The 264,426-nt window shown below is 41.3% G+C and overlaps 1 protein-coding gene across 9 annotated transcripts; it reads right to left on the bottom strand.

Annotated features, from left to right (window-relative positions):
• Positions 1–20,863: 20,863 nt before the first annotated feature.
• ADGRV1 (adhesion G protein-coupled receptor V1) lies at positions 20,864–258,208 on the bottom strand. 9 transcript variants are annotated; one of them, XM_053409101.1, is made up of 90 exons: positions 258,121–258,208; positions 247,553–247,737; positions 246,933–247,082; positions 244,423–244,518; positions 242,872–242,976; positions 241,513–241,626; positions 238,097–238,662; positions 236,511–236,781; positions 234,190–234,519; positions 233,247–233,423; positions 231,862–232,085; positions 227,420–227,546; positions 227,147–227,329; positions 226,480–226,660; positions 225,416–225,579; positions 223,660–223,783; positions 222,508–222,774; positions 220,722–220,848; positions 215,579–215,796; positions 213,743–214,486; positions 212,020–212,393; positions 210,408–210,584; positions 209,852–210,032; positions 209,005–209,207; positions 207,515–207,644; positions 206,294–206,371; positions 204,308–204,447; positions 202,942–203,551; positions 200,853–201,068; positions 200,424–200,639; positions 199,586–199,830; positions 198,686–198,867; positions 196,718–197,526; positions 194,999–195,208; positions 188,078–188,208; positions 187,003–187,102; positions 186,254–186,433; positions 185,571–185,734; positions 184,581–184,674; positions 182,911–182,989; positions 182,036–182,174; positions 181,237–181,378; positions 180,575–180,837; positions 179,889–180,064; positions 178,390–178,514; positions 177,967–178,133; positions 177,165–177,311; positions 176,655–176,762; positions 175,526–175,778; positions 174,807–174,929; positions 173,800–174,022; positions 172,756–172,960; positions 171,116–171,262; positions 170,391–170,646; positions 167,891–168,093; positions 166,434–166,610; positions 165,513–165,695; positions 164,789–164,968; positions 162,561–162,725; positions 161,906–162,023; positions 160,335–160,458; positions 154,286–154,424; positions 152,849–153,034; positions 152,205–152,437; positions 151,604–151,752; positions 150,511–150,712; positions 149,709–149,928; positions 148,846–149,085; positions 147,360–147,509; positions 145,849–146,322; positions 144,493–144,636; positions 143,686–143,857; positions 142,818–142,953; positions 141,174–142,027; positions 140,099–140,216; positions 139,124–139,295; positions 137,355–137,597; positions 135,335–135,742; positions 134,603–134,787; positions 133,941–134,178; positions 132,722–132,861; positions 131,442–131,602; positions 122,855–122,955; positions 83,880–83,996; positions 76,762–76,940; positions 58,357–58,514; positions 45,838–45,959; positions 32,794–32,985; positions 28,328–28,505; positions 20,864–21,317 (listed from the first exon to the last, which is right to left on the bottom strand). In XM_053409101.1, the coding sequence occupies exons 2-90, from the start codon at positions 247,733–247,735 to the stop codon at positions 21,199–21,201; spliced, it is 18,624 nt and encodes a 6,207-aa protein (XP_053265076.1). In that variant the 5' UTR covers positions 247,736–247,737; positions 258,121–258,208; the 3' UTR covers positions 20,864–21,198. The 9 variants fall into 9 exon arrangements, with proteins under 9 accessions (XP_053265076.1, XP_053265074.1, XP_053265078.1 ...); XM_053409099.1 differs by lacking the exon at positions 258,121–258,208 and adding an exon at positions 258,039–258,112; XM_053409103.1 differs by lacking the exon at positions 258,121–258,208 and adding an exon at positions 258,039–258,112 and having other exon boundaries at positions 137,409–137,597.
• Between the last annotated feature and the right edge of the window lie 6,218 nt (positions 258,209–264,426).

Genomic DNA, 264,426 nt, shown 5'->3' with positions numbered 1-264,426 from the left:
ATAGAGCTGGAAGCATGTTTAAAGGCACAGTAGCAAGGCCAGTAATTAGATGACTCTTAAATTAAGCAGCTGGAGATTTTTCCAGGCATGGAAAAATGACATTTCTGCATATCAGGCTATTGTTGAAGGTCAGTAAAGAAAAAGAGGACAAGCCTAGGCATTCATCAATCCCAGAATGCCATTTGAGCCAATTTCCCAAGAAATCAAAACAGCGGGTCAGGATGGAGCAAAGTGATGGTTCCAACACCACCATGAAAGCCTTACTGGCTAGCACAAGTCACAGTGGCAGGTGGAACAGTTTCTATAATACCAGCTCCATGCTGGAACAGCTGACAGGTCAAGCCCCTCAGGGGATGCAGCAGATTCTAAGCCACCACCAGCCCCCTACCCTGCCCTAAAATGCCTCATTAAAAAATTCAACACCTGCTAATGCCCTTAGTGGGACGTGGGTGGCACTGTGGGTTAAACCACAGAGCCTAGGACTTGCTGATCAGAAGGTCGGCGGTTCGAATACCCATGACGGGGTGAGCTCCTGTTGCCCGGTCCTGCTCCTGCCAACCTAGCAGTTCGAAAGCACATCAAAGTGCAAGTAGATAAATAGGGACCGCTCCAGCGGGAAGGTAAACGTTGTTTCCGTGTGCTGCTCTGGTTCTCCAGAAGTGGCTTAGTCATGCTGGCCACATGACCCGGAAGCTGTATGCCAGCTCCCTCGGCCAATAAAGCGAGATGAGCGCCGCAACCCCAGAGTCGGCCACAACTGGACCTAACGGTCAGGGGTCCCTTTACTTTTAATGCCCATAGTAGCTTACCGGCCACTGGGTGAAGCTAGGGCAATCAACCAACCAGCGCTGCACTCCTCTCCATGAGCAGAGAGTACGTGAAAATCTAACATACCCCACCACCATCAGCTGGATGAAATGATAGTTGGGATCCCACTGCATTTAATCTACGTTTTCACATTACAGAAGAGCCCTGTTCTCTACAATTCTTTTTCTGATGTTGGCAAATGGCACAAGGACAGCAGTTACATTCATTTTGCACAAATGAATATGCAAGGCCCAGTGCAGTGGAGGATCAAATGGAAGCGAGGATTTAAATAGCTATTGCTTCCACAGTTGAATGGCTCATTAATGATTTGCTAGATAAGGTAGAATGGGTACTTACGGCTGACATTTCCATGCTAATTTGCTTATTTTGTGAAAAATTATGGCAAACTAATTTTCTTTGTCTTCTTTTAAAAGGGGTCTCTGCAAATTAGTTGTAATAAAAAGTGGTGCAGAAGAAAAGGGTGGGTGCTTGTGTCAAGTTTTTTTTTTTTTAGCTATCATTGTAATGAACAAAATGAAATGAGGGGGTGTTGGTCAATTTTGCGTCTTCATAAAACCCACAACACACAGAGCAAGAGATTCATAAATTGACCAAACAGCAATTCAGAGCAGGACACCAAGAAGGAAACCAAAGAGGAATTGAGGAATAATGCCACAATCATATAGGGTCAATAGGGGCTACAGACAGAGTACCCTTGCTCCAGAAGCCCCCAGAAAGAGCCTCCATACTGAAATGCTCCATGTTTCAACAATGACATCCAGAGCAGGGATGGGGAACCGGTGGATCTAGAAATTGTTGGACTCCAATTCCCAATAGCTACAGAATGGGCTGGGATGGTGGAAGTTGGAGCCCAACAACAGCTAGATGATAGCCAGTTTCCTATTTTTGATATGGAGTGCCCTGCACCCTACAAACCTCTAGAAAGTTTAAGACCTACCAATGAACCCCTCTTCTCTGAGTTGTGAATTTAATTCCTTCTCTTGTGGTGTTTCAGAAGTAGATAAAGTTGATCCCATTCTGTTCTGCTTAGAGATATTAGGCCTGTTAGGTGTCTGCCTGTTAATTCTTTTGCCATTTGTAGGGGGTTTTTTTAGTTCATGATTTAAAGGGTCATCTTGTTTTGGTGAGTGGCGGCTGACAAGCAGTTCAGAAACCTTGTCAAGAAATAAATACATGAAAGACTAAATATACATTCATAAATAAATATGTGTTGGTGCCATGATTTGGAGAGCTCCCAGACTCTCCCAGAGACATTCTGGCATGAACATGGAGATATAAACTGTTCTGAATCACTGGCCTACCTGGCAGTGAGTCCAAAGTCCAGGGACCAATCCACACCAGCAAAGTCCAAAGGTCAGAAAACACAGCCCAGGGTCAATCCAAGTAGCCAAGTCCCAAGTCCAGCAGTCAGGACACAGTCCAGAGTCAAACCCAAAGCACAGGACTGTGGAGATTTAGGCGCATCCAAGCCAAGGTCCTTCAACATGGGCAGTTGAGCAGACACAGCACCTCAGCTCTGCTGCCCTTTTATACTCTGCATTCTGATTGCAGCACCTGGGCTTGATGAGGCATGTGACCCTCACCTGTTCTGAGCCTACTCCAGCTAAGGAATCACACACCTCCTCTCAGAGCTAGTGAGCTCCACCTGGCCAGCTAAGGAGCTGGGCTATGGGCCCTTGCCTGTCTCAGCCTCCTAGAGTGTATCTCCTGCTGCTCCCTACGCCTCAGAGCCTGCCATGTTTGTGGAGACGGGCCCCTGCTGGCTCTGATGATGGGTCCTGCTTGACCTGATTCCTGTGCACTGACCTTCATCCCCTCGCCATCCTCCATTACTCTGTGAGTACTCCCCCCCCCATCCTCTGCTTGCCCTGGTGTATCCCAGTCCTGGCTGCACCCCTCTCTGGGATCCTCTTCCTCCTCTCCTTCATCCTGCCAGTTCCTGACATAAACCAAGTAATGGTGGCTGGTAGTAAACCATTATAGCTTTACACTTGTCATGGTAGTGCGGTCTTCAACTGCCTCTCTGGGGAAAGTGTAACCTGCATCAGTCCTCAGTGCTAAGATTGTGTTTCCTACCACTCCCTGTGCAAAAGGTGGTCTGACCGGAGAAACTCCTGTGCCGTACTAGGAAAGGCAGCTCCGGCTTTGAGAACTGACAGGGCCACAAGGGCCCTCAGTAATAATGTGGTGGTCTTTGCTAATAACTAGGATTGTGGTGACTTACTTTGGGTTCAATCCATATGAATCGATGCTTTGACATAGTCTTCAGTAAGATGTGGATTATAACCTGTGGGTTACAATCAGGTAAGTGGTCTAACTCCCCTTTACCCCCCTGTAACTATACTTACCTGTTGTGTAAAAGTTGAACCACTTATGTGTGATTTAAAAGTAGCTATAGGGACGCGGGTGGCGCTGTGGGTTAAACCACAGAACCTAGGACTTGCCGATCAGAAGGTCGGCGGTTCGAATCCCCGCGACGGGGTGAGCTCCTGTTGCTCGGTCCCTGCTCCTGCCAACCTAGCAGTTCGAAAGCACGTCAAAGTGCAAGTAGATAAATAGGTACCACTCCTGCGGGAAGATAAACGGTGTTTCCGTGCACTGCTCTAGTTCGCCAGAAGCGGCTTAGTCATGCTGGCCACATGACCCGGAAGCTGTACGCCAGCTCCCTCGGCCAATAAAGCAAGATGAGTGCCGCAACCCCAGTTGGTCATGACTGGACCTAATGGTCAGGGGTCCCTTTACCTTATAGGGGACATGGTTTGGCTAAAAATCAGCAAGACACAGATGATAGGGTTTCTGGATTTTATTATTTCTCTCCCCCTCCTTACTAATTCAAGCACAGCTGCAGGGATTTTGTATTGATCACCTTAGACCATGAAGGCAAATAATTAAACTCTCTGGTCCAAGAATGGATGGTTTCTTTGAAAACAAGTGCTCCCAATTCACTGGGAAGGCAGCCAAAATGTCGCTGGCACTTACAAGGAATAGGAGTGGGGATGGTCGCAGGAGATAAAAGAAAATCTAATCTGTGGGTGATGTGTAAATGAAATAATGATTAAGAGAGGAATCTATTAAACGTGAGGAGGAAGGGATAATGTGGCTTGTGTGGGCTATTGGAATTGGTAGACAAAGACATTGCCTTCTCTGGACCACAGAAGAAGAGTGTCGGGTATGAATTATGGATGCTAGGGCTTGTGGAAGGGATTGTCAGCCATTAATTTATCTGAGGTTAAACAAAAGAGCAGAAAGCCTCACAGCATTGACCTTCACAGAGCACATGAAATGTGAAGATTTTATCACTGGGTGACAGCAGAAACCATTATGTCATGGGGAAAGTAGCCATAAGTATTGGGCTTCAATTATATAAGACATCAGCATCCATCAACATCTATAAATAATATGAGAAAACTCTTAGGCCTGAAATGCATGCTGCAGGGAAACAATTGGGCATCACCATGTTGAATCTCTTTCCACAGTTCCCTCATAATGTGCACTGGGTGGTGGGGCTGGAGAAATGATGTGCTATCGTCCCATTAGCATTTCCTGCTATCACAGAAGTACAATAGGGGGCAAGGAAACACAAAGAAGGTTGTGGAGTGGAGACTTGTGACCATCCAGATGTTCAACTCTAGCTTCTCTCACCTCCAGCCAGCAAGATCAATTATCAGGGATATGGAAATTGTAATTGAGTAACATCTGGAGAGACACACGTTCCCAACACGAATGCAACAATTTCACATCAGTGGAGCATGACACTCTTAATCCCAGAGTTGGGTGAAACATTCCTGCATTGCAAGGGGTTGGACTAGATGACCCTTGTGGACCCTTCCAACTCCACAGTTCTGTGGTTCTATTACAGTGGTACCTCGAGTTACAAACGCCTCAGGTTAGAAACACTTCAGGTTACAAACCAGGTTAACCTGGAAGAGTTACCTCGAGTTGAGAACTTTGCCCCATGATGAGAACGGAAATTGTGTGCCGGCGGTGCAGCAGCAGCAAGAGGCCCCATTAACTAGAGGCCCCTCTAGTTTCAGGTTAAGAATGGACCTCCAGAACAAATTTAATTCATAACTAGAGGTACTACTGTACTTGGGGGGGGGGGCATCAGTGGAGACCACACCTCCTTCCTGTAACATAGAGCTAGGTCCTTAGATGCAAATATACAGTACTTCCACAATATATCTGATGGAAAGATCACCATCCTTTACATGGAAGTAAATGTCATTGAAACTAACACTACCAGTGTAGTAAAGTGGTTAGTGTATTAGCCTGGGACCTGGGAGACCAGGGTTCAAATCCCCACTTGGCCATGAAGTTCCCTGGGTTGACCCTGGGCCACTCACTGTCTCTCGGCCTAACCTACCTCACAGCGTTGTTGTGAAGATTAAATGAGGAGAGGGAGACCCTTATACACTACTTTAGGCTCCTTGGAGAAAAGGTGGGCTATAAAAGCCATAAATAAATAAAAGAAATACCTCAAAGTAATTAGAAGTGAAGAAATCTAAGCAAATCACCATCCCGATTACCCATACTATACTATGTAGTAATAATATGTCATCAGATCCTTTGAGCAGACAGGCTAGTTAGCATGATAAGTAGGCCGAGGTGCCCTGTCTTTCTATGCTAGAGAAAGAGTTTAGGTTTTTTAATATATATATAACCCCAAGGGTAGAGTGGGGTGTTATAAGATACAATATGAGTTGTAGGGAGCACTGCTTGCTGAGAAGTGTGGTATTAGAGGGCAGTCAGCAAAAAAACAAAACAGGAAACACTGAAGGAAGAAGAAGTGCCTGGGCTTAGGCAGAATCCCAGAGCGATGCAGCTGCTGTTGTACAATCTTTCATTTTGTAACTAAACCTTGCTGAAACTTCACTTGCATGACTCAGTTACCTGGGGCAACAAAACAAAGAGTGCTAGATGAAACTGACATAAGGTAGCTGTTGCCTGTAGGACCCACTTACAGTCAGTGCTACTAAGAGGTGGTGGGTGCAGTTTAAAGTTTTCTTCGTAGTTTTTATTGCTACAGTACCAACAACTGACCAGCCAAGCAACTTTTGAAACATTGTAAATAAAGCCAACTCACGGGAGTATGCACCACAAAAGAAGGTGTGCAATCCTTAGTTAACAGGGAAGGGAGTCTGTTAATATTTTATACTCTTAAACAGCTCCTCTGTACGATCAGTTCATGGCCTCAGGAGAAAATGGGTTAGGACTTTGGTTTGAAAAGATAAAGACACTCTTAAATTGGTTTCTTTGTATACCTATACTAGCTGATTCAATGCCCTCAAAGGCTTCCCAAGGTGGCCTAGAACATTGATATGATACAAAATTGTACAAAATCATGCCAAATTAAAAACAGGGAACACTGAGCAGGAAAGCACACAAGCCACACATCCATTTAGCAGGCAAGAATTTAAAACAGAGTCTCCCTCCCCTCACAGTTCTTCCTCTGGAAACAGCTGCCCCACAAAGGCTCCTAGGGCTGTGAAAATCCAAGGCTGTTAGGCTTTGGAATCTCCCCTAGAAATTTGATGTTGAGCAAGATCTGTTGGAGTGTCAATATGTGGAACTTCCATTTTATGCTCAGCCTGTATATATTTGTAAATAGACCTTGTATCACAGAAATGCAAAAAATAAAACGGGTCAAAGGCCTGGTGGAATTTAAATATTTTAACCACCTGCCTAAGCGATCGGTGAGGGAGTCAATGGGACTTTTATTGGGAGAAAGTTTCTGTTTGTTGCAACTGAGAGGTCCTGTCCCATCTCTCAGCCATCCAACTGTACCTCTGCCAGGGGGTGACACATGGAGCAAAAGCTCTGGTGATGCCCAGGGCCGAATTTAAGTTTGATGAGGCCCTAAGCTACTGAAGGTAATGGGGCCCCTTATATGTCCAGCTGTCCTTTGTCAACAACAAATTGTCGCTATTTTTGTGTTGAATATATGATATATGGTAATTTATGGACCTAATAGGTATTTAAAGCCGTTTGCACATAACAAAATATGTATTTTATCAAATTAATTGTTGAACTTATCTTATATTTTGGAAATGTACATCAAGCTTTTCCCCCTCTAATTTGTTGGGGGGTCCCCAAGAGAGTGGGGTCCTAAGCTATAGCTTGTTTAGCTTATACAGTGGTAACCTCGGGTTAAGAACTTAATTCCTTCTGGAGGTCTGTTCTTAACCTGAAACTGTTCTTAGCCTGAGGCACCACTTTAGCTAATGGGGCCTCCCGTTGCCCCCGTGCCACCGCTGCCACGTGATTTCTGTTCTCATCCTGAAGCAAAGTTCTTAACCCGAGGTAATATTTCTGGGTTAGCGGAGTCTGTAACCTGAAGCGTCTGTAACCTGAAGCATCTGTAACCCGATGTACCACTGTACGTAAATACGGCACTGGTGATGATGGCACATGCAGGGGGGAGTGTCCTTCAAATATCCTAGTCTCAAACCAGTTAGGGTTTTGTAAGTCATAACCAGGGCAGTGAATCAAGCCTGTAAATGATCCCAAAGTCAGCGCAGGTTAAATAAAACGGGAGTGAGTGACCATGACGTCATCCGGAAAGCAAATACCAGAAACAACTTTGGCCGCTGCGTTTTCCGCTAGCTGCAGCTTCGAAATCATTTTTAAGGGCAGTCCCAGGTCAAGTGCATTACAGATGGTACAGCTGTCAAACAGGGAAGATTTTCACAGCACAGGACTGAAACCAAGCTAAGGCATTATTCCCTCATAACCGAGGACAGTGTGTCAAGATAACTATGGCTTGAAATCATTTGCCTACCAGGTATTTACATAAAGCCAGTTTTTAAAACACCCCTGGTTTTGTTCTCGGGTGTGTGTTTCAGCTGCACAGGGTAAGTTTATTCAAGCAAGCTGCTCCTTCCTGAAAGTCAAAATATACTGTTGAACGTACAATTACACAATCCCCTAGCCATTGTCATTGGGGGATTACTCAGAGGCATTTGAGTGCCATTGTGGAGAAATCGTCCAAAGCCTTACCCGAAGCCCTCAGATAACCTCTGCTTTTGTTGCAGTCTGGTTTCAGAATTCAGGTATGTGTGTAGGTGTCGATGTGTTTTTTCTGGATGGGAGACAGGAATTTTGATGAGATTTGTATTAGATGGCTCCACCAGGCTTTTTTATTTCTTTCATATTTTTTTCCTAGAAGGAAAGCCTTACTTGAACCACAATCCTATAAAATGCAGAAACATTCCTGCTGCCCTTACAGCATGGATTGAGGCAGGAACTGTTTAAGCCCCCTGCCCCAAACCTCAGCTGACAGCGCCACCTATAGGTGAATCTGCCTGGCACATTAGCTTTGTATACTAAAGTAGCATGAGAAAAGAAGTGCATTGCCTTGATTGTGTAAAACCAGTTTCTTCTAGAGGTTTTGGCACAGCAGAATCCACCAATACTTTAAAGTGGGGGGTGGAGGGGGGGTGCTTGATAGACTTCCTGTTTTTGATGCTAATATGGGCTGTATTTTTTTTTTCCTGTGGGGTGGTGCAAAGAATTGTCAAGCCTCTCAACATGTGGCTGGTTTTGACTTCATGGGTGGAAACTTTGTCTAGCACAACAATGGGGCTGGGAATTAGTAGAACTGACAAGTTTGTTTTTTGCAATAATAATAATAATACTCAATTACTGCTGCCAGCAGCCAGAGCAAAGTGTCTCTGCCTTACCATTAAGTATGGATGGAAGGATCTGTTAATTTACGTTCTCTCCGTTTTCTCATTTTTCAAGTCTTAAATCAATTTCTCTACATTTCTGCAGCAATTTGTGATTTTTTTAAAAAAAAGATCATTTCTTGCATTTTAGTGTGAATTTCTCATAATGAACACATTTCGTGTGTAGTTTTGATTAATGAACACATTTAGGACAAGCAATTTCCCCTATTAAGATGTGTGTTCATATGCTATTCTCACTAATATATCCATTTTCATGCACTTTCCCCCCTATGTGATGACCTCTGGGGAGAGACAGAAGGGGGGTGTCCCTGCAAATCCTCCTGATCTTCCAGAAATTTTGGATACCATTGACCATGATATTATTCTGGAGTAGCTGTATGAGTTGGGAGTGGGTAGCACTGCTCTGCTTCTTTAATCCAATAATATGAACAATGGAATTTCATTTGACATCAGGTGAAATGAATGGGGAATTTCATCCAAGAACATTTGGCAAAATTCCCCATCAGCACAAAATTTTGCCACTCACAAATAACATGGAGCATTTTGGGGACGTCACCTTGGGTAAGCCCTTGAAATAAGGCACAAAGGAGATTCAGATAAAGCTGGTTAGACAAGGGAAAGGTATTGCAGAGAAAGTGAGCATAGGAAATATAGGCCCTGCTACTGCTGGGATCAAGTTGAAGGCAAATATTCGTTGTGCTAGGAGGTCAGGCAGCTCTACGGAGGCTCTGACTATGTAGGTCTGTGGGGCTGATCTCTGAGGACTTGCCTAACTTTGCATGCCGTCTAACCTATATAAACAGCATCTGTAATAAAGGATTTCCTGTTCTTTTTGGAAGCTTGGCATCCCCAAAGTCTATTTATAGGCAATAGTCCTATAATTCATTTGTAAGCATGTGATGACATATGGTGAGCTGTCAGTACAGTTTCTTTTGAAGCAGGCGGAGCGCAAGAAATCCTCCTGCATTCCAGAACTCTGAGCATGTGTCAACTATCTATACAGCCCTCGGTAACATAAGAGAAAGCAATCTGTGCACACAATGGACACATGTATTTATAAGCAGCACTAGAGAAAGGCAGAGAGCCTGGAATTGGGGTTTCCAGTTTTTCATTAAAAACAAAACAAAAAACCTGGTACCTTAGTTTGAGTGAATCAGAATATGTACAGAGTTCCAATCTGCCTAGGGGAACATTTTCAGTACAGTGGGATAGAGGAACCTAAAAGTGAAGAGCCCGTGGGACAACCCCATCATCTGCAGCCAGGTTTGCTCTTTGTAACCAGACCTAGGTTCTAGTCCACACACAGCTGTAACCAGAAACTAAGCCGGAAAGTAAAAAGGCAGCCATCTGCAATTAGCAAAACAGCAACAGCACTCTCACCAGGTAGAAATGTCGCAAGAGGAACAGACATAGACAGTCAAACTGATGCAGTCATGCACAGTCTTACCGGCAGAGAGAACAGACCAGGCATCAGCCAGAATGGTGCCACCAGCACCCCAGCTCCTTGCATAGTCTGCTGCTTTGCTCTCTCAATGCCTTCTTCTGGGCTTTAATTGAAGTATGGTCTCATCTCCCAGACCATAGGTGAGATGATCTGTAGAACAAAAGAAAGGACGCTCACAAGCACACATGTTTAAAATGGGTTCCCAGTTTCCCAGCAGATGTGCCAGCAGACACCTTGACTTTTAGTGGTGTGTGTAAAGGTGTGTGTCCAGTCAAAGGTGACTATGGGGTTGCGGCCCTCATCTCACTTTTGAGGCCAAGGGAGCCGGCATTTGTCCACAAACTTTCTGAGTCATGTGGCCAGCAGGACTAAACCACTTCTGGCACAGCATACCTATTTATCTACTTGTGCGGGTGTGCTTTCTAACTGCTAGGTTGTCAGGAGCTGGTACAGAGCAATGGGAGCTCACCCTGTCGGGTGGATTTGAACTGCTGACCTTCTGACTGGCAAGCCCAAGAGGCTCAGTGGTTTAGACCACAGCGCCACCATGGAGTGAACACGGAGCCGACTCTCAGCAAGGCAGGCAAGGAAACCACATTCCACACCAGACACAGAAAGTCCACAAGCAATCAAAGGAAGCTCCTGAGATCAAGGAGCAGATTTTTGTCTATGCTGGGATACAGTTGGGTGCCATTTTGAATCAGGATTGCAGACGGAATATTTCAAGACAGCACTGACTTTTTTTGTTCCTTAAAATTTCGAAGCAATGCTGGGTATGAGGCTGTTAGTTCTAAAACCATTTTAAGCAACCCTTTCCTTTCCCCCTCTAAGTAGAGAATAATTTTCTTCCTTTGGAACTGCCGAGTAATTGTAACATAGCAAAACAGAAATTAATTGTTATGGAAAGTCAGGCTAGATCTGACCCTGATTCCAAGCTTTTCCTATTTTTGCAGGGAAGCTACTAAAGGAGTTTGGGAACTGGGATTAAAAGAAATTATCCTCTTTCTTCCCCTTGGTACTAAACAATCAGTGTTTTTCAATAAGAAGGCAGATGTTTCTGTTTATAATGAATGTTGTGCATACCCAATAACTTTTAATAAGGAAGTTTAAAGGTAAGTAGTCTTAGACTAAATTGTTTTGGTTATTTCATCACCACAGGCAATAATTAGTTTCATTTAATTCTCTAGTATTTGAAATGATGAATGGTCATGGTAAAGAAGGTTCACTGCAGACCACTTCTTAAGTGCTATGTAGTACATGGATGATAAGTGAACAACGAAATAATAAATATACAAGCTCTAAATCCCTTCCTATGAAACCAAATCACTGGGGCAATGCACCAAGATTTGACTAACATCACATGTATATAAGATGTATAAGCAAAGCAGCAACACAGGGTCAGATTCTGGTGGCAGACTTAAAAACACATGACTTTCACACCATCGGAAGACAGGTCACTGGGCCTTTGTTAGCTGAAATGTTAAGATGTTTCTGTTTTGTTGTTTATGCTTAGTGTGTGTTCATTGCTAGTTTAATTATTGCCTGTTTTAATTTGTAAACCACTTTGAGAATTTTGAACTCAAAAGCCATATTAAAATTACTCTAAATAAAGTTGTGGGGTGGTGAGAGAATCATGTCATAGAAGTGAAATCACATGTGTACATTTCATAGTTACCCATTTGAACCTGGAAATTTTTTAGATAGATAGCCTACAGGCCACACCAAGCCTGCCTGCAGAACCCTTTTTGCGGCTTGGCAAATGCATCATGTTATGTACTAAAGTTCTCACCCTGGACCAGCAGGGGGATACTGTAGATAGTTTTCACTCAGGTCCACATATGCAAATAAGGGATTGAAAGTGACGTTCGGTGATTGGATAGTTACAGAAAGTGGTTACTGTTGCGTTCTAGTGGAGCTCTATATAAGCAGGCTGGCTGAACCCTTCAGTTCAGTTCTGTTCTGACCTGTGAATAAACAAGAGCTGTTTGAAGAATCGCTGTGTTGTCTGATATGTTCACCCACAACTTAACACATCAGGTTCTGAATGCCATTAGCAGCCATCACAAGGAGGTGGCATGCAAGAAAAGTGACAGTATGCCAGCCCACTATTTGAGCTGACTCCACACCTGTGCCATGAGGTCATTTCATGGGAAAATTCTGCCTGTGAAGTGGCATGGGACTGAAAAGCTTTTGGTGGATTGAGTGGCTTGTAGTGGGTCAAGGCTGTAGTCCCAGGAGTGCATTTTACCTGCACACCAGGTTTGCATAGGCAGGACCAACTAGAGAACAGACTGCTTGGATGGTGTTGTGGCAAACTACTGCCTGTCTGCTAGCGAAGCCTGAAAGGGTTCTGTTCAAGGAAGGACAGAGGGAACATCTGATATGGACGTGAGCAGCATGTGATCTCCCAATGGCCCTTTTGTGGTGTCTGTGGGCACTTGTTGGCTTCACAAGGACAGCAGCTTCATTTCAAAGTTTTTCACTTCTCATTGCGGTCAGATGCTAGTGTCTTTAAAAAGGAGGAAACAAGTAACAGTGTACCCAGAACCATATGGAGAAATGAAAGCCAGCCATTTTGTGCATAAGTTCTTCTGGAAAAAAATGCACCAAAGAATTAGCTATGGGATGGCATTCATGAAAATAACATGCACAGTCCCGATAATATTCCATTTGAATGTAAGCTTCACATTATTCTTGGAATCCAGCATAGAACTAAGTGAGCATTCTGGCAGTGCAAGCATTTCTGCTTGTGCAATGGAATTTTCTCTCCCTCTCCATCCTTTGTGCACCCCTTAAATCTGTTCTAGGTGTTTCCTCAACCTTCTGCGGAAGATTTGGGAGAGGAGAGGAAGTCCTGTTGTGTAAGTGGGGAACCTTGCAATGACAGGAAGCCTATGCATACACTGAGGATGAACAAGCTGCTTATCCTGTGTGGACTATGTTTGGCACTAGCATTAAAAAACTTGTGTTTTAACCATCAAAAAGATCTTTATAATGTATTCACTCCTTTTGCTTCTTCACTTTAAAACAGAATAGTCATTTTGGTCCTAAAACATTAAAAGATTGCCAAACTTTATGTTGTACGGTATATTCATTGGAATCTCCTCCTAAGCTTAAAACTGCCTCAGAAATAGGGATAGTCTAGGTCAGTTTTCTTGATTTTCCATCTTTCTAGAACACTACTAATCAGAGGGAAAGCCCTCCATTTTTCACCCTTAGGCCACCAAGCCTATCCTCTTGTGTAAGTTCAGGAAACAAAGGTTGGGAGCTGGTGGAGAAGACTTCTGGGGATGGTTGAGGACTACAGGGTTTGGGAGATGGGATTGCTTCAGTTCAAACTAGAGGCTTGAAAAGCTCAGTTGTCTTCTAAGGTGGGATTTTCAAGCCACCAAAGGACTTCCCTGGCATCTATATTGAGGACACTTTTAGGGACTATGAGTGAATTTACATTGGAAGCAATCTGTAAACAGGCAGGGTTGAGGAGACTGGGCATGTTTTCCCTGGAGAGGAGGAGACTGAGGAGGAACCTGACAGTACCCTTCATGATAGCACCTGAAGGGCTGGAAAGATGGCAAATTCTTGTTCTCTGCTGCCTCAGATGGCAGGATTAGATATAACCAATGGCTATTCTGGAGAAAAGGGCTCGCTGGGAAGCTGTTAACATGAGAACGGTGCCACTATTCACAACTGTTCTTTGCTAGTTCGTGCTCTTAGGAGCTGGGACAGTGAAATAATTTGTTGTTCCTTGGCTTATCTTCTCTAAACCTTGTCTAATTCTATTCTTTCCCTAAAATCCTTTCCCATCTAGGCCAAGCCTCTTCTAAGATGCTTCCTTTAAAAACCCAATCCATTATTTGATCTTCTTGTTTGTGTCTATTCGGCCTTGAGTGATGGGTATCATTAGGCTTTTGTTCCCTCTACCCCTTCAATTCCGACCCCATCGTAGTTGCATTTGATTTTACATTCAGAGTGCTTTCAAGGTCTCTCTCTATTTCAGTCACCTGCCTTTGTGTCTGCATTTGTTGTTGTATGTGACTGCACAAGCACTAGTGCCGTAGTGTTCAGTTTCATGTTTGAATGGAATGTCACTCAGTCCATGAAGGAGGAAGCAGGAACATGACAATGGTGGTGGTGGTGGGTTTCTGGGAAGCAGAAGCAGCAATCTGAGTTATGAATATGAAATAATATGAAATTTTGCAGCCTTCAGCCTCTCAGAAGGGGCTTCTATGCCTGATTTTTTTTTAAAAAAAAATCAATTTCTGCAAAGAAATAAAAACATTATTGCAGCTGGAGAGGCACTTAACTATGCACCCAAAGTGTCACAGCTTATCTGAAATTACTTACCAGAGTGTGAGGTTTTCACATCCAAGTTGGAGTGGGTGCTGCTCAAAACAGTCTGGGGCAGATCAGCCTCCTATCCAAAGCACTGAACTGGGCCCTGAAGCATCCCCCCCCGCACACCCCTACTGGACAGCTGTCTATTGCGGGGTGCTCTAGCTCTGAGCAAAGGCTTGGATTAGATTTCCTGAAAGTGCCCTCACTTCAACTCTATGATTCACACTGATTACCCTACCATCAGTCTTGTCTTGTAACATTCACGGGGGGTGGGGGGTGTCCAGTGATACTTTTTGCTGATACCCACGTGATGAACTAGAGTTATGTGACCCACAGCTACAGGGCTGCCCTTCACTTCAGCAGAGGGGCAGCTCTCCACTTGTAATCATGCAATCCATTCTTTTACTGAAGTGAATTGGGAAAGATTTGTGGGCAAGAGAGCTCTACATGTGCACAGGAGCACCTGATGTCACTGGGCTGAGCCCTATTGGCACAGTCTAAATATCAAGGGTGTCTGAGGGCAAGTACAAATGATAACCTAATCAAGGTGTAACGTAACATAGTGTGCGGTATCACTTGGTGAGCCAAAGTCATGTCAACAACCTTAACAGCCCAGGGGGTCAGAGAGCCAGTGTGGTGTCATAGTTAAGAGTGCAGAGTTCAAATCCCCCTGAAATTCACTGGGTGACAATGGGCCAGCCTCTCTCTCTCTCTCTCTCTCTTTCAGCCTGGCCTACCTCACAGGGTTGTTGTGAGGAGAAAATGAAAAGGGGGAGAATTGTGTATTCTAACGAGCTCTGTGGTAAAAAGGTAGGATATAATCGGGGTGGGGATCCTGTAAAGTAGTGAGGATAATTTTATTACAAAAGTGCACATAAGCCAGGGAATTCTCATTGCCACTTGAGGGAATATTGCAGATGCTGTCGTGTAATCAACGTGTTATTACTATGTTGTAAACTAGAGGGATCGGGGACCTTTCTGAGGACCATATACTCTCTTGCACAACCTCCTGGAGGACACAGGGCAGAGGCAGGCATGCTCAGGAATTTTTAAACCCACCCACCCACTTCTCCAAACTCCATCCAGGTACATGAGAGGCATTACTGCTTGCAAGGACACATTTCAGTCAGCTGAAAGCACCTGAGAAAAGCATAGAGCTGGGCTAGTCAAGGGTGTGGAACGGGGCCAGGATGTGTGGCATGGTTACGAGTCCTGGGGGCAAGAGAAAGGACTTCCTTTGCCCCCCCCCGGCCTGAGTTTCCCCACCCTTGGTGCAAATGCTAGCTAGTATTGCCGTTGCTCTCAATGGGACTGGCCTGAATAATGCCATCTAATTTATCCCCTTTGCATATGGTTGAAATGTGACTACTGTGTTTATTAGGTAATCACAAGATATTTTTTTTTAAAAAATCCTCTTGGGATTCTGGGGAGAAGTGATTTATTTTTAAATCATCACTGGAAGGAACCACAAAAAAAACTGCTCTTCTTCAGTGTTGTGATCTGGCTGCAGGGCTCCGATGCAATCCTCCATTTGTCCCTTGCGCCTTTCGGCAGCTGACAACATTTCATGCTAACAGGAAACCAACTTCTCCTTGGTGAGTGTACTCGTTTGGGAAGGCAAGAGATATTAAAAGTAGGCAGCAAGCAATGTCAGCTTAACCGGAGGAAAACTTGCCAGGGCTGGCTGCAAGCAGCAGCATTCAGACTTGCTCCAAGGACAGAGCTTCAGGGATCCAGTAACCAGCCCAGTTGTATAACATGACAGAGACAGAAGCAGTCAGCATTCAGAGAAGTGAGAATGAGACAAGCTGCGGGGCTTTTTGTTTTTGGCATTTTTTTTAAAGGCCTCTGAGTACAAACTGTAGCATGTACTTCATGACATGCCAACATCTGAGAGGGTGCTACGTCCGCCGAACAGTTGGGCAAGCCTCAGCTAATAGAACCATGTTGAAATCTTCCCACTGGAACAAGAGCTTGTGCAAAGGTCTTTTAGTGGACAGATGAGCAATAGGAGCATTGACCAATTCGAAGCAGCCCAGTCTGGTTTCATAGAGCAACTAAGCCCTTTGGCCTGTGCCATTGAGAGCTTTTCCATACAAATGAGAAATTTCAAAGTGTCATCCCTGCAAGTCACAAGCTGACTTTATTGACCGCCACAATGCTGATCACTGCCAGTTCACACAGCAGGCCAGGGACTTGCAGTACCAAACTGGCTGTAGCACAAAGTCCCTGTTGCGGTTGCCCCCACCCCCTTCAGAGAGTATCCTTGTCCTCCATCACACATTTTAATTTTAATTCTTGGTGGTTTTTAAATACCGTTTATGATCTATGTATCTTATTTCTATACAATTCTGTTTCATTACTCTGGTATAATCTGAATACAGAGTGCCTATATTAATGAATGAAATTAATTAAATGGAATATTCTCGTTTGGCACAACAGGCATCGCTATAGTGGTAGCTCTAGTGTGTGCGCAATGAGAATTGCTGTTCATAACATGCCCCCCCGAAAGGATTGTTATGAAATGCATCAGGACCAGTGTTTTTCGGAGGCGGGGGTGGGGTGGTGGGGTGGTATTCAAGGGTTCATTGTACCGGCACCTTTCCCTCTCTAAATGTTAAAGGTGTGGCACTTGCTGTAACAACTTCATGGTGAGTACTGGAACCCTTTTTTCTTTTTTTAAAAAACACTGTTCAGGCCCGAAATAAAACCCTCCTTCAAGCACCTGGAATTACACCCCCTCCTTTTCTTTCCTTTCCTTCCAGCAGCAGTGCTTAAAGCAGCCATGAAAGCGTTTGCGACATCTTTATGCAGCCATATCAGGTGGGAGTTCTGAAAAGTCTCAAGTCAAAGGGTGATAATAAGCAAGTCCTTCATTTCCATCTGCCTCATCACAAAAGGCATGGAGAACATGAATACCCCAGCTATGTTGCATTTGCAGTCACTTCCTGTAGCATTCTGGGCAAAGCTGAAGAACATGCTGGCTTTCCCTATCGAGTGGTTCTGTGTTTCATTGCTTTGAGGCTGCTGCGTTTCAGGAGGTTGCTTTGTAGTGATGTCAAAACATTACTGCCATGTGGAGCATTTAGGTTGACGTTTCCCAGCTTTGAATCTTTTCGCGTCTTCCCTCCAAAAGTTTAAAAAAGTGGGAGCGTGACTTTTTTTTCTGGGAGCAGGCCAACACAGCTTATTGCACACCAAGCTAAACACAGCCCCACTGGGCATTTGGGCTCCCAGGTGTTCACACAACAACCTTGCACAGGCAGGAGATACAGAAAGTTGTTTTGCTGGTGGGGGGAGGGGCTGAAGGGCTGCATTCAGCTCAGCAGATCACAAGCTGTGCCCGACTATTCTAGAAGCATAGACCTTATTGTTTGTGTCTGAGGGCGAGTGAAGGAGTTCTTCAGTGTCTGACTTTTGTTGTTGCTCCTGGCATGTGTGAATGATACTTAAATATTTTAAGTACATACCCCTCAACCATCCTGATTTGAGCAGGACACCCCAGAATTACAGAAGCCACCCTGGCTTCTGATTGGATCCCAAAATGTCCTATTTTGAGGCTTACGGCTTTTTGGTCTTCTGTGAGTCACTTGGCTTCCGCAAGAACGTGGGACCAAAAAATGATTGTCCCAATTTTGATCAGTGGGATGTTGGAGGGAATGTAAGTACCGTATTTTTTGCTCTATAAGACTCACTTTTTCCCTCCTAAAAAGTAAGGGGAAATGTGTGTGCGTCTTATGGAGCGAATGTAGGCTGTGCAGCTATCACAGAAGCTGGAACACCAATAGGGATTGCTGCTTTCACTGCGCAGTGATCCCTCTTGCTGTTTTGGCTTCTGAAATTCAGAATATTTTTTTTCTTGTTTTCCTCCTCCAAAAACTAGGTGCGTCTTGTGGTCTGGTGCGTCTTATAGAGCGAAAAATATGGTAGCTGTTTCTAATTGTTGTCAACTTGAAGCTTCCAGGGACGGGATTAGCATCAAATAAAAGGTCATAAAAGCACAATTTCTCAGAAGTAAGCTTCCTGGAGCTCAATGGAACTTACTAGGTTGATTTGCACAGCATCATAAGCCAAACAATGGCTTATTGAGGTCATGCTGACTCCTGGAGAGGAGCCCGCCCCATTTTGCTTCTCCTGGGTCCTTTTGGTTCAGCACAGCAGCTAAAGATTGGCTTAGTGTATGATCCAAACATGGGATCTTGGTTAAGCAGTCTCTCCTCCTTAATCACAATGCAAATAATAATCATATTATTCCTCAAAGTGCTAGATAAAAGCAATATATATTGAGCATTTATTATTACCATTCCAGCCTGCAATTTTCAGCTTCAGTCAGAATTGTTTCCAACAGAATGCCAAATGTGTGGACTGTCCTGTCCTAAATGGCAGAAGAGATAATGATGAATGCTTCCAGATGGCTTTTGGAGAGTGTCTTCAATGTCTTTTTGCTTCTTAAAAACACCAGGCCACTATGACAATATTCCATTTTTTACAAATAAAAGCTTTGTGGTAGCTTTTCTGCTTTCCATATTTGTGGACTGACTCAATATTGATTATTAGAGAAATTCTATAGTTTCTTATTTAAATATTGTTCATGTGACAAATTTTGTGTTTACCATGAAAAGTTTATAATCTTTAGAGAGAATAATTACAAATTAGCAGGAGCTGTAACCACAGTAAGTGGTTGTGTTGGTTATGTTGAAACTTTCAACTTGTGGCAAATTTTCTTGTTACGGTGACACTGCAGAATTCTGAAACGTTTTCATAACAATTGTATATCAGCAACTCCTATTCATAGCATTGTGGAGTTGGAATGATCCAAAACACACAAGCATGACATTCATCCAACAGTGCACCTGTCCTCACCACACAGATCAATGTACGTAATAGAGGCTACAATGCGCCAGAAGCAGAGAGTAGGTGTACTGTCAGAAAGTGTTTACAGGACAAATAACTTGCAATGTCACATATTATTTAGATACCGAGCACTTGGAGATTCTAAACAAAGCACTAACCCAGCACTTAGTGACCTTGACTGCTCCTTCGTTATCTTGGTTCATCTTCGTCCTGCAATACCAAGAACTTTGAAAGCTCTTCTTCTTTCTTCTTTCTCTGACCCACTAAGAAGATTCTTTACGTAACCATCTAAGCCACATCAGTGCTCCATGGCTCTCCTCACGCCTTTCTCAAGGCATTTAGAGAGAGATAAGATTAATAGAGATGTCCACTCATCAGATGGTAACCAACCTGCAGTGTACATCTAATAAACTTGCTAAACGAATTATCTGTATCATTTGCTCCCAAGTGGTGGAGGAGAATCGCATTGCAGTGGTACCTCGGTTGTCAAACTTAATCCATTCCAGGAGTCCGTTCAACTCCTGGAACCATTCAGAAACCAAGGCTTCCTGCACTCAATTGGAAGCCGCGTCGGATGTTCGGCTTCTAAAAAACGTTCACAAACTGAAACACGTACTTATGGGTTTGCGGCGTTCGGGAGCCAATTTGTACGGGAGCCAAGCCGTTCGACAACCAAGGTATTACTGTACACTTTCATACCTGATCAGTGTGCTAAGTTATAGCTGATAAATGCTCTTTATAGTCATTTTCTTCAGACATTTGCTTTTGGAAATAATGAATGCATGTTGGGAGATGGTGTGGCAAGCTCCAACCCTGATCTATTTATGTTCATTAGAGAATCTGAAAAGAATACTTGAAAGAGGCTCTCCTCAGCCATAATGAACATGCATTGGTCGAGGGGGTCAGGTATGTTGCCCACCCACTAGGTGTGTGATCTCTAAAACTGCTTGAAATGGGCTCTGTATTCTTCTCAGTTGCAAGCTATTCAAAGCTGAACTGAGTCATACCTGAAAACTCTGATGTTAAACAATAATTAAAAGAAAACAAGTAAAAGAAAACAGCCCATACATCAGGGGGTTGCCAACTTTTTGGGGCCAGTGGACAATGTGGAATTTGCAGAAAGTGCTGTGGGTGCCAATCAGAAAATATCAGCTGTGAGGGCATAGAATAACAGAATGGTGGCTGTAGAGGATGTGGTGTAACACAAAGTGGCTGCCACATCAAAAAAGGATCAGAAAAAGAGCCAGGAACATACAATGGTGCAGGCATTTCCAGCCATCAATCGAAAAAGGCACCTGCATCTGCCACTATAGTAACTGCTCACAGGGAGAAGTTCCCTGGAATGGAAGGGAGGGTGTCCAGTCCTGGCAGCCAAAGAAATGTGGGCATGTTTAAGTGTACAGAATGCCAATTGAGTGAAAATACAAATCCATTGTGGATTTTTAGGGGATAATTACTGAGACCTTTTGCAGACACTACAGGGGATATTACTGGTGAGTGCCAGGTTGGCAACAGAAAGATGTTTTCTAATAATCTGCAAGCAGATTCTTGAGGATAAGATTATGTTTTACCTTCTTTGGGAAGAGGAATGATACTTTTGTAGGGCAGAAGAAAGTAAAGCAGAACATACAAAAAAAAAAAGAATCCATGGCATTAAAATAATCAGCAGCTTTACAAATGCAATACCTTTGGTAGACTGATCAGCCACACACATATGTCTCTATCAAATGGACTCTATCAATTTTTATTAGAACACCCATGCACATACAGGTTAGTTTTTTTAAAAAAATTAGGCTACACTTGATGGAATATGTGCATCTAAATTAATGGGTTCAAACCCGAGCCAGGAGCTCAGCCCCTGTAAAAATTTACAGCCCTCCCTTTTACACACAACCACGAAAATTATTTCTGTTAATTGTCCATTTATAATTCACAGCATTCTAGTACACAGCTGTGTAGCAATTGGGTCTGTTGGTTTGTTGGTTTAGTGCAAAAGAAAAAAAAAATAGTTACAAAAACATGGAGATTGGAATAATAAAAATGACGTAGGAACTAAAGATGAGTGTCCGCTATGGGTATTCTTCTAAGCTCTACAATCTGGGAACTAACCATCGTGCCTCCGTCCTGGCTGCCGGGGCAGGACTCGGTGTCACTGATGTTGAGGCCTGCACCTGAAAGGAAGAGAAAGGATGATAACATTTGCGGGGCTCAGACATTAAAAAAGGGCAGTATATCCAGCAGAGAGCAAAACTGCTCTGTTCTTTTATTAGGTAAAGGTAAAGGTACCCCTGCCCGTACGGGCCAGTCTTGACAGACTCTGGGGTTGTGCGCCCATCTCACTTAAGAGGCCAGGGGCCAGCGCTGTCCGGAGACACTTCCGGGTCACGTGGCCAGCGTGACAAAGCTGCATCTGGCGAGCCAGCGCAGCACACGGAAACGCCGTTTACCTTCCCGCTATAAAGCGGTCCCTATTTATCTACTTGCACCCGGGGGTGCTTTCGAACTGCTAGGTTGGCAGGCGCTGGGACCGAGCGATGGGAGCGCACCCCGCCGCGGGGATTCGAACCGCCAACCTTTTGATCGGCAAGCCCTAGGCGCTGAGGCTTTTACCCACAGCGCCACCCGCGTCCCGACAGCGCCACCCGCGTTCTTTTATTATTCTGCTACAAATATAGCTTCTCTTGGTCTGGATTTTTGTGCAAAAGAAAGAAGAGACCTCGAAGCTGTGCTAGAAACAATTTAAAGCCCAATTTATTTCTGTCCTGTGTATTTCAACCTGTGCATCCCAGCTCCTCAAGGGTCAGCTAAAGCAGGGGCAGATTTAGGGCTGTGCAAGCAAGGTGCATGCTCTGGGCGCTGAGCTGAAGGGGTGCCCAATCAAAGCGAGGCTCTGGGCTTTGGGAAAGTAGATCAGGCTCCGACAGGGTCCCAGAGTCCTCCTGTCTCCTTCCCAAGCCTTTTAGCACTTTCCCAGCTGTGGGAAGGAGGTGACAGGGCTCTTGGTCCCTGACAGAGCCCTTGCACCTCTTTCCCAAAGCCGGGTGCATCCTTGCCTGCCTTTGGGAAGGCAGTGTGAGGACAGGGGGAGGGGCACCAAATGTTGGTCTTGCACAGGGCACCATAATCCCTAAATCCACCACTGGCTAAAGCAATAGATATGGTTTGCTTCTGTGGCAGGCAAGAATCTTATGCTGACCACTGATGAGATGAATTCAGTGGTTTCTGAAGGTCCCGTCAACTCAAAACACCGTGGGCCATTAATAAATTAAATGCTTCTTGTGTACCCTTGCAGTCTTTTCTTTCCTTCTTCCCCATCCCTCCCTCTCCTTGGATTTTTGTTTCTATAAACTGCAATTATAGATAACAGAAAGTTCTTTGGCCTTGCATATATAACTCTGTACAGCTGCGGTATTGCCTCTGTGATGTTTTTAGGACTTGTGCTGATGGTGTATGTGAATGTACACAAACAGAATTACCCATGTCCTTGAAAACACAAAACAGAGGTGAAGTGACAGGATCCTAAAATGGTGCTTGATTGAAGTACAAATTTAAACTAGTTTGTAACTGGATTAACTAGCATGGCTTGCCGCTAAGAGCCCTGTGGACTGCAGCTTTGTGAAGATATTTCAAAACTGTTTGTTAGGGCCATAACCCCTTTGCAAGACTCCAATTCTCAGGGTTCCTTAACAGATAAGCAAAGATGAAAATAATACATGTTTGTGGTGGAAAATCCTCTAACTAGTTTCTCTTGTTGCAAGGTGTTAACAGCCCAGAAAATTCTACAGGGGAAATTCCACTGCTTCTCCTAGCTTGGCAAATATTATTTTTGTTTAAGGGTTTGATTTTGAGGTGGAAAAACAGCACTCTTCTGTTTATTTCCTTGTGCAGCCTGGGATCTTTGTTCTTCCCTCTTGTTGAAACTTCTTGGAGCCCTCTAGCCTTTAAAGGGCAGGTCACGCATAATGTGCAGGCAACCCTCCCAATGTGAAAGAGGTTTAAGTACTCCAGTTGCTCCTATTGCTTTGTCCAAAACTCCTCACCCTCTCTGCCCTAATGGACTTTTGTTCCTGCAAGGAAAACACCTGAATGAAGAACAGGACCTCAGTGTGTGAACAATGCCAATAGGGATTTCCCAGATGGCAGTAACATTTCTTGACAAAGCTTGGCCCAGGCCAGTAGTAGCTGAAGGATTCCTTCCACCAGCATTACATCAAGATGAGGATTGGTTTGCTAGGTTCATGCCTCTAGGAAGTTTCTCTACAGGGAGGTCAAGACCCATTAGGATGATGGTGGATGCAGCTTCAACAGTGCTTGAATTCTTCATGAATGACAACAACCAAAAGCAGATGGAACAACTCGGCTTCCTCTCTTCGCCGTTTCTTCTGCAAGTGGCACAGACAGATTACTGCTGCCTAGGTGAACACTCTGTGCTCTGGTGTCAGGAAAAGCAAATACAGCTTTGAAAAAATTGCCCAACCCCTATTTGGGCATTTCAAGACTTGCAATCCATATTTATTCAGAAGTGCGTGCAAGCATAATTAAACATGGTAATGCTAAAAAGGGATTAATGCCAGGCATTACTTTCCAGCAAAACCAGTTACAAATGACCAAGGGCTACAGAGGTACGATGGACTGGGCAGAATCATTCCTGCTGCAAATCCACTGTCTTCAAAGGTGTTGTCCTTGCAATAAATCTGGCTCGCAGAGTCCTGCCAATGCGATGCTTTCAGGATACCAAGTGTTACCAGGTTTTCATTTAGAAAACAATTTGTGAAATGCAAATCAGATGGGAGACTGGCAGGGATTTCATTCCAAACAGGTCTTTCTGCTGCCCAGCAATACTCATCTCTCCTTTTTTCTCCAGGGATGACCAAGATACTCTTCAAAGAAAAATATTTTAGGAGCAGAGGAGACATGGGAGGTGATGAAGAGGCTCTGAGAGAGTGAATGGCTGGTTTCCAAAAGCAGATACAACTGTGCTGCCCCAGAGGGGATAACTTGAACCAACCTTCAAATGACAAGAAAGGGGTTTCTGACTAAACCTTAGGAAGAACTTTATGAGGGTAAGAACCGTTCAACAGTGGAATGGACTCCATCAGAAGGTGGTGGACTCTTCTTCGCTGGAGGTTTTTAAACAGGTCAGGTGGCCATCTGTCGAGGATACTTTGGCTGTGATTCCTGCATTGCAGGGGGTTCCACTAGATGACCTTTTGGGCTCCCTTCCAACTCTACAATTCTATGATTCTATGACTAAGCCACTCCTTGGAATCAGTTAGAGGAAAACGATGAGCCTTGAAACAAGATAGATGAAAAAGTTTTATAGAGGCAAGAAACACCCAGACGTATATGCAGGATCATAAGAAGAGGTGATTGTGCTCTCTGGGTTAGAAAACAGTGGAGTGTTCAGACATCTTGGAGAAAGGCAACTCTTAAATCAAGCCTTAGTCTAGATGTGGCAGTTCTTGTAAATAACCACCATTTCTGTAAAGTTACATTTTGGGGTGTTCCAGAAGCCTGTTGGCCTCAGATTCCATGGCATTTTTGCCCCTCAGATGCTGCCTTTTCACTTTCTTTTCAAATGGAAGAGCTCAGTTCAGAGAAATGAAATGAAACTGGTATCTAAAATAAGGCTACAGAAAAGGTCACAGTGGGACTAATATGCTATAGCTAGCTGCTTTTGGAGTCAAGAAGGAAAAGGCATTTCAGTAATATGACAAAGAACATCTACTGCAGTAAAAGGCTGTTTTGACAAGAAGGCTTACACAGTTTGAGGGACCCAGAGCTGCTAGATAATCTGTTAAAGAAAAGTATAGGAACTTTATGTAGAACCATAGTTGAACTCCTGATTGAAGTTTATTAAAAAGTAACTTCCTTTATACACAGGGTGTTTCAGAAGTGTCCTACTATGAAATTTCCAGAATTAACTGCTGCTAGCCACCACCAAAAAGCACAGCCCAAGGCCAAATGGAATAGCCTGGCATGCCTCTTTTTATACCACAGTGCTAAGCATGCTTATGATGTGCTTAAATATCAAACTGCAATTGCTACATCTGCAGGATCTGAACCTTTAACAAGTTTAGGGTGTCCCTTTATTTTATTTATTTTTAAAATCCCAATATTTAAAAACTGGTTCTTAAAAATAATAGTAACAACATTGTGTTGGAACACAAACAGGTCATCAAACAGCGAAGCAACAACCTAAAATATTTCAATGCATAGCTGCTAAGAAAACTATTACAGAAGGCTAAGAGTTCAATGCGACCAATTTGTTATCAGATTAAAGCACATTAGTCCTCATAGGGCTATTTCATGATTTAATACTGGGAAAGTAGATTCCTTGGCCTGCGTGTTTCCAACAATAATTATGAGGTTTGTGCTTCATATTCCCTTGCTGATTTTGTTAGCCCAGTTTCTTTATCAGCTCTGCCCATCTTGCAGTACCAAAACGGAAACTCTGGGATCTGAAGCTTACTTTGCTTCCTGCTTTGAACTTGAGTGCTAATCAAAAATGCACTGAGTTTATCATAGTCCTTCACTTTGTTTGAAAAAGTTTGTGAGACCAGCTCAAGGAGTATGAAAGAGGTGGTTGCAGATATCTACACAATGTTATTAGATTATCAATTTAGGGAGGGCTCAAACAATTGTGAGAAGCTGATATTCAGGGGACTATTTTTTTCTTTCTTTTTTCTGTGTGATAACCTTTTTATTTCTGATGGAGAATGGACAGATTTGTGACGTGCATCCCCCTTTAAGCCTATATCCATTAAAATGAAGGAATCCGTGTTAAAATCTGTGCATCTATGGCACTGGACATCTGTAAGACCTCATTATATTAATAATTCCTTATCATCCATTTGTTGAAGAAATGTCCAAATCTTGGTGCATGGATCCCTCTCTGGTGGGAGATTCCAGAAGCACAGACATTTTGGAATGCAGTTATTGTAATCCTTAGTGATCTCCTTCACAAAGACATTGAAATAAATCCTTATTTAGAAGGTGCAACAAGGATCTCCCTTGTAAGAATCTGACAAAACACCTCCTTGTGGCAGCATGCATGGAGCTGGGCTTACATTGGAAAGACGCAGGCTGATGTACTGTCCGCAAGTGGTATGACAGGGCATAGAACTTGACTTTGACTGATAAACTTACATAAAGCTACAGAGTGAAGACTGGAGAAATAATAATTGGTTTACATTTATTTATTTTATTAACTATAACACGGAGGGACCTAGATGGAACATACATCTTTTTGGCTGCTATTATTTTCTGTCTTATACATATCACGACTGTATTTTGCATTGTACCTGGTGTCCAATATCCATTATTTGTATTGTTTCATGTTATTTGTAATAACCAATAACATATATATATATATAAAACCAATAACACACACACATATATAAATATAAATAGGGAGAGCGCTTCATTAGCAGACCCAACAAGGTGCCTGCAGTGGCAACTGCTGCCTGAATAGATCAATAAGCTAATTCCAATACTCAATATACTCTGGCTATTGAGTATTAGATCTCTCCTTGCTCTTTCCTCATCTATCATGTTGTGCCCAACATCATTTATAAGTTACTAGCATCACAGGCATTCTCTAGCCTTATTCATATATCACTTGTGTGTTGGGGAGTGTACCATGGAATCAAGAGTTGGGCTGTACTTTTAGTTGACTCTGACATCCCAATCATGTGGAGTCCCTACGCATGAGCAGGAGCTTGCACATTGGGGTTTCTTTACTGACAACCACACGCCACATTCAGTTGTGGAATGAAGTTGCAGGCAGGCCTAAAAGTGCAGCCCTTCTCCCGGTTCAATGCAGCATTGCCCTATACAGTTGACCCTCCGGATACGAACTTAATTTGTTCCAGGGGTCCGTACATACCCCAAAAGTCCACAACATGAGGTGCCACTTCTGCACATGCACACAGTGCGATAGAGGGCTTCTGTGCATGTGCGCGCGGCAAAACCCAGAAGTATACACTTCCGGGTTTGCCATGTTCGCAACCCGAAGGTTACGTTACCCAAATGTAAAGTAACCTGAGGGTCCACTGTACGTGAGTCACATAGGAATAAAGCTTTTGTACGCATGTCTTAATCCCAGTTTATTCAGAGGCAGTATAGAAACTGCTTTTCTTTTCATTTTTGAGGGTCTACTAGCACCTCCTTGTAGGTGTGCTTGACAAGGTGTTGAGCAGGACTCCTGCTCCTCAGATGTGAACACTTTGAGACCAACAATGATTTTTAGCTGATATGACGGACTGACCTATACACACATGTACTTGCTCTTGCCTACATTCAGGTGGAGAAGGTAATGTGCAAACTGGAAGTACCGTGCTAAATGAAATTGCCGCAATCACATTCACAACAGCCCTTTTGGAGTTGGCATGACTTGAATCAATGGCAAACAATTGTGAGGTCTACTTTAGCAGTCTATGTGCGTCCTGGGTATCCAAGCAGCCCTACTAGCTCCTTCCTTGGCTTCACTCTCACTCATTCTGACTGCTCATGGTCCATCCTCTCTCTCTAACTTTCGCTTCCTGCCTGTAGCCACCCCCTGTGCATCACTTTTGGATCCCACTAAGATTTAACTGCCTTGGACTGTTTCATGGCCTCCTTCAGCTGTGACCTCATGCTTCTTAACTGCTCCTCTCACTTTTTGTAGGAGCTGCCTGGATCTGTAAGCTTTGAACTGTATGTCCAGAATTGGCCCACATGATTGATCTTCTGCTTCAAATATTTATTCCCCTTGATGGTGTTTTGGTTCCTGTATAACTTCTTCCACACAAATGCAAACAACAATGAACCTGAGGGCATTAGTGCAGGACATTTGGGGGCACTGCTATAAGAACCATTGCCTTAAGAACACAAGTTCTTTCATACATGCTAAAGTTTACCTTGAGCACTTGAGAAAATCCATTAAACATTCCAGACTAGCTTAGTGTCCTGACTCTTGTAGAATGAAAACAAAAAGCTTAATGCTTTTTCATTCAATTTGTTTTTAAGGTCTTTAAAATAATCTGCATATTAACTTTAGCACAGAAAATAAGCATTTGTGCTAAAACATTTCCCCCCACTACAATTTGATTAGCAAAGAGCACACTTGATCTTTAGAAAAACCAGTTGCATTCCAAAGCATAACATGTGGGCTTCTGAAAAGAAGAGAGATTGCACTTACCTGTTTTTAAAGCAAATATTAGATCATCAAACTCTTGTGATTCTTCATCAGCCACTAAGGAGCCGCTGCTGAACCCTCCCGGAGTTGCGTAGGCACTGCCATTGTGTGGGCTCTGTTTAAAGGCAGCACTGGCCTGGCTGCCTGGCCTTAGAGATGCCCTCTCCCAGTCTGCAGGCATCTTTGGGAAAACATTGAGAAAGAGGCAGAGGATCACTCTCTGCATTATAATTTGCAGGCGTCCCTCAATCTTCTAGTGATATGACTAGAGCAGGGATAGGGAACTTACATTGGATAATTAAAACGTTCCTTTTTAGGATGATTTTTAGGTCATTAATGGTTGTGGCCTTACCGAAGTTGTTGTTTTTTTAAATGAAACTGGCTAAATGATATTTGATAGATTGCAATTTTTATTTCCTCTTTGATATTTTAGTGGTTTTTGGCTGCCTTTAATGGACTATGGTCATTTTAAATACTTTGGACAGGATCACTAAAAAACCCTATCAGCAGAAGTCCTGTGAAGGGGTATCTGCAATGGGGATTTCTTCCTTTCCTCCCCACTGATACCATGCCCCCCCAAGTTGGCTTTGAGAGGGTCAGGAGAAGGCCCACCCCCCATCCACAGCTCACAGGTGGCGGAGAGACTGTTCCATCTGGTAAGCTGATATGAAACCTCTGGAACAGCAAAATGTTGAATTCCACCCTTTACAATTTGTGTGTCTGTCTCTCTCTCTCTCTCTCTCTCTGTGTGTGTGTGCTTACTTTTACTAGCTGCCTTGAGCACACTAAGCCCAGGTATGAATAAATGTTTTAGTGAGAAAGAAACCTAACTTTTGTCCAAGCTACTATTACTACTAATACTACTAGACAGGCAGCGTTGCACAGCAGTTAGGTTTGGACTTGGCTATCTGAAGTTCAAATCCCTGCTGAAATGTGAAGCTAACTCAAAGCCAACCAAAACATTATCTTTGATTGAACTGCCTGCTGCAGAAAAAATGCAGGTTTGTACCTGTACACACACACACACACACACACACACACACACACACCCTCCAATGGGGCTTACAACATAGGAAAAGGATTAACCCTCTGCCCCTATTTATCCCTGCTTTTAAATTTTTAATTTTTTTAAAAAAATAGGCAAGAGGCCAGCTGTGTAACTTGTAGTTTGACGCTGAGCAGTTTAAGCAAGCCACTATCCCTCAAGATTGGTTGTGACAATAAAACTCCATGCTGAGGAAGGTCAGGATGCAAGCAGAATGAACATTCATCATTTTATATGGCAATTTCAATTAAGAAGTGCTCCTGAATTCCAACATTGCTTTTAGGCGCCCAGCTGACGGATGATGTCAGCAACACATTACCTTACCTTTAGCTAATTCAATAGCTGGGACCATTTTTAGAGACTAAGGACTTATTACAGTGCAGTCCAAACCCAAAATGTGCCAATGTGAGTTTGGATTTTGTGGATCTTGGGCTTTCCCAGATGAGCCAGGGCTCGGCCAGCCTGATGGCTGTGTTACTTTCTCCCCCTGCTTAGCTGTGGCTCCACCGGCTCAGCTGGTAGAAATTAACAGAGTTTAACTTAATCCAGAATATGTCCCCCAAAGGGGGTATTCCAGGAGCATGGAGGAACAGGACAAGGACAGACATAAACCTATTCCAAATCCTGTATAGCTTGCTTATGTGATCTAGGGCCCAAACCAGAAAACGTGAGCACACACTCATCTGCCAGCTCAGTAGCCCCTCCCAGAGGCTCCTGGAAGGTGTTTGAAATAAGGGTAACTTATGCCAGTGCAAATTCTGCTAGCCTAAATTCTGCTGGCTTCTTAAGATTGAGGGTTGCTGCATTGGTTATAATGCTGCAATAACTTCTTCACTTCGCTGCAGGTAGATGGCCTTTCAAAATCCTCCACCCAATCTGTGAGCAGATAAATTGGAGGGACCTTTTCACCACATTTCTTGTGAGGGTAAGTGAAATTATCCAATAGTTTCTTGAAGGTGGAACTCTCAGTCAGTAGTGGAGCTGACTTCTTTCTCTTTTTCCTAAGGTGTCTCTCTCTCTGATTCTCTTTTGCTGCTGCAAGAAACCTGGCTGTCATTTTGCATTCAGAAATTCCCTAAACCCAGGGTCATTCTGGGGCATTACAGAGGGTAGCAGCAGCCACTACATACAAAATAATATTATTCCCCCCCCCCCAAGAGGGCTTTATTTTCTAGAATGAAAAAAGAAATCTGAGAAATATCAGAAAAAATGTCTTTGAGAAAAAGTGGCATTTTGATTGGCTACTGTAATGTGGCACTGGCTCTGAAAATTCTCCAGAAATAACAACTTTGAAATGCAGAATTGGAGCTAGAAGTCATGTGCATGGCAATATCATCATATATATTTTTTAACCTGTACAATTTGCCAGTGTCTTTTCCAAGGCAAATTCAAGTTGCTGCTGTAGACTGTCAGAGCTCTAAACGGCCTGCATTCAGGATATCTTAGGGAGTGTCTTCTTCTGTTTCTCCTTCTCTCACATCTTGTAAGTTAAGATCAAGCAGAGTCATTGCTCCAGGTGATACCACTGTCAGCATGACCTTATCCTCTACTAAGATAATGGTGGCGCCAGTATTACGGAATTCCCATCGCCCCTGGAGAAATCCAACAGGCCTGCTCCACGGGAGTTTTTAGCTGACTAGTAAAAAAAGCCTTGCTGCTTCATCAGACTTTCACTAATCTGTGTGCCCAGTTATTGTACTACTGTTGTCAAGGGTAGTACTATTAGTCTCCTTTTGCACTGTGTTCATTTATATTCTATTTTATGGTTGTAAGTTGCTTTAAATTGTTTCTAACATTGTGTTTTGATGCTGTAACCTGTCCTGAGACATTAGCATGAATGATGGGCAATCAATCAATCAATCAATCAATGAAATTGTTCCAGTCCACTTCTTTCTTTCTTTCTTTCTTTCTTTCTTTCTTTCTTTCTTTTTTGAGAACCTTTCTTTGATGAAAACATTCCATAAACATGTAACTTTAAATAAAGCTCACTTTGGACATGGTTACCGTCATGTTATATGTACAGCTTATAATCTGTATTTGATGTGCAGTGCTGTATATCAATTTCTCCACTACTAAATTAAGTGAGTGTGCTGTATTTGTGGATGTATGATATCTTTGATAATGAAAAATGTTTATTATTATATGCAAAAAAGTATAGTATTGTTAGTGTACTGCCCAAGCTTTCTATCGCTGCTATTGTGCCAGTGGGGTGAGTGAGTTTGTATTTTTGCATGTTGCATGAAACATTAATGCTTCACTAGATTTCCCACTCCTCATGGTATAATGTATTTATGAGTATGTTTTTAAATGTCAGTTGCTTGGAGACCTTTTAGATAATAAATAAATAGGCAGCACAGTTGCACATGCAACCCCCTGCTCCCATCAACCCATGTTTCCACAAGAAACCTCCACATGTTGAACATAAAGGTGTGAAGAGCTTCTGTGCTTGTTCAGATGTGCTCAGCAGCCCCCTTCAGACAACTTCTTTCTCGAGTTGGGAAGTTCAGAAAAGTGCAAGTGGGGAGAAGACATTGGGAGTGGAGCCAGCACATGCACCCTTACACACTGCCACACACACATCTCTGGCATGTATTGCTCAGGTGTCCAATTAGGGCTTAAACAAGGCTGCAATCCTATATTCACTTACCTGGTTGTATGCCTCATCAAACTCAGCAGGTCTTGCTTCTGAACATGTAAAGAATCCCACTGCAAATAAAGTGCTTTGCAATTTTCAACACGTGTGCCCTTGCACCAACTTCAGGTAGGGAACTGAGACAGAGAGTTTCTAAATCTCTCAAGCCTATGCAATGAATCTGAGGCACAGAACTGAACGCAGATTTCTGAGAGCCACTAAACTGTATCTGCTAGGTCACACAAGCTCATATTTGCATTTCAGGGTTTCTTGATACATTTACTTAGTGGGTGGTGTTCTGCTAATGAGTTGCATCATCAAACACCTTCTGTGCCAACTTTTAAACACCTGCTGAAAGCTCTTCTGTTCTGTAAGGCCTATGCAGGAAAATAAGAATATGTCTTTCCACAATGGTTACTTGATGTCTGTTTTTAACTTTCTCATGGTTTTTATTGTAAGGTTCTGTGTTTCCATTGCTGCAAACTGCTTTGATCTGTCTTTATGACACAGTGGCGTACAAATATTTTTTATAAATAAATAGAATAAAAAATAACGATTCCCACTTTTCTTTCTCCTCCACCCACATGTGCTACATGCTCTGTATGCCCTTGACAAATCAGCTCCAGAGGGTTGTTAGAACTACTTGAACAGATTTGGGTGGCAAAGTGGGAACGTTTTGTTGTGCAAGCAGAAATTTGTGCATTGATTAGATGATTTGCAGAGCACTACATTGAATTCCATTCCACCCAGTATATTTTTTCTTCGTATGCTTAGGTAAAGTAATGCAAGTACCTCTTCCATAGCAGCAATTAGGTTCTGAGTAGATTTGCTGATCTCTGCTCCTGCTGGAGGCATGCCGCTACCATGAGTGAAGAACGCAGAACCTGGACTTGTATGCCCATTCATTTCAACTGTGTAACTTGCTTTCACAGGGCAACAGAGCTGGTTGTGCAGAATAAAATAAACCACAAAGACATAAAGACCCTGAAAAGAAGGGAGTAAGGGGAGGTGTAGAGTAAGCTTCCAAGTATGACATGAGACTGCTTTAAATACGTTAAAGAACACCTTATGGTGTTCATAGATTGTGTTCAATGATGTACAATTTATGTACCCAAATGGTGAGCTGTACACCTGTACAGTTATTCACACATGATGTTCAATGAGTGTACACTATGCACTTGTGTACTCAAGAGCTGAGCTGTACAAATCAACAAGTGTACACTCTTTCACAGAAACACTTGCAGATGTGTTCAGTGTAACATATGTGAACATGGTTTGTGTTGTGAGAAGATTCTATGCAGAGTGGCAGATTTTCCCTAGAATCTCAAGTGACAACAGTTCAAATGATTATACTGTACATTAAAAACAAAAACAAGAGAAGGTGTCAAAATAAATAACTGCCATGAAAGGAAACAGCAAGGTGATGCCCCCAGGGACTCTCTAGAGAGAAAAATAAGCACTATGTGTTTCTTGTTTAAACCCACTCATCTTTGAAGGTAAGCCAAGAGTGGGGCAAGAAAGATTTGAATTTATCACAACAGTGAGCAAAGAGGCCTTGGATGGACCAGATTTTGATGTACTTTCTGTCCACCCCTGCTCTAGATCTCCTCTTACCATTATTTCCTAAGAGTCTACTAGGAGGAGGTGGGACTATTACAACAGACCCCCTCCCTCCCTCTCAGCAGCAGCAGCTTGCTGACTGCAAGGCTCTCTCAAGTCAAGCAGAGAAAGCTGCTTTCTAAATACTCCCCCAGAATCATGTCTGAGTCATGATCAGGTTTGGGGCTTGTTTTTCAAACCAGGCAAGCTTTGGGCTTGTACAGATGGCAATATTTTCGGAGCAACAAAAACAGCTTTGTTTCTCACTCCTCCTTGCTCTGATCCAGCATTGTTGCTGTGAAATCAATAGATACATGGTGGCAATTGGGTAATGGTTTTGGGGATGCAGTCCTGCTCCAGGGTGAGTACTCTTGTTGTGGGAACAAAGACTGCTCATTTATTTGTTTTATGCACATCATGGAACAACAGGCAGGAACCAGGCTCAAATCTGGCACTTTCTGTTTGTTTGTTCAACAGGGCTACATGACAGCTAACATGGAAAAAGATGAAGACATTCAACCAGGGGAGTGGTGAGATAAAATGTGCATTGCAAAACAATGCCAAATGTGTGTGAACATAGCTGGCAGAAAACTGTGCATCTTGTCACCATGCTCATGGCTATGAGCATTCTCCAACAGATGCCCTCAAGACAGCAATACAACAAAGCTGCATGAACACACACAATGTTAAAAGCAATGGCACATAAAGATGTAAAGTGAGGTTTGTTGGAAGAGACCCAAGGCTCATCTAGTCCGGCATTCTGTTTCCCACAGTGGCCCAACAGATATCTATGCAAAGCCTCACAAGTAAGACTCATTCCTTCTACTGTTTCTTAACAACTGGCATTCAGAGGCATACTCCTGGAGGGAACATATAGTCATTGTGCCTAGTAACCATTGAAAGCCTGTTTTCCTATGAATTTCTAATTCTCTTTTAAAGCCATTTAAGTTGCCACAGTCACCCAAAATAAGCAGAGGGGATTTGTAAATAGTCAACTATTTCCAGACTATTGGGATATTCTTAAAAAGCGCAATAGCAGAGACTCAGCTAGAAAGTGTATGCAAAATCAGGAAAGGTACCACCACAGCCAAGAAGATTCCAGTGTGGTCGAGGAGGGCTAACAGTGAAAGTTTCCTTCTGAAAACAGAAGCTCCATATAAGGAGAATAAAAAAGAGCAAAAACTTTGGCAAAAGAATTGCAAGCAGCAACAAGGAATGCAAAGAAAGAATGTGAGGTGCACATCACTAAATAGATATAAAGAGGGGAAACAAAATAAGTTAGAAGGAGCATACCAGCATACAGCTGGATCTCTGGATGACAAGGGAGTAAAAGGAGATTGCAAAGAAGATGAATACATTATTCACATCTGCCTACACAGCAGAAGTTGTGGGGCAGATCCTTGTGCCTGAACTAACTTTATTGGGAAGGGACTCTAAGAAACTGGGGCAAATAGTGGTGACAAGAGACATAGTCCTAGGTCTTATTTGCCACTGTGCTAAAGCCTTTGATTAGACTCCCAGAAATGGGATTTTCAAGTGAGTATTGTGCATGCTTATATTCGTATTGGGCATGTTATCGCAGCCTGTGTTTTGACCTCCTCCTCCCGCTGCAAGGGTTGCACATATTTCCACTTTGGGAGGTGATTGCCCGAAAAAGAAATATAAAGGTTTCTTAAGCAACAATAAAACATAGTGGTGGGTGCACCAAAAGTGAAGCAGGCAGGAGCAAAACATATACATGCATGCATGCCGCTGTATTCCTCTTTCATTTACTTACTTACACCCCCCACCCCTATTCTAATACATATTTGCATACACTCTTCCCCATTCCTCACACCAGACACTCAGCTCAATTGACTTTTGTGCTGCAGAAATATGGCTCCACATCTTGACCTGAAACTACCTAGCCTGAGGATGCTGCAGTTTTTACCAACACATCTTACCAGCCAGTATGATTTTATTGGCCAAGCATATGCCAATCAGTGAGCTAAGAAACTCTCTGTAAACAATATACACAAACAAAGTGGGCACATATCAAAGATCAAGATGATGCAGAAGAGAGAGGCAACACATGCGAGGAAGAGGGGCCTATTTTGGAGAGTGAAGCAGATGGCTGTGATCACAAAACTTAATTTGCACAGATTCTTGGGTTTAAGAAGCTTGAAAGCTTTAAATGAAAGGACTTTTAAGTGCAGACACAATAGAAAGGCAAGTTTTTGATGCAAAATGAATAAAAAAAGAATGGTGTCCCTCCTTTGATTAGGGCAAGATGCACAAGAACCCAAAGGGAACGGCTGATGAGTTTCTAAGCTGCTTAGGCAAGTATGATTCAAAAGGACACATATTAAAGAATAGTGAGTGCACTTTTTAGAAGATCTAGAGCAATCAATTGGTGAAGACAAAAGCAATGGTTTCTCTCTTAATCTAACCATGCCAGTGCTTGAAATGTAGGTCAAAATTTGATGGGATTAAGCAAATTTCTGTGTTTACTTCAGGCCTTGACAGAGCAAAAGTACTTAATTACTGTGTAACTAACTGCTAAAGATATACTGAGAATGTGCAAATGAAAGGCTACATTCCAGGCTTAAATCTTGGGCCAGTTATTCTTCCTTTCTCCTTTCCAGCTGTTCTGTGCCTGAAGGCAAATGTCTTCACCTTGGACTTCTCTTTGATGTAGTGTGACTAGTGGAACAACATATTTTTATGGCTATCTGGGAGCAATGGTGTAATTTATCTCAAGTTGTTCTGTCAGCAAAGGGACAGGGAGTCAGAGAGTCAGACAAGGCCTAAGTTTCAGGATCTCTTCTGGAAAGTGATATTAGCAAGGTGTGTTGGCTTACATTAGTTTTCAATCTGATATTTTCTATTTCATTCTTCTTGTTCTTGTTGTTATTATTTATTTCCTGTTCTACACTGCCACGTTACTTTGATAGCAAGCTTATAACAATATTTGTTTCCTCAGCATCATTAAAGTATCCACATTCCTTAGTATACCACTTATATGACTCTTCTTCCACATCATGAATGGTTTCTTTTGCTACCTATTGAAATTAATGCACCTAACTTAGTTTGCTAATTTTAATGGGTCTATTCTGAGCAAAATGTAGCTTTATATCAGCCTGTTTGTCCAAAGCACTAGCATGCCTACAGAGAAAATGTCCCTAAAAGAATAAGTATCTAAACTAAAAACACCTAGAATTAAACTTCTGCCCTATCCTGGCCATTTGTTAAATAATCCCTCCTCCCCAATTCCACATTTGCTTTTTTTTTAAAGTAACCTCACCAATTGGTTATTTACAGCACATTTCAATTTAAGCACTCTTAATATTAAAAATGATTGAGTTATTAATTCTGCCATCAAGAATTAGAACTCAGTGAGCTGTTTTGACTGCTCACAACCAACCACCACTGTTCCTACGGTACATTTGGTACATTTAGCAGCAACCTACAGTAGCAAATATTACTGTTATTACCAGCCCTTTCTGAAAGCTGTATGAACTAGGAATAGCAGCATGAGACAAACCCTTCATATCTGAGGTGTACATGAATGTGAGGAGGTGGAACAACCACAGCAATTTTGGGTTCTGTCACTGTGGAAACCATTCTCTGGCTGACTGGCAGAATGCTGCAAGTGAAACTTAAAAAAAAAAGACCAACAGTAAAAGGAAAGGGATAATTTAAGGAAGAAATGCTACAGTTCTTTCATAGACAAGTTGTCCCTCAGGGCTTATTCTTTCCTCACAGACCCCTAAGTGCAAGGCTACTAAAAATGCTTCTTTATGATTGCAAAATAGTAGTGTCATTATGTTTGAACGGCACTCATCAAAAACGGGCTTGGCCATGTGGAGAATCTCTACACATTGCCATGGATCACTGATATTGATATTCTCCATGAGGTGCACATCTTTTTAGTGTTATATCACCTGTATGAAGTCACCACACTACCAAGTGGAAGCCATTCCAGTGGCCTACTACATTTCTTTGCGTATGACTCTGTTCAAGACCTTTGTTCACCTTCTAAGACCCTTCTTGCAGTCCTACCACTGAGAGGCATGCACTTGGAGGGAATAAAACAGCATCTTATTCAGTGGTGGCACTCAATTTATGGAATCACCTTCCCAGAAAGATGTGTTTAGTCCCACTGTTGCCTGCTTTCATGTAGCCACTTAAGACAGTTATGTTTCAGTGGGATTTTTATAGTTGTTGTTTTAATTACTTCCGTCTGCTCTGTAGTGTTTTACTTGTCTGCACTTTCATTGCATATCAATTTCTTTTATCGTTATGTTATTATCCTACTTTATTTTGCTTGTTGAAAGCCACCTTTATATGTATTGGCAGCCAGTACATAAATTTTACAACAAGCAAGCAAGCAAGTTCCTCATATGCGTTAAATCAATGGAATGTAGGGAAAGGACCTAATTTGGAGAGAATGGTTCCTGTACTTTCTTCCAACTCTTTGGGTCTAGAGGCCAGTCAGCAAGGGGCTACCAAGGGGCTACCAACATGGGGATTCTTTGAAACAGATTCTGTATGGTGATTGCACCATACAGCGGCCATAATATACAGCTCAACATATGGCTCAAACTCAATGCCACCACTAGGAAGTTGCCTTATACAGAGTTGGACCATTGGGCCATTTAGCACACTACAGACTCTCTACAGTTGCAGGTAAGGATCATTCCCAGGTTGTCTCACATGGAGAGAAGTTTTATAGGTCAAAACAAGCATTTTCAATTGGGTCTGGAAACTAACTGGCAGTCAGGCCAGGATGAGTATTATACATTCAAACCATCTCACCCCAGTAAGCCACCTGGCCACTGAATTGTGTTTTTAACTGTGATGTTAATCTATTATTTGATGTGAGATAGCAAAGCCATTCCAAATACAAGACAGAAAAAAAACTGGATGCATTGGCAAATGTGTGTGTGTATTTGTGTACACGTGTGTATGTTGTTTGCAAAGGGATACAAGAATCAAAGCAAGAAAGGCCTATTTTCCTTGGAAAAGACAGACTGGATTTAATTAGTCACAGGATGACTTGAGACCAAAGACATATATAGCAATCTCTTGTATTATAGAACATTAACAAAAACAAATAAACAAACTGGTAGCTTTGGCAACTTTTGTGGAAATACCACCTGCTTTGTGCATAAATCCAATAAGATGAGGCATTAGGAAGCATAGTCTAGGATATCACTGTAATCCAAAACGACTGATTTGTCATTTAGTGCTAACCTGATTTTGCTGTTCAGCCCTGCATGTACATAAGCCTTTGTACCTCAGCTATCCCATATTTTAAAATATGTCCAAATGGTGCAGCATTTTTACAAAGAGATGCTCGACGATTAATCCACACGTTTTACACAATCATCTGGAAAACCACAGAGTTTCATAGCAGCATTGGATGGGTTTCTTTACAAGACACAGTATTAGACAAACAAGTAGCTCAACTTCGAAACCATTTATCCCTAAAAGTTCTGATTCTGCAAGATCTTCTGGATTTCCTAGATAATGCTGATCCTTCCCCTGCAAAATGCAGGATGAGGTGCATGTCTTTGTTTGATCCAGGGCTTCCTCAGATTTGGAAAAGCAGGGATGGAAAAACTGTGGCCCTCCAGATATTCTTAGACTACAAGTCCCATCAGCCTAGACCACTGGGCCATGCTGACTGGGGCTGATTGGGAGCTGGAATCCAGCCATATTTGGAGAGCCATAGGTGCTCCATCTTTAATCCTATGAGTTAGGTTATAGCAACTGATCCAAGACCACTTGAGGATTTGAATCCAGATTTCCAGTCAAAGTCCAGCAGTCTAATCAAGGGGGTCTCAAATTCTAGAGCAGGATTGGGCCAGGTTCTCCACCCTGTTATAAACAGCAGCGCTGGAAACTTTTCCAGTGAAATTGGAGTGTGCTGCAGAGGGTGCCAAAAGGGAGGAGGAAATGAAGTTGTTACTAGGAGCAAGGGAGATATGCAACATTTTGCGGGGAAGTGGGGGGCTTACTAATAAAATGGTGGTGGCATTTCAATTTTCTGTCTTTTCCGGAAATACCGTAATGATTTGAGACCTCCTACGAGCCACAGGGACTTAAGTGATTTTATAAAATATAGTGGGGTTTTTTAATATATAAATATAGATGTATAACACAATATGGTAAGTTTCAGTTGGCTCCTAGCTTAAAAAGGCAGAGGAAAAACAAAAGGGGAAGAAAATCAAGGTGCTTCTACGTCTGCCATTTATGCCTCAGTAACAAAAATTTTCCATGTCACTTTGGCAACCGCAAAACAACAAATGTGAAGATTTAAACCACTAATAAACTGATGGTGCAAGCTGGTTTGGAGTTCTTTCTTTCTTTTTTTAATTCAGCTGACCTTTGTCAAGGCAAACAAGGAACACTTGACATTTTAGTTAAAATAAATAACACATAATGATATTTTAGTTGTGGTAAGCTCCAATGTTGCACAACTCTTTCCAGACAAAAATTATCTTTGTTGCAAACCCATACTCACACATGAAGAATCCAGAAAATAGTTTCCTAACAAAGCACTTATAAGTCATTCCCTTTGGAGCCTTTATCTGACTAATGGCAATTTCTGGATTGGGGGGAAATATATTTTTACGAAGTTCTGTATCAATCAAATTTGAATCAAGTGAACAATTAAAAAGACATACCCACCATCTTAGCTTTCAATCATCTGCTCTTATAAAAAGAAACTATAGCATTACCACATTATAATTTATATTACAAAAATTAGAATAGATTAGTTGTTGCCAACATTTGCACCGTGATCAAGTCTGCTTAAATAACTCAGATGGCATCTATCTATCCTAACCAAAAGCTGTGTCCTGACAGGGATAATTTTCCTCAGCTGTAGTGGCACTTTCTGGAATTCCATACATGTGCTCTGATTATAATTGCCCCATTCTTAGATTTATTCTGTTTTATTACCAGATTTCATTTCACTTCTTCCATTCTTTCTTTTTCAAACAATGTGGGCAAGTGGTACTCAGAACAGTACTTGAAATTCTGAAATTTGACCATGTTCCAAACTAAACCACATACTGTTTCTGTTGTGCAGTGACGATTTCCTTTTTCTGTAAAAGCTTTGCATCTGCAAAGGAACAATGTAGACTATTCATAGTTTACTAATTTGATATAACTCCTCAGAAAGAAAAATTAAGTGGCTTACCCAAAAGTATTTAGCATATTCTTTCTGTATCTCACACTTTTGTTCTCAACAGCTATTAATGCAGAGCAGGCAAAAAAAACCCAACCATATTGGGAAACAAACGTTATCAGGGAAAACAGCTATGGTATTGGGAATTTTTGTATTTAGTCTAGTAACTAGAGGGGAACAAGATAATGAATTAGGTGGAAAAAGTGGACATTTCTGCCAATTTGTTTCAATGACTGACTGTGAGTTCTGGTATTAGGAGATGGAGAGATAATATTCTATTTATTGTCCCCAGTCCATATGGGTCATAACTTTATAAACCTTGTTCATAGGAATGGGGGAAATGTGGCCTGCCAGATATTGTAGGACTCTGCCTCCCATTGGTGCTGGCCATGGTATATTGCTGGCTGGGCAGATGTGGGTTAGAGTTCAACAACATCAGGGGAGCACCCAGTTGGGGAAGGCTGCTCTAACTACCACACCTAATTGGCAGATTGTTGCCATCGTCAAGCCTTGGTTCTGAGCTCCAAAAGGTGCATTGCCAACCATCAAAGGTGGAAATAGAATGGTGGACTTAATCTGATCACACAAGGCAACTGTTATGGTCTTCAGATGCAGATATTGACACGTATGAGGGTCTACAATTCCATCCTAGTAAAAATGATTGCAGCTGCAGCTTTTAAGAATGAATCATCTTAGTTCTAAAGCACAGTGAAACAAAAGTGCAGAAAGGTTCACTTTAACCTTTTGGAAAAATTAATTTGTGAATCAATATTTTCCTCTTTGCTGAGTTGTTTTATGGCCAGTGGTGGTATTATGGCCACTGACGAACGTTTTCATCACTGAAATGTTAAGTGCCAGAAAAGCTGAAGAGAGATAGGAGTGGAAGAGCTGTAATGTGATTAGATGCCCCGCCCCCAACACACAACTGCTGCTGAGTGCTCGCCAATGCCAAATTTAGAAGTAATTATTAGATTTGCCTCTTAATTAGGGAAGATTTTTGGAACGCTATCAAACAAAATAAAAAAGAAGACTACAGACAGCATTGTTTCACTACCCTTAGCTAGCAGAGAACATCATTCTCACTTGCGGGTTAAATGGCATTAGGGTAGCACATAAAAAGTTCCTTTTTCAGCCTGTGTGTAATGCACAGAAAAAGGAAACTGCTGTTATGCTGTGGCCCATTCAATGCAAATCAAAAGAGTTACAGGAAACTTCAGCATCACTAAGCTACTATTAAGAATTGTGTAAAAGAGCAATATTCAATATTCTTTAATGAGGACAACAGTGAAAGAGGGTGAATACCTCTTCCCTCCTTTCTAGAACTGTATCTGAGTGAGCTGACTCAGGAGGCATTGTCTGAAAATGCCCCAGACCTATGATGCTGAAATTCAGTAGTTGCTGCCACTACACTGTGGTAGCTAACACACACACACACACACACACACACACACACGTGTTCCATAACCACTTCCTGGGTGGTCAAGTTTCTTTCACAATCATCTGTTTATTGCCTTCCTCCTTCTGCCTTTCTACATCACCTCCCACTTTACCACTACTGTAGCTCCATCTATATTATTCCACATCAGGGCCTTGGGAAGCAACCATCTAGGCTTTCCTACCACATCTCATTTCAATATCTCGTCATAGGCAGTGACCCACATGAGCCTGTTCAACTGTACCCACTGCAGAGACTGGCCTTAGTTTTGTTTTCAGTTCTATGAATCACAGAATCATAGAGCTGGAAAAGACCCTGAGGATTATCTAGTCTAAAACCCTGCAAAGCAGGAACATGCAGCTGCCCCTTATGGGGACTGAACCTGAACCTTGGCATTATCAGCACCATGCACTAACCTACTGAGCTACATCGTATGCCATTACTAAACTCCATTTATGTATCAACACAAACTTGAATACAGGTTGATAAGGAGAAAGGAACACACTTCTACAGCACCATAGGCAAATCAGTTTATTTGCAATTTTGCATATGTTTGCGCATTAAGTCTGTTCCATCCCAGTTCCACGTTACTATAAAAATAGCCTTGCTTGATCAGAGCAAAGGCCTGTCTAGTCTAGCATATTATTTCTTACAGCAGCCAACTAGAAACCTCCAGGAAGTCCACAAGCAAGACATGAGGATAACAACCCATTCCCATGGTTCTTCCTCAGTAACTGGTATTCATACAACCATAATGACTTTAATAATCGATAGCCTTCTTTTCCATGTATGTCCAATCCTCTTTTAAAGCATCTAAGCTGCCACAAATTACCCCAACATGTACTTTCTATGAAGCTTAATTTGGGGCAATCCTCCATTCTCCTTTAGCCCCCTGCACTCCACCCCATTTGGTTGAGCAGTGTACCCCAATCTCCTGGATAGGCTTTCTGTGAGCACAGATTGGTGCACAGGTGGGGAAACATTCCTTCTGTGAACTTCCATTCACCTATATTAGGATCCAAGCCATTGGGAACTTTGTAGGGATTACATTTCAGAGAGTTGCCTGTTGTTAATCTCTCTCTCTCTCTCTCTCTCTCTCTCTCTCTCTCTCTGTGTGTGTGTGTATGTGTTGTTTTTTGGCTCTTACTTCCTTCAGGTCCTCTTAATGGCATTAAGTAGCACCTGTTGCAAAGGTACCCAGAGACATGAAACTAGTAACTGAACTGGGCGTTATTGATTGGCAGCTGGCATTGGGCAAATGGAAGCATTTGGAAGAGAAGGGAGTGGGAGATGGGAGATATAAACAGTAAAACCGAGAAAACTGGATCATGATTGGCATGAAAGGAAGGGCTGGAAGCTGCAGATGGGAGTCTAGTGGCAATGACTGGACAGCATAAAACAGCATACGTCTCAAAGGATTTTGAACATTATTGTAACTTGTTGCTATTACATATTGCTAAATGTTGCTTTATTCATCTGGCTCCCTCTCCAGAAACAGTTAAGGCAGAGATAAAAGCTTTAAAAGACACTCTGGAGACTGGATATTTGTGTCACATCTATTTTGCAATGTACTATTTGCAGCTTGGAATAAGCTTTCCTGTGTTAACTATATCCCTGGAGTTCACTCTACCTGTCACTAATCAGTGAGATGTAAAATACATCAGTGCTTTGAAAAAAATAGTCCTTTTACTAAATTTAAATTGTGGTTAATAACCCGGGCTACTCATTCTGCTTCCCCTTTTCTGTTTATAAATATGCACTCGCTGCTTCTGGACATGAACTATAGTGTTACAGGAAGAAGTCTCAGGCTTGCTTCCTTGCCTTCCTCCTCTTCTGGTGAGCCAAGAGGGAGAGGCTGGAAGCTTCCATTTTCATATTCGATGAACCACAATTTGTGATTAATCTTAGATATGGTTAGCTGAAACAAATCAATTTCATTGGCTTGTTGTATCATTAACCACAGTTAGCTCTAGATGGAAGAAACAGCAAACTGCAGTTAAACTAAAATGGAAATGAATGCAAGAAAAGAATGCAAGCTCAATGTTCACTATGGTTTGTTCTCAGAACACTGAACTATGGTTTAACATTACGACTAAACTAGACCATTAGTCAGGAGTCCCACAGTGATTGGGATTGGTCAGAGGGCTAGGAGGAATGGGATAAGGATGCAGAATGGGAGCAATGGGATCCTAGGGAGGAGCCCAGAGTGTTGGGAGACTACTACCAGACACCCTGAGAATCTCATCAGTGGTACTCTTGTCCACCGGCAACTTGGTGGATGGAAGGGTGAGGTCCACATCACCTGAATGACACAGGCATCGTTTCACGGATAGCCACTTAGGGAAGCTACTAGAGGTTGGCAGGGCCAGTTAGAGAAATACCTCTGCTCAATCCGCCTCCCCTCCCCCAAACTGGTGAAAAAGATGTTTGGAGCTTCAAAGATGTGGGTACTTTTAATTTTGAGAAAGTGCTGTGGGCACCAGAGGGACATGGCATATAAAAAATGGCTGTTATATTAAACATGGTTGACAAAGGAGTGTTGGGCCTAATGAGCACAGCAACTCATCTCCACTAGGTCTTGTCCCCATGAAGCAATTGCTGAGACTGAAGGTCCCTGCCTCCCCATTCCCTTGGCTCTGAGCCTTCTTCTCTTGGTGGCTCCCCCAGTTGGCTCCTCCCGCCATTCTTCTGTGTCCAACTAGTCCATGACATCAGGTGCCCATAAATGAAAAAGAGAGCATCTACATCAGCCACCGCTACACTCACTCACAGAAATAGAAGATGATTATACTTTTCCTCTGTTCAGAATAGATGGAAAGGTGGATGTCCTGGCATTCAATAAAATGTGGTCATGTTTAAGGTGGGGTGATGTTCAGTGTAGGTGAGACCGAGCCAGCGCAAACAGGAACGGAGTAAGAAGAGCAAATGGTCTATGGTGCACTGCAGATTTTTAAAGGGATATTCACCAAGATTTCCCCAGGGCACCATAGTGGGCATTGGTGGGCAAACTGGCACCTGCAGGCACTGTGTTGACAACCCCTGAATGGTTTTAGGTTTAGTATTTTCCTAGCTGTGGTTGCTAAAAAGCAGCTGATCCCTCAGTGTTATTTTAAGAATCTGTCCTTAAGCCACATATGCCAGGAAGAGACCCAGACACTACAATGGGTACTTGCAAGTACTTTGACAATCAGGCTCCATATGTAAACTCTATTAATTCTGCCCTCAGATTTTTATCTTTAAAAACCAAATTGTAATATTTAAACACTAACCCCCCAAAAATCAATGAGATTTTAGGTGCATATTATTTTATTCTGCTTCATATATTTTTCCATGGTTATTCTAATAAAAAAATACTTTGCCACTCCCAGGCTATAGTTCCTGTCTTAGTTCATCATCTAGTGTGACAGCAAACTTCATCTACACTAAAAGAAATATAGGATGTAGCTGTAGATCTCTTCTTTTTCTTATGCTGTCTGCACCAACCTGAGTATTGTCAGTGTTTTAAGTTTGTAGATATCCCAAGTTGTATTTTCTCTCCTCTATCTTCAAAGTTCAGATTAGGCACACTACGGTAAAAAAGTGCTTGGTTTTCAGCTAAAGTGAGTAAAGAAGAAATCTAACTTACCTGAAGGCAGTTGAAAATGACAAAGAAGACCAGCATCCATAGATGTCTATAAGCCATGTGCAGTCCTCCCCATAGCCATGTAACGGAAATGAGGGCAAACAGGTATAAAACCAGTGGGATTTCTAGAAACAATTAGAACAGGGGAATTTATCAGCTTTGTTAATTTTTTTTTAAAAAAGTTTCAGTCTTGAACTGTGGGTAGAGATGTTTCTAAGTTCTCAACTTCTGCTTTGAACATCAGAATTACATAGCAAGGGCAATCAATATAGTGGTGACTGGGCACTTTCTGAATCTGCCCTTTCCTGCTTTTGGTCAGCTTTTGAGGAGAGGCATGAGAACGAGAGCACCATCTGCTGACTAATTCATCCCCAAAGGCTGCCGTGCAAGATCTGAAATGATGTATCCAGCAGAAAACAGTGGGGGTCAGTGGGTGCAGCTGTCTTATGAAACACACGGGGGAAAATTACTGCATTTCGGGGAGGACAAAGCATGTTTGGCCTCTATAAAAGCAGGTTGGGAACCAAGTGAAAGACTTGCTGAGTCAGCAAACATTGGCTTTCCAAATAATCGAAGTGCTGATGAGGGCATGGGAGAATTCGGAGGAAGAAAAAAAAAAGAATTTAGCATTTAGATGAGCAAACAAATTCCTTAAATTCCATGAAAAGACTGATCAGGTGATACCAGATTGATCTTTGGTATTGACATTGCACTCACAATGGATGGCAAAGTCCGTATTTGCTCAGTTTTGTACCTTTCAGACTGTACAGTTGTTCTGCAAAGCATTGCCCTTTCTCCACATTATTAATTAATGCCCCTTCAGCAAAACTGACAAACGAGTGACGAGAACAACACACAGGAACACAGTAGCTTATCCGGTCTCCCAAGCTCACGTGCCTTTGCTTGATGCAAAAGATAAATCATATATTAAGGCAGGTAGCTGACAGCATGGACAGCTTCCAGGCAGGCAAGGAATAGCTGCTTAAAGGATTTCAGTACAATTGCCTTCATCATCATCATGACACTGATATTTGTAAAACCCATTGTCTGTTTCTGTTCACAAAGCAGGGGCTGCTTGAAGCAACAGGACAAATGAAGGCAGGTGGTAAATACTATGTAGATTTCTCCATCCAGGCACTTTTAAGGCTGCAATCCTATACCTACTTACCCGGCAGGAAGCACCACTGAACTCAACAACACTTTAGAAAAAGCATGTACAGGATGACGCCGTAAGTTTGGTTTTAATAAACTTATGGGGTAAAATTCAATGATGTGCAATCTCAGCTTGCCAGATGAACAATGCTTTCTCCCTGAACACTGTTCTGGTTGTTTTCTTGACCCACCCCAGCCAAGTTTTTTTTGGGTGGGCTGAGGGGCGAATGGGGGAAGGAGAGGTAGGAAATACCTGCAGCACAAATTAAAGCCCTTGAACAGGTCTCTTTCAACCCCCTTCTCTCTCTCTCTCTCTCTCTCTCTCTCTCTCTCTCTCTCACACACACACACACACACACACACACACACAGGCATTACTGGAATGGCCCTTTTTGTCCTTATTATGCAAGAAAGAGGCACCGAGTTCCATCAGACATGGAGGGGCTCGGCACATGTGCATGATGTCACACATGCGACACACATGTGATGTCACACATGTCAGGAGGAGCCCACAAGGCACGCTGCTGCCACGGTGAGGCCTGGCAAGGCCCAGCCCCTCACGATTGGAGGAGGGGGCGGCTCAGTCCCTTCCCCACATACTTTGCAGCCCACAGAGTTGGTGCCTATGACAAGAAATATTTCTGGCAGGGCAGTCACGTCAGCAGGCTATTCTTTCACTGGCTAAGGAAGAACTCCAGGGTTCACCCCTACCTGTGGCCAGGCAGTTCTGCAGTATCTAGGGCCTCTCAGAAATCCTCTAAGACAATGATCACAGGACTACATCCTTTGAGATGTTTTCTTGCTTCTTTTCACAGTAAACCAGATTTACATTGTAATTGCAGTATTATGTGCCTCGGACTTTTTCAAACAGCTGCCTACCCAATACTGATACCCAATATGGAAAAAGGAATCATCTTAGTCAAAGATTTAAATGGATGTGTCCTTAAAAGGCCCATACAGAAACAGGATACAACCAACTTTATTCGCACCATGGTTAGACCCATCCCAAATTCCTGCCAGCCAGGCAAGTGGAAGGTGTTTTCTTCCCAGAAAATTGTGTCTTATATCATTAAAGTAGCTATCTGCTGTTTGGTGTTAATTTGCATTCATGCTCTTTGCTTCCATTTTCCCCTTTAAATGTGAACATCATACTAAGCCACTGTGTTATGAAATGAGAAATTTACGCAACATATTGAAAGCAATTAAGAAGCAGCAATGCACAAAGTACTGGGGTGTTTTGTTTTGTCTGAATGGTTGAGCTTAAAAAGCAAAACAATATAGAAAATTTGTGCAAGTTTGGCCATCTCTTTCAGACTTCTGTTTATGTAGCTTTGAAAGTTGGACCGGAGGGAGAACACATAAACTACTAAAGCTATCATGCTTAGGCACAATGAGAAAAAAAAGATGAATAAGCTAACATTTGGCATAGGTTTGAGCTGCAGAATAGGAAAGGGTTGGGGGAGAACTTGCACAGTCATTCCATGGGAGCTGGGTGTGTGTTGGAGACTGCAAACCACTGTAGGGGTGGCAGATAATCCATTGCCTGCTTTTCCAAACGTGGACTCCTTTCCTGGCCAGCCTTTTCTATGAGATCATAAATTCTCCAACAGGTGTGTACGTGATGTCTCATTGCTCTTCTCACATCCACCCCACCCCACACACATTTGAGTGGATCGGCCACAGTCCAATAGACTTGGTGAGGTACATTTAAAAAAATAAAAATTCTTTGTTATATTAAAATGTTAAGTTCAGGCCTTGTGCAGCAAGTGGCATAATTAAAAGATGCTGAAAGTGTGCAGAGCTTCCTGTTTTTCCTCAAATCATTTGGAAATTCAGCTCCTGTTCTATTATGTTGCAGTTTTGTCAATATCAATTGCTTCACTATGGAGTGTTTAACCTATTAATACAATGCTGAAATCCAGCCAGTTTTCAAAAGTCAATAGCTGGCCGAGCACTCTGCAGTGACATTTTGTCCTGGCAACCCAGCATATTTTGATCAAACAAAGCATTCAAAACAAGAACAAATAAGACTTGCTAAGCAGCTCCTGGGAAGCCTTAAAATACATGCTTTGAAAAAAAGTAAGGTATTGCAGAAAAAGAAGAAGTTGTCAATAACATGTGGTTAAAGGAAACATTAGCTAAGAAATGAAGGGGTCTAACTGGCTTTGTTAACTAGATCCCAGTCTCATACAGACACATATTGCATAGAGTAACTGGGGTCTGAGTATCAGAACAACAATCAGAACAACACTAGGAACAGTAACCACCTACAATTGCCAGGAATAAAACTCAGAAGACGCAATATATCAACAGAATGGTGGAACAGTCAAGCCCTTAACAGAATAGTGTAGGTGAGGAATGTAAAATGGAAGCTTAAGTTGAACATTAAATGCCATTGTTAGGACCTTGCCTGGCTGCTTTACAAATACTGTCAAACAATTAGCTCTTTATCAAACAAGAGGGATAGGAGATTCTGTTTAACTTTCCATCAGTACTATCTATGTTTTGGAAATATATGCACCGATTGACTTTTGCATATGCAGTCCTATGAAATTTGCTACAAAAGTTCTTCACTACTTAGAAAGAAACTGCAGGACAATGTGTTATCCTGAGTTGCAGGTGCTTATGCACATGGTTGGGTGGACAGCCTATAGAAAGTAAGGTTTCATTTTAATCTTCTGTATCTTATGAGAATTGCAGCCGGATGCTAGATCAAATTGCATTTGCTGGGGGAAATATTGAGCACAATCCAGCACAACTTAAACATCGATTCAATGGGAGAAGTCAGCACACATTGAGTTTCTCCCATTTAAATCACTGTTTTATTTTGTGGATGAAGAGGGACAGAGGAAAAACTGTAGCTAACATAATTTTCCCTTTAAGGATGACTTATCAGGATCTGCATCCAGGAGCCTTATCAAAATTATGTACAGAATTAAATATACTTAGACTAATAATTTTCTTTTATTAAAAAAATGCTTAAGAGTACTAATGCACCGAATGATGCCATATGCTTCTTTTATGTAAAAATAAAAGACTAAAATAACACCTTTCCAAGGGGAATGTTTAGGATAATATAATGTTTTTATGGTATCAGAGCCTTCAGCTGAGTAATAAAAACTAAATAATCTGCGAAGGCCATGCTATGAATGGCCCACTACGTTAAGGAACAGAAGGGAAGAACGAAAATTTCAAACTTGCTTTTAGAAGCAGCAGACATGCCCTTTTGTGGAGCATGTCACTGGCAGCTCAGCTTATGCCTTAATGAATTGTGCCTTGCTCGGGGGTTTCTTGCTTCAGCACCATAAACATACTTAACAACCCAATCCTATTTATTCAGTGCCTAGTCCCACTGTGTTCAAAAGGCGTTATTTCTGAATGAAAGTGCATACAATCACATCTTAAGTTATCCGATCAAGCAAATGAAACTCAACTGTCTCTACCTGAGATAGAAGCATCTGAGCCTTTTAAGCATTCCACTAAAACTACATGTCACTTGCTAATGTGTATAAAGGTTGCCTGGGATAGCTCAGTTGGTAGAGCAGGAGACTCTTAATCTCAGGGTCATGGGCAGTGCCGGATTTACGTACAAGCTAAACAAGCTATAGCTTAGGGTCCCACTCTCTTGGGGGCCCCCCAAAAAATTAAAGGGAAAGAAAAACCTGGATGTACATTTCCAAAATATAAGATAAAAATCAAATCAAATAAAACTTACATATAGCAACAATGTTTTGTGTTGTGTAGGCTCCTATGATGTAAGTAATGGGCCCCGCCTACTAGCCTGCTCCCTAAAATATCACTGGTTTGCTCATTTCTGTATATAGGTTGTCTACATTCTGCATGTGCAAATAGCTTCAGATACCTATTAGGTCGATAAATTACCATATAGCATATATTCAACACAAAAAACAGTGTCAATTTGTTGTTGACAAAGAACAGCTGGACATATAAAGGGCCCCATTGCCTTCAGTAGCTTAGGGCCTCATCAAACCTAAATCCAGCCCTGGTCATGGGTTTGAGCCTCACAATGGGCAAAATAATCCCTTCCAACTCTCTACAATTCTATGATGGTTCTTTTAAAACTATTGTGGTGGGGACAGTCAGGAGTAGGGCTAGCAGCAGAGTGGAAAGAACTAGGAGTCGATTTACCAATCCTGATCATCTGCACGGAAAGGGCATGTGTGTGTTTTCTGACCAAAGAGGTAGGTGAGGCTAAAGTTGCACACATTTTCATGTATAGTATGTTAGCATATTGCACAGATTTAATTTGTGCCATTTCAACTATACATGGTTGAAAGCCAGCTGGTTGAAATTTTGCAAGTTAAACACAAGCAAAGCAGAGAGCTTAAAAGCTCTTTTTGTGCAGAGAAAACCCAGTTTGTGCAGAGAAAACACAGCCTAAGAGGAAACTGGCTTTTAAGTCTTGTGCTGTTACAGTACTTTCTTTAAGAAGTAAAGCAGTGAAACCTTTGTTAAGGAATACTGCTGGGATGGGAGACACTTTGGGTCATTCATTAGTAATGATTAGAAAACTAGGTTGTTGGCAATACAAACTAATAAGCTTTATTTGTTAATAAATATCTGGTCCTTGATCATGATTTTGGCATAGCTTATTGGAAAAGATATTTTTCAGCTGTCAACCAAGGATCAAAAGATTTTCAGGGTTTGAGCCACAGTGATTCATGTTTGCCCTTTAAATGTTAACAATTTTATGTTAGCTTGAGTTTGGAGATCAGAAAACATTTGTGCAAATGGTTTAAGTACAGAGTACACCATACTTTGTTGCTTGAGTTAAAAATACTAATTGCTCAGCACTGAAAAGCAATGGTCAAGAATGTATGGCACTTCTAGACTGCCCCTATTTTCCAGGAGGGATTCAAGTACATACTGGAAATTTAGGTTTACACAGTTAAGTGGAGTAAAGTGCTCTGTTGCCCTAGTAGTGCAACAAAGCCACTAAAAAAAACAACACTCTACCCCAGACCATTTGTGATTTAAAAAGTGATGGTGAAATGTACGAAAAACGTGGGATGAAGAAATGATTAATGGGAACACATATAAACACTCCATGAGCAGATCAGGATGAATGTACATTGTTGTAGAACCTCCCCTCAAACAAATAAAAATGAATGCTCAATAAAGACCAGACACAATGCACACCCTCAAGCACTTCTCAATGTCTGAATCTTATTTGTAATGTCAGCATATTGTGTTCATTTCCCCCCTGGCTATGGTGTTTACATTACCCCACCCCCCAAAAGCCAATAAAAAGAATAATTGGAACATTGTGTTAATAGTGCCCTGAGTTTCTTTGCAAATATTTGCTTTGCTTCTCTCTCTTGAGTTGAAAAGGTGACATGATGTGTTTAAATTTTAATATATTTTTAATTAGTTGGGGGGAAAACTATTCTGTAAAGTAACTGTCATTCTCTTCATAGCAGGCTAGAAGGACAGAAATTGATCTGACGGGGGGGGGGAAGGGCATGATTCTGCCAAAGGAAAAAGCATTTTAAGGCCTCCTGAATTCAACGAGAACAATTTGAGAAAACACTTAACTGAACTCTCTCAAACAATTACATAAAGAGCTTCTTACTGCAGTTTAATCTTTTCTCAAAAGTTTATGCATGGGCTGCCCCAGAGTTATGTTAAGGAAGGAAACAGAGTCTCAGCACAGGAAAAAATGTTAATCCCAAAGTAAAGCCACTTTTAGTAAAGGAAAGCCAGCAGCGGACAATGCCCAAGTTGGTGTCGATGGAAGAAAAATCCAGGTATGCTAAACTGGGCAACTTACCAGAATGCCTATGAGCTCTACATTGCTCCCCAGGCAATGATCAAGCAAGGAACCATACAACCTCCCTGCTTTAGGTGAAAGAAAGGGAGGAGGGAAACCCCTCATACTTATGGTGAATTGTGAAGCCTCCAGTGAGCTCTGAATTATGGTCACTGTATGCGATTCCTTGCTTGCCATATCATGAACCAATCAAGGGGTTTTGGACACACAAAGTAGTTGAAGACATATCCTTCCAGATCAGCCCTCATTTAGATTTTGCCACTGACTGTCCTAGTATTAAAGGTAAAGGTAAAGGGACCCCTGAGCATTAGGTCCAGTCGTGACCGACTCTGAGGTTGTGGCGTTCATCTCGCTTTATTGGCCAAGGGAGCCGGCGTACAGCTTCCGGGTCATGTGGCCAGCATGACTAAGCCGCTTCTGGCGAACCAGAGCAGTGCACGGAAACGCCGTTTACCTTCCCGCCAGAGCAGTACCTATTTATCTACTTGCACTCTGGCATGCTTTCGAACTGCTAGGTTGGCAGGAGCAGGGACCGAGCAACGGGGAGCTCACTCCGTTGCGGGGATTCGAACCGCCGACCTTCTGATCGGCAAGTCCTAGTATTAACCTTATTGTATTTCTCACACACACATGCCTGGGGTGGGAAGCCTCAGGCCGTAAGGCTGAATGTGGCCCTCCAGGGCATGCTATCTGGCCCTTGGGACTCTCTCTGGCTGTGCCCCTCATTGGTCCTGCTGCAAAGCCTCCTCTCATGGTTTTGCCTAGCTAGAATGTGTCCTTGAATGTTAATGCTTATCCTCCATCCAGACAAGCAGTGTGTAGAAACTAGCCTAATGAGCAAACAAAACAAAATCCCAAAACATCTGTGTGGGAATTGTGGAGAGAAAATGTAACAATGAATGAGTTTGGAATAGGGGTGGGGAAGTAAACACTAGTAGGAAACCCCTCTGGGCACAGGATAAGTAGAAGGCAGAAATGCAAAGCAACAGTCCCCTGTATTAATAGTATCACTGGGCCCCTAAATTGGGTAGTAACAATATGTGGCACCATCTGAAAAATGGTCAGTAGAAAAATACTGCAGATAGATATCTAAGGGAGGGGTCGGGAAGGGTAGTTTAGACTGTTTGACATGTCAGGCTTCATTAGCGAAGGTGGTATCTGAATCGTAATTATACTTTGTATCGATGCCTCGGGCATCAAAGCTTTGCCATCCCAGATGTTCAGGAACAAACCAAACAAGATTTGTTTTTAAAATATATATATATATGATTGGTTTAAGTGGAGAACTGGGTGTGAACATTTGGAAAGAGTTATATTAAAAACAGTTAATGACTTGTTGGCAATTCAAAAGAAGTTCCATACATCATTCCCCTTCATCAAAACTTGTCATCTGTTAGTCAATTACCTTGCATTGCTGCTATATTCTATGACTCAGCATGCTCATTTCTGAGGTGAGAGTAAACACATATATGAATCATCCGCATGCAATGATTTTATATATATGTATATCTGGGAGTGACTTACTGGAGCACCTGTATTTCTGAAAACCAGAGCATGGAAAGTGACCTGCAGGGTTGAGGCATAAAAATTTAGAGCAGCTAGTCGCGTTCTGTTCTATTGTTTGGCTATATTTTCACACACAAAAATGCCCTAGGGATTTCAGACTTGGAACATCAAACTAGATGATCCTACTTAATGTCCAGAGCAAACTGGATCAAACTTGCAGATTCTCCTGACAGGGCTATGCAGAAAAGGTTTATGTAGTACAAGTGATCAGCCTTGAACAAACATTACACACTTTTTGTGTGTAGTAAAAGTCCAAGAGCCTGCTGTTTTCCCTGCAAAGCTGCATAAGGAAATGGCAAAAATGCAAGGGGGGGATGCATAATCATTTCCCTAACCACTGTTTTCTCCCCTTTAGGAAAACACATGTTGGTACACCATGGAAGGGAGCAGGTGGGATGAACGGAGGGGAAAGTGGTGGGTTGGGGGAAGGAGTTTCTTACGTGGCAGATGTAACTACTTGGGCTTCTGATCCATAGGCTCAAGCTGTTAGTTTGTTTGATTTTTTTATTTTAGCTACTGTTCCATTTGGTTCCTGTACAAATATTTTTAAAACTCTTGGCAAAGAACAAAACACTTTGCAGCAAAGTTATAGAAACCGGCTTAGAAAACAATCTGAACCAACTGAAACCTTCCAAATAAATAAAGCAATATGGTTTTATAAGCTGAATATGTTCATATTTCAGAAAACAGAAAACAATCTTTCCCTTTTTGGAGATTTTTAATGCTGAAAGAATGGCCAATGGCAACAATTTTGCTTGGCTGCAGTAACACAGCAACGCTGAACATTTGATTTCTAGCACAGAATCTCACACACCATACAGAATCATGGGAGTTCAGTTTTCATCTGTAAAGAAGATCTATTCATAGACCCAACAGAACTGAAGAAATGCTTCAAAAAGTCAAGGAAGGCAGCATTCTATGCAGAAGCCCCATTGATTGTGTTGGGGCTTAGTTTTGGGTAAACATGCACAGATTGTGCCATTTGCCCAACATGTTGAAATGTGCACTCACAACTTACTGATAGCTCCCAATATCTCACTGCTGGTGAAGTCCCCAAGCCCCACTCTAAACTCTGCAAGGAGGAGTCTCTCTTGCTGCTATAGGTCATATATTATGTATTAACCACCTTGCTGTCTGATGGAATGTTGAAGATCCTAGCTCTTTATTTGTAAAGAAATTATGGTACTTGTTAGAATCACCAAAGCTGGTGTCACTTACTTGGGGGCTTATAATGCACAAATGCAAGGAAAGCAACATACTGAAACTATACTGAAACTGGTCCCTTCCTCACTCAATCTCCAAAGCCTCATTCATGCACAGTTCTCCCTCCACCCTTTCTCCCATCTTCTTACATGGCCAATGGGTAACAGTAACAGTAGCGGGAGGTCCCTCAACCTCCCTCAGGTGCCTGGAATGCTGCTGTGAGTCAAACATCAATCTGGAAAATGCAGTTTCCCATGTCTATTTTCACAGTGCACCAGGTACAGAAGTGGGAGGCAGAGATGCCTCACTCTGCTGCCAGATCCAGATAAGTGATATCACTGGGGACACAGCTGAGTCCAATTTGGTTTAGAATAACCCAAGCTTTGTGGGGGCAGGCGGGCAGGCAGGGGAATAGAATCCAGCTGATTATTGAGGTTTCTTCAGAAGTCATGGCACTATTCTAAAGTGACCAGGACTACTCTCTCTCTCAAGGACCGAGAGAGAGTTTCCCTCCCTACTCAATGTAATGAGGGACTAGGGGCAAAGGGAAGCTGTATCGGCAATGGACAGTTCTCAACGAGGCATCTTGTCTATGCAACCAGGCTTCAACAACTGGAACTCATCCACCGGGGCTGGACTAAGTAGTGCCCTAGACACCACCAAAGACTGACAGTGGCATTCAAGTCTCAATGGATCTGAGCATCTTTAACCTTGAAGTGGCTAGTCTTAAAGTGTCACAGTGTGCGTCCAAGTGTTGCTTTGCATCCACAGACTAGTTTGCAGGAGATTCTTAACCACTGGGAAAGCTCTGCAATGAACTCCTAACATCTAATCTGAAGCCAAAGGAATTTTTTTTAAAAAAACTATACCAAGCTTTGTATGACCCAATAGTACCTCCCACCTTAGTACCTTCTACCTTAAAAGGTCGTTCATATTTCTTATAAACACAACAGGCCACAATCCAATAAGCAAAGTGCGCCAGAGTGCATTCATTTAAATGGGCTTTAGTGCACTTAACTCTGAGTTAGAGTGTTGCCAGAGTTGCTCCTTTTCTACAAGTTATACTTTGTCTAGGGAGAATACAATTCCTTTATACATTTCACCCTCAAAAGACTCACCTATTTCTGTTTGAAAAAAATGTTCCTGTTGACACACCTCGAAACACATTACCTCTTAGTAAAATCATGTATTTTTGCTTCTCATAATTCTGTTCCTATCAGGTTTTTCAGGTCAGTAGGTAGACAATACCATTTTTAATTGCACAAGGATATATAGTTCAAGTCCTTGCTGCAAAATAGGACTACTCACTAGTGACTATTAAGTCACAGATCAACTGATGCAGTCTGTAACAGCATACAAAAATTAAGAAGCAGATGCATGGCAGAAGATGCTTGAAGCAAAAATAATTACAGATGGCTCAAGCATGTTGCATGCCACCTACAATAAACACACACGCATACACCAGATGACGCAGTCTATTGAAGCCATACACATCACCATTTTTATTAGTACCATGCCATAATCTTGCTTTGTGAAAAAGCTACCAGAGACAACCTCCATGATCTAGAACTTTATCTCATTGATTCATTGAATTTATGTGTTCATTTTAAAGATGGACTAGCTCTGATGGGCTTACCAGCCCCATGTTTGCTACTGCAGATGGATAACAAACTACAACAAAAGAAGAAGTAATAAAGGCAATAATCCACCTAGCCTCTTCATGCTATCTAAGGTGATAACAAAAGTTATATGAAACAGCAGGTACATAAAACTGACTTGAGCAGCAAGATCCTAAGCACACTAACTCATTGAACTGTCTGAGTTCAATAGGACATATTCCCCTTAGGTAGGATGACAGAAATGCAGCTCCCTGTCATAAAATCCACCACTTTTCTCAGCGCTCTTTAGTTTAAAAGAAATTGAAAGACACAAATGGCAATCTAAACTTTCCTTTCCGCCCTAATTGTCTCAGAAGTTTGAAGTAAATAAGCCAGGAAGTGGGGGGAGGGGAGAAGGGGAAATGAGTACATCGTGTGATCAGATTGTACTTCTTTTTTTCTCTCTCATGAGACAAAGGAGTTGGGTCTCCAGGACTTATGCCAACAGGAAATTCACTAACATGACTTCTTCCTGTACGTAGAAATAAACTGGCAGAAGATCAAAACGGAATAAATAAAAATAATAGCAAAAGGGATCCCCAGTATGTTAGGTATAGTACATTTGGAGAGTTGCTCACTGACTTTAGGTCACTATAAGTGCTACACTTAAACTTATCTGACCTGAGATTTAGAAGGAAAAAAATCTATGGGGATTTCCTCACAAATCTGATAAAAGAGTAAGTATTTGTGGAGAAATCCCTACCAATGTTCTGTGGGCAAAATCAACAAAGACTTTCTCAGCACTGCTCAAAATGGATGAGAGGTGCTGTTTATTTCAGTGGGGCCTACACAGAGAACTTTCTCACAGATTATGCCCTGAAATGGTGAAGGACATGGCTGCAAAAAGGGGAAGCCATTCCAGCACTGGGAGAGCTGAGAAGCAGGACTCACTCCATTGACTCTGCTGCAACATGCCACCTCTGTCAGGCCTCCTCTCCCACAACTGTCATCTGGGGGCAGCCACTGCACCCGGCTGCTTCAGTGGGAGAAATAGGAAGGAGGACTTCTTCACCTGTTTAATTTCTGCATAACACAAAAGCTGTTGAAGGCACAGGAAGCCTTCCAGTAAGAAAGTGGCTACCTATTTGGAGAGACTGGTTATTGCAGGAACCTGCCTTGTTAGTTTGATTAGGACCATTCCATTTTCCATACCTGCAGCATTTGTTCTTCCTCTGAATACGTCATCATATGCTTTCCACTGGGGAGTCACCTGATAGGCATGGAGAAACACCACAAATACCACCACCAAGCATACTAGAGGAACCAGCACAGCAGTGAAAAGGGCTGCATAAATATTTGGGATAAAGCACCTGGAAAGAAAGAGAAAAACTAGGTAATTTCCAGACATTATAGGCAGTTTGCATGGTGCAAGGGAGGGGGAGGAATCCGACATTTCTTTACAAGCTACAAATTGTTTAATTACCTACTCAAATAACATGACTATTTATTTTCAAGTGGTCTTAATTGCCTTGTACATCTTGAAATAACGAAAAATCGTAATTATTAAAATGTGATTAATTTTCTTCTTATTCCAATATAAACAAAAAAGAGCTAAGTACACAGAAAATTATTTTTTACAGTTCTAAATATGTTTATTTAATATGGACACTTAATTGCACCATTTCTTTAAAGTGTGCTGTGTAATTTTCCATTTTGAGCCTTTATAACCACAAACATCTTTTTTTTAATAAAAAAAACCACTTTAAAAAAATCAAGGAGTTTCGTGTGTAATGAAAGGCAATAATTTCCATTGTAGTTAAACCAAACTACATGCCACTTGGAGGCTGAAGCCATTTTTCCTCACCAAACTACCTCCTCTTGCCATTTCCTCCTCCTTTGTGGCTGTTTGCTTTTTTCATCCGTTTAAATTATAACTTACACTCAGTATTTTTACACTGCGGTGGGCAAATGGGTGAGGCTAGACGTCTATATTCCAATTTGGCAATCAAAGAACAGGTGGAAACAAGTACTTTCCTTCTGCAAACCCAACCGTGGGTGGGCAAATTAGGAGGGGGAGATGGATGAGCATTGCATTAGTCAAGGATGGATGAGAACATTGCCTTCTTCTCCACTGATGGAAATTCAATGTCGCATCTTCCAAGGACAACTTCACTGGAATATTTTGTACAATGGATTTTAGCGCCTAGTGCAGAAGCAGTGGCTCTAAACAGGTTTTAGGAATGCAGGATGCTTATACTGAGTCAGGACATGGATCCATCTAGCTTTTAGTATTGCCTCCACTGGCTGGCATCATTTCTCCAGAGTTTCAGATTGGAGACATCCTCAGTCCTGCATCAAATGTCCCACCCATTAGCTACAAGCCTTCCCTAAACTCAATACATATTCAGTTCCCTTGACTTAACTTACTTACAGTTTCCTTTGCACCTGCTTGCATTCCTTTTTTAAAACACAGCACTGCTGAAAAGTATGCCTCTAGTATGTGCTAGCATTACAGCTACTGCCATTTTGTATTCTCCTTAGTAAAATGCTGAATTTCTCGATTTGTCTCAGTAAAGTTCTTAGGACCTTTAATCTACATCATTAAAGACTGCAACTCTAAGCATGCTTATCTGGGAAAATATCCAATTGAACTGAATATGGCTTAATTCAGACTAAACACATATAAGATTGCACAGACAATGACACATAAGTTATTTTATTCAGAAAATAAACAGGTTTTTGGCTGTACGGGAACAAACATTTTCAGCTCAAGAATTCCTATCAACAGGATGTTCCTGCTGTTAATCCACTCTTAACATCTTCAAGGAAGCACACAATCATCTGATTTTAGAAACTTCATGAAGCATGAAGGATAAAAATATACGTCCGGCTTAAGAAGAGAAAACACCATTGTCAATTTAGTTTCCAATGAATACAAATAGATTTATTTTTCTCCATTGCTAGGCACAAAGCTCCAAGTAGATTCCATTCCTTTGGGCTTTAATTTCTGAACTCTGTTATTTCAAGGAAAAAAGATTTATAGTAAAAATTTCAATTTCTTTCGGAAGGTATGGTGCGCCCATGCCTACTTTGCTTTTTACATAGCAAGAACAAACAGGCGGCGGGGGGGGGGGAGATACAAAAAACCCCCAAAGCTACTTATTAGTTCTCCAAAATATGAATGTGTAATCTTTATTAGTACAGTCATTGTGATTTAGGCATAAATATGATTAAAGGCATCCTCATCTGACTGCAACCACCCATGTGCAGGTGGCTTTACAAAGGATTCACAACAGATGTTCTGGACATGAACAGGTGGGCATACACTCCAGTATGCTGGGCCATTATTGAGGAACGGGTGGCAACCATTTCACACAGGGGTTCCATTCCTGGTCCCTACGTGTGTTGCAGAGTGCGTATAAGCATGCCCTACCCCCTTCCGGGTCCGAAAGGACACACGCGCCAGCAGTTGCACATCAATTGGACGTACCTAAAATGGTCACTGACTGTATTGGAAACTCACAGGCCTCAAATTTCCAGCTGTGCATCTGCATTACTGTGTGTCTGCATTGAGCCTTATGCCGATTCTGCCAAGATGCGGACAGCTGTACCTACGCAAACCTGGATCTTTTATGTAGTATTTCCTCTCTAAAAAACGTAATGCAAGAAAGAAAGAAAGAAAGAAAGAAAGAAAGAAAGAAAGAAAGAAAGAAAGAAGAGCCTACAAAAACTAAGCCATAGCCATGGTTCAAGTGCATAACTAACTTTCAACAAACTACACTCTCACTGTCAAGACTGACAAATCACAAAACCCAGGGCTGGATTTAAGCAAAATAAGCAAAATAAGCATGTGCTTAGGGCATCAAGGGAAGGGGGGGGCACCACAGAAATTTTCCGTTGCCGGATTTACCATGGACCAGCAACTCCACTTTTCAATTCACAAATTCTGTGACAAATTCTGTCTAAATTAAAGCACAAAAGCACAGGATTCAGCTGTAAGATAGTATTGAAATTGTTCGTATCATGGAGTAAAGTGGAAGTATACAAAAATAAACATTATTTTCCATCTTACTGTAAGTTTTGTTTTATTTCGAAAAATAAAATTTTATTTTATGGTTTATTTATATATATATTGAATTAGATATATATGGGGGCACCAAAAGCTTTTAAGTGCTTTGGGCCTCAAAAGGTCTTAATTCAGACCTGACAAAACCTCTATTAAAACTGAGGAAGCATGACTAGTAGTGTCTAACAGATTGAAAGCACCTTCCTATGCTCCTAATTCTAGCCTGAACAGGGCTCAGTGGAAGTTCTAAGATGATATCATGTACAAGGAGCATACAGACATTGTGCCAACTCTATAAATGGGAACCTGCAAATTTCCTAGATCTGCCCCCTTGTACTGATCCCGTTCATTTCAATGAACCTAATGAGAGTTGCTGGGCATTTAAACACATGCCATCCCTGTTTCTGTGAATTCTAAAGGAAGATTTTAAATTAGGATTGACTCATTCCCCTTCATTCTCATTCCTCTGTTCACACAATCAAATTCTAGATTCAGCTTGAGTTTAAACTAGAAGCAACAAAGGTCAAAGAATAGGTTGAGCCTATCAACAGAAAATAACTGAGAGGAAAGCTATAGCTTCCTACATAAGAAATTCTACCAAATGAAGATCTGCATTTTTCCCCCCAGTTGCAAGCCTCTGAAGAAGAGGCTACTACAATTACCGGTACTGGGTACTCTTCTTGCTCTTATACCACCTGCAGGAAGGAACACCAGTATACCGATCTTACTCTGTTTCCCTTTTAATTCTAAATCACCTTCTTGTTGAATGCTTGATATTATGTGCTCTGTTCTACTGAGTGCATGTAAAGACTTATCAGAGAAATTAATTGGAACATTTTGAAATAGGCTATTGGCAGAAAATGCTGACTTGGCAAAATGAGCTTACCTGCTGACTCTCCATACCCCTAATTCTTTTGTAAGCAGTGCTCAGTTGAAACCCAGGAAACACATATCTGCATCTGCAACCCAGTTCTTGCACATACACACAAGAGGGTGCATGGAACTAGGTGTGTTTTACATCTAATTTGACACTGCTGTGGAGAGTCACCAGCAAATTCCCTCTGGCATAAACAAGCACAGCCTTAGCTTTAATTAAAATACAGTCACACCTTGGCTCCCGAACGCCTTGCAAGTTGAACATTTTGGCTCTCAAACACTGCAAACCCGGAAGTGAGTGTTCCGGTTTGTGAACGTTCTTTGGAACCCGAACGTCCGACGCAGCTTCCGATCATCTGCAGGAGCTTCCTGCAGCCAAGTTGAAGCTGCGCCTTGGTTTCTGAATGTTTTGGAAGTCGAATGGACTTCCAGAATGGATTCCATTCGACTTCCGAGGTACGTCCATTGGGCTTCATCTGCACTATACATTTAAAGCCATATCATACCACTTTAAACAGCTATAGCTTCCCCCAAAGTATCCTTGGAATTGCAGTTTGTTACAGGTGCTGAGCTGTGTTAGGAGAATCTTAACAAACCACAGTTCCCGGGATTCTTGGGCCTGGAGCTATAACTGTTGAAGTGGAATATGAGACCTTTAAATGCATGCTGTGGATATGACCCAAGCCTCTTGCAGCCATCAATGAGTGTCCTCCTTATCTGGCACCTTACTCTTTTCCCAGCACATTGATTCAGGGAACTGAGCTCTGTGACTTGCTGGGTCCCTTACAGTAGCTTAAAATGGGTTAAATACTAATATAGCAATTTTTAGTGCAATTTTTAAGAACCAAGTGGACATGCGCTGTTGCAGTCAAAAAGGGGAGATGCCTCGGACATTATTACTATTACTATTATTACTATTACTACTATTTAAATTTGTATAGTGCCCTATACCCATAGAACTCAGGGTGGTTCACAACATAAAATTACAATTAAAAAAAAACACAAAATACATAACAAAAATAAAAACAAAAACAAGCCAAGAATCCACTCTTCCACAGCACATTTAAAGGGACATCGGATGTCAATCAGCCAAAGGGCCCTCCTAATTCTCCTTTGGCTGATCCTCTTGTCCTAAGCATGATCTCTCTGTGCGTCAATGTCTTTAGCCAGTACAAACCAATTCATTCTTTCCTTCCTGCAGTGTGAATTGCATATTGTCTCTTACACTGCACAACAGACCTCTCACTGGATTCTGCTGCCGCTTTATGCATGGTGACTGCTTTTAAAATGACTGTGTGCTCTTTGCATGTATACTCATTTTGTCCTTGCGGTTTCTTTTGCTGCCCACAGAATGATGTGGAGAGATGCACAAAGTGCGATGAACGCACCAGAAGAGTTATCTGGTTTTGGCCAGTTCAGTTTGTAAACAATGGTATTACAATTTGAGAGTGTGTGCATATCGTTGTTCACAGTTATTTACTTTTTAGGAGAAAGCACTAAGGCAGTATCTCTGAGTGGATTTAGTCTGCAAATAGCCCTAAATCCACATTTGAAAGACCTGAGCAGAGATTCTGAACCCAAGTACCTCTTATCAAAAGAACTGCATCTGGTGTTCCCAGCTGACAAACAGGAAACAGCAGACACATGCTGAACTATATGTAAAGGCAGCAGTACAAAACCTTCCTATTGGCTGCCGGTGCTGCTGCATGCTGTTGCTGAGCAAACATTAAGACAAATGCTTGAGGTTACCACTGGCTCAGATCATGTTAGCTTGTTTGTTCTCTGGAAGGAAGGGGGGAGGGGACAGACAGTTGTGGCTGCTTACATCTAAAGCATGGCAGACTGTGAGTCTCGTCAACTCTCTGTGCTACAAAGAAAACACTAATGAGATTGCTATAGGCATTTGTTGCTACGTAACTCCCACAGAATAAAACAGGGAGCTATCTTTTAGTCGACCAACTTTTATGGGTGCTAAAGATCACCTAATGTAGATTAATTGCCCCATAGCTATTCTGCTGCATTCATAGTCAGAGTCTTCCCAGACACTAACTTTCTTTCAGGAGGGCAGCACAGACATCATACATCTGCTCAGATGATACTGCCTCAGTTCCAAATAAATCACAATTTCCCAGGGATCGGTCTGTTTACTATGGTTACTTGAGGGTTTTCTCTCCCTGCACCCACCCACAAGCACAGTTTTCTGTGGGAAAGATTATGCAGTAGTGTCACAGGCACCTATTGGATTGTATTTTGTGATGTAACTTCCAAGCCAGCCAATAGCTCCTGTTTTCCAGTATACACCTTTCTTTCTAAACATTTCCATGGTGCCTGAAACCCCATTCACATAATAAAACTATGTTGGCTGAAAACATGGGAGGGATAGAGTGGCATTGTGCTTGAGGCCTCAACCCAACTCCGGCATACTCAGAAGATTGGGGCAAAGTGAACAGGAATGATCCCACTCCCCAGTATGAGCAGACTGTGTGTCCTTGCCCTAGCCTCCATCAAAGCACATACCGCTAGTTATGAAAACCCCAAAGGCTGCACCCAACATTCTCTGTCTGCTAGTGCAAGGGCTCTTGCACCAGTACACGAGTGAGTTTTAATGTTGCACAACAGGGGACTCCAATGCAATAGATGCACTAGCAGAAACTCATTGTGCAATGGATCACAAAACAAAGGGCTCATCCACATTTCCCTTTGCCCCTTGATATCTTCTGTTTGTCCCGTGATTTCTAGCATGGGTCCAATAGGTTTCTCTTTCGTTCTGCTGCTTTCCCTGGGGAAAGCCCACTGTTTACTGAACAAATGTCAATTCACAGAAAACCCAACTGATGTCTTGTCTGATTCAGCAGTAAACCACAGGCTTTCTCAAGGAAAGTGGCAGGACAGAACAAAAACCTCCTGAACCCGTGCCTAGGAATCACAGGACAAACAGAAGAGTGGATGATTCCAAAATTACCAACAACTTGCTTATGCATTCTCTTGCAGTACAAAATGAAACATTTCGCCTCTGGAACAAGCATACTACCAAGTGATTTTTAACATAGATTACATTGCATATCACCCCAGGTTTCCCAGGAAAGCAAAGCTAGCCCCACCCTCTTCCTTTTTATTATTTTAAATATAAAAAAATTCAAAAATACCACAAGTACACAACTTATAAACAATCACTAAATAAAAAAAAACACATTTAACTATTAAATACAGTCGTACCTTGGTTCTTGAACACCTTGTGACTCAAACATTTTGGCTCCCGAATGCTGCAAACCAGGAAGTGAGTGTTCCTGTTTGCGAACGTTCTTTGGAACCCGAAAATTTGACGCGGCTTCTGTGGCTTCCAATTGAGAACAGATGTACCACATGGAAGCTTTAGGGACTGAATACAGGCCCATTTGGCAGGCACTTTTGATCATAAAGGTACAACAACTTCATAGTTGGAATGTAAAATTCAACAGCATGTGATAACTTTTCAAATCAGCTGATAAGGCAACCAAAGGGCATATTTAGTTGTGGAACAGAAGAAAACTAAAACAAAAACTAAAGTTACACCCTTCCTTTTGCACATATGCTGGACTTTCCCTTTATTACCATTTACAGAGCTCTTGTTTTGGTTTCTCTTTCATGCAGTGTACCTGACTTCACCAGAAATCCCCTTAACTGCCAATGCAACATCAACAGGGGATTTTCTCTACAATGCATTCTGCTCTGAGCACAAGGAACTTTAAAAGTAAACAGTTCTCAGATGAGCCGTATCAACTGTTCACGTGTCCAAAGTTTAAAAACAGCTGTGGTGTGTATGACGCTATTTACTCAATGACATACTGAAACTTTTGGACTTGTTGCTATTGCCTGCAACACAGTTTATTTTGAATTGGCATTTTCTTGAAACAAATAATATTTTGGATTCATATTACAGTGGAGAACAACAAACAAACAAACAAACAAACAACTCAACATGCCTCCCATTAACAGTGATTTTTGCTCTTTCGCTTTTGTTGTTTGTGTGTTTCAGCTCATCCTTTAAGATCTCTGTAGGTTGTATTACAAATTTTGATTTGATTCTACCAGATTGTAGAATTATGTTTAAGAGGAACTGATCAAAGCAGGGAGTCGTCTTCTTTTTGGAACTGCACCTATTTTGAAGCTTTTTGAAGAGTTGTAAAGCTGCAAATGCAGTTTAGGATTCAGTGCATTTATTTCTGAAGCTGGCTTCCTCCTTTGCAGTGCACTGATACCTTGCACTTTTCACTCCATATATCAGGTGAAGTGACCTGGTTTTTGTTAACGTGCTTTGAAACTACTAACTATTAAAAGTACATTCACTCACCCTTTATCTCCCTTTTGGAACTCTTGAAAAACTGCTTCATGAAGGACAGGGAGGTGGGTTTGTGACATCCCTAGTTTCAGCATCAGCTGTTTTCTGTTTCACTGAGAAAAGACTTCTACAGCTAGCAGGTCACCACTCAAATTATTTGTGTCTCTATACATTTCAAGATATTTACAAGTTTGATTTATCAAACTGTTCTGAACACTGTAGGCTGAAGTCACATTTCAGAAGTTTCAACATAAAAGGAACAAGTTCAGCGATGATAGATGTAAAGTTGAATAGCTGAATAAGTCAAATCACTGTGTGCTGTAATGTTGAGAATGACTGGGAAGTATCTGTGTTGTCCCAAAAGCTATTAAATCAAATGTGAAGAAACAGTGTTGAGGGTATATCAGAACTATTCCTTTCCCACCACAAGAAAATGTGATGCCAAATGTTATCTTGACTATTTTGCATGAATCAAGAATATGTGAGTTTTCATGTTCAGGATATGCAAAGAAAGGATAAGAAAACAATGTATAAGCTGTCCTGCCTGAGCTCCAGTAAATGAGGACAAATATCAAGTGAGTCTTGTAGGACAGGTGACAGGTTAAAGGACAAAAATGTCCTTTAAGAATGATAATGTAAATCTGTTCCATCTAACTTTATTGATTAAAGCAGTTTAGACTTGTTTTATTTGTCTTTTATACAGAAAAGTAGGATTTTGTTTAAAAAATCAAATACATTTGTAAGGCAAAACTCAGCTAAATTTTACTTAGAGTAAATCTACTGAAATTAATAGACCTAGCTTTGTCATCTTTGTTAATATCAATGGGATTACTTGGAGTAAAACTTAGCTGAATACCACCCACAGAGTTTAATGTTGCAAGTGGGCAAAACTGAAAAATCACTCCTGATGAGATTCTGAGTATGTTTGTGGTTGGTACTGCTAGTCTCTAAATTACAACAGCTGAGTGATAGTCAACATTAACCCTACTCAGAGTAGACCCACTGAAATCAATGGTCATAAGTAGCATAAGTCCCTTAAGTTCAATGGAATCTACTTTGATTATGACCTGGGTATCACCTATTGTTATTAAACGAATGTGTGATCAGCCTACTCAATGCTTTCTATTTTTGTCAGCTATAAAATGTTCAGGTTTTGATATCATTCTAAGAACTGGAATGCTGGGCAAACATCTCTCTCACACACATAAAGAGACACACTGGAAATATTTCTGAGTATCTGTCTGATTTAACATGCATACACTGGGGGTGGGGGAAGGTACACAATCATTTGCAGGGGGGGAAAGTATATAGTATTCTGTCCCAGAAGTACGATATTGCTACCACACCTAGTCTTTGGCAGTGTTTAAGGTGTCACAAGACTTGTTTTTGGTGCAACAGACTAATAACTGGAAGTTCCCCCTGGAAGTTAAAATCACCACATATCATCTAACAAAATTTTTTTTTCCTTCCAGTAGCACCTTAAAGACCAACTAAGTTAGTTCTTGGTATGAGCTTTCGTGTGCATGCACACTTCTTCAGATACACTCAGATACACCAGTGTATCTGAAGAAGTGTGCATGCACACGAAAGCTCATACCAAGAACTAACTTAGTTGGTCTTTAAGGTGCTACTGGAAGGAAAAAAAAATTTTGTTTTGACTATGGCAGACCAACACGGCTACCTTTCTATCATCTAACATTTAAACATCTTTGTGTGTGCAGCGATCACACAGCTAAATGCACATATTTTCCAGCTCCACATCTAACATTTTACCCACTGAGAGTTGCATCCAAGTCAGAGCCCCACTGTGGTCAGTTAAGATGAATGCAGGTGTAGATGTTCACCCACTCAAGTACCTAGGATTTGCTTGCAGGAAGCTTGTGCCAGATATGGAATCATTGCATCATGCATGGGTGTTCCACTCATCCAGAAATACTGTATGCTGCAACCGTTCTAAAATTAAATGCTAAATTGTTCTTCTTCACAATCTAAAAATGGCTACAGTTTCAATCAGCAAAAACACACTTCTTTCCTCAAGAAGACGTCAACATAGTATTTCTGTAACAAGGTAGCATTTCTATTTTAAACATTTTAGAGGCACAACTCACTGATTATTGCCTGGGTTTGTTTGGGGGTTTTTTTAGGAAGGGAGGTTCCTCCTTTTCCGCCTTGCCTTGATGGTGGTAAATATTTGCAAAGTTATAAAAAGCTCTCAGGAGAAATACTACAGGATTTTTTTTTCACTGTAGCCCCATGCTCGCAATGAACGAAGGACTTATTCCCACAATGAAAGTAGTACTTAGCAACACTATCTACAGAATAGCATCAATGTATCTCCAGCACTATCTTATACAAGGCAAATGGGTGGAGGAACTCTGCTCTGCTGCCTGTCGTCTGCATTTCTATTGCACCTGCTTACTGCAGAAAAGTAGATGTTTGCCAGCATAACTGTAGTAGCTAAAAGGGCTTTAGAAAGGCTTGTAAATCACTTGTAGCTGCTCTCTCTTTCTTCCACTTCTTCAGTTTCTGTGCTACCTAACACAGTTGTGCTCCGCTGTTTTGCCACACCTGGTCATAGTGATGAACAATTTGTTGTGCTGGAACATCACGGCCAATTCTTGATATAGATATAGTTGTTTCAGTGATGGTGTTATATGTCTTTATGTTGGCTTTTATATTTTGTTAGCTACCTTGAGGGTCTTCACTGAAGGGGGAAAGCAGAAGACATTTAAAAGTGCTATTAGCAGTGTCACAGCATTGTCACAGTAGCCCTTCTGATGTCACTATAATTTGCAAGTAACTGCTTCATTGTACAAATTTGTGCGGCAGGTAATGCTCAGCCATACTACTGGGCACCATTTCCCCCTGAAGTCCTTCTCTGGCTTGGAATACTAAATGGGATTCTACATGTGAATATTGAGACAGGGCACTCAAAGCCAGCAGCTGTATAATCACATGCACAAAAGACTTAAGCAGTGCTCTTCATGAAATGAGAGCCCTTTACAAACAAACGACCATCCCCACGTATAGATTAAGCATGTGGAGAGTGGAGCAGAAGCACAGGTTCTGCTCCTCATTTCGCATAGATCAACCTTGTCATTGTGCATTCAGTATAATATCTGAAAAACAAAGCCTACACATGTAGGCATACACACGTAGCCTCTTACATGACTAGAAGTCCTGAGTAACTGGTATTCTTGATTGCATGGAGAGCCCATAAACCCAAGGCTAAAATGCATTTTTGTATGTTAATGTTTCAAAAATATATGCAGTCCTATGCACATTTCACCTTAGTATATGCAGGAGAAGATTCCTCATTGGCCATGAATATGGCAGCCGATAAACCATAACAAAGTCCCCACGCCAACTTGCCCACTTCCCCACTGAGCAGGCCCCTAACAGTCTGGGGTAGGTGGTAAATCTGCCATCGGTCAACCAAGAGGGCAGGCTGCTCCAGGTCGCCCTCCTAAATACACCAGGGGTGACCAGGGTACACACACCCTGTGCCCATGCCACAATTGGATTACGGGCAAGCATATAGAGGGTCAAGCATGAACAGGTGGAGGGCAACTCCAAGCAGTCATCCCCTCCACTGACCATGCAAGAAGTTAGTGATTCTCCCTTTCCAACTGAGGTTGCACCATGTGGCAACCTCTGCCTCCCTATCCTGGAGCCCTGGGGGAACAGATATTCATTTTCAGCTTGTAGTCCCTTAACAGGGTGAGTAGCAGTTGCTCCAACAGCAATTTAAAGGGAAAAAATGTGTCAGCAAAAAATCTTACATATTTCACTTTTAAATCGGATAAACAATGTTCTATGGATTATACCTTAGGCCTTCACAATGAATCCCCTTAATGCAACAGGGTGGGGGTGGGGGTGGGATATTGCTTGCTAATTTCATTGATGTCTCTAAATTTGATGTAATTGGAGATTGAATAAAAGATTGACTCTCTCTCTATATATAGGTTACAGGATGGCTTTTATGTTAAAGGATTTCTATTTTGGGATAATGCACAAAAGAACATACAAGGGTGTGACCCTCTGATTGACAACTGATGAACACGCAGGTTAATCAAGTAAGTGCCCATCACTTAAAATGTCACACAAGTGGAGCCTTTCAAAATGATTGAAAGCTGCTTTTTGAAGTTCAAGCTGTTGCCTTTATCTAATTAAAGTCTTAACAATTTGAGTCGTGACTGAGCCATTATTACCCACTTTAATGTTCTTCTTGGTACCAAGATACAAATAACCCCATCAAGTTGTGCTTTTTTTAGTGTGCAGTTGGGGGGAAAATAACACAGTCAGTAAGCTGATAACATGCAGTTTGAAAAAGGGGGTGGGGGACTGGATTCACCTAACTAATCAAGTTAGCAAAAGCTCTGTATGTGAGGGCTTCTGCAACAGGCCTCCCCCCCCACCTCTCCACTTGCCCCCAAAATTGGGTTTCATGGGATTGAGAGAACTCCAACAGTGTGTAGGAGAAGGAGAGAGAGAATGGTTCCTTCTGGCAAGTTGCAATTGTGTGGCACTTAATCCCATTCATTAGGTGCATGTGTTTAAAAAGCAAAGGAAATGTCAGGGACAGTATGCACACAAATTATATTAGGGTAGAATTTGCTCCGTTTCTGTACTTCAACTGCCAGACCCTCCTTTTCTTCACCTCCATTTTTGGGCGTTAAAGTTTCATTGCATCCCTGCAAATACCCTGAAAGCATTTCTGTTTTTGCACCTTATACCTGTCCCACACTTTGCTCCTTTTTTGCTGCCAGTGCAAAACTATTGAGGCTGCAACTCCATCAATGGTGGCACATTACGATAGGTGTAAAGATGGAAGTTTTCTAGATCGTATCCACAGAAGTTCTATTCAACACAAGGTAAGGGGCAGGACAAAGTGTGACTGCTGCCCAGATTTCAAAGTGTGCCCACCGGTTCCAAATGCTGGCAAGCCCTGCAATATGGCATCTCAGTAGACGGAAGCAACTGAAAATCCTTAAAATGCTTCACAAATAAGTCCCAGCACGCCTTTGATAGTTTCGCAGGTTATTAATAGGAGGCTATGCAGTTCTTCTAACAAACTGGAACAACATTGCCAGATAGCATTCTGCAGATGCAATGTTGGCAGTGAAGTAAGATTTCTTTGCTGCCAATACCGCCACAGAGCATGTTCTCAAACAGGCTCTAAGCCATGTTTGGTTGGATTTGACCCAAGTCTTCTGCCATCTGCACTCCAGCATATTCCCAACTGCTTAATCTTCAAGAATGAGGGGACTGTATGGGGGAGCATGTTGTATTTTGAGACACTGTTGGTCCATCCAACTCAGCATTTCCTGCACTGGCTGGCAGCATCCCACACAGGAGTCTTTCATAGTCATATACCTGAAAATGCCAGATTGACATGGAGATCTTCTGCATGCAAAAGCGCAAGCACTCCTAAAGTTAGGAGGTCCCACATGTCTCTTTATCACAAGGTATCAGTTTTAAACATTTCCCTCATCCATAAACCCTCTCACTATGTCCAGTGCGGAATTGTTCCCTCTATTCCCTTGTAGTATTCCCAGAGGTAGTATTGGGTCATAAATATGTTTATACATTAAACATACATTTAAAAAAACTATGCATAGCTTTCATGGTGCCCATGATGTTTTGAGTCACTCCAGCCAAAGTGAGGCTTTGGCATGGAAGCTGAAGTCCCCCAGGACAGAAAATCTAGAGATTTCCAACACCAGGCTGAACACTGCCTGCATGTGTCAGGCCACAAGGTGGGAAGATATTCAACAGATCATTTTGTTTACTTATCTAAGTATTTTTAGGTTGCTTTTCCGGGAAAATGCCCTCACAAGGGACTTACAAAATCTACGTTACAGAACAATAATAAAAAATAGAAAGAATAAAATCAAAACAGCTATTTAAAAACACAACACACTGGCAGCAAATAAAGCCTTATTATTATAGCTCAGCTGGAAGGTTTAAAAAATTTCAACATCAGAATCATAAAGCCATCTATAAAAAAGAAGCTGGAACAGATGGGTTTTTAAAGCTTGCTTAAAACTTGAAGGGTGCATTCAAGTCCTGATTGTGGGCTTCCCAAGACATGTCATTGACTACTGTGAGAACACTATGTGGCACCAGATCAACCTTTGGCCTGATCCAGCAGGGCTCTTCTTTTGGTTTTAAGACTGTTTTCCATGAAAAGGGAGTAGTCTAATATGACTACATCTGGAGATAAATAACTAATCTGCAACATAATAATACTTTTCAGACAACATATGAGATTAGCTATCTTGCATGTTGTTTGTTAGTTGAACATGAACAATGTTTACTGGTTTACAGTAAACCTTTACTTGCTTACGGTAAACAGAGATGACTGCAAGCTTAAAACATCTAACATGAAATGTCATTGTGGTGAACTGTTTCCAAGTTTTCCCAGGGGGCTTCCTTGTCGAGTAAAAAAGGGCTTCCCCTTTAAATGACCCATTTGCTTAGGTTCCAGTCCCAGCTTAACAGACTGTTTGTGGTTTTATTAAGTTTATCTGGTTTTGAAAATAAGAGTTGTTGGCAGCTTGCAATCTGTCTAAAAATAAATGTGCATAATTCTTAATTTTTATTTTTATATTTTTAAAAAACCTATCCACAACTAATTGTGGAAGCCACAAAAAGCCAAATCATTCCCTTTTGCTTCATAAGACCTCTTCTAAGCTCTATAACTGAGGCCTAAAGATAGATCTAATGAATGCAATACCCAATATTGCATTATTGAGAGTATTAAAGGTAAAGGTACCCCTGACCATTAGGTCCAGTCGTGACCGACTCTGGGGTTGCGGCGTTCATCTCGCTTTATTGGCAGAGGGAGCCGGCGTACAACTTCCGGGTCATGTGGCCAGCATGACTAAGCCGCTTCTGGCGAACTAGAGCAGCACACGGAAACGCCGTTTACCTTCCTGCTGGGGCGGTACCTATTTATCTACTTGCACTTTGACGTGCTTTCAAACTGCTAGGTTGGCAGGAGCAGGGACCGAGCAACGGGAGCTCATCCCATCGCAGGGATTCGAACCGCTGACCTTCTGATCGGCAAGTCCTAGGCTCTGTGGTTTAACCCACAGCACCACCCACGTCCACCTTGAGAGTATTAGGAAATAACAAAAATAATAATATCCAAAATATATTTTAAAAATTATTAGAATGGGAAACCAAAGATGAAATGGTCAAAGGCCATGGTGACACAGTGGGCAATAGACATTGGACATAACATTGAAATTTCAGAATGGGAAAAGCTATGGAACCAAACTATGAACTTTTCGGCTTGCTACTTGATAAAGGACAGCATGCAAAAGAGGCTCTGTCTAAAGGTTGTACTTGATGCCCAGTTAACTTGTCAAAATGTATAAGAGAGGGTCCAAATTGTGCTGGTGTTCAGAGGTGGAGGGATCTTTTATACACATGTAGTGGTTCTGTAAACATGCCGAAGATTATTGGGAGATCCTCTATGATGAGCTAAAAAAGACTTTCAAGTTTACATTCCCCAGAAAACCTGAAGCCTTCTTATTGGCAATAACTGGTGATGAGATACACAACCTATTTCTTCATGCAACAGCAGTGGCCAGAATAGTGTATTCTAGAAACTGGAAAGAAAAAGGGATCCCAAGAAAGTTCTATACAAACTGATAAAATTTGCAAACATGATGGCCAAAATAAGGAACCAGGATGAGAAATAGATAAGGCGTGAGTGGGAAAGCCTTGGAGAATATTTAAAAAGTTATGATACTGATACTGACCTACAAGAAGGGTAATTTCATGAGCAACAGGTAACAACAAAGAAGGAAATGAAAGGAGAAAAATCATGTGGGGAAATTAACGGATATGCAGGAAAGTAAGGTATATCTAGAATGCCACAGAGTGTTGGATTGGGAAGTCTGTAGAGAAATTTTGTATGATGGAAAATGTACGATGTGTAAATAGAAAAATGGAAAATGCATTAAAAAATAGACCTAATTGATGCAGTTTGTAACAGTGTATGCTGTTTATAGTGCATCAACAGGGGCATATAGTTTTGCAAATAACAAGTGTCAGGGGATATGCATTTCTAAGTATCCAGTGCAGTTTAAATATGGCATTAAATGTTTTTATTGGAGAATATTGCAAAGCTGTTGGTATTATTCTAAAACAGTGATGGGAAATGTCTAGCCCACAAGCCTACTTAGGCCTGGCACAGGTCCAAATTTGGCCTTCCAGGTCATTCCCCACAAACCATGCTTTCCTGTCCCACATCTGTCATCAGGTGCAGAACAGGTGTAGATATGGCTACAAATGAACAATCAGAAGCCTTAAATGAGCTCCTAACTGTTTCTTTGCAGGTAGGGCTCCCTCCCTCCTCCCCACCCCAACCTAAAATAAATACTATTCCAAGATGAGGTTATGATAATTCAGCCTGCTCACTTGTGTTCCTCTTGCTAAACAAGCCCAGAAGACACACTGCTGCAGAGTAAACACTGTAATTCCTGTTATGTTATATAAGAACCTGCTGGCATTCATTTGGAGAATCAAGGTTAGGGAAGCCTGACCTATGTCACAAGTAAAATATTAAAACTGTCCCTCTCTGATGCCTGAAGGCAGAATGGAGACAGGATGACAAGTATATACTGAATTGTGAAATCAAGTTAACGATACAGGCTGCTTTCTTAGACGCACTCATCTGAGAGTTAATTTGGTGGGACTTACTTATGAGTAAAGATGATTAAAACTTCGGCCACAGATAGCTTTGTGATGCACTATTAGCCACTTCATTAACTTTGCAAAATATTGTTGTTGGTTTTGCTGCAATATACAGTGGTACCTTGGTTCTCAAACGCCTTCATACTCAAACAACTTGGAACCCAAACACTGCAAACCTGGAAGTAAGCAAACTTTTTTCGGAAGCCAAATGTGCTCCGTTTTGAATGTTACACTTCCATTTTGAGTGCCACACTTCCGATTTGAGTGTTATGCTGCGGTCTGTCTGTTTTTGCTCTTTATTTTGTGTTTTTGTGGCTCTCTTTTGTTTTGTTTTTGTGACTGTGTTTTGTGGAACCCAGTTCAGCTACTGATTGACTGATTGTGTGCCTGTAACACATTGTTTATTGCTTTCGTTTTATCAATGGTCTTGATCAATGGATCAATGGTCTTGTTAGATAGTAAAATTCATGTTAAATTGCTGTTTTAGGGGTTGCTTTTAAAAGTCTAGAATGGATTGATCCATTTTGAATTACTTTCTATGGGAAAGCACACCTTGGTTTTGGAATGCTTTGGTTTTGGAACGGACTTCGGGAATGGGTTAAATTTGAGAACCAAGATACCATTGTATTAAACAGGGCCACCCCTGTGGAAATTAATTAACTTTGAAAGGGAAAACACAGAGAAGGAAAATTATTTGTAAGTATCTGTTGATGACTGAGATATGTGGACCTGTTGTGCACTATGTGGAAAAAATATACATGTACTGTATTGGCCCAAATATAAGCCGCACCTTCCCCCCAAATTCTGATTGTGAAAAGTTAAAGTGTGGCTTATATTCACTACCTTACAGTATCACTGCTGAAACAGCTGCCCAGGAGGGCCATCAGGGGTGCCGGACAAGGGTGTGCCACCCACCCGCGACTCCCAAGCCTCCCCCAAGCTGTCAAAATGAAGGGGGAAAGGCCACTGGCAAAGCGGTACAGCTCCCTCCCCCGGAAGCAGCTGCTCCCAAGCCTCCCCCAGCACCAGCTTGGGAAGGTAGTGCCGGGAGGCAGTAGTGTCAGGAGGCAGGTGTGCAGCGCACTCGGAACCAAGCGCCGGTACTGGCTTGGGGAGCAGGGTGCTGAGCGCCAGCACCGGCTGCCCCTGTTCAGGGTGGCAGAGCCGAGAGGCAGGCCGCACCCGCAAATAAGCCTTGAATTTTAAAGATGCGGCTTATTTGCGGGTGTGTCTTATATTCGGGACAATACGGTATTTCAGTAGAGGACAAAGTGGATGGAAGACTTGTTCAAAATAAACCACTTGCAGAACAGCAGAAAGTAAGAATGAATGTTGGAATAGACTGAGGCAAGTTTATGCATCACTAATCTCACTAACCCCTTCCTGGGTTTACATAATACCTTTACATTGTCGTCGTCTGGTAGAGAGGGGCATAATATGTTGTCAAAAGTTGTAGATTTTAGCCCATGTCCTGCCTGAATCTTACTGTTTCATGAAAGGTACATTCAATAAAGTTGGCTAAATGGACTGGACAGTTTAAAAATCAGCAGCACACAAACAACCATTAAGTGTGTATAGTCTATAAGACAGGGGAAATGAACAAATATTCATTCAATTCTTGTTTTGAGTTTTTTTCATATATACTTACAGATCATTGTAGACCAGGCCATAGATCTGCGACAAGCTGTGATGATAGATTCCTCGAAGGATGATTAAAAGTAGAATCACCACAAAAGCCGGAAGACCCCAACCCAGAAGGAAAAACATTAGATAGCGCCTTTCTGTGTGCTCATCATTCATCACCAGGACATACCAGAAATTAACAGCCTAGGGAATAATGGAGAGTCCTGGATCAATAGGTTTGATATGAACCACTTATTATTGTGCAAAATAAAATACTCATAAATATGTATTGGTTTACTGCAAAAACTCAGCCACATTTTTGAATATGCTGAAACAAATAATATATATTGAAGGGTTTTCAGGATGGCAATTCAAGTTTTCAATCAGCACACAAGAGGTAAAGAAATAGAGACAAACGGCAACAAATTCGTCTGTAGACAAAGGATCTATTTTATACAAGTTTCAAATGTTGACATCAAATATTGTAATATTATATTGCCCAGCCACGAACAGCTCATACTCTTCTCCCATTAATAAATGAATAGCATCCTAGTAAAATCCCATTTCCATAGCTTTAATATAAAGAGGTTATACAATTTCACCGTAAAGACACATGTACTAAGGGCAAACTCTCCAAAACTCACCTCAGAAACATTAATTATCCAACTGAAAAAGATGAAATATTTTCCCCCCCAATCCAATCCAACAGAAGGCCATGCTTCCATCTCCAAACACCCCAAACACATTCTGACCTCTCCTTATTTCCTTTCAAAACAGTTAATAGACACAACGGTGCAAACAGAGGCAGGCAGCAGGGAGAGGAAATCTTCCCTACCTTCCTGTCTCATAAAATCCACCTCGCAGAGGTGCTAAGAAATTGAACATGGGGGTTCATGGCAAAAGTAGTTTTCCTATAGGCAGCAGCAACCAGGCTTTGTCCATAATAAAACGCTGGAGATCAATCAAGAACTGAAGACATTTTTGTTTTAACAAGCTTTTCCAGCTAGATGAAAAGGTATCCAGATGTTCACTCTGTTTTGTTTTTAAACCTATAATAGGTGGCTTTTGTACTTTTAAAAATTATTTTAGCTGTTTTCAGGGCTATGTTTGTAAATTGCCTTGGAACACTGTATGCATAAGGAGAAGGCTATTCAAAAAATCAAGCATCATTATCATCACACACCAAAAAAACACACATCAGTAGTGCTATGTGCCTGTAAAAAGAAGAAGCACTCGTGTCATTTTACATGCCTTAATAAAAGCATTGTCTCCAGGTCATGAGAAGCAACAGTTCATTTTGCAGTGGGGAAACTGAGTAGACTCTGTGTGTGGTTTTGTCCTATCTGCCAATCAAACTGGAAACGTCCTTCTGCTGTTTCCCTGTAAGCTATTAAGGGTGGGGCACCCAGGAGGGGGGTGGAATTGAGTCGAGTGTGTTCGCTGAAGCAACAGTTGTACTTCTGCAATACTCAGCTGGAGTAAAGCATGCAGTTCTGGAAGACACACTTCAAGAAGGATGTAGACAAACTGGAATGGGTTTGGAGGAGGGAACAAAGAAGGTTGGGATGGTAGAGAAAACAAGTCCGATGGTGAAAGGTAGCAGGGAGAGAACGTTGAGCAGGGAGGTGATAGCACTCTTCATAACACCTGAAGAACAGGTGAGGGCAAAAGCTTGTTCTCTGCTGATGCAGGTTTAGGCTAAATGGGTTTAAACTGCAGGAGAACAGTTTATAGTTAAACATGAAATCACCTAGATCTGTTGGTAGATGCTAATCAAGATGATCAAGGGTCTGTAAACCAAGCTTTCTGAGGAAGAATGGTTAAGGTACCTGGGTATGTTTAGCCTGGAAAAGAGGAGATATGATAGCCATTTTCAAATATCTCAAGGGCTGTCACATGGAAGAGGAAGCAAGCTTGTTTTATCCTGCTCCAGAGGGTAGAACTCGAACCAATGGCTTCAAGTGACAAGAAAGGAGATTCCTACTAAACATCAGGAATAACTTTCTGACAGTAAGAGCTGTTTGACAGTGGGAAAGTCTGCCTTGGGAGGTTGTAGACTCTCCTTCCATGGATGTTTTTAAGCAGAGGTTGGATGGCCGTCTGTCACAGATGCTTCAGCTGGGTTTCCTGCCTTGCAGGGGGTTGGCCTGGATGGCCCATTCCAACTCTACCATTCTATGATTCTATGAAGAGAAACTTAGCAGTTCAACTATAGAAACAATTACTTAGTGGGGAGGTGGGGTCTGCTTTGCTCAAGGTTTTTGAGCAAAAGCTATACAGCCATATGTTTGGAGATGCTCTAGCTTTGGATTTGCTAGCACTGAGCAAGCAGCTTGATGAGGTAGTCTACAAGGGCCCTTCCAACTCTATGAATCTATAACTTTTACATGTAAAAGTGTGTAAGAAAAGCCCAGCACAAGTTTAAATTGTAGCAATAGTGTGGGAGGGGTGCTTTTGCCCACCTCATCATTTGATTTGCAGAATTAGCCAACTATTTCCATGGCATGCAAGCCATTATGTCTGCCTTTGAGAAACTGGAGAATGGCAGCCGTTTCTCCAATCACACATATAACCTTGAATGTAAGCTAGGGCCTAACTGGGTCAATGCCTGCAAGAGTCAGCCTTGCTTGTGCAATCCTTTCTGGGAAAAATGATAACTAGCATTTGGCAGTTGGTGAGAGGAGTTTTCATAACACACACACACACACACACACCAGTTTAAAAGGGAGGATTCATGCCTGCAAATATGGCATTTATTAAAATATTTAAGTAATATGAGATTTAAGAACCTGTACAGCACATGTATCTTCAGAATTTTGCACATATTGAGAAATGGGAGATCAGGGGGCGGGGGAATGTTGTATGCAGACAATGGATATGGTGATATATTACAAATGCACATATTTTCCTTATTTGCTTATCTGTTATTTTAATAACTCTCTCAACCTTTGCTTTCTATTCTCTGCTTTGATTCTCTGCTATGCAATGCTGTCTTCTTCTTGTGATATTAAAAGAGCCAACAAAATGTTTGGCAGAAAGCAGAAAGCAGCTCACTCCATGGCCTTGTATACAAAACTAGGCCAAGCTCCAGCTCTAGACAGATGAACCCTGGAATTTATTTATGCCAATTTGTTTAGTCAATGAGCCATGATCCCATCAATTCTATCTCTTAGAACAAGTCTTGTTAGTCATGCAACACAGATTGTTTTCTAAGAACTGGTACTATGTGTCCTAACTCTTGTTTTCTGTATTTGTTTAACCATAGTTACCTACTTTCCTATCTCTTATCGCATGAACGATACGCAGACTCAACTGGGCACTGCAAAGTTTGGTGTGAACTTGGCTTGTTTACCATTTCCTGCTTAGTGTCTTGTCTATCTCGATAGCTATAGGTCTCTCATCGTTTGGTACTCCAAAATTAAATAGATCAAATACAAACAGCAGGTCTAAATTTAGCAAATCCTTTCCTGTTGCTATGGTGTAACAATAACCAGCCATATGGAGACAAATAGGTACAGTCAGTTTCCTGGCTGCTGGATGAAAGAACTCAGGCAGAAGTTTCTATTGTGCCCAGGGAGTAAATGAGACATGATTGGCTCTTTGTGTAAAGCTTAATGGAACAATACTACACTTGAGAGTTCTGCTTTAAAGTGAAGCTTCTTCTAACACACCTTTCAATCAATTGCCTTTTAAAAAATCTTAATACTTCAAATTTTAATATCTATTTTGTGTGATTTAATATTTACTTCAGTTTGCTGCTCATGTGACCACCAAAGCAATTTTTTAAAAAAAATAATCAGATTTTTCTGCATCCGCCCACATGGTGTTGTTTTCATTCCATCACTACTCCAGAATCAAACCACTTTTTCTGACATTTGTGAAAGGTCCAGAATGGTTCTGCAATATTTTCACTGTGTGGTAGGTATTTTGTGCAATTTCCTGCTGTTATGTGTGGCGATGAAGGTAGGGGTTTGAGCAACTTCTATTTTGCTTTTTTGACAGGAAGCGGTCATTGCAGCCTCTAAAATGATGGATAGCACCCCTGGCTAGGAATGACGTGAGCATTTCCTTTGTCTATTCTCTTAATCTTCCATACGGTCAGAGTTCTAGAATACCAGGTTTATATATCCCCCCCCAAAAAAACACACACCCTAAAACCTTCACAACAGGTGGAATCAGTAACCTAGGTGTATGCTCATAGCTCTGACAATTGGTTGGTGAAACAAGGGGATGGAAGGGTTATGACTGCAGACGCATAACTTTTTTTCAATCTGAACATATCCTGATGTTGTTTTAGATGGGTAAAAGTACAGTCAGTCTCCAAAGAACATGCAACTCACTGTTTGGATGGTCCACTGCAATTTTGCTCCAAAATATACCAGAACAAACAGCAGCTAGAGAGCTACAAACAGTATGACTAGAAGGAATCTCTGTGGCACCCAAAGGATAAGTGATTCACATATTAGTGGGTTGCGCTCAGAATGAACATAAACTTTATCTATTAGGCAATTAATATATTCCCGCGGGAAAACCTGCAGCAAGATGAAGGGGCAAAGAGAAACAGTTGAATACCCACTTAGCCTAGTTACCTAAGAAGAGAGTTTAAAGCAAACTAGGGCAGATACAGAAAGTGCCAAAGAATGTCCAAGGCCATTCAATAAAGCTACAAGGACAGCAACAAGAAAGCTGGATTGAGAGCCAGTCGCAAAGGCACTAAATTGTGTAGCTGTTTTATTTAGATTTATTGTTTCATGGTATATGATGTGAACTAATCAATTTAGTTATATAAACATAATTATTCTATGGTGATAGTTAATTTCCTCCTTTTGGATTTCTTGCAGTAATTCTATGACTCACTGGAACTGTATAATTATAATGAATGGCAGGCTGTAATGGATTTTAGTTCCATTCATTATGGATGAGTATGCACCAGTTAGCAAAGATTTCACTTTTTCTCTCTGAGCAATGCTGCTGGTCTGAAAAATAAAATCAATCCATGCTACCCACCCAAGATTATGAATGAGTCAAATGATGTCATTTCCTTCAAGATGTGGATTTGGAAAGAATGTGTATAGCTACAAGGTCCTAGAAATATGACCTAAAAGGGGGCTTTTCTTGGTGATCCTTAACATTTTCTCCTAGAACAAGTCAGAAGAAGAAGAGGAGGAGGAGGAGGAGGAGGAGGAGTTTGGATTTGATATCCCACTTTATCACTCCCTAAGGAGTCTCAAAGCGGCTGACAATCTCCTTTCCCTTCCTCCCCAACAACAAACACTCTGTGAGGTGAGTGAGGCTGAGAGACTTCAGAGAAGTGTCACCAGCCCAAGGTCACCCAGCAGCTGCATGTGGAGGAGTGGGGACACAAATCCAGTTCACCAGATTACAAGACTACCGCTCTTAACCACTACACCACACTGGCTATAGGATATATAGCCCTCATGCAGCAAACAAGAGACACATAATCCATGTATTCTCCCCCTTTCCCCTAGTGTTGGGTTACCAGATGTCCCCGTTTCCCAGGGACGGTCCCTAGGTTTGCGAATAAGTCCCCGGAGAAATTCCATCCCTGGAATGTCCCCAGATTTCATATAATGTCCCTGGGAAACACAGCAGTGGCAGTCTCAGCAGCCCAGAGCAGTTGGCTCTGACTGGCTTCAGGAGCTGCTCAGAAGTCCCCATATAATGGTAGTGTAGGGGCTCTAAGATGCAGCTTCAGGGCTGCCTCCACCTTCCCTGACCCCAGAAACTAAGCTGTGAAGGAGGCTTCATGCTGCCTATCAGAGCAGCCTCCCAACTCCTACTTGCATGCAAGCAGGAGCGGGGCGGGGATCCCTCAGCTGGAAAGGGAGGCTTCATGCTGCCTATAAGAGCTTGAGTGCAAGCAGGAGGGGGCAGGGATTTCTCAGTTAGGCAATGGGAAGCCTCCCTTCCCAGCTGAGGGATCCCTGCCCCCTCCTGCTTGCACACAAGTAGGAGTGGGATTGGGGCTGCTCCGATGGGAAGGGAGGCATTGCGCTGCTCAAGCCTTGCCGCTGCCGCGGCTCTCGGCCCTCGTTCTCCGCCTTCCATGCCTAACTGCTTCCCCACTACCACCACTGAAGAACCAACAACTCAGGGGCCGCCCAGGCTCATGGAGAAAGGAGATAGAAGCCTCGGACGAAGGGGAAACGTGGCGGTTGAGGTCAAGGCAGCAGCTGCCCCTCTGCCACCACCATTGCTGCAGCATCAATGTCCCAAATATGTAGTGTTGATTGATTGTGTCCCCGGATTCATTGAAAAAAATATGGTAACCTTACGCCTAGTGCCATCCAGCCCCATTTCAGGAAGTATAGTGATGGGCTTGTTATGTTTTAATATTGTTTATTGTGATTTTATTAATGTATTTTGATGTTGCTTGTAGTACACCCTAGAAAGATTTGTATTCTGAAAGGCAGGATGTAAATAATAAATACTAATAAACCACAGTTAATTGGTGATGGTATTTCCATTTACTGTGGTTAATGCTGGATGGGAAAATCTTCCAAATGGGTTAGTCAGAGGTCACAAAGATCCAGCATTGCATTACAATATATATTCATACCTCTATGAAGAAAGTTCCCTAAAGTGGACAATTTTTTTTTGTATTTAAAAAATGTACCAAAAGTATGGTTAGAAAGTAACTTCTTCAGTGTTCAGAGATTTTGTAGCTATAAATATTTTTTCAGTGTATTTCATTTAACTCTACAATGGAAAGTGCCCACAACCTCTAAAGGTTTACTTACCATCATACCACTTTAAACTGTTATGGCTTTGCCCCAAGGAATCTTGGGAACTGTAGTTTAACAATCAATTTAACTGTGGTTTTAATAGTCAATCTCCCATCCCAGGGAACTCTGACAAGTGTTACCTCTGTTAAGGTAATGGAGGGGGGGGGGTCTCCTCAGCATCCTTAAGAAACTACTGTTCCCAGGATTCCTTGGGGGAAGCCATAACTGTCTAAAGCAGTAAAATACTGCTTTAAAGGTACAGTGCAGATGGAGCCCCAGTCTCGTTTACCTTAGTCATATTTATTTATTATCTGCTTTGGGGTGGAGTGTCTACCAAAGCAGCTCACTCCAAGCAACTGCTGGATAAGTGTAAGAGAAAAGTCATATACTTACTAACCTGAATAAGCATCCAGCTGAACTGGCAAAGATAGAGATAGTGAGTGATGGAGCCCAAAGCAGAGCAGCTTTCCTCTGAGAGTTGTTGGCTTGTGTAAGCGGAGGCCAGAAATGAAATCTGGAAGGAAAATCATAATCATCATTAAAAGGGTACATAACAATAAAGAAAATGTGTCTAGAATAGGGAAGAAAACCAAAAGGATCCGCCTCTGTACATGTTAATGTTCTGAGACCAATTTCTTAAATACAAGGAATGAGAAATAAATTTGAGCATTACAATTAGCAGCTCTGAATTGTTACTATTTTTATTTTTTATATTTATTCATCTTTTTTTAAAAAAGCAACGAAACTAAAAGCAGCTTTCAAAAATGAACATTAAAACAAGGATAAAAACAAGGTTTAAACAACCTTAAATAAGACATTCTCTCTCTCTCTCTGTACACACACACACACACACAGAGAGAGAGAGAGAGAGAGAGAGAGAGAGAGAGAGAGAGAGAAACCTTCTGCTTATCTTTTAGTATATATATATATGAGAGATTCAACTGTACCTCTCCCTACTAAAAGATAAGCAGAAGGGGTGTGTGTGTGTGTGTGTGTGTGTGTGTGTGTGTGTAGGGGTGGGTGAGTGTGTATGATTCAACTGCACCCTTCCCTCCGAAAAGATAAGCAGAAAGTCATGATCCCAAATTTGGTGAATATGAATATTTCCACCTGCTGCTAAGAACAGATTGTGATAGTGCTAGGCATGCCTCCCCAAGGAGAGAATTTCATAAAGCGGAGAAAGCCCATTCTCGAGAACTAAACACTGAGTACAGTTGCAGAGTACATCAAGGAGTATCTATCATGGACTGGCTGGATTCAGAGGAATCATGGGAGGAGCCAGAAGGAAGGCTCAGGACCAGGGGAGTGGTGGTGGGATGATGATGAGTGGTCAGAGGGGGAAGAGAGAGCAGACTGGGAGGAGGTGGTGTTGGAAGCTGAAGAGGTAACAGGGTTTAGTGAGCAGGTAGAGGCTTGGCAGACAGCATTCCAGAATCAGAGACAGAAGTGAGTCTGGAGAGGAGGGGGGCCAAGAGGCAGAGATCAGGCAAGCTGCTGAAGAAGCCAGGGAGTCTTCCCATCCTGCTGTGACCAGCTCCCCTCCCCACTGGTCTCCCAGGACCAGAAGAGGTATGAAGAGGGCAGAGCAAAGAGAGACAAGATGAAGGAGCCTCAGGTTGATTGCAACATACATTACAATCATTTCTGCTTCTTACATGGATAGGTAAGAAGGTTTCCTGGTGCAAGATTTTACTGGTGCAAGTTGCTTCAGCCGAAGTTATCCAGCCATTTCTGTATTCTGTGCTACAAGGGAGGTTTTACATTTGAGACTGTTCAATCGGCAATTTTTGCTTCATGGAGGCCCTATGCCATCGTCCCAGGCATAGATTCAGAAGGGAACAGCTAGGCCACAGCAGTCCCAAATGTGCTGCAACACTGGGAGGTGGCTCCCTTTTCTGGCAGTGTGTGCAGTGTGTGTGTCTCCTTTCTGACACCCACAAAGTTGTTGAGCTTTTTTTAAATAAGACTGCATCTGGGTTTTCCCTGCCATTCCCCCCCCCCCGACACCATTTTTTAGGACATGTCAGGAATTTTCCTGACATATGGCAAGCCTAGTTAAACTTAACATAGAGCTCAAAGTGCATCCTGACAACTGTATTTTCTTGCAAGGGATAATACTGTGACATGTAGGGAATGACATCTGCATTGTGAAATGAACACATCACTACTGAAAATTATTTTGCACTTGAAACATCTCAGCTTGTAAAAACAAAAGTAAAGAAAAGAAAATATAATGAGCATGCTTGATTACTGTGGAATGTAAACACTGCAAGGTTAATGGCACTCCCTTGCAGGAGGTTTGATCCTACTTGGGTATGTTTCAAAAGATGCTGCTGTTCTTTCTTGCAGGAGTTTTCCTGTGGGGTGCTGCAGGGTTCTGTAACATCCCCTATGGGTACATGAAAGCGCTTGGGGAGGTCATCAAAGAATGTGGAGTACAGAATCATCAATATGCTGATGACACTCAATTACCTCTCCTTCTCCTCAAGTCCCACAAGGCAAGAGAAATCTCCAATTTTCTGTTTGGAATAAGTAATGGGCTGGATGAGGGCTAAAAACGCTATCCAAATAAGGCAGAGATTGTTTACCTGTTCATGAGATTTCTGTACTGTCTTTCAACATACAATTTCTAGTATAGTTTACAGTGTAAAAACCAAAACAACAATATAACAAAAACAATTGACATTTGTCTTCTCCCAGGCCTTTGGCTAATTAAACACTCCATGGCCTTTTAAATTGGGGGTGGGGGTGGCATTGTTCTTGTTTGTTACTATGGTATGTATTATTGTATTTTTATATTGTAAAGAGGCCTGTGATCCTCAGATGAAGGGTGGTATAGAAAGCTAATGAGTAGTTAATTAATTAATACCAATATTAAAAATAAATTAAAATAACATAGTGGCAAAATATCTAAGAAAGCCTAGTTTCAAAAAGTATGACATACATATATATACATAAATATGAACCCACACATCCTTCTCCTTCAGGAAAGATAACAACAAGAAGAAATAACTAACATGGTATGCTAGAAATCTAGGGCCATTTTAGAAAAAAGTGAATTCCTCTTCAGCTTGGATTTAAAATCCAAGCTGAATAAGAGTTTGGGGTTTTTAAATGCTGCCTTCTTGAGAAAAGCATTCTAAGACCCTGAAACTCATGTCCTAAGCATGGATATATAAGTTTTGGTGACATCTGTAATTAAAAGCACTAGTTTAGATTACGGCTGGGTGATATATTAATATATTGTTCCAAACTGGTTTGAAGTCCATATTGTGATATTGATTTCATAATTTTGTGTCTGATAAATGTTTAGGAACCTTTGACTCAAGAGACAAGAAATTTTAGAAAACACTGCTCATCTTTTTGTAGAAGCTGAGAAAAAACAATAAAGATAGTTAATTCTGGCCATAAATAAATTCATTGCATCCAGGCATGAGTTAATTGCGGTTCAGCCAACTAGATTTAGGGAATGTCCAACAGATGGAATAAACTTTGCAAACTTGTTCCTTTCCAGAACTTTTTGCTGAATGCCTTTATACTTTCCAGCCATATTGGCTGCATTGTCATATGATTACCCTCTACATTTACTGAAATCTATTTCAAGTTCACTGAAGTAGTTCAGTATCAGCTCAGCCATACTTTCACCAGTATGACCAGCATGCATGACATGCATGGGCAACTGGGCCTAGATAGTAAAACTTTCCTTTTTTGTGGGGGGAAATAGCAAGAGACTGAGGCCCTCCTAGATTACGTGGTCCTGGGCTGCAGCTCACTCAGTCCATATGTAAATCTGGTATTGCTGGGGCCTTTTGCGTGAAAAGCAGATGCTCTGCCAGTGATCTGCAACTCCTTCTTGTAAAACTGCTCAGAAAGCTTTTCTGTGGATAAGTACAGAAATGTAATAAATAAATACAACTGACTCACTCAGACGCCAACACTGGTCAGTTTGACATTTCCAGGCACCTGATAAAATATATAGATCTCTCTTCAATGTTTTCCTCTCACTGTGATCATTTAGAGTAAAAATAAATTCTTACTAGGAAGGAGAAAATATCAGCATGTGTCTACTGTGAAAAATGTTGGTTTTGGAACATTTCTTCTCAAGATCATATTATTTCCTATTGAGCTTCGTGAATTTGCTTTAAAGAAAATGCCCTGGTAATGCTTCTGTTTCAGTTAACTACAGCTTCAAATATAGCTGCAAGATTATTAATGTTCTTCACTAACACTAATAATAGAAAATATAATCTTTCAAAACAGCTGGTGTTAATCCTTTGCTATTTCTTGCAGAAAGGCTTAAAACAAACCACCAAGATCATTTGAGAACCCTGATAATGCTCCCTTTTGTTAAAGTACGACGCAACGCTAAATCTATAAGAACATCTCCTGCCCACATAGCAGTTCAAAAGCACGTCAATGTGCAAGTAGATAAATAGGTTCCGTGTGCTGCTCTGGTTCACCAGAAGTGGCTTAGTCATCCCTTGGCCGTCTCCCTTGGCCAATAAAGCGAGATGAGCGCCGCAACCCCAGAGTCGGTCACGACTGGACCTAATGGTCAGGGGTCCCTTTACCTTTACCTTACATAAGAACATGGCTAGAAACTGAAGTGAGATGGTGTGCATGGTGTTCTACTCACACCTGGTTCTTCTGTCCCTGAAAAGACCCCTTTCAAGGTCAATTGGTTCTTCAGACTGACATGCCTTGAAATATGAAATTTTGTCCTTCACAAAGTGTGCAGGCATAAGTGCTTTCTCCTTATGCATGTGTATGCATGTGTGTATTATTTATTTCAGTGACGTACAAGGTGAAGTGCTGAGACTCACTGGTACAGCACATTCTTTATATGCGAAAGGTGCCAGGTTCAATCCTTAGCATCTTCAGACACGGCTGGGAGAACATCTGGCTAAAACCCTAGAAAGTCACTGCCAGTCAATGCAAATACTCAGCTAGATGCACCAGTGGTCTCAGTATAAGGCAGCTTCCTATATTCCTAACAAAAGAAAAATATTTACTTTTTTAATAGCAAAACATTCTGGCTTCTTATGAGAATTTAGTATTCACATTTTGGATATAGGGTTTTTAGTGATTAAATGCGTCCTTCCAGGATTGATTGCACACCTGCCTGAAGAGCATGCACACACAAAAGCACATAGATGCTCTGGGCTCTCTAGCTCATGCTACATATATCTATGTCTCATGGTATCCATCCAGTAAACTTCTGGCCTTTGGTGTTTCAAGAAATGTACCATCAGTCTAGGGAGGATTGAGGAGAGACCCAAACTCTCATGCCGGGGCTACCAAAGCCTTCAGTGTTCTCTGTTCCTAGGAGCTACATGACAAATTTTCAAGCAGCGAGCATCATGGGAAATAGGCGAGGGGAGGAAAGAGATAAATTTGAAGGTTTGGGGAGGTGACTTGAAGATTTGGAAGGCTTGGGATGGTTAACATTTTCCTGGATGAGCCTTTAGAGTGAGTTTATATTATATTTTGTTACACTAAAAGAAATATGAGAAGTGTTCTGTGGTGAAACTTTTCACAATAACTTTTGTTTAAAAAGCCAACACTTTAAAACATTCTATTCTACTACCAAGGATACTGTTGGATTGGATGAAATTCTTGATGTGATATAAAAAAGCTAGGACAAAAGTGTACATAGAAATAGATGCACACAGGAATGTGTAGCTGAATGGATATTAACAGGAAATCCAAGCCAGTTTCCTCTTACAAATAACCACTTTAAGCCATGGAAGGGACAGTGTAGACATGGAAAATAAGTAAAGAACAATAATACTTTTAAGGAATGAATGAATTAAATCATAACAGACATTACTTCATTTTTGAGGTAAAAAGCAGGGTCTAAGTTTCAATGTACTTTTTTTTACACTAGAAGTTATAGTTGTACAGGCTGGTGAGATAAATTGGGAATTGCTTTACAGCAATGGCCATAATCCTAAAGTCCTAAATAAATGGGATTCTTTCAGAGGAAGTGATCTGTACATCTTTGCACTAGCTTCACATGCTCATAGAGCATCGGGTTACACATATATACCTGAAATGAAATCCTGTTGAAATAAAGGAATCTAAATACATTTAGCACTAAAAAGTTAGCATGTGAACCTGTATTCATCATCTTACAGTAATGAGCAGCAAATACTTGCATGTTATTCAGAGATATTGATTTGCTGCAGATTGGCAATAACCCAAAATTGGGTACAATACTAAGTAAATGCTTAAGCTTGGACATGATGCCTGCTCAAACTCATAGATGAAAATAGGGATGTGCTTGCAATGCCTCCTTCTTATCCCAATAATCCACTTCACAAGCTCCAGCCCATACACCCCATGACATGACATGATTGTGTGCTGCATTTTTACACCCTGTCAAAGTCATTGAATCATACAATTTTATAGGTTTGGGAGGAACCTCAGAGGTCATCTAAACCAACCAGCTGCTCAATGCAGAATCTACAATGCAGGCTGCAATTAAAAAGGTAAAAGTAAAGGACCCCTGGATGGTTAAGTCCAGTCAAAGGCGACTATGGAGTTACGGTGCTCATCACGCTTTCAGGCCGAGAGAGCCAGTGTTTGTCCACAGACAGCTTCCGGGTCATGTGGCCAGCATGAATAAACCGCTTCTGGTGCAACGGAACACCATGACAGAAACCAGAGCATACAGAAACGCCGTTTACCTTCCCGCTGCAGTGATATCTATTTATCTACTTGCACTTTGATGTGCTTTCGAACTGCTAGGTTGGCAGGAGCTGGGACAAAGCAACAGGAGCTCACCCTGTTGCAGGGATTTGAACTGCCAACCTTCTGATCAGTAAGCCCAAGAGGCTCAGTGGTTTAGACCACGGTGCCACCTGTGCAATTACAGCACCCTTGGCAGATGGCTGTCCAGATTCTGCTTAAATACCTGTAGCAAAGGAGTGTTCACCTCCTCCTGAGGAAATCTGTTCCAGTGTCAAGCAGCTCTTACCATAAAGAAGTTTCCCCTGATGTTTAGCTCAAATCTGCTTCCCTACAGTTTCCACCGATGGGTTCTTCCCTTGCCCTCTGAATAAACCTCTACAGATTTAAATGCTATAAGGGTTTTTTGTTCTATGGGTTTCAGATTCGCTAGAATATAAATGACCTTAACAATATATTACACAGTTTGAAATATAGCTCACTCTGGAATGGGTTGAAATGTCAGGCTGCACACTGCAGTGTGCTTTGATATCTTCATACATGCATTTACTTACAGATGCACTAAACTAAGACCCACCCACCCAGATACTGAACCTCTAGATACTTGAGGGGATGAAGCTAAAACCTACAGAACACCAAATGCTAGCATCCCAGAAAAGAGAAAGAAAGAAAGAAAGAAAGAAAGAAAGAAAGAAAGAAAGAAAGAAAGAAAGAGACAAAACAAAACAAAACAAAACAAAACAAAACAAAACAAAACAAAACAGGAACAGTGATTTTTTCAGAGATAGGCACCAGAAAACAGGGAGATTTGCTTCTGTGCCAACATAACTTCACAAGCCAGGAGTTCATGTAGCTGTGCAAAAAATGCAATTGCTGATCACTTCCACCATTTGGTTTTTATTTGTGAAAAATCATAATCTGATTCAGTTAAACTATTATACAGTCCTTTTCCCTGGCAATGTCTCCTATGTGCTCGGGAATATGTAGTTCCTGCATAGCTAAAAAATTAGCTAATGAAGCAACGACTTATATAACTGTTGACATTTTCTAGCTACTTGAAAGAGCAGTTGTTTACACAGTGCACTGGAAGGCTGTGTCCCACCCTGTTCTCCTTTGGCAATGAATATGTTTTTATATTTAGGTGTGAAGAGGGTTAAGGGCATTGTCGTACTTATCCATACATTCCAGACACTCTTCTATAAACAGCAATTAAGATGAATAACCTGATGCAAACCCAAGGCTCAAAATATGCTGTTCTCTGTTAAAAAATGCTGACAAACATTAGCTAGCTAGTTTGTTAAGTGCTCCTATGCAATGTGTGCTTTTTTTACATTAAAGTGCTTGGTTCAAAGTTGGCAGTTTCACCAAAGACTTCTGAAGCCCACTGCATCTACCACTGTGTTCCCATGATTTGTTGCAGGCCTGTACATGTAGCCCAACACAGCCCACCAGACACATACAATGGCCCACCAAGAACTCAGCCTGTTTGTTTTCTGCCCAATGCTACAGAACAGGGGGATGACCTGGCATCCCTCTGCCGAAGCTAAGGCATCATGCAATAACATGACTAGGAAATAGGGTTGGTGATTAACAACTAAGCCTTACACATGTCTGCTCAGAAGTATGTCCCACCAAGTTCAACGGGACTGACTCCTGTGTATGTGGGGTTAGAATTGCAGCAAAAGGCTGTGGCCGTAAATACATTTACTAGAGTGTATGTCCCACAGAAGTCTGAAGGATTTACTTCTAAATAAATATGTTTCAGGTTGTGCTGTAAGTCAATGTCCCTGCAGCAGCCTCTCTTGTTACCCACAGAATCCCTCTCCCCACCACTGAAATTAGGCTTCAAAGAAGCATTCGTTTGTTGCCAATACACTAGGCTGCAGTATGTGCTTGGTTTGCCAGCTGTGTGTGACAGTTTCTCCGGTCTGCGAATGTGTGCAGAGGTCTCCAAAGGCTGCTAACCCGTGCCCAAAGTTCTGTTGGGCTCAGACAATTTATGGCTTTCATAGCTTTGTCTTGTGAATTGGGCTTGGAAAACAAAAAGCAGCTGGCCCAGCTGTTGGGAGGACCTTTCTAGTACCATTGTACCTGTGCTAGTACCTTTCTGCCCAATGGGGTGAAGGGAGTGGGTGGTGCTGTGGTCTAAACCACTGAGCCTCTTGGACTTGCCGATTGGAAGGTCAGTGGTTCGAATCCACACAATGCAATGAGGTGAGCTCCTGTTGCTCTGTCCCGGTTCCTGCCAACCTAGCAGTTGGGAAGCATACCAGTGTGAGTAGATAAATAGGTACCGCTGCAGCGTGATGGTAAAGGGCATTTCTGCATGCTCCTGCACTCGTCACAGTGTCCCATCGCACCAGAAGCGGTTTAGTCATGCTGGCCACATGACCCAGAAAGCTATCTGCAAAAGCTGTCTCCCTCAACTAAAAGCGAGATAAGTGATGCACCCCATGGACTTAACCATCCAGATGTACTTTACCTTTTTTTGTTTTTTTGTTACCTTTACCTCATGAATAGGATGTCTCATTTAGCCATGCTTCTCAGAAGGAGTCACAGGACTGTTATCCTATTTTGATTCACTATTTATTTCGTTTCACAATTTGCACGCTGCTTAATCACTGTAATCTCTAAGCAGTACTGAACCGAATAGTCAATATAACATAAACTACAGCACCATGCTGTATGGGAGCTTAAGAGAAGATTCAGATACCTCATCAACCAAGAGCATGCCTATATTCAAGGAGTTATAGTGAAGAAGAACTTCACAGATAGTACTAAAAGACACCAAAAATGTCACACTGAAAACCTGTGCAGAATACAGGAAAGCTTATATATTGCAATGGAATCATTTACATTGCTATATTCAACCTGAGAACATCACAGTGCTATAAATATAAAAGCTGTAAAAACTAAACAAAACAAACAAACTAGCTTTCACCTTAAGGACTTTATTTGGAAAACTGTGTGCCCCCAAAAAATTCTCTTACTGTCTCCTGCTTTCTCCTCTTGTTCTTTAAAGAGATTGTAGAAGGGGAACTTACACTCTGGTTTCTCTTTAGATAGTAAAAGGCACACTTGACAATCCTAGACAGAGCTTGCCTCAATAAAGAGGCAAAAGCTAGGCACCGTTACCACAGTTCACATTTTACTCTTTGTCTTTTTCTTTTCTTCCTAGCCTATCTTTTAGACTGATCCTCAAAACCTGTGCTTGGAAATGTTCCAATGAGGACAACAGGACTAGTAGGCATATTATGACTGTGGTCATTCTTTAGTTAAAAGACTAGATGCTTTAACACATGAATCCAAGTACTGCAGGAAAAATGTTTGGGGGAGGAAGTGGCAAAGCAACTGCTAACCCTAATGTTACAGATGGGCGAGGCAGGCATAAAAATGTCTGGCTCCCACTGACTGAGTAGCTCAGATCCCAGAGAAAGGCAGGACATGCAGAAAACAGGAGGAGGAGGAGGAGAGGACACATGAACCTAGGAAGGTAGGAACCAGGGAGGCTGACAAGACAGTGTGCCAAGGAAACCAGGCAACAGGAGGCTTAGGAAATGTGATGGAAGGGGTGGTCCAAATAGCAGTGAGAAGAAGAGAAGAAATGTGAAAGAATCTGATGGGAGAGAGAATAGGTAGAAAAAAGTTGCACATGGTCAAGAATTGAGGGGTGAGAAGCGTGCGGTTGGAGGATGGATGGCGGCTAACAGATTGAGGTTGAATCCTGACAAGACAGAAGTACGGATTTGGAGGGACAGGAGGCTGGCAGGTGTGGAGGACTCCCTGTTCTTGAATGGGGTAACTGTGCCCCTGAAGGACCAGGTGCGCAGCTTGGGGGTCATTTTGGACTCAAAGCTGTCCGTGGAGTTGCAGGTCAATTTACTAACAGCTGTTTACTAGCTCCATCTGGTACGCAGGCTGGTACACTGAGACCCTATCTGCCCGCGGACTGTCTTGCCAGAGTGGTGCATGCTCTAGTTATCTCTCACTTGGACTACTGCAATGTGCTCTATGTGGGGCTACCTTTGAAGGTGACCCGGAAACTACAACTAATCCAGAATGTGGCAGCTAGACTGGTGACTGGGAGCAGCCGCCGAGACCACATAACACCAGTCTTGAAAGACCTACATTGGCTCCTAGTACGTTTCCAAGCACAATTCAAAGTGTTGGTGCTGACCTTTAAAACCCTAAATGGCCTCGGTCCAGTATACCTGAAGGAGTGTCTCCACCCCCATCGTTCTGCCTGGACACTGAGGTCCAGCACCGAGGGCCTTCTGGCGGTTCCCTCGCTGTGAGAAGCCAAGTTACAGGGAACCAGGCAGAGGGCCTTCTCGGTAGTGGCACCCACCCTGTGGAATGCCCTCCCACCAGATGTCAAAGAGAAAAAGAACTACCAGACTTTTAGAAGACATCTGAAGGCAGCCCTGTTTAGGGAAGCTTTTAATGTTTAACAGACTATTGTATTTTAATATTTTCTTGGAAGCTGCCCAGAATGGGTGGGGTATAAATAAATGATGATGATGATGATGATGCAAACTGATTGGGGGAAAAACCCTGACTGACTGCAGGCCTCTAATGTTGCACTCAATAATATGAACTACCAGGTACCTTGCTACAGTACAAGAGAAAAGGTCTCATTTACACATGATTTGTGTCAGAGCAGTGCATCACCATTCATTCAGCCAAAGTGTGAACAGAAACAGTTCAGGGCTAACAGGCAATTAATCTCTAGGTCCTGAATAATACTGACAAGGACAATGCAAAAGGAGAGCATAGCAAGGGGGTGGTGTGGATGTAGAGCACAATAACTTGTTTCTAAATGGTGCAAGCGGGTGGCGCTGTGGGTAAAACCTCAGCGCCTAGGACTTGCCGATCGTCAGGTCGGCGGTTCGAATCCCCGTGGCGGGGTGCGCTCCCGTTGCTCGGTCCCAGTGCCTGCCAATCTAGCAGTTCGAAAGCACCCCCGGGTGCAAGTAGATAAATAGGGACCGCTTACTAGCGGGAAGGTAAACGGCGTTTCCGTGTGCTGCGCTGGCTCGCCAGATGCAGCTTGTCACGCTGGCCACGTGACCTGGAAGTGTCTTCAGACAGCGCTGGCCCCCGGCCTCTTAAGTGAGATGGGCGCACAACCTTAGAGTCGGATACGACTGGCCCGTACGGGCAGGGGTACCTTTACCTTTTAAATGGTGCAAGCAACTACAAAATAATTGCAGGAAATCAGGGCTATTTCTACTGTTAATGCTTCCTTTCAGCTCAGGAGCACTCTCTGTGACCCTTTGAAAAGTGGACTATTGTTTTCTGAATATCACATCTCGCTGCTTGTGTATTGTTAACAAAGATTCTGCAACCTGCTATCAGTGGCAAAAATCCAGCTAAGCCTTTTCACACTGTCTTGGTTCGGAAGCAGTGTGTGTGTGTGGCCATTCTGCAAATTACTGGAAACAAACACAAAATCCCATGTTTAATGTCAGTACAAGAAATGCAAATTCAGTATCACAACCCAGGATATCTTCCCGAATGCTTGAAAAGCATCAGCATGCTGAAATGAGCTCATCCAACATCAAGAAGTTTCTTTAAAGCTAAGCCTTCCTGCAGTTGATTTGATATACCTATCAGTGGTCTGAAACAAGAAATACTGAAACTTTTACTTTCAAGCACATTCATAGTGCTCCCAATGTAACTAAACTCAACTATTTTGCATTAACTGATGGGATAAGCTTCCTGGTAACATCCTCCCATGACATTACAAGAACCATGCTGCCTAGGGGAAGCTGTGTAAGGGAAATCTGAGAGCCCTCAAAGTTAAATGGGCAATTTCCCGACTGGATATGGGTCTGCCCATGCATGTGCCTATATGGGAAGACTGGCAGCCAGTCAGGGAAGCTTCCTGCTGTGGAATGTCTGAGAGCTGGTGCATGAAAGAGGAATTAGAAGGGGAAAACTATGGTTTCTCATGATGTATGAAGCAGCAAAGGCCTGTGTGATACCTCCAGATCCTGCTTGTGCCAGCACATGCCTGTTTCTTACAATGCCTTCTACATTAGCTTGGACTCTTCCCTACTTCCTAAGATTTTGTGGTGGAAATAGAGTGGCTCGCCTGACATTAGGGATGGGGGAGAAATTGGATTCAATTCACATTTAAAGGTGAATCTGACCAATTTGCACTTTTTAAAAACAATATGCAACCCCCCCCCCAATGAAGCTAGCCTTAGAAATCTGCACTTCTCTGAATATTGCAATGCCAAATAATGTGTGCAAAAATGCACTCACAGGTAATGTGTGCATAAAATGTGTGTGAGAGCAAAACTAACATGCAAATGTATGTTAAATTAGGGGGAATTGCTTTGCAAAAAATGTGCATAATTCACACAAAAATTAAATAATTAATTTGATTAAATAAAAAGGTCATTGAGAAAATTAAAGTTGAAAACTAATGTGGAAATGTGGAGAACTTAACTGAAGAAAAGAAAAATGAAAAATGAAAAAGCAAAATAGTCAGATTCACCCCACCCTGCCTACTGAGGCCACCTAGTGAGTTCATGGCAGAGACGAGGTATGAAGTGGAAGCTTCCTGATGCTGTTCCATGCCCCGACCCTAATTTTCAGATTGTTGCCTGGAATGGGAACTGCAATAGGCAAGCCACCACACCATAGGGTTGCCATATATCAAAAAGTAAAATTCCTGACATCCGCTGAACTTTTTTTTAGGAAGACCCCAACCTTTTTTAAAGAAACCCATCAAAACTGATGAGCCTTTTGGGGGAACAAACCCAAATTGTTAAACTTTTGGGTTTTAAAATAGTGATTTTAAGCTTTTTGAGCTGTTTCCACTGCTATTTCCACCACATTGCCATATACCCAGGTTTTCCCTGACATTTTGCCGATTCGGCATAATTCCCCCCCCCCCCCAGCCATTTTGACACCCAAAAACCAGGACGTGCCAGGAATTTCCCTGTATAAATGCAAAGATCCTCCTATGTTGCCTTTCTGGTCCATGAATACGTTGTTAAAGGTTTATGTATCATGCAATATGAAGCCTCAGCTGGCCAGCAAAATGGATACACATGCCATCCCATTCATCAGATGTGATGGTATCCAGGCAATATACATGCTTTTCTCCCATGTGGAAGCAATGTATGTACAAAGTAAATAATGTGGCATATGTGATGCAGCTGTGTCTCCCAGATCCCTGGCTCACAGTGAGCAACGAATACAGTTCAATATGGCATAAATGAGTGCACACTGTTCTGCGTTTCCCCATTTTTGAGCTCTGAATTTGGCCTGAGGCAAATAAATTGGCAAGAGAAGACTCTAGCTCTTACATTAGAGGAGCATGATCAAAAAGAAACTAGAGGTACAGTACTCTGCTGGAGGCCATATTGAATGTTGATGACCTTGCTAAAGAGTGTCAGTAGATAAGGAAAATTGACCTAGCAAACAAAGGTGCAAAATACTTGGCAGATCAGCTTCATGCTGATACTTGGGGGTGGGAGGACAAGAAGACTGAATATCTCTGCCACTGACAAAAAAAAGCATGTTATAACAATTACAAATTAGCCTACTTCCTCCACAGCCTGCTTCCAACTCTGCAAAAGGCAGAAGAGGGCTTGATAACAACCCTGCACTGAAAGCTGCATGTAATTAAGTTCTCAGGCTGATTTTTAGAGGTGGTAATCTTGCAAACAGTAGTCACGGGAACTGGCCAATAGTTCACAAAGTGTTCAGTAGTGCATCCTGTTTATCAGCTGTGTATGGTAAAAGTGACAGTGGCAACTATCAGATCACTTCTTAAACTGATGGGGAATGAAGAATGGCACCACAACATGAGCACATCAGACCCAGCCCAGCAAACGGGATGAAATGTTAATTCCCCAGCCCAATTCAAACATTTGAGCAAATGCAAGCTGTGCCCCAATACCCTAGCACATGCTGGTTTTGCTTCAGATCTTTGTCCCAGCCACCAAAAGCACTTAGAATCCTCCTTCAGAACTTCCCACTGAACACACAAGTGTCTGAAATGGATTCAGCACACATGGGGACCTCCCCTCTCCCCTCAACTGTTTAAGCCCACATGTGTCCACTCGGATGCCTGAACAGGACTTAAATCTCCATATAGAACACACATGCTACCCTCTATTGTATGTATGTAAAATGTAATCTCTCCCCCAACGAGATTTCTAAAGCCTTGGGATGACCACAGCTATTAACCATGGAGGTCAGGGTAACCACACACATATAAATTTTTGTCTCACTTTCTTCATGCTAAAAAGACTTGTGCGCAAAATCACACACCTAATGAAGGTATGCCAGCATTACATCACTCACAAAAGCAGAAAGCAAACGGCAAGTCGGAAATCAAACAGAGAAGTTTGAATTCAAATCTTCAGGCTGTGCAGTGCTGCATGCTGATGCTCCTATCTAGTCTCTCTCCCACAGACAATCATGGGAACGAGCACACACATTTAAAGGAGATAATGTAATGAACCTTTCGGGAGCTAGTGACTGCTGAACTGAGATGCGCCCCCCCCCCTTTCCCCAGCGAGGGCTTTCCCCTCCCCCATTCCCACCTCCACTCTCTCCGTCATTGCTAAATAGTGCCGGCTCAAACTGGCTCGCTCCAGCCTCAGCAGCATCTTCCTTTCTCTCCCTCCCCGCTTTTGTTCCCCCTTTCAGAATACGGCACTCTCTTCTCCGTTCTAAGCGTGAGGAATCTGCTAACGATCAGTGCCGGCAAACTGTCATTTAGCAGCAGCCGGTCGTTTTTCGGAAGAGAAAAAATGTAACACTTTTAGGACAAAACACATTGTTAACAAGGTATGATTTCAACTGCAGCCTTAGTTGCTGTGTAAATCCAGGCGAGCATTGTCAGATGTGATTGAACCCCACAGCTATGCTCTCAATTCATGTTTACTGTTCTTATTACCGTGTGATCCACTGAGTCTGATTTGAATGAAATAAAAGCTTATTTCCAGGAGAGTTAAAGCTGCCTGAGAGTTATTTTTATAGTTCACTGTACCAGCCAGCTTAGCGAAGAACAATTTAAAATGCATTTCAGAACGCGTCTGAAGTTCAAGCACCATGCTTATATGAGAGAGTAATTTCCAAACCGATGAGGAATTATTCTTCCTTGAATGATATGAAACAGCTAGAATCTTAAGAACGTCTCTTATAATGTTTTCTAGAAAAAAAACTGTCAGGTGCAGTATCCCTCGACACAGAACAAGCAATGAAATGCAGCTATTTAATCTCTCCAACTATCACCGTCACATTTTGGACTATAATCTAGGTCAGGGAAAAATATGTTATCATGGCTAACCAAAGCAACTGCACCATGTGACCTGAAAAGGGGTGGGGGTCTCAACATGCCTTGGATTTCTGAGATGATGCTGAGACTCAACTTTTGGACTGAGCACAGAAGCCACACACATACCAAACATTAAATCCTGCCATCCTTCGAATTGAGACACTGCAAGGTATATTGGGGCCAACCTCTTGGGTTACAGACTGATTCCAAAAAGGCTGCCACCCCAAGCGACTACCTGGTAGACTACTGATGTTTCTCATATGGTGTTCTAATGGAAAGCTGTGACCAAATGAGAACTTTAGGCTTGGTGAGATGTTCAGAGAGTGATAGCAAATAGCTACACAATAATCCCCTCTCTGCCCCCAAATGCTTTCAGTTCTAACATGTCTGTCACTTCCAGACAGAGGTTCTGTTATAAAAAGTAACCAATGCCTCACCTACTTTTGCATTTGCTGTTGAAACAAACACACCACTTGTAGCACAGTTGCACAAACCGTTTTGCTTTCGATAGGGATGAGGTGGGCAAAACCACAGTCAGAGCTTGTTCAAAACAGCTCCTTGTGCAGTGATAGATCCTGAGTTTTATTTACATTCTTTCCCTGAGGTACTTGCAGTTCCTCTGCAGTTCTGTACTATGAAAACCTCTGGAAGCTGTCTACATATAACAGGTCCTCAGAGGTAAAGGTTTTTTTGTTGGATTTGGAGTAAGCCTGTAAGGGTGGTGATCAGGGAAGCACAAGACCTTGAGGTACATATGAAAAGCAATTTTAGTAATGAGCAACAGCAGCACACCACAGACCCAAAACCTGATATGGTGCTCTTGTGTGCTTATAATAGGATAAAGGAAACTGCACCAAATGCTAATATTCTTGTGGCAGTAGAAAAAGAAAAGAAAAAAGCACACTATCAACTTATAGAAAGCAGATTAGAATGTCTGAGCTGTTCGGCTGTTACCATTGACAGGGGAAGTGTTTCTTCCAGTTTTTTTGGTATGTGGCCATATGTTGGCATCCTTCAGCTAGTATTTCATAATTATGTGGATTTCACTCTAATAATCAGCTACAAATTCTTAAAAACATCTTAAATTCTCCAATCTCTGGTTTGGAGAAGCACATGCAACAGTGGGTCACTATGTGGCTTCAGGAATCTGAACACATCCCAGCTCCAACAAAATCCCCACCACACCAACACACCAAGATGTATGAAAAGTTACACTTGCTAGCTGCTTTTTTAATTTTTATTACAAGCAGGTACTTAATGCCTTTAATGCAATTTACGTAGGGCAAGGACAGCCTCAGATCTAAGATTGTGTTTCTGCTGTATGTGACATTAGGTGGCAACTGTTCAGAGACATACTCTCCTGATCAAACTGGGGCACAGCGCTCAAGAGAAAGTTCCCCAGGAGTTTCCTATAACAGGGCCAGGTAGCCAAATCTAAAATCTTATTGTGCCTGCTTGCAGAGGCACAGAAAATGGTGTAATGTTAGCTTTGCAAAGACGATATTGTAAAGCTTGGCATACCATCAGTCTTATCTACCATATTGCTGGGAACAACCCTTACGGAACCTGATGCCAAGCTAACACCCACAAGTTCTCATGGTAACATAGCTCAGATACATCAGAGGTATTATACTGTAACACCAATCTGGACTATTTCAACTCCTACAATTGCTCATGCAACCACAATGAGACGTATCAAGTAACTCTGAAGAAATACTCAGATTTAAAATATTTCAGACTATATTTTCATTGTACATACATTTGCTTTTTCCTTTAATTTGCGCTTCCTATAGTACAGAAGAAGCCAATATATATGTAATTGTGATATTAAATAGCCATGGGAATGATCCTGCCAAAGTTAAACACTAAAAAACAACAACATTGATTTCAGTGTGAAAGATTTAAGCACGTGCTTAACTGGCATTGAAAACAGAACTTTACTTGGCCATTTCTGATTAAGTTTATAGATTTTCAAGTGGGAATAGATTAATTTAAAGTATTGATGTGCCACAATACACAGGCTACAACATCCTTAACAAAACACTGCAATTTTTATTAGATAAGCTATTACCGCTTTCTGATTTTTTACCCTCTTTTAACAAGCTTACATATTTTACATTCTGTAAATTTTTATTTGTTGTCAGTGGTTAATATCCTCAGTTATAGTATTTACAGCAGGGATAGGAAATCAGTAGCCTATAGAAGCTATTGGACTATAACACCATCATCCATGTCCACAGAATTTCTCCCCTAGTCCTATTCAAGATGGGAGTCCAACAAGGCCCATCCCTGCTTCACCATATAATTCAACACTGTTCTTTACATTTTAAGCCATGACTTGTCTTATACTTGTTTGCAGACCTCATTGCACTTGTTTTGAAATGTTAATATGGAGGCCCAGTAGTGGAATTTTGAAATCCGTAAGTTCAGGCCCCAGTTGTCCATTGTTTTGGTGTTCCCCCAACCTTGTTCACTATTTTCATGTTCTACTGGTGAACTCCATCTCAACCTGACATTTGGGAAACGCTGGCTCACATAGTAACAGACATACATTTTTTTCTCACACTTATGCCAAATTCTTCATCTTACAAGTGCAGATTCATAGCTCTAAGGTTCTAAAAGAGTGATTTCTCAACACTACCACAATGATTTATTATTTTAAAAATAATGGGACAGCTTCAACCATAGTTATTCTTTGTTTAGTCAAAAGTAGCATGTTTCAGTGCATTTCTTATGACGTCAAGAATAGAATGGCCCATTCAGGAGTTCTGAAAACACTGTTTCACATCATTCTGTTCCTTACATGCATTCATTGTAAAGAATAACCTTTGCAGAGCTACTGAGAGGGGGCGGAAACATGAATGAAGGAGCAGAATGTTTCAGAGCTGCCTTAGCATACCTTTACGGAAAGTGGATAAAGAGTGCCTCATAGTGGGCTGTTATACTCAGTGTCAATATGAAAGTGATAGCTACCGGTAATTCAGCTGTCAAGAAAGGAAACTGGACTGGACAGTGAATACATTAAAACAATGGCCATGATTATTGCCTTCTAAATTTTCCCAAAAAGTATCAGAAGCTATCAGAAAAAGTATCACAAAAACTGGTGGCACACAAATGACCAACAGATTTATTGTGATTGGGGATGGGCAAACCTTTCAAGTTCAGTTTCTCTTGGTTTCTCACTTTCTAAACTCCACAATTCCATATCTGTTTGTGATTATTATTGCTTTTTAAAGCCCTCATGAAAATTCAACAACATTTTCATGCAGTATTCCCCTAATATGCACATCCCTGTATGCAATTTCTCTGATATTCACATTTTTGCAATTTTCCATAACTTAATGCATTTCTGCATGCCACTAATATATACATTTATAAGAACAGCTTTACCCTAGTATATGAAACTTTCTACTGATTGCTTGGCTAGAGAAGTGCATTGCAAAGTCCAGAGAAGTGTGATTCATGGAGAGTGGCTGTGTTTTGGGTAGTGTACAGTTTTGGGAAATGCAAATTAGGTAGCTTTCCCTTTAAATGCCAACCGAACTGAATTTCTCCTCTGTCCTTAATAGTGACACATTTTTTGTGCACTAGGTCTCACTTCATAGGATGCATGAAGTGTCAGCCTCGATTGGCTGCTTCTGTCCCCTACATCCCCACACAAAAAATCCTTCTCATATAGTCTGGGAGGCCCTCTTGGACAAACTGGGATGAAGCAATGAGAGTTGTGGGGGGTAGTGGGAAATTGTTCAAAATCTGTTTATTTTTACCTAAAAACAGGGGGGTGTAACTTGTGGCCCTCTAGTTGTTATCTGACTCCAATTCCCATCAACCCCAGCCAGCATGAACAATATTCAGGGATGTTGATGGTATACTCCAACACTCGCTCACTTGCTGGATCATCACCTTGTCATGGTGAGTGGGCTTGCACGTTCCTATGACTCTTGTAAGCGAAGCCGTTGGGAGTCTCATACTCCCAGCAGGGTCACCCAAGGCGGTAAGGTTAAAGGGGAGGAGCTGGACAAAGAATGATCCAATAAGTCCTCAGTGGCAGAACAGGCAGAAAATAACAAGTGGGTATGTTACAATGGCTGTGAAGGTGGATGAAGACTGCAGCAGATAGGAATCTACCGGTTGTCATGATACTCATGCCACTGGAATAGAGCCTTACTGTGAAGACTGCGTGTTGGTCAGCATGCACCGATCTACACACATAAAACAAATTCACACACAGGCCTCTTCCAAAAGCCCATCCCAAACCCAAACTCAAAAAAGTCCCACTCTGGAAGCCCCTAGCCATTAACCGGCACATGGGCAGTGGATACAGATCCAGTTGTTCTAACTCAAGGAATGAGGTAGTTGAGTAGCTTGGCAGTTGTATCCATGACTGAGCAATCCTATTTAGGATCCACTCTGCTCACCCTGAATAGGGGGAGGGGCTAGAAAAGGTGCCCTAAACATAGTCTGCCTCCCTTTCCCCCTGACTGGATTACAGCACCCGGTGGAGTCATGATGCAGCGGTTGTAAAAGTCAATTGAACTTAGCAACATGAAATATATGGACTTTGTTTGTATATGGACTATCAGAGATAATGAGCGTCCCGAATGCAGGACTGCCATCATTGCAAGAGACTTGTGATGTTTTAACATTGATATTGCAGTGCTTCAACAAATTCGAAGAGCAAGCGAGTATAACTTATATACCAATAACTGAAGGAAGAAAAAGGAGGCTACACATTCTTCTGGAAAAGTCTACCTAAACAAGAACATTGCATACATGGAGTAGGCTTTGCTATCAAAAACAATCTTGTGAAGTTCTTGTCAGAAGTCCCAACTGGCATTAATGAGTGACATTCAACCCTTCAAATAAAACTCATCAAAAACCAACAGGCTACTATTTTAAGCAATAATGCAACAACACTGGATGCTGGTGAAGACATTAAAGAATTTTTTTTTATCCTCAGCTGGATGCCATCCTATCAGAGATGTCTAAGGAGGATAAAAATATCCTCCTGGCTTCTTTTAATGCAAGAGTTGGGTGAGATTTTGATCTGTGGATTAGGACTATTGGGAAAGAAGGAATTGGCAACAGCAACCAGAACAAAATCTTATTTTTTACTATATGTGAAGCGCACAACCTTGTTATTACCAACAGATTCTTTTGACAATAAAAAAATTAGAACATCATGGAGGCACCCTCAGTCAAACCACCAGCACCTCTTAGACTATGCAACTGTCCAAGCTGAAGATCACCATGATGTGCTCCTTACTAAAGCTATGACAAGTGCCAACAACTGCTGATTAATATGTTCCACAATGGCTATCAAGATTATACCTCAACACAGGCTTCAAGGAAGGAAACCAAGGAACAAAATGAACACTCAAGCCCTTCAAGATCCTATTAAGTGGGATTGCTTCCAAACGACTCTTAAGTACCATCTGGTTTCAGAGTTCCCTGATAACACTGAAGAACACTGGACCAAGCTAAAAACATCCATTACTGTAGCCTGTGAATAAACTATTGGATACCAAACCAAGAAACACCAGGACGGGTTTAATGAGAATGACAGTGAGATCGAACACATTATTGACAAGAAAAGGAAGGCCTTTCAGATCCAGCAAAGAGATAGAAACTGCGTCACTAAAAGGGGAAAAAACCCCTATGCCAACACTAAGTCTGAGGTTCAAAGAAGAACCAGAGAACTAAATAACACCTGGTGGGTTAAAAAAAAGCTTAAGAGATCCAGCACTTAGCCAACACTCATGATGCACAGAGTTTCTTTAAAGCCACAAAGACCATCTATGAGCCAATAAATCATGGCCTATGCCCCATTCACTCAACAGATGGTACCAAACTTCTAAAAGATAAAGAAGCGATTGCGCTGCGCTGGAAAGAACGTTACCAGCATCTCTTTAACTGCAACTCCCCCGTAGCTGCTGAGTCCTCTCACAAACTCCGCAGAAACAAGAGATGAGCTTCCAGTATCTCTGGGAGAGTTGTGTATAGCTATTAACCAAATGGAAAAAAACAAACAAAGCCAGTGGACCGAAGTCTTCAAAGTGGGCAGAACTGAACTTATACAACAATTTCACAAGTTTATAAAAAAAATATGGGAGAGAGAGGAGATCCCAATAGACTTTAGGGATGCCAAAATTATCAATTTCTTTTAAAAAGGTGGTGCAATGGGTTGTGGAAACTATTGAGGCATCTCTTTATTAGCTTACCCATGGAGGATCTTTTTAATATGTTGAATAATACATTATGAACATAAGTAGACTAGCAGAGCATTTTTTACACGAGTTAAGTATCCCTTTAGCCTAATGGTTTGCCTCAGAATAACAGAATTGTAGAGTTGGAAGGTACCTTGAGGGTCATCTAGTCCAACCCCTTGCAATGCAGAAATCTCAAAAGATTATGTTCCCCAAAGGAGGAGACCAGACACCAAACAACATTCCAGCTGATACCGTCTTTGTTTGAAAGGACAAGTCATACAACATCAAAGGCTGTGGGTAACACATGGAAATTTCCAAGCAGATTTCCTAAAAGCTTCTAAGGAATCTGAAAGATTATAATGGGAAGAAGCAGTCTTGATGGTACATTGGGTTTTATAGGATACATCCAGCACCTTTAACCATGTTCAAAAGAGAACAGGGACTCTGAAGATGTCAGAGCAGCCTGACAGTTATTTTTATTTGAATTTAAAACAGTCACTCTCCACTCTGGATAGCCATATGCAGAACTTCCAGTACATTCCTAAATTTGGAGCGAGGAAGTAAAGTTAAGAACACAAATGTCTCCTGAACTTATTTTGTCATTTGTGAAAGTAAACTCATGGTATTCAGGAAGACTCTGCTAATACCAATACACCAGTGTTCACTTATATGGTGTCTGCTGAACATTAGACGACTGATTGAGGTGGCGATAACATATTGGGTTTATTACAAGGTTATAAACAGCTCCTTGGTAGACATTGAAACTCAGACCTGAAGCAAGTTTCTACCAGCCTATGGGAAGGGAAGGGACAGCCAAGGCTAGCTTGCACATAAGATGGGAACAGCATTCTGCAGGGGGGGAAATGTTTTCTTCTATTTCCCAAGATATCACAAGCCCACAGCACAGTATCTTGGAGCAGGACTTTCAGTGTGACCATTACCCCGTTCTGCTGAACAGCATTCCTGTTGATATATGACAGATGCCCATGTTTTTTATTCAACAAGCTTTTCTAGCTGGATAAAAAGGTCTCTGCCTTAGATGTCAATTCTGTATTGTTTTTAAATATAGCCAGTTATTTCTGTTACTTAAAAAAAAGACAATTGTAGCTGATTTTATGATAATATTTGTAATTGCCTTGATGCTTCTATAATGAATAAACAGCAACAATAGTGCACGGTTCACTGAGGTGCCAAAATCCAAGATAAGTTACATAGTGACATTTACTGTATTTATTTTCCCCAATTTGAACTATAAAATGGTGATTTTCTTGAGTCAAAATGAGAGTACACCTAAACATGTTTTTAGAAAAAAAGCACTGAATAATACTAATCATAGCAGAGAAAGAAGATCCAGTGAGGACATTAAAAGAAAAGCTTGGATGTGGCTTTCGGGGCTAAAGATAAATGCTGTAGAGTTTCGGCAAAAGCCATGTGGCTTTTTCTCAGAGATCTCCTGATCAAAGGTCATACAAGATTAATAAATAATACCATTTATAGGGAAGGTTAAACAACAATCCAGATTCCACAGCCAAAATATACAATACTTTTCCTAGTACCCAGACATACTCCAGATTAAATGTAACTGGCTTCAAAGGTCCACAGAATTAGAACTGACCCCCTAGTCACCTTGAAGATCACATTATTTGAAAATTGCCCTTGATGTGTTAACATCACACTGGACTACATCCAATCTGTTTATCACTGAGCATTTCACCTCATTCAAAGCCTGGAAAAATATTATTTCGCCTCACTGAAAGCCTGGAGAAAACAGTATAATTTGCCTCGAATTCAGAGCAAGACAGTTAGCTCCTACTTTTTTGTAAGTGCTTCAAACCCCAGCCTATAACCAGGCAGATGGTATTTCCTAATGTTTTGGTTAAATCCATGTTTTTGTTTTGGTTGCTGCTACAGAAAACTTTTCACATTATCTGCAGTTAGCTAGATATTCTCTTTCAGCAGAGTTTGCTACAGATTATTTTCTGAGCTCATCAGACTCACACAGCCAAACCTGCTATTTTTGGTAAGACATATTTGAACATTCTTTCCACAGGTAACTTTGAACTTCCTGACTGAGTTTTGTCTTCCAGGATCCATGAAAGGGCAAATGATTTGCAGACCTACAAAACACTGCAAAACAAACAGGGCAAAGAATGCAAGTCTAAAAATGGGCAAACTGAAACTGTCCTCCTTGCGTGTTTATTACAAGAACCAAACGGCCTTTTAATAGTCAACATTTCCAAGGCTGGAAAATTTGATAAGATCATTTGGCATTGTGAAAAACACGAGGCACGTTTTGTGTCTATGTGCAGTAGTGCCATTAGGGCAGGACTTCAGAGAAGAAATCCAGGGCCCCATGAAGCACAGTGAGCAGCAGACCCCCTAAACACAGCAGTCTTACCACATCCTGCAAGTGAAGTAACACACAGTACTTACCTTTAATCAGCAACTACATTCCTATCTAAACAAGGGAATTTAAGAGCATAAGAAGAGCCTCCTGGCCCATCTAGTTCAGCATCATGTTCTCAGAGTGGCCAAACATGGCTTGTAGGACCTGAGCACAGGAGCACTCTCTCCTCCTGTGGTTTCCAGCAACTGGTACGTGAACAATGCTCCTGTTTCCTGAAAGCAGCTGTTCCAAAGTCAGATTGCCATGGGGGGGGGAAATAAACTGATTGAAAATCTTACCAAAAACAAAACAAATCCGGGTGACCTCTGCTACTTTAATATTCCTAGCTGCCAAGTAATTCACTATTTTAGCATAGTTGAAAACAGAACAGGAATGAATACAAACTAGATCTCAGTGCGGACATTTTTTTTTTAAAGGTACATGCACTCAGCGGATGGGGGAATGTCAATATTTAGGTCTACCAATTTTGGCACCTCCCTGTATTTACAACCTGTAAAGCTGCTTCTAATGGTTATGCAATGCAAGCTAAGCATGTTTGCTCAGAAGTAAGTTCCACTGGAAACAATGGGACTTACTCCCTAGTAATTGTGTTTATGACTCCAGCCTTAAAAAAAAATAATGCAATTTACCGTTAATATTAAAAAGGTTAGACAATGGTTAGCTTTTGGTGACAAGTTAAAACAAGGCCTTTTGACTCTTGACTTGTATTAAGCAGAAGAAATGTATAATTGTTAGACGTCTGAAATATCTGCAAGGCTGTATTCATATAATTTTAGAGTTGGAAGGGATCACGGGGGTCATCTAGTCCAACCCCTGCAATGCAGAAATCTTTTGCCCAATGTGGGGCTCAAACCCACAACCCTGAGGGTTAGAGTCTCATGCTCTACTAACTGAGGTATTCCAGAGATATCCCCATAGTTATGTATGCTGTGACTTACCCTGTGATTGTTTTATAATGAAGGACAGGATATAAAATTTAACAAGAAATAAATAGCACACCTCCCCGGTCTCCAGCGTCATCGTAGCAAAGCTACTCCGTATCAGACTAAATAAAGCTTTTTATGGATTTGAAGCTGGCAAGGTTGGCTTGCACTCTGAACCTGGACAAGACTGCTTGTGAGAAAGGTTACAGCTTTAACATGCAGGGAGCTGAGAGCATACATAGAGAGGCAGGCCTATCTGCTAGGGTTGCTGCTTATCATAACAATCGAAGATGTCCTCGAGAACGCATTGCATAACTCAGGATCACATTAACTGACAATATGAGCAGCATAAAGTTAAGAAGAGTGTGATACACAGAAGTATTTTGGCTTGCCTCAGCACATTCTTTCAACCAGGTTTTATAATCTCTGGCAGACTAAGTTCTACAAACATAAGTTCAACGTAAGGTTACATTGTTTTAAAAGGTTTTAGTTCAAATACATAACGAAGCTAGAAAAAAGGTGCCTTTTGTTTCATAACAACAGAGAGACTGAAGACAAATATTGACTTTGCCATCAGTGGCGAAGCTGCATGCTCCGCTACTGGGGGTGGAGGGCAGACGGGGGTGTGGCTGGCGCCCCCAGGGGCGTGATGCACATCCTGGGGGCGTGGCTGGTGCCACGTGGGCATTGTATGCCACCCGCGAGGGTGTGTCGTGTAGCACACAGGGGCATGGCATGTGTTCTGGGGTGTGACGCGCCGCCTGTGGGGGTGTGGCACCCAGTGAGTGGGGGGGGCACCGCGATGGCACCCTATCGGAATAGTGGTGCCAGGGGTGGTCCGCTCCCTCCGCACTCCTGTTCCTCCGCCAGTGTCTGCCATACATAGTTGCAAGCAAGTTCCACTAGCTTAATGGGAGAGGTGGGCAACCTCCAGTCCTTAGGGCAGCATCACTTACCAATCTCACCAAACCCACTTATTGCTCTGGTCACACCTGCCATTGCCTTTCTGCCTACCCAAACAGTCCCAAACAGATTGTGCCAAATAAATGTGACTCTTGATGGGGGGGGGGTTATTCACACCCATTTTAAATGCAATTTGCTGCCAGGTAAGTGTGCTCACCCCTTCATGGATCACTGCCTTGTTGGGGCAAAGGGCCTTGAATAACTCCAAGAAGCTATGAGCCATGCCGTGCAGGGCCATCCAAGATGGACAGGTCATAGCTGAGAGTTTAGACTAAATGTGATCCACCTGGAGAAGGAACCACTCCAGTATTTTGCCAAGAAAACTCCATGGACATAAAAAAGGAGAAACTTTGAGAAGAAAGTGAGAGTTTCCAAGGCATGCTCTGGTTCATGGGGTCATAGAGAGTCAAACACAACTAAGACGACCAAACAACAACGAAAATGTGCCCACATGCCCCCAACATCTTTTGCTAACTGTGTAAAGTGGACTACAGAAGACTGGAGAGCATTCTTGTCATTCAAACCACAGTTCCTCAAACATGCTACATGAGTTTTAAACAGGAATTGGCCAGTTTCAGAACAAAAAGAGAGAGCCAATGACATAGGATTCTAGTTGGATGAATTTTCCTGCATCTGAGATTGCGAGTGGAAGATTAACAAAAAGTAAACAAAACACCCCAAGCTCCTGTCTAAATAAAAAAATCTACGATAGAGAATTCAAGGAAATTGGTATCCTTTTCCTGACAAACAGCAGCACTGCGCAGAATGCTGGGGGCAATCACATTTACAAAGCTACGGTTGCCACCAGTGGCAAGAGCCTCAAGCCTAGGGGGAAATAGTACGGGACAACAAATCTCCACAAACTCCTCCACCAACCTAACTCCATATCAGAAGTAGTAGTATTTATTACCCAGTAATACTATTGTTGATTTATTAACTGCATTAACAGACCGGCAGTCAGGTCATGCATCCATAACAGCGACCAGAGGAAGAATGAGCCCTGGGAGGAGTGCAGAGAGAAGAAATGTTATGGTGCATCAGCAGCAGCACAACCAGCCATCTTCATCTGCTCCAGCTGCAACAAAATATGTCCCATATCAATCTCTACAGCCATAGCAGGTTTTGTAACTTTCCAGGAGTTAGATGTCCCTCAGGGTCCCACCCAATTCAACAACTCTATGATTCTATCATAAAACAGTCTTAAGAGTTTACATACTCTTACACCAACAAATAACACTTCAATAAAAACCACCACCTTATTTTAATTTCTTTATCTAACAAGGAAGCCAAGTTTGAGTGCAGGATTTAATTGTGTTATTCACTGCAATATAAAATAAAACCAAGGTTGTTAAAAATTAACAGAGAAGAAAATTCACCTTGGATCTTGAACATGAATTCTTACAAACCTGATAAAGATAACATAAATCACTCAAAGGTTACAGTGGAATCTGGCAACTTCTTAAATACGCACCAAAAGTGTCCTATGTGTTATTTTTAGATTCTATGTGTTAACAAGGTTCTAGTAAATACTTTCCTACTACACAACTGCAGATGATTAAATCTGCTAATTCTTGTAAATTCTTCAAACCAAACATCTGCTGCTGAAATGATTTACAAGCTTTACTACATGTATACATACAAAATAAAGAACATGTTAAGTTCAGTTAAGGACACTTGAACTAAAGACATACGCCCAAACGCCTTTCAGATGGAGCCTTCAACATTTCTATTGCAATGAAGCTTCCCACTTGATCTAGTTAGTTACAGAAATCACAAGAAACTAAGTTGTCATGTACTGAGTTATTCATTGGAATTCACCTTGTGAGCCTAGAGATGGCTCCAGATTAACATCACTATTTATAATGAAAAATGAAACTAAAGAAGCAGGTGAATCTGCCACAGAATTATAAGCATTTAAGATTGCAAAAACTGCTGGGAGCCCAACATTGCAACATGCATAGCACCTGGGTCAGATGTTTCTAAATTCTTAGGATGACAGCGGCTATGACTTCAACTGAATGGAAAAATACAAGATTGCAAACCCTCCCATAGCAATCCTATAATGAAGGCTTTAAACTAACATGAACCCATTAAATAATGTCACATTTAATGAGTGCTTAAATAATATCATTAATAATGCAGTAATTGGGCCTATTTACAACAAGAAAATGTATCTAACACTGTCTTCATTTCCGGCAATAGAGGTTGCTCAATGCTGTTTCACTTGTACTTGTTATTATTTAAAAAAACAAAAAACTTAAATAAGCCAGATATAATGAGCAAATCGGACTCTTCCGGGAACTGCAGCCTAATCATTTAATTTATTCTCTCCTAAAATATTGGTGTCTACTTTTAATTACATCAGGTGGGGATGTACAATTATGGTTGTGCGTGCAGTATCTTAGAACCATCTGCAATTTCTTGGCCCAACTTCTTAGGCAGGAACCGTGCAATTTCACAGCAATTATCACCCCAAGAACACAAGCTACAACAGCCGTATGCCATGCATATATTCACTATCGTGCTTACCTCCTAAGGGTGGCGGGAGAGGGAAAGAGAGAAAAATAAAGTGGGCGGCAATGCCAGTCTATCTTGGCAAGTTAATGTCAATGAATCTGGTAAAAAGCTAAAATGGATTAATCCATTAAACTGTTTTGAATTAGGGGATATGCTTTATGATATAAAGCATGAGTCTGCTGAGTATGCAATAATGTTTTGCACTTATTTCACACAATCAGGACATTAGAAAAGCATACAGAATCCATGGGCTATTTCTCTGACCTTTTGTGACTGCAGTTAAATAAGGACAAACTGGAAAGCTACCAAATGGTGGCAGGTTCTACAGTGAACTCTCCACATTACCTGTTATTTCTGCCTCTATTACTAACAAAAGTACCTTTGATTATCTTCAACTCTTTTGCGAAACAGGCCTGCATTTTGGAACGTAGAATATTCCATGCTCCTTGGAAAAAATTCTTGAAAATGAGTTTAATATTACTACCAGGCAATAGTGTGTTTACTTTCTTCCCAAGCTCTGGTTGGGCCTAGGCTTCAAGTGAAGCTGAAAACTGGAGCAGACAGTCATTTCTCTCTCAAAGACTGAACCAGATGACCACAGTTAATTTTAAGGAAATAAAAGTCAACAAGGGGCATTTTCCTGGACTCATAGTTGGTTTGGTGTAATATGTGGATCAGGCCCTATCTTCAGAGATATTAGCCCATTTGGTATCATCAGCAAATTTGATAAGCATCTCCTCTACTCCTTCATCTAAGTTATTTATAAAAGAAATTAAATACCACTGGAATTGAAATACAGCACCTCAATCTTTAAAATAAATGACCAAACATCACATTTAATACAGTCTACCAGCCATATATTGTAGTCTTCCAGATGACCCCCACTCCTCCAAATAAGTTGTGTAGTCTCAGGTAGGCAACTTTATCAGGCTCCTAGTGGGCTTCCTTACGTGGTTGACAGGTTGCAGTAATAGCCAAAGCATGGCTATTAACACTGCCTTCATCTGGGTCAGTGTGTTTGTGATATTTTCTGAATCTGTTGCTTGGCTACATAACCCACATATGACCCAGTGGTAAAGTCACAGAATGTGTGAGAGAGACATGCATCCAGAACACAATAGTGGACACGTCAAGCTTGAAAATAATTACTATGCCCACAGAGTGAACAAGTAGCTTTGTTTATGAAATATTCCCAGCTTAGACAAAGCTAAGCAAAATTTAAATCCTGAAATAATACTGTATTACTGTTGTTAATTGCTTCTATTTTTCCATTCAGAAGTAGAAGCTACTCCAATGTAGAATGAAAATAGGTGGCAGCCTCTGCAGTGGATTGGCTGCAAGCTGGCAGTTATAAATACAGTATGAATTCACTGAAAACTTTACCACTTTGTTTTTCACAACAATAAAACAGGTGAAAGAGCTAAGAGAATTTTGGAGTATGAGAATTACCTTTACTATGGGACAAAGACAATGAAAGGGCAGCAGACCACAAACAGGCATGTTGTTTAACTGATATTAAAACACAGACAATATTCTGTTGAACAAGAACAAAGCCGACAGCCTGAAATGAACAGTCCCAAGTTTCTAATTTTATCACCGGAATTTGATTTCTTGCACTACACTGTCTGCCAGAGACCAATCCTTACAACCTAAGCTTCACAAATCTCCTAGTCTGAAAGGATTAGTTGTATTAAAAACTGTATGCTCTACACTGCGACCTATCAAATTCATTTAACTGAACCAGGGCACATATTGCTGCTAATCCATTGCCGCTTATCTGTTTGCCATGGCCTTTGTATGAAAGCAGATGACCTCTTATTACTTGGCCAGTGCTTTAAAAAGCCCAGCATGATGGCTGTAGCCATTAGTTGTCTCTAAATTCTGGTTAGATCAGTGGTCAGCATCTCCTTTGCATCCAGAAGAGCTAATGTATATTCTCCAAGTAGGCCTGGGAAATAATCCTGAGAGTTTATGTCAGTCAGTGTGGACAATGCTAAGCTAGATGGACCAATGTTCAGACTTTGTATAAGGCAGCTTCCTGGTTTATGTGAGGGGATGATTTTACTACACAACCGCAACCGCAGAGGAATAGGAACATAGGAAGCTTGCTTATTCAGAGTCACACCCTTGGTCAAGTATTATCTACATGGACTGGCAGCAGCTCTCCAGGGTTTCAGACACGGTAGGGGTATCTCAGTCCTACCTGCTGATGCCAGGGGTTGAACCTGGGACCTTCTGCATGAAAAGCAGATGCTTTGCAACTGAGCTATAGCTCTGTCCACAATGGTGTCATGGGAAGACTTGACTCATTGCATGGCTCGATTCTTCCTATGTCTGGCAGGCTGCATGCAGCCACAGCCAGTATACAGGTCATTTCTAGTCAGTAACTAATTGGTAAATAGTTTCCCCTTTATCTAAACCTTAAAGAGCAAATCAGGGGAGCAAGGAAATGCCATCTCACCATGTGCTAGAAACATAGTACCACATGTTGCAATCACCATATGAAACAACATTTCCATTAACATTACAAACGTTTTTTCTTTGCTCTGATGAAAGCTAACCTACATAATTGAATAGAGAGGTCTGTAACCCAGCAGAACCACAGGTTTGGTCACTCATTCTATAGTTTTATCCAGTTACCTCTACTCTCAACAGAACCATATCCACAGCTATAGTTCTCTCAAGCTGTTATATGTACCTTTTGTGAGTCTTGCATCAAACAAACAGACTTTTGATGTGAATATTGGTGTCTGTTATAACCCCAGGTCTTTGGTACAAAGAGGAAGTGGGAAGAATCAAGACACAGAAACAACAGCTGCTGATATAGGAAGAAACAGCCTACAGTTTTCTTTCAATCATTTCTGATTACCACATTGTAAAAAATCAGGGAAGTAAACTATGGGTAAGTACCTCTAAAGGGCAATGTTATCTCTTTGTCCTGGCTCTCTTTGTCCAGCGGGGAACTGGAAATCACAACTCTGGTTTTGCCAATGGCTTTCACTTTCAGATTAAGAGTGGGACATAAGGCAAGTCACAGGTTGCAAGGATCAGCAGTTACATGAGAGGTCAAGGTCACTGCTAGACAACAAGTGACATGTCCCCTGTCCCTTCCTTTTGAAGGAGAGGGTGAGCACAGCATTTTCCACAGCATGTGACTGGAGTCCCTACATTGGGCAGGCAAATGGGCACTCCTAGTGGGTTGGTTAGGGGAGGTTTGTATGCATCTCCATATCCTAGGCAATGGAGGCAGGGTGAATGCTGGCTTGGCATCAAGGAGAGACTCCTGGGTAATAGAAGAAGATGCCAGGGGTGACTACTTGGCTGGAGAAGCTATGGGTGGGGCATGTCTGGAAGAGAGGTAATGGGAGGCACTTACGAGTTTGCCTGAGCCTCTTTTGGAGAGCAAATCTTTGCCCCCTTACCCATTCTGACCCTCCTCAGAATCAGACATCCCTTGGGCTTTGGAATCCACTATTCCCACTCTGCTGGGACCCCCTCCAGAGTCCTCCAGATCTAGCTCCCCAACCACTTCCTACTCACAGCTTTTGACTGCCTCTCCATGACACCTCTAAGGGATTCATGACACCCTTTCGAAACTGCTTGAAGTACAAAAGGCAGGAAATCTTCCTTCACAGAGACTGAATTCAGGATGTTTACTGTTGCATTTTCCTATCTACTTCATACCCTTGCTCAACCGGATAGTACAAGAAACTAGAAATGTTGTTTCCAAATGACTTTTGCTGTTATGAAAGAGGCCCGTACCAACTCCTGTTGTAACAAAATATTCAGCTTTTGCCATATTAAACAGGTACTTTCCCTTTGGATTCTGTGTATACTTGCACAACAGTCTTATATTCTCAGTAGTGTTGTATTACCTGGTTGTGTTACTTGCTTGAAAAGGAAATCTATTTTGAAAAGAAGGAAAATTATATAAAATGGCAGCTTTAATCAGTATCTCTTAGATGAAACAGTAGGCTAATTCAATGGAATTATACCTAGATACAGTCTTCTAGTAAAATGAAACAAAATTCATGGAACCTCAATCAGCATAGTTTTCAGTATAGTAATGAAAAGGAAAATATGAACAAGTCATTCCAGTATCTCAAACATGCTGGTTCATTTTACCCCATCAAAGGCATTCACATGGAGTTAATATGGACAGAATTTATATGTCTGAGGAAGACAGCAGAAGAAGAATATCCTAATTTCACCAGTAACTACTAGTGTTTAATGTAGTTTTGACAATTATATGAGGAAACGGTATGAAGCAGCCTTATGAGGAATGGTTGATGGAGCTGAGTATGTTTCACCTGAATAAAAGGAGACTGAGAGGAGCTATAATAGCCATCTTCAAATATCTAAAGGGATGCCACATGGAAGATGGAGCAAGCTTGTTTTCTGCTGCTTCAGGTGGTAGGACCCAAACCAATAGATTCAAATGACAAGAAATTCAGTTTCGACTAAACATTAGGAAGAACTTTCTGATAGTAAGAGCTGTTCAACAGTGGAGCATACTCTACTGGAAGGTGGTGGGCTCTCCTTCATTGCAGGTTTTAAAGCAAAGGTTGGATGGCCATCTATCGGGGTTGCTTTAGTTGAGATGCCTGCATTTCAGGCCGCTGGATTAGATGACCCTTGGGGTCCCTGCCAACTCTACAATTCTATGATTCTATCATATGCCTTAGTCTCATTGTTGTCATTGCAGAATTGAGTAGGGAGGAGGATGGAGAGCATGACTACAATTAGTTGGCTCTGCCTGCCTGTCATTGGCTTTTGTACCCTCTGCTCTTGGCCTTTCTGCCTTCCACCCTACCACTCCAATGCACATTAGCCACCATTGCATCTGGTGGTTTTAGCCAGCTCATGCAATGGTTTCCACTTGCCCAATGGGTCTTCCCCTTCTTTTCCACTCCTTTCCTCTTCTGTACCCCCAAATTTTGTGTGTGTGTGGGGAGAAGTCTTTTCACATTTACTCATGTGCCAACTGTTATTGCCTACTAATTATCATCTATAAAGGACCTGAGATATGCTGACTGATGTACAGAGATTTTTAAAAACACCCCTGCCTACAATCTTACCGTTACAAGATTGCCAACCTAGCAGTTGGAAAGCACACCAGTGCAAGTAGATAAATAGGTACAGTGGTACCTCGGGTTATATACACTTCAGGTTACATACGCTTCAAGTTACAGACTCCACTAACCCAGAAATAGTACCTTGGGTTAAGAACTTTGCTTCAGGATGAGAACAGAAATTGTGCTCCGGCAGTGCAGCAGCAGCAGGAGGCCCCATTAGCTAAAGTGGTGCTTCAGGTTAAGAACAGTTTCAGGTTAAGAACAGACCTCCGGATCGAATTAAGTACTTAACCCGAGATACCACTGTACTGCTGTGGCGGGAAGCTAAACTGTGTTTCCATGCGCTCTGTTTTCCGTCATGGTGTTCTGTTGCGCCAGAAGAGGTTTAGTCATGCTGGCCACATGACCCAGAAAGCTGTCTGTGGACATATGCCAGCTCCCTTGGCCACAACCCCATAGTCGCCTTTGACTGCACTTAACTGTCTAGGGGTCCTTTATCTTACCTTTTAACTTACCATCTAACACAAGCAGACAACACCACTTAATAATATAAATCTCAAGAATATTTTCCTCAAATGTTGATATCAGGTCTAGTACCCTTTTCAAAGGAATGGAGCATTAATGTTTATGAATAGTGCCCTAAAACCAACAGAGGTGCTTAGCTCAGAGTGCTGGTATGTCCATATTTGGTCCCTGAAGATCAGCAAGATGTGATAAGTTTTAGTGTATTGCTTTTTGGCCTCTGTGCTTTAAAGAATGCCTACTGAATAACAAGGTTGATCCTGTATTAGAGTTCACATTTCACAACAAGGGACATTTAGCAAGAGAAAAAGCAAAAAGCAGGCTTTGTTGTTGCATACGAGAATTCATTTTCATTAACAACTATCTTATCTCACATGGAAAAAGAACTTTGGGGGAGGGAAATCATGTGTGTGCCATATTATCGTGGAACGAAGCTCTTCTCCCCACCCCGCAAACTAGCATTTTATTTGTCTTCCCAAATCACTGTATCACATATTCCACTCAGAATGCAAGCTTCTTTAAGCATGAAGGGGAAAAAAGGTTTTACTGCCACCTGCAGGTTTTGGTAGTCAATATCCATCTATAATTTAAAACATGCCACAATAACCGCGTATTTCATTCCACACCTGTAAATTCAAGTATTCTCATAGAAACATAGAGCCATAGAATCTGTAATAGTTAAAAACCTGATGAAGACTGTACAACTTTCCACACTCACTAGTATGCATACAATTCAAAACAAAGCCATGCTGCATACTGTAGTACAATTCACATAATCCACATTTGTCATCCAAATTAAAATCCTCAATATTTGCAGGTGATTATGTACTTTTAAATTATATTCCTGTAACACTAGGATTAACAGAAGGACAGCAAACACAGACTCTACAAGCTCTTGTGGTTGCTAAGAGATGTATTATTTAAAGCTTGAAAGGATAAATATGCACCCTCTACTGTGCTATAGTTTGAAGACCTTAATGTCCTTGCTGCATTTGAACGTACTTTCTATACACACCAGCTTCATTCTGATATCTATTTGGATATTTGGAGGGCATATACCGTATTTTTCGCTCTATAACACGCACCAGACCATAACACGCACGTAGTTTTTAGAGGAGGAAAACAAGAAAAAAATATTCTAAACGAAATAGTGGATATATGATTTTTGTGGTTCATGCTGTGGCCACAGACATGGGATCTGACAGTGAGTTTGGAGTAGCCCAATGCAAAAATCCTGAGGATCCATGTGGCTCCATGCTTTGTAACCACGGAGGAGGGAAGGAAGGGGAACCATGGATCCTCTGCTCACAACTGCAGCAGATCCCCCCGCCACCCGCAGGCATTCGCTCCATAACACGCACAGACATTTCCCCTTACTTTCTAGGAGGAAAAAAGTGAGTGTTATGGTGCAAAAAATACGGTAATGATCTGCTTGCATTTGTATTTGATGTAGTGCGAATGCGAGCTGATATTTTTGTTTTCCCTTTTCCCCCCCTTACTTTAATACATTTGCAAAAGGAAAACAATGGCACAATCCAGATAACATTCCTTGTTCTGACTTAATTAAAAAGAACAGGAATTGCACATAAACAGATGCAAATGTGTCCTGATTAATCAAAGCAGCTGACCACAAGAAAAGCTTCTGAGAGTTGAGACTCTCTAGACTATGATCATTTTAGTTATACCAGCTCAACTGCATCTGAACCCATTAAAACTAATGTAACTGAAAGAACACCAGTTGAACACCAGTTTATGTTCAGTCCCCTTAACAAACAAGGCATTTCACTATATTTATTTTTTACTTAATTTTTGTTTTCATTTTTAAAAATGGTTTTGGTACTATGCTAACCAGCTACTATCCAATTTGGAAAGCATAAGCAGCATTCACTTTGCAGTTATGCTGAGATGTATACATTTGAGAAAGCTATTGCACATGCTCAGATGACACTTTCATGAACAGGAGTTTGGATGAGGGAAAACCCAACAGGCAACGAACATTACATCTCTCTGATAATACTAAATAATAATAATAATAATTTATTATTTATAACCAGCCCATCTGGCTGGGTTTCCCCAGCCACTCTGGGTGGTTCCCAACCGAATATTAAGAACACAATACAGCATTCAACATTAAAAACTTCCCTAAACAGGGCTGCCTTCAGATGTCTTTTAAAAGTAGGATGGTTGCTTATTTGCTTGACATCTGATGTGAGGCTGTTCCACAGGGCAGACGCCACTACCGAGAAGGCCCTCTGCCTGGTTCCCTGTAACTTCGCTTTTCGCAGTGAGGGAACCGCCAGAAGGCCCTCGGAGCTGGACCTCAGTGTTTGGGCTGAATGGTGGGGGTGGAGACACTCCTTCAGGTATACAGGACCAAGGCCATTTAGGGCTTTAGAGTCACATGCAAAGTGACTTGAAATGCAGCAGTGGAAAACAAACTTGCTGCATTGAGCTGCTAATGTGTGCACAGCCTCCTTGTTAACTCTTACCTACATATTTGCTGACATTCTTTTAAAAAAAAAGCCTGGAAGGTTTAAAGAGACAATATTCTCCTTTGCAGAAGCCATGCTAAGTCTTCCTCAGTAGGCTTGATCTTCTATGCAATAATTCTAGATTAAATGATCCTTGTCACCCACTTTGTCACCCCCACCCCAAATCCTTTTCTCTTTTTTTGCTTTTTTGGGTGGGGGGGGCAGAAGTGTTATGTTAACTACCTCATAATACTATGTTACAGAGGCAAATTTTAGGAGTAAGTTGTATATTTTTGCTGAAAGATCAGCACTTTTTCTATATATACATACATACATACATACATATATATATATATATATATAACTTTTATTTTGCTTTAAACAGGTACATATAAATATAGACAACCAAAATTACAAAGGAAAATTCCTTAATAGTAATAAAAAAACCTACAAAAAATATCGAAGTACATGACACAGAACATAAGCAACTATGGGAAAGATAAAAGAAAAGAAAAAAGAAAAATAGAAAAAAAAGAAAAAGAAAAAGAAAAAGGAAGATGAGCTAAAGCAGGAAAGCTAATCTAATGTACACTTCCGTCAAGCTCACAACAGATCATTATTCTTATCAATTATCTCTATCTGCATTCCAAAGGAATCCCTCATCTTGGTATCAGGGAACATTTCTCTATGCGGTATCATTCTAAACATAGCCAGATCTTTCTTGTTGAGCCCTTGTCCCCTAAATAATTATTCCCATTCTTCTTTCACCAATTTTTTAGGTTCATCTCTTATTGCATCTGTCAGCTTTGCGAGCTCCAAGTACTTGCACAATTTGACTACCCATTCCTTTTTAGTGGATGTATTTTTATCTTTCCAGTGTTTTGCCACTATAACCCTTGCTGCTGACGTTGCATACATAAATAGCCTAGTTTTGTTTTTGGGAATATTATCTGAAACCATTCCTAGTAAAAATTCTTCCGGTTTCTTGCTAAATGTAGTTTTTATCAATCTCTTTATCTCTTCATAAATCATGTTCCAAAATCTTTGTATCTCTAGACAGGACCACCACATATGGTAGTATGTTCCTATCTGTTCCTTACATCACCAGCACTTGTTATTGTTTGATTTATTTATTTTTGCAAGTTTTACAGGGGTCAGGTACCACCTATAGTACATTTTCATAAGATTTTCCCTTATAAGGAAACAAGCCGTGAATTTTATATTTTTAGTCCATAATTCATTCCAAATATTGGGTTTGATCGTATGTCCCAGGTCCCTCTTTCATTTTACTGTAATTTCTTTGATAGCTTCAGCACTTTTTCAAGCAGAGGGGGAGTCCTCCATTATCTACCTTTCCATTGGAGGCTGGCTTTCCCTACACATTACATTGTATTAGCATTAGAAGGGATTCTACGTATGTTCTTGTACTTAATTTCACTCTTCAAATTCAATAGCATAGCTGCTCAAATATAAGCTACAGTTTTCTTTACCAATAGCTGCTGTCAGTTAATTGGGGCTTCATATCTCTAGTGAAGTAGCCGTGGTGTGCATACATATTTTATACCATTCATCCAGAGCTAAGGATACAGACCACTTTACTTATCTGAGTTGTACATACTTAGCTTCTATGTCCATTCCAATAAGCCAACTCTCATATGCCTGCCTAGAGGAATACAACTAAGGGGGTGGGCATGAGTTTTCCAGCTGCTCAAATAACTGAGAAGCTCAGCTGGCTTCAATCCTTCATCCCTTCTGCTGTGTCCTCAGATCATTTTCCGTGATGCTCTTTGTTCTTTGCCCATATCAAAATCCCTGTGCTCAGAATGGAGTGCCATATTTAAGGCACCAGATAACCCCTTTTAGAAAGACATCCCCCATGTTTTTAGGTGTTGTAAGCTGTTCTGGGGATTGAAGAAAAGAATATAAAGCAAAAATAGCCACAACACTGTTGTGAGGGAGAATGTCCCCCCGCCTCAAAAAAAATCCCTTCAAAAGGAATCTGAATCTTAGCTATTCCCATGAATCTCACATTTTTATAGCATTCTAAAAATCAAAATAACTGTTGTGTGCAATCAAGAGATTCAAGATTCTACACAGTTGCAACAAATAAACGGTACTCTAGAATCTGCTTGCACCCTGGCAAAACCACCTAGTAGGGAATACCTTTGACCATACATAGGGTGCTTTTCCCTCACACAAGAAACAATCAGATTCAACATATGTGGGAACAGGAAGCAGGGACTCAGGATAAATGTGAGCTTTTGATAGTCTTATATTCAGCATGTTCCTACCTGAGTACCCAGGCAGGCAACCATCATATGAGTAAGGAGTTTAGCTGCAAACATTGAAGACCTGGTACAAAACAGGTGTGAACAAATAGCCAAGATCAAACCTGTTTGAACAAAACAAAAACATGGGTTATACTAAGATTGTTATTTGGCAATAGGCCAGATTATAAAGTAGCCACAGAACTATGAAATATGCAAGAAACTCAGTGTACCATATATTTAATTTAGACCATTTCATAAGACCCATTTCAAAGTTATTGCACCACTGTTTACAACTCCAGGCCAGCCTTTCATCTCTCCTGCTTCTGAGATATTTTCACAGTGTTTACCTTTTCCTGGAGAGTCACAGATACCTTATGGGAATTCTCAGTGCTAGAATGTATTCATGCACAAACAATGACTGTTTCAATAAAGAACCTTTATGCAGCACACAAATGTAATAGGATAGGGTTGTCATACATCCTCTTTTCCCCCGGACACATCCTCTTTTTCAGGGATAAATTTTCAGTCTGTGTGGATTTTTTGAATTTTGCAAACAGAGCCAAGAAGTATGCATATGAGTATCACTCTTTACTTTTTCCTATCTCTATGGATGCACCTGCTGCTCTCTGTACAAAGACTTGCTTTGCAAGCAGAGCCAGGAAGCGTGCATGCAAGGATCACTCTTAACCTTTTCCTATCCCTAGGGTGCACCCGCATGGTGGATGTTGGGATTGGGCTCATCATGTAAGGGCAGATTGAACAGCTGCAACCTAGACCTCTCGGAGCTATTTGCCATGCTGATGCCCAGTAAGCAGCCCATGAGCAGGCAGGAAAGACTCCCTGAGGGGGTCTCTGCTGGCATCTCCCTTAGCAGGTGTCAGGGAACTGCCATCTGAGACGCAGGAGGTGAAAGGGCTCACGGAGGGTGAGAGAGACCATTCAGCTGAGGAGGGGACCAGCAGGGGGAGAAGTGGAGTTCCAAGGGAAAGTGAGTCGGAGGGAGGGCTCAGAGATACTTCAAGCGAGAACAGTGGGGAGGTTTCAGGACCTCCTGTAGGGACACCCACTCCTCGCCGGAAACTGTCACGCCGAGAGTCCAGAAGACGCGTTTCCGTTAAGGAGCTTTTATGCTGGAAGAAGTTCCGTAAACGCCCACTGTCCGATTCAACGAGCGACTAATGGAGCCATGCTTAAGGAGCTCCGTCACAGACAGAGGTTTGTGGACTTAGCCAAACTCTGAGGGACTAGGATTTTACGCACAAGCAGCTCACCATCCCATCACAGCAATCGGACAGTCCCTGAAAGCAGCTTGTGCAGAGAGGCATCATGAGCAACCCAGCCGGAGCCGGGGGAGCAGGAGGAGCTGGAGAGGGTCCAAGCCTGGAAGAAAGGTACAGGGTGTTGGAAGTCCAGCTAGCACTGCAAACGGCGAGGCTAGAAGAAAGGAGGGCGCAGGATGCAGAAAAGGCAAAAGGCGCTACACTAGCAAGAAAGATGCCAGGATTGGTGCAGAAGTTTGGGGGGGACCCCAGGAACTACCAAGCCTTTAGGACAGAGATGCAGTATGCTCTCGAGCTGCAGTTTAACGACTTTCCCGACGAGGCATCGCGAGTGGCGTTTGTGATTGGCCATCTCGAAGGGGGGGCGAGAGACTGGGTTAGACCCCTGATGGCAGGGAATAGTGAAATGCTGAAGGACACGAGGAAGTTTTTTCGCGCCATGGATTTGATGTTTTCCAGCGAGATTGAACAGGGACTGGTGCGCAGACAATTGATGGCTTGCAAACAGGGGAGCCGATCGGTTCGTGAGTACTGGACTGAGTTTACAATGTTGATACATAAATTGGGATGGGACCTATCGGCGGAACCCATTCAAATGCTCTTTGAAGAGGGGCTTTCTTCGGCGGTGAAAGACGAACTTTCCCGGGCTCCCAGGGCGGAGTCTATGGACCAGCTGACCAAATCAGCGCTGACCATTGGAGCGCGCCAGGAGGCAAGAGCCTTGGAGAAGCGGGAGGGGAAAGGAGAGCGTTGGAGGGATTTCCGCATTCCAGAGATTCCAGAGCCAAGTTTCCCGCCAGGAGAGCCGATGGAAGTTGGAACAGCGCGCGCGCAGTTTCAAATCCCAGTGAAGGGAGGAAGAAGGAGGGAAAGAGCACCAAGAAATGTTATCTCTGCCAGCAGCCAGGTCACTTTGCCAGAGTCTGCCCGCAAAGAAAGGAATGGCAAGGGATGGCGGGAGCTGTTGGGGGGAAGGAGGAGGGAGTCCAGGAGCCAGTAAAAGCCAACGCCTGGCTGCCACCGTCAGGGCACTGCAGCCAGGCCAAGGAGCAGTAAAAGTGCCCACTCCGGAACCTCCAAGACCAGCCCTAGTAATAGAGGTGTTGCTAGAGCTGGCAAACGGATACCCACTAAAGACAAAGGCGCTGTTGGACTCAGGCAGCTCCTGTAATTTTATGAGTAAGGAGTTTGCAGCTGAACACCAGATACAGACACTCCCTTTAAGCAACCCCCTGCAGGTGACCACGATCGATGGGAGGGAGCTGTTGGGAGGAGAAGTTAGCCTACAGACCGTCCCAATGGTTATGAGGGTGGCCAGGCACACCGAAAGGATAGCGTTCAATGTGGCCACCCTGGGAGGGGCTCCCGTCATTTTGGGAATGAGCTGGCTAGCGTTGCATGACCCGCTAGTGGGCTGGCATCAGAGAGTGGTCTCCTTTGGGTCAGCACATTGCCTGGAACACTGCAGAGAGGGAAAGGTGCCAGAAGGGGCAAAAGCCTTTCTAGCAGGGACAGAAGTGGCGGACAAAGGGAAGGTGCCCAAACAATACGCTGACCTGAGCAAGGTCTTCAGCGAAAGGGAAGCAGATAAACTACCACCGCATAGAGACTTTGACTGCCAAATTAACCTGGTCCCTGGGGCCCAGCTCCCCGTGGGCAAGCTGTACGCCATGTCAGACAGGGAAATGCAGGAGTTAAGGGAGTTTATTGATAAAAACCTGAAGAGGGGCTTCATCAGAGAGTCCAGAGCGGTGGGGGGGAGCCCAGTGTTTTTTGTGGACAAAAAAAACATGGATAAACCCAGGCTTGTAGTGGACTACCGGCGGCTAAATGCCGTGTCAGAACCAGTGACTTTCCCCATGCCCAGGATTGATGACATTTTGACCAGGGTGAGGAAGGGAAAGATATTCACGAAACTGGACCTGAGAGGGGCATACAACCTGATACGAATAAAGAAAGGGGATGAATGGAAAACCACCATGTTCACCCCTTTGGGGGCTTTTGAATATCTCGTTATGCCATTCGGATTGCAATCAGGCTCCGCCTGTTTTCAATCGCTCATGAACCATGTCCTGGGACCTTTGCTCTACAAGAATTGCGTGGCCTTCCTCGATGACGTGCTGATATATTCAGAGAATGAGGAGCAGCATGTAAAGGATGTCAGGGAAGTGCTGAGCCAGCTGCAAGCAAACCAGCTGTGGGTGGAATTGGAGAAGTGTCAGTTTCACACCAAGGAGGTGGAATTCCTGGGGTACCGCTTATCAGACAAGGGATTAGCCATGGATCCAGGCAAGGTCCAGGCGGTGCTGGAATGGAAGACACCGAAAACGAAAAAGGATGTGCTAAGTTTCTTAGGGTTTGGGAACTTTTACCGTAAATTCATCAAGAACTTTGCCCACTTAACGGCTCCCATCACGGACTGTCTAAGCAGCAAGAAGAAATTCGTTTGGACGGCGGAGGCGGAGCAAGCATTTGAGGAATTGAAAAGGGCATTCGCTTCGGAAGAACAACTCCTGCATGTGGATTTACAAAAACCCATGAGAGTGGAAACTGATGCCTCAGACCGGGCGGTGGGGGCGGTGCTGCTTCAGCCAGGGAGCAATAAGTCGGAATGGAGACCGTGTGCCTTCTTTTCGCGTAAGCTGAACAAATCTGAGAGGAACTACACCGTATATGACCGAGAACTACTCGCCATTCACGAAGCGTTCCGGAGATGGAGACACTTACTAATTGGCGCACAGCATAAGGTGCAAGTGTGTACGGACCACAAGAATTTGGAGTATTGGAGAACGGCACGAGTGCTCAACCAACGACAAGTGAGATGGGCCCAGGAGTTCTCCAAATTCCATTTTGAAATCTGCTATGTGCCAGGTCCAGAAAACATCAGAGCGGACGCTCTCTCTCGCAAACCTGAATATTTGGAGGGGGAGGGAGCGCCTGAAGAGAGACATATTATCCCAGAGGACCACTGGGTGTGTGGGGCGGCCTGGGTGGGGCAAAGAGAACTGGTAGAGGGAACGGTAAATGATGAATACGCCCAGGATAAGCTCAGAGGTTTAAGGAGAGAGGGAGAAGACCCCGGAGGTTTTGAAGAAAGAAACGGGGCATTGTATTACAAAGGGGCACTATATATACCCGAAGGGGAATTGAGGGGGAGAGTACTCAAACAGCTGCACGACAATCCCACAGCGGGGCATTTTGGGCAACACAAGACCATGTGGTTGGTGACCAGGGAGTTTTGGTGGCCCAAGGTGAGGGAGGATGTACGGGAGTATGTGAGAAGGTGTGACCAATGCCAGAGAGCCAAAGGAGAAAGGCGGGCACCAGCGGGGTTATTAGAACCGTTACCAACACCAGAACGACCGTGGGAGGCGGTATCGATAGATTTTATGACTGATCTGCCTAAATCCCAGGGGAAAACCGCCATACTAGTCGTAGTAGACCTGTTAACTAAGATGGGTCACTTTGTAGCTTGCTCACATGCAGTCACGGCGGAAGAGACAGCGAAATTGTTTGTAGAACATATTTTTAGGCTGCATGGCGCCCCCTTGAGGGTGGTCTCCGACAGAGGGAAACAGTTCACGTCCAGATTCTGGAGGAAACTTATGAGCTTGTTGCACGTAGAGGTCAACTTTTCGACTGCCAGGCACCCTGAGACCAATGGGCAGGCGGAGAGGGCAAACGGTATCCTCCAACAATACCTGAGGTGTTATGTCAATGACAGAGAGAACGATTGGGTCGAAAAGTTGGCGCTAGCAGAATTTGCTTACAATAATGCAGAGAATGTGTCCACCGGGATGAGCCCCTTTTTGGCTAATTATGGGTGCCACCCCAGGGCGTTTCCAGGGGGAGGAGGGGAGAGATGGAGTGTCCCGGCCGCTGAACATTTTGTAGAAGAAATGGAAGCGATCCATCGTCAACTCCAACTCAACTTAGAAAGGGCCAAAGAAGAATATAAGAGGCAGGCAGACAAGAGCAGAAGGGAAGGTGAAACCATTAGGGTGGGGAGTCAGGTCTGGCTATCAACCCAAGGGTTGCCGTTCAAGGGGGGTTGCAAGAAATTGAGACCCAAAAGATTGGGACCATTTGAGGTCATCCAACAGGTCAACCCAGTGGCTTTCAGACTCCGGTTACCGAACCACATGAAACTGCACCCAGTATTCCACAGGTCATTACTGTCACCATATAGGGGGGAAGGTGAAGGGGTATCCACACGGGGGCCAGCCATAGAAGAAAGGGAAAGCAGCAACCATGTGGCGGAAATCATTGACTCCAGGTGGAAGGGTAATCAGGTGGAGTATTTGGTCGCGTGGGAAGGGGAACCGGAGTCGGAAAACACCTGGGTGACGGTAGAGGAGGTCCGTGACGAGATCTTGATCGAAACGTTCCACCAAGGGTTCCCCAGGAAACCTCAGCCAGTAGCGAGGTTCCGGAGGGAGTACTTTGGCACCACCGACGATGAGGAGGAACTGGAAGGATTCAGGGAATCGGAGTTGGAAGGAGGAACAGACTCCGATGAGGAGGAGTACTTGGAAACCGGAAACAGCAAGAGGTGGAGGGAAGTGTTCGAAACTTCGGAAGATGAGGGAGGTTCCTTCAGGGGTTTTGCTCCCTCGCCTCCCGCAGAGGAGGGGAGGGAAGGGGGTGAAGGGGGCCCTGGAGGGGAGGTGGATGTCAGGGAACTGCCATCTGAGACGCAGGAGGTGAAAGGGCTCACGGAGGGTGAGAGAGACCATTCAGCTGAGGAGGGGACCAGCAGGGGGAGAAGTGGAGTTCCAAGGGAAAGTGAGTCGGAGGGAGGGCTCAGAGATACTTCAAGCGAGAACAGTGGGGAGGTTTCAGGACCTCCTGTAGGGACACCCACTCCTCGCCGGAAACTGTCACGCCGAGAGTCCAGAAGACGCGTTTCCGTTAAGGAGCTTTTATGCTGGAAGAAGTTCCGTAAACGCCCACTGTCCGATTCAACGAGCGACTGATGGAGCCATGCTTAAGGAGCTCTGTCACAGACAGAGGTTTGTGGACTTAGCCAAACTCTGAGGGACTAGGATTTTACGCACAAGCAGCTCACCATCCCATCACAGCAGGTCTCTCTTTCTCTCTGTCTCCCCTTCCATCCTTCCTCGCTTTAGGGTCTCCCATATACTCCTCTGCGTGCCTCAATGCCAGGAAACCCACCCCAAACCAGTGCATTATCCATTGATCGGTTGACTCTATTCTGCAATATTAGAAAGACCTAAGAAAAGAAAGAGAGCTTGCTGGTAAAGAGTGTTCAGTGGTCTGTGTTTGCCTGAGCTGAGTCTGGACTAAGGATTCTGAGCTCCTGTGTTCTGATTCGATACATGATGTACAATCACAGAACATTTCAGGATTTGGGCCTCTGCCATTGGCCCTTGAACTCTGAGTCATGATTTGCAGCTTAGAAGAGTAGACAGCCAATCACGTGGGGAGTGGGAGTGGCCCAGGCTTCCAGGAATGTATATAAGCAGTTGCTTTGCCCCCGTTTCCTAGTTATGTAGTTCAATAAAGGTTCTTGCTGTTATCACTGTGTCTTGCCTCATGGGAACCTACCTACACTTCAAAGAGGATCCCCCCGAGCTCTCACAGTTCTAATTAAAAGTTCTTTGTCTAAGACCAATGAGCTATTGGATAGCTAGTGCGGAGATTAACCAAATAACATTGGGTACCTCTAAACACAATTCTTGAATGTAAGTTAAAATACACAGCTCTCATGTAAGGTCAGGGAAAGGCCCCCTTCCCCGTGTCTGTGTGTGTGTGTTCTGATTTATACATCTTGAAATCTTAGCAGACTGAAGAACCTAGCAAAGGAAGTGCTGGGGGTTGGGGTGGGGGAAATGGCTGAAGCACTTGGCACCCCATTTCCCCCCTAAAAGCTTTGCTCCTTTCCTTTGATCACCATACTGCTTAGATCTTCATACTGTATTTTGTTTTTGTAACTATACAACCTTTAAAAGATACCTGAAGGCAGCCATATATTGAGAAGTTTTTAAATGTTTAATGTTTTATTATGTTTTTATATATGTTGGAAGCCGCCCAGAGTGGCTAGGGCAACCGATTCAGATGGGTGGGGTACAAATAATTAAATTATTGCTGCTGCTGCTGCTACTGCTGTTATGGAATAGGATGTCCCTATTTTCATCCGAGAAATGTTGAAGGGTATATGGTGTGTGAGTCCGCGGTGATGGAAGGCGATGGGTCTCCATGTCCTCTTTTTCGCTCTTCACAACATGGCAACCCTATTTAAACAGGACAAACTGCTGGGCTGGATAAGATTTGGGGTCTAGAAGTGTTTGAATTTCAGCCAATGGATTTTACTCTGCATATTCATTTTGGGCCTGCTACATTTGTAGGGTTACACTTATAAATATTAGGCTGGTAACTAAAATATAAGGTCTTGGATCCAGAGTTGTGAATTGGATGCTCCCGCAGGCAGGAGGGGGAGGGAAAAGCCATTTCTGCCCATTCCTCTTCCACCCTGCAGCCTCCTGTGCTCCCAAAATCTGCTCTGGGTAATCAGAACTGGAGAGGAGAGCTGCAGGGGGAGGGGGAATAAATGAAAATTGCAAGCATCTCTGCTGGACCTGGCTCTTTTCTGCAAAGAAAAGCATCGCTACTGCCCACTGAACAGCAAGACAGAATACAACCTATTGAGTGAAGAAGTCTAGAAGTCAAAAGATAAAGCTTTGGCCTACTGGGCACAACTGTAGAATCATTTCACCAAAGTGTGATTCCTTTTGATTTCACTCAACCAGTACGATTCTATGCATGTCTACTCAAAAGTAAGCCTACTCCCTTTCTAAAGTGTATATAGGATTGGAGCCTAAAGGTTGCTAGTTCCTGTTAACTAGAAGACTCTGAGATTTATTTTTACCCTTTGGTTCAAAGTTCAAGAGAGCAGGAACTCTGGGATTTTTATATTTGGGCATGTCCTCCTTTAGAGTTTGATTATGGGTTATAGCTTATTTTGTCTTGGATCCAAAAGAATCACATAACTAGTTTCATGTGCCTGAGAGAGGTTTGGACTTGTATGACTTAGTCTTCCATGCTGCACTAACAAATCTCTTTTAAAACCTGAGGGGAGTTCCAAAAGCCATTTGTGATAAGGCATTGAGGTCTGGGATTCCAGAGGCGGGGCGGGGGAGGAGAATCAAAAATTCCACTGTGTGTGCTGAAGCAGCTCTTTGTATCATGGCCTATGTGCTTTCTGCTATTCAAGTCCATTCCAGAAACAATATTTTTCATGCATTATTTGCTTTTAAAAAATCAGTACACAATTCATAAACGTAAAAATAATAATGTTATCAACTGACCAGAAATGCAGATGAAACCAGATGAAAAGAAAGCTTCGTTGTAAGAAGACAAGCTGTCTGTTTGTGCATAAGCTGCGTAAATAGACATGTGCGAACAGGAGCATTCCACATAATCTGAGGAATCATCTATCACTTTGCAGAACTGACTGTCAGACAACCAGCTACAGAGGAAACAAAGGTCAACGATGTTAATTCATTAGTCTTTAGTCTGGAAATCAATAATCATAATACAAACACGAGCAAAACGTGGAATATTTTGAGTTGTGGGCTCCATCACAAGGATAACATATTCTTCCAACTCCTCTCAAGTAAGAGTTAATGCACCTATTACATGTGCCAAGGGGAAATACGTTCTGTGGTAATGAGTGACTGAGAATGCGAGATATCAATGAAAAATTTGTTGGAGGCAGTAGGCCTTTGAAGGCCAGTTGCTGGGAATCACAAGCAGTCAGGTCCTGCTTTCCGGCTTCCTGTTGCAGGCACAGTGAGAACAGAATGCTATATTAGATGACCTGATCCGGTAAGCTCTTCATTTATTCTTAAAAGAAAGGATAGAATTTGAACAGGTTAATGTCTAACCTCACAGGGCAGGAGAGGGGCGGGCGGGTTAGATTCTGGTGGCAGATTCTTGGATTTGATAATTTTGGAGAACTTGTCAGGCAAGAAAAGTCTAAAAAGGTAGCTGATATGAGGCCTGGCAAATTAACTCAAGCAGATGAAGTAAATATGTGTTGATATGCCAAAGAGACTGCAAGCTCTGGTGTGCTATCACTGATCCCATGCCCAGCCTAAGCGGGTCCAGGCTGAGGCCTGGCATAATGATCCATGTGGCATACTTACGTCTTGCTCCAAGTCTAGAGAAGTCCTTCCCAGGGGTACTCTCTTACCCCATGGAATAGGGTAGGGTTCATTGTTAATTTAATGGCAATTATTATTGTGCTTCTCTCTCACCGCAGCAGTGCCAAATTAGCCCTTACTTGGCACCCCAACACAGATCAGTGATGCTTTCTACAAACGTTTGCAGACCAGGTTTGTTCCCAGAGCCCTGAAAAGATTCTGGTCCAGAAATAATCTAAATCTGAATAGTAATTTTGACTATTTAAAAGTATTAGCCCCAACTCAAAGCCATTGAAAATGTTTCTTTTTTTAATGAAGAATTTGCTTTTAAATAGACCATTACATTTTTATGCTTCCCTGAGATATAAATGAGTATATTTCATTTTTAGGTTGCCTTTCCCTGCAGAAGTCTTCTCAGTGCAGTCAAGAATGAGAAAATATACCTTTCAGCAGCCTGATTCCAAAGGAGACATAAAGACTTGTGTGGAACAATTCTGCTGTCTGTAGAATAAATCCGATAGGTGACCTCATTGTTATCTTTCAGTAGAAGAGGACTCTGACTCTTCAAACTCATTGAAAAAATCTGAAATGGACAAAGTGGAGATTTATTTCCTATAAAAACACTCATTTGTACACTAAATATGCAAAGCCAGACCTCTAGTCAATTTATCCTAGCACCAGTTTTGTCAAGGTCTTAGATTTAGGGTAAGGTCTTTCCCATCTAAACCACCTCAGACACTTTACCTGAAGCTGCTGGGCACCATATTTGGGACCTCATAATGCATAAGTATATGCTCAGCTACTGACATAGTTGGTACTTCCTCTACTTTCTAAGGGAGAGAAGCCCAAACTCCACCTCAGTCGTATGACAGGAAAATATGAATATGCACTCCATGGTTACTAGGCTTAAACCGCGGAGCCAGTGTCCATAATACCACCAGCTAAGTTCATCCTCAAACCATGTGTACATAAATAAAGCATATATAAATATACAAATATTTGTAAACAAAATATACAAATATTTTTATTATTTTTTAGCATAAAAAATATTTACATAATATTTGCAATGGGTTTGTCACTTTACACAGGGTTGGCTACATTAAGACCTCTCCACAAAGTTGTATGAGCTGTGGGAGGGGGCATAAGTCTCACTGTTTGTAGATAAAGTCAAAGAATGGGTGCCATAAAGCACAGAACCAGTCTTTTTGTGTGTTGCCCCTTGCAAACTTGGTATGGTGAGATAGTTTTTCTGATGGGGCTACCTGCCAAACTCTATCTAGCCACGTGTCATGTGAAGGCCAAACATACAGGTCAATTATTGTTTAGATACAATTACATTCAAAAAACCCCTGCTCTAAAATAAGGCTGTTATGCTATACAAACATATCTCTAAAGACAAAAAGGAACAACCATAGTCTCTGTGTTTATTCTGCTCCAGATTAATATGGTTGCTTTTCCAGATGGTAACTATATTAAGCACTTTAAAAAAACCCCGAACCCATGTCTAAATTTAAAAGCAGGGAGCAACTAATCTTATAGCAGCAGCAAAACTAAGAGTCTGTAGACCTGATCAATGCTTGGGCAGGAGATTCCTGGCAGCTCCATATAAGCAGCTTTAAACTTTTTAGATTAGAAACAATTAAATAAAAATAAAAATAATACCTTATTTTTTAGGGCAGTTCCTTTGTCACCCATTATAAACCATTGCTGGCTACTATACTCAGTGACTTGAATGAACCTACAATTTTCATTTTCAGAATGAGAAACTTCCAACAAATGTTCAGGAACTCTAATGAAATCACCATCTTTTCCATCAAATCTGTGCCCATTGATTTGCTGTGGATACCAGTGATGGGCCATTATGACAATGTAAGGGCAATGGTCAAGGATGGTTTTGCCTCTGTTAAAACAGAAAAGGAGCAACACACTAAGGAAATGGAAAAGCCATTTGCTACCTGTGAAAGAAACATGTGCTGGATAATGCTTGTCTTAATGCCTTTGTCATCCTATTATTGGCCTATTAACTGGATTTTTCATATATTATTAATTACTAATACGTCTCCAAGCATTAACGCAGAAGTTTTGATAATACGACAGGAAAAGAGCTGTATATGATCAATTCATCATATCAGTCAATTTGAATAAAACAATCATGTGTAGTTTATATCACAGAATGCAAGATTTTTTTAAAGAGCTTATTCTGCTCACTTCACATATTAAGATCTCTAGTTCCACAGGGCTATTACGCATAGACAAAATTCCAAATGGACATCAACATCCAGTTCAATTTCAGAAATATTCCTGGCTCATGTGGAAAGACTTACCGTTCACCCTGCGATCCACACAATACTCCAATAGGAAGAGAAAAGGCAAATTTCTCAGTAACATCAGCAAGGAAGCTGTAGCCTCGAGTATCCTTGCGTTTTGGGTTAATAAGCGCACAGAGGATCTCATACAAGAGACTTCGGTTTTTATCAGTGAGTGCCTGCTTTTCCCCCTCAGATATTATCTTAGGGAACAAAAAATTGGTCAAAGAATAAAAATTATTCCATGTGTACAGGTAGCAATCACACTTTCCTTCCATACCCAAACTAGTTTATTAGAATTAAGATTTTCCAAGACAAAGCCAACTAATGCTCTTATCCTAAAGACATTATTTGGAGGTGAACCCCAATGATTACAGTTAAGTTTTCCCCCCTATATAAGGGTCACGACCTTAAGTTCCCTCAAGTGGCCAGTGCAAATTCCCTTACAGGTTTGAATACTGGCTCTATCACAGCATACAGTATTGCCCATCCCAACTTACTATCTAAGTTGGGCATCTGAACCAACAGCTTTCATATAAGAAGCAGGCTGGCAAATACTTTCCTAGTATGTTCTTGTTACAGAAGACTCATAGTCAGTTCTGTTTTTCAGAATCAAAGCAACATTTCCCCCCACAGAGCCATGGCTGCTGTTTATCATTTTCATCAGCTTACATCCCCCAAGGAGTTGCTGCATCCATGCCTAAATCTAGGGCCCATTCATCATGGCCAAAGGAACATCTGCATATGTACCTTATCGATTATGTGCATCACTGCAGCAAGCTGCTCTTCTGTACTTTCTGTGACCACTTTGACGTTTAAATACTGGAGGACTCTGTTCAAAATTATGTCATCAAGTGGTTGGGACAACTGATCAGCCAGACCCCAGACTGCTTGAGAGTTTGAATCAGACACAATGGTGATGTTGGCAATACCATAGATGTCATCAACTCTGGCACCACCAGTAGGATTGAAAAGCACAGCCTGGAAACGTTTAGGAAACGGGTTTAAGGATCCAGTATCTGGAGTGAGTGTTATATCCAGAACAGCATCTCTCTGCCCAGATGCAAAGGACAGCGTTCCTTCAGATCTGGCAAAATCTTGCCCAGAAATGGCTGGTGATATCATTATGCGGCCAAGAGCTTCAGGTCTCATCAGCTCCTATAAATAAATAAATAAATAAATAAATAAATAAGCAAGGAAGCTCTAGGTAAGGATTAAGAAATACTGTGCAAAGCCAGGTTTGCTTCAAATTATGAACATTTTAAAATGCATTTTTCATATTTTTATATCTTGACTTCAAATAAAATTAATCAGGACGATGCTGGAAAATGTGTTTGGCAAAGTATTTCTAACAAAGTGCTAGGTTTGAGGCTGGCTAGTCAGTGATGTATCATGTTAGGCTAGGTTGTAAAATACATATTTCTGAACTGTGTGGTCTGCGTCAGGAGAAGACAGGACCAGAACACATGTCGAATGGGGATTAGCAAGATTTGATTGATGAGCTTGGCACAGAAGTGTAGCATCGATACTCCACCAGAGTATGGGGGCAACTGTTGCCACTGCTCTTAATGATGATTAACAAAGTACATTTCCTGCTCAACTAAAAATTGTAATAGTTCAGCCATGCTGGATAAAAGTCGGTTTAAACCAGTTCCAAACAGAACTGCCTATTCTTCCTTAAGTAAACCAGTGCAGTTACTTATGAGAACTGACATGTTAGAGAACAAAATCATTGCCTGTCAGTTACTGGCAGAAACAACTGTTTATTTGCCCCTTCCAGATGGCTCAGTGAGACCAGCAAGAATGAAGGAAGTGGGGAGTGATTTTTTTTAATAATAAAAAAACCACCTAAAACTATTTGCAAGAGGAGAATGGGGATAAGGATCTCAAGGCAAATTCCTTGTTCTTCCTGCCTCCTACTTGACTTCCTTTCCCTAATCTCCTTCATGCTTTGGCAATCTGCCATGCATGCTTGTTAAGACCATGGAGGTTGCAGAGTGTGTGATCTAAATGAGGCAAATGATCATCAACCTGCAATTTTCATAGTTTGATTCTTATGTATTAGTGTCATGACATTGTGAAAATGCTGTGAAATAGCATGCACACAGTTGTATAATATAGTATCTCCAGAAAACACACACAGCGACAAAGCAAGTGTGCAAAAATAACCCAAGGACATTTAATAAACAAAGCAGAACATTTGAAACTATGTTGCACTGAATCAGACCATCATCCTATAGGTTGGTATCAAACTCATTCTCTGAGTGGTAAACCTGATGGTAGTCAAAATGCTCCCATTCAAAATCAAGAGAGTCGCTACAACTGAGCTCAGTGAGACACAGGTCACAATTTACTCTTGCAAGTGTCAGCATAGCATAGCTGATGAAGTATGAGATTTAGACTAGGGAGACCTTGGCTCAAGCCCCAGCTTAGCAATGAAGGTCCTGGATGATGTGTAACAGTCGCTATCTCACCATCCAATAATAAGGGAAAGAAACCCAGGGCTTTTTCCAGTTGGGACTAGCGGAACTCAATTCCAGCACCTCTCAGGTGGACGCCATTGCCATTTATAAGAGAACGAGGGAGGTGTTCATGGTGAGTTCCGGCACCTCTTTTTCTAGGAAAATAGCCCTGAAGAAATCCATGCTGCAGCATGCTATTGCTGTAATTTGTATCATAAAACTTTTGCAAAAATCAAACACCTGCTAACTTTTTTCTTTGCATTAGAGAATAAATGAAGATAGTATATAAATTCGTGCATTAGTCCTACCTGAGTACTGTAGCCAACTGAGGTGGCAAGTGCTGTGCTAGAATCTCTAATCACCTGAAGACTAATTAAAGTGGTCTTCTTATGGGCCACAGCCAAACGAGACCCCACAGCAAAGTAGATCAGACCCCGAGGAGAGTCACTTTCTGGGACTATTATGTAGGCAAATCTGGCACTGTTGTTCAGTTCTGCTCCTGCACCCACTTCGTAGAGCTCCACGAAAAAATAGGTTTCAAATTCAGGTTCCTGAAAATCAAAAGGATACTCAGAACTCTGTAAATATTGATGCCAAAAGGAACATCATTAAATGTGCTTTTGAACCGTGTCTTGCTCTATTAGAGAATACATTTGTATATCATGCATTTCAAATCAAGGGATCAGCTCCCCAAAGATTTCTGAGACAGGCTGGTCCTGAAAACAGTTTGCATGAATATGTCTGTCATCTTATATACAGCAGCTCTTTGGAATCTGAGGTCGCTGTTTCCAGGATCTCCTGTGCATCTCTCATCTAAGCCATTCATATCACACATTGGCAGGAGAGTCATTGCAGTTAGCATCCCAAGCCTGGGAAAGTAAACGAGCCCCTCCTTTGAAACAATCGTAACAAGCACTACTATTATGTCCTTTCATCCTTGGCTTCAAAGTATGATTCTCTCCAAGGTTTAAATATGCACTTAAAAGAAAATGGCATGAAACATCCCCCAAATGTTGAAATTTTCAAAATGAAATGGATTTTAAGGCACTTGTACATGAAAGTGCATGTAAAAATAAATAAATCCAATGACAAATATTCTCTACTACATATTAATATTTGAAAGCATTTCAGCTCCCTATAAATCTATGAAAGCATGGCTTTGGAGGATACATTTGATATGCAATCTTCATCCCGCCCCCAAATTGCAGTCAAATGATGTCTGATTTTTCAGCAAAAATGTTTCAAGTCCACAATTCCACTTTAAATCATGTGCTAAATAAGTAGCCTTTATTACTCCCAGAACAAATAGGCAGACTGTGGGCAGTAAGGCAGCAGTACTCGGGGAGAAAGCAAAGAAGGAGGACTTGCAAAGTTCTTACTTTCTGGAGCGTAGCTTGGATGTCTTTGAGCGTTAAGTTCAAAGACTTCCATAGAGGATGAAAGATAAGGCTTTCAATGGCTACGACCCACGATGCCTGTGTTCTGCCTCCATGATTGGAGGCAATAATGCTCCTGAATACCAGTTGCTGGGGACCACAAGAGGTGAGGGTGTTTCTGTGCTTGAATCCTGCTTGCAGATTTCCTATAAACATTTCTGTTTGGCCACAGTATGGACACCAATTTCAAAAAGTGAGGTAACTTCACAAGATTAGATAGCAATCCTGGAAGCTGCTATAAGAATGGTGGATCAAAACTGACCGGAAAGGTATTCATTTCATTCTATAGGGTATGCATGCTAGCTAGCCAAGAGCTTGCCTTTGGGGCAAGCAACAGTCCAATGGCTAAAGCTCTAGAATTTCCCAAAGTTATTTGTGTCCATGTGTGGAATTTCATGGATGTCACTGCACAGAAAACATGACAAAGAAGACCCAGTATATAAGACCCTTTCCTAAGTGTAAGCTGATGGTGTTACAGGGCCAGTAGCTCAGTGATAGTCTGATGGTGCAGCAAGGAAGCACCTTCTCCCCTGCACCTCCCCTTGCTACACCCTATTTCTTTTTATGCCCTGAGGGGGGTAGTGAGGGGAGATAAACACACCGTCTTTCTAAGCAGCCAATCTGAAATAACCAGTACTCACATTATCAGGCTTTATCTCAATAACAATTGCGCATTTTGTTTGACCAGCCTTGCAAGTGGCGACCCCTAGGACAGCCAGCAGTTCATTTGCCAGATCCGTGCCATCCTTCTGCAGGACAACAGATGTTCTGTTAAAGGTCACGCGCCAGGAGATTTTCACATCTTCAAAAGCCCTATCAACAAAGCAAACCAGAATAAATGCAACAACAGAGGCAGACATTCGGAAAACCAAAGCCAGCCCACCCAGCCACCCACATTTTCTCCTGCATTCCAAATGTAACATTGCACAGCAAAATGTTTCAAAGAAAGTGAAAGACATTCTCTTCATGGCATTACTTCCTAAAGCTGGTCTGCTACATCTTACAGGAGCCAACTGGATTTAATTTGTACATATTGCCTGCCCTTCTTCCTTAAGGTTCCAGGATGGGGTATAGCACAAAATCAAGCTGCTTTTGAGCTTGATGCTGTAACTTATCCTGGGACTTTAGGGTGAATGAATGAATGAATGATAGCAATAATACCACCAGCACAATTGATTTGATTCCCACTTAAAAATGGATGGCAGCAAGGCTACTTTTGAGCCTGAGATGAAGCAAAGCCAGAACCCACAACCTCCAACCCTAATCAGCTGACCATTGCACCTTACTTAGTGAAGTATGCCATAAATCACAAGTGTGTGCAAAAAGCAAGGAAATTAATTTCACATCTCAGCTATTATGTATATGAGTTAGGTTGGTAGAGTGTTTAATTCTCTCATTTCTGTTCAGTTCTGGTAGACCGACTGACTTAAATCATATTCTAAATTTATGAGGCAAGTTTGCCAAATTGCAGTAAACTATTAGAGCATCTTGAAAGCCAAAGATTTATGATAAAAGTTCCATGAGAACCTCTTCTGCTCAGGGCAGTTTCTTTGATTTCAAAACCACACACATTACAGCATGTGGAGACAGCCCTTTTTACCAGCCGTGGCCTGCACCTGTTTGGTTGCCGGGTAACAATGAGTTGCACCTCCCTCTTTTCGGAATCTTCATCAAGCACGAGGCCACTTTGCGCCTCTTCACTGAATCCCAGAATTCCATTCTGAAGATCATTTCCTGGGTGAGAAATGGGTCATCCAGAATTATTGAGAAGCACATACTTGCCAATCAATGTTCCATTATTCAAGAATTCATGCAGAACCTGAAATATCTCTGTGAATCTGAATGAGAAGGTATTATAACATGAATTGTTATAAGGTATTATAACATGAACTGAGAAACTGAAATATTCCTGTTTTAAAGGAAATCCTGCCACAGGAATTATTATTATTATTATTATTATTATTATTATTATTATTATTATTAATACTTATACCCTGTGCATCTCACTGAGTTGCCCCATCCACTCTGTTGTGTGTACACATAGTCACACACTTTGGGGTTTAAGCTACATTAGAATCAGACATTTTTGATATTGTGATCCCACTGACTATGCTTGTGAAAAGGTAATTGCCATTTGCCATTTGGCTGTACACAATACTATCATCAAAGTGCAAAACTTTTTTTAAAAAAAAGTTAATTGAAACTTTGGACATTAAAAAAGAAAATCACCCACAGTTCTTCAGTGTTTTACAGGCATTTTGGGAAGTCTGACTTATTGCAAGGTTCATGGGCCTAGGGTGGCATTAAAATATAGAAAAACATAGAGATATAGTGTAGAGAAAAATAGAGCGTACAGCAAAACTGAGTGCCAGAGCAACACAAGGTTTTTCGAGCCCTGATCTAACACAGGCTGCTTTGTTGATATCACCTTTGAAATTTGAAATTAGTACAATGACCCTGATTTGCCTTGTAATTTTGGTCCCAGCCCAGAAGGGCTGCTTATCCCTACTGTATATCTCATCAGCATGTTCCTTTTTTAAAAAAAATACTACAGTTTTTCTCTAAGCACTTTGCATAAAACCAACAAAAATACAACATTCAGCAAAACTTCTTAAAATCTAGGTAAGCATAACGTAATAACTACCTTAACAGTGTTTAATTTATTTATTGATTCCACTAAAAAGCTCCTACCTTTGATAATAATTGTGGCAAAACCTTGAAAACCATGTTCATCCACAGCTTCTGTAATCTGAGCTCCACCTTGAGGGTCAGAGAGCACAACATAAAACATTTCCTGTCCTTCAGGCTCATCATCATCAAGAATGCTGACAGACACCTGACTTTCTCGTTCCCCTTCCAGCAATGTAACAGACAGAGTCAGCTCCTCAAAATCGACTCCTTCAATTGCCCAGGTTAGATTAGAAATCCCAGAGACAATCTCAAAAGGGAATGTATCTGTCCCACTCTGAGCACTTATTCCACCAAATGTTTTAACAGTGACAGAAACATTTCCCACAAAACCTAGAGTCCTCCTAATATGAATCAGAACTGCATTGGGTGTGCTGCTGTCGGTGTCTTCTTCAGTGTAAATAATAGCTGGTCCAAGACTTAAAATTCCATTATGGATAACAATATCACTTGCCAGTAAGGTAACTGATGCAACACTAAACTCTAGGTTCAAAAGTGGATTCCATGTTGGGTCAAATGGGTGTGTAGCTATAACTTCCACAGATGTTAAGTTCACAAAAAATATTTCATCTCCTTCTGAAATGCTGTCATCAATTATCAAGATTTCAAACACAACCTCAGTCTGAAGGCGTCCAAAAACAAGCTCTCCATTATGAACAGGTTCAAAGTCTTCTAGTGGTTTGGCACTTCCTGCAATGGTCTGATAGAACAGTTTTGTGAGGTTGCTTCGGTAGCCAAAAAGTCTTTGTACATACAATTTGACCATTTGTGCTTCTTCCCTTACTAAAATATTCGTTGAGTTAGGTGCAAACTGGAAGATTCCCATTGGTTCAATTTCAGCAACGGTGAAGCCTGGTCTGGAACAAAAACAAAGTGAAAATTGTATTTGCGAAGACCTACACAAGAAAGTACAACCACAAGCAAAAACAGCTCATCTTACCACTTCTGGTTATCAGAAAAAAATCTTTCTCCAGCCTTAGGTAAGAGCATCGCCATTTTTTAACAGCTGGAACCAACTAAGGACTTGGATGTAATTTTTCAAAAAGAAAAAGAAAAAAAGAGTGTGTATATTGGATTCATCTTAAATGTACAGTCATACCTCGGGATAAATACACTTCGGGTTAGGCAAATTCGGGTTGCACTCCACGGCGATCCAGAAGTAACGGAGCACATTACTTCCGGGTTTCGCCACGCGCACATGCGCAGACCATCAAAATGATGTCATGCGCACGCGCAGATGCACCATCGCGTCTTGTGTTCCATTCGGGATGCGAACAGGGCTCCGGAACGGATCCCGTTCACATCCTGAGGTACCACTGTACTGGAAACATTAGTTCATAAAGAGATTTTCTCTCTGTGTGTTCTTTCTCATATGTATTTCTCCCCCCCCCCCCCGGCACACGGATAGAGAAATGCACATGTACACATCTCTGTGTAATGAATGGTCAGAAGGCAACTTATAATGGTTTTTGCAAAGCTAGAAGGTTTGGCTCTGTAAGCTTCCCAAAGGGAAGACTACTATGTGAGCAGGTCATGATTCCTTGAATGAGTGGGGGATATAAGTGTAATTGAATAATGAAATGAGATCAAAGTTTTTACTGCCAATGTCCAGCTCCTGAATAGCATCTGACCAATAGCCTTTCTTACCTCAGATGAGCTCCACCAGATACATTGCTATGCACAGCCGACAAATGTATAGCAAATGCTTCAGGGATACTTGGATTTGGTATAACATGGAAAGAAATTGTCCTGTTTGGTTCACCATGAGGAACAATAACAATGCCTGAAAAGAGAAAGGAAGGAAGTTGCTAAAAGAACAATTGAATTTTTAAACAGAAACAACAGTTACACATTAGATCGTAGTTTCAGAGTTGTCTCTATTCATCAGTCAATCACAAAACAAAGGTTTGGTAATATCAATAGAAGTTAATTTATGTTGTGCTTATTTGGGTGTAAGGTAACTTACAAAGCTGTATTTTGCTGGTAGATGGTGGTATGCCTCTTTACAAAGACTTGGTTGCTCTTCTTTTAACAAATATTAAAATAAAATGAACATATGCAAATATGAATAAAACCTTAATGAATAAAAGCATAACACAAAACTTGAATTTTGAATATCCCTGGCAAGACACAGCATTCTCTCTTAAGAATTTTATCCTCTCATCAGATACTGCAAGCAGGAAATGAGCAGTCTTTACAGTTCTATATGATTAAAGATAATAAAAGTTATATATGTTTTCCCCCCAGATGTCTGGGCCAGGAATAGAACAGGAAAATGCCATCTTTAACCCACTGTTCTCAAGAACTTTCTTCTTCCAATGAAATAAAACTGCAACAGTCAGGGTCGTGATGTGATGAACATACTTCTGGCCTGGAAGGGGCAAAATCATCAACAGCCTAAGCCTTGTGGTTTAAAGATTCTATGAAGCAAAAGATGGTGCCAACAGTAGAGCATATGATTTGCATGTAGAAGATCTCAGGTTCTTCTTGTAAAGGGCAAAATGGAAGCACTCACCAGAAGCTGGTGTAATATTGCCTGGTTGAAGGAACTCTGGAATCAAGCCAGGTGGATATCCAGAACTCCACATTACTGTGATGGAGCCATACACTCCTTCCCGAGTTATCATTGCTTGGGTTGTCCCTGCTGTAATATTTGTAAGTCGTAAGATAACAGACTCAAAGGCAACCTACCCAAATGGAGAAAGATGTTGTTATTGTGAGAAATGGATCATTTTACATGCACATACATGTTATTCTTTAGCAGCAGCCACATGGTGCTTAAAGTAAATTTATACTTTTGTGGCTCAAATATTCCTATATGAAGTATTGCTTCTACTGGCAGCATCATACACTCCTTTAACAACCCTAGAATTTTTACATCTGACTCTGAAACGCATCTAATTCTCACACTATCAGCACAAGGTATTTTTTTGCACATACACATGGCAACAAGATACAGTGGGTCACTTCTCTCCTCTCCTCTGAAGTCTAATGATATCTAAATGAAAATCTCCAGAAGCAATTGATAGAATTTGGAACCATATAACAAAAACTATTCATGTTTTTCAAAACCAAATGTATTAGTATTTGATCCATAAAAATCTACATTCTGCTCTTTGCACAAGCTGCTTCCTAAATGCACGGCAAGTAAATACAAGCACATATTGAAACCAAAAACCTCACCAGTTTTTACACTGATACATTTACAAATAATTTGTTCAAATGCTTCAGCATATGGCAGCCAGTTAATTCTAACAACATTGTGTCTGCATTAATTTTGATCTGCCCTCTGGTGGTACAGATGTTACATGGCTGTACTTACCTGAGAATTGGCAGCTTCTTTGGGAATTGGGACAGAGACTGACATCGTTGTATTTAATATTTTAGGCACAATATTGGCACTAACATTAAACAGGGTTACGCTGTTCAGTTTCAGAGTAAAATTCAAGCCCAGGAAGAGAAACACCTGAAAGGAGATAATCACTTATCTGTTTTGTCATCAACTAGGAAATCCTCATATTGAGAACTGTTTTAAACATGTTGTTTTCCAAAATCTTTCCCAAAAGAATAATAGAATATAATGTTAAATTATGAATAATGGCAGATGGTGGCATATTCAAGCCACAACTGTTTAAGTTCATCCTCAGTATTTATTCTTTATTGCCTATATGCAGAATACAATTATAATTAATCATTTACAGTGTGCAAGGAGGGTTGTTGTAGTAGTAACAAGGTGTTCAGCCATGCAAACCCTCACCCAGTATAGTTTATGAAAAAGCTGAAAGCATAATCAGGCCCCAAGGCAGATGTTTCCTCATGGACAGAGACTGTACCCAAGCAAGATTCTGGACCATGAAAGACTATACTATGGGAAACATGCTGTCACTAAGAAAATATTTTAAATTGCAAGTTTTCTTTGTCCATCAGTACTGCGTATAGAAAAAGCGTATTTCAAAGACTACAATTCAGGGACTGGTATTGAAAGGGCTTTCCTGGGAGACAATGTTTTCATATGATAAGAGGAAATGCACAGGCAATCCCTCCCTACTGCACATGTCAAACCTCCCTTCCTTTGAAAGGTCCCAGCCACAATCTCTTAAAGGATATTGACAGACTGGAATGTATCCCAGAGGAGGAAAGATGAAGGAGTTGTGTGCGTTTAGCAAGGAGAAGAGATTATTAAGAGGTGATGTAATAGCCATTTTCAGATTTTCGAAGGGCTGACACATCAATGGTGGAACAAATTTGTTGCTCCAGCAGGCAGGAACCAAACCAACAAGTGCATATTAAAGTGGTTTAAGACTTAACATCAGGAAGAACTTTGTGATGGTAAAATTTATTACTAGTTTTTCCCATCCATTACTATTCAGTAATGGAACAGACAGCATCAGAAGATGGTGGATTCCTTAGTTAGAGGGTTTTTTTAAAAAAAACAACAGAGGCCAGATGGCTACTGACCAGGGATGCTACAACAGCAGATTTCCTGCCCAGGCAGGGATTAGGACTAGATGACCTCTGGGGTGCCTCCCCATTCTGATTCTAGAAAATGGGACTCTTATTTTTCTAGAAAGCTTTGGGTTGCAGCCAAACTTATAATGGACAATGGTCACAAAGTATTGCTATGCTGCTTACTCAACTCAGTTTCAAGGACCTCACAAGGTAAAGATAAATTACAGACCTGGGTATGTATTGGCACAGTCTTCACTCCAAAACTGGAACCTGCTTTAACTAGCAGATGTCCCACTGCATTGGCTGGCGTGACTAAGCTTTCTTCACTAGGAGATGAAACATGATACTCCACAATCACATCTCCAAAAGTCCCCGCATGACGAGTTACGTTAATCTGGATGTGCCGGCTCAGATCGTTCTTCACCAGCACTGACTGCTTTTCAGAATACAAGGCAAATACTCCATGGGGATCATCATTTGCCAAAACAGTGAATCCAGAAGTGCTTTTCTCCTGATCCACATCAGCTCCTCCTTCCACTGAAGTAAGCTGTACCACATAATGCTCATCTATTTCAGGGACATCATCAGGTAATAAGAATATAACAATCTCAGATGTCCTTTGCTCATCAGGAATTACAGCAGAACCGCTGGTGAAAAGGAAATCATCTGTAGTATCTGAATCACTACTTAGCTCCCAGTGAACCTGAAATAAAAATATTTGATCAGTAAGTTCAAAAAGTGGTGAGACCTTCATATCTTTTTACATATTAGACAATTAGTTTTAATATGAAATTATTATTATTATTATTTATTTGATTTGTATATACCCTTTAATCAATGATCCCAGAGCAGTGTACGACATTAAGAACATAATTCACACAGCATAATAATAAACCATAATGCACAGCATAGTAGCAAAATACTCATAATAACAGTTCCCCTAAATATGTCCCTCTAAAAGTAACAAGCACATTCCTCTAAGAAACATTTAAACTGATTTATTGTTTATGCTTGACATAGTCTTCCAAATCATTCCAACAAAGAAATACAGTACGATTGCCTATTATGCACATTTAACTTGCACAATTTCAACCATATGTGGCTGAAGGCCACATAAGTTAAATGCAAGCAAGGGGGAGATATTAAAAAGGGGTTTCCTGCTGCAAAAAAGAGTTTTTTAAGGTCTCTGCCTTGCTTGGGAAGTAAGGTCCAGTCTGCGTGCCAAACCTGGGATGCTCCTGTGAGATCTTGCGGGAACTCAGACAGCCCTGTGAGATCTTGCAAGAGCATCTTGGGGGCTCCAGAGCTGGCGTGTGGTGGCGGCTTTATTCCCCAAGCAAGGCAGTGAGCTTAAAAGCGCTGGGGAAACCCAATGCCAAATGAGCTTCTATGCTCTCTTCTTTGCTTGGGAACCAAGGCCCTCTTCACGCACTGTCTCCAGAAGCACCAGGATGCTCAGGCGGCGACAGTTCCAAGAGTTTGAGTATATGTATTTTTGCAGATACATGGAACCCTGTGTAAGATGTGATCATACTGTAAATTTAAAAACCTAAAACATTCAGAAACTTTAGTTAAGAACTTTACGAATCTACCATACATTGCACGATGTCTCCATAAGATCTAATTTCACCTTCATAGTCAAGGGTGAGATCGAATGCGCTGCTAAAGACTTCAGATTACACTGTTGCAATTTGCAGCAAAAGTCAAAACTACCAAATAAGTACCAAAGGTTGAAACTACCGTAATGTTCCCCATGGTGCCTTGAATTCGCATTATGAAAAGCACGATGCGTAGTGGCCCTTCGGATGCTGATGGCTCCTCGTAGTACTTTGGGGATAATGATTCAGGGGCAAACTGCACAATTCCATTGGGATCACCAAACTTCAGAATCTAAAAATGTTTACAACAGCATATAATTGACTTTCCTTACTTGTGGGACAAATAAAAGTTAAACAGTTTAAGCAACAATTCATGAGATATTAATTGCATGTTTACTTTTTCCCTTTTAAAAAATGGCATAAGATCCAAACAACAATGCAAGTAATCTTGTATGCTGTGACTTTGAGCTTGTTTTTGAACAAATAAACAAACCTAAGCATGGCAGCTAATTGTTTTGTTAAGGTTACAATGAGAGCAGCATGTGAATTACAAAAGGACCTGAACTATGATAATAGGATTTTCTGTGCATATTCTGCAAATGAAATCAAGTGTATTGACTTCACACACAATGATGGTCAATAATAATTTTGGATGCTGATAAACCTAAATGTTTAAAAGAGCAAATTAAATGTTGGGAAGGTTAGAATGACTCGGAGGAAGAAAAGTTTAATAAAACTGAAGTGGAGAAAATTACAGTGGTACCTCGGGTTACATATGCTTCAGGTTACATACGCTTCAGGTTACAGACGCCACTAACCCAGAAATAGTGCCTCGGGTTAAGAACTTTGCTTCAGGATGAGAACAGAAATCGTGCTCTGGCGGCACAGTGGCAGCAGGAGGCCCCATTTGCTAAAGTGGTCTTCAGGTTAAGAACAGTTTCAGGTTAAGAACAGACTTCCAAAACAAATTAAGTTCTTAACCTGAGGTACCACTGTACTGATCCATTCATGTTCAGGAAGGAGAAACAGTAGAAGAAATTTTAGCTAAGATGAACAATGGCCAGGAAAACCGGACAGCTGACTGTATCAGTGCCTGCTTCTCAACAGCTTGGTAGGGCAAGATGCCCACTTATTTTCACTCAACTGCAAATGCCACCATGTGTTGAAAAGAGGTGTTGGTGGGGAGGCTGTTGGGCCATGAGGTTAGCTCCACTCCCATGGTCAATATGCACATTGGCCACACCATGTCACTGCCAATGCAGCAAGCATGAGAAGGGGCTTTATGAATTCATGTTCCCAGAACGCCTCAACACAAGAGGAACTTGTTATTTCAGCCAAGATTCACCTTCCTAAGGAGGAGCTTTATTCATCAGTATGTGCATAGAATAGCTTCAGATATTGGTCAAAGCACAGATGGACATGGCTCTTATGTGTGCCAGTAGTGGGAGTGGGGCTAGTCAGGTATCCCCGCAACTTTCTCACACATTCTTTAAATGCAGGGAAGAGGAATGGCTGAGCCTTCCTCGTGTTGCAAAGCTTTCAACTATTCCTGGGCAGGAAAAACATTGAGCAACCCAACCTGCTTTACTACAGAAACAGTCCCATTTTAAAAAAAAAAAAAAATTTACTATTAGTGTAATGCTGGCAGCCTTTGGATCCAGTTCTGTTTCACCCTTTGCAATGCTCAGTCGAACAATGTAGGTCTCCTGAACTTCAACTTCTTCATGAGGATAAATTTCCAAGGTGATGCTTCTCAGACCACCTTCTGCTTCTTCAAAATAAAAGGATCCGTTCACCGGGTCACCAATGTCACTGTTCAGAGCAGGTAAAATTGCGTCTGAGTTAGGTCCCAAAATATCCCAGTTAATCTGTGAAATATATAAATTCAAAAGGTAGTGTTTGTTAGTATTATAAACAAGTTGCAATAGAACAATTATGGCAGCTAGCACCTTTTACGAAAGACATTAACTGGAGGATGGCTGGAGAGTTGCTCTATTTCCCATGTGAGTATTGGCAAGAGAAGCACAGTCCTTCTAACCTCAGGTGGCTTAAGTGATCTAACAATCCTTAGCCCATAGCAGTGAGTACCATTTTACTCATGTGTTTGTTTATATCCCACCTTTCTGTCCATGAAAACCCTCAAGCAGTTAATGATGTATCAGTTATTTTTAAAAATGTAAAAGATAGCAAGCAATACACCAATCTGAGAAACTGGAAAGCACACAAACCAGAAAAAAACAACCACAGAAAGAGGGGTGGGGAATGGATAGCCTAATTACCACCTAGTCTAAATGAAGGTTAAAATAATCTTATCACATTCAGTAGATGCGTAGACCAGAAACAATTCCTGTATAATCTGGTTTACAATCTTATACGACACAATCTTATAGAAAAATAAGGGAGTGTGAAATTTAATCTCATTCATTTCATAATAAAGTGCATCCTTACAAAAGGAATTCACCAGCATCTAATTTAAGACGGGGAGCCATACCTGAGATTCTCCCACCAAGCCTCCAGTTCTTTCCAGGACCAAGGACAGCGTCAATGACATATCAGGATTGGGGATAATTATTCGGCTTTGGTTGAGGAACCGGACAGTCCCATGCGGAGAGTCGCTCTTAGCAATAGTTATCTGGGTCACTAGGTGGAGCCCAAGGACTGCTCCCCCACTAGCACTTATTAGCTGGATTTCAAACTGCTCAGCATATTCTCTATTCCAGAAACAATAGAAAAGATCACATTTTGCTACCAAACATGACCTCTCCATATAGGCATCATTAAAATCTGAAAGCCCAGCAATTCACCAGAACATTTGCATATATTCAATATTAATTATGGGTGGTTTACACTGTAGACATAAGAAAGGGAAAATAACTGCCAGTGCATGATCTGCATTTATATATGTAATTGCAGCTTATTTAACAGACACATAGAAACTCTATTTTTAATTTCTTCATAAGAGAAATTTACAGGAAACCAGAAAAGAGACTGAGATAATAATGGTTGCTCTTTATTTTATTCTTGATCAATGTTTGCTTCACAGCTGAAAATTTTGTTTACAGCAAAAAAAAAAGTTTATCAGCAACTTTTTAAAACGAAGTTTTTAAGCAGAGGTTGGATGGCCATCTGTCTTTGATGCTTTAGTTGAAATTCCTGAATTGCAAGGGTTGGATCAGATGACTCTTGGAGTCCCTTCTAACTACAATTCTATGATTCAAAAGATATTCTCATATATTTTTAGACCTCCTTATCCATTTCCCTATCATATGCAAAGAAGTCTTCAACATCATTACCTTTCATCGTCATCTATGATTAAGACACTGATGAAACTCTGGTTTTGGCCATGATGAAAAATGACTGAATTATTTATGATACTGTAGTCAACACCGTCAGGAAGAGCTGAAATACTTCTAGATATGAAATCTGCAGTCACTAAGCCGTAAGTCCCACGTCTTCGCACTACTGGAATCATTATCAATCCAACATCTTCTTCCACTACAAAAAATGAATTCAAAGTGAATGAGTGACATTTTCTAAATTGCATACTTGTATATGGCCATATCATTTATTTTTTTACTTGAGTTCATATGTTTGGGGGGGGTACTCAGGCAATATTAGGAAATTGCCCCCAAATGCCACCATTGGTAGGACAAAAATTGGAATTGCAAAGTGACTATTTCACAAAGACATTTGTTGCATATCCTTGAAAGCTGATTATTTCTACTTGTTTGAACCACAGAGGGAGAGAATCACCCAGAAGGTCCCTGTTGTTGCATTTCATTTTACATTTCTCACAAGCTATTTAACCCATAGAGATTCATGGAAAAGCCTTGCATTTTCCAGTGCAGCACACAGTGAGGCGCTGCTATCGCTACTTACTGCTGTTCTCAGCTGCTGAACTGGGCTGAACTCCCACCATCCCCAAGAGCCAAGGGCATCTTGTGAGGAACAGCAGCAAAACTTTCTGCTTTAGGGGTGATAGTATCAACGGGACATCTGTAAGAGTACCTGTCACAACAGTTATGTTTTTGTTTCCTGGCGCTAAAAAACAACTTTAAACTCTGTTTGGGGGAGATGTTTAAGTGCACTTTTGCATTCTTCTGTAGCTATTGATGCCACCAAAGAAAATAAATAAGGAAATCGAAACCTAAAACAAGTACAAGATTTTGAATGGATAGTACTGTTTTATTATATTTTTATTACATTAATATTCTGCTTCTCCCTGACATGCATATCATGTGCATGGGATTCTGAAAAGACCTGCAGAGGTCCAGCAAGAGTGCTCAACCATCTGTTTCCACACCAAGCTCAGAGGTCATCATTAACAATGATAAAGTCATTCATTTGCTCTTTAAAATGCAGTATGATGCTATATCCTTAACCTACCTTGCAGACTTGTATAGAGTGGATCAAATTCAATTATGCCCTCTGCATTGTCACTTTTCGATATAATGATTTTTATTACTGAGGCATTTCCTATCTCAGGGGGTTGGTCAACTTGCAGTCCATTTTCTTTTATCGTAAAATCAAATCCACTTGCAAAAGTATGTGAAGGGAAATATAAAGAAATTAGGCAATAAGCTCAGATTCCTGGGTGTCCCAGTTTTTGTCCAGTGACAAACTGGCTTAGTTCAGACATAGCTGCACTGCTAACCATAGTTTCATGCCAAGAGAATGAGCCTGGATTTGGTCCTGGTTTGCAATATAGATTAGTTGGGCAACTGCAAATTGTAGTAGTAGTAGAAGAAGAAGATGAACAACAACAACAACAACAACAACAACAACAACAACAACAACAACAACAACAACAACTACAACAACTACAACACCCAGTCATTAATCTCTATCTTGCAATCTACAGTTGAATCCAAAACATAACATCAAGTAAGATATCCAGGGTTACTAAATTTGTTATATATATGTACCACATATAGCAAATTCTGTCACCATGGTTAATCTGCTCCCATGCAATGAAATTTATTTTTACCTTCCCAGTAGTTCAACTTTTGTCATTTCTATTGAAAACTCCTCAGGACCTTCAGGGAGGTCATCATCATGGATTTCTGCATAAATAGTTTTCATAGTCTCCTTGGGTTCAAAAGTAACCTCTCTGAACTTGAGAGTAAAATCCATGCCTTCAACGGCAGTTCCATTCATCGCCTGATACCAGAGGCGAATTTGCCCGTAATATCCACGTGAACGGACAACTGTGATATTAGCCTGTTGAGGACAAGCATTCCTTAAGGCGACAATGACACTACATCATGTTGCATTGTAACGTTGATTACAGCTGTATGTTATAACTGTTGCAGGTGCCGCACGATACTCATTACACACTTGTAAGAAACCATTATTTTAGGGTGGAGGCACACTATGACCATGATCGTATAGTGGTTAGTACTCTGCGTTGTGCTTAAAACAGTTTTCTTTAAGCAAGCCTACCCAGACATGCTTGAATTTTGTTTTAGATTTTTGCTGATTTTAACTGTTTCTAAAATACTTTTACTTTTGTTTTCAACTGTTTTAATAATTTTACTACTTCTTGCAAGCTGCTTGGAGGTTTTGTTACAAACCAAGTGGTATATAAGTTTTGTTAAATAAATAAATATGATAAGTGAACTCCCCACTTGCCCATTTTTCTTCTTCAGACGTCTGCAGCAGTTCCTGGGAGAATGCAAACTTCCCATAGGGGAAGTCACTAGCAGCCATGGTGATGTTTGCTGTGCTGGCAGACTCATTTATGATTCCTCCATCACTGATACCACTTAGATGAAACTGATAGTGATGTTTTTCCTCTGGAACATCGTCATCTAGAGCCTAAAGAAATGCAAGCAGACAAACCAGTAAGAATTTTGCAATGTTCACCTTGATGGAAAGCCCATTTACATGTGAACCAAAATGCAAAATCTTACCAACATGGAACACAGCGGTCACAAGCCTATACTCGATGTATACGAGTGAAGGGGCTATCAAATACAGCAGAAGCCTTGTGACAATGGCACAACATCAGATAGGCCACTGTCAAGGTAGCTATGCTGGAACAACATCTGAAATACACTGATAGAAGAGCCTGCCAGTGCAGCCACAGTGCCAAAGAGGCACCTGCAGAATAGTTAAAATGGGTTGGAGTTGTGAGTGGAACTGGGGAAGCACAGAGGAGCATCCCACTTGTGCTGTATCCTATACTCCTGCAGACCAGTCACAAAGACCTGACTAAAGGAATTTCATCCCATTGGATTTGATGAGGGGAGAAATAACTCTAATATAATATCTGCCTGCAAAAAACCCAACGCCATCATACACACATTGGAATAACATAGTATAGGATATGATGCAAGTCAGCACCCAATCACAGTGCACCCACTACAGTATATAAACCCCACAAATTAATACCATAACCTAGATGACAGGGCACACAGTATGGAGCTATCCTTCTCTGGCCTCCAGTCCTGCCTACTTAGAGCTCAGAAGGGCAAACTCTATTGAGAGGAACTGTGGAGAAGAGCACTGCGTAAAAAGTGAGCACTTTGCACAAAGCAGCACAAGTAAGGACTTGAGCACATTGGTACCCAATAGGTACATTTTTTGTTGTTGTGGGTGTCATTGTTGTTAGTCCCCTGTGCATGTTGTGATCCAAAGTTGTGCCTGTGAGCAGCACAAAGGGATTCAAACCAGGGACTCCCAATAGTGGGATTACTGCTGTCATGGGGTGAAGGGGCTCTATGGAGTCACTATGTGTGCTGTGATGCAGGCAAGAGTTCTAGGGTCTTTTCCCAATTGTCATAGTTCATTAGTTACTTCTGTGGTTGCAAGTGCCATGTGGACATCATTGGCACAGTTCCTGCTGGTGGACACTGGAGGTTTACATGACTGATGCAGTCATAACTGCTTTTTTGTGCCATTTGGAGATTTGTCATAGTGTTGTGTTTTCCCCTCCCTTCTTTGGCTTAGTCTATAGAGGACACAGAGGGCATTACCCTCGCATAGCAGCAGCATATTTCCCCCTCCCATTCCATATAATGAGAGTATAGGATTGCTCAGCTGTGAGGGGAAAAATGTAGTTCATACCTGTATCAGTACGATGGCAGCAGACTGCCTGTCTTTCATGGTCAACATTCCTGATACCTCAGCAAATTTCTTCTGATTGGGTGGTGTTATATTCCAGAAGACGGTGACCTCTCCAAAAATCCCTGGCCCACGTACTAGGCTGCAGGCAATGACAGGAGCATGGTCAGGTTTCAAGTTTGATTTCATGGTTTTGGCTCTCCCTTCAATTTCAAACACTGCAGTCAATCCTAAACAGATCTTTCCCCTGTCTTCAAATAAAGCTGCAGCAAATTATTGGGTTTTTTTAAATGGGAAAACTGTGTACTGAAACAGCCGTTTCTTGGATCTCTGAACTCATGTGAATTGTCACAAAATATATTGTTGTTTATTGTTTATTTCCCCTTCATGGATCACTGCCTTGCCGTGGCGAAGGGGCTTGAAGAACTCAGAGAAGCTATGAACTATGCCGAGCAGGGCACTCAAGATGAACAGGTCATAGCGGAGAGTTTTGACCAAGCGTGATCCACCTGGAGGAGGAACCGGCAAGCGACTCCAGTATCCCTGCCAAGAAAACTCCATGGATAAAGACAACAGGCATATAAAAGTTATGACGCTGGAAGATGAGCCCCTCAGGTCGGAAGGCGTCCAACATGCTACTGGGGAAGAGCAGAGGGCAAGTACAAGTAGATCCAGAGCTGATGAAGCGGCTGGGCCAAAGTCGAAAGGATGCTCAGTTGCGGATATGCCTGGAAGCAAAAGGAAAGTCCAATGCTGTAAAGAAAAATATTGCATAGGAACCTGGAATGTAAGAACCATGAACCTGGGTAAGTTGGAGGTGGTCAAAAATGAGATGACAAGAATAAATATTGACATCCTGGGCATCAGTGAACTAAAATGACGGGAATGGGCGAATTCAGTTCGGATGACCATCATATCTACTACTGTGGGCAAGAAACCCGTAAAAGAAATGGAGTGGCCTTCATAGTCAACAAAAGAGTGGCGAAAGCTGTACTGGGATGCAATCTCAAAAATGATAGAATGATCTCGATACGAATCCAAGGCAGACCTTTTAACATCACAGTAATCCAAGTTTATGCACCAACTACTGGTGCTGAAGAAGCTGAAATTGACCAATTCTCTGAAGACTTACAACACCTTATAGAAGTGACACCAAAGAAGGATGTTCTTCTCATTATAGGGGATTGGAATGCTAAAGTAGGGAGTCAAGAGATAAAAGGAACAACTGGCAAGTTTGGCCTTGGAGATCAAAACGAAGCAGGGCAAAGGCTAATAGAGTTCTGTCAAGAGAACAAGCTGATCATCACAAACACGCTTTTCCAACAACACAAGAGACGACTCTACACATAGACATCACCAGATGGGCAGCATCGAAATCAGATTGATTATATTCTCTGCAGCCAAAGATGGAGAAGTTCTATACAGTCAGCAAAAACAAGACCTGGAGCTGACTGTGGCTCAGATCATCAGCTTCTTATAGCAAAATTCAAGCTTAAACTGAAGAAAGTAGGAAAAACCACTGGGCCGGTAAGATACAATCTAAATCAAATCCCTTATGAATACACAGTGGAAGTGAGGAACAGGTTTAAGGATTTAGATTTGCTAGACAGTGCCTGAAGAGTGCCTGAAGAACTATGGATGGAGGCTCGCAACATTATACAGGAGGCAGCAACAAAAACCATCCCAATGAAAAGGAAATGCAAGAAAGCAAAGTGGCTGTCCAATGAGGCCTTACAAATAGCAGGGGAGAGAAGGCAAGCAAAATGCGAGGGAGATAGTGAAAGATACAGGAAATTGAATGCAGATTTCCAAAGAATAGCAAGGAGAGACAAGAAGGCCTTCTTAAACGAGCAATGCAAAGAAATAGAGGAAAGCAATAGAATGGGAAGAACCAGAGATCTGTTCAAGAAAATTGGAGATACGAAAGGAACATTTCGTACAAAGATTACCATAATAAAGGACAAAAGTGGAAAGCACCTAACAGAAGCAGAAGACATCAAGAAGAGGTGGCAAGAATACACAGAGGAATTATACCAGAAAGATATGGATGTCTCGTACACCCCAGGTAGTGTGGTTGCTGACCTTGAGCCAGACATCCTGGAGAGTGAAGTCAAATGGGCCTTAGAAAGCACTGCAAATAACAAGGCCAGTGGAAGTGATGGTATTCCAGCTGAACTATTTAAAAATTTAAAAGATGATGCTGTTAAGGTGCTACACTCAATATGCCAGCAAATTTGGAAAACTCAGCAGTGGCCAGAGGACTGGAGAAGATCAGTCTACATCCCAATCCCAAAGAAGGGCAGTGCTAAAGAATGCTCCAACTACCGCACAATTGCACTCATTTCACATGCTAGCAAGGTTATGCTTAAAATTCTACAAGGAAGGCTCAAGCAGTATGTGGACTGAGAACTCCCAGAAGTGCAAGCTGGATTTAGAAGAGGCAGAGGAACCAGGGAGCAAATTGCAAACATGCGCTGGATTATGGAGAAAGCTAGAGAGTTCCAGAAAGACATCTACTTCTGCTTCATTGACTATGCAGAAGCCTTTGACTGTGTCGACCACAGCAAACTATGGCAAGTTCTTAAAGAAATGGGAGTGCCTGATCACCTCATCTGTCTCCTGAGAAATCTCTATGTGGGACAAGAAGCTACAGTTAGAACTGGATATGGAACAACTGATTGGTTCAAAATTGGGAAAGGAGTACGACAAGGCTATATTTTGTCTTCCTGCTTATTTAACTTATATGCAGAATTCATCATGCGAAAGGCTGGGCTGGATGAATCCCAAGCCGGAATTAAGATTGCCGGAAGAAATATCAACAACCTCAGATATGCAGATGACACAACCTTGATGGCAGAAAGTGAGGCGGAATTAAAGAACCTTTTAATGAGGGTGAAAGAGGAGAGCGCAAAATATGGTCTGAAGCTCAACATCAAAAAAACGAAGATCATGGCCACTGGTCCCATCACCTCCTGGCAAATAGAAGGGGAAGAAATGGAGGCAGTGAGAGATTTTACTTTCTTGGGCTCCATGATCACTGCAGATGGTGAGAGCAGCCATGAAATTAAAAGACGCCTGATTCTTGGGAGAAGGGCAATGACAGGCCTAGACAGCATCTTGAGAAGTAGAGATGTCACCTTGCCAACAAAGGTCCGTATAGTTAAAGCTATGGTTTTCCCAGTAGTGATGTATGGAAGTGAGAGCTGGACCATAAAGAAGGCTGATCGCCGAAGAACTGATGCTTTTGAATTATGGTGCTGGAGGAGACTCTTGAGAGTCCCATGGACTGCAAGAAGATCAAACCTATCCATTCTTAAGGAAATCAGCCCTGAGTGCTCACTGGAAGGAGAGATCGTGAAGCTGAGGCTCCAGTACTTTGGCCACCTCATGAGAAGAGAAGACTCCCTGGAGAAGACCCTGATGTTGGGAGAGATGGAGGGCACAAGGAGAAGGGGACGACAGAGGATGAGATGGTTGGATAGTGTTTTCGAGGTTACCAGCATGAGTTTGACCAAACTGCGGGAGGCAGTGGAGGACAGAGGTGCCTGGCGTGCTCTGGTCCATGGGGTCACGAAGAGTCGGACACGACTAAATGACTAAACAACAACAACAAAATTGTTTATTTAATTTCTATACCACCCTTCATCTTAAGATCACAGGGAGGTTTACAATATATATAGGTACTTTGTTTCAGTCTTAACATTTATTCATAATGTGGCATGGTGTATCAAAATCTGACCTGCAGCTGCATGGTATGTGAACTCCTGGGTATTCTGAGAGTGCTTCTGGACGCCAGCTTCTCTAACAATCATAAGAAGCACCTGTTATTATAAGCTTTTGCAGCTAGGCTGTGGAAGTGATGGCGGTCAAAACTGTTACTTCTCACATGTTGAGATAAGTAGTGGGTTTGGTCTAGCAGCACTCTGGAAAGGGATCAGAACACTTGACATCTCATGTGTGGTGTTTGCTTGGCATGCCGGCATGCTGGTCACCCACCAAAACATTATGATAACTAGAGAAGCATTGGGAAGAACTCTGAGATTTCCCAGTCTAATTGAAAGCATAAGTGATGACTCCTCCCGTAGTTAATTAAAATTAATTAAAGCTTTCACCAGATGGTGGGAATCTCAGGGCCAAAGTAAACTTGCATTTATTGCACAGTTTACCTTTGCATAGTTCATTTTTCTTTAACAAATACTTGGCTAGGGAGGGGGCACACGGCAGTTCAGGATTGTGGTATGGGAACAGAGACCCCAATGAGAGCAAACTGCATGACAGACACTGCAAATAGTTTAGCTCTTTTTGGAAATATATTCCTAATTGTGTGTGCATGTCCTATCTTTGAGAGCCAATGATGTGAATGGAAACTACTAGAATTACTTGAGATTTCTACAAATGAGAGGACAGGGTTGTGACATTTTGACAAGGTTAGGGCATTAAAAAAACCCCATAAAGCTGCAAATTGCTATAAAGCTTCTCATTCTTCTTTTGCTCAACATTGGAAGGACCTAAAGGGTGACACATTAGCTAATTAGCATAAGACAGTTTGGCAAGTTGATATGTTGGGAAAATTAACAAATAATCTGCATCTGGCTAAAGGAACAAAATGTAAAAGTTATTTTGTGACAGATTGGCCCTGTTTTATTGTTTATGCAAGCACACAGGGGATACAAAGGCATCTTCTAGCAGTGTGCAAAATGTTTTAGACTTGGATTTTGATACAGTGGTGCCTCGCAAGACGAACGCCTCGCAAAACGAAAAACTCGCAAAACGAAAGAGTTTTCCGTTTTTGAGTCGTTCCGCAAGACGAATTTCCCTATGGGCTTGCTTCGCAAGAAGAAAGCCCATAGGGAAATCTCCGGGGACCTCTTTTAAATGCTGGCGGTGGGGAGCAAAGCCTTTCGCCCCCCTCCGGCCTTCAGAAGAGGTCCAGGAAGGCTGGCGGGGGCCGAAAGGCTTTGCTCCCCACCGCCAGCATTTTAAAAGCGGTCCGGGATAGCAGGGAAGCGCTGCGCTTTCCCGCTATCCCGGACCGCTTTTAAAATGCTGGCCATCGGGAGCAAAGACTTTCGCCCACCGCCGGCCTTCAGAAGAGGTCCTGGACCTCTTCTGAAGGCCGGCAGTGGGCGAAAGTCTTTGCTCCCCCCCGCCTGCCTTCCCGGGACAGCGGAGAAGCGCAGCGCGTTTCTCCGCTATCCCGACGGCTTTTGAAGGCAGGCAGGGGGGAGCAAAGACTTTCGCCCACTGCCGGCCTTCAGAAGAGGTCCTGGACCTCTTCTGAAGGCCGGCGGGGGGCAAAAGTCTTTGCTCCCCCCCCGCCTGCCTTCCCGGGACAGCGGAGACTTCTCCGCTGTCCCGGGGCGATCTTAAAATGCTGGCGGGCTTCGCTGCCGCCCGCCAGCATTTTAAAATCTCCCCGGGACAGCGGAGAAGTCTCCGCTGTCCTGGGGGCTTTTAAAATGCTGGCGGTCAGGAGGAAAGCCCTCCTGTCCCCGGAGCTTGCGGGGTGGGAGGTGGGGAGAAGGGCTTTTCTTCCCACCGCCAGCCTTCAGAACAGCCTTCTGAAGGCTGGCGGTGGGAAGAAAAGCCCTTGTCCCCCCCCCAGCCTTCAGAAGAGGTCGGGGGACAGACGGTCCCCGGACCTGGTCTGAAGGCGGTTTCCATAGGAACGCATTGATTGATTTTCAATGCATTCCTATGGGAAACCGTGCTTCGCAGGACGAAAAACTCGCAAGAAGAAAAAACTTGCAGAACGAATTAATTTCATCTTGCGAGGCACCACTGTACTTTTGAATAGGCTATACTGACAGATTAAAGTTTTTTGGTTTTTTATTGTTTTACTTTTGGCTCCCCTTGTTTGCTGTGTGAAATGAGGAGATTAACTGTTTTGTCCTGTTAAAATTCTGCTCATCAAAAATTTAAAACCTAAAAGAAAAGAAAGCTCCATATATACAGCAGTGGGATCTACTTCAAGGCAAATCTACGTTGACACAAATTTATAGATTACAACAGTGTTTTACAAAGAATGTAGAGATCTCAGAGATGTACCTACCCAATAAAAGCTGTCCCATTGTACTTTCCTATGGGCTCGCCGATCAGGATATGGGTGGATGATGAAGCTATCCCAACGATCCCAGAAGCTCCCAGGTCTCCCAGTACAGTGATGGTTGCCACACCTGTGAATACAAAAAAGGTTTCCTAATTAAAAAACAAAAATCACTGACATAACTGATTAATCTTTACTCTGTTTTCTCTTTGGATGAAAACCAGAGGGGCTTACACATACAAAAGAGAGACATTTTTCGCAGGGCCCTCATGGCATTGGGTTGTATCCAATGGCTTTATTGGCCTGTCTGTAGATAAGGGAGGGAAGCCACACACACCATGCAGCCACACACACGCCCTGGGGAAAAAAACCTGCAGAGATTTGAGGTACCTTCTACAGCAGAATTAGGGTGGCTTAGGGGGCTGCATGAAAGAAGGGAATAACAAAAAACAGCTATCCTCTCAGCTCCACTGACAGAAGCATTTGGTAAGCTGAGTGACTTTGCTGAACAGAACCCACAGCTGAGTTTTCATTTAGTTCTCACTATTGCCACAGTCAAACTTTGGGGGGGGGATGTAAATTTGCCACTGTGAAACACTAACGTTAGGCTCTGCAATTAAATTGTAAGGCAATCCTTGTTATCACCACTTGTTCTATAAAGTACCATTAGTTTATTTTTCAGTTTAATTTATTTTACATGTTAATTGGCTGAGACAAACAAGAGCTTTAGTGGTCAGCAATTAATAAGTTTGTTTGCAAGGCAAGAACTCCACTGAGTGCTGAGAGGTCAGAAGGAAATTTATTGCAGGTGTTCAGAATGCAGTTTTACATTTCTACTCTGAATACCAGTTCAAATTAAACCGTATTTTCATAGGAGTAGAGAAAGTCGCCTTATACATAGACATATCATTGGTCCATCTAGTTCTGTATTGTCTACAATGACTAGCAACAACTTTCTAGGCTTTTAGATTGGGGCACAGCTGTCAACTTTCCCCTTTTCTTGTGAGGAATCCTATTCAGAATAAGAGAATGTCCCTTAAAAAGGGGGGAAAGTTGACAGCTATGGATTGGGGTCTCTCTCAGCTCCACCTGGAGATGTCAGGCTTTCAGCTTGGGACCTTCTGCATGCAAAGCAGATGTTCTACCAGTGAGCCACAGCCTTCCCCTCTTAATTTCAGGAGGGACAAAGTATGTTAAAACACAATGCAATTTCTCCCTTGAGAACTCAGGTATCAGAATAACAGCTAATGTGAATGTTCAGGACAACATTTTTTAGTTTCAAGTTCAAAACACAGCTTGACCAAAACACATGTTTTTAATGGCCTCATAAACATTCATTTACTTGGTCAGTAAAAGACTTTTATCTTAATGTTGGGGGCGGAGAGCCACCTAATCAAATCCACTCCTTAATTCTACCCAAATTTACCCAAATTATGCCACTCTGTAACCTTTTACAAACAGCAGGTAAGTGGAAAGCCATGAAAGCAGGCCAGCTGGAGCCCCATGGCCTCCCTGTAATTCAAGCACTTATCGTCTTTGGACATTCAGTGGAAATGGCTTTCCCCCCTTATGTTTACCATTTATTGGTGAGATCTCTGTGTCATCAGTAGAGACCAGTTGAATTGTGTAACTTTCATCACCTTCCAACAGACCATCTTGAATTGCTTGCAAAACTATGGTTTTTTGGGATTCCATCTGTATTAGAATGGAGCAGACAATAGTTCAACTTACAGCTGTCACTTAGTATATTAACAGAAGAGAATGTACCTTCAGTTCTAAGCAAAATTTACCATATCTAATTAATTAAACAACATTCTGACAAGACAGATTTAGCCTCTCAGGTGGCTCTTTGGTGAAGCAGAAGGTGTCTAATTACGAATGTAGAAAATGGACTCCTCAGAAAAAATGTGGCAATGACTCATTTGGAAGAGAAGTTGTCACCCCTTCTCTAGCAGCAGTAAAAGCCAGACCAATCTCACCACAGGTGATCTTGAATAAATCTTCCTGCTTACTTTCTGAGTCAAGTTAACTGTGCAAATAGTGCACCACATTGGGGCCAAACAACACAACAATTTGTCTCTATAAGTACGGCTGATTCAGGGGTATTTAGGCATGTTCAGGACCTCATATAGAAGATTGTTTTCTTCAGTTCCATGACCCTCAGATAGACTGGTAGATGGATACACAAGCATCAAAGAAAAAAGGGGAAATGGTAGAAAACAGTAGGTTTACCTCAGCAAAGAGAAGAGTCCCATTGAGAGGAGTGAGATCATATTTAGCTGCCTCCTCTAGTATCCAAATGAGCCGAACTTCCCCCTTGCCTCCTTCACTCCGACTTACAGTAAGAAACACATTTGCGGCAGGATCATCAATTGACTGGGGCTCCTTCACGGTTACCTAAAACAATGAAGGCAAGAAAAGGTTAGACCAGATATGTCACACTTTGCACATATGGATGCTAATGTGGGAAAATAAGTGGAAGTTACACACACACACACACACACACACACACACACACAAAACAAAACACCAAGTACCTGGTGTCCAAAGAAAGACAGCACTAACATCCTCTAAGTACCACACATGGAGTACCTGATCCAGTACTGGAACCCCCAATACAGAACCTAGTGTCAGATGAACAGATCCAGTGCCAGGAGGGAACTGTATAGAAGCAGCAGCCAACTTCTGTGCACATACCAGCCTCTCTAGGTAGAAACTAGAACATCTATTTGCTCTCTACACTCAGCATTCTGATTCGTGACTCATACTTCCTACTTCTTTTATTTTATTTTTTTCAAGTGGGTGGGAAACATACAAAATACTAGTATTTGATTCAACAGAACAATCATTCAGCAAAACCCATCAACAGAAATGTTACAAACTTTGTGGGAAATGTTCAGTTTTCTCCTTTCGACATCTGAAACAGTGATGACATTTGTGAAACAAATGAATTTGTTTATTACATTTAATTATAAACCTGCTCAGTATGTACTACTTACAGTGTCATATGGACATAACCTGGTGTCCTTCCTGCGCAACAGTCTCCTAGCAACCACAGGCTTGAGGATGATCTGAAACATGCCTATCTTAAAAACCTGCTTACAAATAACATCCTTTCTCTGGTACTGAACCTGGCTACTATGTGCATCTCTAACAATAAAGCTATCTAGGTAAGGAAGCAAACCAAAGATTAACGAGGCTCTGTGTTGGAACACTGGAATGCATGGAAATCAAAGAAGCAATTTTGAAATTCAATTTACAGAGAAAAATCCATTTTTAAAAAAATACCGTACCATATGCAAGCAATTTTGCTACTTTGTCTTATGTGGAGAGTTTGCCTGTGAAAAATGAAACCAGTTTAAATGCCCAAAATATAAACCTGGCAACTTTGCTCATGACACTTTCCATCACCTTTGGCCTAAAGTAGCCACTGATTCATGCAACACAGGAAGCCAAACTATGGTTTAAGGAGACTGTGTGAATATGCAGGCTCCCAGACAGGAGTTTGCAGCCATTTTGCTCCTCCCCCATTTTTTCTACCGTTGCACAATGGTGAGCTAAGCTCTTCATGGTTAGTGTGGAGAGAGCTTAACCATGACGCACAAAGCCAAACCTTTGATTAGCTCAGTGTGATACAGCAGTAAAGGAACCAGAGAGGAGCAAAGCAGCTGTGAGCATCTTCCCCCACCAAGCCAACACATTTGCATGGTCTTCCTAAGCCACAGCGTGTTTTGCCATGTTGTGCAAAGCAGCTCATTATCAGTGAAAAGTTAGGACCTAAGAAATGATGTCCTCCTCTAACAATATGTACTGCAATTTACTTTGTGTCATGACATGATCAAACTTTGTGTCTCCCCAAGCCCTTTCTACATCATTGGCAGGGGCAAAGGAGTCACACAGCATGATGACATGAAACCAGGGCATGAGACAAGCTGTACTAAATTGTGGTGGTGAAGAAACTCAGCGACAGGCTGCCATGTTTTCTGTAGCAGCTAGTTTTGCTCTCAGCCCCAGGGGTAGGTTTGTAGTTCCTAAAGAAATATTCCTAATAGAATTACGGAAATAATAATTTTAAAATGATTAAAGAATAAAGCCTCTGGGCTCATGAGATATGGAGACAAGGAATGGAGGCAGCCCCACAGCTGACATATTGTGTTGACTGGCAGAACAACTTCCAGTTTACTTGAAAAACATGCAAAAGAAGAAGCTCTTCCCTTTCTCAGCCACATGCTTTCTTGTGGTGAATTAGCTGCCATTTCAAGATCCACAGCTTTACATTTTGGTTTTGTTATACAACAACAGCACTTATAATATGTATGCATTATAAAAGTTTTATAAAATGTAAGTAGTTTTGTTTGGATGGGTGCTTCATTCAATATTTCCCTGACATTTTTAAGTAATTGGTGATTCAATAGCTGCACAACCAGCACCACACAAACATTCCCAATTGTACCACTTACATGCTTTTCTTCAAACCCAAATACGCCAACAGGAGAGTCATTTGGTGGAATAGTGACAGTCACTTGCACATCCTCCCCTAATCGGGCACCACCTGTCACTCTGACTAAAGTGACAGTGAACATCTCTAAAAACTCAACAAGGTCATCATCTATGATAGTGATCTCTATCACTCCTGTCACCTGGAAAAACAAAACAAAACTCTGTGAAATAGGTGACATATATCATTATATGATGAGCATGCTGCGACTTAAGACAATACAATCAGTGAATGGAACCCTGCCATAAATCCAAACACAGAGAGCGTACAGTCCTTGTTGAAACCAACAAGTGTATGTACCAGGTGCTTTAAAAAATCTTAAAGGAAGATTAAACATTCTGCGCTGACCTTTGAAACCTGTATAAAACTGTGTTTGCTTTTGGGGTACATTTTTTACCTTGCTAGCCATAGACATAGGGAATTATGCAGGGGGCCTTTCAAATCCCTTTCAAATCTTCCATACAAATTGCACATGAAGAATGAAAAGCTGTGAATATGTGAAAGACGATGCTGTGCCTGTGTTCTGTTTTGTTTTTTAAAGAGAGGAATCGTGATGAGCATGTGATGGGGCTGTCACATGATTAACTGCATTCATCATGTGAAGAACATAGTCATTGAAACATAGAAACTAAGGAGTACAAGGTGATCTAAAATGTTGTGAATTTTTGCATCAGCATACTCCATACTTCTCCATCAGCAAATGTTAGGTTCCCGGATGATGGCGTGAAGTCTTCCAGGCTAGCAGTTGCAGGTGTGGCTTCCCAATACAGATTTACTGATCCAAATTTTCCTGCCCCTCGAACAACTGGTAGCTTCAGAACATTATCTGGTGGAGGAACCTCAAAGCCAGCTACCATTCCACTCATATCCTGAAAAGAAAGCAGTATTTTAAATTCAGCTTGGGACAGTTATTCAGAGCACTATAATGATTGCATTTCTGACATAGAAAAGCCAGGATATCAAACCATGGTTTGAAGTTGGTTTTAAAATCTGGCATGTTCCAAGCCCGGCAGCCGTAGCTTTCCTGGTTCAGATGAAACAGGAAACAATGGTTATTTATAGACTTTCTTGTTTAATTGTAATCCTGCTCCCATGTTACACTGTACAAGCTGTCTCTGCACATGTACAAGCATTTGTGTGAAAAAGCATACACTTGTTGATTTTTACATGTCAACTGCTGAGTGCATAGGTGCAGACTACACATTTGCTGAATGTTGCATGTGAATAATTGTATGAACGCACAGCTCAGCTATTTGGGGACACAGACTGTGAACTCAAATGTATTCATGACTTGGGCAAAGGTAGAACAAAGAGGTAGCATGTGTGGTTGAAAGGCTAGTGCAAGGGTGACCAATGTGGTGACCTCCAGTTGTTGACTCCAGCTCCCATCAGCCCCAGACAACATGACCAATGATCAGCGATGATGAAAGAAACATCTGTGGGACACCACACTGGCATCCCCAGGGCAAGTGATATCTCATCTTCTTAAGCTGAGATATAAAATGCCCCAATCAGCCCAACCATCTACAAACAAAGTCAGTTTCAGATTACTGAGACCAAGAATAACGACAGCATGGGGGCATTGACATTTTTCAGTTTGTTCTCACCTTGGCAGCACTGAAATAAAATATTCCTCTAGGATCATCATTCTCTTCAATTGTTATCTCAGCTATTTCTAAGCCAAGTCTTTTCACACTTGGCCCTCCGCCAGTAAGGGATGAGTCCAGCAACTGTACACTGCTAATATTGATTACAAATATCTCCTGTAATTCTGGAATGTTATCCTGTCGGGGTGGAAATGACAAATGGAAAGGTGGAATGTGAATCTCTCAAATACTGGGGCTATAACAAAATGGACGCACTCTCCCCTCCTTCTTTTGCCTATGAAAATATTGCATTGCAATTGCATCTTATTATTGTATATGTAAATTGTCCTTGCAAAAGTATAAAGGCCCCATCATATAGAGCTAGCTTGGAGTACATCACATTTTGGCCATAGTACTTAATTCTAGGCCTAGCTCAGTGGTTCCCAATTAGCTAAGTACTGCAGTCCCCCTGTTTTTCAAAAGCCAAGCCTTGGACCCCCTACTTTTGACAATTTTGATATCTCTGTGGTAGTTTTTGTTGTGAATGGTGCCACAGATCTCCTGAGTGGGTTATGCAAACTCCCTCGGGTCCACAGACCACCAGTTCAGAACCACTGGCCTAGTTCATACATCACCTCAGTCCAGCCTCAGTAAGCAGACACCAAGGCTGTACTCCTATGCATGGATTAAGTAAGCGCTATCAAACAGAGCAGAAACTATTTCTGAGTAATCACTGCAGCCTGAAAATCTCAGCAGTTACAAACCATACATTCAAAGCACATTGATTCTCCCAAAGAATCCTGGGAACCGCAGTTTACCCCTCAAAGAGCTATAATTCCCAGGATTGTCTGAGGGAAGTCATGTGCTTTAAATATATGGTGTTTACACAGTCTAGGACTCCAAACAGTAATGGGTGCCCTGACCCTACTGTAAACAAGATTTGGGCAGCTGGTTTAGGAGTCCAATCAAATAAATTAGAATAAACATTCACTTCTATTCTGAGCTTTGTAAACCTGGCTGAATTTTAGGACATGTGTGTTATCAAAGTGCATCTTGAGAACATAGGATTGTATCCCATATTAGTCATAAAATTAAGGGTATGGCTAATTGTGTTCCATTAATTTCAATGGGCCTGCTCTGAACACAACTTGTTTAGACGCAATCTGTAGGGCACTGATTGTGAACTTTGTTTCCCATCATGGCCTCATGCATCACAATGCATCCTCCCACACCCTTATCACATGTGCTTCATGTACAAACGAAGTAGATCAAGAGAGCACAGAGGCGGCAGCTGTGGAGTAACAAGCAGCAAAAGTGAATTTACCTATTTGCTAGATGATCTGGGATGCTGCATCTTTTGTCAGTCATCAGAACTGTCATTTACTAGGCCTAGGAATTTGGGTAGAGTTTGGCTGCTTAGTCACATCAACCATGGAGAGATGCATGAGTGAAGGAAAAAGATACATTAAAATACTCACTGGCAAAATGACTACATTTACTGAAGCCATTGTCATGTTCGCTGGCATAATAATGGTCTTGTTTTCCAACCTATAATCCTCATTTTCAATGGCTTGATTGACAAGCGGGAGTGAAAAAATGGGCTGGGAGATCAACTGCACACTGATATCACCAGCAAATCCTTGTTCTCTAAGAACATGTAAAGTAACGATGGTGGGTTTCTCTGAAAAGATTGGAGAAAAAACTTGTAATAAAGTTTTAAAATATTTATTTATTTATTGTTACATTTATATTCTACCCTTTCTCCAAAGAGCTAAAGGCGGCATACACACAACACACCTGTGAAGTAGGTTATGATGAGAGACATTAGCTGGCCCAAAGTCACTCAGTGGGCTTCATGACAGAGTGGTGATTAAAACCCTGGTCCCCCAAGTCCTATTCCAGCACTCTAACCATTACTCCACATTGGATCTCTTATCCAACACATCTTTGATATAATCTCTGAAACAGAATAATTTTTTTTTCTTCTAGTTCAGTGAGTTATAGATGCAGTGGAAGCATTTCTTGGAGGTGGGGGCAAATGATCAAAATCTGGGGCTAGTAGCACTTCACAATACTTCAAAGCTATATTGGCCCCTGAAGATTTCAAAGAGAGGTAGGAAATTATTTAGCACAGGCACATCCACCAGGTAGATCGTGATCTACCGGTAAATCACTGAACGTCTGTGGTAGATCACTGGTAGATCACTGGCTCCCCCCAAAGAAGCTCAACATTTTGCCCTGCTCTCCCCCAAAATGGGCTTTTCTTCTCCTCCCTAAGAAAAGCTCAACAACTTTGACCTGACACTGCCAGTCTTTAACAAAATCGCAGTCTCTTGGGAGTTGGCCATCCCTGGCAGAGTACAAGAGTATCTGCTCCATAATTTTAAGCAAAGACAGGGGAGACATTTTTTTGCTTTTACTTGTTTGCACTTTTTCATTAATCTCCATGTCTCTGCCGTGTCCTATCATTGAAGGGACGCAGGTGGCACTGTGGTCTAAACCACTGAGCCTGTTGGGCTTGCTGATCAGAAGGTCGGCGGTTCGAATCCCTGCGATGGGGTGAGCTCCTGTTGCTCTGTCCCAGCTCCTGCCAACCTAGCAGTTCGAAAGCATGTCAAAGTGCAAGTAGATAAATAGGTACCGCTTCGGCGGGAAGGTAAATGGCATTTCTGTGTCCTGCTCTGGTTTTGCCAGAGCGGCTTGGTCATGCTGGCCATATGACACGGAAAAACTGACAAACGTCAGCTCCCTTGGCCAGTAAAGCAAATTGAGCACCGCAACCCCAGAGTTGTTCGTGACTGGACTTAACTGTCAGGGGTCCTTTACCTTTACCTTTTTATTGGTACATTTGATTCAACTCAGTTTTATTCTGGTTGGTCCTTACAAGAACCAAGTAACTAAGAAGTGGTGCCAGAGTTTGATTCCACCATGCTCCAGCCCCTTTTCTGTTTGTGTCATATGCTTCAGATTGTAAGCCTAAGAGAGGGACTGCCTTATCCCAGGCTGTTCTGGAGTTTTCTTCAGCTGAAGAGTGGCATTAAAATGAATAAAACAATATATTTACTTAAAATAAAACAACAGTTGAAATAACAGAACACACTGTGATGCAACGAATCAGCAACAAATGTTGGGATCTGCCTTGCTTTGCTCCCTTTCATTATATCAGAACTTGAAAAGCATCCAGCAGGGCTAACTGAACAGCAACGACTCATTCAATAAATTATATTTAAAAAATTGCATCAACAGGGCCAATAAAATCTGCCCAATCTGGACATGACTAAAAGCAAATTTAGATGGCCAAAACATGCGAGTCCAAGCCCTGTGCTACAGCAAAGGGTGGAAATATTTTGCGAGGCAAGTCTTGTAAGGTGTTTTGTAGCTGGGCACAAGAACAAAATGCATGCATGGAGGATCCAGAGATAATACTGTACATTCTCTTGTTGAAATATATGGATCTCACTGCTATATCACTGCATCTCAAAGGTGTGTTTTTTAACTTATTAGGCAGAAAAAAAGTACTAACGAGGACTATCTTAACTTTTCCCATCTGCCGGTGAACAGGAGCACCAGTAGATAGTGGGCTCCACCACTGTGGAAGCCTCTGCTGCACCAAGGTGAGCTGAAAGCTATGGCCAGCATTTCACCCACAGATGAAAGTCCCCAAACTTTCTGAGGCAAGGAAGGGGCAGGCTGATGGCAACTTTGGGTCCTCAAGCTCTCCTCAGGGCTGATGTAGTGACAGCTGGCACAAGTAAATAGGTGGATGTACTTCTTTATTCCCTGCCCCCAATCAAGTCTGCTCTGTAAAGCTGAACTGTTCTCATAAAGAGATCTGGAAATATTTTTAATTACCTGTCCATCACCAGCAGGTCCCAGGATGGGTTACAGCAATTTAATTTTTGATATTAAAACCGGTTAAAACAAATTACCATCACAGGAAAATGTGCTTTTCACAGGAGGATCACAGAATTGACTCACCTTCAGGTTCTGCTACTTTAACAAAGAGAGAGTCTGTATGCCATCCTACTGTGCCGTAAGGAATGTCATTAGGCAAAATGGAAAGTACAGCTTTTGCTTTGTTTGGATCGATGGTGGCTCCTCTTTTGGGATCCAGAACTCCCATAGTGCTGACATGAGTAAGAGTTATAATCACAGTCTCTGCAACTTCAGGAATGACATCTGCAAGGACTGTTAAGGTGATCGTGGACAAGGCTTGACCTTCTGAAAATGTAATCTAAAGATTTTGAGGAGGAAATATTCACCAGAATGTTTTAAAAGTAGCCTAGGATAAAACATTGATTCAGAAACAGTAGATTGAATTTAACCAAGATCTACTCAGAGTAGAGGCATTGAAATGAATAGGCTTAAATTAGGCATGTTGCAGATTGTACTTTTGCTCATGCAAGAAGTAGTTCATGATTTAGGCTGGTTTGTTCATATCCCATATGGACTCATGCCCCTCAGGAGCTCATAATGGCTGTATTTGCTCACAACGGAAACCAAACTGCATTTCAAATGACCAAGTCATTATCCATGACATCACAAGTCAATAGAAGAAAACTTTTTCTCGTGTTAATCTGTCAGCAAACATGATTTTTAGTGCTTATATAGGCAACTTAGTAATTAATTAGATTGCTTGTATACTAGTAATTAGAGCTTTACACATTTTCTGCAGCTAATATTCAGCTTGACAAAATACGTACCACCCCTGAAGTTGGAAATATATCGTTAATGCTCCCATGGGCCTCCCACTGTATTGTAACACGTCCATAGGTACTTATTAAGCGTTCAACATTCAAGGTGATCAAAGTGTCCTTTTCCATTTCTTCTACTTGTTTAAATAAAGAATTCTAAAAAATGTACAAATGAAATAGAAAAGCATGTGAGCAACTTCAACAGGAATGCATAAAAATGTTACAGCTAAGTAGCATGGGGGGGCGGACGGACTTGATTCTTCATATTTAATTTCCAAATCAATATATAAGGAGTTTTACATATACATTAACTTCATGTTTTAAAATAGTCCAAGTTCTCATATGTTTCAGGAAAGGCGTGTTCTCCTTCATGGAGAGCACGTGTTGCGGTGGGGGCCGCCAGGACACTCCAAAGTTGTGGGGCGGGCTAATTGACCGTTGGCCACTAATGCAATTGGGCTTCCCTTGTTGCTGGGAAGAAGTTAATGTTGCCATTTGTTGATTGACAGTCAGAAATGCTTAAACTCCTTGCATGAGGCTAGGGCTTCCTCTTTTTGCCCGTGCATCGGATTGCCCGTCCCTCCCTCCCTCCCTAGAATAGGGTTGTTCGCTTTGACCTTGCTATGCCTGTCATGGGGTCATCTGCTTTTGGGGCAGGGGCCCGGTAGGAATTTTGTCCATCTGGCTGATTGGCTGGGGCCATTTGGTTTTTGCCTACTGCATAGCAAATCGTCACAACTTGTAAGGTTGCAGTTAGGCATTGGTTTATGGTTTGGTTGGTTGAGGGGCATGGATTGGCTGTGCCTGCCCCTCTAATGCTGCTGCTGCAAGGGATTCCGTTAAAGGAATCGGGGGCTAACTATTGCTTGTCCACCCTGTCAAGGGGGCTCGGGCCACTGTAAGAGCTCCTGGCTGCATTTGGGGAGGGCTGAGGGCAGGTTCCCTGCTCCGTCGCTACCCCCAAGTGTATTCCCCTTTTCTGACTTTCGCAGGCATGCGGAATGTCAGTCTGTCCCCCACGGTGGGGGCAGATAGTCGCAACCAATGCCTAAGCAACCACTCACATGTTTGTATTTTAATAAAGTTGTGGCCAAAATTATGCCAAAAACCTTAAACAAAAAGATTTGGTGTGATGTGTGAGTTATTGGGGTGGCCCTGGGGACCTCGACACGCAACTAGCATAGAGCAGCAACTAGAATGGTGGACTTGGACTAGAGACCTGTGTCTGAGCCCCTCTTAGCAGTGAAGCTCAGTGGGTGATATTGGGCAAGCTATTCTCTCTCAGACCAACTAACCTCACAGGTTTGTTCTGTAGATAAAATTAAGGGAGATGGAATCCACATACATACCCTAAGCTAAGAGGTGCAAATGCAGTAAATTTAATTTCATGTATTATTATAATTTGTTCCATTGTAAGCTAAGCGAATTACATGATAAAAAGCTCCAAGTTACAGTGAATAACATGGTGGGCTATTTTGCAAGGGGGAACTATTTAGACATGATTTTATGTAGCCTTACATCTAACATACTTATTTTCATTCATATAAAGAAGGTGTGAATAATAATAATGCATCAGAATAATAGATCTAAGTATTCACATTGCTCTGATATTGGTCTACTGCAAATATATTCTAATATAACTCAATAACCTGGGCAAAAGCAACAACTCCATGGGCATCATCATTTGGTGGTATAATTATGGTAACATAACCATTAGGACCAATTTCTGCACCACCCTTTGGATTTTTCAGCCATACTCGAAAAAATTCTTCTTCCTCCGGGATTGTGTCATCAAATATATTGATTGCTATTACAACTTCTTGATCTCCAGGTTCAAATATCAGTTCACCTGAACTAGCATAAAAACACATATAGAGAGCATAATTATAATTAAAGACTAGTTATCCAAGACAACTATAGCAAAAAAAAATGGGTTTGTCATGCAAAAATAATGTATCGCAGACCATAATAATTAAAAGGTATAAATTTGACTCCTAAGTTTTCAGTTACCATTTGTTGTATTTTATGTAGCATTACAAGAAACATTACTCATACATACTTTAAGCAAACAATTTATATTGTATTTTCTTCCTCTTTTGAGCCAGCATGTAGTAGGGATGGTTATGAGTAGAACACACCTTAACTTTAAACTCCTTTGAACTCAAGAAGATGGAGGAGGTGTTTTTGACTGGAATGAGCAATACATCAGATTAATAAAGACTTCTACCTTCAGGGTGAGGGCGACAGAGGTCTCTCAACAGCTCTCAGAACCCCTTATTAAATGGCAGTCCCCAGGATTTACTGGGGGGAACCATTTCTGTATAAAATGGTATTAGACTGTTTTAAATGTATAATGCAGATGAGGCTTCTATCCTGACTATTTTGGCTCCTACTACAGCACGTCTGTTTACTCCCTGCCTACTCTATCCTGGGTTTCTACATAGCTCCACAGATAGTATTCTCAGTGACTGATTTGTACATAGCTTTCTGACTATAGCATGTTCACTAGATATTCAAAGGGTCAGAACTGATGTGTAGATTATAGGATCATATAAGGGTCCCATAAAGTTAAAGCAAATGGAAGAGAAAGAAGATTGTGGAAATGAAATTTGTTTTAGACATTACAACTAAAACTAGAGAGGAAAAACTCACTCTGTCTGCTTGTAAGTCAATGGATAAAATCAGGAACCTACCTTGGTATAAAATCTGATTGGTTGGAGACTGCAGTCAGCTCATAAACATAGGAGTAGGATTCTGCAGACAAGACAATTAGACTTTTGTTGGAATTAAGAGACACTACACTGACAGTGGTGACATGATTGGCAGAAGGGGCTTCCAGCAATGGAGAGAACTGGTTTTTTTCTGAGTTCCAAGAATATAGAGCTGATTTATCCTTGCTAGCAAAGAGCAAATGGCCTGCATCAAGAAATAGAAAAAGGAAAGTACTTTAGAGGGACAAATTTAATATGTTTATGTTGAAAGAAAAGAAGAGCTGGTTAGTTTGCTTTCAATGTTTGTTACATCTAAGCATTTGCTTAACATTTAATTCCTCTTTATATTTTTACTTCAAGTAAAGTTTTCAACTTATTTTTTAGAATATGAAAAATAAAGGTTAGAAAAGAATGGTTTTCAAGTATAATGAAATGCTTGCTCTGCCTGGATAAAATTGCTTTAACAATTAACATTACGTCTGTCTCATCAACTCTTTATTTTTCTGTCTAATATTGACATTTCATTTTGATTTCATAGGAAGATTGTTTCCTGCATTAAATTATTTACTTCTTCTAAACCTGGCATCAATATCCTTCAGTATATTAGTTTCATGTTCGTGTTCATGCAACTCCATGATACTACACAGAGCTAGTATGCCATACAGAGAAAATACAGTAATATCAGCAACAAAACAACAAAAACATGCCCATTAGGTATCCTTCTAGATTCAGACCTTCAAACACCTTTTGACACCAGAATAAATGTATCCCAATCATTTCCCTGCATATGTACACTGAGAAGCCATGGCCAACTGCAACATCTCTCGGCGTGCACGTGCACAAAAAGGAATATTTGTGCTATTTATACATGATGTTGCCATGTGCATGCTTTTTCCAACAAGGAGATGATACAAAGTGTTGGGAAAGCACTTTGTAGAAGCCAGCTGTAAGAGGACCTTCTCCCCACACCAACCAAAAAACCCACATACCTACACCTGAGGGTGGGACAAAAGTATGGATTTCATTTACAGCTTTTATAAAAAGGGACTGAAAATGCCTGAATGAAGGTTGTCCAGTCTCCCACACAAAAACTTCACATGTATTGTTGGGCCCTGTGGAGAATAAGAAGAGGAAGAGCATAAGCTTGCATGCAAATATTTTAACCAGATTATCAGGTAATTATTTGCACAGTGACTAGCACCATAGTACCTGAAAGTATTTATTTATTTTATGTATCTCAGGAAAAGCAAAAGTATGATATAACTAGAACCACAGATGGGACCAACTTCTGGGATTTTATTTATTAATTTCTACCTAAGTGAAGTATTTGATAAAGATTTTTTTTAAAATTAAGAATCAAATAAAATGTAGAAATCAAAATAATTGTAAATTACTAGCTTCTGATGTGCTTCTTGAAAAAGTATCTGCTGCACATTTGATCATTGCTAGCCATCCTGAGTTCCTTTTGAAGGAAGAACAAGATAGAAGAAATAATAATATTACTATTACCATTTTTTATTATTCAATATCATAAGTGTACCTAACATTGGCAAGGACAAGATTTTTATATAATAAAGAGGCCATAGAAACATTTTCTTGATAAGAGTCATAAAGAAGTAATTTCCGTCCCCATTTCATGTTTCTATTTCCATAGTAACAGCTGAATCTTAATGTATTTCTGTCAAACAGCTCTTGTTTGTATGAATACCTTTTGCAAAAATTAGGTAGATGTCAGATCCAGAAATGAAGGCTTTGACTCTTGTTACACCATTGATTGGCAGTTCATGAAGCTTTCTAAATTTGTTATCTGACCACTGGTATAAAAGAGGAGCATGTGAGGTGTCTGATGGAGCCACAACTAGATATGTAGTGCCTCCCCTTGAGAAAAGATCCACGCTTAGAACTCCATTCACCGAGAGCTGATGATGGAATCTAAAGATGCCATTATCCCAGAGGAAAATCTGTGGAAAATGAGGGGAGAAGAAAACACCTCTTGTTACAGCTCAGACTATACACAAAGAAATCAGAAGTCATGTTAAAATGTCATTAAGCCCAACATTAAGTCATTAAGAGCCAGTGTGGTGTAGTGGTTAGAGTGTTGGACTAGGACCTGGGAGATCAGGGTTCATAATCTTCATTTAGCCATGAAGTACACTGGGTGAACTTGGTCCAGTTACTCACTCACTCTCAACTTAGCATTCCTCACATAATCATTGCTGTGAGCATAAAAAGGTAAAGTATGTATGCCACATTGAGATATAAATGTAATAAACATATGAAATACTGGCATAGTGTTTATTTAGGATATGAAAAATCGGGATATGCCTCCTGTAAGTCACACCCTCAAAATGAGCTTGAGGTTGACTGATCAACTGAAGCATTCATGAAAGTATCAGAAACAAATGCAGTACTTACAAGCAGAAAGCTATGATAGGGTAAATGTAAGTCCAATACAACCCAAATTTCTAACTTATTATTTGTCTATACCATACCAGAACAAGCAGTTTAATCAGTAAGGAAAGAAGCAACTCTGACAACTCCAGAATAATATACCTTATTCTAGCTATATTTATTCTAGCTATATTTATTGGTGTGCTTTAGAAATCTTGTTTATGAAAATATATAGTAAGCATCTGCAGTCAATTTACAAATTATTGAACAACAACAGAAATTACCCCAGTCTTCTTACTTCAATTACATCAAATTGAATTTGGTGCATTATTTCTATTCAGATGCTTAAACCATTCAGAATGCTGCAAAAGTTCTGAATACGTTAATCTCAACAGTCTAAAGAACAAGCACACATCACACAGGAAGAATAAGGAAGATCTTTCAACCTGTAGAGAATTGGATTCAGGCATACAACTTGCAATAACCAAGTAGTGGTTTTGGTCCAAACTGAAAAACTTTATATCCCTGATATCCGGCACAAAGATGGTCTGGATCTGCAAGGGGGGGAAAGATTTATCAAATTGAGGGCATAGACACACATGTAATTTATTTAATATTGTACTATAATGTAGTGAATGGAGAAGAACAGAAGGCAAGAAGGGGGCGTGCAGGGCCCCAATGAAATTTTAAAGACCCAGGTCTGCCACTGAAGAGGGGATGGGAAACAAATACAAAATAGGTAGCTGTCATTTCCTCCATTATGCCTAATTTCTGCTTGGAGCTTGATTTAAATTGGGGAAACAAGGGGGGAATGCCCCTTACTCCAGCCCAGTTTGGACCCCCTTCCAACTATATGACAACTATCACAGGAAAGCATGCTGAAAGTGAATGCACTCCACCAAATCTATGTAAGTATATTGGGTTTAAAAGACTTTTGGATGAGCTAAAAATGTTACCTGTAGCATCTGGAATCCAGGGGTGAAGGAGTACACAGTGTTGTTAGAAGGTCTATCTTGTTTCATTCCACCATGAGTAATTATTAGGTAGGAAGCACCATTGATTTGAAATGCCATGCATTGATGAGGATTCGCAATACTAAAATCCTAAGGGGAAAAAATCATGGAGTCAATGACTTCAGCACTTTTAGTACCATGCATTATATTAAGGTGAGATGAAGGCAGGTTCCAAAGGAGATCCTCTGTACGTAAGAAGAGAATGTTGAATCAGGTCAAAGGTCCATCTAGATCATCATTCTGTTCTCACAGCTGTCAACCAGCATGAAGTAATGGTTGGTGAGGCAGGGCAGAGTTGCTCACCTGCTTTTCCAACACTGAGCATTACTGCCAGTTGCTGAGATGGAGGGGTACAAGGTGCAGAGAGGTAAGCACAGTGCCGGTGCACTGGCGGAGCCAATCCAACATTCCTGCCACTGTGCTCGTACCACACTGAGGTCTCCGTGCCTTGTGCCTTAGCTTCTAAGGAACCAGTGGTGGTGCTTGATGTTGAGAAAGTAGGTGAGCAGCTCTGCCCTGCCTGCCCTGCCCCACCAACTGGCAACTCTTCAAGCCCGTAGAGATCTAGGTTCGAGAAGCCTGTGGCCCACCAGATGTCGTTGGACACTGGCTCCCTGTTACTGTTGTTGCAATATTTTGTATGTCCTGAAACAGTGCTAATACTAATCTGGATTATTCCCGAGTGCTGTTCTTTCCATTTTATTTTCACATGGGAACACTTTGTTTTCTAACAGTGTGTATATACCTCAACAGGAACGAAAACTCCCCGCCACTGGAATATTGAAGAATTTACAGCTGGGTGCGTCCGCAACAATATGCCATAGAGAGAGTCCCCTGCTGCAATGAAGCACCAGCTGGATATTGGTTCTTCTGCAAAACTTTGTAAAATGGACAACACACTTAATCCACCTTCTGCAACAAGAAGAAAATATGCACCAGTTACTGTGTGGATTGGCAGGGGGAAAAAGAAAGAGCAACCCATATTATAGAAGCGAGGGCCTCATTTCAAATGCAAAAGAAGAAAAAGTGTGCAGCAGAGAAAACAGTGATAGATTTACAGCCGGTGACATTGGTCAAGTCAGCTCCTGGGTACAACTTAGTTCTCCTTGTTTTATTAGGCCAATTTGTAATATTTTATTTTAAAAAACCTACTCATGAATTGACTTACTTATCCCAAATGCAGTATCAGACTGTGTTTCCCATTCCACACTCACTGATGTGTTCATCCCATTGCTCCGGGATATTTTCAAGTAGACTGTAGTGTTGCCTTCTTCAATTATGAGAGAATTTGTCCTAAAAGTTATGGAGACCATTACTAAAGTAAAGAAATTAATGTCCTTCATAAGACTAGGGTATGGAGAGCCTTCACAAAACGAGGATCTGAGGCCTGTTCCACCCTCCAAATTCAATCCTCCAAACCATGGGATTGGTACATTAAGTGTGAAAAGATCCACTAGGTCCAGCAGTTATGGAGTCTGACTGGAATATAATACAGTGGAACCTCGGTTTTCGAGCGTCTCAGAAGCCGAATGTTTCGGAACCCAAACACTGAAAACCTGGAAGTAATTGCTTCCATTTTCGAATGCACCTTGGAAGTTGAATGGCTTCCACTGTGTGTTTTTCCATTTTCTCATTGCGCCTCGGTTGTTGAACGCGTTTCGGAAGTCGAACGGTCTTCCGGAACAGATTACGTTCGACAATCGAGTTTCCACTGTACTTACAATAGGGATGAAAAAATTCATTTGCACTAACATGAAAGAAAATCACTATAAGGTTTTATATTATTTATTTCACCCCAAATAAGATAATTAACACATATGTTTACATATGTAGTAGATATACCCTGCTGTGCAAACTATCCTGGGTGGGGTGGGAATTGCGACTCAGATTTGAAGGTCCCATGAACAGCTCTGCTTATGTAATGTTTGTGATGGAGAAGGAGGGGACCATTTTTTCTGATTCCTCATTCCCTTGTCACCCCCTATGCCACAAGGAAAGCTGTAGGAGGTGGTACAGGCTGGGAATCAGCAAAAAAAAAAAACCCTTTCGCCTTTCCTCCTGTGGGAGCTTCCTCTGGATTTCATTATTTTCCTCAACTGGAAGGAGCACATCTGTTCATGCAAGGGATATTCTGGATCCCACCCTGTAAATGCAATTAATAAAATATAAAACTATGAAGTGTCATAACTCCCATCATCTTACTTTGGGCCTTCTAAGGTATTTTTATGAAAATAGAATTGTTCTTTAGTAAACAGATTCATGGACATCTACAAAAAAAAGTTAGGTGCAAGACACTAGTAGAATCCAAAGACATCTACTATTAAATAATGGATTATCAAGGTATGGCAGCTAGCACAATTGTCTAAAGTGAGTGAAATTTAGGGATTAGGAGGCAATAAACAGAACACATTTGTTTTTGTTAAGAGCTGACAACAGTTAATTGAGTTATGAAAATGAAAAATATGTAATGATATCAGTGCTTATAGTTGTGTATTTAATGATAGATCTTAGATATGTTTGACTTATGGGTTTATAAGCATCTACATTTATCAGTATTTTAACATAAATTTTTAAAAATGAATAATTCAACCAACATAAAATGCAGGACAATATCCTATCCACAAACAAACAAAAAGTGGCATTTACTGGTTGGCATTGCTGGTATACCTATTTGAAACTGGGAAGATACTGAAAAGTCCCAATGGGGCTTGATTCTGCAAGACTGTGATAAAAGTTTCTACTCTTGTGCCCAGTCTGGCTCCACCTGTTGGACTGAACAGGGTAACAACAAAATGTTCATCCATTTCTGGTTCAGTATCTAGTATGGCAGTTATATGCAAAGTCTATAAGAGAAAACAAATGTATAAAGTGAAATTATTGCATAGACAATGACAATGAATTTTTGAAACAGAAAGTAGATTGATGCCAACTTCACTATATTATATTGGAACGGTTCTACACATTACACATAATAAAATGGCAGAATTCTGGACTGTAACATTTCAGATACTGAATCATATTTTCATATAAAAATAGAAAAACCTGTTTTTGAATGATCCACCATGCAAATTCTCACATATAGTATATTTTTGTACATACTTTTTGCTAATCTAAGCATTTTACTCTGTACTTTCCCCTAATATACAGTTTATTGTAACACATCTTTGAGTTGGAAAATTGCATCATAAAATTTGGAGGTGTGTGAATTTTGAAGGAAAGCAAAGTTTTGTTTTGTATATTGGTTCAGAAAACACAGTAAGTATAGGTTCTCATTAAAATAGGAATTTCTTCCTCATCCCTATATGAAACCAAGTAACATTTCTTCCACTTTGTAATAACTACCTGCATATTACCTTGAATCTGACTCCCTCTTCTAGAACAACATAGCCTTGTGATGGAGTCAAATCTATAGATGCTTCAGAAGAATTTATCTCTCTCACAAGATACTGGACAGTCACAGTTCCAAAGATTCCCTGAGGAGGTTCCCTGATAATGGTGAGTACTGCAACACTTTCCATTAAATATAGTGCTGATGGTTCCCTTAGAAAGAAATGTTCACTGTTGTTGAAGGACAAAACTCCATGGCCATCATCATTGGCAAGGATGGTAACAGTGGCTTTGAACAGAAAATGAATGCAATTATTAAAATTCATCTAGGATAATCTTACCCATATTATATATACAGGAGCAAAAATGCAAATGTGTTGCTGATGAATCCCAAAATAATGCTGGATCTTAGAATCAACTATTAAGTATGTGTTTTCCTTTGTGCGACATTTAACATGTGATGTTACTATTTCTTCAACTAATTGCAAAACAATACCACAGATTGTTTGCTGCTAATTTTCTTGTCCCACAAATATTAAACAGTGTTGGTAGCTGGCTAATTTTCTTGTTGGAATTTAACAGTCTTGAGGAAAAACACATAATTATCCACTGGGGCTAACTATGGTTTGTACAATGTAATTCTGTAATCACAACATACAGAACTAGTTTTAAGATTAGTTAATGTTACCTGTTGTGTTTTCGCCTAACTCTAACCCAAGGGATGGGTTTGTCAAAATAAGCTGGAATCTCTCATCCCCTTCAGGAATCTCATCATCAAAAATCATAACATCAACATATTTATACCTTTCTCCATCAGCAAACGAAAGTGTCTAGCAACAAAACACAATGACACGGTATTTTAGAACATTTCAAAATTCAATACTTCATAAAAATTCAACAAATAAAGATAGGAAGAAAGATGCAAATCTTAGGTGACTTTTCCAAACCAGTGATGGTAAGTATTAAAGACATTATAAATCCTTTTCAGATGACAAATGAGTATTCAAGGCACATGTGGAGCTCAGGAATGTGATCCTATCTGCCTCTCATCCTCACTTCCAAGTACTTATCTGAAGGTCAGAATTGAACCTACATGTCTATATATAATATATACACTTACAAGCTCTCTCCATGCAGCTGTGAAACCTGCCTTTCTCATGGTTCCTGATCATTGAGCATACATGAATAGATCTGTTCTGACGTTTGGGTGAATGCCCAGAGGTTGCAAGTGGGCTCAATCCCTCTCCTCTATATGTGCTCACCTATGAAAAAGGTTCCATATGTGATTTATTATTATTAACCTGTCAAGATGTTTATGCTTCCTTTCCCTTCTAGAAAGCAATCTCAGTTCTCCTTTATTCTCCTTCCAGCCCTAGAATTTAAAAATTCTAACTAGGCATGTTGTCTGATTATATTTCACTGCTGAAACAAATTAGCTGGCTGGTACTATGGTAAAAAGTATTTTTTTTTTTAAGGTTAGTTCTTACCTGTGAGGAAAAATTAAAATCCAGCCCTTGATGTGCTTCCAGATTCTGAGCATACAAGAACAAGGACACTTTACCATAAGATCCTCGGTCCCGGAATGCCACTAATGTCAAACTTCCATTTACTTCACTTATTTCAAAACTGTTGGGGGGAAAGAAGTACAGCCCTTCCCAATTATATGTATTGACAACAAGTTTATTATTTCATTGGCAATATTCAGATACTTTATTAGGGATGCCATACGTCTGGGTTTCCCCGGACACATCTGGGAATAGGCAGCTCAGCAACTCTGTCAGGATTTTCACTTTTGGGACTATGGCAGCCCTAACTTTATAAACAACTGATATGCTGGTAAAATGGGGATCAGCTGAGGAGTTGCAAAAATACTTTAATTATGGGCACTAATATACTTGGGGAAGGGCAATAGCTCAGGGGTACAGTGTTCACTTTGCAAGCAGAATGTCCCAGGTCCAATTCCTAGATAGATACACTCTCACACACACACATTCCAGGTAGCATGCATAGCTCCTACACCCAAACACATCAGAAAATTTAGTGCCTGTGTGCGGATTTCAACCAAGATCTCCCAGGTATCACACAGTGGCTCCCACATATAGCTATAGGAACTCCAAAGGGCCTAACCTGCTATTTGAACTTAGGAGACTATAAGCATTTGAGGATTTGGGGTAAGCAAATTCTGAGGGAAAACTCTTAGATAAATCAGGATACTCTGAAGTATCCGATCCATTGGATCATAGCTTTTTTCTGGAATTCATCTGGACTTTGACTGCTCAAAACTATCAACCGTGTAACACCTGAGGAAACAGTTCAGTGCTCAAACAATTGAAAACAAACATAAGCTGAAGATGAGACTTACTTTGTGTTTTGCCAGCCAACTACTCCTCTTGCTCCATCATTTGCATCAATAATAACCTGTGCTGCTAAACCATCTACATCTAAAGATAAAATAGGTTTTAGTAGCGCATAATATTTTAAGCATTGTTCAGATTTCTGGATGATGCACAAATGTTTCAAGAACAGTGGATATTTATTACTATATTTGTTTATTTATGAATTACCAAAGTCAATAAACAACATCTATCCACAAAGTATGGGGGTTGATTAGTTCTGAATACAGATGCATTGTCTTTACTGAATGAAGGCAATAGAACAGAGACATCTAATTATACCACAAGTCTAAATATTTTCTACGCTACCTCTAGAATACACATCTCAAGCGAACTACAATATATTTTTCTATTTACCTTTAAGTTTGTAATGAATTAACCCAGTCAAGTCTATAGACATGCAAATAAAGGAGGTCAAACATAAAATATTAGTGGTATAGTGGAAACAGCCAGAAGCATCAGGAGTACTGAAAGTATAGACTCAGTCCATGCCCAAGACAGTAACTTGCTGAAAGGGACTAAGGATGCAATGCTAGACAGAGGGATTGAGGATTTAGAGCAGTGTTTCTCAAACTTGGGTCCCCAGCTGTTCTTGGACTACAACTTCCATCATCCCTAGCTAGCAGACTAATGGTCAGGGATGATGGGAGTTGTAGTCCAACAACAGCTGGGGGCCCAAGTTTGAGAAACACTGATTTAGAGGAAGCCCAACTGCACCAATGGAACAGCAGATATGCCACCGCATATCAGCTACATCTTTGAAAACCCCACCCTACTTATATGCCAACAGAACACTCCTAGGGTAGAGCAATAACTGTCAGCAAAAGTAGTGGGTGCAATGGCCAAAATTAGCAAATTTACATAATATTCTATACTCCTCCAGATCACACCACCTGTGTCAACAGCAGAACTTTCCACCAGTCCCAGATCTGGTGGAGAAAACTCAATGACAGCCACTCCCTGTCATGTCAGAGCAGATGGTATCATGCAACCCAACACCCAACCACAAAGGGAGAACACAACTCAAATGGCAGTGTGTGTGGCACAGGTCTGTAGTTCTCAGGCCTTGTGGCATATACACTTAAGATCTCCGAATAAGGTGCCTTGGTGAGAGGAAATTATGGAGAATGGGCAGTTTGCATTTTTCACAAAACAGTTTGGCCTCACTATCACAACATAGATGGGAATTTGAGTATATTGCTAACACTTTCCCAGAACAGGCTGGTCAGGTGGGAGGGGGAAGGGTAAAGTGTCAGGGAGGTTGGTGCAGTGGACACATGCTCCACGGCTCCTGCTGGTGCATTTGCACTATATTGACAGCCCAGCCTTTGCCGCATGCCATCTCAGTAAGCAACAGTGACCTGCCTGCCAAGAACCTAACATAGGTATTCCACCCCAACCGATGAGCCACTTTTGCACTTCTTTACCAAGAACCCTACCAAGCCATACCTGTATTTAAATGCAAATACAGTTTGAATGCTATGCATTTAATGTAAGGTGCTGTCTGATGCACACCAAAAAGTATTTTGAAAGCTTTCATATTTATAAAAGTTAGTGCAAGAAAATATATCCAAGTCACACAGTGCGTATATTGCTTGATATATACTGTGGCACTAATGCAAAGATGTGAAATGTATACCAAGTCTGGGAGGGAAAGATGTCAAAGGATGCATGATGAGTTCCACAGATGTAAGATTAACCAGAAAGAATTCTTGTAACTCTGGTACATCATCCTGAAAAACAGAAATACAATAAATGCTCATGCTATTGTATTTTAACATGCATTTCAAGAATAATCAAAGAAGGCCCTCTTTAACATCCTAAAACAGGGGTAGGGAACCTTCAGGGGGTCAAATGCAAGTGGTAGGTGGGGCCAGAGCCAAGAATGAGAGGAGCAAGGTATGAGACATTCATTCCTTATGCTCCCACCCCTGCCTTAGAACACTTATTACACAAGGTCGTTTGAGTCTTCTCTCCCAAAAGATAATTAATTACCTGCCCTCAGGTGGGTCTTCACATAACATATGTAAAATAATATATGATGTAATTTAAAATGATTTACAGTCATACCTTGGGTTACAGATGCTTCAGGTTGCGTGTTTTCGGGTTGCGCACTGTGCTGAATCCGGAAGTACCAGATCAGGTTACTTTGGGTTTTCGGCACTCGCACATGTGCAGAAGTGCCAAATTGTGACCCACGCATGCGCAGACGCAGCGCTGCGGTTGCGAATGCTGTGGGATGTGAACGTGTCTCCTGCACGGATCATGTTCACAACCCAAGTGTCCACTGTAACAGTGACAAGAGCTGGTTCTGTCCATGAAGATTTACTGCATAGTGTAGCCAAGAGATTGAAAATGAAAAATGTGTAGTGATCCATTATCACATCACACTGGTTGTGACGGCAGCCAAATAAACCAGCTGATCTCACTTGTATGCATCTCATATCTCTGTTTGTAACTGTTCCCCATGACTTATCAATCATGGGTGGGTGGTTGCATCTACAATTAACTCCATACAGCAATAAAATATACATAGCATAAATATGACTCTGTTATATTCAAAGTATTATGGCCTAAATCCTGCATCCATCAGAATCATTTTTTGTTGTTGAATGGAATTACTATTTACCTCTAGAATAGTAACATTTATGGTAGCCAATGTTTCACCTTCTCCTAAAAGCAGTGACCCCGATACAGGTATGTAATCAACTCCTGGTTCAGCCAAAATCACGTCGGTTTGATTCCTTATGCCAAGAAATCCTGGAACTGTTGCATAGGTGAGATTGATAACACCTAGTGAGCATGCAAGAAAAGACTTCAGCAATAATTTCAATCAAGGGAGTTGAAACATGAAGAGACATAAATAACTCTTGTCAATTCCATATATTCTTGTGGAAGTGAGAGGTATGTAAAATGACTTACATATGCGACAAATTTATGAAAAAACAGTAATTTACACTCAACAACTAGAATCTGCTCCTGTTCAGTATTTCAGACATGTTTTCTTTCCAGATATTCCAATTCCACCTCCACCCTGATACAATATTCTATCGCATTTCGTTGGTGGTGGTGCCCTTAGAGATAATCTGCTAACTGTGGATGGGGCTAAAGCAGGCAGCAATATAGCCAGAGCAAAAATAGTCAGTCACCAACTCACACAATCTCTTTCCCCTACCCGCTCTTCCCATGGGCCGGAGGTTCCCCATCTGAGCTAGTAGAAAGGTGTGTGTGTATGTGTGGGTACACACACACATGCAAGCATTATTAAATACATAAAATTAATTTAGAATCCAACCCACTCCACATACCAACCTAGAGATCCAAATTCTCTGTTAATGAAAAGCTGAATGGTTTTATTTCCCTCTTGTACCAAAACAACTCTAGATGAAGGAGCAAAACTCAGAACTCCATGTGGTTCATCACTCGCCTCTACTGTCAAAACTGCTTCATAGCCTTGCCTATCCAAGATAGCAGCTCCAGAAGAAGCAACCCCTGAAAAACAAAATCAATAGACTATGTTAATCAGAACTGTCACCCACAGTATTTTGTTGTTGTTGTTTAAATAGCCCAAAGATCAGTTTAGTTGTTTCTTGAAGATGCTGCAAACTCTATAATTTAACTCAAGCACTATCTCTTAAAGTCAAAGTTCTTATAAGTGTTCCCTTTAGGGCTGGCAGGGAAGGTCAAAGCAGGCTATTCTACCTGGGAGGCAGAGTTTGCAGCCTCCTAGTGGTCCTAAGGCCAGAGGCCAATGTCCTTCCCTACTGCTCTGCAGTTTCCGGGCAACTGGCATCAATGTTCACAAAGACATATCCCTCACCTGATCACTGTAGTATGATGTGATCACTTGCCTTTGTGACATCACAGATCAAGCACTACAGACAAAACATCACTAGCACCTCACATCACTTCAGACACAATGCTTTTCATCTGAATCACTTAATACATTCTGCTGAATCTGTTAATACATGTAAACCACAAAATGCTGAGCGCTCAAGTAATAAGCATGCATGTACAGATGATCCCTTATTTGCTGTTTCTCCATTGTGACCTGATGTTACCTTTAGTTCTAACGTTGTACAGAATCACTTGATATTCTTCTTTTTCTTCAGGAATATGGTCATCCAACAAGTGAACATAAAATGTTGCATTCAGTGATCCCTGTTATTTAAGGGAGAAACCAGTGAACCACTATGCAATAGACAACTGAGTACTATAAACAGTTAAGACATCTTCAGTTCCTTTACAGAAGACCACAGCCCCGTATCTCCTGTAGCTGTTTCACCACAAGCCAGAACTGATACCTCAGCATCTTGCACAGAACAAGTGGGAACTTTTTTTTACTTTCAAGGGCCACAAACCCTTGGGGATAATCTGTCAGGCACATGTACTGCTGCTGGAAGCAGCTAGAGCTAACAGTAGGGTGGACCAACTCCATTTTCTCTTTCTCCCTTTCTGCCAGCAGACTTCCTGCTTGGAGAGGGAGAGATCACTGTTACAAGGGCTCTAAATCAGGGGTCAGCAACCTTTTTCAGCCATGGGCCGGTCCACCGTCCCTCAGACCATGTGGTGGGCCAGACTATATTTTTTTGGGGGGGGTGAATGAATTCCTATGCCCCACAAATAACCCAGAGATGCATTTTAAATAAAAGGACACATTCTACTCATGTAAAAACAGGCTGATTCCCAGACCGTCCGCGGGCCAGATTTAGAAGGCGATTTGGCCGCATTCGGCCCATGGGCTTTAGGTTGCCTACCCCTGCTCTAAACTGACTGCTTACAGGAGGCTTTCTCCCTGCCCCTCCTTCCTCTCTCTCTGGGCTCCCATCCACATGCAACCATAGGCTCTCCAACCCTAGTGAACGGCATTCAATGGAAATAGAACTTGACTCTGGACAAAGGCAGAAATTCCTTTCTTACAACTTATTCTCAGGACAAGGCCAATGTGGCAATAGAAGTTCCATGATATTCTGCTGGAAGAAACAGGTTGGCATCCAAACCACTCAATCTCTACCCTGATAAAGAGCTTTGCACTGGATTTCTAAGACAGTAAAGTAGGCAATTCAATAAGGAAAGAAATCTGCTGTGCTTAATTGCAGCTATTCATACTTCTTTATGTATTCATTTTGTAGTTACCTCCAAAAAAAAGAGCATGCCGGAAACATTTTCAAAATTATGTTCCAAGTGGGGCCCAACAATTTTCCAATCAACAGTGACATTCCCTGCTCCAGGGGCAGTCCTTAGGACATGAAATGACAGCAACTCTCCTAGGAATTAAAGAAAGCAGAACACAATAGTAACCACAAGGAAAGAGATGCAAATTTTGTGTATAACCCACCCGTAACTTCTCCTGTACAATCCCCATTGCAGCAAACAGAAGTTTTTCAAGTATACCAATGTGCTCTTAAACAGCTCCAAGTCATTATAATGGCAAATGTGCATGAGAAGTTTTTGGTGAGTTGTTTCCACTGCCGAGATTGCTCCTAAAAGACCCTGAAGCATGCAAACTGTAAATGAAATAATCACAGTAGCATCCTTTTAAAAACAAACTATCAGGTATATATAGAAAGCCTTGCTTTAGACACCCTACTAATGAATTAGTTTAGTGAAAAAAGACCCAGATTTGTTGGAATGCTGAATCATGAAAATCTGTCTTCAGAAAGCAGCAGGGAAATATATAAAATTCATGCAAAGAATTTAAGTATAAACACAACTGAAAGCAAATTACCAACAGAACATGCAAAAAAAACAGCAAGAGGGAGAAAAATAAACTCCTGTCAACTAAAAGAAAAAATAAATGCTGTATGTACTAGCTGTCTCATGTGATTACTTAAAGTAGTTTTTACAAGAAAGTTACATATAATGTAACATTGCACTGTAGTGGAATGTTACACAATGCATGCAGAAAAATGCTTGTAATTACCTGTAGATTCCATTTATTTCAGTTAAAACTTACATGATAACATCAGTGTTACAATTTTCTTTGATTTCAGAGGGAAGAGTTCACAAAAAGTTAATCGTTACCTGTGTTTGACATATCATGTGCATAGATATTGCTCATTCATACTTTAGTATGTGAATATAAGTATAGATGTAATGCATACACATCTAATGTACATGTAATACATATAAGACTTGAAGTATATGCCAGGAACATAAGTTTTCTGCACAGCCATGACAGTGCTTTTGATGGAGTACAGTTTTGCTAATAGGACAACATGGGTTAATGTTGCGTAAAAAAAATTTCCCCTCTTCTGATATTGTAAAGAATTAGCATCTATGTTGAAATAATCAAACAAGCATAACCGATGTGAATAAATAAACCAAGAACTGTATACACTGCAGCGTGCCCAAAAAGTTAATATGCAAAATTTACATTTTAATTTAAAAAATAAATAATGGTTTTGACTTGCAGAAAACCTATGGCCCTGTCACAATTATGCTGCCTATGTATTACTACTGCATTTTTTCAGGTGAGCAAAGTTTCAGTTTGCCAGTACATACAGTATTGCATGGGTCAAAGGAAGGAAAATGTAAATATAGTAGAGAACATTTATTTTACACATTAGATACATAGAGCATCCTATTGTGCAAGTGTAATTGTTATGAACTATTTTTATATTATTGAATATGTGTTTTTTCCTGAAACTCTTAAATTCTGTTTTCGTTGCAAATAAAGGTGGAGGGGACAGTATTTGTCTTTTAAAATTTAACTCACAATTATAACCAGGTTGTATATATATGGCTATTCCTTACTCACACTGTGAAAACACATGGGGTACTAGGATAGAGCAAACTGAGAATCCAAACTTAGTTGTTCTTTTTTAAAGTAAGCTTCCAAGACAGCAGTTCTCACCCTCACAGAAGATGTGACTGAGGGGGTATAGGAAGGAATGGAAAAGCCTCTCTGGTGATGGAAATCATGCCTAGCACAAAGGCTCCGAGTATGCTCACAGAAAGCCCAGGAGGCATAGATCTACTGCAGGCAGGGTTCATGGGGGCAGTAGGTGTGAAACTGGGGGCTGCAAAAGCATTCAGTGGTCTAAGCACTGCCAGTTCCAATGTCTCCTTGTATCCCCATGGTTTGGGGCCCCAAATGACACCAGAGGAAGCATAGGTAGCTTTCTTCATGTTAGTGGAAGGGAAAACAAAAACCGCACTCTCCTCAGTCCAACTTTGGCCAGAGTAGGCCAAGAGCGTTCTGGTGGTGGCAGTGTCCCTGCCACGGAAATACACTTAAGATTGTTCTACTGAAGACAGGCTAATCTCTGGCAAAGCTTTCAGATTTCAAAACTGAAGGGCGGGGGGGAAGGCTGAACTGGATCTTCACAATAGTTGGGGAATTAGTTTCACTGTCCTTCTCAATTTCCATAATCTACGTAGACCACAATTTAATTTTTTTGTTTTAATTAAAAGTTATTACTGTACTACAGTAATTACTTCCAAACACACATCTCATGTATAACTGCATAACTGGAGGTGATAAAACAACATGTGCTGTAGGGCACTGCAATGAAAGTAACAAAGGGACAATTTTCAGATTAGATGGTTGTTATTTGCAATATTGCCAGAATATAATATTAAGTATTCAGTCACTGTTTTAATTTTGAATGATCAAAGATGGATTGTATGTATTTATCACCAAAAGAATAATATAACTATTTAAAAAACCGATTCAAACTATCAATTCACATCACAAAGCAACAACTTGTTTAATGTTATCCAGAATTATAAAAGTGTTTGGGAACCTGCACTAGGAATTCTAGGAACTATTTGTAGAGATACAAAAATTAAGGTTATATCAGCAATAAGCCCACATACAATTTGCATAAATGCAATGCATGTCTTATTCTAACTGTTTGAATTTTTCTTTTCTGCCCAGAGTAGCAGTTTTGGAGGAGAAACAAAATATACCCCTCCCCGCGCCTCCACCCCATCCCAATAATATTTTGTACTGTACTGAAATACATTTTATCCTATTTGAGAATTTTGCACCAATATCAAAAAGCAAATTAAAAAAAAATATTTGCAAAATTACTGAGTGTTAAAATGTCATGGGTAAAGCATAACAGATTTGCAGCGATAAATGATTGGATAAGAGAAAAGAAAGAGGTTAAAGAAAGGAATTAATAATAATTTGGATCAGGGGTTGCTGGAAAAAAAGTTCAAAACAGAGATGCAGAAAAGGGGGGCATGGGGAAGTCGCTGAAATTGGGTACATGAAAAAATCTATGAAATTATACATGTTTATATGTTTGTTTGTTTGTGTTTGTCTTTTGTATTGTTTTATATTATATGTGGAAAAACTAATAAAAAATTTTATAAAAACAAAACAAAAAGCAAATTAATAAAAGTGTAAAAAAGTCCACAATAGCAAAATGCGCAAATAAGACTCAATATAGTTCAACACACCATTATACAGCACTATTTTATATCATTCGTAATAAAACACATTATGATACAGAGTGTAGCTGGAAAATTGTCTAAAAGAAGACTACATCAGATGGTGGTTGAGATCAGATTTCATGTTTACATTTGGACCTTCCGACATTACAAATATGAACAACATTGGGCACTGTCCAGTCACAGGTGTTTTTACAGACTGAAATTAAAACATGTAATGTCAGGAACAGTCCTCAATGTGTCTGATGGCGTTTGCATGACAATGAGCATGTCCATGGGTTTTCATATACATGAGATATAATAAAAATCAAAGCCTCCACAGGCTACTTCCAGTCCCTTAATGATGGCAGTATTGGACCATGGTAACGAGCAGTATCCAATTAATGCATCCTGCCCATGCAAAGATTTCCACATGTGCAATGCGGCTTTCCACTGTTCAACCTCCCCCTGGTACACATACCCTAAACCACCCCCAAATCAGCTTCAGAGGGTTGGGGAAACCCCTAGAACAGATTTGTGTAGGTGCAAGGGGAGGAGAGAATCACAGAATTGCAGAGTTGGAAGGTAGCCAAGGGTTACTGAGTGCAACCCCCTTGTAATGCAGGAATTTCAACTTGATCATACATGGCATAACAGAATAGAATGGGAGATAGGGAAGTTCCCACTGAATAAGTAAATCTTGGGGCACATTACTCAGCTCTACATAAGGTAAAACCCAGTAAGTAAGAGAAATAGCCAAGTTTGGTATGCAGTGCAATCATTTGAGGAGTTGACATTTTATCTGCTTTTATTACACCAAAGATTGATACCATTGGAAATAGTATTGTGCAATGCAGAATTACAAGGGCACATGTTAAGAATTCCCTCATTCTAATGGATAAAGGGAGTATGTTTTTGAAAGATAGTGGATTATTGTGGATAGTGGAAAGGAAGGGATTATTATTATTATTATTATTTTAAAAACTGTCATCTACATAATTCCGAAATCATGGCCTGCAGTCCTCAAAACCATTTCTCGAGAATAGCTCCCTCTGCTTCAGCTGAATTCCTTTAGGACAATCTGAGGATCAAGTCATCACCTTCATTCCCTCATCAACATGGGTTGATGCTCATCATAACAGGTTAGTGCTGGAAGCAGTAGAAAGGTGGGTCTCTGAGATAGGTGTAAAGAACTGAGGAAACCGTAAGTGCAACCAAGATGGCAGATTGGTTGAGTAATAAGGTTAGGTTCTGCCTGTTTCAGGGAGGGAGCACCTTAATGGGTTGGATTTTCCTAATATGGAAACATGTTGATGACCCCAGCACTAATTAATAAAAATGAAAGCTTGACACCAAAGGAAATGTTTAGCCATTTCAGAACTTTTTGAATATCTACTGATTATTCTTTTTAAATGAACGTATCTGGGTAAAGCTAAAGTACTCTTAAACTTTAGAACCTGGAAGCTAAATGTTCACTGTGGTCTCTAAATTCTATAATAAAAAGTTATTCAGCTCCACAGTACAGTGTGTGTGTGTGTGTGTGTGTGTGTGAGAAGAAAACATTGCCGGTGGCAAACAGAGTCCATGAAGGTCACCATACAGTTTGTGTTAATTCCTTGTGCACATTGATGGATCTTTTTAGCATGTCAGGTTACAGCTGCTTTGACATGCTCATGAGAGCCATTAATGTGGGAAAGAAAAGTAAGAAAGCTCAGGCATACAGCAGCACAGAATCAACAATGGTGACCTATGTGGAAACTTCCCAAAAACGGTAACGATGACCTTTCACATACAAGAGATATATACATAGATTAGGTAGTTGATATAACAGGGCCTGCAGAACCTTTGGTAAAAGTGCATCTAATGCATGCAGATTTTTGCTTAACAGTTACTGTCGTTCTTTCCAAGAGAAGGCAGCACTGTATCAGGAAATGCATCAAAAAAATGAAAGAGGCATGCAGATCCCCCCATCCACATTTTAAATACTAACAAAACAAGATTTGGTAAATTCCAACCATTGCAGGCGGAGAGGGTGTGCCGTTAGGAATGTCAATCTCACATTAGTTTGACTACACATGACTAATTTCCACCAGTGGTAACATAATATTGCTATTTTTCATTCATATGCTTGACAAGGAATTCTATACATGTCTGCTTGGAAGTAAGTTCGAGTACAATGTATGCATGTATAGGATTGGTACACCACCACCTCTGTTTGTATACCACTGATGATGATCAGAGGCACCGGCTGTAGATTTGCTCCCAGGAGTTGGCATGCAGCCAAAAGCATAGTAAATTGGAAACAAATCTCATTGACTTAATCCATTGGCTAAAGTGGTCTAGGGTAGCACTGTGAATTCAAGAGATTGTACAAACAGCTAACATAGATGTTTGTGCTCTGGATGCTGTTACCTTGCCACTAATTAAGAATGTTCTTCCTTATGGATTAGAAATACTTCTTTTAAGTATAACAACAGTTTATAGCTACTGCTGTCATTATTGTTAGAAAACAGCCAAGAGTGCATTAACTGTACAGATTATCCATAATGAAATTAAACATTTCATATACTTAAGGGTCACAGACAGCTGCAAACAAAAGCCTCTTACAGCAAATCAAATATAAAGACCTAGCTACTCAGTGTCTTCAGCAAAGGAAAGAGATTCCAGTTGTGGGCATAGCATAGCAACACCATGGCAGAATGCTTTCTTAACATCAATGGAAGTCACCTAGAAGCAAAGGTGTTCAGGAAAGAAGTGGGAAAGTCTCACATGGCCCAGGTAAATGGCTAAATATTGCTGGAAGCAATATTAAGTTGCTTAATCCAAGAAATACTTGGACTGTAGTAGATTGGCTCACGTGCCAATGAAGAGCCATGAATCTGTCCTTACTAACACTTAAGTGGCCTAGCTTATTTATATATATTAAATATTTCCATAATTTGTTGTGAAAGAGATAAAGAAATTGAATGGGTTTTTAAACAGAGGCTTGAACATGAACTGTAAGCAACAAAACTCGGGCCAAAGTAGATGTCAAATGAATCCCTGCATTTTAATGTGCACATTTTTATTGCAAATAGAAGTCCCTAGGGGGACTGATGATTATCAGGACTGCAGCAGGTAAGGAAGGTGGATTTAGCAATTTTCTCTCCTGTTGCAAGTTCTGAGGAAAATGCTTTCTACAAAGAATTCATTCCATTGGCACCCACTATGGATTTCCTCCAAATATAAATTATTTTTTTTCAGAAAAGTGGTTTTCATCAGGACCAGAGCAAATAAGTAAAGGGTAAAACTTCCCCTTCCCACCTGTTGTAATCCCAATAATTAACACACATGGCCTGGCATGGCTACTATTTGCATTTTGCAAAATGTGCAAATTAAATGCAGAGATATGTTTTGCATCATGTCTAGTTTGACCTTGAATCTCTACAAAATAGTGGACAATGAAATTGTTTCTCCTCTTTCCTCATTAGGGATTTTTTAAAAAGTTTATTGCTTGTTTGATTTCTGATGCACTATAGAAATAAATGATGTACATGGCTAAAGACCCTCACAGAATTTTCTTTTCTCATTTTCAACCTATGTGGTAAATCAAAGTAAGCCATTACTGTGAGAAAGCATAGGCAAATGGATTGATAGCACACAGAGTGAGAGTAGTGAAAATGGAGAGGAACCCACCTTCATGACCGATAACAGATCTCGAAGATGTCTGAAAGCTAATAATTCCTGCCACATTGTCATTGGCCAGAATAACCACAGTGACCGTATCTGAGCTGGGTTGAATACGACTGCCACCATCAGTGTGAATCAAACTGATGATAATGCTTTCATCATCCTCGGGTTCAGAGTCATCTAGAATTGTCAATGTGATTGTCTTTTTTGTTTCACCTGACAAAAAAAATAAAATGAAAGGCTTTTATGCAATCAGTGCTACCACTGTTTCAGCAGTGATCATCCCAGTGCTTAAAATAAACAAACTGAACAGCTTTCTAACATATAAGCAGAGCAAATTCACTTCATGGTAACATTTAATCTGTTTATTTATTTTACCTTTGCTGGTTAGTGATCTGAGTTGTTTTCTTTTACTTTCCTTGACACAGAGTCCCAACCCAGTGAGAGCTTCAGTCATCCAGACTAATCTATTTTATTGCATTTTAAATATACTGCAAGTTGCCTCAGGGTCTTCCGTAAAAAGATGAGGTATATATATTTCAACCAAATCAATATCTTCATTTTGGCCATATCTGCTAATATATGCAACCACACAAAACTATTTTCTGATCAAAAATGTACTACCATGTGGAGAATAATCAACTGTGACATATGAGCCAGCTCAAATTTTGCAAGGATGAATGCCTTCTTCACAAGACCAGCTCACCCATGGATATACAGTGGTACCTCAGGTTACAGACACTTCAGGTTACAGACGCTTCAGGTTACAGACTCTGCTAACCCAGAAATAGTACCTCGGGTTAAGAACTTTGCTTCAGGATGAGAACAGAAATCGTGTGGCAGCAGCGCAGCAGCAGGAGGCCCCATTAGCTAAAGTGGCGCTTCAGGTTAAGAACAGTTTCAGGTTAAAAACAGACCTCCAGAACGAATTAAGTTCTTAACCCAAGGTACCACTGTATTCCATGAAGAAACTGAAATATTATATCCTGTTTGGGGTGGGGGGGTGTGATATGGATTCATTTTGAGATTACACACCTCAGATGACAAATAACCTCTTTATTTGATGACTTTGCACAATGTTTTATACACTCATTGAATTTAAACTATGGTTTAAGAACAAAGAATGTGTCTGCTCCCTGCTCTGTGTATCACATAGGCTTTGGCCAGGACTGGCCCAAGACTTTTGGCTGCCTGAAGCAAAAGACAAACATGCCTCCTATATTCCATATAATTGTGATGGGTGTCCTCTGCTGTACCCAAAAAAGCAGCAGGCTACTTTGTGGGGTGTAGGGCAGGCCGCATGGCACACACAACTCTGTCCTTCAGCACCACCTTGCCACTCCATGCTCTACAGTATTTGCTGTCTGAGGCAGTTGCCTCATTCTACATAATGGCAGGCTCTGGCCTGCCTTCACTCAGTGTTGATCTGAAGCTAGCCATAAAGGACAGTGATTGTACAACAGACAAAGCTATTGATTGTTAGAACCACAATGGCTCTGGCTCCACAGCTGGAGGCAGCAGTGCTTCTGAATACCAGTTGCTGGAAACCACAGGAGAGGAGAGTGTTCTTTTGCTCATATCCTGCTTGCTGGTTTCCCACAGGCATCTGGTTGGCCACTGTGAGAACAGGACAATGGACTAGATGGGCCATTGGCCTGATACTGCAGGCTTTTCTTGTGTTCTTATGTATTGTGCTATTATTATGTATCCTCCCACACTTCTTACCTTCTGCAAAAATCAGGATTTCCCCTTCACCTATGAAATCCACATTTGGGGTAGCTGTGCCACCAGCTATACTCCACTCCAGTATCACCTGTCCCAGACTACCTTCCGTTCTGTGTATCATTAGCTGCACAGTGTTCTGAGGCCATTCATGAACTTCTACATAAAGACCATCCTCTGTTGTATTGGGGCTGATGCTGTAGATCACAAACACACCAAAGGCATCTCCGTTCATTAGTATGACCACTGTAGAGGTGTTTGGTTGTCCTATGGTTGGATGATCTTCAATGCTGGCAGAGATGTTCAGCAGCTCAACCCTTAACAGAGAAATGACAAACTTCTCATCCACTTCTGGAAAATCATCAGGAAGTATGGTAACTGTGAGATTTGCAAACTCTGCTCCTTCGGCCATTATCACCCACTGCCTTGTAACAGACTCATAGTCACTACCTGCAATTGCTTGTGTACTAAAAAGAGAGGATACGGTGGTAAGGTTTTTCTTGTAAGTCCAGAATCCTGACTTGTTGGTTACTGGGCCATCCCAAGTTGCCACCCAAATGCATGAAGGAATTCCAAAGGCATTGGAAGAGGTGAAGGCTGAACATGCTGGTTCTTTCAGGCATAGAGTTGCACAATTGTACAATGAGTCATTAGTTGAAACATTCACTTTGGTCATCTCAGTTGTGTCTGGAATTCCTTGCACAGCAGCTTCATAGTAGGACAGCACATCCAGGCCTTCGGCTACTGCCAGAGCTACAACATCAATTTCAGAAGTGCTGTAGAAAATCTGCAACCGCCCAAATCTTCCACCACTACAAATTGTGATAAGCAAGGAGGTTATGTTAATTGTGACAGTTTCTCTAGTTACAATATTTATAAATATGAAATTTTTTTTGCAAAAATATTCAACATTTAAATACAACTTTTAAAACTATCACCACTCTCATTTATTTAAAAATGCAACATCAACCCAGAAAACTGGGAAGCAAGAAGTGGCAATGGGATGAGACAATGAAAGTGTGAAGAACAAGCTTATAGAGTGTATCATTTTCACGTCTAAATCCTAAGTCCTTTATGTTGACTTCTCCTGGTGAGTAAGCAAATGTTGGAACAAGCAAACCTGTTCCTGGTGCCTGCTTGGGCTGGAAGTCTTTCCTCTGTGACCTCCTTCATTTAAGAGCTTCCCTTAGTCTTCCCAATTCTTATCAGCTACATCTCACACATTTCAGCTTAAACAGATGTAAGATCATAAGAGCCACTATTGGTCTCAGTCTTAAATCCACTTTCCCCCATGTATTCACTTGTTTTATAAGCAGTGCTTTTCCCCCTTAAAAATGTTTAGGAATACTCTCATTTTCCTACTCCTATTGAAATAATGGCCTTCAATGAGGCCAAACTTAGATTCATAAAATGTTTAAGGGTATGCGTAGGTAAAGGTAAAGGTACCCCTGCCCGTACGGGCCAGTCTTGGCAGACTCTGGGGTTGTGCGCCCATCTCACTCAAGAGGCCGGGGGCCAGCGCTGTCCGGAGACACTTCCGGGTCACGTGGCCAGCGTGACAAAGCTGCATCTGGCGAGCCAGCGCAGCACACGGAAACGCCGTTTACCTTCCCGCCAGTAAGCGGTCCCTATTTATCTACTTGCACCCGGGGGTGCTTTCGAACTGCTAGGTTGGCACGCGCTGGGACCGAGCAGCGGGAGCGCACCCCGCCACGGGGATTCGAACCGCCGACCTTTCAATCGGCAAGCCCTAGGTGCTGAGGCTTTTACCCACAGCGCCACCTGCGTCCTATATGCGGGTGGCGCTGTGGGTATGCGTACCCCTGGGGAAAAATATAGTATACCACTTGTTGTTGTGGTAGTGGTGGTGGTTAACAGGTTTTTTTACAAGCAAACCTAACAATACAATAGCAGGAGAACACAGAATAATTCACAGTCAGTACACTTAAAAGACCAAGGTATTAAACAGACCTTCTCTTCACTGTTATGTTTGCAACTGAACTCCTCTCCAGTGGCTCTTGAATTCGGTACAAGTTTTGGTGAAAGGCAACTGTGCCGTATGGCTTATCATTGGCAGGAATTATCACATTTGCCACTCCATCGGGTCCAATAGTACCTCCATTGGAAGCCTGAATTAATTCCACTCTGATAACCTACAAAACATGTTAGATTGTCATTGAAATAACTTGATGGTGGGGGGAAATGTCTAGTTTGAGCCAGATGATAAACAAGTACTGGAAAACTTTGTTTTTCAAAAGTATCCTAATTTTAGGCTATTCTGCTGCTTATTAGAAATGCAGTATAAACAAAAGCAAGCAACTCAATTCAGCTTTCAATGTTCATGATGAGTAACACATGCTACAGCAGTTACCAAATTACCTATCGTTTTATTGTTTAGTGTAGCAAAATTAAGAAATCACGTTGACTCCGTATTCCTACTGGTGCTAGAAACAGATATCATTCAAAATCATTAGAAATACCAATATGAGAACAGAGCAGTATGATTTATCTAAAGTTATCTAAAATCTAGGCCACTAGAGGGAGATTGCTAGGTACCACCACCATGAGTTTTCCTCAGTGTCAGGAGCGAGCCAGCAATAAATCACACTGTGCAGGTTGGAATTAACTCTCTATTAGCAAAAACACATTGTACACAGGAATGCCAGACCTAATGGACACAGCCAATCATCTCTGGTAAGTCTTGCCCCCATGAAGCAGTTGCTGAGACTGAAGGTCCCCTCTCCCCACAGCTGCTTAAGTTGCCTCCTGTCCAGGGTTTCCCCCAAGCAATCAGAGACATAACACACCACTTACAAGACAACAGAAATCATGAATGTTTCTGGTCATGTGCTGTATGGCTGCTGAACTCACCTCTTCAATTTCTGGATCATCGTCAGCCACGATATCCAGTGTCAAGTTCTTCATGGTTTCTCCAGGTGAAAATGGAATATTACCCGAGAAGACCAGCAAATCACTGGCAGCAGGTTGCCCATTAATGCTGGCTATCCATTGAACAGTCACATTGCCCAGTGTTCCAGCATTACGAATGACTGGGAGATCTATCCTCACTGTGTCAGATTCAGGCTCTTCAACTGTGATTTCCGTGATCTGGAAGACTAGCGAAGTTGAGAGTTTTTATTCCTTCCTTCCTTCAAATATCTTGTAGGATAAGGTTGCTTTTTAATACATATTTTATTGTAAGAGATATTTATTTAATAGAATGCTAATAAGTAGTGGATGTAGCAAGCCACCACATAGGATCACACTGGATGAATTTCCAATGAAAAGGCAATCATTTTGACTTCATTTGAGAACAGTCATCGCCACATTTAATATTACCTAATCCCTGCACTGGTGGGTCTTGCTACTCCCCATTCCTTTTTGCTTTCTTTCCATATCTTTGTGGCAAAAAGATTATGTCACTGGCTGGTCTTCTCTGATGTCTCCCAACTTCACTGAATACACAGGATATCAGTTTAAGCCTTGGAATTTGAAAGTCCCTGGGAGTCCTACGTAAAATGGAACCCACTAATCTATAGCAGAACATCATGGGGGTTCAAAGGAACCTTATGGTTTTAAGACTGGTGTAGTATTTAACTTTTCATTGAAGAGTGTCTTGCAACAGAAACTGCTTGTTAAATCAGCAAATGGCCACTGTGACATTTGCCACTCAAAGGATAGAAGAATAGGTTTAAGAGCGTCATCTTACCAAAAGATCCAAATGGATCGTCGGAGGCCTCAATAGTTATAATTGCCTGAGTTAGGCTCCCAAGCAATGCTCCTCCTGTTGTTTCATTGAGCAGCTGCACAAGGAAGGACTCTTCAACTTCAGGGTTGATATCATTGATTATATAAATTGGCACAGCTTTGCTGGTCTCCCCTTCTAGAAGGACAACATCTGATGAGGCTATGCTGTAATCTTCCCCTACATAAATAGAAATGAGAAAGATGCTTAAGCAATATTGGAAGCAAATGTCTACTAGCTGTACTTGACTCATGATTTAAAGTTACTATTTCTTCCCACTGCTGAGAAGTTAAATGAAAAGCTGAGTGTGATCCATATTCCTGCTGTTTGTTAGAAAACTACATAAATCAGTACATCTATTGCCTTATGGCTGATTTTTTCTCTCACACCCACCTGCAATTGCTGTTATTGGCACTGCTTTAAATTTCACTGAAACATCTGCAAAAATCCCCCCAGTTCTTGTGACATTGATGATTGGTCCGATGTAATTTTCGGCAACTCGTACAGCTGGTGCCGACAGCTGTAACGTTCCAAAAGCATCATCATTGGCATTGATAATTATGTGAGCAATGGTATCCCCTTTAGCTCCAAGGCGAGGAGAATCTGAAACTGAAATGCCAAATAATTTGAGCCATCTGAGATCCCTGTTTATTACTACCTTAACAAGTATAGTTTTGAAAAGGTTTTGACAGCACCTTACATAATGACAACAAATTTAACATAGATGCCAAAGAAAATAGCTAAACACCATCATGAAAGCAATAATGTTAAACCCTTAAAAATGCATTCTCTTTTTAATTTAGCTTGTATAATCATAGCTGTACGTTACGTAAGGTTATGGCAAAACAAGCAGCTTGATATCATGCTATTATCATCTCCGATCAAGGCCTCTAATGCAAAGATTGTCCCCTGGAGATTGTGGACTACAACTTCCATCAGGCATGGCCAGCATGGGAGTTGTAGTCCAACAACCAAAAGAGGACTATAGGTTTTCCATATCTAGTCCAATGCATAACACAGGGCAGTGCCAAATATGAACTATAATAAACAAAACTTCCATGTTCATAGACAGTGTAACTCTGAATACCTTATGCTGGGGACATACAACTGGGGAAGGCCATGACATTCATGCCCTGCTTGTGGGCTTCCAAAATGGATCTGTTTTTAGAAACATGACACTTGCTTAGATGGATCTTTGGTCTGATCCATCATCTCTCTTGTGTATACTAACATATTCAAAGCTCAACAGAATTGGATTTCATTCTCAATTATGGTATTATTTCTGGGATTCGTATGATGAAATATACATGACAGTTCAATTATCCCATAGAGCTTCATATCTGAATCTTCTCTGCTTATCAAGAATGAAAGGAAATGTAATTAGACAACCTGGGGAACTTTGAAGTGCAAATCAGTATATAATCTTCTAAATAAAGCTGGCTAATTAGCATCCATACTTCTAGACATGCAGACAGACACATGTCCCTAGGTTACAGACTGCAATCTATATGAAAAGAGAACACACAAAGACCACAAGATAAAAGTTATGTAAGGTCCCAGAATGCAAAGGAATCTAATCAGCCATTTGGCAATGCTAGAAAGAAACCTTCTCTATCCATTATGTTTCCAGACAGAGATTAATCCCTATTTGGTGGGTGGGATGTGGAAAGCACCTTTTGTTATACATGATGGGCACTGACTGCTTCCACTGTGAATATAGGGCTGCACTCAGATGTGGGGTTTATTGCATTTTACTGGTTAAAATGCTGGTGCTTCTATCTTGATTTGTAACATTCCTTTTACACTGCAGTACCTTGTTGTGTCATAGAACTGGCTTTTTGATCAATATACCACAATACTGCACCAAATCTTAAACAGTGTGAAAAGAGCTGGATGCCAATATACTGCCCCAAATTTTGTCAACGATTCTCCATTGTTCAACACAGTAATGTATTTGGAAATGATGTGACACACTATAATCTTATGTCTTGCAAAGGGAGAAAAAGCAGTGACAGAGTCAGAACCCATGGCTTGGTAATTTGAACAGTTTCAACATATTTTTTCCACTATCAACAAGTATTTTGTTGAGGATCTTGCCATTATTTGTTTTATTTTACGGAAATAATGTCATTAGTTTGCTAGCCAATTGTTTCTACTATGGCAATGTGGTATGGAGTCATTTACTAGGTGGACAAACTTACCTGGCTTGCAGCTACTTTTTTTTTTTTTTTTTTTGTCTATTCCTCTTGGCAGATCTAGGTTCATAGTAAATGGAGCTTCTGGCATTAATCAGAAGCAGATTCTGCAATTTTGTTTGCCATGGGGGCAGATGAAAAAAGCAGCCACACAAGCAAATCAGTCATGTGTACCATTGCTTAGTATAATTTCATACAATAAAGCATAATCTAGGTTAGTGGCATTTCAACATTCGTTTACATTCTACTGCTGGAAATCTAGCAAGTCTGGAAATATATAGTCTTACTTGACCGATGTTGGGCTCCTTCCACCAAAGTTACACGAAGCAGCTCTACAAAGAGAGATTCTGACTTCTCTGGTTCACTGTCATCCAGAATAGGGAGCTCTATGGTAGCCTCACTTTCATTGGCGGCAAAGATTACAAATCCTGAAATGGGCAAATAGTCTTGTTCCTGTCTTGCCCTGGCAACATTTGATGGCAGATAGGGTGATTCTTCCTCATCCCCCATGGTTCTATATGTAACCATTACTACTCCCAGGAGACCTCTTAACCTCACTATTGTAAGGGTGATGGTCTTGGCTTCTTCCTCAACTTTGATTGGCCTGTTTTTCTCAGAAAAAATTAAAACTCCATAGGGGTCATCATTTGCAAGAATTGTTAATGTAGCATTGGTGTGGTTTCCAAGACGTCCACAGGAAGCGTTGATGATCCAAACTGAAAATGTCTTGTCTAGTTCTGGAATTTCATCAGGCAAGATCTGCACTGTTAAATGTGCTTTTCTTTGCTCTATATTGAAAGTTATGTTGCCAGTAGTAGCTGCTAGATCATCAGTATCATCGGGCATTATGAACCAATGCAAAGTTACCTGGGACAAGGCGCCATGGTTTCTGACAACCTGAAGAGCAGAAGGGTAAATTGTTATTCTTGCATTGTGTTTATTCTGAGATGCTCCATGCCACATTACAGCACAGTAAACTGGCTCCATGTTGGCCACTTAGGGGCAGCACAAGGAATTTGAGACAACCATGTCACAAACTCCAAATCACTTAACACAACTGCCTTGCTTTTGATCGGCAAGTCCTAGGCTCTGTGGTTTAACCCACAGCACCACCCACATCCCATTTCATCTAGGATTACTTCCACCCTAAAGAACAGAAAAACTGATTCACCAGTATAGATTCATCACACAGCCCAAAACTCTTCCTCTGCCTTCTATATCTGTGTTGTCATAGAAGGTCTGTTCACATATTAGACATGGCAGGCCTCCACAGAGTAGTGTTGTGCTTACAAAGGTCTGAGAAATTGAAAACCATTGTAGGCACAGCATCCAGATGGGTATCTCAATTTATACAATCCTTTTCTCTAGATAATCAAAGTCATGATATGATAATCTGAAGGCCAATGTATCTTGCAAACAGGGTGAACCAGAGTATCAGTCAAACCAGAGAGCCTGCTGTGAATGAGTCAGAAATCAGATATGCAGTTTTGCCCCAGCCAGTCCCTACCACTCAGATCCCACCCCCAGAATCAGGTGTTCCTGCCAACTAAATAAATTTTATTTTTTGCAAAATTACACAAAGCTCCCCAGCCCTGCTCTAGAGATAGCATGGTTAAATGGGATGCCATGTCTTGTAAACTCAAACTTCTTGACCTCAAGCGTGACTGTTCCACCTCCATCCTCAGGTTCAGATCCATTGACAGAAAGGGATTCGGCACTGAATTCAAATACACCATGAGCATCATCAGAGGCTTCAATAGTCACTATGATGTGAGATGCTATTCCCAGGCTGGCTGTTGATACAAAGGGGGTGGGGAATGATTTACACAATATCTGAAAAGGCACAGATGAAAATCTGAAATGGCAAACTCTTGAATGAATCAATTATTTCAATAAATGTGTGGAATGGTCAATGGGAATCCTGTACTTTATAAATTCTAATAAAATAATTTTTTGTTCTTCCCAACAGCATGAAAGTTAGCATTTGAATATGATATCCAATTGACTTAGGGTAGCTGTTCTCCCTCCCCCCATTTTCCAATGACATTACAGTGGAACCACGGAAGCCGAACACCTGTAAACTCAAACGTTTCAGCTCCTAAACAATCGAAAACCAGAAGTGAATGTTCCGGTTTTCGAATAATTTCTGGAAGCCAAATGTCCAGCGCAGCTTTTGTGGCTTCCGATTGGCTGCAGGACGCTCCTACAGCCAATTAGAAGCCGCGTCTTGAAAGTCGAATGTTTTAGAAGTTGAACACACTTCCGGAATGGATTCTGTTCAATTTCGAAGGTACGTTTGTATTAAAAACATGATTTAACAGAGATTTAGGCTGTAAACCTGCTTATACTTGCTTGGGTTATAGGTCTTTATCCAGACTTGCAACTAAAAAAAATGTATAGGTTTGTTCTTTTAGGCTTATAATTACCAGTCTAAATGAAAACAAGTCACCTTCAGACCTTTACATGCTAAATACGTCAAGGTCAGGAGTGGAGGAAGCAAACCCAGCAATGTTTGGATGGGGTCAACATGAGGGACCCCCTTCCGTCTACACACGTTTGCCTTCCTTTGTCCAGGCTCTCTGAAGAGGGCTCTCTTTTTTTACGTTTATCCAATCATACATTTACAAAGCTGTTGGCCATAGCACTATTGAACAGCATTTTGTTTTTAATAGCTGGGGGGGGATGCTTTTGAAGAATTATACTGCAAAAACGAATTAACAGTATGAAACAAAACAAAAATGACACAATCAATACAGGTACTGTCAATCTAAGAAAAAAACACAGAGAGAAAGTGGTAAAAACTTGCATTTTTGAGTTTTTTTAAAAGGTTTGGGAAAGTAGAGAAGATAAGCTATCATGAAAATGGAGGAAAGGATCAGTGGAGAGAAGACAACAGGGAGGGGGAAACAATACTCCAGATTAAGTGTTTTAATTAGAGTTAAATAAGGAAGGGGTTTTTGTTGGCATGTTATCTTAAAAATCCTTGAAGGAATTATATTCCTAAGAGGAAGTGACAATGTTGTCCTGAAAATGGATTTCATGGGAACATGTTCCTCCAAGTTAACTTGCGAGAAAAGAATAGGCTCCCTTCTCCTACTGTTGCTTTACATCTGCCTCCTGACATAACTAGGAAAGCATGAAATTTTAAAACAGCAAGACAACATGATCAAAGCACTTCTGAATATGTGTGATTAGTTTTAGACTAGAATACTTGAAAAAAGTAAACCAGTCAAAATCAGGTACTCTGTATCAGCACAGATTTTCAGCTACTGTATCAAACTACTAGTTTCAAATTATGTTTTACTTTGAAATGTGACAATTATTCAGAGTAAGTCTAAGAAGACGTTATAACAGGTCAAATGAAACCCAACCTGTAAAGTGATGCAGATTTGGAAGCAGGTCCCACTGAAGACAGTGGGACAATTCCAAGAAAAACATGATCAGACTTATAAGGCGATACTTGGTAGAAAGGAATAACACAAAATAATTATTATTTACAAAGAAATTGTCAGTGAGCTGAATCACTGAAGCCAAAAAAAATCCCAACTAGCTCATGGAAAACACCATGGCAAGGTATGTCAGTTACAGCAAAACATTTCAGTAGTCAATTCCGTTGAAAATTCAGAATAAGCAGCTTACCACGTTGATGGACAGCAGGAAGGAAGAAGTCCAAGTCCCCATCACCACTACCACTGGCTTCATTAAAGAGCTCAGCAACTTCAAGGACACACACAGAAATACACAAATATACATACACATACATAAAACGCAGGAGAGAAAAAGCACTTTAACACAACTCTGGAGAAAAAAACAAATGAAGAAGATATTCCTGAAAAACTTTAAAAGACTTTGCAAGCTTATAGAATACTGATAAAAGCCAAGAAGACAGGAGACACATATTATTGATTTATTTCACCCAACTGTGGGTACTGAGGCATCAGTGACAGATACTTGATATTTTAGAAGTGGAAGAGAATATAAGTTTGAAATGACAGAGCCCATAAACAAAAGAGACTGCTGCAAACTTAGTAGGATAATGGGTGCTGTAAAAGCCAATAACACAAATGCACAAAAGAAAGGATTTAATTAATTAGCTGGCTTTTAAGTACGTTGCTTTTCTGCTTCTTTAAGAAATCCCTCCCCTAATGCTTTTAGGTACTGAATGTTAAGTTTATTCAAAGTGGCGCCTACAGAAAAGAACCTATTCTTGAAGAGAAGCAACATGAGCATTCCTGCAAAAGAAGTTTATGGTGCTCCAAGCTCTTATACAAGCACAACAGCAGAACTTAACAGTGAGCAATAAGCGGTAATTTCAGCTCTGGGTGATGCTAAAATGAACATGGCAACTAGAGTAGAAGCTCACTGGTAGAGCACTTGGTTTGCATACAGACGGCCTCAGGTTCAAACCTTGGCATCTCTAGGAAGGGCTGGGAGAGATGCCTGCCTGAAACCCTGGAGGGCTGCTGCCAGTCAGTGTAGACAAAACTGAGTTAGATGGCCCAATGTTTGGACTCAGTATAACTGTCTGTTGTTCCTCCTATGACTTCATATATTTTCATATCTCCCACCATTTAAAAGAATTGCACTAAGGTAAACCAATAGGCGGCAATGATCTCATGCTACCTGCCGTGTTCAGCCATTCCAACTTTCTATGGAACACTGCTCTGTGTTCAGCAACAATGTTGATATGCAATGGACAAACGAATATTAGAGATTAGTACTCTACATGGGGGGGGGTGTGTGTGAATTTTTGGAAACCTTTGAAATATCAAGTTTCCACGAATGGTCTAGGTATAATAAACTTTCCAAAAAAAACCCTAACATGTACATGTGGAGAAAAGCAGATCTATGAACCTGTACCTGCTCCATCCGGATTCAGCAGTTCCACTTTAAAAGCCTTTTCCAGCTCAGGGATAGAATTATCTGTAATGTTAACGATAATGTACTTGTATCTTTCTCCTGGCAGAAATTCCAAGGTGCCTGTAATACCCTGCAGTAAAAAGGCTATTTATACTTTTGCTTAAAACTTGCCATTGTATCAGTATGAGTTTACTGATAAAAGAGAAATAATCAGAAATAAACATTACACAGACACTATTATTTATACAAGCTTGCTTTTATCAGGGTAGATATGCCATGCTGACAAGAGAAGCCAAGCAGGAGGAGGCAGTGATGTAGACATGGCCTCCGGACCGCAGCATCGCTACATACCAACTCAGTGAGGCAGGAAGGACAGCATAGAGGTTTGAGTGGGTTGGGCACATGCCTAAACCATCCCTGACCTCACCACCCTGGTCTGCCCCCTGCATTCTGGTACACGATAACACCAGGAGGCCAGGTCCACAGTATCCCTCCCCTGCTCCTGCACCCCCAACACATTTGAGAGATTATTAGGAGGCTTACTAGAATCCACAGGACAATTGGTGGGTTCTGATAGTCCCCACCCCTTGCCTGCCAAATCACACTTTGATTTGATTGAATATTTGTATGTCCCTTATTCTAGAAACCAAGCTCAGCTCAAAGCAGCTCACAACAGTAAAGCATTAACAGATAAAAGCAGCATTTCCTAATACAGAAAAATATATACAATAAGGATATAATAAATAAAACAATAAAGGTACAAAAACAAACAGCGAAATATGACTCAATGATACTAGATATACGTTAGCAGAAAAAGAAACTCTTACAAGATATATGCCAGAAATGTCAATCAGCCTTGCAGCCATAAATAAATAAATAAATCTCCCCCCAAACCATCGCCCCACTGCCTCACCCAGAAGGCACACACTTCCCTTCTCCAAAAGGCTGTCCTCCCGGGACAGAAACCAGTTCTCGGAATTCAGCTGTAATGGCGAATTAACTGTGGCTCCACAATATGCTGGCTGTACTACATAAAGGTTAGGCTTCCTTCCTTCCTTCCTTCCTTCCTTCCTTCCTTCCTTCCTTCCTTCCTCCCTCCTTCAAAGCAGCAAGCAAATTGCATGGACAATAAGAAGCTTCTGAAATTGCTTCAGATGCCCAGGCACATGTGCAATGCAGTCAATCAAACCACCTCATGGGTATCATCATTCATAGTATCCAGGGCACAGAACAAGTTTGAGTGTTGCATGAATGACTTCCTGTAACAGGAGTGGAGGCTCCATGGAATCTCCAGATTGGCACTCGCACCTGCTTGGACTCTGGACTGTAAATACTGCCTTTTGTTCATGTCCTGATCAAAAGTTACATACAATTATTACTTTTAAAAGCTCCTGATTGAAGATCATACATTGGATGCACAACAGCAACAGGAAACAGAGAGAGCGAGAGCTGATTCGTATCTGTCACCTCTTTTAGTCTGCTACTCATACCTGATAATCTTGAGGACTGAATGCTGTCAGTGAAACCGTTTTGTATTGTACAAGAACCATTCCTAGCAGGCCTTGTGCTCGAACCACGAGCAACCTGACATGTCCAATTTCTTCCTTGACAGTAATGTGGGGAGCTGTGGTAGCTGGAAGAATGATGTCATCAATGTCCACTGGAGGCTCCCCCACTGAGAACTGCAACAAACCTGGTGGAGACAAGATACAACTCTCATCATTCTATCTGCAGTGAAACAAAGTTGCTAGATTATAATGCTGTTTTGGATTTTTAAATATTTTATTGCTGTAGTAAACACATGTAGTAAACAATCTTTAAAATACAATAAGCAACAACAGCAGCAGTTAGTCTGTCATTTGTTGTAAATAGGCATAACAGCTTTAAGTTAAAGCCAGTTTATAATACCTAATTTTAATTCATAAACATTTGTCATTTGGACATGGCTACATTTTCAAGAACATGGCATTTGGTCATTCTTTCCCTTGCTTTCCCCTCTAAATGGTTGCACATGATTTTGAATTAATCCAATGTGCCCACTGAAAATAGTTTCTAGTTAGAGTTGTCTCTCTGGCCTTGTTTGCATGCCATATTAAACCACAGTGTAAAACAAACTATGGGTTGACATGAACAAGTAGTGTGCTGGTATATGCTGCTAGAATTTCTTATGCATCTCCGTACAAATACAGAAAAGTATTTTGGTGAGTGTTTTAAAATACCTAGTAAAAGCAATAACTTAGATATTAATTGTACCCAGCAAATGGGAAAACCAATAAAGGAATGTGGAGATCTTATGCTTAATCTAAACATGAATAATATATTATCTAGCATCATTACCATAAGGGTGGTCACTGGCTTTGATGGTAACATAGGTAGTTTCTTTCTCTGGATCTATGCTTGCTCCACTAGTTGGGGTTGAACCTATTTTTCCATCCCCTGCAACAGCAGACACTAAAGTCACCTGGAAATATTCATTCAGCTCAGGAATATCATCATCAAGCACAAACAAATTCAAAACCTGGATACAAAGAAGACAAATTAAATGAAAATGATTGCATTGAGAAATACAAATATGTTGCTGCAATGGTTAATAATAACTGGCCTTTTCCTGTCTTAAAAAATACATTTATAGTCCTCCAAATAGATTATTTCATACACTGCAGAGAAAGCCAATACAGTCCCATCCCAATATTGTTGGGCTATGACTCCCATCATTCCTGGGCATTGGCCAATGCTTGCTGGAGCTGATGGAAGTTGGGAGTCCAACAACTTTTGGAGGGCATTATGTTGGCTAATCCTCACATACAAGACTCAAGACTGAATAATATATACAGGAAAAGAAAATGTTCAAAGACTCAATAGATCATTAACTTCAACAAGAAGATGGATTTACCTCTGATCTCTGCAAAGGGAGGAATGTGATCATTCCACTAGTGTTAGCAAAATCAGCAACTGAGTAATTAATGCCATCAGAATTGATCTGGGAGATACTATAATGCACAAAAACATAGTCCAGAGCTCCCCTGGTGCGCTCCACTACACAAGATATAGTAGAACCTTCATCAGCCACCTATAAGGAAATAAGACGGCTTACAATAAAGTAAAATATTAAGGAAACAGAAAGCTATTTGTTTCGAGGTTTGCATAAAAAGGTAACATCATTTTACACTTGTGATATTCAAAACAATAAAATTTATTTCTGGAACAATTTAAGTTCGTTCATATGAAGGGGGGAGCCCCAAAATATAACTTAAATAGCTATTTTGAGTCATTAGTTAGTGGAAGAGCCTCTGCTACTCCTACCTTCATTCCTCATCATGCTATTGTCTATATCATATTCTCAAATCCTTTACAGAATCACAACACCTTAAGTTTCTTGTGCAGCCTGTTACCAGTTAACAATGTAGTTATTTATTTGATTTATATCCTGCCTTTCCTCCAGGGACCTCAAGGCAATATGTGAGGTCACACCCACATTGTATTCTCACAATAACCCCATGAGGTAAGTTAGGCTGAGAGATGGTGATTGCGTAGCACTCTAACCATTACACCACACTGGTTCCTCCAGTCACTGCTGCTGCTTATAAAGTCCTCTGCAGCTTATTAAAGCTCAGCTTCATACAATGATAAGGCATTTGGGTTGCTACACACACACAAACACCCATACACCCACACACAAAACCACTCAAAACTTTCTGACTGATGCTCCATGTGACTGCTGGAACATATGGCTATAGCTGATTACATATTTCATCCCTGCAAGTATCTGAATAACTGAAGCATCATTTCCCCCAAGAAGATGTATTGCTGGTATGAAGGATTTTCAGGCAACAAGACCAATATACATTATGCGTAATTTACAAGTGGGTATTAAATTGCAAGTTCTTTAAGTAGACACTTTATCCTTCTCCTCTTTATTGCTGTCCCTAGATGATTATAATAATTACAGTCCTTAATATTTTATAACATCTTAAGAGTGTTCAAAAAATTTCACATACATCATCTCAATCATTCTTACAACAGCTCTCTTAAGGTAGGTCAATGTCATTATTCCTGTATTGCAGATAACAGGCTGAGAGTGAGAGAAAAATAAGGCCACCTAGTGAGTTGGTGGTTGAGGTGAGATATGAAACAAGGGGTATTGTGCAACTATGTTTTACTCAGGGTAGACCTACTGAAATTAGCCATTGCCATTAAATTTAATGCATCTACTCTGAGTAAAACATAGTTCGCGCTGTTACACATCAGGTCTTAGGCATTCTTAAGCTTCATTTATCTTTGTTGTTGTTGTTGTTGTTATAATACTACAATTCCTTCAAGCTCCATGTGGCAAACATGGTTCTGCCCATTTCCCCCCATTTTGATCCTCACAGCAAAACCTCTGAAGTAGCTCAGGCTGAGAGGGAGTGACTGGTCCAGGGTCATACAATGAGTTCCGCAGCTGAATTAGGTTTGAACCTGGATCACCCATGTCTTAGTCTAGTATTCTAACTACCATTTCCTACCTCCGGGATGCATGCTCCTGTAAAACCAAATAGACCATTGGCATTATCGCTCTTCTGGATTCTCAGTGTCCCAGTTGTGTTTTCTTGTGAAATTCGTGCTCCCCCATGAACAGAAATAAGCTTAAGAATAAACAGTTCCTCTCCTTCTTCTTCTTTGTCATCTCTGGCTGAAACAATGAATGTTTTATTGGTTTCTCCCTGTCGGTATTCTAGGTATCCAGAGATGGGGTGCAAGTCTGCCCTTGCTGGAGTGGCATGAAGTTCATAAATTTCTTCCTTGCTCAGTTTATGTTCATAAAGTCTTACATCTTGCATCAGCCCTGTGTACCTGCTGCTACCATTCATGCCGGCACCAACTCTCATTATTCCTGGACCTAGAAAAAGAAACACAAATGTAAATTGGTTTTCAGACCTGAAAGGTGATTAAAAATGCCCTTCTTCTCCCATACATGCACCAGATCAAATGCCACCCTTTTTAAAAGTCCCTTTACTGGGATGGATGAATTCCATACTGTGCTCCACTAGATTTGTTGAATGATAATCATTCATGTTGTATTTCATCACATAAAATAGAAGGTTTCCCTTTGATGTATGTTATGCTTTCATTGTATATACATTACATTCAAACCACAGTCCAAAGCAGCTCAAAAGAGTGCTACTTTGCTGTTGTGCTTCAATATAAAAGAGTTGATATATTGATGACTGCAAAAAAACACAAAAACAACCTGCAGATGCTACAGGAAACAATGGTTTGATCCTAGCTGGGTTTGTCTAGCCACAGTTAGAACAGGACTAAGTTATGGAATTCGGACATGATGAGGAACTGTGGTTTGTTCAAAGAGGGAAGGGGAAGCTTTCAGTCTGCTTGTGCATGTGAGAAGGAAGAAGGGAGAAGGTGGATAAGCCATGGTTTCCCATTTTTTATGAATCAGGCCAGTGGCAAAGGGACAATGCAATATTATACAAACAAATATTCATGCCACTTCCAAGGCTGATTAGCACACCTGCTTCTAGCAAACTAGACATGTCTATGCAGTTTGTGATTGAGAATAGAGATACGCATGCAGGAATGGTTGCTGAATGGTCCTGGAGAACTGAAGTCAACATTAATGTTATATATTTATATTATATTTTTAAGAATGTGAACAATCACCGCGAGTGGCGCTGTGGGTTAAACCACAGAACCTAGGACTTGCCGATCAGAAGGTCGGCGGTTCTAATCGCCGCAACGGAGTGAGCTCCTGTTGCTCGGTCCCTGCTCCTGCCAACCTAGCAGTTCAAAAGCACGTCAAAAGTGCAAGTAGATAAATAGGTACCACTCCGGTGGGAAGGTAAACAGTGTTTCCGTGCACTGCTCTGGTTCGCCAGAAGCGGCTTAGTCATGCTGGCCACATGACCCGAAAGCTGTACGCCGGCTTCCTCAGCCTATAAAGCGAGATGAGCGCCGCAACCCCAGAGTCAGTCACGACTGGACCTAATGGTCTGGGGTCCCTTTACCTTTACCTATATCCTGTCACTGGCTTGTGCAACAAAAAACACACACAGAGAGAGATTTAATATTATTTTTTGCAAGTATGTTGCTAGATTTCCTGCACAAGAAAAAATATTTAACAACTGAAAATGATTCCAGTAACTGGAATATGTGTTTTTTTTCTGAATGGAGTTTGGACCTGTCAAATTCCAGATATAAAAGAGAAAGGTTGATACATGACATATTGCTTACCATCAGCAATTGCTTCTCCTTTGAGGCTCTTGATGCCTCCAGGCACAGGACTTCCATCAATGAAAAACTCAATTATGCCATCATCCAGTGTAATCAGAAGGTGGAGCCAAATGTTTTCCTCTAAGTATTTCATGACCGTGATCTTAGCCACATATGTCATGTTTGATGGCTGTGGCATGTAATGAAGCCTTACAGAAACATGAGATTCATTTGTGTGGATTTTCACTCCGTAATACATTGTCCCACTGCCATCGTCCTTCGCCAGGAGAAATCCATCACTATTGGCACTAGGAATCACCCATGCTGAAAATGTGAATTTGGCAAGCGTTCTGTTCTTACTGACGTGGAACTCGGGTTCGATGACCCCATAGGCATCCTCTTCACCACTAAAAAATAAAGCATCTGTTCCAGTGTGATGACGTCGCATGTGAGGCTGTGACTGCACCACATTTGAAAACCTTCCCAGCAACAAGCAATCAATCATCGGAGGTAACCCTTCTTTGAATGTACTGGATACTATTTCCCAGCCAATCCGGACATCTCCAAACGTTCCCTGCTGCCTCAAAACTGTAAAGTTGGTAATGTGGGACATATCATCTTCAGACAGTACATCTTCTGCTATCTCCCTCTCCTGGCTTTTGGGATCTAGGATAAAGACTCCAAAGGGATCGTCATTGAATGGGATCATCACAGTGACAGAAAGGTTGGTTTCAGCTAACTGACCACCAGGACCTGGGAAACCACCTGAAATATTAAAATAAAAGTTTAACAAAATTCTTTATTAATTTCATAATTATTTACATTTCTTTCTAAATCCTATCCTTCTACGAAGGAGCTCAGAACAGCACCCATAATCTTCATCCCTCACATATTTTATCACCCAGTGAAATTCACAGATGAGTGGGGATTTGAACCCGACTCTTCATTTGGCTACAAAACTACACCTTTCCCAGCCAAAAGGGGTTTTTTTGAAATATTTTTTATTAAAGATTTTCTTGAATTACAAAAAAAATGCACTGTTACTTTTTTGAGATCATAGAGTCTCTTAGCTACATTCAGTGTAAGACAATGTTGTATATGGCATAGGGCTGAAGGCGAAAAAAGGTTGGAGGAGAGAGTGGTGGGGAGAGGGTGGGTGGTAAATTTGTTTATTAATTTTCCTTTTTCCCCAAATTGGTATATGTGTGAGGTTTTTGTGTCAGCGTCACTTGGGCAGGTTCTCTTTCTCTTTTATTTTATTTTTTTAAAAAGACAACTGAAAGAATTGTAGCAACTAATAGTGGCTAATCAGCAGAATTGAACTGGCAGTAGTTCATGAGGGGTCTGTGTAGCAGTGGCATCCTCCTGGCAGCAGCACTGTGCTGATCAGGAGCAGAGCAGCAGCAAGGCTGGGGGAGCTCTGGGTTGGCAGAGTGTACCTATGGGGAAGCCAGCAACCTGCAGCTCCCTCAGCCTTGATGCCATCCTTCTTGGACAAGCTCAGTGAATCTGCCAAGAAGACGGCATGCCCACCCCCCACTAATCACTGCTGGTTTTATCATTTGATTATCATTTTCTCTAGTAGTGTTCCCTGGAATGTGGAGCATTTTAAAAATAATAAACAATTGGTCTTGTTTTCTATCTAGCTCAGTACTGTCTACACAATGACTTTCAGTGGACCTCCAGGGTTTCAGGCAGGGTTCTCTCCATCTGTAGATGTCTTCTGCTTGAGAAGCAGATGCTCTATCATTGAGCTATGGCCTTTCCCCATGGTAACTATGTAAGCCAACACTTCTGTGCTGTTTCTTCAGATTTGGACAAGGGGACCCCGCCCCCCCCCCCCCGTTCCCAATGTACCTGAAGCATTCACCAGCTTTAGCGTGTAAAATTCATTGAATTCGGGGATTTTGTCTGGAATGGCATGGAGAGTTATAGGCCGTGATTGCTGGCCATCCAAGAACCAGACAACCCCACAGACTTGATAAAACTCTTCTCCTGGGTCCAAAGCAGAATCATTTTCAAACAGCTGCCATGCCAAGGAAACATTGCCAAAGTGGCCTCTGTGTCTCAGAACCCTGTGCAGTAGATGGACACAAACAAGAGTCATTTCTCAGACAGGTAGCATCAAGAACAACAACAACAAAAATACAGATATAGTATGAATGCATTTCATGTTTCTCCACGTAATCCATCTACAATACCTTCTTGGGAAGGAAGCAAAGAACACCCAGGTTTTTTTATCTGCATTTGCAGCCCAGTCCTAAAAGACATCTTCGATGCAGTGCAAACAAGGAGGGTGTCATTTCACTCCTTTTAGTTCCTATTGAGGCTCATGTTCATACTAAATTAGATAAAGCATTATCATAAAAATCCTGGCTGATATCCAAATACCTACTTTATCTATGCTCAAGAGGCAATCTGGGCTCTTCCAGTGAAGGCTTTTTAAATTTGTTTCCTTGAGCACAGCACACAGACACACACACACGGCATGCCATCTGATAAAATTTGCAACCCATTGCACTCTGGGGTGCACAGAACTAGCTAAGTGGACTCTGACCATTATCAGGAGCCATAATCAAAATATAGGACTCACATAGAAAATCTTAAGTGTTGCACAGGGAATGGGCAAGCAGCCATAGGACACCTTCATTGAATGTGCAAAACAAGCAGTAAATAGACTCTCCGTAGTAGGGGTGTGGCCAATCTTGGCCTGCCATAAGCTCCAAATTAACAATGTCATTTTACACAAATCACACCCACTTGACAATCAGCTGGTGTGACTTGCAATGCCAGCTGATGGGCAGGAGGGCAGGATTTCAATTCTGCCTTGGATGCACAAACAGGTCTTGCAGCCAAAACAGGGTTTAGGCTTCCACTTGTCAGCTGATGGGCAGGGTTTGGCTTTGTGTTCTATTAGGATCAGGTGCTGCAGTCTAAACAACAGAGCCTGGGCTTGCCGATCAGAAGGTTGGCGGTTTGAATCCCCGCGGCGGGGTGAGCTCCTGTTGCTCAGTCCGTGCTCCTGACAACCTAGCAGTTCGAAAGCACGTCAAAGTCCAAGTAGATAAATAGGTACCGCTCCGGCAGGAAGGTAAATGACGTTTCAGTGCACTGCTCTGGTTCGCCAGAAGCATCTTAGTCATGCTAGCCACATGACCCAGAAGCTGTACACCAGCTCGCTCGGCCAGTAAAGCGAGATGAACGCCGCAACCCCAGAGTCGTTCGCGACTGGACCTAATGGTCAGGGGTCCCTTTACCTTTATGCTCGGCCAAGGCAGACATTTGCAAGCATTAGTGGTATGCAGGAGAAGTCTCCTCCCTTTGCTGGAAAAATGCACCTACCTACCTTCCTTCCTTCCTTCCTTCCCATTTGATATAGCAGAGGGAAAAGAAGGGTGTGTTTTGTAAGCAAAGGCAGAGCATGGGAGCTGCTGCCCGTATTCCTCCTTCCCCCCCCCATCACTTTTGCAAGCCCCACAGGATGCATTTTGACAGGTAGGCAGGGCAAACTGCCTGTTAATCATGTGATAACATAATTACAGAGAACAGAATTTGATATATTTGTCCATTTCTGCTCTCAGCATGCTGTGTAAAGGCAGCTTAATGAGGAAGCAATACTATTGGCTTTTTAAGAAAGGCTAATCTGCACTTTACTCTGCTTGTGCAAGGTGCAGGATTACAGCCCAAGTTAACTAAACATAGAGCAGAAGATTTGTTCTGTCAGTCACTGGCTGCTTGGCAAGATAGGCTCAAAAGCACTAATTATCCAGAATGAATCAGACAAGTAACAACATCACTGAATCTTGTTATTACAAGTAGAATAAAATTTCTATTGAGAGTGGCAGGAAATAAACTAACTACAGGCAATATGTATTAAACCAAGATACGGTTGTTTACAAATGGCTCCTTTCAATGTGCAGGAGGAACTCAAATGTTCAGAGACATCTCCCACACAACTTAGGTCTTCACTTCAGTTCTGAAGGCTGCTCTGTCCATGAACTTGCGTGTCAAGACCCCGTAACCACCCCCTTGATGATGAATAAAAAACACCAGCCCACAGATATTTGGTTAATGTTATTGGGCAAATTTTGGCCACAACTTTATTGGCTACAGAATGTGAGTGGTATTGGCTTAGGTATTGAATAGACTCGACCATATTTGACTCCTGCCCATTGCACAGGGAATCCGGTAAGGGTAAACCACCAGAAGGGGGAGCCCCATTGATGCAAACCAACTCGAGCTCCACCAGGGTTCCCGAAGCGGTTGTGGCATGGCCTAGCCCCAGCCCGGGCTTCGGACAAGAGCCACACCCCCAGATTCCTTTAACAGAATACCCTTAAGCTTGGAGGGGCAGGTGGTGGCCTCCCCACCCCCATCATGCACACACACAAATAAATGATACCACACTCCGAGGCAGGAGGCAATTCCACGGAGGGACAGAGGCAGCTTAGCGGGGTCGTCCTCGGTCTACGAAAGAAGCCCCAAGAGCAGTGGCAGACGAGACAGCAAGCGCGACGTAAAGAGGACAGCAAGCGCCGTGGAGCGGGAGCAGCAAACGCACAAATGGTCCAGATTGAGGAAGCAAGCCAAGAGAAAGCTCTCCGGCTTGCATCTCTGCTTAAATGGGTCCTGGCCACGCCCCCCAGGCAGCGGATTGGTTGGCTGATTGATGGCATGGCCGGGATCCTCCGGGCAATGCAGGACTTTGTCCCCTGCCCCCAGAAGAGAGTGGGTAGCCACATGGTCCACCACAACTCCTCCCCACGGTTAAGTGGAGCACATTTCTGCTGCATAGACAGAGATGGCGATGACAATGTTCTCACTGCAAAAGCCTTTGCTCTTGTGTATACATCGTATTGTCCACAAAGATTAACACTGTCATAAGTTTCTGCGAACAATAGTTCTATCTTCTATATTTTTCATTAGCTGACATCCAAGGCACATATAATCAGGGCCGGATTTAGGTTTGATGAGTCCCTAAGCTACTGAAGGTAATGGGGCCCTCTATATGTCCAGATGTTGTTTGTCAACAACAAATTGTCGCTGTTAGAAATGAGCAAACCAGTGATATTTTAGGTAGCAGGCTAGCAGTGGGGCCCATTTCTTACATCATAGGAGCGTGCACAGCACAAAACACTGTTGCTGTGTGTAGGTTTTATTTTATTTGTTTTTTATCTTATATTTTGGAAATGTACATCCATGTTTCTTTTTCTTTATTTTTTTGGGGGCCCCCCAAGAGAGTGGGGCCCTAAGCTATAGGTTGTTTAGCTTATACATAAATCTGGCACTGCATATAATATATTATTAAGAACATAAGAAGAGGTCTTCTGGATCAAGCCAAAGGCCTATCCAGTCCAGCATTTTGTTTTCACAGCAGCCAACAAGTGTCTATGAAAAGCCCAGAAGCAGGACCTGGTGCAACAGCAGTCTTCCCACCTGCAGTTCCCGGCAAACAGTATTCAGAGGCATTCTGCCTCCCTCTGTACCATGTGCAATAACAAGGCTTTAGTAATTAATTAATTTGGGAACAATAACGCTCCATTAACTCACTGAAAAGTTGAAATGGAGCCACGATAGAATGAGGTAAGGCATCTGGGAAGCTTACTTAATCGTAACAGTCCAGCTTTGGGAAAAGGTGCCTAGTGAATTTCTTTCACAGGAAAACTCTGAAGTAGTCACAAGAAATAGCCAAGGTCCCTTTTGCTACAGGGCACACTGTGCCCCCACATTTCTTTTTTCAACTCGACAACTGTGTTTAACAAAGGCTTGTTTACTCACAGAGTGCTATGTTTTGAGAATACTGAGATAATAATTCACCAATTTAAGAAAATTCTCTCAACTCACAGCCAGGCCATTCAAAAAGCTTTAGTCATATTCTAAATAAAGAAAAAGCTTTCTCTCTTTTTTGGGGGGAGGGGGGAGGAGAGAAATCAGCAGCAACTTTTGGGGAGAAATAAACACCACAGGGAAAATCCTCTTCACAGCTATTTAGACCAGAATCATTACTGGAGTTTCACTAGATTATCTCTATGGCCTACCAATCCACTTGTAAGAGTGTCAACGGATTCTACACCTCCTGCCGAGTTAATTGGCAGCATAACAAGGGTCATCAGTCAAACAAAAATAACTTTTTAAACCCTGCTGGACCTGGGTACATTCATGAATGAGCACCAATAATAGCCTGCAGAAAGTCCTTTCAAGCCAAGCAGGTTTTGATTTTCTTTCCCCAAATCCTTTCAGGATTAACACAAATATTCAGAAAAGAAAACAAACATCAGAAGCTTTATATAACTAAAAGAATCATTTGAGGTAAATTTTCAAAGCAAGTATTTCCACCGAACACGACTTGCTAGACGCCCTAACAGTTTTTGTCAACGTGCTGCCCCCTCCCTCCAACTCCAACAATATCTGGAGGGTCAGCAGCATGATTCCCACTTTTATTTATAATTCTTAACTTTTATTTACATGCTCATTCAGAATTCAAAGTTGCCATTTGAACATTTTTAGAAATAGCATTATTATCTTGATCTGCCAATTCAGCTGGCCATCTTGGAAAGGGATTCCCACTATCTACTCTGTTCAGCATATTTACTTTCATAAATTACTTTATAGCTTCTTATAATTTCCTTTCTACAAAGCAGTGCATGTTATCACACTTGGATTTTCCTTTACACATGCCAGAAGGGAGACTCCATTTTTTCCCAAGGGTACAGCCCTGACAGATCATATTGTCTCATAAAAAATAATAATGTAGAAGGGAATTGTTTCCAAGAGAGGTCCATATATACAAATAGTCACGTGTTAAACTCCTTCTAAAACTATGCAAATATTAAAAACTTTCCCCTTGTGCAATTTTTGACATAGAAGCACCTTCTGAAGCACTTCTGATTGCTTAAAACCTTCCTGTCGCAAGGACGAGTAAGACTGAATTGATTCCAGGAAAGTGTGATCCAAGATATTTACTGAAGTGACAAGCTGCATTTAGTTGAGTGTTACTTACAAAAAATCATTGGTCTTGCCTTCTTCTACTGCTTTGTCTGTACGCTCCAATGAGAAGATGCCATTTGGGTCATCATTTGCTTCAATTATTACTGTTGCCATTCCAGATCCGTAGACCACTGTGTCTCCTAAGCAACAATTTTTTTGTTTAAAGATAATGCTAAAAGCAAACAGCATAATATCGGGGGGGGGGGGGATTCCATACCCTAGCCTAATGTTTTTTTCTAGATCCAAGATTCTGTATATCTGCCATCTAATTCAGACAACCTTCTCCCTTTGTATGTTGTAAAAGGGACAGCATGCTTTTCCCCAACACACACACTCAAGCTTGGTCCTGCTAGACATATATGTGGGAATTTTATCTGCATATGGTCTGTGTGCATAAAATCCATCTCACGCAGGCCTGAATTAAGAGGTTTGCTTCACGGATTTTTGCATATGTGGGATGTGAAGTTCTGGTTGATATGTGTTGGATTATATGTGTGTAGAAGACTGTATGCCTGGGATGGAGAACGTCAAGCCAATCAGGTCTATCTGGCTCTCATAACTCTCCCTGGGCCACACCATCTCTCCCCAGACCATGCCCATCAACAGCCCAGCTCTGTACTCTCCTCAAATGATTTTGTCTGGCTGGATGTGAACTGTGATAATGCCTCTTGTCTGCCTGGAGGATGTGCAGATGGGGTGGGAGTGTAGAAACTTCTGACTTTTGTGAGAGGAGTGTAGCCTGCTCTATCTTTTGTCCCACCAGCTTTTGCTTCTGACTGCCCATAGCTGGCATGTGGACCTTGGAAGGTTGCCAGTAAGGGAATGGGGACCTCAGGCTGAAGGCAGCTCCCCCCTTGTTTTATGCAAATGTTATGCCCATACATTGCTTTTATGGGGCATCCCAAGGTAGGCAGGCACATCTGGTAGCCATGGCAGGAAGACATAGTCTTGTTCCTCCACTGCTCACACAGAGGTTGCCCAAGCAGGGTCTAAAAGAAAAAAGCTAAGGTAGCCTTTGAAAACAGCATGCGATCATGTACACTGGAGTAAATGGGCTCTGTTCATGAGTAACTACCTAGAAGTCTAAATAGATAGGATGATGGCTATTAGCATACCTGACACTGGGAGCCTAAGTGGTAAATGGAGCTTGTATGTATGTATGTATGTATTTATATATATATATATATATATATATATATATATATATATATATATATATTACTTTAGAGCCAAGGAAGTGAACCCAGTATGGCTGAAGTCTTCTAGATCACAGCCTGAGCTGTTTAAGATAACAGGATGAAAGAACCGACTATTATAGAGCACAACTTTATGGCTGCCATGAAGTTTATATACAACAATAAAAACATCAAATATATTGCACAGCACAATGACACATTTGTACTTAACCCCGTGTAAATTTGTACCTAGCCACTTATGCCTATCTTTTTTCTCTTTTGTTCTATATATGTAAGGCTGGGGGTTATTTACATATATATTGGTTGTTTTAATATCCAACACAAATAATGAAAGCCAAATTAGCTCTATAAAAGTCAGTCACAAAACAAATCAGCTGGGTGTTTTTGTTTTGCTTCTAATCCAGCAATATTACAACCAGCCCCAATTGCATGGATGCAGGCATACTGCACATTTCACAAGGGTATAAAAAGGATGCTTTAATGTGAAGAAGCATGGGAATACCCTAATCAGCTCCCCCAAAATATCATTCACGAAATGAGAAAAGCAACATCAGAAATGCAGCAGCTGCTTAGTTTACATAGAGATCAAATAATCATTTGAACCTGTTGAGTTGAAGAGAATGATATAAAAAGTCTCATCCGACTCAGGGGTATCGTCATCGTTGATAAACACGGTTATGTTTTGTTCTTGTATTCCAACATCAAAAAAAAGCACACCACTCTTTTCGCTAGGCATAAAGTCTCCCTCTTCAGCAGTGGCTCCTCCATTAACAGTGGCGTATGAAACCGAAACGGCATCAACATCCGAGCCATTCCTTATGACTACAAAATTAGCAATGCCACCTTCATGAGCCTTCACAACAACGGGATCTGAAATACATATACAGTGTGCAAAAGAAAGAGAAATCAATACAACAGAATTGTAACCTTCCTTTGCAAATATTGTTTCCAGAAAAGAGAGAAAAAATCTACTTTATAATGAGATACACGTTTCATAGTACTGAATGTCTCCACTCCACTGTTACCTTACAAATTAGGAGAAGAGCATAGCACATTAATAAGCTTCCAGGCAAAGATTTACTGCCATCATTATATTTATACCTTCGGGGTTTGGAATGCTCTAAATGGCTTACAGTAAAATCATAGAATTATAGAGTTGGAAAGGATTCTAAGGATCATCTAGTCCAAACCCCTGAAATGCAGGAATATTCAGCTGTCCAGTTCGGGGATCAAACCTGCAACCTTGGCATTATCAGCACCATGCTCTAATCAACTGAGACTACAGTGGCACAATGCAGACATCACACCAAACCATGGTTTATGCTAACCATAGTTAAGGACCCAACAATATGGTATGAATTCTGAAATGTACAACAGTAATACCATTATTGCTTTCATTTCCCCTCTGTTCAGTTATCAGCTTCATAAGTTCATTCCTCCTCCCATGGCTCAGACCCTCTTGAGATGGAGCAATGGTCCAAATTTCCATTTGTCAATGGTTTTCAAACTAAGAAATAATGTCAAACCACATCTAATACACACTGTGGTTTGATATCCTGGTTTGGATGCTCCTTTACAAACCATGATCTGACATACCATGCTGCCAAAAGGTAGGCTATAAATGCAATAAATAAATAAAATAAAATGAGCACATAGGAGATCACAAATTAAGAGAAAGCCAAGCAGATTGTGCCACTCCTATTTATCTTTTTTTAGATCCATCACTCAATATAAGCTACACTGAAGATCTCTCACCAGCAAAATAAATTGGGTCGTCATTTTTTGTAATCTGCAAGGTTGCAGTGGTTATATTTCCAATTCTAGCACCCCCTGTGGCATTGAAAAGACTAAGGATGAATACCTCGATTTCTTCAGGTATCTGAAAAAATATAAAAAGTTAATGTATGTTACCTCTAAATGCTGTATAATTAAAACAAAGTTGCCAAACATTAACTCTTGCAAATCATGGAACACAACTGTAGAATAATGGGAATATTAAAACAAACAGAATAATGAATGCAGAATAATGAGATCTACCGTAAGTTATAAATATATATCCTAGATTAGCTAGTTTGATACACTATAATCAGAAGAAGAAGAAGAGGAGTTTGGATTTGATATCCTGCTTTATCACTACCTTAAGGAGTCTCAAAGCACCTAACATTCTCCTTTCCCTTCCTCCCGCACAACAAACACTCTGTGAGGTGAGTGGGGCTGAGAGACTTCAAATAAGTGTGACTAGCCCAAGGTCATCCAGCAGCTGCATGTGGAGGAGCGGGGACGCAAACCCGGTTCACCAGATTACAAGACTACCACTCTTGAGCACTACACCACACTGGCTCTCAGCATAACAATGGGTATGTTTGAACTTAAAACTTTCCCCATTTAAATCAGTGGAGCTTAAAACTGCTGATGTTTGCCACTTTCGATGGTATTTCCCTACTATGATAATTTTCCAGTAGCTTGGAGGTGATCATTTCATATATTTACATAAAAGAAAGAAAGTTGAGGCTCTCAAACTGAAGATAGATGTATAGATGGTTGCTAGAATGGGAAACTAAGAGTTAAATCCGTAATGATTAAATGGGCACAAGACATAGGACATAATACACAAATGGAAGATTGGGAAAAATTATGGAATGTGGATCTAAAATTTACCGACTGTATAACTCTGAAACAGAATTGCATGATGTACCAATGGTATATGACCCCTGTTAAACTTGCTAAGATGTATAGAACAAGCTCTAACAAATTTTGGAAATGTAAAGAATGAGATGGCACATTTTATCATATGTGGTGGAGTTGCAAAGCAATCAAAAATTATTGGGAAATGATATGTAATGAATTGAAGAAGATGTTTAAAGCAACTTTTGTTAAAAAGCCAGAAGCTTTTTTTCTTGTTAGGCATTACAGGGCTGGAGCTGCCAAAAGAGTGGAAGAAGCTATTTATGTAGGCTACAACGGCGGCCAGGATTCTCCTAGCCCAAAAATGGAAAGACGCCAAAATACCAACAAAAGAAGAATGGCAAACTAAACTGATGGAATATGCAGAACTGGCGAAACTCATGGGAACACTCAGAAACAATGACAATAGAGACTTTTAAAAGGACTGGGAACCACTGATATTGGATTTACAGAAATACTGTAAAGAAATGGACTCATTGGCAGGGGTTGAGTAACGGTTACAACAAGGATAACATGTAAAATATAAGAAAGAGCAATTTTAAAATGAATTAAGGTAAAATATAATATGTAAGAAGATATGATATAAAAAGGTGAAGAATATAAGAGCAATTGGATAAGACTACAAAATAAGGAAAATAAATGAAGCAGAAGCAGTGATTGTTGAATGAACCAGAGGGGGAAGTTGGGGGAAGTCACGGGGAGTGGGGGAGGGGTTTGGGGGATTCTTTGACTAATTCTTTTTTCTATATGTGTTGAAAATGTTGAATATTAAACTGGAAAACTAATTTAATAATAATAAAAAAGTTACTTGCATAAAAGTGTTTACCTCATCAGGCACTGAATATACGGTGATATTTTTTGAAAATTCTTCATTTCCAAAGAAAACTGTCCCTTGCTCTGGGAAGATGTCTTTTGTAGAAGCTGGGTAAGTTGCCCAAGACACAGTTACATTGCCAAAAGTTCCTTGGCTTCGCAAGACTCTGAACACCGCTTTGAAACACAAATGCATTATTTGGTAAATGTACAGCATTAAGAGATTCAAAGACAGAGTAGAAAAACTCAAAGAAAAAACAGTTTTAAAAGACAAGTATCTGTAACTATGAAAGAAGCATATACGCATTTACAGATATTCATCCCAAGGAAGAATGCTGCTTATTGCAAGCTCAATAAATAGCAAGCCACCATTATTGCTGTTGTTGCAGCAGCAGAGAACTGTGCTATGGCATCTGCTGCAGCATCACTTCTCATGTCATGAAGGTCCCAGATGAGAAATCTTGAGCTATGTTAAAACAGTAACACACAACAACAACAACAACAATTTATTATTTGTACCCTGCCCATCTGGCTGAGTTTCCCCAGCCACTCTGGGCGGCTTCCAACAAAGATTAAAAATACATTAAAATGTCACACATTAAAAACTTCCCTGAACAGGGCTGCCTTCAGATGTCTTCTAAATGTCAGATAGTTGTTTATCTCTTTGACATCTGATGGGAGGGCGTTCCACAGGGCAGGCGCCACTACCGAGAAGGCCCTCTGCCTGGTTCCCTGTAGCTTTGCTTCTTGCAGTGAGGGAACTGCCAGAAGGCCCTCGGAGCTGGACCTCAGTGTCCGGGCAGAACGATGGGGGCGGAGACTATGGCTCATCATACCTGTGTCACCTTCCTCACACTTCAGGTAGACAAATATTGCCATGTGGAAGAGCCACAGAGTGGAGTCCTCTGTTACCTGGGCTCCAGATTTTACAGTATAGGAAGGAACTCTGTGGCAGCAGCATCTGTACTATGAGGGGTATCAGGTGAAGGAGTCTTGAGAGACAGTAAGTTACAAAATTTATGATAAAATGGCAAGACTTAATATGAGCTAACCTACAACAGAGCAGTAAGGAATTACCAGCATAGAAGTCTCTGCCTTTGCTTTCATTTATTGTTATTGTTAATCCATCCTCAGCAAACTGAATTATTCCATGGGGATCATCATTCTTCAAGATTGTTATGTTGACAACTGTGGCATTTCCCAGTTTACTTGGCAGCTCACCGTGGCTACTGAGAACCACTGAGTAAAATTCATCCAACTAAAACAGGGAAACCAAATCAGAACAATATGGTCTGGCAACACTCATAGCAATCAAGAGACCAGTCCAAATTTATCGATCAGCCAGCATAAAATAAAATTTAGCAAATGTTACCTCAGGATGTGGAAAGTGCAACTCATATTTTAACAGTAGCACAACTGTCTATTAGACACAAATGGAAAATGATAAATCTGCCCTCTGTAGATGACTAGTGTTTGAGAGCATGGAATATAGCTTACTCATTTAAACTTACAGACGCATGAAAACAAAAAAGAATCAGGAAACGGAAACATAACATTTCCTCCTCCATCTCAACACAAAGTGGCCATGGTTATTTCATTCTTAGGGCAAGGGTAGCATTTTCAACACTGCATAACCCACCAAAAATCCAATCAGTTCAGGGGGATGTTTTAGATTCTAAATGTCAGAAGTGCATCCTTTATTATTCCAAGTTAGGCATGAGGAATTCTTTCTGCCTCTCTTTACCTCTGGAATCCCATCCATCTTTGTTAGCAACGTAATTTTAATTTCTCTTTCTCCAGGCTTAAACTCCAGGATTCCTGTACTTCCATAGAACTCGCTGTCTCTTGGTTCTACAGTATAACGTAGAAATTGCTTGATGAGGGCTCCCCTGGACCGGACAATCTGAAGTTCAACGGATTCTCCTTCCTTTAAAACAAATCAAAAATCCAAAAAAATTGAGTATTCTTATTTGGTGTGGGTTCCATCATGGAAGGGGTTTAGTTTCTGAGCACTTACTTTTATCCTGTACGGCCCTCTTGAAGATAAAGAAAATTCAAACACTCCTCCAGGATCATCATTTTCCAGAATAACCACTTCACGGCTAATATAGCCAGATTTCAGGATCTGATTTTCCACATTCACCCTGAAGAAATAATTCCAAAGATGCTTTTAACCAGCAAGTTAGTTAAGCATTAAATCCACCAACAACAACCATGTTATTCTGAAATACCCCCCCCCCCACTGAAGGTACATTTGGCCCCATCACTGGCTCCCTTTCTGGAGCAAACACACATTTTATTTGCTAATGGATTGAATATATTATTCACTTTGTTATTCTTTTATTATATCGCCTTTGACTGATGATTATTTTTGCATTCATATTTTTGTATCGTAAAACCACTTTATGAATGAATGTCGAAAAGTGGTATACAAAAGCTGTACTTAAACAAAGAATGAACAAAGTCTTTCTGCACAGACTATATTTTATTTATATTTGCCTAGATTTTTTTTCCAAAAAAAGATTAAACGTGCACACTTCACACAGAGAAAGACAATAAAACACAGTGACATACAAGAGTACTGGATGATAAGCTTTTAAAAGCACTGCTGGATTTGAAAGCACTGAAGAACAGGTTTTAGTGTCCTGCTAACATGTAACAAACTTTCCAATAACATTTGCTATGAAAAGTTGTTGAAAGTAAATATTTTGTTTCCAACTTCATCTGAGACGACATTTTGCCCCTTGATTGTTTCCTGTGCTGCAAATCTACCCAACAAGCAGATCTGATTTCAAGAGCTCACACTGCCAATGAGAATCCTTTAAAATGGCTTCAATGCAAGGGTTTCTGTGCATACACACACTAAACCTGAATCTTATTCTTAACCAAATTCAGTGTTCCTGAAGTGATACTCAACTTCAGGAACTGAAGTCGTTAACTAATGTTAACTAATGCTTAAGCTCTTGATTAGTTGCTGGAGCATATAAAGATGCAGATATTATGTTCCTAGGTAATTTGTATTAATTGTTTTTAAATGATCAATGATGTATCTAAATTGGCTGCAACACTAATATGTGCAATTTATTTCAATAAAACCCCAATCCTAAACCGGCTTACATGGAAGTAATTCTCCCTGAACATGGAAGCATTTACTTCCAAGTCAATGTGCATAGGGTTGTGATGTATGTTCCCTAAACATTGCAGTGAAAACACACAATCTATTTGAGGATGAAAACAATTTCTGCTTAACTCTAATTATGCAGCTTCATTATACCATATTTGGGAGGCCTGATTTCCCAGCGGTGAAATCAGAACAACCAATCTACTGTTCTGCATTATCTTCAAACATCAAACACCAAGCCATGCATTCCTAACTTTTTATTATTATTCATAGGCCCTACATAAAGGAACGTTTTCAGTCCTCCACCCCATGCTCCCAAATAAAACAGCAACAGGAAGCATGCATTGCCCAAGGAGGTCCGATAGGCATGGTGCTTCAGAAGGAAAGAAATATTAAAGGAGACACAGTCTTGTCCAGACCAACCACTTCCAAAACAAAGTGCTGATTCACTGAATACAAAGACACAGCTTGCTGCACTTACCCAAAGTACACGACAAACCTTTCTGTCTCTACCCTGTCAATACAGAGAGAAATAAGTGGGGGGTAGGAATAAAACCACTGTTTGCCAGATTCTTTGTAGGAGAGTTCTTTAGAGGAGGAAATAAAAAGTGGGGCGGGATAAAAATTTTTTTAAAAAACCCTGCACCTTTCCAGCAGCTAATGTTCACTTTATGGGAATTCTACTTGCTTGGCACTCACTTGTTTGACTAATGCTAGCAAGAGGTTCAGCAATTCCCACTCATGGGAGATGACCCCATGACCAATTGGGATGTCAAGGACCATTCAAGGCCTTCGCTGCCAGCACTGCTCCAAGAGCCAGCCGCCAACTGCCAAGCACTGTGCAGGCATACAGGCTACACAGCAGCTGAGTAAATTTTATTCAGCACCGTCTGTAATTACTCAGTGCTTTTAATTAGACAAAAGAAACCCATTTTATTCATTGATGCACAACCCTCCAGGACCTGCCATCCCACTACGCTGCCCAAATAATTGTCTGAGTAGATAAAGAAGGGCAGGGGTTGCCATTGTTCAGATTTTTGTAATGGGGACATATTTGAAAGGCCTCATTTAGGCAGGAGTTAAAACAGCATGAAGTGTTATTTGTGGCTGCTTTTTCAGTAAATCAAACTGTAAGAATGATGTAAGAGGCGAAAGCATTTCCAAGCCCAACATTTTATTGGCTCGAAACAAATGCTTAACGGTACCAACCACTTGTCAGAAGATATGGCTGGAAATGGAATAGTGCCTCTGATCCTAACATAGCATTTTTAATACCCCAGTTACTTTGATTCATTATAAATTGCTGTCTGCCTGTATATCTTAGTTATGCAAGCATGTGTGAATGGCATTTGTCCTTGGCAATGTCTGCTCCATAAGCTGCCACTGAAATTCACAGGAGTTCGGCAGAAAAAACTCTCTGCATAGAAAACCTGTGCTAAGCGTTGTATGCAAAGATGACATAATCCCTTCCCAAAGAGTTCAGCAGGAAGAACAAAGATAAATGCCTGGACTCTAATAGCATAGCATAAATAGGGACGTACCTAGGGGTTGGCTAGGTTGGCCCCCGCCAAGAGCACAGAACCAGAGGAGCACTCGAATCACACCTCCCCCATCTAGCTCCAAGTGGCTATGAGCCCACCCGCCTGTCCTCACACTTCCTGGGCCACTCCTTCGCTGCTCTGGGCAGCCGGGTGAGGTGTGCAGGCTCCTCTGGGTACCTTGGTGGAGGATCCTCACCAAGGGCAGAAGGAATAGGGGGCACCGATACAGCTCCTTGCCAAGGGCGCAAGAGAGCCTAGGTACACCTCTGAGTATAAATGAGGTTGCCAAAAGCAAACTAGCAAATCAAAGCATAAAAACTGGAGGACAGGTTTCAGCACAGCACTAATAAGGAATGTCATTTTCACAAAGGCATTATGAACCACAAACTGACTGAAGGGGGAAAGATGACAGAAAAAGAGGCTCAGGGACAGAAAGCTGGTTACAGTACTATAGACACCAGGGCCTAAATCCCAAACAGTTAAGCATACCTGACACCATAGTGAGCTAACCTGTGCTGGATTTAGACCAAGATTACAAAACAAGCATTTTCATATTCTTGATAAGCAATATACATAATGTATATGGTGTAACCTAGAGTTCTTCTACCTTGGGTTGCCAGATCTTGTTGGATTACAACTCCCACCATCTCTGACCACTGGCTAAGGCATGTCCCTCAACCGCCCCAATTCCAGGATGAGTGGGACATGCTGGAATTCTAGATGCCATCCCAGCAATCTGGTGTTATGTCTTGAGCTTGGATCCTTGAACAATAGGAAGGTAGGATTCTAGACGGCAGCAACCTGATTGGCCCATGAGAGCCATCCAATCCGGCTCCAGGAGGGGAGTTTGAATCAGCCTATCACATGTAAATCACTCTAGAATGTAGCACCTGAAGATCCTTCCCTGAAACTGCCCCCGCCTCCAATTTCCTGTTATCCTGAGGATCCACACGTTTGCTGATCTAACATCAAATTCTGAACAAATGATTTGATAAAGTACAATAATTTTATAGCAATGTGTACATTAAATGTGATATAGAATCAGATAAATAATATCAGACATAGCATTAAGGTTGATAAATCTAGTTTTTAGAAAACAAATCAGCTCTGTTGTCACTTTAATATTTATACCCAGTGCAGAAGCTCACCAAGTATAAGAACTAACTGGAAAAGGAAGAGTATAACTTATGTATGGAAACATGAGCAATACTTTGTATGGAATTAAGTTACATAATACCTGTTGAGGCAGCAGCAAAGAAGTTGAAATATCATAAATGAAATTCAACTCCTTTTCTTGTGTTAAGTCTCTGAGACACCTTACTATGAAAATCAATCCTATTACTTTTGAATGGTTTGGCATTATAAGAACCAGATCATTACAGGCACATTTTGACAGAAGTATAACTTTACATGAAACTGAAATGGAAATTTAGCATAATTGTGCCTTCAGAGCAATGTTATCTGCCAAAGGAAATGCAGAAACAATTTCAGCGGACAACCAATATGATAGAGCCATCTGTTTGCATATTACCTATGAGTCAAAGGAATTCTTTTTTTAAAAAAACAATTTATGGCTCTGATTCAACATATAAAATGTCATGGATGCATAAGGTGTCTATGAACATTTACAGAATAATCTATGCATGTTTACTAAGAAATAAATTCTACTGTGCTTAAAGGGGCTTACTCAATACACCCCACCCCACAAGTAAGCGTACAAACGTTAGCCAGTGCATAAAATAATACAATCAGGATATAAAAAAGGGTATGTTGTGACAAATTATTGCAGAATAATACCTGTCTAATGACAATATTAGAGTCTCATTCATTTCTGGGATATCATCAGCTTTGACAGTAAGGTTGATTGCTGTGTCACTTTGTCCAGATAAAAATACAACAGAGCCAGAGAAAGGGCTTATATCATCAATAGTTACAGCTTTTGGATTGAGGCCAGAGGGTATCAGGCTCCAGAAGACAGTAGCTTGTCCATCAGTCCCATCTCGATGCAATGGAATGGAGGTCTAGAATATATACCAAGTTCTGTAAGGTTTTTTTTTTTCTTATTGAATGTATATGCAACTCTAGATGCCAAGCTACAGCCAATATCAAATATCTAAAAACACATTTCTGAAATAGTACATAGATTGATTTATTTTTAACTTCTACAGCATTCTGCACCTATGAAATGCATTGAAAGAATTGTATGGCATCTTTTAAATATTGGTAAGGTGCGTCACAAATTAATGAAACATGAAAATGGGGGGGGGATTTAAATAACTAAAAAATCAGTGAAGTCCTCATGGTTGGGATGCAGAGTTTTTGTCATGCTCATCTTCCTTTTGAGAGATGTTTGCGAGTAACATTGCTTCCTTTCTACAAATCATCTCACCAGCAATCTTCACTCCGTAGCCTACCTAGGAGCCCACATTTCAAGGCCCAGATGAAGACATCATGAGGTAACCAACCACTCTCATGGGGCTTTTTTCAAAAGAAAGGGAAGGTGGGCAGCAAGGGAAGCTGCAGAGTGCTGGAGAAATGATTACATGGTAGGAAAACAGTGGTCAGTGTGGTTCGTTAAGGGAGCTGAGAGTTGTTAGGAAACCCTTAACAAAGTACAGTTCCCAGGATTCTTTTTGCAGAAAGCCATGACTCTTAAAAGTCGAATAAGAGTACTTCAAATGTGTGGTGTGGATGTGACCAAAAACATTGCCCCTTTGCCACCTCACAACAAGGAAGTAACCCTAAAACCCCACACAGAGCAAAATTCTGAAGTACCCTGAGAATGAGGAAGAAAAAAACGAAGCCTCTACATGGAACAAAAAAACCTTTTGAGAAATTGGAGGGAACCGTGTTATCTAGTACTTGATTTTACCTGGAGTTAGGAAAATATAACTTTTATTACAACTATATGACCCTTACCTCTGAGTAGCATCTTCATAGGTTGCAGGGAACAAATGGTGACATTTCAATTTAACTGTGATTCAGAGTTGTTAAGATTATTTTTCTTCATTACAGAACCATGATGACAAGGCATGAGAAATATTTTGAATAAGTAAGTGTTGCAAAATAAATTATTTTCCACTAGCTTGCAGAAGTTCGTGTTAAGTGAAGGCAGACCCTGTACTTTCTCTGAAGAAAATGTGCAGTATGCAAGAACAACATTTAAAGAAAGATTTACTTACTACTGTAAAAACAGCATCTTCTGGCTCATGTAAAATTACTGGAAGATTGCTGATAAAGCCAATTTCTCCATTTGCAATGTCAGGCGTAATTCTTAAGGAGATGTTTTGAATTTCACCTAGTCTAGGACTTACAGGTGGAACTAGAGGAGTGATATTCAGCAGTTCAACTTTTTCAAGCTGCAATAAGAGGAATAAAGATTTTAAGATTTTAACCACCAACTTATTTTTTTAAAATCAAGACAGAGTCTAATAAAATAGAAGGATCATGTAACAGCACAGAAGGAGCTCCTTCCATTCTCAGAACTGAGCAAAAACAAAGCATCCAAACTTTTATTTTTATTATCAATTTTATAACAATGTGGGTTGCTGGGATTGGGATTGGACGGGCATCCAAACTCCCCAAAAAGCACACAGCAGAACTGGTTTCAATTGTTACTATTACAATTGCTGATACTTTTAAAAGAGCCAAACAGAACAAAGTCCCATGGGGAAATGCAAGACTAACAGAAAGTTTGGTGGATGAGGTTCCCAAAGGGCATTTTATCCACTGATGCTTTACATATTTTCTTGACCTAGCTGAGTTCTTTAAAGAATTTTGTATTCCTTTGAATTTGGAATGTACAGAAATATTTTTACAGAGTTATATTTCAGGCTATACCAGGTGATTGAACTGGCTATGGCACTGAAAAATGCCCAGTTAATAATTAATCTTTTCTTTCTTACCAATGTTTTCTTTAATTTCAATTGCGTTCTTATGTTACTTCCTCTTTCCACAAACCTCATTCTAAACTGTGCATGTAGAAATAAGGTTTATCCAAGAAAAACGTTAGACTTCCCTAATAAGGTAACATGAAGGGGATGTTTCATGTTATTGATGCTATAATAAGAAATTAAACTGATGTGTCACATAAAAGTTATGACAATTTTATACCATATCACATACCTGTACTAAGAAATGGGCCCCATTTTGAAGAAACGCATCATTTCTTATTGGTACTTTTATAATTTCTCTAGTTCTTCCTTCTGGAAAGTAGAGGGTGCTTCTTCCCGAAATGTTTAGAACACCTTCTTTAGCTCGCTCAGGATCCACAGGCCCAGCAGGAATATACAGGACTGTATAAGACAGTCTCACATCTCCCACTGTTCCCTTTTGCCTTGCAAAGCTAAGAGACAAAAAACGTCCATCGGGGCTGCTTTCTATCCTCTGATCTTCTGCAGGGTAGAACTTTATTACACCATAAACATCATCACTGTCTTGAATGTAGAACAAAAGCTACAAGAATGACAACAAAGTATTCATGTTAAGAGCAAATTACCATTAGAAATCATAATAAATTAATTATAAGATCACGATTCTAAGAATTGATTAGATTATGAGATTTTTATCAATCCCAAGACAGACAATGCAACCACAGAAATAACTGACTTTACATGACCCCCACCACTTGTGGTAGCTAACAGTGCTCGTGCTAACAGCACTGCCATGTAAAGGATGTGTGACAAACTTTGTCGTGCTCCCGGAATTTTCCCACACTCATGTCAGCAGCTGGAAGTAAGCTTCTTATTGTAGCAACTCATCATAAGAAGGAGCAACTGGCTAACATGACCAGGAAGGTCAAGTATAGAGGGTCTTAAGCAGAACATATTGCTACTCCACTCATTCTACCCTTGAACATTCAGCTAGCTAATCAAAGGAATCATAATGTGGAAATCCATCTAACATGCAATTGTATCAAAAAAACTGCATCATCACCAGGATGTCCTGAAAGGAACAGCCAAATGGATCCCACAAAGGGTTGCTGAGCCACTTAAGTTCAATGGCAGAAGTTATTCAGGACAGAGCTGAACCCTTTCAGGTAACAGGGGCATCAGACTCTTGTCCAATTTAGCATATCATCCTAATATGCCAACTTGGGCAGGAATATTATTCCATAGTATCTCTATGAGTGGGAGGAAGCTAGCTCTGAGCAAAACTACTTTTCCAGTAGTGTAAAGCAAAAAAAAAAAAGGAAAAAAAGTTTTCAGGAGTACTGAAAAGCTTCTCTCTGAGGATTTTCCAGCAGTGCCTGGGAAAATGTTTTGCCTATTTATTTACACTGCCTGATCTCCTCATCTCTCTCAGTTGGTTTTGTTTGATCTCACTGAGACTGTAACTTAACAAAATCCAACCAGCAATGCCACCACATTCACAGCACTAACATTGATTGCTTGGGATTCCCTGTGTAACTGAACAATAAGGCTTTACCCTCCTGGATTTATTTTGTTTGCCCTGATGTCATCATGTAACCAAATATGATTAGCTACCTCAGAATGAGAACAGACCAAATGTTGGAAGGATGGCATCCAATGCCTCTTGTCCCAATATCAATTACAAGATCTTCAGGTGATCATGAAGATGGATAAGAGGCACTTAAGAGATTGTCTCTTCAGGTCTGATGCAGAAAGGGATTCAACCACAATTGCCTCTACCAAAAGTTCACCATGGTTCCCACTTATCAAAATGGAGCACAGCCGAGCTAGTTATCTGACAAATCTCCCACTTGCCATACTTAGAATCGCTTTTACAGAATTACGATTCCAATCAATGCCCTTGGCGGTGGTGAATGGTCGGTACGGCAAAGTACAGTACAAGGAGAGACTTTGTCTGTATGGGCAACCTTGCGTAGAGGACCTGTACCACTATTTATTGCAATGCCCGCTATATACAGAACCAAGAGACCGATTTATAAAACCCCTGATTACGAATGGAACACACTCAAACAGGGCAGAAAGGGTGAAATGGCTGCTGAGTGATACTGATGACTTCCTGATTTATAAAGTAGCACTATATGAGTTGGCAGCTAAGAAGATCAGGAGAAAGAACTAGATAAAATAGTGGTCAAATGCAAAGGTGATTCGGACATTTAAGCTGGCACATTCTATCTGATTAGCTACCTAGCATTGTGACTTAGCCCTAGTTATCAATAAACTGTTAGCAATGAGGGGTTCTGAATGAGAGCAACTTATTAGAAACCAACACAGACACCATTACCGACTCCTAGAATAAGAAAGCTAATTTTACTGAGGTATAAGGTTTAAGTATCAATGCAATGCAGCTGATCAACAGCAGCAACAGACTGGAGAAGCAACGGTGCCAGACAGGATTGTAAAATAAAGAATATACCAATTATATAAATAATTGGTTTAAATAATTATACTAATTGGATAAAATTGGCATCTTACTGGAACACTTGCATTTCTTTAGGCGAACAAATGCAGACCTACCTCAGCTGGTTCGCTCACTTCCGCACCCCCCTTTATTGTATGAGCCAGAATCCTAAGCAGATATGGCTGTGCCTCTTCAGGGAAATTGTCATTAACAATGTTCAGAGGAAGTGATGCTATCAGCTGCCCTTGAGCAAAATGCAATACCCCCGAGTCTGGAGTGATGTCTGCAGTCACAGGCGAAGGATCACTGCTATTGCGGGTTATAATCCAGGAAACCGAAACATTTCCATGTGTTCCACCATTTCGTACAACTGTGATGCCTTCGTACCTAGAGGTTGCAAACATAAATTAACAAACAATTTTCTAATTTTAACTCTAGTGAAACACTAGAGTTATAATGAAGCACTCAAATGAACCTACAAGTTACTCCAATATATAAACACTGCAGGAGTTAAATGCCCTTCCTGAGTAGAGTTAAACTATTGTTACCTATGCAAACTGACTTGACAAATAAGTTGAATGGTGTCTGTGTCTTGTCTGATCTTTGTTGTTCATCATAATTCCCCACTCAGTGCTACTGCACTGGTCCTGGGCTATTGTTCTGTGTGGTGTTTATTCTTCTGATCCAAATTCTCCTACCCAACACATGCAGACAGAAGCTCCAACTTGTAAGTAAGGAAGAGACTTTTAGTCAGGCAGGTAACAGTTCTGGCTCAGTGGCAGACACCATGTTCAGGAGTCACGGCTCAGGATCAGGGAAGGAAGTACAAAACTGGGCAGAAGTGACAAAGATGCCCCAGAAATTTCCCCAGCCCCATCCACTAGCATTTAAAGACAAAGCATATCAGACTAACTGGTTAGGCTTTCTCGCCTTGTGGGAAAGCCAAGACTACAAGTGTGCACTCCAATGGGGTGGGTGGATCTGCTCCTATCTGCAAAGCTGGCACCTGGTTCTAGGTATCATAAGTGAACCCTCCTGTTCCAGCCCCTGTTCAGTCGACACTGCCTCCAGCTCAGTTTCCCCACTCAGCTGAGCAAAGTCCTCCCCAGCCTCCACTAACGCCCTGTGCTCCACAGGAAGGTCAGAGGAAGGTGGAAACGGGAGATCTCTCTTCCAACCAAGGTTCCCAACAGTTCATCCATCCCATTTCCTCCTCCTCTTCAGTCAAAGCCTGCCAACCCAGGCTCAATCATGACAGCACTGCAGGGTTCATGACAATCCATTACTTTATTCAGAACACCTAGGGTGCAGATGGACAGACGTTAGCACTCTTCAGGCACCGTGCCCAGCACATAATGACACGTGGAGCAAGGACATGTGTGGTAGCTCCACCCACTCTGATGTGTCTCGACATCCACCTCTACAGCCCTCCACACACTGGAGGGAGAACAACTGCAGCAGGAATCTGTAGACTTGTGTAGGTTCCCTATGAATTCTAACCAAAGCACTAGTCCTAATTCAATTTAAGGCATTCATTAAGAGCAAGGCAAAGCATAATTCAGTGCTAAACAGCCCTGATAAAAGTTACCAACAAGGAAATACGAGCATTTTCCCAGCCCAAATTTGTTTTCTCAGATAAATTCTAGCTAGTTTTCTCCTAAATCTACCTTAGCACTTCCAATGTAATAAAAGGAAACGGCACCTTAACATTTGATCTTCGTCAATAACCACTGGCCGAGTAAACAGGATGTTGTTGATAGATAATACTCCATAAGGTTTATCATTGGGCTGAATGGTAACTTGGACAACAGATGGGTTTGTTAAAACAGCATCTCCTTGCAAAGTGTCCTTAAGTAGCATGATATGAAATGTCTCAGCAATTTCTGGTATGGCATCATCAATGATTTTGAATTTTATGTAAGATTCATGCACTGAAGGTGGGAAAATGATAGTTGTGTTTGGCTGTAGATCTAGAAAGTCTAAGTTAAGCTGTGCATGTGCTGTTGAATTCCCAGTTACAACAGCATAGCGAATGGAGACTTCATGTTCATCCGGTCCAATTATGTTTCCATCATCATCTTTACCCCGAGCTATTGGGATTGTTAGTATATCGTCCTCTTCATGCACCATATAAACACTTTGAGTGAATCGCACCGGGCTATCATTTTTCTTAATAATAATCTCAACAGAATTTCTTGAGGTATTGATTTCAGCTCCTCCTTCTACACTTTTCAGATGAATAATAAATCTTTCATCATCTTCTGGTATCTAGAAAAAAAAATTATAATGATTAAGAATAACTTAAATCAAAGGTAAATATGTGCAAATCAACAAATTTCTTGTTACTGAAATAGAAATCCTGCATTTCCTTACCCTATAAAATATCGGTGTAAATGATCATTGAAGCATAGATGCGCTAAGAGAAAAATGCACACCTCACTCAGATTATTCATCTTTTTAAATCATAGGAACACTTTACAGTTTCAGCCTGCCATCTAATTTTTAAAATATGATGCTTCTTTTTAATACTTCCACCCCCCTTGTATTCATTTGCATAGAATTCCAACCTCTGATCCTGTTCTGATGCTCATCAACTATCTCTGCACATATTTTCAGGTTATACCGATTTAAAGCTTTTTTTATTTTATTCTATGCCTGTAGTAGGGAGAACATGGGGTGGTGGAGGGGATGAGAACCAACAGAGAACTGGGTTTAAAATCAACTACAGCATTAGCTGCAGCCTCTATGACTTTGCTTTTTAAAAGGGATGAAAAATGCAGGTCTAGCAGCCCATCTGCTAAAAGAGGAAGCCAGAGAAGGAAGAACAGCTTAAGCCAGCAGATGGTTTGAACCAACTTTTGGTTGCCTTTCACCACCAACCTTGGGGGGCAGGGGTTGTGCCAGCCTTTGAAGCCAGCTGGACCATGAGCCTTCACCCTTAAACCCCCCATCCATGAGGGCATGCAGGGTTCTAACTTCCAGCTAGTTGTGGTGATGTGCATACAGGAAAACAACCAAAGTTTTCTCTATATGGAAGATAACAAAACAAAAACTCGTGCACAAAATCATACATAGACAAGTAAAATTCCTTCCAGTTATGAAACAGCATAAAAATACCAATAAGCAGGGACCAAAAGACTTTATCAATTTGTCAGCTCCATACTATGTGAACTGATTCCTATACCCACAAATGCTCACTAGCATAAACAGTATTATAAATTTCCTACAGTTAGGGCTTGTCTACATTGTTGCTTGTCTTGTGCCTGGAAAGCACAGGTCTGAGAGGTTTTCTGCTTTGTCACATGCTTTCAAGGCACAGGTCCAAGTGGTTTTCATTTGCCCCACTGCTTTCTTTGGGAAAACTTGCTGTTTGCTGCTGAATCAGAACAAATGTCAATCCACAGAAAAACCTTCTGTCCTTAAAATCTTGACAGAAGAATTAATTCCTTAGTCATTTTGGTCACAGAGCAAATTGGCTTTATAAACACAAGCACCTATTCCTGGATTTTGAGACTCAAAAGCAGTTAATTGCTCCTGAGAGACAGTCTGATGGCAAATACTCAATTTTTTTTAGTGTGTAAATCCTTTTGAGGCAAAGCTGTTGCCTTGAACTTCCAAAGGAGGCTCCAAGTCCCAACTCCTTACCTTTTTATTTCCTTTCATAGTCATCTGCTAATTGGTCACTCTCAGAGATTGCATTCATGAGTGGCCATTCAACTTGTCTTTGCAGTCACAGCCAACTTCATTCCTTGTTTGTACTGCTTATGCTTTCATAACAGACATTGACTTGCACTCCCAATTCAGTTTAGCCCACGAAATATCTAAGTCTCATCAGTTCTCAGCACAATCAATTTTGTTCATGTCATGAGGAAAAGTTACAGCACTGGGGACTTTTCAGTTCAGAGAAAAGACAAGGAAGAGGCAGCATGATAGAAGTATATATAATTATGCAACTGTGAGGTTACCAATGCCACCCTGAGCAATTTGGTATCATCAGCAAACTTTGCTACCTCACTGCTCACTCTTCTTCAGATCATTCATGAGCAAGTAAGGAAGCAAATGTCCCAATACAGATTATTGGGAAACTCCACTTCCTACATCTCTCCATTCGGAAAACTGCCCATTTATTTCAACTCTCTGTTGCCCATTCCTTAATCAGCACTACTGAGTCCCAGGACTACTGAGCTTACTCAGGAGTCTTTGATGAAGTACTCTGTCAAAAACATTTTGAAAGTCTAAGTACACAATGCCAACTGGATCACTTCTATCTATATCTTTGTTGATGCTCTCAAAGGACATAAAAAGGCTAGTTTAAAAAGTGGATAAAAACACCAATCAGCTAAAAGAAGCATCCAACAACAAGAAATCAAATCACCTCTGTAGACCAAAAAGGCTGTCTGATCAATTAAAAAAAAGTTTCCAGCAGCTAGTGGCAAGCCATCAAAGAAAGGAGGTATAAATCTCTTTAGTATTTCTACTGTTGTCAGTGATAGTAATTCTGAGTAAGAGGCACTCAAGTTCACCAGTCTAGGGTGAACCAATATCAGGAATGAGCCAGCTCCTAGTAGAAATTTACAGCCTTCTGCAGAACAGAGAGGTTTAGATTTTACACCGGCTGAGCAAAGAACACAGCAAACAGTGGTGACTCCTCTGGAAATTGCCAAGGGAACAACCTCTGGAAATTGCCAAGGGAACAACCAAGAGTGGGCTGGAACACAGCCAAAGCTCTCAGGAAGCTCAGACAGACTGAACAGACACAGGGACAGTATGTCAGAACAGGAAGAGGTTGGAGCTAATCTAATAAGTCCAAAGAGTCTGCGAATGCTGCTAGATAGGAAGCAATACAAGAGACAATACAAGGGGCGATGGTTCAATATATTCTGTAAGAACCAGAAGGAGCTTCAGAAGGGTCATCTTGAGTGATAATGCCAGTGGCTGCGCTAGAGCCGTCTAGAGCTATCTGTTTGTTTTTGCAATAAATCCTCCTTTTTAATTACCTACGCTTACTGTGTTATCAAGCTGGGAACCTGGACTCCTGACAGCCAATCTTGCCTTATTTGTTTCAACCTCATGATACACAGATCAAAACCTTCAAAAAATGTTGATATGCGCTCTCACCTGGTCATCAAGAACAACTAAGTTAAAAATCAATACAGCTGTTCCAGGAGGGAAGGTGATATTTCCTCTTGCTGAGCTCAAGTCTTCTTCAGCAGGATTTGGACCACCTTCTACCTGTGAAGAAACATTGTGCCTGTTCAGCAAACATAGATGGTGCCTCCAACCATTTGTAATAAGTTCTAAAAAAGCAAGCAAGCCTCCATGATAGAGTTGGATAATCTTTTGATATTCAAGATGAAAGAACATTCCCCATAGGACCAATAAGAATTCGGAAGGCAATTATTTAAATCAGCCTTTCTCAACCTGTGGGTCCCCAGATGTTGTTGAACTACAACTCCCATCACCCCTAGCTAGCAAGGCCAGAGCTCAGGGATGATGGGAGTTGTAGTCCAACAACATATGGGGACCCACAGGTTGAGAACCACTGATTTAAATAATGGTAACCCCCACCCACCAAACCACACATGCCGGCTGCATTTGGCAATTAAATCTAAACAGAGGAATGTGTTTGTTTGTGTTGTTTGTTTGAAGTTTAATAAATCTTATACTTCCCAAAGTATGCCTATTTTATAGGACCAGTCTTGTTCTCAGGATTGAGAAACTTGTAATTATACTTCCCATTTATCTCATGGGGAGGAAGGTGGCAATAAATCTGGCTCATTCAAAATTTTACATAACTGCCCTGTTCAAGCCAGGTTGTTGAACCTTTGGGGTACTAAGCAAAGCATGGAGAATACCGATCTTGAAGCAGCTGTTGACCAATGGGTAACAAGCTTCAGATATCAGAGTAAAGAGACAGGCTTTGCAAGGGCAGGGAATACCCTGGCAGAAGTTAACATGCTGAGCTTAAAAGGTCTGCAGTGCAATTGCCCCCTTGTATTCCAAAGCATAGCTTGATGACTGTCAGAGCCTGGTCTCTCAAGCAAAGCTGCAGGGAATTATACAGAGTGGTGTTCTGGCTTAGGGTTATGCAATGTGACACCACAGATGGCTTTAAACTGCATCCTATCTTCTCCAGCAGGTATCCAAGGTGAGTGAATAGGTTTAGGTATTCAATGAGTTGATTCAGAGCTCTGAGCTTGCAGCTCCCAGATATAACAGGAATTCTTCGTCCTCGACAGAGAAGAATTCCTTTCTCTCAGATTTTAGGTGCCATGCATTCCTGGCTTAAGGTCCTTAATCACAAGCCACTAGGGAGATCATAGGGCCAGATCACACCTTAGCTCTCAGTTATCTAACTACAAACTTATAAACAATTAAGAAAGTCATTTCAGAGATGCTATATTTATTGAGAATTCCAAGCCTCACCAGATTCACTTTAAAAAAATCTTTTAAAGGTAGTTATTTCAACATACTTACCACATAAATCACAGTCACAGTTCCATAGGTACCTTTCTCCCGAACTAGAGTGAGAGGCACAGATTCATTCCTACCTTTGGGCTCACTAAGTGTGATTAAGGCAGGCTAAAATGGGAGGGAGGGAGGGAGGGAGAAAGGGGACAGAGGAGAAACAGACAATCAGATACTGATAAAATATCCCAACTGCAGAATGTACAAAGGGCTGTTACCATAGAAATGCAAACTCCCAGAGACAAGTTAATCCAATTTGTGAAGTGGTCCACTGATAGCATTTCATTTCCCAGCAACCAAAGGCATGGAAGACAACAGAGATAAATATTTTGTTTTGAACGAATATGGAAATGTGTATCCTCAATTTAAACATTTTGGCCACTACAAGCCAATTAAAAGGCTTTTGTGTTACATTATTTATATTGCTTTTTGAACTTATTAAAACAGATGTTCAGCTAATCTAGTCACATTAAAACAACAGCTGAAAGTTTTGCTAAAGAATTTTACTGAAAGCAGCAGCAAATTTGACATCCACATTTCAAGAGATAAGGGCAAGCAGATTTCCAAAATCTTGTCTTTTAAAAATTATTATAAAGATAATCAGCCAAACTCACACTCTCAATTTTTAACTCAGTCTGTATTTCTCTTCACCTCCAAACAATGGGCACAACAGGTAAATTTGCCCTGTAAGGTCAGTTGTTGTTATCATCATCATCATCATCATCATACCTATAGACTAGCTAAGGATGTGTCAGTATGGCAGACGGTGTCTTCAAATTATCTGCCTCCCTTCTCTGTTGCCTCTGTATTCTGTTTGTCTTTGCTATCTTACTTGCCTTGATAAAATAACTTTTTTAAAAAACAACAACTCACCCACAATTATTTCACTGATTAGGACGCTCACCAAGAACATTTTAACAATAATCTTAGTGCTTTCTTCCAAGTAGTAGTACAACACGCTATTCTTCTTTTGTCTAAACCTTAAATGATAAATGGCCCCGGAAAGGACTGTACAACTTTTTTGTCCTACTACCATTTCCTCTGAAGTCAATACTTGATCACTTTCTTCAGCTTATTTAGGAATGCATTAGGCTCCCTGATCTCCTACCAAAGTGTCAAACTCCACGGTTGCCGCTGGCTCATCTGTAATGTCATAGTCTATGAGGTCATAATGAGCCCAACAAGCAAGAGTCCACACACAGGCTGCTTTGACACAACTCTACAACCTGCTCAGTTAAGTAGCAAAAGTAACGTCTTCACACCAAGGGCTTTTAAATGTGCTGATCACTTGAGCAGTCTCAAAGCCTTTCACTGGATAGATTTCTTGAACCGGCAGAATGGGGTTAAGGTAAAGGAACCACAGATGAAAGAAAGTAGTTTATCTAAAGAAACCTATGGCATTTATGCCTGCGGAGAGAGCTGAACTCTCACTCATTAACCACTATGTCACAGGTGCCCAGGAAGATGTCCATTTTCCCACTGACGTCTATATTGTTCATCTGACAAATATCCCCATTATTCAATTTCAAATAACAAAAGGTACAGAAGATGAAAACATACCATATCAAAAGAAATGATTCCAAAGGCATTGTCATTTGATAAAATAGTTACAGATACAGCTCTGGGCAACCCAAGCTTTACTCCTGGAGGTGGATTCTAGAACAAACAAGGCACACAATATGGAAAATTAAAACGGTGCACTGTAAATGGGCCAGTCAATCTATACATGGTGGAAGGAGGTTTCAGTAAGGCCCTGTATTCAATAAAGTGTTTATTTTCAGGGTAAAGGAATTTCTCTTTAATGACACATTCCAAGGAAAGGTATTCAAGTCAACTGAATGCTCCAAAAGCACTAACTTTTCATGGGATACAAATTCTATAGACTCAGTCTGGTTAAACAACAAAGTGTTTGACACAAACTTCGGAGATCATTAATCATAGCTTGACAATATTAATGATACCATAGCAATAAGGAGCTACATGAGAAGCATCTGTTCCCCACCCTCACCCAAGAATCTGGAGTTTGGAATCTGGGGATCTTTTTATGTCCATTGGTGATGATCTTGAACCAGAATAAAGCAAAGGAACACTGACATTATGAAAAATCTTTGTATAACATGTTCACTGTACAGTATTCATAAATCACAGGGACTTGCTATTTGTAATGCACAGCGGACAGGGGAGAGAAGACAAATGAGAAAACAATGAGGATTGCTTCTATGTTTGAAATATAGCGGAAGCTGTCTCAGTGACCTGTCTTCATTGAAAATGCAAATCCGAACAACAACAGGGAAAAGGCGGCGGGAGGGGGACAAGAAGGAAGAAGTATTCTAAAACTGACCAAGATGATCCTCTTAGCAACGTCATCTACCTCAAAGGAGAGGAGCACACAGAAAGGTAGATTTTGCAATGGCTGCATTACTGTAGAACATTATTATGGAAGACTAACAAATTTATTATAGTATAAAGCTCACTAAACTTTTAAAACAATGGATTAGACACACTAGCCAGGAAGTCAGACAATAACAAGGGAATAAAATCTGCTCCCACCACCACTGCCTCAGGGTGATACAGTTGTCTCCTATAACAGCTGCCTGGCACAGTGAAATGCTTTTGGGCAAGGACAGGCACCCTGTGCAAGGCCAAAATTTGGTGCGTCTCTGCCTCTTGCCTTCCATTCTGCTCAATTCACTATGTCATAGCTGCAATGCCCTGCAGCGCCCCCTAGGCTCGGCACCCAGTGTGGCGGAACTGGTCTCACTGCCCTAAACTCGCCTCTGGCAATGAGTTAAATGGTAGGAAAAAATTCACCTGTTTAATGGTTTCTTACAGTTAGCCTTTCTCTCAAATTCTTATTTTGCAGCATATTACTTTGTCAGCTTTCTTCAGTAACCTTGCCTGTGGGTTTCTTGTCTATCCATTTCATACTTCCCAAGACCTCTTCCCACCTAGGCCCTCAGCCTGCCCCACACAGCTCCTCCTACCTGCTCCCCCAGGATCTGCCCGAAGTTTTAAACCCACCCAGGAAAACAACTTTTTATTTGCTTCTCAACAAGTACATTCCACTACTGAAAATTTCCCTAAGCCATTTGTGAACAGTCTGCGACATCACACCATCTCAGCCAGTTTGAGATTTCACCACCATAGGCACAATATAACTCAATGAATTTAGCAGACTCAGCATACAATATTTTAATTGCAACTATAAACTATAGCAGAAGGCCCTGTCTTGCTCTCAGAGTTTATACTTCATGTTTTAATTTAGAAGGACATTTCTGCGATTTTAAGCTGCTATACAATATGTGCTTCTATACTGAAATTATTTGCTTAGAAGAGCCCGGGAACATCTCCTAGAGAACGTGGCTGGAAATATTGTGAATGTTCAGAGGCTCACCCATAAAATGTCAATCATCAATAATAAATGAAAGACATTATTACAAGTTCAAACACAAAAATATCAAATAACCATTTCACTTAACAAAATAATGAACGACTCTTTTAAAAGGAGGACCAGACTACAAGGGAAGGAGACCTGTGTCTAGTCAGTGGTGACTGATAAGTTTACAGATGGCAAGTATCTGAAAACTAACTTTTAAACAGCTCTACTTGCTGATACATTTCATGAAAATCACAACAATATTCAAAAATAATTCCAGGAGTCATTATGTATATGTTTTAGATTATTTATTTACATTTTAATGGATCCTGCCCCTTCACTAAAGCCTATATTTTCAGATGTGAAGCTTGTTGCCTTGTTCCCCAACTCTCTATATGGATGTATTTCCTTCTTCCTTTCACTTCAAAACCTAACCAAAGTTTTAAAACATTGAAGCATACCTAAAATGTTGAAGAACCTTTGCTCGATCAGTCTTTGCTATCCAGGAGCCCTTAAACTGTTTTGGACTACAACTCCCATCAGGAACTGTCTGGCACTAAGAGTTGTAGTTCAAAACACCTGGAGGGCCTCAGGTGGTGATGGCTGGCCTAGACCAACAACATGGGAAAGAGCAGCTCTTCTTCCACTAAGGCCACACACGTACCTCAGCTTAGTCAGAAAAATTAGTGCCTACCTGTAATGTCAAATAAAATATGAATGTCTCATCAGCCTCCGGAAGGTCATCGTCACATACAGAAATGTACACAGTTCGGTTTGTTTCTGCCTCAGATATGTATGCTGCTGCGTAGGAGTCAAAAAAATCACCTGTATTTTCACCGTGAATCTGCAATTTGCACACAACAGAAACAATTAAACACTTGTGCTCCAATGCATATCCTGTGCCATTATTAAAACAAGCAACTTTATTGCTGCAATAGTACGTTTCCTATATAAGATTGCAAGAAGTGCCTGCTGGATCAAGCCAATGGCCCATCTAGTCTGAAGCCAACCAGATGCCTATGGAAAGCTTGCCAACAGAACCTGACTGCAGCAGAATTCTCCCCACCTGCAATTTTCAACAATTAGCATTCAGAGGTATACTGCCTCCAGCTGTGGGGTAGAACATACGGGGTTTGTGCTGCTCCTCAATCTAGTAAAGAACCAATTTTCTCCCCAGTTTTCCAAGAACAAATGGATATGCCCACTCCAGTCAAAAACAGTCATCTGGTTTGCTTGTTTGTTTGTTTTCATTGTAGCTAATGCTCAGTGTATAACTTTGATATAACAAAAAAGCAGATTAGCAACATTTCTTACCGCTACAATTGCTGTAACATTCACTGGTTCCCCCGTTCGTTCAATAACTAGACGTATAACTGTGGTAGATGTTTCATTAACAATAAATTCTGTTTGTCCGGTGAACTTTACTTCTGTTTCTCCAGAGATGAAACTGGTGGAAAGTGCTAAAAGGAATGTAACTAGTGAACAGGCAGAGGGCATCCCTGAAAAGAAAGGACAGAAACACAAACGTGGATATGATAAGTGTTTTTACATCATGCTTCAACAAGGCAAAACTAACGGGCCTACTGAAGTCATATTTGTGCTTCTGTTCTGGCCAGTTTCCCTGGACATCTCTAGATTTGACAGCAACTACTGAGATTTCCTGACTAAAACATATCCTGAGGTGTGCTGGACATTCGAGCACTTCTGGTGCAGTTCTTTTAAAAACAGAGCATTACAAAGGAGCTTTGCAAAAGCTTGCAGTTCTGACTGAGAAACGTCAGGGTTCTACCCAACACCAAAAAAGGCAAAAGAAAAGCCAATGTCAATTTATGGGCTTAGTTCCTTGAAAACAGCTTGCCCTCTGTGGGTGTCCACTCACAGCCACAAAGGCTGTTTACACACTCCCATTACTGTGACCCTAACTGCTGTTTGGGGAAGCAGTGTATACACAGCAGTTAGCCATTATCCATATCTTTCTTGCTATTTATTATGAAATATTGCTGTTTGATGCATTTCCCCCTAAGACACCCTCAACTTGAACTGAGAAAAAGAACCACCTAGCTGCACTTAAGCTGGTAATGTGTACACAGCCAAAGTCTCTCTGGGATGACAATGAGAAGTCCACACTCTTGACTGCATGTTCCACTAGCATACTAAAATTCTGCAGAGTAAAACGCTACAAATCCACAACAGCAAGAATCTAAACCAATTGTTGCAGTTTTTTTATATACACACAGGTTACAGTTAAGCTACTAACAGCACAGTCCTATGTTTATCTACACAAAAAGAAGTCCTACTGAGTGAGCATAGTATGCAGCCTAAACCTGGAATCCAATGCACACATAGCAAGGAGCTAAGGTGTGTCGAAATGCTCCAAATAAGCGAGAAAATAAAAATGATCAGTGGTAGACCTAAGCCCTACTTAGGCACTCTCCTTCAAACAACTGCATGACGGGGAGAGAAGGGCTGCATCTACTGACCTGATCCCCACAACACACACACTATCACTTCCCCAACACCCATGCATTTAGAGGACATATCCATAGCAGAGTCCCTTTTACCTTACCCTGTGTTAGATAGGCAGCTTCCCCCAGTGATGCCCCTAACATGTAAAAGGGACAGTAGGGGATGGGTGGATGGATAGATGGACCGGTTTATGCTGCCCATCTGGCTGGTTTGCCCCAGCCACTCAGGGCAACTCCTAGCAAAATATTAAAAACACAATAAAACATCAACCATTAAAAATGTCCCTGAACAGAGCTGCATTCAGATGACTTCTAAAAATCATATAGTTGTTTATCAGTTTGACATGTGATGGGAGGGTGTTCCACAGGGTGGGTGCCACTATTGAGAAGGCCCTCTGCCTGGTTCCCTGTAACTTCATTTCTCACAGTGGGGAAATTGCCAGAAGGCCCTTGGAGCTGAACCTCGGTGTCCGGGCTGGGCGATGTAAGTGGAGACACTCCTTCATATTTCACCAAAAAAACTATAATGGAGAGTGCTTGGTGATCCGGGGGGGGGGCTCACAGTGGTGGTGTGGGGAGTAAATAAATATCTGGGAGTATACTTCTAATCTCTATTTGTGCAACACTGGTAAGCAACACAGTCTGAGATGCAATGCTAGACCAACTGGTGACATCAACCTAGTTATTTCTAAAGCATCACACCCTCTTGAGGAGTCATAGAATCAATGCTCATTAGTACTCAACAATTTTAGAATGCAATATTTTGAGGAGATGAATCGAAACAACTTAGAAAGCAAATAACAGGGTTAAAAAGGGGAGGGGAAATCAAAACAATCCTGATAGTTTTGCTGGAACTGAAATCCTCAGTACATCGTTTTAATGAGTATTAATAAATGTAGCTTATTTCAAACTTGCCAAGTGATTTCCATATTGGTTCTGCCCCCAGAGCACAAATGTTTTACCAAGTGTACAACTTCAACATGAACATCTTTGCGTACTTTTTGTAAACTCTGAAGCAACCTCTCGCTTTACAAATACAGGTGTGATCCATTATGAACTAAGGGTGCTGTTGACCTTTTAACTATGGCAGTTACCTTGGTATAGACTAAGCAAGCATCTTCCCACGGTGTGTGCCTCAAGTAAATAATCCCGAAAATATGATCCTTACGGAGCAAGGTAACAGCGTTTAGAGTTACTTGAATTCTATTACCTCTGCTAAGGGGCATTCTGAAACTATAAAGTTACTCCTGTGGAACAAGAGAAGTCTCATAATCATATCATCAATTATTCACCTAGCAAGAATTCTTCCTTATTACATCTATTTGTACAATAAATTGCTTTTACAAAAAAGTATATTAAAACAACCTTTCAAACAATTGCTTCACAAAATCATTTCAGCCAGGGATGTTTTTAAAAATAACATTTGGACAAACAGAAAAATGTCTTGCAAGTATCACCCAATATCATAAAATAGTTAAGCATATAAATTAGTTCATATACACAATTCTGTTCTTTGAAATGAAAATAATAACTCTCTCCATTTTTACATGCACTGTTTGCCTTCAAATGAACTGAGAACAGATATTAAAATAAAAATTATCTTGCAACAACTTTTCTCATGGAGGATGTAAAACAATGCTTCTAATTTTGTAGCTGAGTCCCTCAGTGGGACTTACTTCAGACTGAGCATGAAATACATTTCTTAAAATTTTTTATGTCTCCTTTGGCAGAAAACAGGCATAGTGTTTCATTATTACTGTCCCCCTGCGCCCAGCATGTCACATATTCCAAAGAGAAACTCTGATTATTATTTTCTTTTTAAAAAAGGTTCTGAGAGTAACACTGGTTCAGGTTAAGCTTAGATTTGGTCATTAATGGCATATTAAATACACAGAACTTCAATTTGATTTTAATAGTAGCTGTCCCCTGGAACAGAATGTTCAATGCTGTCACTGTTATTAACAATTAGGTTGCACTATTCAATCCAAAGAATAGATTTAGTTGATTTCCCAAACAATTCACAATTTGTGTATGTCATTTATGAAAGAGAATGTATCGACTCATTCAGCATTCGCTAAAGGACAAACTACGAAAACGTTGCTTGAGGAAGAGGAAGGATAGATTCATAAGATTTAGAACTCTCTGTTGTACCCAGTAATATCATGATTAACTCACCCCAGCAGAAAATTACTATGATGAATGATGAAAATTGTTTCTGCAATTATGGACTGGAACTAGTGCAATGTTCTTCAGAAATCATGTACATTGTGCAAGTCCCATGTCTATCACTCAACATTCCATCATGCTCTAGAGCAGGACTGGAGAAAGAGTGGCTCTCCAGCTGTTACTGGCCTACAACCCCCAACATCCCAGTTAATTGGCCATGCTAGCAGGGGTTGATCAGAACTGGGTCAAAGACCATCTGAAGGAGTAAAGGAACCCACCTCTGCTCTAAGGTTTGACACTGCCCTGACTCTGACAGCACCTTTTTACTTTTGCTTATATAAGTGAATGGCTACGATACAAAGTAGGGTCTCGCACAGTGGAAATGAAAACCAACCCATTGCACACAGAGACCCAACAGGGTAGAACTATGCTCCTCATTCCCCTTTTGAAGAGAATGAATCTCTACAGCTGTGGAGGTTTTTTGTTTTTTCAAAGTTTCTCTCTCCCACTATATATACAGAGAGAGAGAGAGAGAGAACCAATTTTTGGAATGGACAAAGGAAGAAGGAGATCCCCCCTCCCAATACTTATCCCCTTAGGATAATCAACCACCTTAGAATGAAGAGCCTGTGGCCCTCCAGATTTGAAACTGCGAAAGAAGTGGGGGGAGGGCAGAGGCAGTGGCGGCTGCTGCAGCGAAGTGTAAAGGGAAACACTTCATTTGCAGACTGGATTGAAGTAGTAGTAGTAATAAAAGTAGTAGTAGTAGTAGTAGTAGTAGTAGTGTAATTTATTACCTGCCTTTCATTCCCAAGTCCCAGGACGGATCATAACAATTTGAAATACAGTACATTAAAACAGTTTTTAAAAAATAAGAGCACATGAAGTCAAACAGCCAGGCAAAAGAAAAGGATGTCACATAGAGGAGGGAGAAAGGTTGTTTTCTGCTGCTCCAGAGAAGCGGACACGGAGCAATGGATCCAAACTACAAGAAAGAAGATTCCACCTAAACATTAGGAAAAACTTCCTGACAGTAAGAGCTGTTCGACAGTGGAATTTGCTGCCAAGGAGTGTGGTGGAGTCTCCTTCTTTGGAGGTCTTTAAGCAGAGGCTTGACAACCATATGTCAGGAGTGCTCTGATGGTGTTTCCTGCTTGGCAGGGGGTTGGACTCGATGGCCCTTGTGGTCTCTTCCAACTCTATGATTCTATGATTCTATGATTCTATGATTCTAGGGATTTGCAGCCACTGCTGGTCAGAAGTGTACAGTGGTACCTCGGGTTAAGTACTTAATTCGTTCCGGAGGTCTGTTCTTAACCTGAAACTGTGCTTAACCTGAAGCACCACTTTAGCTAATGGGGCCTCCTGCTGCTGCCGCCACGCCACCAGAGCACAATTTCCGTTCTCATCCTGAAGCAAAGTTCTTAATCCTTTCCCCTATGCAGGTGATTGACAGGGGTGAACCACCCACCTGTCAAAGTAGTCCACTGGCGTTGGGAGATGTCAGGATCCAGGCCACCAGCCAGATCCAGTCCTCTTCCGTGATTTAAGTAACTGTACTGATCCCCTAGCCACCCTAGGAACCTTTGGGTTGATGGGCTGAACATGTATAACATAAATAAACAAAATACCCATCCACATGGCTGACAGGAGCAATTGCAAAACCAGCACAGGCTGTAGACTCTCTCATTCACCTGCAAGATTGTCCATGGAAAACCATATGTCTTTTTCCTAGATCACCTTCAGCTTTTTCACTTGAAGAAAACAAAAATGAACAACACTGAACTACGTGCAAAGGATGACTCCTTTCATTATAACTGCAAGGGAAATGAAGCAAAAAAACAAAATCCAAATGTCCCCCCCCAAAAAAAAATGCAGGTTTCAAATGCTCAGGTCAAAATTACGCAAATTTTATAACTTAACACCTCACTGTATGTTATTATGGACATTATCTTGGTAGGCATTTGTCATAGTCAGCTGACTTTGATGAAAGATGTCTTCACACATTACAAACTGCAAACACAGAAGCCTTCACAGTTCCCACTATTAACCACTACATATGTGGTTATAGGGCATAAGCTTTCTCACCCTCAGTTGAAAACATTATATCAGGAGTCTCAAATAACAGCTGGATGGAGATATATAAAAGCTGATATGAGCTGTTTGAAATCATGTACTCTTGTTAACATTAGATGACAACTGACTGTGTCTGTGGTGCAGCTTTTTCATGAAGGTGGAGGTAACTGTGTTTTTGAATGAGAAAAATAACACACCATTCACATTAGCCATCCATGACTGTCCAATTAGTAGTTGATAAAATGTGCCTGAAATAAAAACTTGTCTTATGGATTACAGCAGAATTGAAAGTCCAGGAATGGGAAAAGTTTTTGATGGCTACTTCTGTTCTGTCACAATTTCAACAGATTTGCTTATAACAGAATACAATAATTCTGCCTCATTCAGAGGCATGTACCATTCTAGCTTCTATAAGGAAAGTTTAACAACAGGCAGCATTGTACTGTATATGTACTTACTCAGCATATTTATACCCTGCTTTTTGGCCATTCCAGCTCCTCTGAGGCTGTACCTGCAGAGACTGCTGTGGCATCCCTTGTGAGATAAATCAGGCAGATCACTCTGGCTCTCCTCTGCTGTTAAAATGGGAGGTGGGGATACCCTTGGGATACCCTTTCCAGCAGTTGTAAGACTTCACCTTAGGATGGGTAAAAGGAGGCTACAGTACCACTCCACTCCACCCAAAAAAACCATTTTATGCAGTGATCCTGCACCACACAGGAATTTATGCATCAGAAAAACACAGCACAGGATTAACTTTCAAAAGAATTAATATTACTCAGCATGGTGGCTCCTTCCAAAGGAACAAACACATAAAAACCACCCTGTATATTCATGTGCTTACCAAACATCACACTACATTACTCAGCCTAGTCTGGCAGCATGCAATTATATTTTAAATGCTATACAATTGTATTCGAGAGTTCTAGGGTTACTCAACATTACAGTAGCATATCCATTTTTATTCCATCATGCTTTCATTGCACAAAAAATATTCCTTCCCGATTTTCATAGAATGCACACAGAAATCTATTCTACGTTTCCATCCTTTTGATGAAAGTAGATATTCGCCTCTTCTCTTATCTCCTGTACAAAGGACATTTCCACATTTGTCCAGTTCTGATTTGAAGTCTCAAGAGCACAGCACCCTGACCAGATACTAACTAAAGGAAATACAGCCTTGAAAAAATGTGACTGGAAGACATCCCCATTATTATCTTGCCCTGAGTACTGATTTTTTTAAAAGCTTTATTGAGCCACCATTTAATAACCACTATTTAATCATTATAATCATTCACTTATTAGTTAAGTCTTTTGCTTTCCCAGCCCCATGGCACCCCTAGAGTTCAAGACAAGGAACCCTCTTTGTTGATTAGAGTTATTTAAGACCGGCAACAATAACCATGCTGGAAAGAAAAGTACTTTGAGAGGATTACACAAGGGTTAGTTCTCAACAGCACCAAGCTGAGGAAAGCAAATTACAAACCCCCAAGTACTTCATTGCATGTAACCAAATTGGCTGGTTGAAATGCTAATTGCCTTTCAGGACTGCTAAGGGCAGACAGTGTGGCTCTGGCTTCATGGGAATTACATGCATTTTTCTCCCCCCACTTCTCTGCACCATTGTCTTGCTGAGAAGGATTCAAAATCTATTCAGAAAGGTAGTCCCTTCCCTCAACTTTCAAACATGTGAGAAAGCTCTGACCGATACTTCAGATTGCTTTGGTCTGCCAAATCTATAGCAGATGGCTGAATTAGAGCCATGTTAAATCCCCACTAAAGCAGTGCAAGATCAGCCTAGGAGCAGCAACTGGGGAAAGGAGGCCAGCTTCTTGAATCCAATGAGCGGCAGGGTCACAAACAGATTTTAATGTAATTGAACGTGATGGAGCATATTTCTCCTCACCCCCCAATATCTAGCATACTTCAGCTCAGGGACGTCTGTTATTCCCTTTGCTATATTCAAAACCTGCAGCAATCAAAGAGGTTGTGTGTATACAACACATCACCCTATTCTGCATTGTCACAGGAATGCAGCAGCACCATTTACTGTGTAAATAAATTTATTTCACATATGAACTGGCTGATGTACTGAAACCGTCTTTACAAGTTTCAGTGCACTTTGCAAGTGCTTGACCAAATGTGCTATTATTACTCCATTTATGCAGCAGCCATAGGATTTTTAGCACTTTTTAATATAAAATGAGCTCTCAGTCATTCAAGCCTTCTTAACCTGAATTCCACTTTTCCTGAAGAAGCACAACAAAGATTTTCACACTGCTGAAATTCTCATGCAAGGACATCCAGGAATTGGATTATTTATGTAAGTGTAGCTTTATTTACATAGAGTGTCTTCATTTGGATTATGGTAGCAGAATGATCTCTGCAGTTACCTGATTTGACAGTCCCTCCGCTTTATAGAAGTGGTGCTTAGCTTTAGAATAAAAAGCTGTTTGTCTCTATATCCCTCAAAGTCTACTTTCGACGGAAGAGTTGAAACAAAGAAACAAATTATTATCTGGTATATAACTTGAATTGGACAGTCAGGGTGTTCAAACATAAACAGAGGTAATGTTCTCAGTGTAACTATTTATGATACACTACATGCCTTATCTTAGTTTGAGCCTTACCTAAAAAATAGAATAAAACCAAATTGGTTCAGAAGTGGTAGGAGTGCTACTAAAATAGGTAAGAAGTGCTCACATATGTAAACCTACACATGTGTCCAGTGATTTGGACTCTGCACAAATCAGTATTTGGACTCAGCACAGTACAAGGCTTAACAAGTTCATTATTTCTTCTTCTTGAACAATTGTATACCTTGACTCAAACAGGAATTTGAACAGTGGAAACAATACTAATTATGGAAATTTTTGTACTTATTTCTCAAAATTTTATAACCAGTAATTTAAGAGACGAATAATTCCACAAATCCCATTTGTGTACATCTTGACAAGCCAAGAGACATTTAACTCTACTCACCCAAGTAGCCACTTTCAACTAGGTAATGGGATACAAGTAATGTAACTGAAGTGTATCTGATAAGCTCTCTAAACAATATCACATGTTCACATTTCTTCATAAATTGGTGGGCTTTATGACATTAAATGACATTGGCTCCCAACATCTCCAGTTGAGTAACATTAGCCCTGCAAGACTGAAGGAAACATTTTCTATATACATTTGCTGGCCACAATTCAGCCAGACTTAAATGCTCTTTGAGCCTCATTTCTTTTACTGATGAAGTTAGAATGTGCTTGCTTTTTTTGCTTTTAAAAAACAGGTCAAAAGCACTTATAATCTTGTCCACATTTGTTCCATACCTGAAAGTGCACAAAGACTTAACCAAGGCTTACATTTTATTAGGCTCACTCTAACCCATGCACAACTTCCAAAAGGTTGTCGTCTGCCTTCAGTTGTACTTCCAATTTCTGACCAAAGTTGTAGTACTCAAAACCAGAAATTTTGCTAACACTAAAAAAATCCCTTACTCCCTTTTTAAGTCAATGGCAACTTTAACACCATGATTTGTGTCAGTTATCATATGGTTCAAACCTATTATCATATAGAAAGTGAAACATGATAAGCCCAAGTCTTTGTGGATAATATATTTATTTCACAACTTAAGGTACAAATTTGTGAAAGAATTACTGACTGAAACATAGACATTTGACAACAACTTTAAACAATATTTCGTTCATAGTACCTGGTGGGACTTCTTAGCAAGTAGGCATAGGATTACAAGGCTTCAGTCTCATGGACATTTATTGGAGAGTAAGTCTCACTGACCTAAGTGGAACTTAATTCAGAGTAAAAATGCACAGTACTGGACTACATGCTCCATTAATTTCATTAATTTCATTCAAGGGGGTTAAGCACATGCCTATTTTCCACTGAAACCTACAGCACAGTCCTGTACACGCTCACTCAGAAGTAAGCCCCAATGAGCTCAATGACTTACTCTTGGGTAAGTGTTTATAGGATTGTAACCTTTCAGTCACTTAACATCATGTTCTTGATATCTGTGTAAATGATTTATTTCTCAGCATTTCCAGGTTAATACCTTGTTTCTGAGTTGCTGCATTCCAGATAAGAATGGAAACTGCATGTGGAAAACAGGAAGAATTTCATCTGTAGACGCTCTTTGTTCTATATTTTATTATTCACCTGCTTGTTGCATATTCCTGCGTTGCTAGATGATCCTTAGGGTCCCTTCCACCTCTACAATTCTATGATCTCTATGTATAAAGCACATGTTCCCCCACAAATCCTCATCGTAGCATGTGGGGGGTGTATTTACATGGCAGGAGGGACCTAGAGCAACAGGAGGGCTGAAGTTCCACATCTGAGTAATGTATAATTAAACATTATGAATTGTAGCCAAGGAAGTCGAGCTAACTAAAACGAATGGACTTCAGCTAGCCTTGACTAACCTAAGCCCATTGATTTCAGAGGGTCTACTCTGTGTAGGAATGCGTCGGATGCCACCCACGAAAGAAGCCTGCCCAATCCCCATGCAAAGCAATGGCACTTTTTAAAGCCGAGCAAACCATTCTTAGAAATAAGGGGGGGGAGGGGAGTTTTGCATTGACTTTAAGTTATTGTTTTACAGCTAGCAATGCAAAACCATCGCTTCGAATGGTTGTTTCCCCCCCCCCAAAAAAAGACTACTTTACAAGGCAGAGAGATGGAAAAGCGTTAAAAGAGAGAGAGAGAGATGAGAATTGAGGGCGGGAGGCAGTGAGGCAGCGCCTCTGCTTTGCTCCCAAGGAAAAAGCGCAACCCATTGAAAGCAATGGCGAAAGGGGGACTGAGGCGCTGCGGGTTTCGTGGCGGCGCCCTGAGCCCCGGGACCGTCCCCTGCAAAGGAAACCCGAGAAAGCCCGCTTACTCCCAAGTAAGAGGCTCCCAGGCGGCAGGCTTCGGGCGGCGAAGCGAGGCGGGACCCTTTCGCGGGTGCAGCGCGAGGGGAAAGATGGGCGGGAAAACGCTGAGGAGAAGAGCTCGCCGGCAGCAACAGGTGCTGCGAGCGCAGCGCAAGGAGGGCAACTTTCCCACGGCCGGCCGGGAGCCCTGGCGAGGCACCTACCTACCTAGACCCGGGGATGTGGACATGGGCGTCCCGTGGACTCGCTCGCTCGCCAGCCGCCCGCTCGCTCGCGCCCTGTCACTCACGCCGGCATGCCGCCGCGTCCCGTCATGGCCAGCCCTCCGACGGCGCCCGGGCGCGTTGCAGCCTGGACGCTCCCCTCCTCCTCTTCCTCCTGCTGATGCTGCTCCTCCACCTCCTCGTCGTCGTCCTCTCAGCTCTCGCGGCGGCTGGGAGGAGACAAGGGGGCCACCCACCCCGCGGCCCCTTCTGGAGGGGACTGGCCGCAGGCGAAGCGGGAAGAAGAGTCGCCGTCCCTCGCGCCGACGGCGTCAAGGCTTCTTGATTGGGACTGAGCTTAGCCTGGGGCTTTTCAAAAGGATTCAGCAGCAGCCCTGGAATAAGGAGCCATCTAGGAAAGAAGAGGGCGCTTGAGCATGTGCAGAGTGTTCCCTCAGGTCTTGCCAAGTGACAGTATTATTATTATTATTGCAAAATAAAAATACCACCAATATAGGCGTCAACTCCTAGGGGAGTACCCCCAATAAAGTCTTTGAGAGGGCCACCCCCCCCCCCCCAGTTTATGTGCATTGCCATTCAAATGGTGTGCATGCACTGCGTCAAATGATCAATTATGCCGGGGAGGGCTTATTGGGACCCCCCAATATTTTATTCAAGTTGGCATCACTGACCACCAGTATTAATGTGTGTGTGTGTTGCAGAGACTCCAGATACAGTGTTACCTTGGTTCTCAAACTTAATCCGTTCCGGAAGACTGTTCCAAAACCAAAGCATTCCAAAACCAAGGCACACTTTCCCATAGAAAGTAATGCAAAATGGATTAATCCATTCCAGACTTTTAAAAACAACCCTTAAAACAGCAATTTAATATGAATTTTACTATTTAACGAGACCATTGATCCATAAAATGAAAGCAATAAACCATGTACTGCAGGCACACAATCAATCAGTAGCTGAACTGGGTCCCACACAGTCACAAAAACAAAACAAAAAGAGCCACAAAAACAAAAACTCAAAATAAATAGCAAAAACAGACAGACTTCAGCATAACACTCAAATCGGAAGTGTAACACTCTTATGGAGCATGTTCAGCTTCCAAAAACAGTTTGCAAAGGAACACTTACTTCTGGGTTTGCAGTGTTTGGATTCCAAGCTGTTTGAGTACCAAGGTGTTTGAGAAACAAGGTACCACTGTATATTCTTTCAGGAGTTGACTTTAGTTCCAGGAACCTCTCTTTCTTTCTTTCTTTCTTTCTTTCTTTCTTTCTTTCTTTTAAGTGTTACTTTCCACCTTAGGAAAATGTGGTTCTCCGGCTAGGTAGTTCAGTCAGTGGCATAGGAGCCAATTGGCCAAGGTCCCTTTGGCTCCCCAAAGTTGAGGGGCATTGCCATTCAAATGGTGTGTATGTGTCCTGTCTTGTGATCGATTATGCAGGGCAGGGCTTACCTGGAAAGCCCCCATGCCCAATATTTTATTCAAGTTGGCACCCCTGGCCAATGGACTATTTCATTCGTCATATGGGATGCAGTTGTGAGACAGGTAAGGGCCCTGCTGGATGGTGCCACTCTCTGTCAGAAAAAACTGAATGGCTTCTGGCATGAGGGGAGTTGTTCATTTTTGGATTTTTTTGTTTTATTAATTTTCTCTTTTGTGACCTTATGCAAAAGGTGTATCGTTGAAAAAGCAATTAAGAAACCTGATAAAAAGAAATAGTGGATGTTAGATTGCAAAGTCTGCAATTTGATTTTTGCTTTGATGGCTGCCTGTAAAGCTCTGGCAACCACCTCTGTTTGCATATTGTGTAATCCCTTCCCTAAAAACAAAACAAAATTTAAAAGTTTATGCCATTAAAAAACATGTTAGGACTTTTAAATGGAGACTGGGAACACACAGTCTCCACTTAAAAACAATGTGATGATACAAAGTATCTGAGGCTTCTCCAGTTGTTGTCTTGAAAATATCAGGCTGATCTTAATGTTTATTGAGACATACACAACATTTTTATCAATAGGATGTCATTGCGAGTGGGTGCATTTATATTGCAACTGGTCCAGCAAAGGAAAATTAAATTGACAAGACTCTTTTTGCTAAGTGTTGGCTTTCTGCCAAGTTCCTCAAATTCAGTGAGTTTTATTATTCTTGGTGATAATAGTAGCAATACTACATGCAGCCTCATGACGACAATTTTATTTTTCTCTTTGCTTATTGAGGCACAGTGCCAGTGTTTACAGTGATTTTTCTACTACATTGCTGCTTTTCTGAGATGGACAACTGCTTTATGTCAGACAAGGCCTGGTCAGTGTCAACAGGAGCCTGTCATTATCATCCCACAACCTCTTCTTCCTGCCCTTCTGTCTGAAAGGTTATTGCTGCCTGACACAAGGCACTCCAAAGCCATTCCTGAAGACTCCACATGCTGCTTGCATAGTGGTTTAAACCTCTACAGATCTTAAGGGTGAAAATTAGATGGTCTCATCTTGCTTTAAAATATGTCCTCTCCAGCTCAGCTTTGATTTCACCTTTAAAAGAAATTTGTTGTTAATACAGAAGATATAGCAAGAAAAGGTCCTAATTGTGTAGTTAGACATTCCCTTTCCTTCTTTGTACTGAGCTGCACACTTTGAAAAATGCCTCAGAGGAGGACAAAACACAACTGAAAGCAGCGGCAGCGGCCTCCAGTTTGTTTGTTTGTTTTCAAGTCTTGCCTTTTTCCTTTTACTGGCATGGCATGAATGAAGACAGAAGACAAGGGGGACTTGAAAGAAAAACGTGGGCGGAGGAAAGGAGCTTAGAGAAGGAAAGAGTGACTAACACTGCTTGATCTTAATAGGTTATGTGCTAAGTAATAATCATAAAAAAGACCACAGGGTTGTGTGCAGCGACTGCTTTTCCAGCACAACTTCACAAGCCTTGGCATTGTACCAAAAAGTTGGTGTAAGATCTTGTGAAGCAGAGTGCGGGTGGTCCAAAAGAAGGGTGCCATTGAATTTCATCCCAGGGGGTCTTATGAGAGCATGAACACCAAACACAGAACAACTATATGCCAATATACATCGCTTTGCGTGCAGGTACCAAGGTTGTGGGAAGCAATCCAAAAGTCACTGCCAGCCCTGTATAGTTATGAGTGACCAGCCATGTTCTGTGCATTGATAATTATGGGCTCCCAAGAAACTGGTGATATAGCCCACAACATGATATGTGCGGATTTCACAATAGTGATAAATGTTAAATGACAAATTATTAAAAGGAAAGTGTTCTGTAGGGAGTTCTGCTGATGAAAAGTAAGAGATGTTCCTCTGTCAAGAAGGGTATTTGGGTCGCTTGAATATTATACAGCAGGCAGTTTCTTGACTTTATTGGCAGAGATTATTGAAATAACTTGTCTTTGTTGTGAAGGACTTGGCAGGAAAGTTATGTGCCCAATATCAAAGGAAAGTTACATGCTAGATATCAAAGAAATTTTCCCAATGAAGACAAGTGAATTTGTACATAAGGGTTCTGAAGGATAGCACAGTTCAGAATATGAGCACAGTGGACATTTTACAAAGAGGATGTTTCATAAATACAATGGATTGTTTTGTGTTAAGTTCTTAGACACTTGTCACAATAACCCATATAATGGTGAGGAAAGGGCATGTGGTTCCCAAGCTCTTTGGAAGTTTTATGTTGTAACTATCTGCAAAGAATGAGAAGAAGAATTCACAACACTGCCAACCACAAACAGATTTCCACAGTGAGACTGTAATGGTCAAAGAATAATAGCAATGGCCACTTACCAGACAACTGAGAGGATTTAGCAATAATTGCTTCTTTCCCACCTCTTACATTTTCTCTGTTATCTCCAAAGTAGTTAAACATCAATACAGGGTAGTAGCAAATACAAACGTGAATGTTTGATATATTATTAGTAGTAGTATTACCATATTTACACGAATCTAATGTGCACCTCAGGGATGCGGGTGGCGCTGTGGGTTAAACCACAGAGCTAAGGACTTGCTGATCAAAAGGTCGGTGGTTCGAATCCCCGTGACGAGGTGAGCTCCCATTGCTCGGTTCCTGCTCCTGCCAACCTAGCAGTTCGAAAGCATGTCAAAGTGCAAGTAGATAAATAGGTACCACTGGTTCACCAGAAGCGACTTAGTCATGCTGGCCACATGACCCGGAAGCTGTACACCAGCTCCCTCGGCCAATAAAGCGAGATGAGCACCGCAACCCCAGAATCGGCCACGACTGGACCTAATGGTCAGGGGTCCCTTTACCTTTACCTTTAATGTGCACCTCAATTTTCAAAAACTTAAAACCAAAAAAGTATTTGCTGGTAAATTTAATTGCTCCATCAAATCTAATGCAGACCCTAATTTTCAAGACATAATTTGGCCAAAAAAGGTGCGCATGACATTTGAGTAAATACAGTATTATTATTATTAAATTTGTATACAACCCTTCATCCGAAGATCACAGGGCAGTTCACAACCAATTAATCAATTTTGCAAACAGATGCTTCTGCCCAACTTCTTTTACACTTTAGAAGAGAAACTAAAGAAGGAGAATAGACAACTCTTTCTTCCTTTAGCATTTCCATCAAGTGACATTTCAGCAGCAGAAATATCTTAAATCTTTGGTTAGCACCAGGATAAATTATGCATTCCTTGGATTCTGAGACCAAAACCTAATTGCTCCATGCAGTGGTTAGTGTTTAAACTAAGTGAACTGAGTGGAAATGGCACATAATAATAATATAAGAACATAAGAAGCGCCTGCTCAATCAGGTCAGTGACCCATCTGGTCCAGCATCCTGTTCTCACCGTGGCCAACCAGATACCTATGAGGAGGGATGGATTTAGGGGAGTGTGACTGGTTCAGTCACACTGGACACACTTCCTTGGGGGCACTGCAGGGGGTGTCACAACGATGATGTATAATGGAAGCTGAGAGGTGGGAGGGTGCTAAATTTTGGTGTTGTCCAGGGCGCCACTGAAATTTGAGACCAAAGTTCTCCACTGCTATGAGAAACCCACAAGCAGGACCTGAACATGAGAACACTGTTTCCCAGCAACTGGTCCTCAGAAGCATTACTGCCTACTTCTTTTAATCAGCAAAACATCTGCATCTACAAATGGGTAATGAAGTCAGCCCTACCTTGAGGTGCAGCAAGCTAGCTACCAAACGTGGCAATTTTGGATGCCCTTGAAAGGATGTCAAGGTGTCAGTTACTTAATATTTCTATGTATGTCTTTATTGCAGTTTAAATACTTTGAGTTGTATCCAAAGGTAATGTAAGCAACAGGCAGCTTGCTCAGCCAAGCTTTCTCTCCAGCCGCCTGTAACTTCCCCAGAAAAACCTGTTCAGAGGGTTAGAAGGACCTGCTAAGCACTGTGGTTTGTGAAGTATGGGGTTGTGTTGGGAGGAAAGAGATCTTGTGAAATCTTACATGAGCCATGTGTGTGCGTGCATGCACACGCTCTTAATGAGACCATACATAACAAACTTCTTAAGTGTTTTAAAATTAATTCTTGGTGTGTGGGTGTGGGTGTTTCACATGAAGTTATTTATTAACTTATGCCACTCTTATAGTCTTCTTCATTATTGTTAACAGAGTGGACTCCGCTGTTGAAAGCAATAAACCTTTGGATACCAGTTGCTAGAGACAGCAAATGCAGAGGGTGTCAGATCCTGCTTGCAAGCTTCCCAGGCGCATCTGGATGCTCACAGAGAGGACAGGATGCCAGACTAAATGGGCCTTTGGCCTGACTCAGGAGGCTTATTATGTTCATGCACTGAGATGTGATGACTTAGCCCCATAAGAGAGTCTCCCAAAGCCTTATAAACAAGGAGAGCTTAAAAGCTCTGTACCTTGCTTGCAAGGTAAGACCCGTTTGGTGTGCTTGGTCTAAGATTGCTAAGTTAAGATTGCTAAGTTAAGATTGCTCATGCAGATGTGGTGTGACGATTTTAATGTATATGCTCCATCCCAGGAAAGTAATCCCTGCGGAAGATGCAAGCTCACTGTACTCAACATCACACTTCTTTATTTTATTGCATCTTTTTTATTATTATGGAGAGAGCCTCATTTGCTATTGACCAAAAGGTTTGAGCTGACTCTAGGGCAGGGGTGGAGAACATGTGGTTCTTCAGATGCTGTTGGACTATGTCTCCCATCATCCCTTACCATTGGCCATGCTGGCTGGGGCTGATTGGCAGTCAAGTCCCATAACATCTGGAGGAGAGCAGAGTCCATACCCCTGCCCTAGCAGATAACATATCAATAAGTACATTACCACACCATTTCTATTAGCTAGCAACATGTCATTTTTCCTTGGCATTTCTTGTTGCTTCAGTGGTCCTACACATATACTGGGTTTCCCCATA

The sequence above is a fragment of the Podarcis raffonei genome, chromosome 11 (assembly GCF_027172205.1).
Source record: "Podarcis raffonei isolate rPodRaf1 chromosome 11, rPodRaf1.pri, whole genome shotgun sequence".
Classification (NCBI taxonomy): Eukaryota; Metazoa; Chordata; class Lepidosauria; order Squamata; family Lacertidae; genus Podarcis; species Podarcis raffonei.
This window is presented reverse-complemented; position numbering and strand designations above follow the sequence as displayed.

Coding starts and splice junctions, on each gene's coding strand:
- ADGRV1 (XM_053409099.1), bottom strand. CDS start 258,060: ATGTCCACATCCCCGGGTCTAG. Junction 200,640..200,852: donor GCCAATAACAGCAATTGCAG/GTGGGTGTGAGA, acceptor CTATTTATGTAG/GGGAAGATTACAGCATAGCC. Junction 45,960..58,356: donor AGGAAGAACAAATGCTGCAG/GTATGGAAAATG, acceptor AATTGTTTCTAG/AAATCCCACTGGTTTTATAC.